This window comes from Haemorhous mexicanus, chromosome 24 (genome assembly GCF_027477595.1).
Source record: "Haemorhous mexicanus isolate bHaeMex1 chromosome 24, bHaeMex1.pri, whole genome shotgun sequence".
Lineage (NCBI taxonomy): Eukaryota > Metazoa > Chordata > Aves > Passeriformes > Fringillidae > Haemorhous > Haemorhous mexicanus.
The window spans coordinates 122988-378319 of NC_082364.1; the positions used below are offsets into that span (position 1 = coordinate 122988).

Below are 255332 nucleotides of genomic sequence, written 5' to 3' on the forward strand. Positions count from 1 at the left end.
ATGCTCCCCTGGGAAAGGTTCTGTGGGCAGCTGGCCACAGAGAAGAAGAGGAGGAGCCCGTGGGTGTGCAAAGGAGCACTAGCAAGAGGCTGCCCTGTCCTTGGGCCAGCAGGAGCTGCTCTGAGGAGCCCCAGGGCCAGCTCTCTACTGCAGCACTGGGCAGCAGGGCTGACCCTGGGGCTGCAGGAACTGCCCAAACTGAGGATGTCCTGAGCATTCCAGACACAGAGTCACAGTCCCTGACCTCCAATGCCTCCAGTTCCTACTGTGTGGGGGGATAGAATGTAAGAAAATAAAGACAGTGCAGAAGGAAATCTCACCCCTGAGAGGTTACAGCGGTACTAACTACCAAAGATTAGGAACAGGCCTGCCCTTAACAGGCCACAGCTGTTTCCAATGAGGATGAATGCTATAAAAGAGTGGGTTAGCTGATTGAGAAGGGACCTGGAGTTTGTTGGCTGTGTTGTGAAGGAGTCTGTGCTGTGAGGAGCTGCCCATGAGGAATCACCAAGAAGGTATGGGAGCTTTGCAATAAACTGACAACACTGCTGCAGGGCCAGTCCTTACTCTGCTGCTCCGTTGGGGTGGGTCGGGGCAGGGAGACAGTGCCAAGGAGAGGAAAACCATTGCTCCTTGGTTATACAAGTCCCCAGAGTTTCAGAATGGTCTCCATGGTTCCATGAGACCTCACAAGGTCACACTGGCCCCTTGGTTCCATAGGGCCCCACAGTCACAATGGCACTGTAGCCCAAAGACATACAATGAAACTGTTTATCAAAGGTAAAGTTGTGCCAGCATTGATCGGATGCACAAACAGATTGACCAAGTATTTTCCCTTTATTGTGTTCTATAAAATCCCTTATAGTGATTTGAGTTAAAGGAGTTACTTTTCCACAGGTGGATGTACTGATTCCTCTGCAACTTATTTGTATTTCTTCCCCAATTATTCAATTAGAATACTAATCCCATTTTTTGTTCTTCCCATCATGTTTCCAGAATGTTTCATTTCTGTGCATAACCACAGAGGCCAAATAAAAATTATAGAGATTTTCCCCAGCCATACTGGAATATCTGATGTGAGTGTGGGGACTATGGCCAGTCTAAAGTAAAGACTTGAGTCAGCATCAGGAGAACTTGAAGATCATTGGTCCTACTGGCTCTGATGTCCATGCTCCTTTGGATGCCTTCTTCACTCATGAATAGTGAATCCAGGCAGGTTTTTTTTGATCTTGACTGGCATGAAGGTTGTCAGAAGCACCTGGTATAATCCATTCCACTTCTTTTCCAGATATTGACCTGAAAAAGCCTTAACAAATACCCAGTCTCCAGGTTTAAAGCAATTAATTGCTTGATCCAAACCTCTAGCCCTGGTTTCAAAAACCCTCTTATTAATTTTGTTCATTTGTTTTTCCTGAGTTAGTATATACCATCTCTGGTATTCTTCTCCTATTTGGCTGATGTCTTCTCCCCTGTATTGAGTCTGATAACGCCTTTTATATAACATTTCAAATGGGCTTAGGCCTGCCTTAAACTGTGGTTTAACACTAATTCTGAGTTGGGCAAGTGGAAGTGCCTGATTCCAATGCAAATTTGTTTCTTGACAGATCTTTGCTAATTGCTGTTTGATTAAATGATTCATTTTCCCTACTTGTCTGCTGCCTTTGGATGATAAGATATGTAGTTGCCAGTCTATCCTAGGGCCTTACTGACTTGTTGGACTATTTGGGCACAGAAATATGCACCACTGTCACAAGATGTCATAGCTGATACATCAAAGTGAGGTATAATTTCAGGCAGAAGTACTTTAGTAACTTCTCTAGATTTATTTGTTCTGCATGGGAAAGCTTCCAGCCATCCAGAGAAAGTGTGTGTCAGTGTCCTGGTTTACGGCAAATTTGGGTTAAAAGGATTCCTCTAGAAAGCAGATTCAAGCGGCCCCCTCCCACAACTGGTTTGGGAAAATATACCCTTGGAGAAATCTGGACAAAATGTTTATTTAACAGGCAAAGCATTCATCAGCACAAAAAAAAAAAAAAAAAAAAAAAAAAAACAAACAATATGTCTGATTGAATTTGTAAAGACTGAGGAGAAACAGACTGGGTCTTAATGTGCCACCCAAGGTATTTCCAAGGTGGTTGACTCTGGCTTTCTTCAGGAACAACACAAAGTTCCACCTGGGTTACAGCAGTGATGACAAGGGCTAGGGCTTCCTCCATAGCCTCTTGGGGTTTTTTTCTGCAACTAGAATGTCATCCATGTATTAATATAGGAAAGCATCACAGCATCATATTGTGACGAATGGGGCTAGGACCCTTGCAACAAACCACTGGCAAATAGTAGGGCTATTTTTCATTCTCTGCAGCAAAACAACCCAGTGATATCTTTGCAAGGGTGCTTGCATATTGGTGCTTGGGACAGAAAAGGCAAATTTAGGAGTATCATCAGGATACAAAAGAATGTTGAAAAAGCAGTCCTTTAGGTCAATGACTGTCAAATGCCAATCTTGGCAGGAGATGGGAGACCAGGCTGCAGGGCTCCCATGTCTTCTATTACAGAATTAATTTTGTGGGTGTCTTGGAGCAACCTCCACTTGCCAGTTTGTTTTTTAATAATAAACAGGTGAATTTCAAGGACTTGTGTAGGCAACTAAATGCCCCTTTTGGAGTTGTTCTTGGACAAGTTCAGTGAGTGCGTGCGATTTAGGAAGTGGCAGGGGCCATTGATCCACCCAGAGAGATGTATCAGTCTTCCAGGTCAATTTTAGGGTGTCACACACCACAATGGCCCCCATCAAAAATCAGACTGAATTTTGAAATCCTACTGAGAAAGTCCCCATAACACCATGGGTACAGGTAAAACAAATGGCTTGAAGGAAGCTGTGTGACCCTCTGGTCCCATCACCTGAATGAGATGGCTTCTTTGATAACTGCAGCTGCTCACCCCAGTCCCAGTGAGGGCTTGGGGTACCTCCATAAGGGCACAAGGGGGGAGCCCTGGGAAATTGCAGTGACAATAGCTCCAGTATCTAAAATACCAGTTAAGTGTTATCTGTTGCTCCTGTAACAAAAGGGTACATTTGCAGGTAGGGCATTTATCAGAAATTGCCTGGACCCATAATATTTGTGGGGTTCCTGTAGAGCAAAATCCTCCCACCTTTGTTTTGCATTCTTTTACAGGGGATGGAGAATAGTGTGGGAAAGGAATTAACTGAGCAATATGGGTCCCTTTAGGTACAGTGCAGGATGGAAAAGGGCTTCAAGCCATAATCCTAATTTCATCATTAGAGTGTATGAACCCAGGGAGAACAAAAAGTCCTAGAAGGGTGGTTGAAGATCTCCCTTGTTGCAGTTTTTTTGGGTTTTTTTTTTGGGGGGGGGGGGTTTGGTTTTTTTTTTTTAATTTTGCAGGTTTATTGTTTGGTTTGTGCTTTGGTAGTCCTTTTGGGTTTTTTCTCCCCTTTTAGAGGGAGGAAGACCTGCCTTTGTTATTCAATTGAGCCAGGTGTCGGTTTATGTGTTGCTACTTAGCTACTTTCCTGCCAAGTTTCAAACCCCTTTCTCCCACATCCAGTTGTTAACCCCTCCTGTACAAAGTAGTTTTCCTCCCTTGTGTTCCCTGCTTGTGTTCCACCCCCAGTTTTCCTGAGTAGTTGAACATTGTATCCTCCCTTGAGACCTTTATTGAGACCATTGTATCCTCCCTTGCCCCCCTTTATAAGCTGTTGTTTGCTCCCAGTTTGTTGCCTGGGACCCCAGACTCGGGGAGTGTAACATCAAATAAAGTAACTCAGTGCCACCCCATGCCCGTGCTGTGGCCTTTTTGTTCCGCGTTGCACCTCCGCTGGTAGCTGGGATTCTGAGGAGCCCTGAAAGAGGGGGACTGTCACCCCCCCCCCATTGCCACCATCTAGCTGGAATGTGCGACACAACCCTAGCAGCAAAGCACTTTTCTGGGATCCTGGTGGGCCAAAAATTCCTGTAGGAAGTAAATGAGCAGAAGAGTCTAGCAATGTTATGATTGAGGTTGCCAGGTCCAGTCCTGGACTGCTTGCAGTTGCCAGGCAGACTTAAGGAGACCCTCCCTTCAGCATCTGTGGGGGCAGCATATGTGGGTGCAGCTGAAACATTTGTGTCTGAGCGTGGCACCATCCCGCGGTCTGAGTCTAGTTTCCCTGGATCAGGCAACCTTCAGAATCATACTTAGAGTGAAGCTGGTTAGCAAAGTTATGAACTTTACAGCACTGTGGGCATATATCAGGGGCCTTAGCTTAGCTCCTTTCTGAGCAAAGCAGTCTTTTCTAAGGTGGCTGGGTTTACCACAGCCAAAACAAACTCTTGAAGTTCCAGAGGGGCCTCTAAGGGCTGCAAAAGCTGCAGCTATAGCCTCATAGTCATGCTCCACAGTGCCAATGTGGTTGCACACTTCAATCATTTCAGTTAAGGTTGGGTCCTAGTTAGACAAAGACTTAAGGAGTTTCTTACAGTCTGCTTTTGCATTTTCAATAGAAAGTTTTAAAATCAAAATTTTGCAAGCCTGAGTATGATCACTTTGAGGTACTAGCGCTTGTTTAAGGCGGTCAATAAAAATGCATGTATGGTTCTCGAGGCTGCTGCACGACAGTTGTAAAAGCCTTTTGTGGCTCCTGTGCATCAGGGACCTTAAGAAAGGCTAGCCGTGCTGCCTCATGGACAGAATCAAGGGCTTCCCTCAGGCAGTCTGGGACTTGGGCAGCATGGTCTGTGTGGGGCCCTGCTCCCATGAGACAATTAAGTGTCAGGGTCACCAGCACCTGATTAGCATGGCCTACATAAGTCATCAAGATAGCGTGAAGTCCTTTTCGCCACCTGACTTCCCATAGAGCATACTGCGTGGGAATTAACAACAATTGGGCAAGCGATTTCAAATCATGTAGTGTCATAATGTAAGCAGCAAAAACAGATGATAACAAGGTCGCAAAGTACAGGGAGCCTATACCATGCTCTGTCACTGTCCATTGGAGCTCTTTAATCACTAGAAAGGGCAGTGATTCCCATTGGGCTGTTCACTTTAGCTGACCCAAGTAAATTACAGGTGCCACAATTCTTTTGGCAATGTCCAATTCCCCCTCCCCTAAGGCTTGCTGTTTCAGGTGAACCCAATTATCATTAGGGTCAGGGGAGTAAAGATGTGGTTCTTTTTCAGGGTTGACAGGTCCAGGGTCAAAGGGGTCCCCTCCATCATCCTTGCTGTCATCCAGGCAGTAGCCAGCCACAAATGTCCCTATGGATCGCAAGGGGTCCCTCTTGCTCATAAGAGAGGGGGCCATGGGCTATTCCAAGAGTGTGGGACAATACCCTTTTCCTGACCCAGAGATGGGGCAACTGAGAGGCATTTTAAAACCTTTTATTCCATTTTCAGTCTCATGAGAAGGGTGACACAATACAGATGTTATAATTCATGCCATCACAATCGGAAGCCGACTATTTCTTAATTACAATAGACTACAAGTGTTTCTTGGCCTATCAGCTTTTTGCCACGCCACAATGTAAATGCCTTAAAGCCAAACATCTAAAACCACCCCTTGTGGATCCCAATACAAGGCCTCTTTCATAGTTCTATTTCTCCATAGTATCTAGTCTTATTTGCAAGGCCATCTTTTGAAACTTTTTTCTAGATCCATTTCTCTCTCAACAATATCTGTCCTATTCCATGGCATTTCTAAGTCAGTATTTCTTGTCTCAAGGTTTGCATACGAATGCATAATGTGTGGGCCTTCTGTCAGACCCTGAGAGCTCTCTACAAATCCATTTCCCACAACTCCCCATCTCTCTTTGTCCTAGGGTGACGTTATGATGCTTTTATCCCATTCGTGTGTTCTGTTTATGCTGGATATAATGTTCTGTATCTTCAAGACTGGCTCTGAAGAGTGAATGTTTTGTTTTGGTTTTGCTATCAGCCACTCCCTCATGGTTGACGGGACACAGAGATGGGGCAGTACACAGTGTTGCTTTTGCTTTTTGCTTGACTCTTGCTTCTGCTTTGTTCCTGCTTTGCTCCTGCTTTTTGCTTCTGCTCATTAGCTAGTTTAGCTAAGCAGTCCAAATTTTTTCTGGATTGTTTCTCCTTTCCCTTTTTTGGAACTACTCAAACCTGCTCCAGACTGGGACCTGGGAAACACCAAGACTTTGCACCTTGTGGCGGCAGCAGCCATCCCCAGTGCCGGAGGGACTGATAACAGAGCGACCACCCCCAAGAGAGACTTTCTGAATTTGTCATCTTTTTTCGGAGCAGTGAAAGAGTGTTTTCATCCGGTATTGTTCATTTTGTGTGCTGGGGGGTGCTGTGCCTGTTAAATAAACAGGTTCTTTCCACTTCTCTCCGAGGAATCCTTCCCAAACCAGTTGCGGGGAGGGTCCGTGTGGGTTTGCTTTCTGGAGGAGTCCCCTTTGGAGGCTTTCTCCCAAATTTGCCCTAAACCAGGACACTCTTGAACTGAAAAAATTTCTTTGATGGCCTTGCTCATCATTTGCTGCGCACAGGGAAGTACACAAGGCACTATCACTAACAATACCATGATAACTATCAGTGCATATAAATCTATTTTGCAAAGCTCCTTTAGCCATAGTGCAAAACTTCATCCTTCAAATAATTCGTCTAACCATGATCCATCATTTGTTTTAATTTGATTTTTGTCAGATCTCTCGGTTTTTGAAGTTGTTTGTGGATGGACACTGAATGGTCAGACAAGTTCATACAACACAGTCCTTAAAAATCCTCACAACCATGTCCATGAGCCAGTAAAAGAAAATGGATTGCAGCCTTCTGTAAGGTTGCATGTCTGACAGCACTAACATCTGTCATCATATTACTAATTGCAATGGAAGTAGCATTGTTTTCTTTACTCAGCCAACACCCCAATTGATGTAATTATTTCAATGCCTCACCTGAGGCAAGTTGAGGTAGAAATAAAGGTGACATAACTTGTTTTGCAGGGCCCCAGGGTCTGAAATTTCTATTACAGTTTTCCTCATAACGAGGGGCAAATCTTTCTTCTCTATGTTTTCTCTTGATGGCCTTTTTAACATTAGATGCTATCACAGTGAGTTGTCTGATGCTACATGGGCCACCTTTAATTTTTGAGGGAATGCCCTGCCAGGCTCTATCTCCATAAATGACCCAATATCCTTTTGGTAATTGTTCTGGGGACCCATCTAGGTCAGCAATTTCACCCTTAGGGGGCACTGGGGTAGTGCAATTGCACCACAAACTTGAGTTTCTGTACACAGGAAGATGGGGAGTAACATTTAACTGCGGATCTCCCTGGTACTGAAACTCAGCACAAAATTCCATTACCAATGAACCAAGAACTTCCAATTCTTGAGGTTCCAAAAGGTGCTTTAAGAAGATCAGGGGCCCAATGATGCTAATTGGTTATGGGATTGGTATCATGGGCAGCCTCACACCAATATTTGTCATGACTGGGTATTGACTACTCCTTGGTTGGCACTGGAATACCAACCAAACAGGTCGCAAAGGGTTTGTCTGGGCTCAGACTGGTGAGATGTATGGTGTCTGAGCCTGCTGACTTGGCTAAAGCAATCCAAACATTTGTTTTTGGTTGATCTACAGGCATATCTGCACTGCAAAAGCAAGCAAGCAAAACTAACAAGTGCCAGTATATCATTTGTGTTCAGCTGCTTTCTGGCAAAAGCTTCCCCATCTATTTCAGTTCACAAGCAAATCTTATAGCACTTGTCCAGGGACTGGCCAAAAAAAGGCACTTAACTGTCCCTCTAACCTTCAAGTTTTACGAATTTGGATATCTTAGAATTCTTTTTAACATGATGGACACCACACTTTTGCCAAAAGAGCTCTATGATAGTAACAATTTTCACAGTCCAAAAATCAACTCAAGATTTGTAGTTTTCATAGGCTGAACAGGGAATGCTTGGTATGAACTGTAGCCTCTCTGTGCAGTTCACATCTGCATGCTTGTTTCCCTTCCTGTGGAATTGTTGATGTGCTCTTGTGTGTGATACGGTTTCACATTCTTTTCTGGGATCCACTTGGGTCCGGCACCTGTGGAAATACAAGCATACCCTTTGCCCCAAGTGATTAGTGGAAACGGTCCTTCAATTTGTCCTGACTCTGAGTTTCTGATCAAAACTGGAGGATTTTCTTTCAATTTTGCCTGTGTGCTGTTCGAAAAATGCCTAAAAATTGGAGGATTAGGTTCTGCTCAACCTCATCTGAGGTGTTGCTTGGGCCACTCCCTGTAAGAGACAGTCCAAAGTTTCTCTCATTTGCCTCACGACCATTGCAAGGACAGAGACTAAGACCCCAAAGACTCCGACTGGAGTTCTAGCCTGGTTGAGGTGGATGCTTGCCACATGATTGTTTGCAGGTGTGCTTGCTGTTCTGTCACTGTACACTGCTTCAAGCAGGGACTGGCAAGTAGTGGCTTGCTCTGTACACTTACACCTGCTTCAACTATGGCTGTTTGCCATAGTTGTAAACTTTGCAATCTTAGAGGTTTGACAGCTCCTGTAGAAACAGGAGGTTGTACAATTTGATAGTTAGGACAAGCACCAATAATGGCTTTTGATTGACCCTTGGAGATACAAAGCATTTGCACAAGTACCTGTGCATTTTGATGAAAAAAGGCATGACTCAGTTTTGCTTGTTCAAAAATGCTTGGCAGACTGTTTGACACAGCCATTGTCAGTTTGTCTGCTCTCATATTTCCTTCCGTCATGAATTCTGGAAATGAAGAGTGTGCCCTGATATGAGAAACAAAATATTGGTTAGTTCTGTGTTTCAAAATTGTATAAAGACTGTCACCAACATGTTTTATGAAAAATCCTTTCCTTAGGATTTTTTCCTCCTAAGAAGCTGAGAGGCCTCAGGAACAAAATGGAAACAATGATTATCTGCTGCTGTGGAATGCAGCAGGTGGATCTGTGATTGGTCTTATGTGGTTGTTTCTAATTAATGGCCAATCACAGTCTGCCTCTCTCAGACTGTTTTGGTCATTCTGAGCCTTTGTTATTCATTCCTTTTCTATTCTTAGCTAGCCTTCTGATGAAATCCTTCCTTCTATTCTTTTAGTATAGTTTTAATATAATATATATCATAAAATAATAAACCAGGCCTTCTGAACATGGAGTCAACTTTCTCGTCTCTTCCCTCATCCTATGACCCCTGCAAACATCGTTACAAAAGACATGAAAGCCAACAATATATGTTATCATTACTAAAATCCTTCAAAACTGATCCTTCGATTCTCTTAACAACATTAGCAACATGAGCTGAATCCATAATTAAATTAAAAGGTTCTGGAAAGAGTTGAAAAGCTCTCACTACAGCTGCCAATTCAATAATTTGAGGAGAGCCCTCTACTGTTTGAATATGTCATTTCCATGTTTTTGTTGTTTGGTTTTGCCAAACTATTACTGATTTATGTGTTTATCCCTGATCCATCTGTGAGGAGAGTTAGAGCACTCAAAGGCTCTTCGCTTAGCATAGGTTTTTCTCTAAAACTTAATTTTACTTGCAACAATTTGCTACCTGGATAATGTCACGGTTTGACCCTGGCACAATGCCACTGCCCCCATGAAAATATATTCTCCCTAATGTCTACTATGAGATGTTACCAGAAATAGAGCAAAGCAGGCTCCAGCTTAGGAATAAAGGGGAAAAAACTTTATTAACCTACAACTATATTTAAAAAGAAACACACACATAACACAGAATGAAAACCTTCCAAAAACATTCCTCCTCCCCCCCACCAAATTTCCAATACATCACAGTAAGACAAAACCTTGGATTCTCAATTCAATTACCATCCCTCAGATCACTAACTCTCACCACCTTCAGATAATCAATTCTCAGTTCCTTAAGAAGAGAGGAGTCCCTCTTGTACCATAGGCTTCCCCTGGAAACACAGTTAAGACCTCGTGTGTTTCCATGTCGCATGTGGCACTGCCCGGAGAACATTTGCCGTTGTGGCATCTTCCTTCCATGCCCAGTGCTCTCACCACTGTGCATGGACCACAGCTGCTTCTAGGGTTTTCCTTTTAAGGGTGCTTTGTCCAGTTCTGAAAAAAGCACAGTCTCTCACTTTTGGGACACCTGTCCCCCCCAGATTTCACCCCCTGGGGCTGAGGAGTCTCAAGAACAGAGATCTTCTTCTCCTCCACCGAAGATCAAGGGCACCACCACCCTCCTCACCTGTCGTCTCTGTTCACGCACTCCTTCACATCACATCACTACACTCTCTTGGCTCTGAGCCATTGCCTCCCCCTAAATGCAGTCTCTGTGTCACAGGAAAAAAGTGGTTCTGTCCATGGCTATACAAGAAAAGTCCAGCCAAAGGCCACTCCATCATCTCCTCCCATCTAGGATTCTTCTCAACTTCTCTCAGACATCTTTCGCTTGCACGGACTTTCATCACACTTGCCCATTTCCAGCTATTCCATATCTATCTCTCTCCTCATTCAGCTCCATGAGGATCAGCATTTGTAAGGTTTCCATCATTCAAGAAAAGGGTTAAAATATCACGCTCTGCCTGTCCAGAACTCCCACACTGGCCCTGATGGGCACCTTCTTGCTGCACCCCCCCTTCCTTCTTCTCGGCCAGGCCATGCTAACAAATTTTAAGGTGGCACCAGCACAGGCACAGGCTCCCACTATCTCCTTTGGGGGGTGGAGGGCTGCCTGATGTCTCTCAGGATTCCTCCTCTTCCCTCCTGCAGGGGCCTCTACCTCCCTTCTCTGTCTAAGGCCGGGCCAACCTCATCTGGCCACATGGCTTCCCCTCCCCTGCCCAGCCTGCAGCTGGGCAGGACAGGTCTGACCTCTTTCATGGACAGAACCCAAGAGAGCTTCCCCCTGGGAGTTCTCAGCTTTTTACCCCCCACCTGTGTTCTCAGGGGCATATCCATATCCTCAGTGGCCACACCAGGTGCCAATATTCAAATCTGAGCACCTATTGGTTTGACCACAGCATCCCAAAAAACTCACTTCCTCTCAAACCAGGACATTAATGAATTGAACTAACACTTGAATAATTTAACAACACATTCTGCAAATCCTCTGAATTTTGCAAAGCCCAATAAAGGTAATATTTTTTCAAAGGTAAATAGATAATTACAAAATCTTGGCCTGCCATAGTCAGCGATCTTGTTCTGGCTCTAATTATAATTTGAGCTGTCATCTCCATAATTGTAAAAACTGGTTTTGGAGACCTGTAACAAAGAAAAACCCGTTCTATAATTAACAAAGGATCTTTCTCAGAAGACTCCCTCTAACACTGCAAGGAAAAAGGGCTTTTCTGCAGCACAACAACGTGTTTGTCTTTTTTTGAAGAGCTTCAGCTACCTTTTCCAGGGATATTTTTGCTTTCCAGGTGAAGGTTCTTGGAGATTTGATGTCAAAATATCCTCTTAGTAGGTTAAAATGTGGAGCAAGTTCATAATTTGTAATTCCTAAAACAGATCAGACCCAGTGGATCTCTCCTAAAAGCTGCTGTAAATCTTGCAAGGTGTTGACTTTGCTTCGAAGCTGTATTTTCTGTGGCTTGATTGTTTGTTCTGTCATCCTCCATCCTAGATATTTCCAGGGTGAGAATTCTAGTGTCTTTGATGTTGAAATTTCCAGTCCAGCATTTTGAATTTCACCAATGATGCTGTCTTGAGTATGTTACATTTCTTTTGGAGTTGCTGCTGCAATGAGCAAGTCATCTCTGTAGTGTAAAAATCTTGACCGTGGGTGTTGTTTTTGTCTGGCTGGAGAGAAGTCTTTTGCCACAAAATATTGACAAACAGTAGGCGAATTTTTCATCCCTTGCAGCAAAATGACCCAGTGATGTGGGAATCCTTAAAATCAGAGGATTTTGAGAAAGCTGCAAAAGGCAGGTCTCAGACACTGCAGAACTAGAGCTGATTAGAGCTAAGCAGTAGCCATAAGCTTTGTCAGTAGAACATTTATTTAAGTAGAAAAGCAAGGACAACTAAAACAATGGTCTGTGTATTAACGCTTGGCTAGAATAACTCCCTAAGCTACGCGAAAGTATATCTAGCCAGTTGTTAGGAAGTTCTAAGCTTAATAATGGAGCTCTGCATTGTATCTTAAGGCTTACAAGCAGGTATTGTATTCAAAATAAGCAAGCATTGTTTTAACAACAGGTACATGTGCTTATAGTAGTTGGCTAGAACTACTGTCAATATGCTTTTGCTTTATGTGATTGGTCAAAAAACTTTTTAAGTAAGTTGCAACATTAAGTTCTTGGTCTGATGCTGGGGATGTGACCTGCTGGCATCTTCTCATTGTCATAGCCATGTAATGAGACTGATACTAGAAAATAAACAGCTTGAGATGTGTTCCTCAGCAGTCTTGTCCCATTCATGATTTGTACACAGACCCCCAGCCGGCAATACAGTGATACCTTTGAAGCAGTTCTTCTCTATTGATGGCCGGAACTGAAAAGGAAAATCAAGGAGCATCCTCTGGATGCAGTAGAATGTTGAAAAAACAATCTTTTTAAGTTGATGACAGCAAGAGGCCAGTCTCTTGGAATCATTGAAAGAGTGGGAAGTCCAGATTGCAGGGGCCTCATGTCCTCTGTGATCTCATTGATCTTCCTCAGGTTGTGGAGCAATCTCCAGGAATCAGAAGTCTTCTTAAGAATGACAAAAACTGGGGAATTCCAGGGACTCTTTATAGGTTTGATGTGGCCTTTTTGTAGTTGTTAATTTACTAATTTTTTTAGAATATTCAGTTTTTTCTGTTCAAGAGGCCATTTATTAATCCAAAGTGGCTCATTGGTTTTACATTTTAAGTTCAGAGTGGCAGGTATTGCTGAGGTTTTCATCAAAAATCCACTTTTCATCAAAAATCCACTTATTCACTCCTGACTGGGACAACGTCTCTCCCCTATACTGTGACAGGCTTCGGCACCACAAAGGGGCAGATGGTTGCTGTTCTTCCCATAGGACCTGTAACAGTCATCATGAATTCACTTTGCAGACACAAGGTAGTTCCTCCAATTCTTGTGAGACCACCCATGGATATCACCAAATTCCAATTGTTTGGCCAGGATGCATGAGAAATCACAGTGATCTCTGCCCCTGTGTCCAGCATACCTGTAATATGAACTGTTTTACCAAGGTGTGTCAGACTGCACGTCAACTCTGGCCCGTCATTGCTGACACATCTTATCCAACGGACATTAGGCACCGGGCCAGAACTCTCAAAAGACATTTCTTGGCATACAACTTGCTTATTTATATTCATTGGTAATGTAGTAGCAATGGCTATTGTTGTTTTTGGTTCAATTAACATTGGAGCATTGTTAGCAAGAGCTGAAATCATCAGCTCTTCATTACAACTTGCTAATATGACAGCTGGAAAAACTGAAAATCCAAGAAATTTATTACTGTCCTTGCCTATAATTTAAAAACCTTGTCTTTGTTGTGAAGTACCAGTAACTCCTGTGGGAATGCATTCACACCAAAAATTTTTAAAAAAATATATTAATTTGGAATTTGCCAGTTCGCATCATATCCCTGGGGATAATAAATTGGGATCACTTGAGAGATGGCTGGCGATTGCACAGATTGCATCTGGCCCAGGCTTCCCCCAGGTAACTGCAAGTTGTTTGAATGGTCTTGTGATTGAGCTGCCATTATCTGTTTCTCCACACCACGGCACTGTGCACTCTTTTTCAGGACTCCCGTCAGAGGTTTTCCATCTATAACAAACATTGGCAAAATGCCTTTCTTTTAGGTGTTTTTGTATTTTTTGCAGTCTCAGGACAGTCCTTTTTTAAATGTCCAAGCTTATATCAGTGAAAACATAGGCCTTTAACTGAATCAATCTGCAAAGCAGTGAGGGTTTTCTCAATAGTTTTTGTTTGAGCCTCAAGGGCTTTTGAAAGCTGCTCCCACAGCACATTAGCATGCACTGTAGCTACATGCAGAGGTCTGCCCAGCTTACTACAAGCAGACAGAATTTGGAGAACTGTGGGGGGTTGTTCTGGTAGAGCTAAAATGACTTTTTTGCAATTGTCATTTGAGTTTGCAAAATCACGACTTTTAATTAAAAGTGGATGGGCTGCCTCTGAACAGCCTGGGTTAAACGATCCAGAAAAGATCCATAGGATTCAGTTTCTCCTTGCTGAATCAGAGAATAAGCATTCTCATGAGTTCCTGCAGGCTGGACAGTTAAAAAAGGCCCTCTGAGCTGCTTTCTTAATATCTTCAAGCACAGCTGGAGACAAAGCCTTAGCCTGGTCTTTGGCTTTGTCATTTGGAGCATCGCCAGCTAATACACCAACCGTAAGCTGAGCATTAGGACCACCAGCATAACTCTCAACCAATTTGTTAAGATGCTTTCACCATTATAAATCCCATAAAATATGCTGTGAGTTTTTTTAAATCATGGAGGAAATATTTTTACAATCTGAGAGTGTTAGATTGTAAGAGCCAAATATACTTTTCACCATATTGTTAAAATATGGGGAACTCAAGCCACTATCTTTGATGGCTTCCCTTATCTCTTTGATGTCAAAATGAGATATGGGCTCCCATCTGGGCTTAACATTATTCCTTTTATACCTAACTGGCATTGCAAGCAACTCTCTATTAGGTGAAGCAAAGTCTTTATCTTGCCTTTGTGTCTTATCTCAGCCCAATCAGCCAGTCTCTTTGGATTATTTCCAGAATCAAAACCAGGTAAAGCAAGCCCCCTTTTTGTTTTAACAAGACCAGTACATAAAAGGTTAACTTCCTCCTCTGAAGACTTACTGGAGTCACTAGAGTGACTGTTCTCCTCCTCCCCCATGGCCTTGTAAATCACAGACTGTTGCTGAGGAATTTCACATGACAGAACCTGTTAGCTTTGTAATGTTAACAGAGAAATCCTCCCTTTTGCTAGCAGAGATACCAGGTACTGAGAAATTTTTCCCTCTTTCTCCCACCCCCTCCCCCTCTCTTTTTCTCACAAGCAGCAAAGAGTTTGCATTCTGGGGGGGCAGAGAGAGGACCCAGACACGGCTCGGAAAATGGTGAAAGTTGGGGGGAACGCTGCGGTGGCAGTGGCAGAGGTGTCGACGCCCCAGTCTGAATTTCAGGGTATTGAGTCATGGCCAAAGCAGAGTGGGGGTCTGGGACTCAGCCCGAGTGTTGGAGGCAGGTGCGGATGCAGCCAAGGAAGCAGAGGCTTTAGTAGAATGTTTAAACATATAAATCATTGTATAACATGGTAGCAGCTTAGCAGCTGTTTGATCTCTGTTATGGTAAAAGCCTTGTATATTTTCAGTCCTAAAAGTTCTCAAAGAGGGAGTGATAACATGGAAGTTTCATCCATAGCCGGAAAGTGCTTCTGAATGCGTAATAGTAAGTCCTTTAACTCAGATTTTGAAAAGTTACAGGAATTAGATTTGACCAGATCTTTGAGGTTTTTATAAACATCTCTAGGCAAAGTGGACATCTTGTGTCTTAACATGTTCCCTGAGGCTTACCTGATGTTGAATAACAGGCAAGTCCTTGTCAGATCTCCGTCCTGAACAAGTCAGCAACAAGGGTAGAAATCCAATTTCTCTCTTCTTGCAAGAGTTATAATCCTGGGATTTGTGCTTCTCTCAGCAACACTTTACAAAAATTACCTTGGGGCTTTCTGACAGGTTGGACAGTTTAAACAAGTTATCTGTGTCCTCACATATAACAATACCCTTTTCCTGACCCAGAGATGGGGCAACTGAGAGGTGTTTTGAAAACTTTTATTCATAGTTCTATTTCTGCAAAGTATCTAGTCTTATTTGCAAGGCCATCTTTTGAAACTTCTTTCTAGATCCATTTCTCTCTCAATAATATCTGTCCTATTCCATGGCATTTCTAAGTCAACGTTTCTTGTCTCAAAGTTTGCATATGCATGCATACTGTGTGGGCCTTCTGTCAGACCCTGAGAACTGTCTACAAATTCATTTCCCACACAACAGGAACACAGTCTCTTCAGATTGTAAAGAACTCTGAGGCTGTGCCACAGAGGGAGGGCAAGAGGCATCACCTTTAGCATGGGATTTTTCTTGGGCCTTTAGGACCTCAAAAAATCACCCAGCAAGAGGGAAGCATTTCTGCAGCCACTTTATCTCCTTTCATCACACAATGCCACCATTTAACTTCCAGATCGTCCCACAAATCTTTCGTAAAGATTGTGGACTGAGTAACTCCTGGAAGCTGTCCATTGCCATATGATTTTAAAGTCATGTAAAGGCAAGGATGTGCCATGCTGTTGTGGCAGCTAGTCATTAGTTCAAAAACATCTCTCTCCTGGCCAGACATACCCTGACACATGTTCCCTTAAGCTCACCTCCTTTTATCTCGGAGGGAATGGTTGCCAGACGGCTTCCTGCTGCCTCATAGCAGCACTTCAAGTTCTGCGGGGCTCACCAACAATTGCTCAGCTAGGCAGATCCTCTGTCCTCATGCAGGACACCAATTGTTGGCAATTGAGAGATGGGGCTCCAGAGGATGCCGATGCCAAAGTTGATTTATTGATTACAGGGCTCAGTTTATATAGTCTTACAGCTTTGAAATAGAATTTTCCACTGCCAAGCAATAACCACATTATCCAAGTTTCTTGACCATATCATGGTTTTTACCCTACCAGGGCCAGGATGTCCACATCTGTCATTTCCCCAGTACTCTCTGCTCCACTGACCAGTTGCCTCCCCATAGAGATGGAGGGGGAGGATTCGCTATTCCAGCTGATCCTCCAGTCCTTCTGTGAACTGGTCGCACAGGCTTTCACAGGAAGGTCAGAAGATGATTGTGTCATTGTGCATCTCCCCCTTGTGCTTGGTTTTCTGTTTCCCTAGTCCTTAAAAGATTGTCTGTTAGTATAGACTTCATATTTGCATTGTCTGGTTGTATGACTGGGTTTCCCACATGGGGTACAGTTAATGTTTACATTCCTCTGTCCTTGAAATGTCCCTATTAGTGTGGGCTTGCGGAGACAGCTCACTCTCAGGTGGCCTTGTTGTCCACATCTGTAACACTGGGATGTCATTTTGCAGCAGCTGCAATGGAATCTGCTAATAAGGACATGTTGTGGGAATCAGATCCAGCCTTGGCACAGGCATTTGTCATCTTGTCTAATGATGACGAGATTTTCATTTGGCAGCAGTTCTATGATTTTCCTGCAATCTTTATTTGCACTGTCCTTTGCCAAGTGTAAAATTAATTGGTTTCTGGCCTCAATATTCACAATTTCTTTTTCCATGGCATCCTGCAGTCTCTCTATGAATTGCAGGTATAGTTCTTTGACCCCCGTCTGATCTTTGAATACCTTCGGGTTGGGTTAGCCCTGTTTGCTACCTTAAATAATACCTACATCCCCAAATCTTTTTCCTGTGCTGGCCCTTGTTGGGGTCTCTCTCTCTAGCTGGTCAGAGTGACCCTGAGAAAAATTTTAAAGTCTCTTTTCCCAGCCCGGTGCTTGAAGAAGGAGTCAGGGCTCTTCAGTTCTCAGTCTCAAGGTTGTTTATTGTATCTTATCTATAAAATTCTTCTCCCTGTTCAGCTGAGATCCGTTCGGCAGGACAGTCAGAGGCACTCCACCTGCCCCCAGGGCGGTGTTATCTTTATATACTACAAACTACGTGTACAACATTTACAGTTATTTTCCAATACCTATCATCTATATTAGACAGTGGGTTTCTACTCTAGACCAATCTAAAAGTGCCAACATCACCAGTCAAGATGGAGGTAGAAAAGAAGAAGAAAGGCTAGACATGCCCAAATCCCTCCATCTTGTCCCCAGAAACCCTTATACCAAAAATCCTAAAACCAACATTTACACTCTGTAATTATTTTATTCTTACACTATTTACTCTATCGTGGCTTTTATCTCTTCATGTAAAGGTGGCAAGTTGTTCCATGGTTCGTAATCGAACCCGCTGGTGTTCTGGGCTGTGTGCCAGGGTCTCTGAGCCCCCTGGCAAGGGTCCCAGAAACTCTGGACTCCCAGAGGGATGTCCTGAGTTCCAACAGGCCCTAATGAGTGTAACCAGGCTTGGAGTTGTGGGTCCCCCTATAGTCGTAGTCCTAGGAGTTGAGGAACCCCTATCCCAAAGCATGGGTTGTAAAGGCTGATCTCTGAGGCCATTTGGACCTGATCCAGCTAGCTTTGGACCCTCGGCCCCTCACAGCCTTACAAGAAGAAAAGTAACAGACTCAAAGTGCTCTTCTCTTCGGGACCAAAAATCCCACAGCATTATTGTGGAATCAATAAGTCAAACCAGGGGGTCCAATGGAGGCCAAGAGGACCAGAGGAAAAATAGACTGATTGTGTGATAACGGGAGATTTTAAACCCAGGGGATGGGAGCAGAGGAAAAGAACCACAGCCAAGTGAGGAGGGGGACAAGGGGAGGAGTAAACCTGGGGCAAACCACTACCACTGGGGTTTAGGGTGGGGGGGGGAAGACCACATGATAAGAGAGGATACAAGCATACTATTCAGTACAAAATACAAAACCTAGTGCAAAACAACAACTAAATAAACTATTTAGTCCAATACAGCAATGGGTCTTGTGGTGAGACCTTTAGGTTTTTTAGCTCCTGCTGTTCTGCACTGCATTGCCATGTTGATTCAAAAACCATATATTGAACTGGGGTAGAGATCAATTTTGCCAGCTTCTTGATATCAAAACTTGTTATTCCTCAGTGGTTAAAAATTGCAGCACGTTAGCAATGACAAGAGACCCCAGGCCATGTTTGGCAACAAGCTGTTGTATTTTGGAAAGAACTGGCCACTGGATGGGTGTATATTTATCAAGCACAGTTCCACTGCCTCTAAGTACTGGGTATACTTCAAGTGTCTCAGCTCCAGGCTCTCAGCCACCTGATAGGGGCACGTCAATTTTGCCTGCTCCTGTGAAATGCCTACTTCTGACTGCAGCTCACTTTACATGTTGCCAGATGCTGGTCGGGTCGGGTGTAGCCGTTGACAGCGCAGCAGCAGCAGCAGAGTTCTTTCGCAGTTCCACAGACAGGCAATGGTTCTGGCTCTCTCCATGGATGTCTTTCGAATCCCTAGTTGGTATATATCCCAGGGGCTGTTCTGACTCCAGTAATGGAGGTGACGATGCTTGTGTCACTGCAACTTGGGGGTCTTCCATCCCGCCACTACTTCTGGGTATGATGTTGGCTTGGCATCCAGGCATTTGTGATCACGTATCTCCAGGGTCTGCCCACTAATCGCAGCGGTGAGTGGGCATGCCCAACAGCATCTGTGTAATAGGTATGTCTTGGAGCCAGGGTAATCAGCTCTGGGAGGAGGCAGTCTGAGCATGTCCATGGAGACAAGGGGCATCTGCAGCTCTGGCATGTGCAGTTCAAATGGCTGTGCAGGCACACTCAGTTCCGCTACAGGATGCTCCACTTCTGCAAGATCCATGTGCCGCTGTGCGACTTCAGGGCCAGCATGATCTGCCACATTTTGAAAGTGCTCACCTGACACAACAGCATGGCATGGCTCAGCAGTATACGCGGCTCTGCAGCTTGACACAGCTTCGCAGCAATGAGGCATGACATGGCAGCAGCTCGGCTCACCTGTGGTGCGATGGGCACGCTCCACTGGCCACACATCCCAGCACGGGCCAGCAGCATGGCTCCACATAGCTGCAGGACTTTCCTCAGGCGAGACATCCCAGCATGAGCCAGCGGTGTGGCTCTGTGTGGCTTTGCAGCTTGATGCAGCTGTATTGCCCATCCTCCTCTCCTGCATGCCTGGTGCAGCATCCATGACCCCCTGTGTACTGTCCTCACCACTTGCCTCGGTGGGCAGTGCCTGCGGCATCCCCTCCACCGTCCTCCCATCAAAGTCGGTCTTTAATTTACTTAATTAGTCCACAATAAGTCTCCAGGGCTTTATTACATTAATGGCAGTCTCATCACCTATGGAGGCTGCCTCAATTATAAATCTTCCAGGCCACTTCCATGTTCTTATGTTAAGAGCGGCTCCTTCAGTCATGTACAATCTGTGGTTCTCAAACCACATTAGCAAGGCTAGCAAGGCCCACTCATCATATTTTATACCCCATTTCTTTAAAATAGAGTCCATAGCTGGACAACAGGTTCTTCCTGCACAGAAGCCCCCACTCCCATATTTCCCGATAGTGTCTGCTATTCACAAAAAGCCCAGACCAATGTGGCTCTCTCTGCCACCTTCTGGAGCTCTCTCTGCTGCTTGCAGCTATATCCTCTCCTCCACCGGGACTACTGCAGCTTTCCCCACTGCTCTTCACAGCCCTACAGGCTGCAGGAAGCAATCCCCATTGCACTCTGTCTCCCTGCTGTACCCGCAGCCACTTGTTTCATCACATTGGCTTTTCACTGATGTTGGAGACAGGCACGTGGCAGAACAATGAGGTTCATGCAACAACAGCAAACTTTATTGAGTGCTCTTCTCCTTATATAATTTTGAAGGCCTGCATGGTTAGTCCAGCTTATTGGCTGAACCAGCTGCCACCTGGCCATCGAGACAATAGCTGCCCACACCCCCAACAGCCTAGACTGCTCCCCAACTGTACAGACTGGTTGAGTTATGTAATTAAGGTAGTTATATTATAAAATTAAGGCAAGAATATAATTAGTTCTATTTCAGTAATAAACTTAAGATTATTTATAACTGTGAGGCCTTCAGGCCAGTTGTTACCACCACAATGTTACACTTCTTCAGCCCAGCTCTTTCCAATCTGGCTCTGAGGAGACCACAGCAGACCATGTCATAGGCCTGGCTAAAGTCTGGGCACACAAACATCCCCTTCTTTTCCCTCCTATGAGGGTTCTGCAATCCCCGCCTTGTCCTGCCAGTGCCTGGAATGGCTGCAGGAGGATTTTCCACATCCCCTTCCCTGCTATAATGATAGTGGTGCCCTGGAAAATGCTAAGATAAACTCTGAAATGTTAAGCCTTGTGTTTTACCTGCGTAAGTAGTATAATTGCTAGCTGAAATGATTGTTTAGTAATTAAAATAATTCTTGTATAATCATAAGAAGAACAATGAGAAACTGTATGTTCCTGGTCTAAGGTGGCTATGCTTGGCTGAAATCTATGTATACTATAGAACAGTGTAAGTTTAATAATTAACATGAAAGTTATATAACGATAGAACATAAAAGCATATCCATCCCGAACCTATGTCGGAGTCAGATTTGGGTTTGTACCCCAACACCCAGAGCTCTTCAATAAAAGCACCTGCATATAATCATTTCTCGTGATTATGTGTTCCTGAACGCTAACATTTTGGCAACCCAGGTGGGACCCTGTGAGTGCTGCTGAGCGAGTTCATGACTCGATCACGCTCCAGCCGGCACCGAGGGATTCTCGGGGAGCCCATTGGCCGCGACCACCTCTGCCGCTCACAACGTCCCCGGGAGAGAGGTAAGGTGCTTTTATTTTGGTTTGGGTGCCTGCCAATAAGACGCAGTGAAAGCTACGTTTGGTTGGGCTAAGAAATTCCTGGTGGTATTGCCTAGGCGCCGTTCCGTAAGACAATCGAAAGCATTGCTGGTTCGGCATTTGGTATTTTTGGATGGAGAAACTCAAAGAATTTTGGGCAGCAATGCCTCTATTCCACAAACTTCTCCTTTGGGGTGCTTATTAGCACATTGGAAACAGGGTAATTTTGGGGAAGAATTACGTAAAACTAAGTTGATTGATTATTGTAATACATGGTGGCCAGAATATATCTTGGAGAATGGCAAAAAATGGCCAAAATACGGCACTTTGCAATATAGCACCATTTCACAGTTAATGTCGTTTTGTAAGAAAGAAGGAAAATGGGATGAGGTTTCGTATGTTGATTTGTTTTTCTATTTATGGGAAAAGTCAGAATGGCAAGATGAATGTTGATTAATGGTGGTTAGAGCGTCTGCAAGTAATAAGTGCGGGGTTTGCGAGAAACATTTTCTAAAACACTTGGCGTTGAAAGAAAGTCTGAGTAGGGAAAATTATGCAGATATTGATTTACAGGTAGCTCCAATAAGACCAAGGGGGCCCAGCCCTACCCCACCTGTTTCATCTGTCCCTATCCCACTGCCTTTCCATACCTCACCCAATCCTGAGCCTGTCTCATCTAGTACACCTTTCCCTCTTTTTTCTCCTCTCCCATCGTCACCTGATCCCTCTTCCTAGGAAGATGAGCAAAACCTAACTGTGATAGAAAGGAGGGGGAGGGATGCAAGTGAAAAAAATAGCAATGGTAATAAATCAGCAACCCCAGTAGCCCACAGAACCCGAAGCCGGTCAGAGCTTGCCCCGGTTGTGGAAAGAAAAGACATAGGCAGACAAAAACAGACCGTGATTGCCCCCTTGCAACAAGGTGTAGGAGCGGAAGGGCCAGTGTATGTAAAAGTGCCCTTTTCTCCTGCAGATTTAATTATTTGGGAACAGTCAGCTGGAACCTAAAGAGAAAACCCTGATAAGGTGGCATGGGTAGCAAAAATGATAATGAAAACTCAGAATCCTGACTGGGATGATATACAAGTAATATTAGATACTTTAATAGACTCCACAGAGAAAGAGATGGTACTTAAAGCAGCCAAAGAAAGGGCAAGGGAGGATATCAGAAACGGGCTCGTAACAGGAAATTTAGATCTCAATTTCCCAACTGAGGATCCAAAATGGGATCCTAATTTACTTTGTGATATGAGGAGACTACAGAAATATCAGGAGTGGATCCAAATAGGAGTTCAGAATGCTGTGCCCAAAACCATAAATTGGTCTAAACTATATGATGTTCGGCAGGAAAAGAAAGAATCTCCCACTGTGTTTTTGGAGAGGCTTAAAGAGGCAGCAAGGAAATATACAGATCTCCAAATAGACACAGAACAAGCATAGGTTCAGCTCACTCTCATATTCTTCGGACAATCACAAGACGATATTCGGAAGAAATTGCAAAAATTAGAAGGGGAGGAATTAGGGAATCTGGATAAGCTACTTGAGGTAGCCTGGAAGGTATATAATAATCGTGAAAGAGAAGCTAGTAAAAGGCAACAGCAAAATCTTTTGGCAGTAATACAAAGAAAAGGTAACCCAAATTTCAGGGGACGTGGCAGAGGTAGTCGTGGTAGAGGACCAATTATGCAAGGGTTAAGCCTAAATCAATGTGCGTATTGCAAGCGGGAGGGGCATTAGAAGAGACAGTGCCCAAACAACTCAAACAACCGGTTTCACCAGGGCAATCAGTTCCAGTAAGAAAACATTGCCAAGGCGATAGCGTTAGGTGAATATAAAAGCTGACTAGACATAGAACCTGTAAAACAGGTTAAAGAACCTGTCAAAACCATACAGCTAGGGCATAAGGAAGTCAAATTTCTAGTAGATACTAGAGCTACCTACTCTGTGCTGAATGATCTACAAGGAAAAATTGGAAATAAGCAAACAACAATAGTTGGGGCTACAGGGAAGGAAGAAAATCAGCCATTCTTGCAACCCCTAGATTTGTGCTTTGGGAACAAGACTTTAACGCATGAATTCCTATATGTACCTGAGTATCCAATTCCGCTTTTAGGGAGGGATCTGCTGGCGAAACTTGATGCGGTAATAACCTTTGAAAACGAGGAACTTGTAATGAAAATACCTGAATCAAAGACAGGACAGATTTTAATGATCAAAGAAAAACCAGTTCCCTCTATCCCTAGGGAGGTAGATGATGTAGTGATTCCTTCTGTATGGGAAACGGATATACCAGGAAAATCTAAATTGGCACAACCAGTGCATGTAGAGTTAAAGGAAGGGGCAAGGGCTGTACAAATCAAACAGTATCCCATAAAACCAGAAGCACGGCAAGGAATAGTAAAGACTATTGAGAAATTCTTGAAATACCAAATTTTAGAAGAATGTGAATCAGAATTTAACACACCAATATTTCCAGTAAAGAAACCAAATGGAGAATATAGATTAGTGCAAGATTTGAGAGCAATAAATAAAATAACAAAAGACATTTATCCAGTGGTAACAAATCCCTACACATTGCTAACATCCGTAAAGGAGATATATAAATGGTTTACTGTAATTGATTTAAAAGATGCCTTTTTCTGCATTCCCCTTGACAAAGAAAGTAGGAAACTGTTTGCCTTTGAGTGGGAAAACCCAGGGAACAGAAGAAAGACCCAGCTCACCTGGACACAGCTACCACAAGGATTTAAGAAAAGTCCGACCCTATTCTGAAACCAACTGGCAAAGGAGCTGGAAATTTGGACCGAAAATGGGCAAGTACCAAGAGACCAATACCTATTGTTGCAGTATGTTGATGATATACTAATAGCTACAGAAGAAAAAGCAACCTGTATAAAGGTAACCATTCAGATTTTAAATTCACTGGGAATGGGAGGTTACAAAGTATCCAGAGGAAAGGCAGAAGTTGCCCAACAGACTGTGATCTACCTGAGATGTGAAATTTCACAAGGGCAATGAAAACTAAGTACTAACCATATCCAAGCTATTTGTGCTATTCCAGAGCCCCAGGACTTACATGAGCTGCGAGTCTTCCTTGGGATACCAGGATGGTGTCGCTTGTGTATCATGGACTATGGACTGATTGCGAAACCCCTGTACGAAGCTCAGAAGACACAGCCATTCACCTGAGGCAAGCCACAGAAAGAAGCCTTCCTAAAACTAAAAGAGGCACTGACGACTGCTCCAGCATTAGGGTTACCTGATCTGTCTAAAGATTTTCAGCTGTTTGTACATGAAAGACTATGCCTAGCACTAGGAGTCCTGACCCAACGACTGGGAAGCTGGAAAAGGCCGGTGGGCTATTTTTCCAAATAACTTGACAACATAAGTGCTGGGTGGCCTCCATGTCTGCGGATGGTCGCAGCCACCGTGATGCTGATACAAGAAGCCAAGAAGCTTACTATAGGAAGACACATAGATGTCTATGTACCACACATGGTAACCACTGTCTTAGAGCAAAAGGGAGGCCATTGGCTATCTCCAAGCAAGATGATAAAATTCCAGGTAGTCCTGACTGAGCAAGATGATGTCATATTAAAAACAACTAACCTTTTAAATCCAGCTTTGTTCCTAGGTACCACAACTGAAGAAGGCCCATTAGAACACGACTGTGTAAAGGTAATAGAGTACACCTATTCAGCAAGAGAAGACTTGAAAGACGTCCCACTAGAGCAGCCGGAGTGGGAGCTATTTACAGATGAAAGCAGCTTCGTAGAAAATGGAACCAGATATGCTGGATATGCGGTAACAACAGACAGCACAGTAGTGGAAGTAAAGGCATTACCACCAAATACATCTGCCCAGAAGGCAGAACTAGTTGCTCTAATCAGAGCACTAGAATTAAGTGAAAGGAAAAAGGTAAATATATGGACTGACTCAAAATATGCCTTTGGGCTGGTGCATGTACACAGAGCACTGTGGAAAGAAAGGAGATTATTGTCTTCTAGAGGTACACACATTAAACACCAAGATGCAGTCCTGCAATTGATAAAAGCACTACAAAAACCTGAGCAAGTGGCAATTATACACTGTAAAGCACACCAATCAGGAAACTCCAAAGTCTGTGAAGGAAATCGAAAGGCATACTGGGCAGCCCGACAGGTTGCTCGAGAGGTGCAAACAACAATGGCATTGATACCTTCAAAGCTCAATATATCCCAATTTAATCTGCCTCCAAAACCAAGATAATCAGTAGAAGATGAGAGACTGTCACATTTACTAAATGCACAAAAGAACTCAGAAGGATGATATTTGACTGCACAAGGACAAATAGTGGTACCCCCTTGATAATGAGAGAAGTTCTACAAATTAAACATAAAGAATGTCATTGAGGTGCAGAGGCATTGGTAAAATTGCTAAAGCAGAGTTTAATTTCGGTACGGATGTTAACAATGGCAAAATCAGTCATGTCAAAATGTGATATCTGCTTGAAAAACAACCCAGTGGCTAGGCGACAGGCACAGATAGGAAGAATTCAGATAGGAATAGAGTCCGGAGACTACTGGCAGGTAGATTTTGTAGAATTGTCAAGAACTCGAGGATACAAATACCTGTTAGTAGGGGTTGACACATTTTCTGGATGGCCAGAAGCCCTTCCCTGTCGCACAAACCAAGCAAAAGAAACAGTTAAGTGGTTACTACAGGAAATTATTCCCAGGTTCAGGGTACCCCTAGGGGTATCGTCAGATAGGGGGCCCCATTTCATAGCTACAGTAGTAAAAGAAGTAAGTAGATTGCTGGGGATAACTTGGGACATCCACACACCGTGGAGACCCCAGTCAAGTGGACAGGTAGAGAGGATGAATCAGACACTAAAGAGGCAAATTGGTAAAATATGCCAAGAAGCCAAGCTGCAGTGGCCCCAGGCTTTGCCAATAGCACTGTTGAGGATTAGGATAAAACCTAGGAGCGGGATGTCAGTCAGTCCTTATGAGATATAGTATGGGAAACCATATGAATCTCCTAAGCCTAACCCTAATGTACACATTACAGAAAAACAGGAAGTGTATAATTATGTTCTGTCTGTTGGGAAAATTTCAGCTCGACTCCGGAGCATCCTCGTGTGGAATAGACCAATAACTCTCGAGAACCCAGTTCATAACATACTTCCAGGAGACGAGGTGTACATTAAAAACTGGAACGAAGAACCACTGAAAGAAAAGTGGAGTGGACCCTATCAGGTACAGCTGACCACCTTTACAGCAGTGAAAGTAGCCGGCGTGGACCTCTGGATTCACTACAACCGAGTGAAGAAAGTCCATCCTGGATCACCGACTGTGTAAACTGTGGAACCCAGACTGCAGATAAGATGTGTTTAATTACTTTGAGAATGCTATTAGTAATTGTGCTAATGTTATGGTCATTAATGTCTTTGGGATGTGGGATGCAAAAAGATCAACTAACCACTCTTCATTCTAGAATGAAGTGAGAGGCAGAAACACAGGTGATAAAAATTTCTAATGCAGTTTGAGCTGAGAATGTAATGATTGGATTAGTCAAAGATTTTGCCAAAATACAAAACACCAGTAGAATAACTGCCTGTCTGCCAATACCTAAGGCAGCAGGAGATCCAGTAAACTGGGGAATCATAACATCAAAATTACCTGAAATACAAAAGAACAAAACAATTGCATGCAAACAGGTACCCGAGTCGAGACAAGTGGTCAAGGAAACTTGGGAGAAAGTAGGAACATGGATGAGACCTATGAGCCAGAAAGACTGTATTCTAAGTGATGGCATACTAGGAAACCCTATGGGACAGTCGGGAGGCATCACACAATGGCAATGCTATTTGCCACACTATAAAAAGATCATAGAAAATGTTACAGAAACTACTCTGGTATGGAAGTGTGAGGCCAAGGATCAGAAAGATCAGATAGAGCCTTGGGACAGTGCGTGGTCTGTGAGTATACATCAAAAATTCCAATATATGGCAAAACCCCTTGGTGTATTAAGTGGGAAGGCTCTGAGAATGAAACAGATCCAGCAGTAACATACACTGCCACTAGTAGCAGAACGTGGGCAGAGAAAGTAAGTTGGTGGGCATGCAATAAAACTTATGACTGCACTTCTGATAATGCAGAGATAAAACAGATACCACCCCTGGCAATAGCCCTACAGATTGGTTGTGCTTGCAGAGGGATCAAACATAAACAAGGCAAAATGAATTATAAAGTGATTATAGGATGTACCAGGAGTACAATTAAAAGTCCAGGACAATTTGTATGGGCAACAAGCGATGGTACCTGGACAACACATCTGCCTGTAGACGAGAAAGTAAAAGAAATTACTTTGGGCCTCCCAACCTTATGTGCAATTTGGAAAAGGTCCCCATTTAATGGAAAACATGAACTTCTGCAGATAAGAGCAAGACGAGAAGTTCTAGACAATGAAAATCCAGATGACACTTGGCAAGAACCCTCTAGTGGAGTGAAACTTACTTAAGTTTTTAAGACTCTAGGGCCCTAGGACTCTAGTGAAACTTACTTAAGTTTCACTAGAGTCCTAGGGCCCTAGAGTCTTTACTTGGTCCTATAGCAAACTATCAGAACAGAGAGATGCTGTACAAACTTACAGGCCAGGTAGATAGACTAGCAAGAATCACCCGGGAAGGATTTAAAGAATTAAACCTACAATTACAAGCCACCACAAAAATGACTTTGCAAAATCGATTAGCCTTAGATTTGTTACTCCTGAAGGACCATGGAGTATGTGGATTTTTAAAGGGATGAGTTGATCATTGCTGCATTCACATCCCAAATGTAACTGCAGATGTAGAATATGACATCAATCAGTTGAAACAAATAGAACATGAAGCACAAGAACAACAAAAAGATTTGACTACAAGCTGGTTAAGAAAAATCTTTAAAGAGTTAGGAATGTGAGTTCATAGATTAAATCTATCACTGAGAGTGTGATAATCTTACTAATTGTATTCTTAGCAATTTAGTTAGTTTACAGCATCTTAAGGAGAGAAATACAGAAGAAAACGTCCTGGAACCAGAAAATAATAAAGGCACTGACACAAGATCTACGCCCACTATCTTCTAGTTCTCCAGCCCATGATAGCATCCACGACAACTTTTACATCAACCCTGGATTTGAAGAGCATCAAACATAAATTGAGAAGTAAAAGACTGTATCAAGTGAAAACACTTACACCTATAGTGAAGTGAAAAGGCTTTCAAAGGTGGGATAATGATAGTGGTGCCCTGGAAAATGCTAAGATAAACTCTGAAATGTTAAGCCTTGTGTTTTACCTGTGTAAGTAGTATAATTGCTAGCTGAAATGATTGTTTAGTAATTAAAATAATTCTTGTATAATCATAAGAAGAACAATGAGAAACTGTATGTTCCTAGTCTAAGGTGGCTATGCTTGGCTGAAATCTATGTATACTATAGAACAGTGTAAGTTTAATAATTAACATGAAAGTTATATAACGATAGAATATAAAAGCATATCCATCCCGAACCTATGTCGGAGTCAGATTTGGGTTTGTACCCCTGACACCCAGAGCTCTTCAATAAAAGCACCTGCATATAATCATTTCTCGTGATTATGTGTTCCTGAATGCTAACAGGACCTGACAAGTCTGTGATTCTTCCAGTCCCCCTCCCTGCCCTGTTTGCAGGCTAGTTCCATGTCTGCCCCTCCCATATGCCCAGGAGGTATCCCAGACCTCTGGGATACCTCTGGCCTTTCCAAGGTGTTTGAGAGAGGTATCAAAACTACTGACACTGCCCAGGCTTCTCAACATCCCTGACACCAAAGGCCTTTTCCACATCCCTCAGTTCCAGGTGTTTTGTGGAGAAAATCAAAAACTCCACAACTTTGTAAAAGTTGTAAAGCTGGTATGTTTATTGCAGCACTGGATGCATGCGGGGATTACTCCCCTTAAAAGGCATGCATACCTCTGGGATCTTCAAGTCCCCTTTTTATCTTTCTTCCCAAATACATATGCATACAATTTCACAATAGGTTAATACATATTCATTTTACAGACTTCACGTAACATTTAGCACTAGTTCTTTTGTTATCAGAAAGAGTTCTTAGGCCAAGTTGACTTGTTTCTTCCCTCTTATCTCTGTCTTTCACTGAAGCAATTTCTCTGAGCTCAGACTAAACAGCTAAGATTCTAAGGCTTAACTAAAAGATGTACATTTAACTTAAATCAAAATGGATTTCTACCCTGGAACCTGGAAAATTTTATTCTGTCTAATTCCCCCCTTTCCTAGAAAATAAGTAAATTCTTTTACTTAATGCAGATTCTTACCATAACAGCCGTCTCTCAATGCTTTGCCATGTACATTTGCTAGGGATGTTAACATAGCTACTAGTTGTAGTATTCTCTAATTCTAAATTAGTAAAATAATGGATAATTTTAAACTTCTTCTAACTAATATTAACAAAACTACAATGGGATGACACAACTTATTAAAGATTCTATTTGCAGTTGGTGACCACCCAAAGATCACATCCCACCAGTGATGATCCGCATTTTGTTCTATTCTCTGTAGCATTCTGGTTATTTCTTTTGTATCATGTTGGACAGTAATTAAGATTTTCTTTCTGCTTTCTTGGATTTCTTTCAAGATTCTCAGTAGGTCTTGGTGCTTAATTAATTGTTTTACTAATGTAAGATCTATCTCAATAGGAGTATGTGATAGTCTGCGGTACATCGTATAATTGGCTTTAATCAACTGGTGAGATGTCACTGGGGCCAAGTACGAAAAATCACACCTGATTGTCTTAACAAAATTACAAATACAAAAGTTAGAATGATTTTTGCTAGATAAAATAACATCATTGTTATCAATCTCTACAGTAGCACAAGCAGTATACAAAGCAATTTTGCAAGTGAAAGTATGAACCAATCCTGACTGCAATATACTCACTTTTGCTCGTGTAAGCTTTAGCCTCAGTTCATTGTCTCTTGATGTCATTCTCCAAGGGGGCTTCTGGAGCCTCCTTCACTCGAGAGTGATGGATCCAGGCATTCTGCTCCTTGATCTTGATTGCAGTGAAGGTGGTGAGAAGCACCTGGAATGGTCCCTCCCACTGTGGTTCTAAAGTTCTCTCTGTAAGAGACTTAACATATACATAATCTCTAGGCTGTGTGTTATGTACTGGCTCATCTAGCTCTCTGCTCCGAGCTCCAGCCACATGTTTCTCAATTTCTCTGAGCTGTTTGCTTAAAGCTACCATGTAGGTGGCTAGTGTTACCTCCCCAATGTGGGTGGACATTCCCTTTTGTATTCCAAATGGTCTTCTATAAAGCATTTCAAAAGGACTCAGCTTTTCTTTAGCCCGAGGTTTAGTTCGGATTTGCGATAGTGCCAGTGGAAGAGCTTGGGGCCAGGGTAGATTAACCTCCTGCCCAAGTCTCACAATCTGCTGCTTAATCAAATGATTCATTTTCTTCACTTGGCCACTTGACTGGGGGCGGTATGGAGTGTGAAGTTCCCAATCTATGCCCAGGTGGCTACTAATCTGTTGCACTATCTTGGAAATGAAATGTGATCCTCTATCTGAGGATATTGTGGCTGGAACTCCGAAGCGTGGTATTATTTCTTGTAATAATACCCTGGTCACCTCTCGAGCTTTGACAGTTCTGGTGGGGAATGCTTCTGGCCACCCTGAAAATGTATCTGTCAATACCAATAAATACCAATACCCCCCTTTCCCTGGGAGTTCTGAAAAGTCAATTTGCCACTGCTGTCCAGGCCCATGGCCTCTCCCAATCTGACTGAGTTTCGTTTTGGGAGCATTTTTGGGGTTAGTCTGGAGGCAAAGATCACACTGTCGGGTCACCTGAGTAATAGTGGCATATAAATTCCTAGCAACTATTCTTTCAATCAAGTAGGTGTATAGGGCATCTATTCCCCAGTGTGCTTTCTGGTGCTCTTTCCTTACTAGTGACTACAATAAATGGGAAGGGATTACCAGCTTCTTTTCAATGGTAGCCCACCCTTCTTGGTTATATATCCCTATTTGATCTTCAATTAATTTTCTATCTCTCCTACTATATTCTGGCTTTCCTTCAAGTGAAATTTGTCCATCTGGAATTAGGGCTCCTTCAATAGTTACCTCACCTTTTGCTGCTTCCTTTGCCTCTCTATCCGCCAGCTCATTTCCTTCTCCCAATTCTGAGCTCACTCTTTGGTGTGCGTTGATATGCATAATTGCTACCTTTTCAGGCAGCTGAACTGCTTCTAACAGCTGGATTATCTCTTGTGCATGTTTGATGTTCTTTCCCTGTGAGGTCAGAAGTCCCCTCTCTTTCCAGATGGCTCCACGAGCATGCACGACCCCGAATGCATACCTCGAGTCTGTGTAGATGTTTATCTTCCTTCTTTTTGCCATTTCTAAGGCACGGGTCAGGGCAATTATCTCGGCCTTCTGTGCAGAGGTGCCTGTTGGTAAGGGTCCGGATTTTATTACTTCTCTGCAGGTGGTCACTGCATACTCAGCATGTCGCTTTCTATTGGCAACGTAGCTACTCCCATCAATGAACCAGGTCTCTGCATCGTCCAAAGGAGTGTCCTTTAAGTCTGGGCGGCTGGAGTAGGTAGCTTCAATGGTCTCCAGGCAATCGTGGTGCACTGCTTCTCTTTGATTTCTACTGAGAAAGGAAGCTGGGTTGACAATATTAGTCACCACTATCTCTACATTATTTTGCTCTACCATGATGGCCCAGTATTTCAGGAACATCTGTGGTGAAAGCTAATGGCCACTCTTTACTTCCAGTACTGTGGACACTGAATGGGACACTAGCACAGTCATTCTTTGTCCCAGGGTAAACTTGCGTGAATATTCAAGGAATATTCAGCACGACTGCTGCTACAGCTCTCAGGCAACCTGGCCATCTTTTGGCTGTTGCATCTAGTTGCTTGGAGAAGTAAGCAACTGCCCTCTGGTATGGACCCAAGTCCTGGGCCAGTATTCTCAAGGCAATTCCCTATTTTTCATGGGAAAATAGAAAGAATGGTTTACTTACATCTGGAAGTCCCAGGGCTGGAGCTGACATGAGGTCACCCTTTAGCTGGTGAAAGGCTCGTGTGGCTTCTTTTGTCTACTGGAGATCTCTGTTTCTATTGGCAATAAGAGCATAGAGGGGTTTGACGAGCAGTCTATAATTGTAAACCCACAGCCGGCACCACCCTGCCATGCCTAAGAAGGTTCGGAGTTCTTTTATTGTCTGGGGTTTTGGGGTTTGGGGTATGGCTTCTTTGCGAGCCTGCCCTAGAGTCCGTTGCCCAGCACTCACCTCATACCCCAGGTCGATTACTCTCTGTTTCACTACCTGTGTCTTTTTCTTTGATACTCTGTATCTTTGGAGTTTTAGGGAATTCAAAAGGCTTACTGTCCAGGCCATGCATGCTTCCCTCGTCTCAGTGGCTGCTAGAAGGTCATATACATACTGCAACAGCCTTCCTTCTTTCAGTGGAGGTTCTCAGGACTCCAGATCTTTTGCAAGTTGCTTTCCATACAGAGTTGGGGAGCATTTGAAGCCTTGAGGGAGAACGGTCCATGTGAGCTGAGTTTTGCGCCCAGGGCTTTTAGGGCTTTCCCATGCAAATGAAAAAATTTTCTGGCTGGCTTCGTGGATGGGGAGGCAAAAGAAGGCATCTTTTAGGTCCAAAACAGTAAACCAGGTTAGCTCAGGTGTTAGATGAGTTAATAAAGTGTATGGATTGGCTACTACTGGATACAAATCTTCTGTTACTTTATTGACAGCTCTCAAATCCTGTACTATCTGGTATGACCCATCAGATTTTCGAACAGGTAAAATGGGAGTATTGAAATCAGATTGGCATTCTTCCAGTAACTCTAACTGTAGAAAATTTTCAATTACTGGGCTGATTCTTTCTTTGTCTTCTTTCTTCAGGGGGTACTGCTTAATTCTCACGGGTTTTGTCCCTTCTTTGAGCTTAATTACTATGGGGGAGGCATTTTTTGCCCTCCCTGGTAAATCAGAGGCCCATACTCTGGGAAATACCTGACTTAGTATCTCTTCATCAATTTCCTTCTCAATTTCAATAACTGTTAAGGGTAAAGTTAATACCTCTATGTACTTTTGATCCAGAGTAACCTCTCCATTTTTGAAGGTAATGGTTGCTTGTAACTGTTCCAATAAATCTCTGCCTAAAAGTGCCTTTGGTGAATTAGGCATGTACAAAAATTTATGAATACCCCATTGTTTTCCCAATTTATACCTCAAAGGTTTGCAAAAATATGCCCTTTCAGACTGGCCAGTTGCCCCCTGCACTACAACATAATCATTTTCCACAGATACTAGAGCTCTATTAAAACTGAATATGTGGCCCCTGTATCAACCAAAAACTCCACCCTTTTCCCTTCTTCCCCCTGCCTCATTGTTATAACCAGTGGATCCGCTGGGGCAGAATCCCCTCGTCCTCCTCAGCTGTTTTGTACGTGTGCAGCTACTTGTTGGTCACTTCGTCTCCGTTCTGGGCATTGATTTTTCCAGTGCCCAGTTCTTTTACAGATTGCACACTGGTTTCTGCCTAGCTGAGGAGGTCCTTGTCTGGGTGGTCCCTGGTTACGTTTCCTTTGCTTTTCTTCTTGTACCACTGCCACCAACTTTTTCATTCCTTGTCTATATCCTTCTTCCCGGTTACTAAATACCCTCCAGGCTTCCTCTAGCAAGACTTCGAGATTTCTCCCTTCCGGTCCCCGGATTTTCTGAAGTTTACGTCTAATATCTCCAGCAGACTGCCTCAAAAATGAATTAACTAGTTGGTTCATCTTTATTTCAGACTCTGGATCTAATGATGTATGATGATGCATAGCATCCCTTAAGCGCTCTAAAAATTTTGATGGAGTCTCAGAGGGTCTCTGCTTAAGGGAATATAAGGCAGACTAATTTATGGTTTTTTGGAATAGCCCTTTCAACCCTCGTTGCTATCCACTCCTGATAATCTGTTAATTTTTTTACCTCTGCTGATACATTAGGATCCCATCCTGGGTCTTGTGGGGGGAAATACTCTTTTACATCTAACTGCTTGCTCTTGCAGTAATCCTCTGCCAAAGTCCCTGCTGTTTTTAAGATCAGCTGTTTTTCTGTTTCAGGGAAAGCATCCAGTAGTAACTGGATGTCAGCCCAATATGGGTTGTGTTGCTTGATAACGTATCGCAGACATTTGGCACTAAGTATCGGATCGACACGATAATTCCTAGCAATCCTTTCCCATGCCTCTAAATCAAGAGTGGTAAATGGCACTTTAACCATTAACCTCCCTCCTTCTGGTCCCACTGCTTCACGCAGAGGGGCCTGTAACACTGTTTGCCTCCTAGTTCTAGATGCAACTGGACTGTCCAGGGCGGGGCGGGTTCTAGTTGATGTGCCTACCTCCCTCCATGAGCTTCCACAGTGTCAAAATGGACTCCTTGGATGGGCAGTGTCACCATGGACCATTGGCTCCATGCAGCCCTGCTATGTCACAATGGACTCCTTGGTTCCATGAGGTTCCAGTGGTATCGCCATGGTCTCCTTGGATCCACAGTGTCACAATCAACCACTGGATCCACATGGCCCTGATGTGTTACAATGGCCCCTTGGTTCCATGGGATCCCAGTGTCACAACTGACTCCTTGCTTCCATGTCGCCCCCTCAGTGCCAAAATGGCCCATTCATTCCATAAGGAACACAAAAGTTTTGTAGAAACATTGAGCAACACCTGCTTAACACACCTGGGAACATCTGTTTGTATTCAAAAGAGAGGTTAAAAGTGAGGATGGCACCAGCAGCTCCCATCTGCAACAGAGATCCAGGGAAAAGGACAGGGACAGAGAATTCAGCTGAAAGACTCAGAGAATTCTGCTTACAGACATAATTTCTGGTCACACTGCCCCTTGTAGAAAGACACCATTCCAGGCAGCCTATACTGAGCAGGTGCTTCTTGAGTGGGATTTGTGGTTTAGGAAACCTGCTCAGGCTTTTCCATTCCTTCCTTACAAACAGGAAAACTTCTCCCGGGACTGTGTGCAGGCACAGCCCTGAGGAGAGCTGGTGGGACGGTGCAGTGGGCTGGGACACGGAGCTGCAGAGCTCCCCACAGGGATGTCAGTCCCAGGTGGGCCATGTCAGACATGGTGAGGCTGGGGGTGAGGAGTATGTTGTCCAAACAGGGTCAGCCCACAAGGGGCTCATTCTTCTACATGCCCAGACCTCCTAAACAGACATTCAGCATCAAGATCACCTGGAGAATGCTTCTATCCCCTCTTCTCTGAACTGGAAAGTAAAGAAATACTCACTTGATTAAAGAAAAAAAGTCATGATGTGCAATTTGAAATCTTCCTCCTCACAAGAATTCCACACTGACTCCAATCAGTTGCACAAGCCCTGGAGACTTGAAGACAATTGAAGGAAGACAAAGAGCCCCCAAGGGCTTTCTGTATTTTCATGAGCCCCATGGTGGATTTGGGGCTGAGTCCAGGATCCTCAGGCACTGAGAGAAGGCTGAAGAAGGTGCTCAAGGAGTCAGAAGCAAAATTCCAAGTCCCTTGGAGCATCACTGGGCCCCACTGAGGGCAGGGACTGCCAAAGCCTCCCCAGGGACTGGTGAGAGCTGGTGCTTGAGGCCAGGGTTGGAGGGAGCCAAAGGCTCTGAGCAGGGGACTGCAATGCTGAGCAAGCCCTGGCTTGATTGGAGGAAGCAGAAAGGACAAACCTTGAGCCCAGGCCTGGGACAGCAGGGTCTGTCCCTCACGAGTGGCTTGAGGCTGTTTGTGGGGCAGTAGGATGTGAGGGACAGGAAGGACAAATGTCCAAAACCTGCAACCCCTGCCTTCTCAGAGAAGGGTGAGTGAGGACAAAAGTACAGCCCCTCAAAAAAAAGTTCCTTCTGTGGGTCCAGAGGCACTGCCCGAGCCCAGGAGACAAAGCCCTGAGTGCCTTTGGCCCTGCCAGCCCTGCCCAGCACTTGGCCATCTGTCCTGCAGGCTGTGCCACCCTGTGCATGCTACTACTCTGCCCTGGCCAGCTGCCCACCTCACTGTCCCCCCCACCATTTCTGTGCCCTCCCTGGGGTCCCTGCACCCAACACTGCCAGCACACAAAGCCAGGGCAGGAGCCAGCCCTGCCAAGGGGCTTTGGAGCAGGGTGGTGGCTGTGATGGCTTCTGACCTCAGCAACTGCTCCTGGGATGGTTCCATGGAAACCAAGCATAGAAATACTGCTGTGCATTGTCCCTGCTGAGGGTCGAACACTGTCGGGACACATTCCCTGGCTGTAGGATTTCTGCCCAACCCAAGCACTGCACTTGTGTTCCAAGAGAAACAGGGTTAGGCAAACTTGTGTAGTTCATGGTATTTTAGTGTGTTTACAACCCGCTAAGTCATAGATCTTAACGGTGAGATCCGTTTGTAATTAATGGTGAAATAAATAGGGCAGGAGATATTCATCCTTTTGAATTCTTTTAGTAAAAGCGATCAACTCAAAATGGAGTCATTTTGGCAGGTCCGTGGGTTCCTGCCACCACTCCCAGCAGTGACTCAGAAGAAGAGTATTTGTGCGGGAGTCCTATCCTTGCAATGGCAGTGGGGGTATACCCAAAGGTCGGTTCAGGTTGTTGATCCAGGGGGTCCTGGGTCCGACTGACATCGTTTCTAAGAGGGGTGAGGAGTGACCGAGGTTCTCAGTGTCTCTGCCGGCTTCTGACCTCGCCCCTGCTGTCCAAACACCACCCTGACCTCTCAGTTCTGCTTTGGCTCGTCTCTTTTGGGGTATTTTCCAGGATTTGGTGGGGTTCTTGTCCCAATGCAGTCTGGGTTTTGAGATAAATTTGCATGTCTCCTGAGATGCAAATTCCCCCCTCTCTCCCCACCGGGGGTGGGGGGGGGTGGGGTTTGGTGGAGTTGTCATCGTCCTGGCCGCAGGCAAGGGTGGTACTGAAAAACAAGAATTCTCCACAATAGAGAGTTAAACGTCAGTACTCAAGGATACTCAACAGGTGATTACAACATTTAACTAACAAAAGAACTCCTCTCTGCCAGAAGTGGTTAAACCTGTAATTCTACAACTTTTACCAAAAAATGGGTAACCCTTTTTTTTTGTTCATAACAATGGAATGGAGAAGTAGTGTAACATAGAAAGGGGGAGCATATAAAAAAACAGAGGAAAACATCTTGGTTTGTTTCTTTCCATTTCCATTTCACTTCTGGACAGCTGTTTCAGTTTTCCAGGAATCTTCTCCACAGTACTGTCTGCTTTTTTCAAGAATCTTTCCTGGAGAACAAAGTTGAGCTTCTGTCATGCTACCAACTGCAGCTCCTCTTGGCTTTCCACACTGTGAGTGCAGCACAACTTCTGCAGCAAAGCAGGACAAATGTTTGGATTTCTTGACAACTTGTCCTTTTTTTTCCTTGGGCTGGGCAGTTGTGCCATTGGTGAAGTTTTCACTGTCACTGTTCTAACACAAGAAAACAGCAGGTGGTACCAGGACTTGCTGGGGAATGCAACCCTGACTGAATGGAGAGAAAGGATCTCCAGGACACTCTGGGATCATCCTGGGCTGGACTCAGGTTCTGTGATGGCCTCTGTACATTGATTCTATTTCAACAGCACCAGCAACAGGGCTGTGTTTGAGCCCTGAAAATGTGGCCTGTGTGGCTTTAATTCCCTTGACTTAGTGCTCAGAGACTTGTGAGAATTTCAAGATCTGCTAATCATGATGCCTGTGACAAAAATACCAAGTTCACCATCACAAAAGCACAGTGGGTAACATGATTGAAAGAGGCAATTGCAGTCGTGCTTATAAAACTCAGGTGGCAACCAGAAGAAGAAGAGCAGCCATGATCTGCTATTCTCAAGGCAAATACAACAGCCTCTTGCTGTCACCTCAGGGTGAGTAAAACAGTGCTGAAAACAGTGCTGGAACCTGATCCTTTCTTTCTCTGAGGCCTGGTTCAGGGCAGCACAGGCAGGCCCTGAGGAGTCAGGGCTGTGTGTGGGTGCATGTTGCTCTACTCCTGAATTCAGCTGGAAAAAGCCCTTGGAAGCCGAGGCAGGAGCAGGCGGCAAGGCGCCGGCACTCCTGGCTGGGAGCCCCGGCTGGGCCAGGCTGGCGCCCCCTGCGCTGCGGCTGCTGCTGCTGCCAGAGCTGGGCGGGACTTGGGGACAGGGAACAGACACGGTGGGGGGGGACACACACACAACAGAAAAGGCCTGGGGGTTGCAGGGATGTTGGCGCTCAGGCCAGCACCAGCACAGAGCTTCAGCCTGCAATTAACCCCGAGGGAAACACTGGGGAAAGGCTCCATTTCAGCTTTTCTTTACTTGTCGCTGTGAAATTAAAGAACAAGCAGGGCACAATTCCTCCTCCTTTGGGAGAAGCCCTGTGCCTGGGGCTGAGAGGGGCCATGAGGGGCCATGAGGTGCTGTGAGGGGTGATGAGGGCCGTGAGGGGTCATGAGGCGTTGTGAGTGGCCCTGCGGTGCTGTGAAGGCCATGAGGGGTTGTGAGGGGTCCTGAGGTGCTGTGAAGGCCCTGACGGGCTGTGAGGGGCCATGAGGCACTGTGAGGGGCTGTGAGAGGATGTGAGAGGCCATGAAGGGTCATGAGGGACTGTAGAAATTGTGAGGGGCTATGAGAGGCCATGAACTGAGGGACCATGAGGGAGTGTGGGGGTTATGGGGGAAAGTGAGGAGCCAGGAAGGGCTGTGAGAGGCCAAGAGGGGCCATGAGGGCTGTGATAAGCCATGAGAAGATGTGAGGGGAAATGAAAAGCCATGAAGGGCCATGAGAGGCCATGAGAGATTCTATGGGCCATGAGGAGCCTCAGCCCTGGCAGGAGAGGAGTCCAACCATGTCCCCAGGGCAGGGCAGCTATGAGGGGCCATGAGCACAGACGTAGTAGCAGAATGGGCTTGGAACACCTCTGGGAGGGCATGAGACCCTTCCTCGGCTCCAAACCACACCAAACCCACCATTAAGAGGATTTTCCATCTTTAGAATCCACTAGCAACTTGGAGTCAACTGTACAGTTTAATTTTGGTGGGAAAAACAAGGTAATTTTCCTAACGAGTGACATCCAGCCATTGTGAATAATGTCTAAGATTTAAAAGTCTTAACAATGAAAAGTAATACTCAAAAACAATAATAATAGGAAGAAGAAACAACCCCCCGAATTCCAACATGCAGCACCACACCAAAATGACAAACCTCATTTTTCTTTGCCATCACAAGGTTCATAAAAACAAATCCTGTTAACTTTCTCCACCTCACATCTTCCCTACCAGATAAATGAGGCCATTTGCAGTATTTAATACAAGTTACAATTGAGGGCTGGGGGAAAGAAAGGGTAGACACTACGAATTTCTACGTCAAACCCAGCAGGCCAACTCCAAAGTAGAGAGAATAAAATGGAATGGGAGTAGGGGCTGGTCAGATGTTTCTTTAAAGGATCACAAAATCACCTCTGTGGTATTCACATGCCCTAAGAGAGACTTAGCTTTCTCAGGATTCACCTGAGAGAAGCAGAGAAAAGAATGATGAAAACAATTCTTAACTCATTTGCTGCTCCTGTGTTTGTGCCTATGTGGTATGTGTTCTGGAGATTGTTTACCTGAGGTGATTGCTTGATTAGGTTCTGGTGATGGTGTTTTGGATTCATTGACCAATTGGATCCACATGTGTGTATTGGGACTCTTGGGCAGGACTCTCAGGCAGGAGTCACGGGTTTTCCAGTTAGTGATAGTTCTCATTAGTGTAATATAGTTATAGTATCATACAGTGTAATCAAGTAATTAATTAGCCTTCTGATATCATGGAGTTCTGTGCATCATTCTTCACAGACATCGGGCATCATAGCGCCAATACACCTCCAAGTGAACAGGAGGGGAAAATAAGTTCCTATAAACCACCCTGTGTGTTCAGCTGTGAGGAGCTGGACACAGACAGAGGCATCTGGAACAGTTCTTTCCTCAGGCTGAGCTTTCCGGCCAGACCCTGAAGTCAATCAAGTGCTTTCCCAGAGGATTCCATGCTTGCCAACCACCCCTCAAGATGTGGTTCAAAAGAGCACAGAACCTTTTTCAATCTCAGGAGAGCAGAACAAAGGACAAGAGATACCCAGTTCAGAGATGTGTTTAAAAACCTGGAAAATAAAAATCAATTGTGTGTGGCATTGTGTTTTAAAAGATTTGTTAATGTTGGTTGTGTTAACTGTTTTGTATTAAGAAATGGTTTGGTCCTTGGTTCCCCCATGTTCTTCCCTCATGATGGTTTGTCCCAAGTTGTTTACCACTTTCCTTTCCTGCCAGTAGCCTGCCCATCAAACCAAGTGATCCTCCCCTCCTCCCCCTCTGCCCTTATAAGTCTTCTCCCCTCCTTATGGTGCTGCCTACTCCCCCTGTCAGTTATTGTAACCGCCCCCCTTTTGTTCAAGAATTTTCAGTGTCTATCATCTCTACCTTGTTATATTATTTGCCTCTGGGGTTTCTCCCCTCCTCTGTGAGATCCCCATTGATTCAGATATGTTGTACACTCCTCCCCTGCCCTTATCTTATTGGTTGCCTTGTGTCTCCTCCCTCCATGCCCACTCCCTTTATCAGTTCCTCCCCGAGCCCTTCTCCCTTGACACTCGACCCTGGAACCATCGAGGAATAAAGCCTCCTTGTTAGCCATACAGGTGTCCTCTCTTTGCTTCCTCTGCCTTGGATTCTTTGTTGCCTCACTCTCTCCTGTGCCACCCACGCTGCAGACGGCATCACCACCTGGGATCCAGTAGGGGGACTCAGGGGTGGCAAATCTTGTGGCCTCCTCCAGCCAAGATTTGGGAGCAGCTAGCTGGGACTGACTGGCTCGCATGGCCGCCGAGAAGTGCTGCACAATTGAACTCTGGAGCCCAGCTGTGGGCCCTGGAATTCAGCGGAAAACTGGAAAGGCTTTTTACAAGGACTGACAGTGAAGAGCTAACAGATGAATGTGTGTGGCATTTCGAGAGGCTTCCAATTTTCTACATTTTTCCTTGAACTGTTGAACTTGACTTCTTCTTTGCCTCCTCTTGCACTAAAGGAGCCTCATCTCACCAGCCAGGAAGGCAAAGCTTATTCCTTATTCCTGGCCCTATGGATGGGTGCTGTCCATGCAGCATTTCCATCCCTCCCATGGCCTCTTCCCTCAGAGTCCCAGGAGCAGCTGCTAGAGAACATGGAAGCTGCAGATGGAACTGCTGCCCAGCCCAGCTTGAAGCTACACAAGAATCCTTCTGACAGGAGCCCCAATATTCCTTCCCAGAGGCACTGAAAACACTTCCCTATCTGTTTTGCCTGTTCCATGCAGACATCACAAGAAACATCCTGTCTTTCCTTTGGGGCAAGGCCAGGACCCCAAATTCACACTCAAAATGCTGGATTGCGGCTCATTTCTGCATCTGGTAAGATGGGGCTACAGCACTGAACTACAGAGAAACTCACTGTACTTCACCCTCTAGCTTGCAAACCCAGCCCTTTGAAAGGGCTTTAATAAGGGCCTCAAGTAATAATACAAATAGGATTAATTTTAAACTGTTACCCTTCATTCTCTGGGGTAGATTCTTCTATTCTATGCAATGGAACACATCTTCAATTAGACTGCAAGTAGTGGGTCTGAAGCCTGCAGTAACAGAACAAAACGAAGCTAGCCAGATTTCCTTATGAAAACTGAAAGACATAATAAATAGTAAATATGTTTTTCTCTTGAAAACATTTTTCAGGAAAACATAACGTACAAGATATGGCAAATTCACACTATATTAGTGTTTTAAAAATGGGCAAGAAGGGGTTATTTTTTGAGAAATGTCACTGTTGAGTCAGGAACGGATAAATGAGTGACACATTCCAAGCATTTTCAAAAGGCATAAAAGCTTACTTTACTACAACCTTCCTATATTTATAACCAACATCATTCACCCAGAACCTGATTGCTTCTTAATAATACCTGTCACCCATTGGTTAATTAGGAACCATCCATTGGTAAACCATCTTATAAGAAACAACTGTTGTTCAAAACACCAGCTGCAAGATTGTTTTAATCATTTCTCTCAGCCTTCTCAAAACCCCCTAGAACAATTCCTGGGAAAGTTTATCTGGCTTTCTCTCTCTGACCAGGCTGTCAGTATCCACGGAGGAAAGGTTAATTCTACTACCAAATTAACTAGTTGAAGTTGAAGATATGTTGAACTTGGCATTTAAAACCTGTCCATGGTGCCTGTCATGGGTCTTTGCCAGCTCCTCATGGCCTGCAAGGAGCAACTGAAGAGCAAGAGCTGGCATGGAGGAGGTACGACACGTGGGTGCAGAGGAGATGCAGCACTTGAGGACAGCTTTTTGTGCTAGTTAGGACTTTCTAAATAAAAACTCTATTAAACCTCAACTCCCTTGCAAGTTTCTATTTTCTCCTGGTGTGATTCAGATGCCTGGAGCAATGCGAGGGGGAGTGGTCCCAGCCTGGCCGAGAGCTGAGCCCCAGCAGAGCCCTGGCAGAGCCCAGAGCAGCCTCAACACCCACAGAGCCTGGCTGGAAGGAGGCACTTGGAGCAGGAAGTGGCAGCAGCCTGGCCTTGGTGCCTTTTCCTGGGACAGGACTCATCACCCTATCCCCAAGCTAAACTGGGCATAGGTTGCTCCGGAGGGGAATCACGACCCTGCTGTGGCATGCGCAACCGGGGGAGATTTGGCCATCCCGAGTCTCCACAGGAGCAGAGGAGGGAGGATAGTGGAGTGATGGTGTCACTTCTGAGGATGCCTGCCCTTCTCACTAGTCCTCTTGTGGCTCCTGGGGTAGCTCAGAGTGCTGCACCCCTGAGGGCAGAGGCGCAGAGAGCTGAGCAGCTCCACAGGCTGTGGACATCCTTTAAATAATACAGCAACTGAAAAATCTTTCTAATGTGTGAGTAGCTTCAGTTCAGAAACATGTTTTCCTTTATAATAATAGATTAGTACTAAATAAATAAATAGATTTCATTTGTAATCCAGATGTATTTCATCGTTTTCCAAGGTTCTGGTCCCCTTCTTCCAGAGTAATTTCCTTTACTCACCCACTTTCTAATAGTCAGAAGGGAGTTAAGCACACAGGAAAAGGCAACAGCTCCTGTTTCAAAGAGGAGGAGCCACCACTCCAGTGAACTCAGTTGTTGCCAGGCATGTGCGTGCATTTGAAGGGTGAGTGGGTGTTGGGGACAGAGATCTCACACAACTTCTAAGGCTGTGAGAAACCCAGAAGTGGCAAAGTATCATTCCGGGTCAACTCCTACTGAAATTCCATTACCCCACACCCTCAAAATGGGCAGGGCTGGGCTGGGCTCTGGCAGGGTTCGGTTTTAAGTGCCTTGTGCTCCCTGGCATGTAAGTGATCATATGAGCTCTCCTACTGATTGACTGGGGTATGGCTGCTGAAGGAGAAGGGGGAATCTCAGGAGACAGGAAAGTCTCTTCTTCTCCTTTCTCCCTCCAGTACCCCCTCTTTAAAGAGAAATGTAAACCAGCCTATGCTGTGTTTACATGGGACTCCTTCCCTCAGCCCAGCGTCTAACTCACTGTGTGATCTGTTGTTGTGGTGTGATGTCATGGTTTGCCCAAGATACCCTGGGTTTCTCCCTGTTGATTTCTTCCCCAGGTGTGTCAATCACCTTTCCTTTACACACCCTGACCCCTGCTGAGCGCTGTCTGTCAGTCCTGGCATTCCAGAAGGGCGTCGAGTGATTGGCAGAATTCAAAAGATGCCTTATACTCCTGGAGGACATTGGGCCATCCAGGTGTCAGTTGTCGCTTAAGACTTCCCCTCCCTACCTGGTTGGTAGCCCCCTGTGCCCCTTCCCTCCCTCTCTCCCCAGGGTTAAAAGGAACAGCAACCATGCGGTTTGGGAAGTTCTCTTGGAGCTGTTGATGCATTCAGAGGCCTGTGGGCCAGGAATAAAGCTCTGGATAGAAACCCTCCATCAGAACCGACTCCTTTTCCTTCACCTCACCTTAAAGCTACTCCATCAAGGTAAACCTGAGCTCCTGCATGCCTGGACTTGCCTCCAAGTGCCCTGCTGCAGCATCCAGCTAGCCAAAAGGTCTCTCTGAGGTGAAGTTGCCACAGTTGCCACCTTTTGGTCAAGCAGCAAGGGCCAGACAAGCCCAGGCTATATTGGTATAATTCCAATAGTCTGTGGGAACCAAAGCCAGAGAAGTCCCAGTATCAGTCACCACATGGTTCCCACACAGGAGGAGAAAGCACTGCTCGGAGTGGGCTGGTGATCTATGTACTGTCCTGATTCCATCCACACCACTCCTCTCAGCCACAGATACTAAAAGGATCCCAGGAAACCCACAGTGCTCTACCACATCCCAGCAGCACTCCCTGCTGTAGCCTCAGTGATGCTGGATAACCTCATCAATGAGGATCTCTGCCAGTGATGGAATGTGTGGATGGAGGCCCTTCACAGAAGGTTGTGGGGCTAAATGAGAGATGGCAGTTGTCAGTCAGGAGGGCAGGGACCCCCTTATGAGTCCATTGGCTTTGGTACTCTCAGCCTACTCTTCCCCAAGTTCCTGGTTTCTGTACATTTACAGTAGAGAACCTTGTGTTATGTTTGCCCAATTATCCCTTCATCAAAAAAACAAATATTAAAGGTAGCAGCAATTTTAATTGAATAGTTTAAAATATATAAAATCAGATACAATTTGGTTAAAATAAGGGATAATTTGGTTCCAATAATAGCGCATAAGCAAAATAAATAACCGTGGGGTACAGAGTGCAAGGTCCTTGGACCCCTGCCACCTCATGTACAAGCTTGCCAAATGAAAATTCCCCATTTTATGCCATATGTCAATGCCATCTCCTCCCATTTTTGATTCATCAGACTCCTACCTCCGCCCCCATCATCACATTTACTGCGCATGCTCCACCACTCTTTTAGGTGGTCGCACCACTCTTCGGGGGTCGTCTCTTGATGAAGGCCTCTCCTCTTCCTCAGTGTCCTTTAATTCACCTTTGGGTTACACATGCACACCAAGCTAGTATAATGTAAGCCAAAACTAACATAATACCATATCCAAGCACCAAAGCAGTAAATCTCATATAATTTACATTTTCCTGACATCCTACCAGATTTTCTTTTCTTACTAGCAATTTTTAGTAACTGTTATCTCTTGCTCCTTCCTGCTTTGAACATCTGCAAGAAACATGGCGGGTGGAACCCCTCCTCTCCCTTTCTTTCTTGGCAGTGCACCTTTTAACTGTTTAATTATTTCCAAATACTAATTACTGTATCAATATTGATTACTGTTTCAATTTTGTCAGCATGAATCATACCTATTTATCACACTTGCTTGTTTTTAGAACTAGAACAAAGATCCCAGATGGAACAAGTCTTGCTGGTTTTAGTCAGAAGCATCAATGACCAAAGGTCATGTTTCCTCTGGTTTGGTCACATCTTTTTTCCTTCTCAGTGTTCAGGCTGGGTTGTGGGATGTCCTTGTTTGCTGCATTTTCTGAGCTCCTCTTGGATTGTGCCTTCTGAGGATTCTTTGTGCTCCTTGGTCACACAGGGGAACCTTCCAGGTAGTTTTTGGGTGGGCTGCTGCTGAGATGTCATGGGAACATTGCCGTGTCCTTGTGGTGTTCCCATGGCTGTGGGGCACCGATGCCTCAGTGTCCAGAGTGGCTCTGGGCACCTGCTCATTGCCAGAGGATCCTCCTGCCTGAAGCATTCTCAGTAGCCAGCCCAGCCCTGATGGGTGTCCTTCTGTGCTTGCAGTGGTACAGTCTGCAGACATGTGCAGCACAGCCAAAATGATACAGCAAGTGGTTGCAGCAGTTTGCACTCTGTACTCTGTGGCTTCTTATGGGTATTTTTTAACCTACTTGGCACCTAAGTCGAAGTTTTCCCCAGGTGCACCATACCTGGATTTGGAGTTGCTGTCTGCTTTCTGTTCTTCCTTTGAAATGAAGTTGATTTTGAAACAAAGTTGCCATTAAATGCCACTCTTTTGGTAGAGCTCCTGCCAACAGCTTCTTAAACAAGGGATTGTTTCTGGCCAGCAGGGTGTGCACAGCATTTGGAATGTAGCCTGGGGGGGTTCTGTTCCCCAAGCAGTGTGTGGCAGTGGAGCCTGGAACTCCCTCCGTTTGCTGGTCCAACCAAAAACTGGACCTAGTGTTTTGTGCTGTTCTCTTGTTTGCTGTGTGATCCAAAAGAACTGTAGCCCAGGAGGGATATTGTGAAAGCAAAATGCTCTCTTCATGTTGACTTGTTCTGTGGGATTTTCCACCACAGGCAAGTTTTTTTCCTAACAGCATCTGATTCATGTTCCCTCTCTTGTTGCAGATCACCTCACACGTGGATACTGAGAAGCTCCTTCTTCAGTGAGCAGGAAATGAGCCTTCAGTGTTCAGAATTGTGCAGCAAGTTTTGAGCTTGGCCTGTTGCAGCAGAGGGCCTACTGGGGAGGGTGAGAGAAAGTCCAGTCAGTGTCATTGCAGCAGTAGAAGCAAAGGGATCCCTGGCTGTTTTCTCATTTTTTTTTTAAGAGCTTTTGAACAGAGCATGAAAAAACAATTTTTCCATACAGCATATGGCATTTCAGCATCCTTAAAGCTGTTTGAGTGAATTTGGGTTGGATGAGTGGGGTCTTCTGGTCCCACTACCACCCCTGAATTGACAGTCCATGGATAGCAAAACTCTACTCAGTGTGAAAGGGTCCTGTGGATGAATGGGACCAAGAGCTTGATACACTCCTGCCTCAAAACCCAACAGCTTTTGGGCCTCTTCAGGGTCCAATGTCTAGTCCCAAGTAGTTCTTTTCTTGGTTAAGCCATATAAGGGTTGGGCTATGATGGAAAAATCAGTAGTGTGCCTCCTTCAAAACACCAGTAATTGTAAAGCAAGATGGAGCTCTTTTGTGGTTCCAGGAATTTTCATGTCACCCAGGATAGCTGATGCATCAGTGGGAATGCCCAGAGCTCCTCCCTTGCACCATGTACTGCAACCCCTGCATTTCCTTGTCATCCCATCCCATCCCATCCCATCCCATCCCATCCCATCCCATCCCATCCCATCCCATCCCATCCCCTGAGTTGTTACACCTACCTTGCTCTGCATTGCCTTTCACTGCCTACCTCCACCTTACTTCGTCTTGCAGACCCATCCATTGCCTTACCTATCCCTCCCACTCCCCTCCCCTGCCTTGCCTACCTCACTTGTTTTATCCCCGCTGACTTTCTTGTCTTGCCTACCCCTTCCTCTTCTTGCCTGGTCTACCCATACCTGGCCTGCCTTTGCCTTCCTCTCCAACAAGGCATATCCCTGCCTTGTTGTGCCTTGTATACACCTCCCTTGCCCTGCCCTTGCCTACTCCTATCTTGCCTTAATTTCTTTGCCTGGCCCTGCCTGCCCCTCGCTCCCCTTTCTTGCACTGCCTCCCCCCCTCTTGCCTTGCCTTGCCTTGCCTTGCCTGCCCCTCACTCCCTCCCATGGATAACTGTGAAAGTTGTGGTGCCTTGTTCCTGGAGTTCCCACATGGGATTGATGAGTTAGAATGGTGAACCAGCTGATGGGCTATGTCCTGCTTCCAGATTTAATCTCTGCTGTTGCTAAACTACCTTTTCCACTTGCTTTCCATATAAGACATCTCCTTTTTCAGGGATGTGCATTTCTTGTTCAGACTGTGTAGATTCCAAGGATTGTTTGCTCTCGAAGGAATGTCTCTCCATTTGATTGTTTCCATTTACAAGTAACCTGGGAACAAGACTCAGCTTTTCAATAGTGGTGATTTTCAAATAGTCTTTTCAATGAGGTGATTTAGCTGTGCACATTGAGCTCCATGCCACTGTTTTCTTCTTCAAGCTACCTTGTCCTTGAGGAACTGTAGCTGGTTACGGAATACATGGACAGAGGCACTTTTAGAGGATGTTGTGGATGAAGGAGAGATGGCAGCTGTCAGTTGGGTGGTGAGGGATTCCTCTGGTGCTTCCCATGCCCTGGTAAACACATGATAAGAACAAAAATAAAACAAACCCTAATCTGCCTTCATGTAGAAAGATGCTGCTCTAATTGTTTTGGATTAGAAGCTCTTCCTCTTGGCCACACCATGTTCTGTTATACTTACCATTCCACAAGACAGGAAATCTCTTGGAGCCATTTCCTTTCTTTGTGTGATAATTCAGATCTTTAGTTTTCACCCTCATATTTCTTGTTCCTCTGTTAGAGCCTGCAGGCCCTGGACTTCCTTTATTCCAACCAGGTCATTCACAGGGACATCAAAAGCTCAGCATCCTTCTGGGCATGGATGGATCTGTCAGGTTGGGCGGGCGGTTTTGGTCGGGGGCAGCTTTCCTGGGCTGTGGGGTCTGGGGCTGCTGCTGCATGGTGCCAGTTCCCCAGGAGTGGTGCTTATGGGAGTGTACGGAGCCCTGCTGTGGGCTGAGAGCATTTGCCCCATGCTGAGAGGGCCAGAGAGGAACAGGGTGTCAGGAGGGACTTTGGTTTGTGTGTGTCCCTTCCAGAGGGACAGAGTTCTAATTGAAAACTTCCAGTGAATAACTGAAAGCCTCTGCATGAAACTTGAGGGTTTCTTTAAGGGGCCACTTCCATCTTTCCTTGGCTACAGCTGTGAGGAAAGAGAGCACAGCCACTTTTCCAGCAGCATTCCACAGCACATTGTCAGCCTGAGAGTGAGGAATTCTTGTGATTGGTTTCCTCATTCCAGCTGCCTTTAGCAGGATTTGATTTTCTCCTCAGCTGTTTTTGGCCTCTGTGCCCAGCTCAGTCCTGAGCAGGATAAGCAGAGCATGATGGTGGGGACTGCTCACGGCATGGCCCCAGCTGGGAGCAGTGATGCTCATGGCCCCAAGGTGGACATCTGGTCATTTGGGATGGTGGCAATAGAGAAGGTAGAGGAGAACCTCCTTACTTTAAGGGAACTTGGGCCACAGTAAGAAGAAAATTTTTGAGTGTTTGCACAGGCCTGAGTGCACAGAGGGGCTGTGCCTTGGGATGAGCAGCTGGATGTTTATACACATCATTGAAGGGAATCCCCAAAGACTCAAGCCTTGACACAGATTAATACTTCCCATTCTCCAGCAAACATTTGCTTTGGGTTTTAAGTTGTTGCAGCACTTGTGTCTGTGAGGACAACCTGAAAACATGAAGCCAGCATATCAGATCTAATCTGATCTTCCAAAAAATCCAACCCCCAAATCCACACCCAAACCCAACTAAATTTCTGAAAGAGTTTTGAAAACAGGTGTCATGAACCTCCCAGTTCTTCTCATTAGGAAACATGTCCAAAACATGAAAATTATTTTCTAAAGTCCACGTGGTCAAACATATTTCTTTCCTAGTCCAAGCCACTTTCTCCATGTCACCAAGCTTGAGCTTTCAGCAACCCAAAACTCCCATTTCTTGCCTGGCAGTTTGGAGGATGATGGGGCTGTGATTAATGCACCTGAGTGTCTCCTCAGTTGAATTCATTGGGTGCCCCCATCTTCTGATTTTCAGTCCTGGTTCTTTTCAGATGAACACGAAGCAGAATTCCTAGAACAGGAACAGGAAGGGACCTCTAAAGGTCATCTAGACCAATAGCCGCACAGTGAGCAGGAAAATCTTCAAGTAGATCTGGTTGCTCCAAGCCTCTTCTGACCTGAGCTCAGAAGTGTCCAGGGATGGGGCATTCACCCCCATGGATGGGGCATTCACCCCCTAACCCTAACCCTAACCCCCTTGGGGAAGTCTGTACCCATGTTTCCCCAGTCCCCTTGTAAACAGTCTCTTCCTTAGACCCAGTGTGAATCTCCCCTTTTTGAGTTTAAAGCCATTTCCCCTTGTCCCATTGCAACAGGATCTGTTACAACAGCTGTGCACCCAAGTTTCTGAGAAGCCCCCTTAAAGTGTTTACAGATTGCAATAAGCTCTCCCTGGAGCCTTCTCACACTAAAAAACCCAGCTCCATCATCTGTCCCTCAGAGAAGATGTGTTCCACCGTCTGATGATTCCTGTAGCCCTATTTTGTCCTTTTGGAGTTAATTTAGTTTTATGGGTGGCAAGAGAACTGCAGTAGAATGATGCTGGGTACAGAGGCCTGAAATGCTGTTGGTGGGCGAGGAACTCAATGAAACCAGTCCCAGCAGGGTCCTCATAGCATAGGTTATGGGAAGGAAGAGACCATGGAGCACTCACTGTGAGCATCAGAGGGGCCCTAGCTTATTCCTCCTGCCCCACTCTAGCAGGTTTCTACAATCACACATAATTTTTAAAGATTTATGTCACTTGAATCACAGGCGACCAAGGACAGCAGGACCCATCCATCCTGCGAGCATTCATCTTGGAAGAACCCTTGCATGTATGGAATTTTGAAAGTGGGATTCCAATTATGGCCAAGGATGCCTGGATGAGAAGAACAAGTCTTGTCCACAGGAAGGAAAGCACAGAGCCCCAGTGTTTCAGGGGCAGATGAATGGTGGCCCTCAAAGACCAAAGCCAGCCAGACCTGTCTTTATGTCAGCATTCAATCAGGAAGCGATCTTCAGATATACAAAATTTTGGATCTAGAACCCAGTTTTGGCCATGGGCACCTGGAGGAGAATGATAGTTCTTTTCCTCAGGAAAGAAAAGCACAACATCCTAGTGTTTAGGGGAAGAAGAGAGGTTGCCATGAGGCCACGGCCAGCCCAACATGTTTATCCTGGCAGCTTTTGTCTGGAAGCAAGCCTTGGATAGATGGAATTTTGGCAGTGGAATCCCGATTTCTGCCATGGGTATCTGAACGAGAATGACAGTTCTTTTCCATAGGCAGAAAAGCATGGAGCCCCTGTGTTTCAAAGGCAGATGAGAGCCAGCCCTTGGGAAGCCAAGAGCAGCCAAAGCTTTGCAGTCATGGCAGCTTCTCTCTTGGAGTATCCTTGGACATAGGGAGTTCCGGACACAGATTCCCAATTTCAGTTTTGGTCCCTGGATGTGAAAGACAGTTTTTTTCCATAGGAAGAAAAGCACAGAGCCCCAGAGTTTCGAAGGCAGATGAGAAGTGGCCCCCAGGAGGTAAAGACAGCCAGACCTGTGCCATGTTTCCTTGGTCCCATGAGGCCCTGCAGTGTCATGCTGTTCCCTTTGATTCAATGCAATGCCACAGTATTACTATGGTCCACTTGGTTCCACAAGGTTCCACAGTGTCACAATGGCCCCTTGATGCTACAAGGCCACAATGATCTCAGTAGGAAGGAAACTACAAAGCCCGAGTATTTCAGGGGCAGATGGGAAAGAAAAGCATGAAGTCCAAGTGTTTCAGGGGAGATGAGAGGTGGCTCCCATGAGGCCAAGGCCAGCAAGATCCATCTGTCCTGGTAGGCTTGTCTAGGAGCAGCCCTTGGATATACAGAACATTTAATGTGGAATCCCAATTTTGGCCATTTGTGCCCAGACAAGAGTGACGGTTCTTTTGCATGAAAAGGAAAGAACGGAGCTGCAGTGTTTGAAAGGCAGGTGAGAACCAGCCCTCAGGATGCCAAGGCCAGCCAAACTTACCAGTAATAGCAGATTTTCTGTGAAAGCAACCCTTTGTGTATAGAGAATTTTGGAGGTGGAATCCCAATTTCTGCCATGGGTGGCTGGACAGGAGAGATGAGTCTTTTCCATAGCAGAAAAAGCATGGGGTCCCAGTGTTTCAAAGGCAGATGAGAGCTGGATGTCAGGAAGTCAAGAGCAGCCAGACTTGTCAGTCATGGAAGCTTTTGTCTGGGAGCTATTTTGCTGACACAGGCTGACCGCTTGGAGATGACCACAGCTAGCCCAAGCTCCTGGCCTGTGCCAAGAGTGGCTGCCCTTGTCTCCCCCTTGGGGTGGTCTGGGTGGCAGTAAAGCAGGGCTGCTTTGCTCTCAGAGGCAGCAAAGCTGCTCTGTGCAGCTGCTGTTAGAATCCCAAGTTGAGGAGTCCAGAGTGAAAGAAAAGAGAGGGATCACTTGTGTAGATTCTCAAGAGGCTTTAATCTGAGAGGGTCCAGGGACAAGTGACAGGGTTCCAACAGGGTAACAGCATCTTATGTACAGGGGAGGGAACATGGGGAGGATACAAACTTGGACCAATGGTGAGACACCTGGGGAGGGGCGCAAGGTAGGGTACACATCTTGACATCCAATAAGGGACAACAGCGGAGCAGGACAAGCAGTCTAATAGGTATTTGAGGGATACAGGATGGACACAGAAGTTTCTGGAAACAAAGGTGGGGTTTCTGTGACAGACAAAGGAGGAGGGCAGGGTCTCCCTGAGTGGCAGGGAAGAATCTGGAATATGGGATAGGTCTTCAGGTAGATGGACACGGGAATAGGTGGACATATTTCAGGGACAAACCAATATGCATGGGGGACAACTGGAACAAACCGCTTTGAACTTATAATACCACAACTTCATAACGAAGAAACTCACTACCACATCCTACGATATTCAGAATTTTGGAGGTGAATTCCCAATTTTTTGCCATGGGCACCTGGAGGAGAAGGACAGTTCTTTTCTGTAGGAAGGAAAGCACAGAGCCCCAGTGCATCAGGGTCAGAAAAGATGTGGCCTGCGGGATGTGAAGATCAGCTGGAACTGTAATGCAGCCCCCTCAAGAGGGCAAGCCAGCCAGATATGTTCTGGGTTCCCTTGGTTTCACAGGGCCCTGTAATGTCAACATACCTTTTGGTTCCATGAAGCCCCGAAGTGTCATGATGGCCCCTTAGTTTTTGAGGCCTTGAAGTGTCTCCATGATTCCATGAGACCCTGCAGTATCCCAATGGCTTCTTGGTTCTACTACGCCCACATTGTCACAATTGTTCCTTTGGTTCCACGAGCTTCTGTAGTGTCACAATGGCCCCTTGTTTCCATGAGGTTCCATAGTGTCACAATAGTCTTGGTTCCATAAGGCCCTGCAGTGCTCTGATATTGTCATTGTTATTGGTGCTCTCAGGGAGGCTCCGGCATTTGCAGCAGCTGAGTCGGGCACTGCCCTTCAGATTCCTGCCAGGCAGGTGTGTCCATGGGAATGGGGTGTCCAAGCTTCCCTGTTGCAGGGTATAGGGTTATAATTATTAAAGTTGCTAAGGCTTATGCTCACTAGAAGGCCCTATGGGAAAGGCACAGCTGCAGGCTGGACAGCGGGCAGTCAGTTGAGAGATGAGAGGCAGTTATGAGTGAGGAGAGAGTCAGTTGGAAGTGAAATTGTGATTGGCTGGAGGAATGTGTGGACAGTGTATGAGCAGGAAGCTGATTGGATGGTAGGACCCATGGACAGCAGCTTGGCAGCTTAGCCAGCCAATAGGTGCCTTCTTTCTGTTACATTCCGTTAAGTCTCACTCTGGTTTCAGTTATGCCAGGTTTAAATTAAAGGTATAAAAAGGGGCCCATTTTTACGAAGCTATTTCCTTGGGATGCATAAGGAGGTCCTAGTTGCTTTGTTCCCCACTGCTACACCCTGTGACCTACAGGGCTATGGGCAAAGCAGTCCATGGGAAGGGAGAATGAGCTGAGCCCCCTCCCTGAGATACTATCCTGGGCACACCCAGGGATCACCTTGCTGTGTCCTTCCAGGCTCCAAGCTGCCCTCCTGGGTGCAAGAGGCCTCTGGCAGTTCCCTGAATGTCCCATGAGGAAGTGCAGAGCTGCCACAACTTAGGGAATGCTGCTGGGTTTGCCAAGGGAACTGTGAGTGGCCTTGGCAGAAGGGGGGTGCTGAGACCTTGCTCAGAGACCTTTAGAGAGGATGAGACATTCAGTGGTCTCTCTTGCTCTGGTTTATCCCAGGGTGACACGGGAGTGTAATTGTGCTCTGATTCCAGCCAAAGGTGCAAACCCAGGGCAGTTGGGAACAAGCCCATACAGCTCCTCACCTTGCCCTAAGCCACAGAGCCTCTCACATCTCTCAGTGGCAAACTCTGAGTGCAGCAGAAATGCTGAGGATTTCTGAACTCAGAGAGCCAGAAAAGATTTGAGAGCAGGAAAAAATTTCCTTATATCTCTTCTCTGACATCCCTGTCCTGTAGACCTGAGCGAGCAGATGCTAACAAGCTTTTCTGTATTAGGAGTGATTCCACAAAAAAATCCTGACTTTTTGTGGCAGTGGAGCAGGGATGGCTCCTCAAGAGCCACCACCCACAGGCCTGGCTGCTCTTGGCACACTCAGACAGCACAACTGGAGCTCAGTTGTGCTGAGCTCCAAAGCCTCCCCAAAGTGCAGCTTGGAGGGCTCAGAATAGAGGTGAGGGAAAAGAAAAGCCCCTCCAAGGGTAGAATTTTGGTGCACAAGGTGTCCCAGTGTGAGACTGTGTGCCAGGAGCCGGCAGCGCTGGGTGCAGGGACCCCAGGTAGGGCACAGAAATGCTGGGCACAGAAGTGCTAGATGGGACAGCGAGATGAGCATGGGCAGCTGGCCAGGGCAGAGGAGCAGCACGTACAGAGTGAGTGGCACAGTCTGCAGGACAGATGGCCAAGTGCTGGGCAGGGCTGGCAGGGCCAGAGGCATCCCGGGCTTTGTCCCCTGGGCTCGGGCAGTGCCTCTGGAGGCCCCACAGAAGGACCTTTCTTTTGAGGGTGTCATGGTTTGAGCCTGGCACAATGCCAGTGCCCCCATGAAAGTACTTCTTCCCTGGTATCTACTGTGAGATGTGAGCAGAGACAGAGCAGAGCAGGCTCCAGCTTAAGAATAAACGGAAAAAAACTTTACTAACCTAAGACTATAAGAGAAACATACAGAACACAGTGAAATGAACAGGGCAGGAGATGTTCCTCCTTTTAATGCCTTTATTAAAGTGATCAGCTCATAATGGGGTTTTGGCAGATCTGCAGAGTTCTGCCGCCAGTCCCAGCAGTGACTCAGAAAAGAAGGATTTGCAGCTCTGTCCCCTAGGGGCCAGAGCCGGGAGTCCTGTCCTCACAAGAGCAGTGGGGGTATATCCAGGTTTCTCAGTTTGGGTTATAAGTCCAGGGGCTCCTGGGTCCGACTGGCATCATTTGTAGTTGGGGCGAGGAGTGACCGAGGTTTTCAAGTATCTCTGCCGTCTCCGGACCACGGCCTTGATGTCCAGACACCACCCTGACTTCTCAATTCTGCTTTGGCTCGTCTTTTTTGGGGTATTTTCCAGGATTTGGTGAAGGTCCCGTCCCAGTGCAGTTTGGGTTTGAGATAAATTTGCATGTCTCCTGAGATGCAAATTTCTCCCTCTCCCCACCGTCCGAGGGGAGGTTGTCATCCTCCTGGCAACAGGCTAGGGTGGTTCTGAAAAACAAGAATTCTCCACAATAGAGTTAAACGGCGGTACTTAAGGATACTCAAGGGGTGATTCCAACATTTCACTAACAAAGAACTCTTGGCCAGCGATCAATTCCTAGCTCAAAAGAAAACTCTTCTGCAGCTCTTTCTCTTAAAAAAAAACGGTAACTTTTTTTGTTCATAACAGTTCCCCCCTCTTTTTCTTTGATCGAGCTTAAACCTAAGCTCGCATCAACTTAAATTTTTTGTATTGATTATAAATTTCCTGGGCAGTCTTGTAATCATAGTTACTTAACTTTGTTACATTCTTTGGTTTCTTCAGGTTGGCTTGAACAGCAGGTACCACTGTTTTAAAGGCACAGAGACATATGCACAGTAAAAAAAAGCAATCCTCCAAGTATACACACAGTGGGGAAAGTCACCTCTCCTCATAAATCTTTTTTGAAAGTCTATAGGTTATCCCACCAACTGGAATCAAGTGTAGGAGTTTGTTCTTGGTTGTTTACATGTTCTAGTTTTCTTATCTCGTTTGAGAGGTTTCTAATAATTGCATTCTTTATTTCTAATACTGCTTGGAGCTTGATGATTTTATTTAACATAGATATCGGGGTCTGAATTGGACCTTTACAATTTTGACTTCTCTCAATTTCTATTGTACTTTGCTTCTTCTGTTTGGTTTCTCTTAAACCTTTGTATATAGGAACTCCTAAACTTGATCCAAACTCTTTGTGTAATGAAGAGAAATGTTGTGTTATCATTCCAGTAGTACAACCACCAGACTAATCCTTTGACAATTTAGTGTATGTTGTAATACTAGAGATCAAAACCAGGGGTTTAGGGCTTTCCCAACATTTACACAGTTTTTTCATTTTCCTAAAGGGGTTCATCTCTTTTTCAGTATACACATATTCTTCATAGTAAATACTCTTGTTTTTTTCTTTTTTCTTAACAGACAAAACTGCTGAATACTTTTTACAAACCATTTTTCTTACCACTTTTACCATCTCTTGTCTTTTTACTAGATTTACCAAGCTTGCTTCAGTAACATCACGTTCAAAGCTCAAACCGGCTTCTCCTACAGGGCACTCTCCCAGGAGTTGCTGCATAAAAGCGGCAGTATTATGGGCCATCCATCTTTTCTCATCCTTTTCACAAAAGACCAATTGGGAGAGGTTAACACATTTAGCGCTAAAACTTGTATGGACTCTCGACAAGGAGCTTATTTCTCCCTCCTCGAGGGGTTGGTAGCACTCACAGCACGGCTTTCCTGGGCTCCCCAGAGCACCAGCAATTAAACCCATCATTACTACCCTTCCCAAGAGTCCGGTATGGGTCATCTTACACAGCATGCCCCCACCCGGTCTTGCCTCTTGAGGATTTCACTTAGATGAAGTTTTCTTTTTAAGCTCTTCAAGAGTCTTTTTTTTTTTACTCGCTTCTCTGGTCTGTCCTTACTAATTTTTATTTCTCCTAGGGAGGGTACTCTGTAGAAGATTACCTTGGTGTCCTTGGTCTCAATTTGGGGGAACTTAACTGAAATTACTTATTAACAGCCCTAACTTTTTACAACCTTTTTTTTTTTTCAAACACAGAACTTTTTAAAACACCTTAAGATTTGTTATGATTGTGATACCAATCTCTTTCTTCATACAGTTCAGTCTTTTTGACTCTTCCTTCTGAGAGTCAATTTTAAGTCTTTTGGTCCTTTTATAACTGTATACTCAGGTGAATCAACTAGTGATGTAGTTGAATCTCGTGCAGTGCCCGGAGGTGGGAGTGGTGTGGAATCGGATCCCGTGCCCGGGGGTGAGACTGGCCCTTTTATCCTCGTAATGTGAGCGCAACCTTTTTCTCTGGTCCACACAGCTGAATTAGTGACGAGGAGTACCTGGAAGGGGCCTTCAAATTTAGGCATTAATGATCCGGTATTCCATGACTTTATCAGAACCCAGTCTCCTGGGTTAATGTTATGAACCTTTTCTTCAAGAGGGGAAGTTTGGGGGAGGTATCCTCTTTTTCTAAGTCCTTCCAGGGTCCTTCCAATGATTTCTAAATACTTTCTGGTAGCCTCTTCTCCTTCCAGATAGTCTCCTGTGCTATAGGGGGTTAATAAGAATGGCAGTCCAAACATCATTTCATAGGGTGAAATCCTTATGTCAGACCGAGGTCTTGTTCTGATGCGCAAAAGGGCTAGGGGCAAACACTTCAGCCAATTCAATTTTGTCTCTTCTACTAATTTAGTTAATACATTTTTGAGTGTTTTGTTCATCCGCTCCACCCTCCCAGAACTCTGGGGGTGCCACGGAGTATGTAATCTCCATTCTATTCCTAAGGCTCTGATTATATTTTGCAATATTTAGGCTACAAAGTGTGAACCTCGGTCTGAGTCTATGGTGTTCACTATTCCATATCTGGGAATAATGTTTTCCAAAATTACACTTGCCACAACTTGGGCTGTTTCCCTTCTAGTCGGGAAAGCTTCCACCCAATGGGTGAGATGATCAACTATAACTAGTAGATATTTGTACCCCTGCACTGGGGGCATTTCAGTGAAATCTATCTGTATGCTTTGGAAAGGTCTTAGAGCCAATTCCCTTCCCCCAGGGTCTACCTGTCTCATGACTTTCTGGTTCACTTTTTGGCAAATGAAACAGCCTTTTGTAATTGCTTTTGCTAGGCTATATACACCTATGCACAGGTTATTTCTTAAGAAATGATCACATAGTCCCTGAACTCCCCAGTGGGTTAGTTTATGCAGTTCTGTTAGCACTGCTCGAGCAAGTGTTTTATTCAAAAACACCCGTCCATCTGAAGTTAACCACTCCCCTTGTTGTCCCTGATGTAACTTTAAATCTTTTATAACCTCTAACTCTTTTTCACTAAATATGGGTTCTTCTCTTCTTTCTCTCTCTCCAGGTGTGGTTTCTGCTTTAAGAACTTTCACAGGATCCCCTGGTTCTAAAGCTGCTTCCTTTGCTATCTGATCAGCCAATCGGTTTCCTCTAACTTCCAGACTGTTTCCTCTTTGGTGCCCTCTTATATGGACCACCGCTATTTTTCTTGGTTTCTGTAGAGATTCTAATACGGACTTGACCAGGTTCTCATGGGCTAGGCTTTTTCCTTTCGAACTTAGATATCCACGCTCTTCCCATATCTTCCCAAATGTGTGAACTATCCCAAATGCATATTGGGAGTCTGTATAAATGGTTCCCCGGTCCCCCTCCAGTAAGTATGCCCTGCTCTTTTCAGGGCATATATTTCACAACTTTGAGCTGACCAGTTTGGGGGTAGTTTCCCTTTTTCATTAATTTGTAAAGTCTCTCCATCTATGATGGCATAACCTGAAGCTTTCTTCCCATCTACTACCCTTGAAGAGCCATCTATGAACAAGATTCTTCCAGTTGCTAGAGGCTGATTTTCTAAATCCTCTCTTACCTTTGTTTGGAGGGTAATCAATTCAAGGCAATTATGTTCTAGATTCTCTACAGGCTCTCCCACTAGAAATTGTGCTGGATTAAGGGAATTGGATGTAATAAATTCCAAGTCATCTGTGTTCATTAGTATGATTTCATATTTTAATATTCTGGCATCGGTTAGCCACTGCTGAGCACTCTGGCTCAGCACTGTTTTAAGATCGTGAGGAGTATGTACCCTAATTTTTCTTTGTAAGGTTAATTTTTTTGTCTCTTCAATCAGGATAGCAGTTGCTGCTACTGCTTGTATACAGACTGGCCAGCCTCTAGCCACTGGGTCTAACAATTTGGAGATGTAAGCCACAGGTTTTCTGCAGCCTCCCCACTCTTGAGTTAGTACTCCATAGGCTATACCCCCTTCAGCACTCACAAACAGGTCAAAGCCTTTCCTGAGGTCTGGTAGGCTTAAAACCGGGGCAGAAGACAATTTGTTTTTTAGGTTTTCCAGTTGTTGATCATCTTCTGCTGTCCAAGTCAAAGGATCTGGAGCTACTAATTTACTGTATAAAAATTTTACACTCTGCGTATATTGATCTAACCATAACTTGCAATATCCAAACAGGCCTAGAAGTTTTCTCACATCTCTTTTTGTTTTTGGGGCTGGTAGAGATAGTATGCCTGAAATTCTATCAGGACTTAACTTCTTATATCCTCCTCCTATTATGTGCCCAAGATATGTTACTTCAGATTGCACAAACTGTAGTTTTTCTTGAGAAACTTTTAGTCCTTTCTCTCCCAGAAAATTCAAAAGCTTAATACTAGTCGTTCTGACCTGCTCTTTTCCCTTCCCCGACACCATCAGGTCATCAACATACTGCAGGATTTGTACTTCTTCCTCAGGAACAAACTGTTCTAACAAACTCTCCAGGGCTTGTCCAAAGAGATTGGGTGATTCTGTGAACCCCTGTGGTAATCGGGTCCACCTTAGCTGTTGTTTCCTTTTTATATTTGGATCCTCCCACTCAAAGGCAAACCAATCCCTACATTCCGTTGCCAAAGGACATGCCCAAAAAGCATCTTTCAAATCTATGACTGTGAACCAAGCATGTTCTCTTGGAATCCGACTTAAAAGGCTATACGGGTTGGGCACAACTGGATGTCTAGCAATGGTCCTTTTGTTGACCTCTCTCAGATCTTGTACCAGCCTATATTTCCCTTCAGCTTTCTTAGCTGCCAGTATAGGGGTATTGTGTGGTGACATACAGGGTTCTAAAATTCCCTCTTGCAACAGTTGTTCAATAACTATTGCAAGCCCCTTCTTTCCTTCTAGGGAAATTGGATACTGTTTAACCCGTATTGGTGAAGTATCATATTGCATTTTTATTGTTATCGGTGTAATGTCTAATAGGCCCCGCCTTCCTCCTTCAGCCCATACCTTGGGATTTATTTCTGCGATATCCCCTTGGGATATCTTCATTATTTGTACCACCATCCTCCCTTCTCTTGGGACAATCCCAACCCCCAAATGAACTTGCAGATCTCTTCCTAACAAACTTTTTTCTAACTTAGGCAGATAAATAAAATTAGCTTCATACTGTCTGGAGTTTCTCATTATTTTTACATCTTCTATCACTGATGCTCTAAATGGTTTCCCTTCAGCCCCTAACACTTCACAGAATTTTTTTCCCACTGACATACCTTCTGGTACTTTGTTCAAACAGGACTTATCTGCTCCTGTATCAACCAAAAATTCAAATTCTTCATTTAGGGGTCCCACCTCAAAGTTTACCAAGGGCTCCTCTAGATGTTACATCGGGTCTCATAAACTTTAAAGCCATTGACCTCCCTAATTGTCACTTCTAAAAATCTCTGCCTCCTCCTCCTGGTGGACCCACCCATCTTTTTGGTACCTTAAATTGCGGGGCAAAATTGCTTGCCCCCACACTTTCTCTAGCTACTGCAACCATGATCCTAGCTTCAGCCTTTGCTCTTTCTTCGTCCCTCCTTAAATACACCTTTAATGCTTCTCTCAGTAACTCATTAATGTCCTTCTCTTGCCAATCTTCAATCTTTTCCAGTTTTCTCCGTATATCAAGCCAAGATTTGGTAACAAATTGGACCTTTAGTAACACTTGGCCTTCCGCGGTGTCTGGGCCTATTTTGGAATACAGCTGGAAATTCCGCTTTAGGCGATTAAGCCAAGTAGCAGGAGTTTCGTCCTTCTCTTGTGCACCCTCAAATGCCAATCTGGTATTAGTTCCTTTGGGGACTGACTCTTTGATCCCCCAAATTATCAAAGACCTATATTCCATCATGGCTTTCCTCCCCTCCTCCTGATTAGGGTTCCAGTTGGGATCCGTTAGTGGCAATTTCTGTTCCCCTGATGGCACCTGGGGTCCAGGACGGTTATCTTTCTCCCAAATTCTTATGCCAGCCACCCTAATCATCTGGACCTCTTCTGGGGAGAATAATATATTCAGAATGGAATTCATCTCCCCCCAAGTGTAGATATTTGGACTTAAGAATTGATCCACTTGGTTAGCTATGCCCACTGGGTCCTCAACTAAATGTCCTAACTCCTTCTTAAATCCTCTCACCTCAGAAGCAGTTAGAGGAGCGTTCACAAAGCCAACACCTCCTGCTACCCCTCCCATAGGAACCTCTCTGAGAGGAAAAAGTCTCTCTACCTTGGATGTCTTAGATCGGGTATTACAGTATGGCCCATCCTCAGACACTGAACTACCAATTTGAGAGATATCAGGATTCCCCTGAACTCTCTGCAGGTCACCAGGTGTATTTGGTGATAACTGTTTATCAGGCAAGGAGGCATTTGTGTCCCAGCTAGAAGGAGGTAAAGGGACAGCAATTGGTGGGGGAGAAGGGCCTTCATGCGTATTAAGTGAAGCTGGAGAAGGGGTGGAGAATGCAGCCTGTGGAGTAGGCGCTTGTGGTGGTGCAGAAGGAACTGGAGGAGCCGAAGGGGGTGGTGAGGGAGTGGTTACTAGGGGAGATACTGGGTCTGCCGCAGAGGAAGCCATAGGGATAGAAGGAATTACAGGAGGTGGTAATGAGATAGCAGCCGGGGGAAAGGCCGGATCTGCTCTTTGAGGTGCCCGAGGAAGAGGATTATAAGGTAAAGGGGCACCCGGCGGTAAATAATCCAGGGGATCCCATCTTTTACTAAATCCAACATCCCCTCCTTCATTCCCCTCTTTCTTCCTCTGAACCTTACAAATTCTCACACCCTCATCCCCGATAGCATTTTTTAACCAACAATCTACATACAATAATTGCTCGGGATCAGTGTCCTCCGGAGCTGTCAGATATTGACTCAGCTGCTGACACATCCACTTGTCCTTTGTCCCACACCAGGGCCATCCTCCCTGCACTTCTAATTCTGGCCAAACTTCTACACAGTAATGGATCATCTTAACCTTATCTAATCCCTCTGTGGCCTCTATAGAATCCCATCTCTCTAACAGTTCTCCTAAGGGACTATTGGGAGGTATATTCCTCAGCCTCTTGCCGGCTCTCTTGCTGTTACATCCTCCCATTTTTCAGGTCTCAACAGAAAAAAAATCTCAAGAAAAAATTGCCTGAAGCTCAGGACTTTATATTTATACTACTGCCTGATCTCTTGACTGCCTAACTTAATGTCAGGTCTTATGTCTATCAGGACTTTAAACACGAAACCCCGGCCCAAGAGCCCGATTCGTGCCTGACTTCCTTCGTCAGGAAAAACCACTGCCTGATTTCTCTACGTATCAGGACTTAAAACCCGGCTTCCTTCGCCGAGGCCTGACTTCCTCCGTCAGGACTTAAAACCCGGCTTCCTTCGCCGAGGCCTGACTTCCCTCGTCAGGACTTAAAACCCGGCTTCCTTCGCCGAGGCCTGACTTCCTCCGTCAGGACTTAAAACCCGGCTTCCTTCGCCGAGGCCTGACTTCCCTCGTCAGGACTTAGTTTGCCTGCAGGGCTTTGGGCTTGCTCGAATCCTTCTCGAGACTTACAATCTGCCTAACTTCCTTCGTCAGGACTTAAAAACCCGGCTTCCTTCGCCGAGGCCTGACCCTAAGTCAGGACTTAGTTTGCGTGCCACTCACACAAAATTCCTCCGCACGCCCGGAGGGGGGGGGGCCCTCTTTCCCCCTTCGGAGGCTCTCACTCACACTAATTCCACACGCTTCCCTCCGTTCCCGGCCGGTCACCTCGCGGGAGTCTGAAAACGCGGTACAAGGAGGTCCCACTCGCGTCGAGGATCTGAGCTACCAGTCCTCGTCTCATTCACACTCCACTCACTCGCCCCCACTCCCGCCGCCGGTATTTTCTCACCAAACTGGCGCTCCTCAGCGTCACTGGTCCTGAGCTGATTTCCTCTGGTCCTGATAGCCAGCTGTCCCGGAGGTCGCAGGGTGGGCGGCCATCCCAGTCCTGGTGTCCTCTTTAGGCGTGACAATCCCGGACGAGTCCCCAGCTGAAATGAACAGGGCAGGAGATGTTCCTCCTTTTAATGCCTTTATTAAAGTGATCAGCTCATAATGGGGTTTTGGCAGATCTGCAGAGTTCTGCCGCCAGTCCCAGCAGTGACTCAGAAGAGAAGGATTTGCAGCTCTGTCCCCTAGGGGCCAGAGCCGGGAGTCCTGTCCTCACAAGAGCAGTGGGGGTATATCCAGGTTTCTCAGTTTGGGTTATCAGTCCAGGGGCTCCTGGGTCCGACTGGCATCATTTGTAGTTGGGGCGAGGAGTGACCGAGGTTTTCAAGTATCTCTGCCGTCTCCGGACCACGGCCTTGATGTCCAGACACCACCCTGACTTCTCAATTCTGCTTTGGCTCGTCTTTTTTGGGGTATTTTCCAGGATTTGGTGAAGGTCCCGTCCCAGTGCAGTTTGGGTTTGAGATAAATTTGCATGTCTCCTGAGATGCAAATTTCTCCCTCTCCCCACCGTCCGAGGGGAGGTTGTCATCCTCCTGGCAACAGGCTAGGGTGGTTCTGAAAAACAAGAATTCTCCACAATAGAGTTAAACGGCGGTACTTAAGGATACTCAAGGGGTGATTCCAACATTTCACTAACAAAGAACTCTTGGCCAGCGATCAATTCCTAGCTCAAAAGAAAACTCTTCTGCAGCTCTTTCTCTTAAAAAAAAACGGTAACTTTTTTTGTTCATAACACACAGGAAGAAAACCTTCCAAATTTCCTCCTCCTCCCCCCACCAAATTACAACCCAGTTACCACCCCTCAGATAACCCACTCTCAGTCCATCACCACCCTTTAGATAATCAATTCTCAATTCCTCGAGAAGAGAGTTGCACCACAGACTTCCCCAGGAAACAGTTGAAACTTCTCGTGTTTCCGTGTCACGTGTGGCACCTCCCTGAGAACATTTTGCCATCGTGACCTCTTCCTTCCATGTCCCGTGCTCTCACCACTGCACATTGACCAGAGCTGCTTCTAGGGTTTTTACCTTTAAGGATGCTTTGTCCAGTTCCAAAAAGAGCACAGTCTCTCTCCTTTGGGACACCTGTCCCCCCCCAAATTTCACCTCCTGGGGGCCGAGGGGTCTCTTGAACAGAGATCATCTTCCTCTTCTGCTTCTCTGAAGACAGACGGCCCCACCACCACCCTCCTCACCCGTCATCTCTGCGCTCCTTCAGATCACTGCACTCTCCTGGCTCTGAGCCATTGCCTCCCCCTAGAATGCAGTCTCTGTGTCACAGGAACACAAGTGGTTCTGCCCATGGCTATACAAGGAAAGTCCAGCCAAAGGCCACTCCATCATCTCCTCCCACCTAGGATTCTTTTCCGCTTCTCTCAATATCTTTCACTTGCCTGTTTCCTGCTATCCCAAACTCTATCTCATCAACTCCAAGAGGAATCAGCATTTGCAAGGTTTCCATCATCCCAAGAAGGGTTAAAAGTCCCAGGCTTTGCCGGTTCAGTTCATTAACTCCCACGGATGGCTACCTGCCGGGCACTCCCCCCTCACGCCTGCCGGCACTATCACAGGCACAGGTTCTCTCCCTCTCTCTCCCTCTGCGTGGGGGGGAGGGGGGGCGGGAATGACTGCCTGAAGCCTCACTGTGCTCCTCCACCCTTCGGCCCAGGCCTGGCCTACCTCCTCCGGCCACATGGCTCCCCTCTCCCACCCAGCTCAGAGCCAGGCAGGGGAAAGGTCTGTGCTCTTTCACTAACCGGAACCCAAGAGAGTTTCCCTCGGGAGTTCACAGCTTTTAACCCACTGTGTTCTCAGAGGTATATCCATGCCCTCAGTGGATAAACCAGGTGCCGATATTAAAATCTGAACACCAATTGGCTTGACCACATCATCCCAAAAAAACCTCATTTCCTCTCAAACCACGAGAGAGGGGCTGCACTTTTGTCCTCCCTCACCCCTCCCTGAGGAGGCTGGCACGGGCTGCAGTTTTTGGACATTTGTTCTTCCTGTCCCTCACATCCCACTGCCCCACAAACAGCCCCAAGTCACCCGTGAGGGACAGGCCCTGCTGTCCCAGGCCTGGGCTCAAGACTTGTCCTTTCTGCTTCCTCCAACCAAGCCAGGGCTTGCTCAGTTTGATAAAAAGACACAGCTTCAGGGATTTGAGTAAAAATAGGGTGTTTATTTAAAGGGGAAAAACAAAGGGGAGGATGGGATAAAAGGAGAAGGGAAATAAGAAAAAAAAATAAAGTCCCGGGCTCGAGGATTGAGGAAACGTCTAGCCGAATCAGCATTTGGCCCCAAGGCAAGAACCTGATGGCGCTGCAGTGAATGCAGTTAGTCTGCCCTCAAATCTGTACTAAGGTCTCTAAGAAGAGATATCGACCAAAGTCTGCGGTGTCGGGTCCCCTGCTGCAGCTGTGAAAAATGCCAATCACTTGTTTTTAAAATTTTTAAAGTTTAATGATAATAAAATGGGTATAAAAATAGTAATATAATTAAAGTAATAAAAATTTGAACAATTTTGATTAGGAGAATACAAGACAATAAGAGCAAAGAGTTACAGACATTCCGGGTACCTTTTCTGGGCAAAATAAGCCTGAAAAAGGACACACTTTTAACAGAGAATTAACCCTTAAATGCAATAGCTTGTTGTATATTCATACACCTCATACACGATGCATAAATTCCATTCAAACAAAGGATTCTGTTTGGTCAGTGTCAGCTTCTTCCCCTTAATCCTGACAGCATCTTCAGGGCTGAGCGCGGAGTGAAGAAGTTAATTTCTTCTGGTAAGAGAGCAACCAATTATTTTTCTCTGAAAGACTTAGGTGTCCTGTGGCTGCTATCTCCGTGGGAATCCTTTCTTTAAAAAAGTATCTTACATAACATAGTTTCTATTTTAACATTAGTTATAACCTAAAACTATATTTAACACGCTACTTAAGAAAATTATTACAGCATAACTTCCTAACATAACACATATAATATTCATTTTAATATTTGTGAAAAGCCAATCATAAAATACACATTTTTCACACAGCTAACTCACAGTCAAAGGAACAGTAAAAGACAGCTCTTCAGGTCAGGTTGCCTCTTTTATATTCTCAGTCCCTTGAGTCCGTACTTGCAGTTTCGCCCCCACAGTCTCTGCTGATTGGTGCTAGTAGACAATGAGGTAAGATATTCTTTCCAATAGTGTGCTGTCACTGGGGTGTGATGATATCTCTGGGGTTTTTGGCAGGAAGGCCTCTCATTAGTATGCACAGTTGCTATGGTATCAAGTTACAAGTTCCCTGGAGTGAGTTAAAAATCATCTGTAAAATGCTGCATGCTGTTGGTGAGAGGAAACTGCACTGGGACCTTTGAAAGTGATACTTAAAAGAGATGATTAAACTTACAAATAATGTAATTAGGTTAAGAACAAAGAATTATAAAAATAGTATGGTTCTTATTTTGTTAACTATTATTAAACATTCCCTGAGGGGGAAGGAATTGAGAAGATTCCACAGATCCTGATCTAAATCTCACTCCTCATTTGGACACACTCACATTCCCGTATTAAATCTCATCCCAGTCATAGTCATGTCTAGTCCCAGACAATCCCAACCGCAGCACTAAAGCAAATTCCCCATTTAGCCTTAACCCAAATCCCAGGTCTAATCGAAATCTCAGCCCTAACTCCAACCCAAGCCCCAATTCCAGCCCCTTCCTAAATCCTCACCCCCAAACCAAATACCACCTTTTGCCTTACCTGCAATCCCAGCTGCAATTCCAGCCCTTGCCCCAGCCTCCGTCTGTAACCCAAATCCCACGTTCAGCCCTAACTCCAAACCTGGCCCCAAATCCAACTCTAACCCCAACCCCAACTCCACTGCTAAATTTATCCCTAACTCCAGCTTTGACCCCAGTCCCTGCCCACACTCCAGTCCCACATTTAGCTCTAAACCAAACCCAGCCCCAGCTGCAGCCCAAACCCCATACCATTATTAGAGGTAAACCCCAATCCCACATTAAGCCCTGACCTCAGTCCTAGGTCTAACCCCACCCTCAGCCCTGCCCCCAGCCTCCTCTTAGCCCCAGTCCCTCCCTAACAAAGCCCAAATAGTGGTTTCACTGTGACCCCTCCCCATCCCTCCCCCACCCTGTCCCTGATCACAACCCCACTCCTGGCACCTCCCCGATCCCTAAGATTTGCCCAGTCCCTGATGCTGGTAATGGGTGCTCAGGCCGGACACCAACAGCCCCACTGAGCAAACTGAGAGGGATGGAGACCCCCCCTCCCCAAGGGTGAAAAGAACGTACAAGGCTGGGACTGCCCAGAGCAAAAGCAGCAGAGACACCCAAGCAAGACATCCCCAAGCAAGATGGAGAGAAACACCCAGGGCATGGACACGGAGACCCCCATGCCCCCACACAGGGGACTAGGACAGAGAGCCCCCTTTACCCCCATATCAGAGGAGGATGGAGATTTCCCAGGGTCAGTCCTTAAAGGGGAAAAGGACAGAGACCCTCAGGCCCTCCACAGTGGAGTTTTACCATGTCTGTGATTCCCCCAAAGGTTAGGACGATGCAGACCTCCTCCGAGGATATTCCACAGAGTGAGGAGATTGGAGGCTGCCCCTGGCCCCCACCAAAGGTAAGGAGAATGGGGACCTTCGGCCTCCCTTAAATGGGAGGAGGAAGGAGACTCCCAAGGCCCCCACTAAAGGAGGAGGGTGAAGGAGACCACCCCCCAGCTACCCCCAAAGTTAAGCAGAATGGAGACTAATGGTCCTCCAAAGGTAAAGAAGACAGGACGTCCCAACCCTGCCAAAGGGGAGGAGCATGGAGACCACCCCAGACCCCTAAAGGGGAAGACAATAGAGACCTCCCTGTGGCCTTTCCCCCGGGCAAGGAGGATGGAGACCACCCCCAGCCCCCACCCAAAGATAAGGAGAATGGTGACCACCCAGTTCCCCCAAAAGGTAAGGAGAATGGAGAAGCCCTGGGCTCCCCAAACAAGAGGAGGACAATGACAACCCCAGCTCTTCTAAATAGGAGGACAACAGTGACTCTCCAGTCTCCTCATAGTGAATGAGGTCAGAGACCACCCCAGCTCCCCCCAAAAGGGAGAGGGATGGGAACCACCCTGGTCCTCCCCATTAGGGGAGCAAAATGAAAGCTCCCCCGAACCTGCCATAGCAGAGGAGGACGAGGACCATTTATGTTTCCCTCAAAGGTAAGGAAGATGGAGACTTCCCTGGAGCAAGGAGGAAAGACACCACCCACAGACCTCCCCAAAGGTAAGGAGAATGGGGACCAACCACTATCCCCCCAAAAGTAATTAGGACAGGGATGCCTTGGCTCCCCCAAGTGGGAGGAGGACAGAGACAACTCTGGCTCCCCTAAAAAGGAGGATGTCTTGGTTTGAAAGAAGGGTGTCTGCTAAGGAAGGCAGGATCCTCCCTTGGAATGGAGAATGTAAATTCCCTTCCTCCAAATTATCATAAATTTGAAATTAAGGGGCTCTCAGGCAAAGATGTGGGAATAGGAATAATAGTTCTTTACTAGTATGTATAACAAGGCATACTAGTTAAAACAACTGTTACTAGACAAAACAACTGTGAGAAATGGATTTGTAATTTGAAACCTGACAGAAAGCTCACACAGTCTTGTACATCTGTATGCAAACTCTGAGATAAGGTGTGCTGACTTAGGAAGGCCATGGAATAAATACGACATTGTTGAGAGAGAGATTGACCTAGAAACAAGTTTCAATGTTTCAAAATATGGCCTTGCAAAAAGACCAGATATTTTTGAGAATTAAAACTGTGAAAGATGGATTGTAGCAGGACTACATGGGGTAAAAATATTGTTGATTGGTGTTAGAAGTATTAGCAGCATTGTGTGGCAACAACTAATAGGCTGGAAAATATTTATAAGGTATTGTAACCAGGAAGTAGGTTGGCTTCTGATAGAATGGCATAGAGTTTTACGTCTCTTAAGTCTCACCCTTCATCGAGAATGATAATGGAATAGAATCTTTTAAAGCTCCTCTCAGTTGCCCCATCTCTGTAAAAAAGCTGGGAATAATCTGACAAACAACAATTACAGCATTAATAATAAACAGAACCAGGAACCCAGTGACAGCTGTCCTGACTGCAGGCACTTTCCCCTTTGATGCAGTAACGGTCACAGCAGATAGGGGCGCTGGTGGCTCCCAGTGGACAGGGCAGGTGCTGCTGCAGCACTATGGTGGTTTTGTCCGAGATGAGGATGGGTAGAAGAGAGGCTTTGCTTCACAAACCCCTGGGGCAGTTGATCCCAGTGCCCCAACAGGACTCTTGGAAGCAGCAAGCTGGACTGGCAGGGATGAGCAGAAATCCTGGGGCAGTGGATAAGATGTACGGGAAACTTTGCGGCGATAGCTGGAAACTGCGGCACATCCCTGCTGGGCAGAAGGTTGCAGGGCCCAACAGCAGAAGAAAGGCAGCTCTCAGCTTGGTTATGGTGGTGGCAGCAAATTGCTTTCTCCAAGCCGCAGGTCCAACCTCCTCCTCCGAGGCCCAGAGAGAGAGTGAGAGCATCCCCAACTCCCCAGCCCTCCTCTTCTTCCTGCTTCTATTCTTGCTATATCTCTGTTCCCCGCCCCCCCCCCCCCCCCCGAGAAACTCCCAAAAATCAGAGGAGTTCCCCCTCCCTGCTGTCTCAAGCACCCAGTCATCAGTGCTTCTTAGCAGCTCAGTGGGAAAAAATTCCACAAGTAATAAGGAAAGGAAAGAAAGAAACCCCAACCCCCAATATTATCCACCCCAAATTTTTCCCCATACCAACATTACATCAAATTAAAACCTTTAAACTCTCCATCCTTTTGCATCACCCACCAGGTGCAACCTGGTCCCTGAATGAAGACAACCCCACGGATGGGATTTTCTTTGCTGGAGGCAGAATTAACCCAAAGAGTTTTTCCCAGCATACCTCTCATATGTACCGCTGGAAACTTATCTCCATCTATTGTTTACAAGGGCTCAGATTGGGCAGGGCCTACTCAGCTAGTGGAACCTCAAGTGTTCACTAACCATGTGGCCTTTGCTAAATTAATCTCCCAGTTCTTGAAAGTCTCCCCACACAATGCCTTCAAGGTGGTTTTAAGCAGGCCATTGCACCGTTCAACTTTCCCAGCTACTGATGCATGATAAGGAATATGGTACACCCTCTCAATATCATGTTCTCTAGCCCAGGTATTTATAAGGCTACTCTTGAGTCCCGTTGTTGGACTCAATCCTCTCAGAGGTGCCATGCCTCCAAAGGACTTGTTTTTCAAGGCCCAAAATGGTGTTCTGAGCAGTAGTGTGAGGCACAGAGTAGGTTTCCAACCATCCAGTTGTGACTTCCACCATCATCAGCATGTAGCACTTTCCTTGGGGTTTTGAGGCAGTGTGGTGTAGTCCATCTGCCAGGCTCTCCTGGTACTTATAATATGTGAATCACCACCCACCATACCATAGGGGTTTTAACTACTTGGCTTGCTTGATCATAGCAGATGTCTCACAGTCATGTATAATCTAAAAAATACTACCTATGGTTAGATCCAACCCTCTGTCTCGTGCCCACTTACAGGTGGCATCTCTGTCCTGATGACCTGAGGCATCATGGACCCATTGATCTTGGAACAACTGTCCTTTATGTTGCCAGTCTAAGTCTGTCTTTGACACCTCTATCTTTGAAGCCTAATCTACCTGCTTATTGTTTTGGTGCTCTTCATTAGCCCAACTCTTGGGAACATGGATCTCTACATGATGGACTTTCACAGGTAGCTTCTCCACCCGAGTAGCAATGTCTTTCCACTCATCAGCAGCCCAGACTGGTTTTCCCCTATACTGCCAGTTAGCCTTTTTCCACCTTTCCAGCCAACCCCACAGAGCGCTGGCTACCATCCATGAATCAGAATAAAGGTAGAGTTTTGGCTACTTCTCTCTTTAAGCAATATCCAGAGCCAACTGAACAGTCTTGAGTTCAGCAAGTTGACTTGGTCGACCTTCTCCTTCAGTAGCTTCTGCGACCTGTCATGTGGGGCTCCATATGGCTGCTTTCCACTTCTGGTTCATCCCTACAATGCGACAGGAACCAGCAATGAAAAGAGCATTGTGTGTTTCTTCTTCTGGTAGTTGGTTGTACAGTGGAGCTTCTTCAGCCCTTATCACTTGTTCCTGCTTCTCTTTTGTCAGTGAGACCAAAGTTTTCACCTTCCAGCCAGTTTGCAGGTATTTCCAAAATCCCAGGGCGATTCAGGTTTCCAAACGGTCGCACTGTGTGATGAGGGCAATCCATTTGCTCCATGTGGCATTGGTGGTGGGGTGGGGAGAGGGAACCTTTGCTTTAAACATCCACCCCAGCATCGCAGTAAAGACAGACATAACACTCAAGGGTTCAAGTGGCAATAGCAATCTTTACTATTGACAGCTCATATTTATCTAGTTTTCAAAAGTCACATCTTCAATCCCAATTGGCTAGTAACTTTTTGCCACCCAGTTCACTGTCCAATAGCTGCCTGTGTACATGCTTGCCAAAGATTGGCCAGCATCTGTTCCCTGCAGTTAAGCCTTTCCACTCCTCAAAGCTTTCTTCCTTAAAGATATTTTCTTCCTTTCCTCATGGGTACAGGCTGATTAAGTCAAGGTCAAGGTTACTTGTGTCTGTGATGCCTTCAGGCCAGCTGTTAGCCATCACAGATGCACCTTTTTGTTTTTCGACTACAAAGGCAGTCTTTATCCTCCTCTGCAGGGCCCTTTGCAGATAGGATAAAAAAACATGGTACAATGAGTGAAATAATTATAATACAAAAAATAATACGACCAGTTTGAATGAGTCTCTTCTCCCAGCTTGATAAACCTAACCCTTCCAAGTGGTGATCTATCCCAGAAAATCCTCCATACAACACATGCCATCAAACTCTTCACAAACATGTCCATGAGCTAACAAAAGAAAATCAATGGCAGCAGGATTTTGCAAGGTAGCAGGCTGCATGCTATCTACAACTATAGCTAAAGCACTCAAAATTAGGGAAGTGTTATTTACTCTTTTTGCTACAAAGCAAGCCAATCTATTTAATTCAGAAACTATCAGGGATAATATTTTGTTTTCCTGTTCCAATTCAGTCCCACATATCATCTCCCAGTGTTTAATTAAAAAATACGCATCCTTTTGCTGATAATGTCCCTAAAATCTCTAGGTCTTGGGGTTCAAGTGAAGCAACAGGTAAATTATAATTTCAAAGATCCCATGGTTCCATACAGCGGGTTGTGGTATTACAATTGTTCTGGGAAGAGTGTTGCATTTTGATAACATTTTGTGTTTCTTTGTGTATACTTTGTGTGCCATTCAAGGATACCCCCACTAAGCAGGTGAGAAAAGGTCATTCTGGTCATGTCATAGCCTGCAGCTCAACTCCATCCTATCTCTTCCCATAGAAGAACTTCTCCATTACTGATGGAAAGTTTTTTGAATTGTACTTGATGTCTTCTGCTATCTGTTCGCACTACTCTGTTCCTACATGTGCTTGCCCAGGGCCGGGGGCTATGCACAAATCACGAACAGGATGGGACTGCTAGGAATGTGACTTGAGCTGTTTTATTTTCCAGCATCACGGTCATTACATGGTTATGACAATGGGAAGATGCCATCAGTTCACATCCTAGGCAGCAAACAAAGAACTTAATGTTACAACTTACTTTATAAGTTTTTTGACCAATCACACAGAGCAAAAGCATATTGACAGTAGTTCTATCCAGTCACTACAAGCACATGTACCTTCGATTAAAACAATGCTTGCTTATTTCGAATACAATACCTGCTTGTAAGCCTTAAAACACAACGCTCAGAGCTCCATTATTAAGCTTAAGACTTCCTAATATCTTGCTAGATATACTTTTCTGCAGCTTAGGGAGTTATTCTAGACAAGCGTTAATACACAGACCATTGTTCTATTTGTCCTTACTTTTCTACTTCTTAGATAATTTTTCTGCTGACTTATTTTATGGCTAGTGCTTAGCTCTAATCACAGTTCTTCTGTCTCCGAGGCTAGCCTTTTGCAGCTTTCCCAAAACCCTCTGATTTTATGGATTCCCACACAGGGCTGTCATATTTGACTGTTCGAACAGCCCTAAGCCTGTTTATTTAATAAAGCTGTGTCTTGGTTTGAAAAGACAGGGGTCTGTTAAGGAAGGCAGAAGCATCCCCTGAAATGGGGAACGTAAACTCCCTCCCTATGAATTATTTTAATTTTGAAATTAAGAGGCTTTCAGACAAAGATATGGGAGTAGGAATAACAGTTCTTTACTAGGGAAGAAAATAAAAATATTTTTAAAATGCAGTAATACAAAACACTGACAGAGTCAGAATATAACCTGATACCCTGTGAGTCAGGGTGTTGGTAGCAGTCCCATTAAATGGTGGCTGCAGTCCTTCAAGAGTGACAGATGTGGTTCTGTTGAAGCATTGATCCTGTAGAAGGGAGTTGTTTTCCTCTGGAGATCCAGTGGTGGTGTAGATGGGCCTGGTCTTCCTCTGGGAATCCAGTGGGAAAAGGCTGCTTCTGGTGTTCCAAATCTCAGAGTGTATCCAGGTAGGAATGCTTGGCTCCTCCCCCAGGGGAAGCATCTCACAATAGGATGCTGTAATTTTATCAGTCATGCAGTGAGACTCAATGGCCCATTAATAGAAGATATCTCCCCAGAGGGAGGATTGGTTGTGGAAGAGGTAAAGTTAACTGCCCAATTAACAGAAGATAACTGCCCCACCTTTAACAGATGGGAAATAGAATACACACCCTCAAACCACATCTTAAACCCCCAGACAGGATGTAAATTTTCTTGAAATCAGAATTCTTCATGGTGCCAATACCTTGTTTTAACAGGCAGGGGGGCTCTCTTCTCCAATGACAAGAGTAACAGACCTCCCATCTTACCTACCAAGCCTCTGTTCATGCTAGGTGTCCATGCATGGACAGTTGCTGCCTTCCAGACATCCAGAAGGGCTCAGAAGGTTGGTTTTGCTTTGTGTTTATCTGCCAGCATGCTGGAGAATGCAGCAGCCAGGGTGGGTCTCTAATGGACAAACCGCGTGTTCAAGTAATCTTGTGTGTTCTGGGATTTGTGAGGAAACTAATCTATCTGGTTTTTTACAGGCATTAGCAGCAGTTGTCTCCTAAAGAAAGCACCAAGGCTGACATTACTCAAGGAATGAGCTTTTGTAGCTTTTTTTCCTCATCCCAGCTCAGGTAAGAGTGTTTTTGAAGAAAGTGGCTCCCAAACAACAACCAGACCAGCATTACAGAGGTACTGGGGCAGTTTCCTAAATATTAGGAGGTTTTTTTTTGAGGTTTCAGACTTAGTAAATAACTGGAAGAACTTGCCTGAGAACACATAAACATCACACTTTGTTTATGTGAAGTGTAAATTTCTTGTCATATAACTTCTGTCTGAAGTGTTTGAGCTTGGAGATTTAACAAGCCAAGGCTAAAGGCCACCAAGGTGGCTGTTGTAACCTCGTGGACCTGTGTTGTCCTGGCTGCTCCATGGTCTGTGAGTTTTCCTGAAGATACTCACTATGCTTTTCTTGTTGGAAGCTGTTTCTCACCTCACCTCAGTGCAGACCTAGCAGCCCAGGGCCCAAAGGCTGTTATATGAGCTGTGTTGGTGGGGTTGACTCACTCTGGCATGTTTGATATTAACTGTTAGTCGTCTGTCTTACCTGTTCTGTGCTGTGTAAGCCATCAGCTCTGCAAACTTCTGGAACAACAAAATTTGGATATGGGATGACCTCAGCTCTTTCCAATTCTCCATTTCCCTCCTTTGGGGGAAAGCCTGTTCCCTCCACTAAATTTTCCTATACTGACTCCAGTGTTCAGTGACTCAAGCACAGGGTTTTCATTGTTTCTCTTGGGAGCCTGTCAGACTGCTCACCATGAGATGCTTTCCTAAGCCTCTGCTTGATGTGTTCTGCTCCTTGATTCCAGCCTTGAACTGTGTTGTAAAAAAAACTGTGGGTTTTTTTTAATATTTTGTAATAGTTTGTAATAGTTTTGTTTTTATATCCCTGTATTTTTCCCAAATGGTTTACCCCAGATTGTATCCCGTCCCTCTACCTGTGTAATCCCTTTCCTTTGCTGAGATCATCCCCAAATCTCCACCCTGGCTCTCTGTCAATCACTCAGCATCCCATCCCCTCCATCTAGAACTTTTGGTAGAGTGATTACCCAGAGGCCAGGGGTCAACCCCTCAAGTGTTACTCCATGCACCGTTCTAAATGTCCATTTCCCAGTATCCATACCTTAATTTTTCTTACTGGTTAGTAAAATGTTATCTACTTTATGTTCCCACCTCCCTTTAAATGTAACTTGGCACCTCTCCCGGGGCTCTCAGCAGGAGGTCCCCTGAGGTGTGGGAGCTCCCAGGAGCTCCGAATAAAACCTTGGAATAATCCCTGCTAAGAGTCAGCCCTTTTATCCTCTACCGATGCCTCTAGCATCTCTTCTGCTGCAAAGGCGACTAGTCTAGCTGCTTTCAGTACCTTTGGGGCACAAGAGAGTGTCCCCCCACTGTCTGCCGAGTTGGGGCTGGCCGGGGTTCCTGAGGGGCTCCCAGAGAGACACAGACAAATCTGGAAGAGTAGTCAGCAAAAAGCTGCAGGGGGTTGATGCTAATCAAATGAAGTTCTTGAGTACTGGTTAACCCTTTCTGGGTTACTTTGGTTCATGTTCTGAATAAAAAGGCTTGAAAGGAGAATGTCATAGTCACTTAAAGGCTGACAAGTGTGAGCACTGAAGTCCTAGGACTTAAAGGATAGGGGAAGGTTTTAACCTGTAGAATATAAACATTCCTTCAGTGATGACCTTTACAGATGAAATGCTGAACTACATGGTCAACTAGATGTAGCAATTGCTGGTTTTATTTTAGGCTTTGCTTGTGCCTAGAACTGAGTCAAGAAGCTTGATTTTTCTTAAAAAGCTAAAGATTTTCCCAAGGATTGCTTTCTCTGTTATCCTGTCTGTGCTGCCAATGCTGCATAACCAGTAGCTTGACTGTAATGCTGAAGTAATTATTGAAATATCATCTGCAAAATATATCAGTCATAACAGGATAAATCCATTTTCCATGAAAGATGAGTGGGATCAGACCCTGGATACTCTCAAATGTATCCCGCACTGAAGCATGATTTCAAAAAGTTAAGATTTCTGCTGAGGGTTAGAAGCAATTCATACTGATCAGGATGTAAGTTAGATAGGTAGATGATAGGTTAATGATAATTAGATGCTTAAGCTAGAGCTGATTGTTATATTGTTTGCTGTTATGAACTTGTTTGTAGAAGGAAGTGGAGTAAGTGAAGTGTTATAAGAACATATTGAAACCAGTAGAATAATGGTTAGCACCTGGTCTTTATGTCAATCAATCACAAAACAGTGAAGTGATGCGCGGAATAAATAGAAGCCACAACTAGATGTAGTTATGAAGCGGGTATGTATTGTCAGCGCCCGGCACAAGTGAGATAGCTCTCTTGAAAACTTGTGCCCTGAGCCATATCTTTATTCCCAAAGGTTTTCCGTATACATTACATTGCACAACCTTGCCATGCATATTCAACCCCTGGCCCCGCCCGTCCTCGCCTCACATGGTAATTAGATCCATGCCCTGCTGGGCATGCGTTCTTTGCTGTGGTGGGTGCACAAGGGTCTCTCACTGGTCTCTGAGGCTGAAGGCTGAGGTCTTCCTCATGATTGAACTTTTGAACTTTTCTCCTTTGTGCATGTGCTTTGGTCCCTTGGTGCTTATCTGAGTACATCTGTCGATTTTGATCAGCTTGGAGACAGAGGAGTTCCTTCATCTAGGTTTCTTGCATTCCTTGGTCTTCTTCCGGTATTGTTCTTTATTGCAAGAAACTTCAGAAATTTTCATTTTCCTATGCCCCTTGTACCATGGCAGAGGTTTCTTAAGTAAAAGGTTAAAATTCAACACACAATTCTACAAGCTAAAATTTAAATGCTTAATTCATATTGCTAACCTAAGTGAACCCTCAAAACCTCCATTTCAGCAGGGGACCCTGGATCATGCCAGAGGGTCACAGAGACCTGACAAAGATATTCCTGACTTCATCCCTGGGACCACTAACCCAATTCAAGAGAAGAATTGCAAATGCGTGAAGGACTAATAACCTCGTTTTAATACAGAGCGAGGATGGGACATGTTGGGATTATGCATATGTATTGTATATAAGATCTTAGGAAATAAACAGAGGACAAAGAACCTTGTACAGCGTGGTCACGCCTTTCGGGGATGACTCCCGTGCCACCCTCCGGTGTTAATAAACTTTCTAACTTAGACTAGTTAGAGAGTCTTTGTCCGTGATCTTTGGTTTTAATGACTCAACATAAGAAGGGAGAATTAAATTCCAAAGCATGGCCATGCAGAGGACAAAACTAGAAGCAAATCCAATGTCCACCACTGAGAATTCTGGAAATATTTAGGACAGGATGGAAAGCTGGTAGAGATTAAGAAGTCTGTGGTAGGGTAATTGTCTCAATTTGAAAGACAGGTGTCTACTAAGGAAGGCAGAAGCCTTCCTTGAAATGAAGAATATAAACCCCCTCCCTCCAAACTACTGTAAATTTGAAATTAAGGGTCTCTCAGGCAAAGATACGGAATAGGAATTACAGTTCTTTACTAGTATGTGTAACAAGGCAAACAAAACAACAACTATGGCATTAACAACAAGCAGAACCAGGGACCCGGTAACAGTCCTCTTGACTGCAGGCACTTCCCCATTTGGTGAAATTACTGTTATGAACAAAAAAAGGGTTACTCATTTTTTTTCCAAAAGTTGTAGAATTACAAGTTTAACCAGTTCTGGCAGAGGAGTGCTTTTGTTAGCTGCTTGTTTTAATCACCTGTTAAGTATCGGGTCGTTAGCCATCTATGATTGAGAATTCACTATATTGTATCAGCATCACCCTGCTTGTGGCCAGGTGGGAGGATGGCATCCCCCCCAGACGGTGGAGGGGAGGGGACCAGGAGTTGCTATGCAGATAAGTTTAGAGCCAAAATGCAATGGGGCAAGCCCCCCATTCCAAACGCAATTAATAAACCGCTAAACCAGCGAGCCAGTATGGAACTCAGAGGTCAAAGTGGTCTCTAGGCATCAGGGGTGAGGTGAGAAGCCAGCAGAGATTCTGAAAACCTTAATGGCCTCTCACCACAACTTATAAGATGTTGGTTAGAGCCGGGACCCGAGACTGCAAACGAGACTTCGAGACGCGGGGGTTAAATATCCCCGTCTGCTTTCGTGAGGCCGGACCCCACAACTCTGCTCCCCAACTCTGCCCCCTGGTGGACAACGCTGCATTCGCCTCCTCCGCCGAGTCACTCCAGGGAGCTGCGACGGCGAACCCGCGGATCCGTCCGGCCTCCCAACCTGTAGCGGATCACTTTTAATAAAGGCATCAAAAAGGAGAGCTATCTCCTGCCTTGTTTATTTCAGTTACCACCACAGCCGGCAGGAATAAGCAAAAATCCCAGGTTTGTGGGCAAGGTGTATCAGAAGTTTTGCTGGAACTGTGGGGACATGCCAGCAAAGCAGCCGGCTTCGGGTTACAGCGCAGAGAAAGCCGGAGCAGTACCGAAGAAAACAGCAGGGGTGGGGCAGCGTGGGCCCGGCTCTGAGCAGGGCAGGGAGAGGCGAAGTTCAGGATTCCCAGGGCGCATGAGCAGATAGTGATCGGTCCTTCAGGGCTGAGCTCCAGCGGTGCTGGTGAAGTCTTCTCGCAGTAAGTGACAGCCTGGCCGTCCTCCTCCGATGCCAAAGAGCGAGAGAGAGCGAGGCTGCCCTCCAACCCAACCCCGTCTTTTTTACCTGCCCCCCATTCTCGCGGTATCTCTGTCCTCCCCCGAAACTCCCAAAAAACCAGAGGAATTCCCGCTCCCTCTCAGAACCCAGCCATCAGTGCTTCTTAGCAATTCAGAGGGAAAAAAATTCCACAAGTAACAAGGAAATAAAAGGAAAAAACCCCAAAAAACCTCAACCCCCAACAGTGATATACTGTGGGATGTGAAGCTCTGTTTTTTTTTTTGTTGAATTGCTTGGGAAGCTGGTTCATGGACTATCTGAAATGAGCAGTGGGCTCTTCAGACTTGGGTAGAGAACAAGGACTGAGCAGGCACAGGGAAGGGTGTTGCCCTTGCACCTCTGCCAGGAGAGTGGACGAAGGTTACTTGATGCTTTCTCACAGCCTCACACCACACACCTGTCTTGCCAACCGCTGTGTGCACAGGGAGGAACTGCTGCTTCCTTGGGGAGAAGTTTTCAGTGCTCTGACTGGCTGTGGCAAGGGGAGGGCAAAGCCGAAAAGCGCAACCAAGGGTAACAGAGAACCAGCCTCTGCAGCCTGACTCAGGCCATCCCTGCACAGCTTCCCTCTGTCTCCCTAGAATGCTTAATAATGCAGCACATGCAGCTGAGATCACCCTTCTGGCAAGTGCCTGCTTGGTGTGAGACCAGACATCTGGCACCATTGCACCTACTGCAGTCTCCAAGGCAACAATTTCTTCTTGCTCTTTGGAAGCTCCGTGTGTTCCTAAAGAAGCTGTCATCCTTTTTAGATGTAAATACAGCAGTTGTGGACGGCTTTAATGAGCTCTAGATCGGGTGGCTGTTGCTCCAAGGAGCAGTGCTGCCTGCTCCTTGTATTGCCTGCTGAAGATATGCTGCTGGTCCATTCCTCATGTCACAAAGCCTCTCCTGCTTGTTCCTATCCCTGTGTGCCGTGTCTGTAGCCAGCTGTTCTGCCAGGGGGATAACTGGAGATTTCTGCTGAGGTGAGGTATTCCGGAAGAATTAATTCCAGAGGAGGTACTTGCCAGCCCTGAAGCACTTTGTAGCACAAAAATGCTCACAGTAAGCAAACAATTTAGCAGTGTCCCAGAGTTGTTTCACTGGTCTTCTCTTGAGCAGTTGGCATTTTCTTGCGAATGGGGCAATGTCAGAGGAAAACTCCTTATGCTGTTTATGTAGAAGAACCCCCTGTTAGGTTTTACCTGAACCTGAGATCAGCTTTGTGTGCTTGAAAACAGGAATTTACTGAACATTCCTGATTGTGGGGTCATTGATGTACAGTGAGGGGCTCCCATCTCCTGTAAGAAAGCCAGAACTGCTCTTCTGGCGCAGCTGAGCCATCTGACAGCTGGAGTGATAGTAAGAGCCGTCTCAGCCCAAGCATTTAATGTTCCCTGTTGTCACCATGATATTCTCTGAAAAATCCCTTTACCAGGATTTTTCTCCTGAGAAGCTGAGAAGCCTCGGAAAAGAAATGTAAACAATAATTATCTGATTGCTTGGAATGTGGTCTGGAGGTTGCTTACCAACAGATGCATCTTTGATTGGTTCCATGTGAATTGCTCTTAATTAATGACCAATCCCAGTCCAGCTGTGTCAGGACTCTGGTCGGTCATGGGTTTTTATCATTCACTCTTTTCCAGCCTTCTGTCTGTATCCTTTCTCTTTCTTTAATATAGTTTTAGTATATAATTTTCTTTTAGTATAATATCATAATATAATAAATCAGCCTTCTGAGAACTTGGAGTCAAATTCTCATCTCTCACCTCATCCTGGGAACCTCACAACACAAGGCCCTGTGGGCGACAGTGTGCTGCTGATTTATAGGAGTTGCTAGTCACACCTGTCCCTTGTTGTGAGCCCTGTGAGGGAAAGTGCTGGATTAGGTGCAAACGGCTTCATCATGGAAGTGGTTTGTCTGCTTCACATTGAGTGGAAGCTGCTGCAAACTTGCTCCCCTGGTTTTCTTGCTGCAATTTTGTCCGTGCTCCCAAACCTGGATAGACCCTCCCCTCTGCTCCGTCAGGCTTGGGTTTCTGCCGAGTTATCTGTCAACTGCACCAGATAATTGCTGGCATGTATTGCATCGGGCGTTTTACAGGAACTCTGGCAGCTGCCATGGCTATAAATAGTGGCTAGCTGATGTTTCCCAAGGGCTGGAGGGGAGAAAAGGTGTTTCCCACTGACTATTGGGGTGATGCTGTAGCACTCGGGAGGTGGGAGCAGGTTTGCCCTGTGACTCCAGGATCTGTGCCTGGGGGGACCTGCCCTTGCAGGCTGTGTAGCCCCAGTTTAGAAGCAGAATCTAGACTGGAGTCATCATTGGGCAGTAAAATGAAGTGGAGCTGAGTCATTTGGCAATTAGTGAGCCTTCAGCCATGGTAAAAGTCTGAGTAACTGAGAGTCTGCCTAGTGATTGCTGTTGAAGGATGCCACAGAGACAGTCCACTTACAGTTTTGGCTGCTGTTCTGGGTTTAACTTTTCCTTTTTTTCCCCCTGCTCATCTTCCCATCAGCAAGCTGGGGAATATGCACAGAAAACAAATCAGCAGCAGATAGTAGCATGTGAAGTGATTCTTCTGCTGGCATTGGTGGGACTGTGGGCAATAACACCCGTGGTGTTTTAATATGCAAAGATAATGTGTTGCTTTCTTGCTTGCAAGCCCTCAAATGGTTTTCCGGAAGGAGGTGAGAACCTGAGCCAGCTGGTTTGTGATGGATGTTGGATACTGTACAGCTGGTTTTGGTTTTATGTACTTGATTTCTTCAGAGCTCCTAAGTAGAGGAGACAGGCCACTGTTACTGGTGTGAGCTGCTGCTGTACTCGTGAGCAGGCACTGGTGTCTGTGTAAAAGGCTCTAGTCTCCCAGATAATACAGGTCCCAAAATGCCTGTAGAGGTTTTTTACCCCACTCTTTAGCATTTCTCAGGCAACATGGAGGCTCCCCATCCCCACTGGACTGGCTGGAGGCCTGTGCTGGATAAGGAAGTGAAAGCTCCCCTAAACCTTGCTGTGCTCAGCTGCAGGAGTGTGAGACCTGCTGATGGATGTGAGGACAACACAATCCAGGATGGTAGTGAGCGCTGGTCTTGGATGCACTAAGGAGATCTGCTGGTGTAAGGGCCACAAGAGAGAGGAGGAACTAGGGAACTCACAATGAGAGTCGATGCTTGGGATCAGCCAAGAATGCCAGGAGGAAGGGAAATGGGAATTAGTCAAGCAGGAAGAGAACCAATCCTCTTTGATGTCAAGAGGACCTTCTAAGCATCCAAGATTGCTGTGGGTGTGGAGCTGCCTGGAGTAGCCTGTGGCATCCAAAAGAGAAGGGTGAAGCAGGATGGTCTGTGCAGCTCAGGGGCAGGGGCAGCCCCCCAGCCTGGACTTCTCACCGCCCACACCCATGGGAGCATCTGGGCTGCACCAGCTAGGGGGCATGAAAGGATCTCCAAGCAATCATGTGAGATGTTTTCCTTTGATTCATCAGCTGTAATTCCTCCTGGAGACATGCTTTTCTCATGGCTTGCCTCCTGTAAGTCAGCTGTTCCCACTCAGGAGCTGAACTCTGGGCAGCCTTGCCTGGGTTCTCTTTCAAGGAATGCAGCCTTTCATTCCACCCAAGTATTCCAGTGCACATAACACTCGGGGCTCCCTCTTCCCTGACCCTGTTCTTTGTGTCCGCAGGCTGAGGTTTCCCCGATGAATTTATTTGGCTCACTGATCTCTTTACTTTTCTCACAGTTTCTAAGGAGATGGGTACAATGAAACAAAAATGTCAGCCCCTTGTATTTTGTACAGGGGGACAAGCCTGAGCTGTTGCTGGATTACACAAACCCCTAGCATTGCCATCATTTGATGGGACTCTTGAGTTTCCCATTCCTGGTTCAGTGGTATTTTGCCCTGACCAGAACTGACCGCAAATTGGGGCTGGTTTGTGTTCCCAGAACCCTGAGTTGTCAGAAATGTGCTGCATCAAAATGAAATGCAGTTTTTGGAGTCTGACAAGGGGTTTCTTTTTCACATGAAACAAGTAAAGGAGTTTTCTCTGATACCTGAATGCTGAGGCAGAGGGGGGAAATCCAGGGAGTTGCTGGTAGACTGATGAAGGAATAAAACTCAAGCGGACTGGTTGCTCTCAGCACTCTTGAACCTTTTCCTAAGGGATAGAACTTTTCAGGGTGATTCAAAAATGCTCTTCCCCCATAGAACCCCATTTGGGCACTCTGCAGGCAAGGCCAGTTGCTCTGAGCTGCCTGGCTCAGTTCTCCATCTTGCCTACACTTGTTTCCCTTCCCTCTCATTCTTGCTTTCTCCTGTTGGCTCCCTTTCCTCTGGACTTCAGCAGAGGGATCTGGGATTTGCAACCTGTCCCTTCCCACTTCCCAAACCTCCTTCCTGGCAGTGCTGTTTCAGAAGTCCTTGTGCCTTAGCCAAGAGGGACATCTAGAGGGGCTGGAGCTCAGGGACCTGGGGTTTGTCAATATTTCTTGCATTTTTATTTATTAATTTGTAATCGTTATGAAGGAACAGGAACTGAGGTTTTACATGGTCCCAGTGGCCTGCTGGCAAGGTGGACCTTTGGTGACCAGTTCATGGGCTGTTTCTCTCTTTTTACTCGAACATAGGGAAGTGACTGTGGAATGGGGCTTTTATGGGAAGAAAGGTGCTGTGGTAGGTGTCACTGTGCTCAGTAAAACAAAACCTGTCTGAACACACTTCTCTGTGGATTTGGTTGCACAAAGTTCAAACTTTGACCTGGAAAATCATCTTTGCTCTCTTCTTGCTTGGCCATGATCCTGCTGGTTGTGGCAGGAGCCCCAAACTGCATGTGGGCACAAGGGAGAAAGAGTAGACATTGGATCTGGTGTTCAGGTGATTGAACAGCCCACTGCAGTTCCTGTGGGTGCAGGTGCTGGGGCCCAGCTGCTGGGCTCTTCTCATTAACTGTTTTATCCTTCTGCATCCTGTTATTCCAGGCATCTTCTGGGGACCATCATCCATAAAAACTCCTGTTTAGGGAAGCCTTTTAGTGGGCCATGTATCTGGGGAGCTTAACTGCAAACTGTGGGACACTGGAATGCAAACATTTGTACTTTCATTTGCTCAGTGCTGCAAAAGTGCTGCTGATGCTCCCTGGGCAGGAGAATGACCACACTAAATGCTTCCTTTTATGTTGCTGTAGCATTGTGTAAGCACATATCTCAGAATGTTCCTTAACTCTGCAGGGAGGGCTGAGGCACAAACTATCCTCCTACGAGCCCTCACAGCTGCTTCTTGTGAAGATTTCTCCCCAGACTCCACATCTCTCTCCACACAGTGGCGCTGCTGTGCAGAGAAGTAGTGAAGTGTTTGACTGGGGCTCTGTGCTGTAGGTTTCTGTTTCAGGAACAATTGCACAGAAGCTCAGGAAGAACCACACAGCCACAGTATTAGAAAATATCCCAGTTTATTGCAGCATCTCAGTTCTGAGAGTTTTACAAAACAAAGTATTTACAGGTAAGGAAGGGACTAACTCAGCTGGAGTGTGCTTTGCTGGGGCAGGAACAGACTACAGAGGAAAAAGGAAGAAGATCAGCACATTCACAAGTCAATTTTCTTTACAAAAGTAAGACAGGTGTAAGGCTGGTGTGCACAGCTGACTGGTGTAGTCCTTGTGGGGAGCTCTCCAAGAATTCAGTGCAGCCCTTGTACTCTTCACAGTGATTCCAGGCACCTGGGGCTCAGCAGAAGCTGCATCAGGTCAGCTCAGTATGATGTTAAGGCACAATGTAGTGATGCCAATGGCTCTGGGTCTCCACATGTGCCAGCAGCTCTGCTTGTGGCTTCCCTCATAGCGAGTGACAGTGTCTGAGCCCTGCCCATGGCTTTCTTTGGGGTGAGTGATGGCTTTGAGCTCTGCCCATGGCTTCCCTCAGGGTGAGTGGTGGTGTTTCAGCCCAATATCTCTCTTTCAGGCCCCCAATCCTGGACTTGGCGACGCCAGAAGCAGAGCTGGACAGAGGACAGAAGGAGGAGATCACGGTGTGGGAGAAAGGAGGGATTCCAAAGGGAATCTCCCCAAAATGATGGTAAGGCGTCCATTATGGCTGAACACCAGAGAAAGGATATGGACGGCTGTTTGAAAACAAATGCATGACTTAGAATATATGCTGAAACCTGTTTTTGAACTTGTCCAACAAAGTTTGCCTCTAAACACAAACTGTTTGTCTTTTTTTAAAGTAGATTTTTTAAAAGTTTATTACTATATGTAATCTTGAACGATGGCTCATTCAAATTGTTCATGGGAGCTGCACTAGCTTACCCCACCAAGGGAAACTTCTCCAAACATGGATTTCTCAGACTAAGGGCTAAACCAAACCATCAGCTCTGGTTGCACATAGAGTCCCAGGCGCTTGCAGCGAGGTAGAGGGAGGGTTGAAGTTCACAGTAGAGGCTGTGCATGGCTGGCACTGCCAAGTGTCTCCAGCCAGCGCTGTCCAAGAGGTGTCCAGGCAGGGATCCATCCCTAGAGGCCTGTGTGCTCCTGGATCCAGTCTCGCAGGCTTGTAAGCCGGCTGTACACTCCAGGTTTGTTCCTCTGAGCACAGCCATCGCCCCAGCTCACCACACCGGCCAGGAACATCCGGCTACTGGGCTCCACACTGACCAGGGGCCCCCCAGAGTCTCCCTGCACAGAACCACACAGGAGCATAAGCACCAACCCCACAGATCACTCTCGTGCACAGTGTTAAAGTCAATCACAAAAACTGAGCAAGAAATAATCAGTAAACCCCGTCTAAGTCAGCTGTCATTACAATTTTTTGGCCATTCCCTGAAACAAATATTTAGGCATGGCAATAAGAGCCACTGTGCCAGAACAAAGAGCTATAAAATACCAGTCAAGCAGCCTGGCTTGCTAACTAAGACTCTGAATAAAAGCCAGAAGTTGGAGTATGGCTGTATATCGTATCTGGTAAGATGGAGTCTAAATCCTGTGGTTTTGGGCTGTAGTTTTTGAGTTGTAAGTCGTGCATTGACACAACTTTCTGCTGGTGCCTGTTGTAATTTGTTCATTTTCTGAATCCAGGAGAATTCTCACAGATTTGTTTTATGTTAAAAATGTAAATATAAGTGGAAGCACCAGAATGAGCAGGGCTGAGTCTGTCTCCCTGCCTAATAATCAATAAGCAGCACTAAATCCAGGTGCTGCCTTACCTGGCAGGCATCCACACCACCAGTCAGGATCCCCACACACATCATGCGTGGCGTCAGCTGGTCTGTCAGGAGCTGGTTACACACAGTCTGGTTGATAAGCCGGATTTCTGCCTTCTGCAGGATGGTGGCTCCCGTGCCTGCCAAAAGGGAAGAGCATCTTAAGTAAAAATACACATTTTTAAACAGCTCCCCAATTTTTTCCCTCAAGAAACACATAAATCATAGACTTGTAAAATCTCAGAATGGTTTGAATTTGAAGAGAACTAAAGCCTGTCTTGTTCCACCCTGTGCCACAGGTAGGGACACTTTCCACTACACCAGGTTGCTCCAAGCCCTATCCAATATGGCCTGGAATGCTTCCAAGGATGTGGCAGCCACAGCTTCTCCTGGCTGCCACATCCCTGGAACCTGTTTAAAATACATCAGTGGCAACCTGTTTAAAATACATCAGTGCAGCACCAAACCACATGCCAGTGCTCACCTCCTTCTGCAGTTGCTCCCCATCCAGTCACCCACAGGTCCTTGCCCACAGGGAAGTTGTGGGTGGCATCAGGCAGGCAAATGGGCTGGACGACGGCTGTGAAGGTGACAGGGCTCTGCAGCTCCAGCACAGCAATGTCATAGTCATAGGTGTAGTCATTGAAGAAGGGGTGGGAGATGATGCGCTTTATTTTGCGGGTTTGCACATTGGGGCCACTGCGGTCACCTTGGTCAGTCAGCCCCAGGTAGGCTGTCCATAGGCTGGGGTCTGAATACCTGCATGGGGGCCATGAAACACAGCGTGAGACCTCATCTTGGAGACAGCACCGCTCACTACCTTAAACAGTTTCCTTGAGGAATGCCTCTCAGTGTTGGAATATTGTGGTTTTGGTCGCCACAATGTAAGAATAGTATTAAATTAGAGAGTTTCCAAAGAAGGGCAACAAAGATGGTGAAGGGCCTTGAGAGGAAGCCATATAAGAAGCAGCTGAGAGCACTTGGTCTGTTCAGCCTGAAGGAGACTGAGGGGAAACGTCATTGCAGTTACAACTTCCTGAGTGAGAGAGAGAAGAGGTGCAGACTCTGATATCTGTTCTGTGGTGCCCAGTGACAGGACCAGAGAGAACAGCCTGAAATTGTGTCAGGGGAGGTTTAAGTTGGGTACTGGGAAAAAGCTCTTTTCTCCAGAGGGTAGTCAGGTACTGGAACAGACTCCCTAGGGCAGTGGCCACAGCATCAAGCCTGACTGAGCTCAAGAAGCATTTGGATGATAATCTTGGGCACAGGGTGTGACTCTTGGGGATGGTACTGTGCAGGGACAGGAGCTGGACTTGGTGATCCTTGAGGGTTTCTTCCAACTCAGCTTATTCTGTGATTCTGTGAAATACCTGGAAGCACAGGGATGTGAGGCCGGTACCTGATGCCTTGCAGTGGCAGGAAGCAGTGTGCTGCTGACACCAGCCAGCTTGCTGACACCAACGAGGCCCCACAGATGTGGCCCTGGCCCTTGACGTGCAGGCTGACCTGCCACGGCCACTCTCCCACGTCCGAGTTCTGCCCACCAACGATCCGTGACTTCCTGACATAGGAGCGGAGACCACAGTCTAGGATAGAGAAGGAGAAGGGGCGCTTGGTTCCTCCTGTTTCCATCCCACACCTCCCCTCTGTTCCTCCAGGACATCTGACAGCACAGCTATCAGGAACGGCTGATGTTCTCTGCCCAGATGCTAAATTAGCTACAACATTTACTGGCCAACTCTGTAAAGGGGAAGATAAGCCACTGTATTACCCATCTAAGTCTTCCTGAATAACACAGACACCCCACAGGCCGCTAAAGAGCGTGGCTTGGATATTTCCAGATCAAGCTTCTGCACAGAAACATGCAGGGGCTCTCTCTGTCACACTGGGGTGTTTCTCTGAGAGACCCAGCCCAGAGTCCCATGTCTCCCCCATTCCTCAGGCACTCACTGCAATTGTCCTCATCAGAGTGGTCCTCACAGTCCTGCTCCCCGTCGCACTCGGGGTTCTGTTTGCTGATGCAGTGTCCACTGCGGCACTTGTACGTGTACTCCTTGCAGGGGACCGTGGTCTGGCCTGCTGCAGGCAGGATGGAGGCACAGGGGTTAGCCCCAGTTCTGGGGAGGTCACATCAAGTCCACTTCTTCTGCCCAACCCTAGAGCATTTACACCCCATGCAAACACACACATGAGGATGCCCAGCCCCAAGGAATTCCATGAGAGGCTGCATTTGCTGGCAGTTACCCTCCAGCCGACCCTCACCTGTGCTGCAGCTGCCCTCATCGCTCCCGTCCCCACAGTTGTCCTTGCCATCACATTTCTGTGTGCTGGGGACACACTTCCCGTTGTCGCACTTGAAGCTGTCAGCTGAACAGCCTGGGGACAGAGAGCAGCTCCTGAGGGCTGGGCATGAATGCAGCACCACAGCACACAGCTGTGCCCAGCTCCCCTCCCCAAGACAAGTAAAGTCTCTGCAGCTCCAAAGTACTGTGTCTCCAATCTCTTCTCCAAACTGCACACCACCACTCAGTTATTCAGCCCTTTCTATTCTTACACCACTGCTCAATGTTCTTTCCTTTGAGCTCTCATGCACCTGCATCAGGTGAGCACTCATCATGCTTGAGTTTTTTTGCCCGCTCATTTCCAGCACAGCACTTCCCTCCACCCCATGAGCCTCCATCACCCTCATCACCCCCTGTGTGCCTGCTTGTGCCCTCAGCCCTTTGTGCCTGTAGGGTAAGTCACTCACTGCACTGTAGCTCATCACTATTGTCGCCACAGTCGTTCACGTTGTCACAGACCCAGAACCTGGGCTTGCACCAGCCGTTCTGGCACTTGAACTGCTGCTCGGTACAGGCTGGAAGAGCAGAGTAAGAATCACAGGATGATTTAGGTTGGAAAAGACCTCCAAGACCATCCAGTCCTATCTGAGACCAATCACCACCTTGTCAACCAGACCAGAGCACTGAGTGCCATGTCCAGTCATTCCCTGGACACCTCCAGGGATGGGGACTCCCCTGGGAAGGCTGTTCTAATGCTTGAAATTAGAGGAGAGGCCTGCAAAGGCACCTGTGGAGTCAGCAGCAACCCACCCACCATGGCAGCTCTTCCAGTGGGGGTGCAAGCACTTGGGAACCCCAGCAATCAGCTCAGGACCGTGCACATGTACATAAATACACTACACACTCAGTACATCACGGTATTTCCACTTCCCTGGAGAACAAAGCCATTTGGAGCTGTTGTGTCTGAGGCAGTGGAGACTGAAGCTGACATCACAACAGCAGGACAGCCAGAGGCAATACTGAAGGAAAGCAATTGCTGCAAGCAGTGGGAAAGCACCTAAGAAACCAGGATCACGGGCCAGCAGCACATTCTTCCCCAGAAAACTGCCCCTCCCAAACCAGGGCACCCCATCCTCTCTAATAAACTGCAGACCCTGGACAATAACATTAACTATAGGACAGCTCTGCTAATCCAAGAGGAAAACCTGTTTCACAAAGAAGCAACTCCTGTGTGTCCCATGGGTTTTCCAGATGAGCTCTGCAAAGCCTGCCCAGTTGGGTAATGAAATGTGCCCCTCCATACCACTCAGCACAGCCAAACCCACAAACAACAGGATTACACAGAAAAACACATTCCCAGCTGGAAAGAACTGGAAAGAGAAAGCGATGCCACTGGGAGAGGGCTGGATTAGCAGGAGCCCAGAGCTCTTAGGCTGAGAAGGGATCCCAAATTGTGCACCGACTCTCACTCCAGCCTGGAGGAGGGCGGTAGTGCTGGTTCCAGCCAGCACTGAATTACATTACGCAGAACAAGCCTAACCACCCCAGGGCATCATGGCCTTTCCTGTGCTGTACCAAAGAGAAACCAAAGGCTGGACTTACTGCAGGACCTCTCATCACTGCCATCCACGCAGTCCAGCCACCCATCGCAGCGCATGCTCCTGTCGATGCAGCGGCCAGTATTGCAAGTGAACTTGCCAGGGCAGGCTGAGAGGGAAAAAGGGACAAAACCACACATGAGCCCTCTTGGTGTCCCCTCTACATCCCCTTCTGCGGAGTTTCCTATGCCTGCTTACAGCAGAACACAACAGGAAGACCAGGAGGTTTTCAGTAAAGCAAGGCATGCTGCTATGCCCCTGGAAAAGGCTGCTTCCCAGTTTACAGGGCAGTGTAAACACAGAGGAGGGACAGCTCCACATCTCAGGGAAATCACTTTCCCCACCCCAGCCCCAGGGTTTCAACTCACGGTCACTGGAGTCGTAGGACAGGAACTCTGCAGAGAAGCCTGTGTCTGTGTAGGATTGGTCCGAGTGGAATCGGAGCTCGATTTTGTTGGTGGTACTGGCCACCACAAACTGGGAGCGCTCCCCACAGTACCTGTGGGGAGAGAGCAAAGAGGAGTCAAAGGGTTGGAGGTCAGCACCAAGAAAACCTCCTTCTATCCCTGATCTCCCTCCACACTCAGGAAGCTGAGGGGGCAGGAGAGCAGGGAGCAGGTCTGATCCCAGCACAGACTGCTGGGCCTCAGGGTCCAAATTTTGCTGCTTCTGGCACGAGGTTTGGGCCAGTTGTAAACACCAACTGGTGACTTTAGGAATGACTGGGAACAAGTTCTTCCATATACTTGCCTGTCCCATGATGTGTCTGATCTCAGATACACTGGACTCATGCAGGATCCCATCTCACCCCTGCAGTGCTGTTCATGTACATGATCCTACCATGGGCAGGTACGATCATGTATGTGAACAGCACTGCAGAGGAAAGTGCTGACTTTGAAACCCTCTCCCTGAGGCAGGGTCAGCTCCCTTGTCCAAAACATTGTGAAACAAGATTAATCACCTGCCTCTAAGATCCTAAGTTTTCTCTCTGGCCCAGCTTATGTCAGGCTGGGGAATGCATCTGGAAATGCATCACAGGATATGAGTGCCCTGAGAATGGAGAGCTGCTTGTTCAAGCAAACCCACCCCAGATGTTCCTGCCTTCCCACACATGAGCTGTGTGCTGTGATGTTCCACAGGGGGTGGTTCAGCTGGCAGCACACCACAGAACCAAGTGTGGGGCTCCCCACTCATCATCAGGCAGTCCTGGGCTGAGGCGGCTCTGGGGTTTTCAGGATCTCCCCCGAAAATAGCTGTCAAGGGTGTCCCAAACAGAGAAGCCCAGTTAAGCACAACCTGTCCGGGCCCCTCAGGCAGGCTCCAGGGCCACAGGCAATCTTAGCAAGCTCAGCTCTTAAGTGAGATCAGCTCTTTAGTGATTTTCAGCTCACTAGTGATTTTCAGTTCTTTTGCTTGCTAAGTGCCTTTGGCAGATGCAGAGAGAGAGAGGAGAAGCTCTGAGTGAGTTGACTCACACAGAGATGACTTTATTGGCAGCTTCTACAAAGGGTCTCAGTGACCGACCCTTCTGCCGAATTGGGCAAAAGTAGGGGTTTATATAGGGTGTAGGAGTTTTAGGAAACAGTCCGATAGTAAGGGTGGAGGCGAAAGTGACCTATAATCTTACAGAGATAGCAAGGGTCTGATGGAGGAAGAGGGGCTTCTTTTGGTCCAGTCATCATGACTAGGCATTTCCTATCTTAGGCTGCTGACCGTCAGGGAGGGCTTGCAGGCCCTGTGCCTGCTACACTGGGCACCCTCCTGCCTCCTCCCAGCTCTCAGAGCACCAGCACACTTGTTCCCACAGCAGATTAAGGAAAGCACAAGGTAGTGTGTAACTAAATGAAGCCACTCCATGAGTTCAGCCACCCAACACCCACCTTGTGCCGTTGATCTGCACATAGTCTTTGGTGCAGGAGCTGACTGGGATCCCAGGCTCCAACACAAAGAACATGTTGAAACGCACCTTCACATTCTTTATAGAGGGGACCTGCAAAAGGTAGCACAGTCAGTGGGATGTTCCTTTCTGGAGCAAGAAAAAAGGAATAGTTTCACAGGAAGAGGGTTGTGCTTGGGGGGAAGGACAGAAGAAAACTAAAAAGGGGAAGTCAGTTTTCTAGCAGGAAAAGAAACAGCTTCGTAAAAGTCACTGAGTTACCCTGGCTCCAGAATCCCCAGTGGAACAGGCATACAGAGGGGTGGAAGCCAGACCTTTGGTCAACAGCCAGTAACTGGCCTGTCCCAAAGTCCACACTCTCATCCTTCTTGTGTGAAGTTACAGGATTTTTCATGGGCTTCTGTGGGATTCAGGCCTCTTGCAACCTCTTCTGCCTTTGCCCCCAGTTCCTAAAGGCTCCCTCAATCATGCCAGACTTGTAGCCTCTGGGCCCCAGCTGCTGTGAGCTCCCTTGCACCATGTCCTGTATGACCAGGGTCATTTGACAGACTTGCTAAGGGAAAGAGAGGGCCCATCTCACCTCAATGTTCCAGACACAGTCCATGTCTGGGGGGTAGTGTGCGGGGTAATAGGGAGTTGTGAAGGTGCCACTGTCTCCCTTCAGGGTCTCACCGCAGGCTAAAAACAAGCAGGAAGGTAATAACAAATTAGAGATTTAGATGTGTTTTTTCCAAGCCTCAGGTGGCTGTCATTGGAGGCAGTGGCAACAGTCTCTAACACAGTTAAGTCACTCTCTGGAGAGAGCAGCTCTGCTCCAAGGCTTGAGAGAACCCAGGAGATCAATAAGGTGCTTCTATCAATCTGCATATCTAATCCAACATAATTCTCATTTTTGCCTCCTTGGGGGGAACATCCTTACTGCAGTCAAGAATACAGTAGGCAAGGCAAGAACCAAGAGGTGACCTGCTTCCAGGGGCTCCAGCCCTGGAAACATCCCTGACAAACTGACCACAGCCACAGCCACCTCCCTGTTCAGCTGCCCAGGGCAGGGAGACAGCAGGAAACAGGCCAAGGCCTCTGCTCACCTTTCATCTTTGGGAGCTGGAAGAACTCAGCCTTAAAGCCAGGGAATCGCCCCTCCTTGTTGGTAACCAATGTGACTAGCATGACGTTCTGGGAGGACAGGAAGGTCAGGTTGTAGGATGGGGCATAATTCCCACAAAGCCTAGGAAGCAAAGGACAGAATTCATAAGGCACTGCTGCACAGGGAGCCTCAAGCAGCACAGCTCAGCTCTGAACCAGGGCAGGATATCTCAAGATCACCCTGGACTTGGTGCCCTACAGGAACACCCACCTAACCAAGGCATGGGGCTCCACGGGGCTCAGAGAGTCGTACACCTTGATGTAGTCACTGTCATCTCTGCATGGCTCCAGCTCCAAGGTCTTGAAGGTGAGACTGATGCTGGAACTGGCATCTGCCCTCAATGCCCAGTAGCAGAGGGCATTGTTGGGGTATGGGCTGTTGGGGAAGCCCGGCGTGGTGAAACTGGTGACCTCCCCTTCCTTGGCGTGAAGGGAGAACATGCAGCTGTCTGCCCAGAGAGTAGGGAACAGTTAACAAGGCAAAGAAGCCTTGCCCTGCCTTTCCCTGGGATGCAGAGAATAATTCCTGCAGGCTACCCCAGGGCAAATGGCTCTTCCTGGATAACAGCAAGGCCTGTGCCACAGTCTGTCAAACCCCAAACCAGCTCCAAGAAGCACACTGGGGTCTGCCTTGCATGCACACTCTCCAGGCCCTTCCCCATCCTGCAAGAGAAACACTATCCTAAAGAGACCACTGAGATGGAAGAACTGTACTTACTGTCCCGGGCAGAGTGAGCTATGCTGGGGTCCACAGCTGCAAGAGAAAACAGAGCTGACATCACCCTTTGGGCTATGGGAAATCCGTGGGCATAAAGCCGAGGTTGCTCCTCAGACCGTCATTGATCTGGCTTCACTTGTGGAATCTCTCCCTGCAAACTGGCAGGAGAGCTCCTTCCTGGCCTCTGGGAGCTGAGGGAGCAAACTTTCCCTCTGCAGAGGGAGAACTCATCCTTGTCACTCTTCCCTGGGCTCAGAGGAGAACACAGAGCATTTCAGCAAAGGGAAACAGGTCTGTGCAGCCCCCTTTAGGCTGTACATCCCATTAAGCTGTGCTGTGACATCCAGGTCGCTACACACCCTCAGGGTTGGCTTTCTCATGAGAAGGCTGTGACCAGCACCATCTCCTTCCAGAGGAATATCCCACCTGATCCCATGCAGAGGCCCAGGGATAGTGGAAACAATACTCACGGAAAGCAATGACTGACTCCACCTTCAGCATGGGGTTTCTCAGGCGGGGGTTCCACCTCTGCACCAGGCTCTGCTTGTCAGCCATTGCCCTGTTGAGGCTCTCTTCACGGTATTTGGGCACAAGGAATTCTGACCAGTAGTAGGCAATGACACTGCCTTCACTGTGGAAAGGGTAATTGTGGGATGAGAGCAAGGACATCCATGGGAGGACTCAAAAGCACTAGAAGAAGGGGCCAGACTACTTGATTAGCCAGTTTTGGAAGGGAGCCTTGATTAGCCATAGGGAAGGAAGAGTTTTGATGACAAGTTAAGCAAAGAGCAAAGGCCCCTGCCAGCCTGAGGAGTCTCTCTCAATGCTGCCAGGCACCACCCACTGCAGTTCATTGCACCACATCTTGATTTTTCCCAAGACATATGGCAGAAAACAAAATGCATTTTCAGGTCACTTTTTGCTGCTCGCCCTTTCCTGTGTCACTCAGGGTGACTACTGGGGTGTTTCCATCCCAGCATCCTAGGAAGGAGGGTAAACGGCTGGTGTGATATCCTGGCATCCTAGATGGGGCTCAGGCAGTGCCTAACACTCACCTGAAGGCAGTGATTACTGTCTCTTTGTGGTAAGGACCAATATCAGCATGATTCTTGTAGATCTCCTCCACCTGAAAGGGTTAAAAAGAGGTGTTCAGCATGTCTAGAAGTGAGGAAAAGGGAAAGGCTAAAGATAGACAGACCTTCAAGCCTGCAAAGGAAAACCAGGGCACATACCTGGCATCCCTGTGTGCAGGAATCTGCAGAGCCAAAGAAAGAAAGAAGTAGAGTTGAGAGCCCCAGAAGAGCACAGAGCTGCCCATCACAGCCTGTTCTGACTCAGCTCACCCACTCTTCCCTGGGGGGAAGTGAATCCCCAAGTCTGAGGGAAGAGGCAAGACCAGCCACAGCTTCAGCCTCTTTTAGACACCCTTTTACCTCAGTTCCTGGCCCTGACTCATCCAGTGATTCTGGGATGTGCCCTGGCAGCTCCTATGGTGCTGGAAGATGCCATAGCACTGGGCTGGAGCTGGGATGTCAAGATCCAGCTCCAAAGAAGGTCCCTGCTCCCAGCCAGTGTGACACAGCGAGCAGGGAAAACTCTGGAATCTTACACGGTATATCCCCATGACCATGGGGCAAGAGGAAAATTCCTTGCTTGTAGAAGGAGGGAGGCAAGAAACCTCTTACCGTGCTCTTCACCTTTCTGGCCAGCATACTGAACTCTGGAGAGCTGGAGTTCTCATAGGCATCCAGGAATTCCCAGTTCAGAACCCGCAAATGGCCATTGAAAACCTTCTGGACAGGTGCGTTCCTATCTGGAAGAGAACAGCTTAGGGTCAGGAAGGGCAGTCAGAGCTGGGACTGGTGTCACAGCAGATCCCCAGTGACAGCAATTGGGGTAGGGAGGTGGAAATGGTGTCTCCAGAGCTTGAGAGGGCACATGTGAGAAACACTGGGTAACAAAGCTTTTCCATGTGGATGGATACATTCCCAGGGTGTTACCCTACATGTCACCACCCACCAGACGTCACACTCACATTTGAAGTGCCAAAACAGGAGGCCAGTGGTGAGAGAGACAAGCAGAAAAACAATGATCAGGACAGTGATGACCACCTGCCGCCTTGGGCCACGCTTCTCCATCTTCTTGGAGTTCATGGCAGGGAGGAACTCCACCCCTTCGTCCAGGTTGTTCATGTCCTGGGAGAGGAGGGAAGGCAGGACAGTGGGAAAGCTGTTCTCAAAGCCTGGCTTGGAGAACAGCCACAGAGCAGCCTGAAGCAGGTTTGGGGACAAGGAATGCGGCAGCACTGAGGGCAGACCTCAGTGTCAGCAGCTCCACAGCCATGGCAGGACAAACCCTGAAGGTTCCTTCTTTGCTTTTCTGCACACACCTAATTCCTTTCTGGACCTAATATAAGGTCACGAGTTCAAACAAACTCAGGGGCAAGTCCACACACCCTCCTGTGACCATGGCAGGTCACAAGCCCACAAGCTCCAAGATCTGCCTCAGCAGATGAAACTGCAGAGAAAAATTCACCCCCACAAAGTGCTTGCTGTGTGCAGGTGTGTCACCCAGAGCTCACAGGGCACAGCATGCTATAAATAGCATTTCCCTAATAGAAGAAATCAAGCTGCTTCCTTCCTTTACATTTTCACAGCTCTCTGTCATGCCTCCTGAGTGACCAGCACTCCTGTGTTTCTGCTTGGAATTCCTCGTCCAGCACAAATACTTGTTAAAAGAAATAAACCAAAAAACTAAGAAGAACACAGAAAACATCCCCACAACCCACAAGCAGCCATGCTCTTGGGACAAGATATGGAAGAGAGGAATGAGGAATGACACAGCTCTTGCTGTCATCATAATGGGCTGAGTGAGGAACTGGAAGATGTGTTGAAGCACCGAGCTCTGTATCAGCTGTAAAACAATTGGTATCCCAAGATTTCACTTTCGCACACCTTCTGTTCTGTTCCTCCATCCTTGCCCTGTTTGTGTATCTGTACCTCTCACCTGGGGAAGGCTGGACAGCTGCAGATACAAATATTTTCCGAGGATCGCACACAGCATCCTTGGTACTGTTGGACATCGTGGGGGCCCCAATCTGCATCTACCCTGGCACCTTCTCTCTTGCCAGCACTGGCAGTGGTGTGGCCAGAGCTCACCACATCTGCTTCCGATCTGTGCCTCCCTTGGGCAGGAAGGGCTCTGCGCGTGCTGCAAAGGCCCAAAACAGGAGGATCCCTCACCTTTCTGCTCACTATCTTCTTCCCCTTTTCTCCTTAGCAGGCATTCAGCAGCTTCCTGGGCTCTGGAGCCTCAGCATGGACACCACTGCACAAAGCTTGGACTCGCATAAATTTGCGGCATTTCCACGTGCCCCGAGCTCCAGAAGGGTAATGCTGTCTCCACAAACACAGGGTCAGACTCTGCCTGTCCTCTCTCAGCCCAGGGCTCACACAAACCTACTCCTAACAGCTTGGACTAATTTGATGTAAATGTCACAAGGCCTTAAATTCAGGAAAAATATGGACAAGTGTGCTATAACTTGATAGAACACAAGGGAATGGCTTTGAAATGAAAAGATAGCAGGGTTTGACAGTATACTGGAAAGAAATTCTTCCCTCTGAGGGTGGTGAGGCCTTGGCATAGGTTGCCCAGAGAAGCTGCGGCTGCCTCATCCCTGGCAATGTCCAAGGCCAGATTGGACAGGGCTTGGAGCAGCCTGGTCTAGTGGAAGGCAGCGGGGTGGGACTGGATGGGCTTTAAGGTCCCTTCCAATCCAAACCGCTCTGGGATTCTATGAAAAACAACTAGCAAAGGGGATCCTGCTAACACAGGGATCTCTGAGCCTGCTGTACAGACATAAGGAAAAAGCCATCTTCACTGCATTTCCTCGCTGAACTTCCAGCAGGAACTTCATCTTATTTTTCCTCAGCCTTGCCTGGCAGGAAAGCCCAGCTTCCACTTGCACCATTCCCCCACTTTTGCCCTTTTCTTCACTCAATGCCTGTGCTCTCCTCCCACCCTCCACATCCCACTGCAGCCTCTTCTCCTTGCGGTATTTGCCCAGGGCCCTTCACAAGAGAAAGGGAAGTGGCAAGCACCTTACTCTGTTTTTGTCAAGGACTCTGTAAGTTTAATCCTCTGCAAACAGCAGAAGACCACCAAGACCAGAGCAACCCACCAGTTTTCATATCACCTGCTCTCAGAATCCTCCCAGTTTATCATTTGGTGGTTCAAGGAAGGAGCCTTCGTTCATTTTTGAGTTTTACTGCCTAAGGCTAGACAGAAATAACTGTTTCCATCCCCAAAATCCACCCACTTCCAAAATAAAGAGACCTAGCAGGACTGCAGAGGACAATGCCATGGGAATGCTCTGAATCCTGTTTAGCTTCTGATCATACAGGAAAAGCTTGAAGATATAACCCAAGGAAACTTTGAAAGAGATGACACACAAAATAAAGCTTAAATACATAGAGACATCCTAAATCAAGAAATTCTTCAAAGTCAAGACTACCTTGAGTTTGACATACTGTCTTCCAAACTAGCTCCTACCAGTTTTCCAATCATGAAATAAATCCCCCAAAACCTGGTAAAGAGAAGAAACTGGCCACAAAACTTGCAAACACATCCTCTCTCCCTCCACAGGGCTTCTCACAATGCAGAGCCTTCTCAGGACTTCCAAGACATTGATACTGTTGGCAGGAAGCAAAGTATCTAATTCTTTATTAACATCTGCAGGAGCCTACGGCAAGAAGACATTCTCAGGTGCTTAAATGATCTATCAGTTTTCCCAGACTTCCAGGAGCCAGCAAGGAAGAAGTGCAAAGAAAACCAATTTTCCACAAGAAAACTCTTCAGCTGCGGGGACCTTCATCCCTCTGCAGAATTCATACACTTCTGTTTCACCAAACCGCCAGAAAAAAATAAGGGTCAGCAGCAAGCAGGAGCTCCTGCTGTATGACACTGCACAACAATGTGGCTGATGCATTGTAACGTCCCCTTTAAGCTAAAGATTGTGTCCTTGCAGAGAGAAAACACTCCCAGGGAGAAAATCATTGCTGTGATTAAATCACAAGGCAAACAGAGCTCCCCTCTGCCTCCAGCACACACAGGCAAATGCATTGATCCTGGGAGCAAGGAAATTAGACAAGAAAACTCACCATGTGCTCTTTCTTTAGGCAATTTCTCTGCCTTCCTTGGAAAAAAAAACAGCATGAAAAATGTTAAACCTGTGAGTTTACAGTGTGCCTTCATCAGATTTTTCTTTCTCCAAAGCTGAGCCAGCAGCAACACAGAAGTGACAGGAGTGCAGGGACTTCTGGGAAGGTTACTTTTGTTTTTCCTTCAGTACAAGGTGCACAAGCAGCCACTGACACTGCCACTTGCCAGAAGTTATCCTGTGACTACAAGCAGATAGGAGGCATGATCCAAAGAGGTTTCCCTCCCTCCTCATCCTCTGTGTTCTATACCAGTTCTCATCCTCTCCCATTCCCATACCTTATGAATGCCATTATGTTCCTCAGACAACACAGACACTTATGTGAAGAGTCCGCACCTATCACAGCCTGGGTGAGCAACAGCCATTCCTGCAGTCTTCCTAATACCGAGTGAAGAATCTGAAGCCTCCCACAAGCACTGCTGGAATGATGAATCAGGCCATGCAGAAGGTCTCAGATGAGGCCCCATGTCCTGAACTCTAAGAGGCTGAAACCTCCCTGCCCACACTCTGCACAAAAACCACCCATCTGACCTGAGGACCAGACTAGCCTCTGTCTCTCTCACTCCCTGTGCTCCACATCCCCTTTGCTCCCAACACTTGGGAGGAAAAATACCCTGTCACCATTCTCTAAGCTAGATGGAACCAGACGAAATCACATGCAAGACAGCTCAAAGATCACCGTTAAATCAAGAAAAAGACAACTGCAATGTTAATCTCCTTTAGTTGATGGCTGCTGCACATTTCCCTCGTGTGCTCTGAACACTGGCAGCTGTAAACTAGAGAGGAGCTGAACACATACTGGTCTCACCTTGTCCATGGTTCCTCCAGAAACCGTCTCTAGCCCCAAGTGACTCAAGGTCTGACTGTCTCACTCTTCTCAAGGAAACTGCTCCAATAAACATTAACCTCCCTTGATATTCTCTCTGCCTTAGTCACTGCAGCAGTTACTTCCTCCTGCTCCTCCTCACTCAGTTCTTGCCGGTGTGGCCAGGCTCCCCACACAGGGAGTGTGACCCACACTGGTCACAGCATCAGCTGTGGCAGCAAAACCAATCCAGGGAAAAGTTCAGACAGGCACTACCCGAGTTCTCTCATGCCTCAGTTTCCCCTGGAGTACCAACTCCATGAAGAAACTAGGAAATGAAGTGCACATAGATGGATTTATAGAGCACTTGGAGGGCTCCTGCTCCTCTGCACAGAGTCTGAGCTCAGTCCTGGGGAGTGCAGACCTCCCACTCCTCCTTCTCTAAGCCACACAATGTATTTTTAGACAGTGACTGTGCTCTGTCCAACTGGACAAACCAGATGCAGAAGTGACTAATTCTGTCAGCAGGAAATTCAGCTAGCACAAGGGGGTGGTGGGAACCAGCTCTGCACTGGAGATCTTACAGGAAAGCAGAGAGATTCTCCTGAAGTGGGGGATCATGGAAAGGCTGGAATATGCCATGGAATACAGCTCTCCAGCATGATGTGTGCAAAGCAGGGGTCCCACTGGAATCAGCATCCCCCATAGAGGCTGGTTTCTGCCTTTTTGGCACTCCCAGATGGTGATGTGTCCCAGGCACCAAATCCCTTACTGTTCCCCTCTCCTCCAAAACAGCTGCTCCATCTCTCCCTCAGTGTCTGCATCTTTTTACAGGACTCTGACCCACAGAAGGACTGGGCTCTTGGTCATTAGTTTCACCTGTCCTCTATGAACACCAGGTAATTTGTTCATCCAGCTCCAGACATGAGATTTACCTACTTCCTTTAACTTTCCCAACTCCAGACTCTGCCAGTCTGCCACAGGACTCAGGGCCAAAGCTGCCCAGATCATACAAGGTAAGAGCAGGTGTGCAACCAAATAAAATCTCACAGCAAAAAAAAGTCACTGTCTGACACCAATATACACAACCAAGAAAAGGAACCCTAAAATGCCAGGCTGGAGGAGGCATAGGGAGGTCAGAGAGGAAGCAGAGTCATTGGACTGCATGGTTAGACTCTTGAGGGTAATTACAACTTGCAGATCCCAGCCTGTGTATCCAAGAGGCAATTCCCACCTCCCCTTTTTTAGCCACACCTGCCTCAGGTGGTGTTCAATAAAAACTAAAACAAATACCACATATGAAACGAGAGGAATGAAACCTGTCGACTGGGCCATAGTCTCAGGGCATAGCCAGCAAGCCCGCTCAGAGCTCAGGAGACCAACAGGGTTGGGCTTGTGTGGCAAAAAGAGCCAGAAAAGTTGTATTTTTCAAAAGCTGAGAATTCCTGGATCACGTTGAAAGCCCACACCAGCTTTGTGGTGCTGGTATGAGGGAAAACAGCCTGTTACCCATCAGAAAAAGTAAAACAAATGTAAACAGCATGTGCAACTCCACCCAAGTAGATCAAGTACAGCTACACCATCCTTAAATCAACTCCTGCGCACTCTTGCTGCAAAACCAAACAACTCCTCTGGAAAAAGATCTGATAAGAATCATCTCACTTCTCTTCTTATTCTTGATAAGAAATATATGGAAACAGCACACACGGGAAGCAAAGTTTACATAAGGCGTATTCATGCTGTGCTGCCCCACCACAGACAGCAAAGCACTGAAGAAACTTTGCCAGTGCACTATTTTTCATCTTCAGTTCTGTATTAAGGGCAATGAAACTATAAAATTATGACACCAAAACTAGAAAGGGAATATGGGGCAAGAGCTCAAGGACAGAGTCCTCCAGCCTGTGCATCTTCCAGGCATGGAGGGCAGGTGCAATAGTGAAAGATACAGGTCACACACATCTATTTCACATACCAAGTTTGAACTTAACCTTCTACAGCAGCAGATTGTCTTGTGACCACCCTGAGTCATATAAGAAAACAAATTCCTTTAGGTTTATTATAGAAGAAACTAATGTTAATGTTTGCAGAGATAGTATAGGCTTGGCTTGCTGTACCATCCAGGCTGATCAGTGCAGCTGTCCTGCATCATAGCAGCTCAGAAAAAGCTACCATGCTTCTGTGTCTTTGTGGTAGTAGAGAATTTTACACTTAAATCTTAGCAACTCTTGGGGAGAAGCTCAGAATAAAGGTACTCTACAGCCCTGATCTGTGTACCTATGGGCCATGAAATTCCTCCTTGCAACACACAGATGTCCCAAGAGCAGCAGAGAAACATGCCACAGATGCAAACAGCTCATTTAAATCACTCGTATGTCTTTCCTGGTACAGACAGAACTCTCTGGAAAACAGAACTGCCTCCAGCAGCTTAACCAAAGCAGCTGAGCCCCAGATCTCAACCTCCACAATCCTTGTGACATTTTACTCATTCCTGAAGTTCTGAGGTGGATCAGGATCACAGGTCTCCAATGTTTGAAGCCAACAGCAAGGAAAACATGAACACCTCCAACCAGGAAAGTCTCTATCTGCCAAACCCATCCCTCTTGGCTGCTCCCTCCCCATCCCAGCCCATGGCCCGGATATTGCAGGGCATATTATTTCCCAGTCTGTCCCCAGCGGCCTTTGGATGGAAATAATACATTCTACCCTGGGCAAGGGGAGAACCTTTGCCCCGATACCTTCCCCACAGCCAGGCCCTCACAACACTCTTGCTGCTCCCTCAAGGTTTTACAGAGTGATCTTTCATTTGCTGAGCAAAGGTCTGGCCTCAGCCCTTTTCTCATTGTGTCTTCCTTATCCCTGTTGGCTTTTGGCACCAACAGCAGCCAAACTGGCGCAAGCAGCAGCTCACCTGCCAGCCACTACCCCAAGGAAACGCTCTGCACCTTTCCAAAGAAGAGCAGCAGCTTCTCCTCAGCCCAAGAACTACGGCAGCTCCTTTACCAGCACAGAAGGAGACACAAGATGTCGCAAAACCACTAATTTTCTCCACTCTCATGTTTATTAGAGGCCAAGTCTAACAACAGTCTATGGGCGACAAAATCCTTGGGTTGTTTCCTGCCAGGAGGGCAGGTACTGTCTTCAGGGAAGCTGCTCTGGATCAGATCAGTCCCTCTTGAACTGACAGAGGGGGAAAACTGATCCAGAACCAGGGAAGGGACCCACTCAAGCCCTCAGTCCTGCATAAAGATAAATGAGAGCACAAAGCTACCTTCTGCCAGGAGAACAAGCCAGGCAGGGAAGATCGTGTCCCACAGGTGTCACCCCAGCCTGGCCAGGGACAAGCAGCTTGAGCTGAACTGCTTCAGCGAGAGCATCTCCTTCCCACTCCCATTCATGGCACACACCGGACAGTGGGACCGGAGGCAAGGGAAAATTTCTTGCTGCAGGCCAGCTTTTTGATCAGTGCCAGAACCAGCAGATCCTATGTTGCTGGGAGATAATAACTACTAAAGCCAGGCCTCAGAAACAGACACCATGCAGCCTGCAGGTAGGGTAGGAAATGCTGCTGTCCTGCTTTAACCCAAAACCTGTGTTTGGAACAGCTCTGTGGCACAGAACAGGCTCTGGAGGTGCAACCCAAACTCAGCCATTCCTGCCCGACCCACAGCCAGAAAGATCTACACAAGAAACTCACTCAGGTCTCAGAACACACTGATAATGCAGCCGTTAATTAATGAAGCCCCACAGCCCTCCCTTCATGACGCTTGAACAGGTTTAGTTGGATCTGTTGCTAAACAACCCAGAGCCAAGCTCTGCACATAGCTCTCAAGCAGGGAGTTTACCTTTACTCACAACCCCACTGCCCTTAGCTTAAGCTGAAACCAAAACCCCTGGAGCAACCAACACCGAGGAGATCCAAAGCCGGCACAGACAGGTAATCTCCACTTCCCCAAAGCTGATTTTCTGCTCTGCTGAGCTCAGCAACGTCCCCCAAACAGGTTCTCCTGACCTTACCCAAGGGTGAGCTGGAATTCCCCCTTCCTGAGGGATCCAGAGCAGCCCTGAACCCACCAGGCTCGAAGGAACCAGAGGAGTAGAGGACGAGTCAGCTCGGCCAAAGGCTGGCAGATGTCCTGGGAGCTCCCCTGCCCAGGTGTGCTCTCACCTGCAGCTGGGTGCTGTACCGCACACCAGCACCGTTGGCCGGGGGGCCTCGCTCCATGGCCAGGGCAGTGCCGCGCGGCTCAGGCCGCCATGGCGCGGTGGCTCCGGCCTGGGCACCGCGCCCAGCTCCGCCTCCCTGCGCTCCTGGCAGGTGCGGGCAGCCGGAAACACCCCGCAGGTGCTGTGCTGCTCCCGCCTCTCCTCTGAAATTAGGGAAACACCGTGCCCATTAGCCCCGCATCAGCTCTGCATCATCCAAGAGATCCTTCAGCCACAAGCTTTGCTTTAGCAAATGAAACCAGAAAAATCTTGTCTTCTACCAAGAGAAGCTGCCCTGCAATCGGTAGGAGGGCTGGCTGGCATGCAGAGATGCACAGTTCCTAAAGAAAAGCTTCGTGTACCCAGGGTCTCATCCCTCCTCAGGTGACAACATTATCATGCTAAGAAACCCCGCTGCAAAGAGGGCACTCTCAGCACCAACAGATAGTTTACCCCAGGGACAAGCCTCATGCTCCCAAAAACATTTGGTACACTCAGAAGCAAAATATTCCCTTTCCTCAGCTTGAAATCTGCCCTCAGCAAGGCTACATTACTGTAGGACTGCGCTTTCTCTTTGCTAACAGAGACTGGATGCAAAGTGAACAACACAGCAGTGCTGCAGAAACTGCATGTGCACCCAAACGTGGCACTCAGGGGATGCTCACATAGCCACAGCCCCTGGGGCCTGTCTGGTTTATTATTAAACAGAGAGGGAAAGGAAAAACTGGGGTTCTGAGAACACTCTAATGCAGGTTTAAAAGAATTTGTAACACTGAAAGCTGCATTCAGTCTTACTTCACCATTTACCCCTTCTTGAAAAGATGATTCATACACACATACTCCAATATTTAGGTATCTCACATTCAACAGCAAGTCAGGATTAAAATAGCTGGATCAAACTCACTTTTTCACGTAAAAGTTCTTCCTTTCTCTATCTTACATGTGACAGTCCACATGAATATGCGATATGCCCATCAAAAGTTGAACCGGCTACCCCACCACTGAGCCAAACCTTTTTACACCAATTGCATCCAGCCTTGAAACTGAATTTTTTAAACACTTGAACACTTAAAATTGCCCAGAACTCTTGTTCTGATACAACAAGAGTTGCTGATCACATGCAGAAAATTCCTTGCTGAGTCTCCTTTGTTTCGCCTTGCTCTACATGGTCATCTGCGGAGCAGAAGTTTTGCAGGCTTTTTGCAGGTGTATTTTTTGGGGGAAAAATTGAGACGGAGTGAGGTCTCTGAGCCTGCTATGGTGTAGAAACACATAAACCACCGCCTTCCCTGCCCCCTCAGCAGCTGCCAGAATTCCAGCCACTGCAGAACACGGCACAGGAGGCAGCATCCCCGAATTTAAGGTACTCCTCTTGAAAAGGTCCCGTGTTAGTCAGGCTGCTGATGTCAGGAGCTCTCAGCGCTCCCGCTGATGCCCAGCCCTGCCCAGCGCTGTTTTTACAGCCACTCCCTTACCTGCCTGGCTGCAGCCTGTCTCAACACCCCCGTGAAACAGCATATTTTGGGTACAAAGCAGCTGCTCCTACTTTTTACACATTATTCCTGTTTGGCGCATGGACTGATCTCCTCCAGGCTGATACCAGGCAAACACCCGTGCTCGTGGATGTGGATGAGGAGGACAAAATGTGAAGATCCACAATCCCTGGTTCGACACAGAGCTGTGAATGCTAACCATTTCCTGCCATTCAAGCCACTGATATTTTACAAACTAATTCATGAGCCCTCTTTGAACAAGGGGACACAATCACCGTGGGGAAAGCCAGCAAGCAACACATGTGCAAAATGTAAATATTATAAAGCTGGGAGGTGGCTGGTTCGAGGCCTCAATACCAGGATTCCGGTTTCTCTGTTACTGGAGCACAGGGATTTCCCTCGTGGCGGTGCTGCAGCCATTACCGAGTCACCGTGGTGGGAGCAGGCCCCCTCCTGGGCAGTGTACAGCCCCAAAACATACAATAACAATTCCCAACCTGTCTGTCACGTGCTTTTTTTGGTGAGAGACTTCCATGTCTGACTGAGAGATGCTGAGCCCAGCCGAGGTACAGTGAAAACGCAATAAAGCATGAAGTTCAAGGCACTCACCCGCATGCAATGGCAGCAGCCACCCGCAAAGCCTCTGTTTGCTCCCGCTGGAATCAGTTTATCCAATAAAAGCTGTCACCTCCTCCTCGCGTTGTCTCAGCGTAGCCACAACAGCATCTTGAGAGCAGAGCCAAGGTTTGGGAGGAAGGCGAGCCCTGAAATCTGAGAACCAAGTCCGGCTTGGTCAGAATCTGTGCGAGTTGCAAGAGCTAAATCGCCCTGAGCTCGAACCCCGACAAGGATCAGCTGCAGGAGCAGCAAACACTGTCGGGGCAGGCAGGATCCTTCTGCATCAGCTCCCAGCCCTGGGAATGCCATGCACGTGAAAGAAGGGAAGAACTGCTTACATAAGGAAAGAAGGTCGGCTGCCGGCGGGGAAAAAGTCTTCTGGTGAAGGCAGTTGCCAGGAATTCTAGCAAAGGAGCACCATCCATCCACACCAGCGACGGGCTGGATTCAGTCAGGGACAAAGGCTTTTCCTTCCCGTAGTGTTCTCTTAGAGCGACTTCCAAATCCACATTTCAGCGACAGTGCCCTCCCACCCAGATTCCTGCCAGGCAACCCTGAAACCACCCCATCTCACAGCTCAATCCGGTCCGGCAACTTCCAAAGCATTACAAAAGACTGGGAGAGAGATAAAACTCACAGGGTGTCCTGTTACTTTGCATTCCAAAGAGTAAATAAAAGGCTGATTCAGTGGGAGGAGAGGAAAACGTCATCCAGCAGCGCTGTGCTTTCCAGCTGAACAGGCAGCCCCCAGAGCAAAGGCTGGGTACCGCCGGGGATAGGCACAGTCACCTTGGGCTGATCCAGCCTCTCCATCTGCAACGCAAGGGAGAATGGAGTGGAGAATGGAGTACTGACTGTGGAGAATGGGAGCTGGAAAAGTGTAGTGAGTTGCCCTCAATTGGCTACATGCTGCTCTGGGGCAGAACAGGGAGGCGGCACTCCCCTTCCCAAAGCTGTTCAAGGATTACTGTTTCATTTGGATGGGAACTTCTCCTTTGATCTCAAATGCTCCTCTCACGAGCTCGGGAATGAGAGCCCTGCTCCCAAAACATGATTTTGGCAGAGATCAGAAGTAGCTTTGCCGTCCTGAGATGATGAAAGCTGACCAGAACTAAGGGGTCTAGTGCCCTGCTCCATCCCAGGGATGACAAGGACAGCCTCCAACACACCCCAGACAGCTCCTAGAATCGCTTCCAAAATCCAGGAGGGTCATCTCCCGTGCCTCTGCTTCTGGTGCCAGCCACCTGTCAGTCATGGGGCTCCCAAAGGAATACAAAGCACTAGGAAACATTAGAATGTAACCTTGCTGCCAGGACTATAAAGACAGCCAGGTCTCCTTGAGCTCTTCAACGGGTCGTGAAAGCAGAGAACCTCTTTTGTGAGCTCTGAATCAGCAGCAGCAGTGTTTGCCAGCCAAACTGTAAATGCAAGAGTGGACAGGCCTGACCGCCTGGTTTCTGGCACCTTGTGTTTTGAAACCACTGGGCACGCCCTAGGCTCCAAGTCAGGTAAAGTTTGTCTTCTAATGAGCTGCAAATGTGTAAACTGAGGCCTTGACTTAGCTTACAGCAGAGAGATGCAGACAATACGCTGGAATTGCCCATTTATTTTTGGTTTATTACAAACAGGCAGAGCTGCCTCAGCTTACCTGCCCTGCCTCCTTATTTTCCACAAGGTCAGACTTTGTGTCCATGTTTACAACTAAAGACAAAGCTTGAAGTTTTCACTAACTCCCTTTGTTTCCCTCACTTTGTTGGTGCACAGGACCAGGGATGTGGGTACATAGGGAGGGTTTACGATGTTTCACGGTCCAGCTCCTTTTTTCTTTTAGAGAACAAACTGCCTAATGTTCCAGCTGTCCCAGGGTACTGGACACTGAACATACTGTTGATGTGCCCACTTAAGGCAGGAAAACAGGTTGTGAGTTCTCCCCCAGATCTTCGTTTGGCAGAGGTGAGAATCAATCCATGCTCTCCTGGATGGTACTAGTACTCCCTGCTGGCTGGATCATGCCTGCAGATCTGCTCTAGTCCATCTTCCACCCTAAAAGCAGTGTATCTGAGTATAATATTTGTCTAGAAACTCCCCTCCTCTCACAATAATCTATTCTAGCATTAAGGTGCTTTTTGAATTTTTGTAATATACAAACTACATCTCTCTCACTGCATGAAAAGTTGGTGAACTGAGCAATTCTCTGAAGTTCAAAAATTTCTTGCTGCCTCCCAAGGACAGCCCTTGGATTCCTTCCACCAGATGGCAAGGAAATGTTGAGAAAACTGCCTCACCTTGCAACCCATCTCAACTCCTGAGAGAAGAGAGCACTTCCCTTGGAGAATCTATGAACTGGGACCACTGTTCCCACCCACTTGTTCTCCATGATGCTTGACTGAGAGCATAAAAAAGCAGGAAAAAGATAAGCAGGGATTAAATCCAGTCCTAATGCAAACTTTGCAATTCTTGACAATATTGTTAAAATTCAGGTGCATAGACACAGTCAGCGGATGCTTCCTTCCCACTGGAAGGACTGCCTAGGTTTGCTAAGTGAGCAGAAAACCGTGCCCTTTCACCCTCCCCACATCTCTCTGACTCACCTCAATACAAGCTGAAAAATAAGAATACAATAAATCCTATCAGCCAGTCTAATTCAGCTTTGTAATTATAATTACCAAGGACTCATCCCTCTGACTGGGGGCTCTCCTGGTCACAACTGCCTGAAAACAGACTAAACTTTCCTGTTGCGCTTCAAAAGAACACGTTGCCAATTTTCTGCCAAGAAAAGTACTTAGGGCTTTTTGGGAAATAGTCAGCTTTGCACATTAACACATTCCCTCCTCCAAGCTGTCCTAGAAGAGGTTGGAACCACAGCCCAGCTAAGTTTAGGAGTTTTGGTACAGAGGCTGCATATGACATTGCTATTATAAAAATGACAGGACAGGTAACAGCCTTTGCACCAGCACCAGCACCTTCACTGCCATTTCAGGGGCCATCCTAAGTTGGAAGCCACTCTCAGTACAGGAGCACTGACAGACCCAAAAGCTCAGCTTACCAAGTTACCTTAATTGTCATTAAGGTACTCAGGACATTCCTAGCCAGTGAAACAGAACCTACTTCTTACACAAACAAAGGGAGTGCAAAGGGAGGTCAGTCATTCATAAAACTGCAGTTGACTAGAGGGCTTGTGACTGTCTTATATCCATAATTTCACTGTATAACTGAGTACACAAGAATAATTCTCACCACAGGCTGACTTACAAGCCCTTTGCTTAAGCAGTTTAAAAGGCCTCAGTGCAAATTCTTTTTGTTTAGTAATCAAACATATTTATATATATATAGATATATATATATAAGCATATTTTTGTATGCATGTCTTGTAAATATCAAGCAGCCATTGCTTCCCCAAGCACAAACCCAAAAATTTTCAGTTGTTGCCATAAATTGCTTCAGAATGACAAATAGAAACATTAAAGCCACTTACCGAGTTCCAAAAAATGCCAGCACCTTGCAGGTCCCTGTTAACTCTTCAAGAAGTGTCAGTATGCAGGGAGAGCACCCTGACCTGCAGCAGGTTTGCTCTTCTATTTTCCATTCCCAGATGGCCTTACTGTGCCACAGCTACTTACTGATGCTCCTCCCAGATTTGGTTGGCACCTTCTCTAACCACGTGGTTCTGGAGCTCTGAAGGACCAGCATGTTTCTGCTTCAAGGATCTTGCATTTGGCAGGTGGCTTACTCTGCTCCAGGTGAAACTGGAGGACAGTGAGAAAAAGTAACATTAGGAGATATGGGTGCAAGGCTCACCAAATTGGTTTGGTGAACATTTCCAGATATAAAGAAACAAATTGCTTCTTAAAATACTGATCTCTGATTGAGTTTCAGTATTCAGGCCTCAATGCAGGATGCCGTGTACAAGACTAATCCACACTGAATGGATCACTTGACATAACCTGTGTCATCCCTAAATTAAATCATCAATAGCTCAAATTTGCACTACTCATGCAGAATTTCTTTAATAGTCCACAAGACCAAATGGCTCTATCCAGAGGGTGATTCACCATACAGGAACAGGAGGGAGGTCAAATGAATTGCCCCTCTCAAGGGATCAACAGCTGCAAATGCAGTCTTGGGGTGAGAAATTCAGATGTATTTATTGAGAAATTCAAAGCACAAGAAAGATGATTCCAGCCTTCCACCTCTGGATCTACACACATCTGGTCTATCCACATAACTAGGGTCCAATAAATCTCAGATTGAGATGAGTCAGTTGCACAGGGGCTAAGTACAGGATTAAACTATTTTTCTATCAAAGCATGTTTTCAGCATGGACCCAGCAGCACATTCTCCCTTCCCCACAGCAGCTCTGAAACTGCTGTGTTTAGTGTTTAGGCTATGGGGCAAAGTCTGAATTCCACACAGCCATCCTATAGGATGAACAGCACCCATCCAGAAAGGTCCTGAGCTCGGGCACCACATACCCAACTTGTGGCAGGCAAAAGAATTGGGTCTATTGTGAGGTGGTTCAGGTTTGCCATCTGATGGACAAGTAACAAGGTTTTTGCATTTACTAAAAACAACACCAGGATTTTCAAAGGTATTAGGAAAATGAAGATCAACTGTTAACACATGTCCAGTTAATGATTCTTTTGAAAGGAACACATGAGGTGAGCTCAGAGAGTTATGAGGGCATTCTACTAAGGTACATAAATACAGATTTTCTTCACCATTTAAATAAAACAAAACAGTTGTTAAAATAAAGGTTAGAAAGGTTTTAAATGGCCTGTGGCTGTTTGTGTGCATGCTCAGTTTTTTTAAGCAGGTTTTACACAACATTCTCTTTGTGGAAATAAACTCCTAATCCACAGCTTTTAGGAGATAAACAAGGCTCTTTGATAACTAGTAAGCATCTCACTGTGACAAAAACAGGCTGTACTTATTTTTTTAACTAGAAAAGGTAATGACAAAGATTCATCAGGCTGAATGCCCCTTTAGTTCCAGGCAGGACAGGTGGAAAATGGGTAATGTCAATATAAATACTTTCTCTAGGCTCTCTTCCCCTGCATGCTGCCCTTGCAGCTCTTACTGCAGGACGCATCCAGAATAGCTTTCAGGCTGCAGAGCGAGAGGATCTGGGAGCATACACCACCTGAAACACAATCTAGTTTATAGATACCCTCCTCAGTCTCAGCACACCCCACAAAACCACTGGAGCCCTTCTCTGCCCTTCTGCTTCATAGAGTTAAAAGTTATTAAAAACAAGGGCTCTTAACTTGCAGTAGCTTAGGGGTTATTTTTCAACCAGAGTGGAGCAGCTCACCAGACAGGTGGTAGCTGAATCATAACAGGCTGTACTTTGTTCTTGAAAGCTAGGATAAACACTTCCTACCCAAAGCCAGCACATGGCCATTCAAGATCAGAAGCCCATGCGGTGTCTGATGCTCTTCTCCCCAAAAACCAGACTTCAAAATAAAAGAGCAGGAACCTAAGAGAAGCAGCCAGGATGCAAAGGTCACTCAAAAGTAGGATGGTGATCAACAGCAAGACACTTAAAACCAGCAGCAACCACCTGAAACACACTAAGCTTCTGGGATTAGATGCAGGTTTCTTGTTTTCTCAAGCTTAATACTTCCAAAGCCTCCTGGGTCCAGCAAGAAAGTCATGAGGATTGACCGAAATGAAAGGGTCTTCACAACGTAACTGTCTTTCAGCACTTGATTGTAGGTTAATTAATAATTTATTAATTATGGACAGAACATAGTAGGATTATCTTGATTATGTTTTGAATTTAAAGGCTCTTTCACATAAGCAATAGCAGGAAATTGCTTGTTGCCTGCTTAATTTAGTCTTTCTACTTCACAACTAAAAGGACTTTGGAATGTCCTCACCTCCCTCCCACACCACAGTCTTTCTGCTGGCTCCTGATTGATAAATGTGCAAAACATGTACCAAACATGGCAAAGGAGGACAGAAAACCTTTATCGCTCCAAACTGTGAAGCATATAAACCATAATTCAAGCACTTGCTTTCAAGTGCTGAACTGATGTGTCCTGCTAACTCAGTATTTGTATCCAGTCACTTTTTTTTTTTTTTTCCCTGAAATACCTGTTTTCCTTCAAGTGGGAAGTGGGTTAGATACAGTACAGAAAGATCCACAACCCCAGCCTGAAGCCCAGCAAAACAGTAACACACACAGAGCTCCAACCACAACAGTCCTGAACTGTACAATTTGGTTCTTTAAATGTATTATATTCTATAATATATAACTTGGAGCAAACCACATCTTAAAAAAAAAAAAGCCTATAAAAGAAAAGACCACGTTAAAAAGAACCATCTTATCAAGAAGATGGACAGGTTATTAGCTCTTGGCAAGCTGGACAATTACTGTACACAAAACACACTGTAGAGAACCAAAAGGATATGGTAGAGATCTGTAAGGCTTTCTACACTTTTATTCTACTCCTGGTCCAGCACATCTTTTGATCTCATTCAGCTTCAACGTCATGTCAGAACAGTTACAAATTCATCTCCAGTATGTGCAAAATTCAAAACAATTTACATAGACAGATAAAACTACAAAAGTAAAACCAAAACTAACGGCCAGGGTCACGGGTTAACGTATTTCTTCAGAACCCAAGAGACAATAGTTTCGGTGTATTTGAAAACATATTCCAACCTTTTAAACCAAGGTACAGTTTGCTTCTACTGATAAAAAGGTTTCTATATTGAAGAAAACTAAAAGTGGATTGCTCTTGTGAACATCAACTTTTTCCTTTCCACTACAGTCCCATTTGCTGACAGACTTCTTCACACAGTGACTTTCTGTATCTCATCTCCCTCTCCCCCATGGTCACTCACTCTGTTACAGCAAAAAAACCACTTTGACTCTCACCCTGTCTTCTTCACATCCCTGACATGGATGCGAGTTACAGTAATTCCGGTGTCAAAGACACCATCCTGAGTCACTAGCTAACAGTAGTGACAGCCAGACTCCAGTAAAAGCAGATATCTTCTCCATGACTTTGAAAAGCCACTGAATAACCCCTTCCAAGCAACCTTCCCTGCTTAATGAAGATCCAGGATAACTGCTTTGTCTACAATCGAAAATGCATAGGAACTGTATTTGTCAAAAGTCCTTAGGATGAAAAAAGAACAAAAAACAGCACGACATTTCTTAAATCATCAATTCCACAGAACCTGGATTTTCATATCTGGATTGAAACATTTTGCTTTCCAGGTACAGCATGGTTTTTTCTGTGGAATTTCTACCCAGACATGGCAGTGCTGACCCTGGTGAAGCAACGGCAGAACACAGTCCAATTCCAAGCCATGGCTGGGGTTAGGCAGCCTCAGGTGTTTGGTTGGATGAAGGATGACAAAAGGCTCAGAAAAGTTCTTAGAAAGTGATCCATGTTAAAACTAGTGGTCACAGCTGATCCTGAGTCTGCTTTGGAGATGGAGCTGTTGTCACAACCACAGTGGACACTGCTTTAGTTGAGCCAGAGACTGTTCCCTGCTGGAGATGGGAGGCTGGAACTGTTTGAATTCGCACCTGTGTGAAATGGAAAGAAACAACTCATCTCAAGAACAACCTGGTGACACAATGATTGCACCTGCACTGTGCTCTGGTGAAGTACCTGCTTCTGCTGCTATGGGAACAACACCAAGCACCAAAAACACTGCCAGAACAGAATATGTCATAAGAAGATCATTCCAGCCACAGACCCTGTGAGATGGTGACAGGAGATTTCCAGATTAGAGAGGAAGGCCTGAAAACTAGTTTGAATAAAAACCTGTATGTCAGCTGCTTTTACACATTTTCAGAAGAAGGACTTGGATCCATTAGATACCATACTTCTACAGACTTGTTAGTATCAGCTGTCAATGCAGATTGACTTGGAATTACAGAACACTAAGTTTCCAGACAGAAAGATGGATATGCAAAGCAGTTACGTGATTTCTTCAAGAAAAAGTGACCCACAAAAGCCAAAGTACAAAGCACTACAAGACTGCTGCGTGTATAGAAAAATCCTGACAGGATCTTTGGTTTTACATTCATTATACTGGCAGTGCTTCAAAAACATTTAAAAACTTTATTTGGATGGAGAGAACATAAAGGTGATGATGGATTCCATGAGCTTAATGCAGACACTACAACCAAGCTGTGTGCCTGTTTTTTTTCCGCAACCCCATGTATCCAGTGTAAAGTCCTCATGGAGATGTTAAGTCATTAAAAGGCAAATAGAATTATCATTTCAGGTGCCCTTACCTGTGTGGCTTGGCCTTGCTGCTGCAGCTGCTGTAGTTGCTGTGCAGTCAGAAAACTCACAGGCTTGTTACCAGCAATCAGTTTAGTCCCTGCTGGCATTGTAGTCAGAATGATATTTCTGCCTAATCCACTGATGCTATGGAAGAATAATTGTTGAAAGGTTAGTGAACAGCACAGCAGGCTCAATCTTTCCAACTCCAAACCATTCCTCAATTGCTAGTAGATTATAGTTCTACCACATGTACTAACCATTTTAAGTAGGGGGTTTTTTTACTCCCCATAAAACTAGCAAATACACTAGCGACAAGTTTATGTCAGTATTTATAACTGACAGAGAATTAATTCAGCACACAAATCACACCCATTAACTCTGGACCATGCGCACACTGGGTTAACCTGATCAGACCTGAACATTTCCCAATGCAGAAAACAGCTGAGCACTTGAAAAATTAACTAAGGGAGACACTCTCAGAATTTATGGAAGAATAAAAAAAAAAAGCCTTCAATATCTGAATGCCAGAGGAATTCTCACTAAGGCAGTTAACTTCTCTTAAATGAAGAGATGGCCTCAGATTACAGATATTTTCAGTGTGTTATTTCTTGCTCAAACACACAGAACTAATTGAACAGCTGTTTTCAAGGCACAGAATGTTTTTTTCTTCGGTGTATTTGCTAGAACCTGCATCTCAAAATAAATAACTAAAACTTACAATCTCATTGCAGACACCATATCCACTCAGTTTCTTGCAGCTGATGGACCTGTTAACAGACTGCAATCCTATTCCAGCCTCTGTCTGCATGCTCCCCAGAAACCCACCGAACACAGACCTTCCTCAGCCGACTTTTAAAGCAGAACTACAAGATGCAATGCACTTACTTGGCGCCGATGTTGCCCTTGATGATGGGGGCAGTGACCACGCTCTTGCCCTTCACTGGCTGGCTGATCACTGACAGGGGTACTGTGATCCGTGCTGGAAGTTTGCCCTGGGGAATGGGAAGAACACATGAGGAGCCATGGAGAGCTCAGCAGAGAAACTGGTTGACAACATCTGCTGCTTTGTGGGAGTCATGCAAGCAGAAACCAGCAGCAGCTTTGCTGATGAAATCTGTGCTCCAGTTCAGGCTCCTTAAAATTCACCTCCCTCTCATTCACTACACAGCTGCCTGAACCCTGAAAATCCACATCATTTTTCCACCACTGGATCCATGATTTTTATCCTTAGGAAACAACCATAGTGTCATTTAGGTTATGTAACCACAATACAGTTTATGGTGCCTTCAGTTTAGGACATTAAAATAGCATTCAAGGATGAAATCAGTAAAAAAGTTAATACAAGTAACAAGCACTTCTAGTTCTGAATGTTCTATGACACCATTCCAAGGGAAATTATTGCCAAAGTGTGCGGCAAGACACAGAGCTGCATGAGGCAGGACTTCAGATATGCAAAGTTTATTTCACTTACTTGCAAAAGGACATAAGGGAAGTATCTGACTTTTGGGGGGCATTTAGCTGCAATTTGAATACCATAAAATGAGTTGCAGACCCATACCCAGAATACAAGTCGTGGCTGCCCCATCCTCGGAACTGTTCAAGGCCAGGTTGGATGAGGCTTAGAGCAACCTGATCTAGCGGAAGGTGTCCCTGCCCATGGCAGGGGATGGGACTGAATGAACTTTAATGTCCTTTACAACCTAAAATTTACAACCTAAATACAACCATTGTATGACTGCCATATTTATTTGAGTCTCTGTGGATGCAAAGAGCAGTCTTCAGCCATAAAACATCAGTATAGTTGGCACCCCCTTCTTTCCCCACCCCCAGTGAGAGCTCAGCATTACTCACTGCCTGGGATGTAGATACCACTGTGGTGCTGACAGGCACCTGCCGCACAGCCGTGGCTCCTGTACCAATGGTTATGGGGGTTCCTGCAGCTCCTGAGGCCACAGCAACTGCTTTGGACACTGTGGCACTCATGGTGGGTAAGGAGGTGTGGCCTGTGCCAGCAATGCTCACTGCGGAGGACGACGGCACCTGCTTAGCATGAGTGGCTACAGTTATGGTCTGCCCAGCTTTGGGGGGTATCACACCCAGCCCCTGAACAATTCTGATAGTGGCAGCTGGCTTGGCCTCCGTGGATGCCACCGTGGTTATGGCTTTGCTCTTCTGATCTGTCACAGTCATGCCCAGGGCAGGCATCAAGCGGAAAGCAGAACTTGTCGGCTCTGCAGTCTTTAAGTCAGGAGTCACTTTAACCACGGTGCCTCCAGCTGGGCTGGAAGAGGCAGGAGACACCGTGCTTGTCTTGGCTGGAGACTCAGCAGTCTGGACAGGGTTGGATGTCACGTGCAAAGTCGCAGAGATGCCTTTCCCACCAGCACTGCTTCCTGCAGCTGCTGTGAAGAGGTCCTGCGTCAGTTTGACAGTAGTGACTTGAGACTTGGCCAGGGTGGCCATCATATCCGGAGTGATGCGCAGCACCGTTTGTCCCTTTGCATCCGTGGTGATGGAGGATGGGGGCAGGCGCAACACATCCTTCCCCTGGATCCGAAAATTGGTCGCTGTGAGTGGAATGCCACTTCCAGCCTGGGTCTTCACGCCGAGCTGTCCTGTAATAGCCACCTGGGAGAGATCAAAGAAATGGTTCTGTCAAACTGGGACAAGGTCTAAGGCACACTCAAAGCAGAACTTCCCAACAGAATGATGTTTGCTCCCACTAGAATGCAAGTGGAATAAGACTAGCACTCAGTACACTACTGAAAATAGCTCAGGCTGTTTATCAGATGGCATTCCCAATCCCACCTGAAATAGGAAATAGTTGTGGGGTTGGTTTCTTTTCCAAACAAAATGAAGGAGAAATCACTGAAGAACCTGCACAAACACATCTTTCACATGTACGTGAAAAAAGGGCTCAAACACACAAAACCAGCAACTGTGTCAGCCTGCACAGTCCATCAACTTACACAGCATTACAGCTCTCAGATGTTCAAATCTGCACAACAGGAAACAATCAGGTCGCGGAGCCCGGTTCCAAGTCTCTCATTCCCTCTCACCTGCTTGATGATGTTCTGGCCAGCCACGTTCTGAATGATAGTGGTGGTGGAGGTGCTTGCAGCAGAACTGCCCGGAGAGCTGGTCACTGGCTTCACAGCAGGGCTGGGCACTGCAGGCAGCCCCGTCACAGTGATACCTGCCTGGCTGGCCATGGAGCTTCCTGCTCTTGGCACCTGCACAGGGTTACTTTGAGCTTTTACAGGCAGAGTCATCACAGCCTACAGAAGAGAAGAGGAAGACCATGAGCAGACTACCACAGTAGGAACAGTCATGATTCTTCTCTGTATTGTGTTAGCTTGTGAGTTCAGGGAAGTTCACAAGAATTCCCTTGCAAGGATTCCAGCTGCTTGGAATTGTAGTGAGGTGGGTGTCAGTCTCTTTTTCCAGGTAACAAATGACAGGACAAGAGGAATTGGCCTGGAATTGCATCAGGGAGGTTAAGTTGGATATTAGGAAATTTCTTTTCACAGAAAGGGTTGTAAAGCATTGGAATGGACTGCCCAGGGCAGTGGTGGAGTCACCATCCCTGGAAGCATTCAAAAAAATGTGTGGACGATGCACTTAAGGATATGGTTAGTAGTGAACACGGCAGTGTTGCTGTGTTCATGGCTGGACTTGATGATCTTGACAGTGCTTTCCAAACTTAACGATTCTGTGACTCTAAGTTCTATGGGCTTTTTATGTAATGCACAATTTAATGATGCCAGGTAAATATGTGAAAAACAGAGTACTGAACAGTATGGCATATGTAAAACTGTTTCTGTGCTCTTGCCTGAAGTTAACACATGCTCCAAATGCTTGTGCATCATACTAAAACGCTGCAAGTCAGATCAGATGCCAGATGCTCTACCCCTTCCAACTCACCTGAGGGAGCACTTTGGTTTGTGTGGCTGTAGCTGGAACACGGATTTGAGGCACTGACGTGGGCTGCTGCTGCTGCTGGGTGACCACTGGGGCTTGTTGAGACATAGGTGGGAGGCTGGACTGAGCAGTGACCACACGGACCTGTGGCAGGCCTGAGGAGCTGCTGTGACTGACCACACGTGGGGTGGGTGCTGGCCCCGGCTGCGCCTGTGAGCTCTGAGCTGGGGACAGCAATGTCCCCAGCTGGGGCATGGTGGGAGAAGACACCAGGAGAACGCTATGGAAAGACAAGGCCAGTAGGTCAGCAAAGATGAAGGAAATTCACACAATCACAGAATCACTGAGGTTGGAAAAGACCTCTGAGATCATCGAGTCCAACCTGTGACTGATCCCTACCTTGTCACCCAGCCAGAACACTGAGTGCCATGTCCACTTGTTCCTTGGTCTCCTCCAGGGATGGAGACTCTACAACCTCCCTGGGCAACCTCTTTCAATGTCTAATTATGCTTTGTGAAGAAATTCCTCCTGATGCCCAACCTGAACTTCCCCTGGCACAGTTTGAGACTATGCCCTCTTGTCATGCTGCTGTTTTCCTGGGTGAAGAGCCCAACTCTCACCAGCCTCCAGCCCCCCTTCAGGGAGTTGCAGAGAGTGGTAAGGTCACCCCTGAGCCTCCTCTTCTCCAGGCTAAATAACCCCAAACTCCCTCATTTGTATAATTCATTACTGAATTTTACAAATTATTGAAGAGCAGCCAGCAGCATTCCCAAGTGACATAGGGGACAGAAGCAGTACCTCTGGCTGGGTTTTGCTGGCTCTGACCCAGCACCAGATACACTCTTGCTGACCGCAGACACCGGTGGGGGTGAGATGGGTGTTGCTGGCAATGCAGGGGCAGTTGGTGTCACGGGAGTCACAGGAGTTGCTGGCATGCTGGAGTCACTGAGGCTCAGCTGACTAGGATCTGCTGTGCTGGTGGGGAGGGCTTTCATAGTACCCTCCTTACTACTCGACTTCTACAAAGAAACCACATTCAGCATCACAACATCTGGGGTTAATTGCTGCACTTTACAGTAGGCTGAGCACTTCAACCTGAGTTCTGTATGGTGGTGAATGACACCCTGCTGTTAAATCCTGAAATCCAATATGACTGACTGTCTGCCTTTCCCCAGCTGCAACCCTGGATGAACTGGTGTGTTTGGCTGCTCGTGCACCTCAGTTGTGACAAACATTCAGAACATGCAGATTTCCACCTTGGTTAATGTGCCAATAGACAAGTACTTCAGAAATATTTAGTATCAGACATTCAAACCCTGACTGCTTCAGCAGAGGAAGGGGGAGAACAGCCACGTTCCAGACACTCTGTGACAAATTAACCTCAAAACTAGATCTGAAAGACCATCCCTTTCATAGAGAGCACAAATGAGAGGATAACAGTGGACGCTGTGTGGAAGAAAAGTTCCCTCTCTCCCTGTTCATTTTGTGCACTGACATTCATATACATCATGAATTACTAATCCAAACATGGTAATTTTCATCACCTGCTATGGATGCAGAATTTATGGTTTAAATTAAGACTAATCTCCTTCTCAATCCCAAAAGCAGTTGTGCAACCCTGAGCAAAGAAATCTACCATTTTAGCTGGAGGTTTTGGCTTCTGAAGAGCTTTTTTGGCCTTTGCTGCAGCAGCTTGAGCATGATGGATCCGTTCTGCAAGGACAAATTAATGGTTAGAGCTCCTGAACACAAGGAGACTGATTAAAGGAAGAGGCTAAGTAAGAGGTGCAGATTCTTCTTCAGACAAGGAATTAAATACACAGTCATGTAACAGTGCAAAGAAAAACATCTAGTAAATTAGCCAAAAAGGCTGAAAATAAGACACATAAAAGCATATATCTGCAGTTCTTGCACATGGGATGGTATTTTTCAAACAAATGCTCTCTAAGACTGGCTTTAAGTGCTGAAGGACTAACATAAGTAAATTGACTAGGGAAAAAAGCTAGACTGACAAATTGGTGTTCACGATCCATCTTTATAAACATTTTTAATTTTTAAGATCACCAACCCAGGCTTACCAAACTCTTCCTCGCTCCTGTCCCGGTGCAGGTAGATCCACAACTTCCGCCCAATATCGTATTTCACACAGGGATCTTTCTCATAATGCAATCGGTCCAGAGCACCACTAACCACAGTGTTAACCTGAAGTTCAGAATTCACAGATTACAAGACATCCCTCACTGGACTAGCCAAAAGTGATGAACAGAAACACGATCCTATCTGGTATAAAACCTGAGTAAGCTGTGAGCAATCTCCATCTGAGTGAGAACTGACTGAGGACAGAGATTGCATCCCAGGATGGTGTTTGCCACCTTGGGTTACATGGAGCTTCCACCAAAGCTCTGAAAATTGACTGTTCCTCAATCTAAAATGTGAGCAGCTCCAAGACAGTGTTAACTCTGTGGCTTTTCTAGCTGGTTTTTCATCATCCAAAGTCGGTGCATATTTGCAGCAGCTCGTCATAGTAGCACACAGCTCCCTTTTGCTCATCACAGCAGCATAAAATCTATTGGGCCTTTGCCACTGAATACTGCCTGGGTCCATGCAGTGTATTTTTCTGAGAATCTGAGGCCAGACATGACATCCAACTTACCTGAGCACTTGTGACATCTGGAGCTAGGAACTGGGAATCTTTGAGCAGCTCACAGATTTCAGCTCGAGTTCCCTCTCCATTAGGAAGGCGAGCAGCAGCATCACGAACTGAAACACAAAACTAGAGCTTAAACTTCCAGCTGTAACTGGACAACGGTACTCAGGTACTCCATCAGATCAATTTTGGGACTGCTCTATTACCCTTGCTCCCACAGTGTCTACTTGCTTACTAAAATCTAGCCCCAAAAATCCGAGGAGAGATTATAAAGGATCATTTTAAAGAACATAAACTGTGCCAACTTTGTGCTAATAGCGATGAACTTGGGGAACAGCATTCAACCCCAATGTAGATTCCTGAAGTCGTTGTTTTAGGGGTCAGAGGAATGTTCTTCTTGACAAAAGTTTTTCTGGCCATGACCTTACCAAGGGATAAAATGGTGACATATGCTGGTCTGTCTGAGCGCAGGAGAGAATGTTCCCGGGCTTTGTTTAAGGAGGTTTCCTTGTCAAACACCCCTTTCACAGGACCAACAACCGACTCGAAGCCATGCATGCGGAAGGTGAAGGCTTTGTGGGGCTGGCTGTAACGGTAACGCTCCTGGAGGTGAACATAAGAGCACTGACTTTACCCGGAAACATACAGCAAAGCCTCATGTCATATTACTAAGTAAGTTGTTATTCTCTAGAGAAAGCCTTTTTAAACTAAAGGCTCAAATACTGCTATATAGACTTATTTTGGATCAAGAAAATCACAAACTAATTAATGCAAAGTACAATGCTCCACTTAAGCAAGGTGTGCAGGTACAACGCATTTACTGTCAAGCAGCTGCACAGACTAGAGAGGTGCCAGAAATACAAGAGATACACCTTCTGTCCCCTTCCCCTTCATCCCTTTATCTGGCTGAAGAGAGATTTTCAAAATTTAACTTATAAATTTTGTCCTGCAGACAGCACATGGAGAGAAGGGAGAAGAATCCCCATCATGTGTTTTCCCTCTAATTCCCACTTGCATCTACTACAGATAACTAAGTGGATGGGTGCACTTATTGACACTTATTTTTTGCTTGCACACATACACGGCCAAAAAATAAAGAGGTAAGTAGAGGATGGTGGGGGATAGCAAAGGAGACAGTGGGGCTGGCACAACCAACTGACACTATCAATTTCGTTAATTTTATCCAATTAGCTTTTACCAAATTAATTTTACCCACTGGAAATACTGATGGTTTTGAAACAAGGCTATGTCATAGCAAGTTTTATGCAAGGCCAAGATACTGACTTCAAGGCAGAAGCAACATATCAATTCTTCACATTAACTACATTTGTGTAGAGTATAAAACTGCCATCCTACACAAATTCTCCTGATTCAGTGGCCAACTGTTTTAGCAAGTGCCTTTAAAATTAAGAGTCTCTTCTTACTTGCTCTTGAAACACCCGTTTCTCCTCTCCAGTGCTAGGCCGAACTACATAGTCAGTCCTTCTGAAACAAAGGGCACCATCAGTTCTGAGCACAAGAAGCCCACAGCAGTCCCAAACGATGAATCCCCTCATCCTTCTGCAAATTCTTCTGAACAAATCCTGAAAATATTTAATGCAACAAAAGCAAGCCCTGCAGAGATCTTAAAGTATGCTATGTGCACTACCTGAAGGCGACCAAGGACTATAAATCATCTCATTAGCAGAACCTAAGCTAGATTGCAGCTTTGCTCTGATAATATAGGTGAACTTGGATAAAATCAGTTGATTTTATGAAGTCTAGTTACTGCATTTATAAAATCAAACTATCCTGCCCCATGATGTAAATTGTTTTATTTTAAGATCCAGACGCACAAGGCCCAAATCTCACAGCTTCAGCAGCATTACAAAGGTTTTCAAGCAGTGTTGCACACTTACACTCTGGGCAGTGGCATGGCATCCGAACTGTCCTCATTTTCCTATTGAGAAAGAAATGTCAATGCTGGGTAGAACACAGTCAGGCTTCATGTTCCTAGAAGGTAATTTTTGTCTCACTCACTTTGAAAAAAGTCTGGTCTTTGGTCTCCAACCAGAGATGAAACAGTGCTGCCAGTTCCTTCTCATGATCTTGGTAACTACCTAGTAAGAAATCATGAAAATGTAAAAATAGAACTCTTTTAATTGTTAGGAAGCCAGATGCTTGTAATTCCCACTCCTCTCCTGTTCCCTTCTCTCCTCAATGTATCACCAGTCACAGATGTTCACACTGCAATATTTGAACACCTCCAGGCTTAGGAAATGCTAAATCCCAGCGATTCCCCTGTGCTGGCACAAAAAAGATGGTGCTTCAACTCCTAGCACAAAAGGCAAGATGCTGTTTGGGACACAGTCCCCTGTTCCCACTCTCCAAAGTAATCCCAGTTACTGAATCCATGAGCAGAAACACTGGCCTACATAACCTCCACCAAAAACTGAGAAAGGGATCAGAGGAAAAGCTTCCTGACTCCAAATCTCTGCCAGTTTAAGCCTGCAAATATGATCACTAGAATCACCATAGTTAAGAATGAAAAATTCTGTGTAGTAACTAAAGGAATGAACATAAACAAAGAACATCTGCAATACAATCAGTATGAGCCTGAGCACACTGATCATTAAGTTGCTCTTTGGTTCCCACTTTTAAAAATGAGAATAGTATCAGTTTTCTCTACAGAGAAGCTTAATTTCTTTGCAATTGTGATAATTACTAATTACTCTGAATCATCAGAAGGTATGCTTTACAAAAGGGAAAATAGGAAAGTGTTCAGACAAATTTGAAGGCTAACAAACATGGTTAAGTCAGCAACAGAAAGAAATACAGCCCCGTGCCTTTGTTCATTTATGCTCTGTCTGCTGCTGATACTGATGTCTTGCGAACACCTCAAATCCAAAACATGTATTAGCTCAGCTAAAAGAAAAGAAAGTGCCTAACCATGGAATTAACGGCTCTGTTTCTCTCCAGGCTGCAGAAAGATGAAAAGTAAAGCTCTGGAGAAAACAACAAACCTTTACTATTGTACACATCATAGAAGAATACAAGGTACTCACCAAGCAATTTCCACTGCTGAGTTTTCTCCTTGAATTCAACAAAAGGTGAGAAGCTGGAAGGAGCATCTACAATGACATATGTACATGTCAGGGACATTATACCATTGTCCAACCTCAAAATCCTATTTTGGTTATGCAAACTGTCAAGTTAAAGACTCACAGTGACAGACAGAACATTTTAAATGATTATGTAAGTACATCTCTAAATTGATCCTTGCCCTTAGGAAGGGGATAGATCCCTTTATGACCTTAGGAAGGTGAGCATGTCAGAGTATAAGGGCAATCACAAGGAAAGAACAGAACAGGATAATGAGCCTTCCAACAACAGGTTGTCAGCTAAGAGCCTGTTCCTGCTGTTCGCCATGTTCAGACCAGTTATTTAGGGCACTGGGGTGAGAAAATTGCCAGTTGAGGACTTTATCTTCAAGCTGAAGAGGAAAAAGAAATACAAGGCCCCAGCGATTGTTACTGTACAGTGAAAATTCATGGGCTCATGGGAAGAGAACTTGAGATTTACAATATTCACCAGCATTATGGACAATAAGCTGCAAGGCCACCACAATCTACTCTGTCCCTGCCTTTAAAACTTCCCACTAAGCAAATCAGAACCACAGAATAATTCAGTTTGAAAGGAATGGCTGAAACTCAGCTGGCCTAAGCCCAAGGTGGGCCAACCTCATGTTTCAGTGGATTGCTTGGGGCAACATCTAGTTTGACTTTTATCTCCAAAGACAACTACAACTTCACACAATGGGGGAACAGACTAATTCCTTCCTGCTTCAAATACCCTGCCTGAAGCCAAGATTAGAAACAGTCTGTCTAGAGGCAATTTCACACACATTTTCACATACTTGGGAATCATGCTGGGTCTTACCTACTATCCACATGCAAAACAAGTCAACCACAACCAAGACATGTCAACCAAATGGCCTATCGCAGAAATACTGCCAAGCAATACAAGGATTTATTGCAGTGATGAATGAAAAGTTGATTCGAGCTATAATGCAAACCAGCACTGACTAGAACAGAGGAACAAGCACAATTAGTATTTTAACATCTCTTCTTACCTCTGCTATCACCTGCCAAATACTGCAAGGCAGGTAAAACCAATTCAGACCAATTAGGGGCAAAGGAGAACCAGTTATTTAGTGCACTGGCATGAGAAGATTGCCAATCGAGAACTTTGTCTTCAAGCTGAAGAGGAAAGATTATTATTTTATTAATGATCTCACAAGTTTAAACTATGACTGTCTTCACAGAAAACAAACCAGCTGAACATATGCAGGGGACAAAAAGGTTTTTATGTACGTGAAATAATCACCTGACTTTTTCAAGTAACACAGCACCAAAGAAGGGGAAAACACTTCCCCATCTCTGCCCTTAATACAGAAAATATATCTAACCATGATCTATAGAATGGGTATGGAAAGACTCATATATTCAATTGACTAAACTCATGAAACATGTTAAAACCAGAATGTGGTAGCACTCCCACAGGGTTTAATTTCTTTAATATGTAATCTAAATCTTATTATAATTTACAGCAAAGTAAGTCTAGAGAAAAGTTACTATTACAAAGCTGTAAGCTCCTCTATTCTTTGATTTTGCTTCCTGCAAAGATTCCTAGTAAGTGGGTGGTTCCTTACCACAGAGAGAATAGCAGGTCCTTCCAGAAACAGTATCTCCAAAAGAAGGAAAAAGAAGCTGGATGATATTTCATTTATTTCAAGGCATGGCTTCATATCTTCAAGAGGTCTTCAAAACAAAGAGAACGGAGAGTAAATCCTCTGAGTAAATATTCACCTCCATATACAAAGACGAACACCACATATTTCACACATCCCAAACTGCGTGAAAATGCAGCCTGCAACAGTCCCACAAAAACGTGAGCTGAAACATGTTGCTTTTCCCATCCATGTTAGGTGTTCAGGGCCCTCTGGAACACTTACTCCTCTTTGACAGATGACAGAGGGAGGGGGGAAAAATCCTGAGACATTGATGGGAGTCCATCTGCATTGCCAAGAGAGTCAGCCAAATCTTCCACCTCAGATTTAATAATCTTTGGCTTCTTTTTTTTCTTATCTTCCTTGTCCTTCACCTTTTTCTTGAGGGTTGCAAGGTCAAATAAGGCTTCAGATATGATAAAAGTTAAAAAGAATACTTAGACAGCTTCTTACTATACCTTAATGAGAGTCATAAACTCTCATTTAAGTATGTATCTAGAAAGGTATGTTGTATGCACTCGTTCACACCTCAACCATTCCACCTTTCCAGCTGCTGTCATAAATCTTCACTTTTCCCCTCAACAGAAAACCTCTAGTTTTTAAACCAACATATATGAAATAAAAAAGCAAAGGATCCACTGACTTGCTAAGGAACCTTTCCTGCCAGCATTCACTCGAGTCATGATGTCCTCAAGGGTCAGGTCTGTCGTGACTAGATCAGGGTGATCCTACACAGGAAAACAGTAGAGAAATTAAAATGAGAAAGGACAAAGTGTTAAGACAGCAACAAGGTGAAGAAGTACCCAAGTACTAAAATGCACCAAACTCAACAAGGTTATTAAATTATTTACTGCAATAAAAGTTGAGAAGTCTTCTAACCCTGAAATCCAAAATTTTGTCCCTCCAAAACACATAACTAAAATTACAAAATCCTTCTATCAAGATAAACATGGCCAGAAGCTGTATCTGTACACTGACAATTGAACCCAGGTTACCATAAAGAGCTAATGGGTGGGTGCACACAAAAAATAGCAATCATTTCGTCACCCAGAAGTACTCTGATCTTTATGGCAAAGAGATAAAAACATCAAAGTTAAAATGTGGTCCCACTCCCCAAGACTTTTTGACATCTTACAGGCTGACGTTTTCGTTTCTCATGGTGCTTCTTCAACATCATCTTTAAATCACTTTCCCCAAGTTCTATCTTGTCTGCAACGAAAATAATTATTCGCAGATTTTTTCATCTGTTGTTACCTTCCACACTTAGAATGCCATTTTCTATCCATTTACACTTCCAGCAATCTCCAAATTTCAGTAACTAATTTCTCCATATATGAATTTCCTTCATTCATTCATACATTCATTTCAGTGCTTCATTCTGTCATCTGACTTCATTGCTGATGCAAACATGGAAAAGAAGCCAGAACCAGCTCGAAGAGTTTTCAGAATTGGTTACAGTCACTATAGGAGGAATTCTCAAGTATTTTGAACTAGACTATGCTAATGCTTCAACCACTAAAGGCAAAATATAATAGAGGAATCAGTAACATTACAGAAACTGATTCTTGTGTTCAAATACTGGCCTTGCAAGAAGAAAAAGATTAAACTGGGAAAAGAGCCAACTATTCTGAAGACTGCAAAAATGAAGCATCCCATGATTTCCCATCAAGCAACAGATTTTAAAGGTGATTTCTTACAAGGTCTCAAGGTAACTCACCCCCTCTATCCATACTGACCCTTTGTTTGGTTCTCACCTGCAGTTTTCATGTCCAAGGTTGACAACGTGGGGATCACTCTCAGGGGAACTGGTGGACTTGAACAACGTGCTGGAGAACTTGGAGGCCAAGAGATTAGATCTAAAACAGAGGTATAAATTTACTTCTGCAAGACCCATCACCAATCTGTTTAACTGTTACCATGTGTTCGTTAGATCCCAGCCAGTGGAAATAGAGCCCAGAATCAAAAATATGTCTTTTTTCCATTCACACCTGGAGTCTTCAGTTCAGCCCAGGGCATTACCTTCTTCATCAGAAGACAAGGCAGTGTCTCCACACTCCTCTTTTACTTCCCTCAGGATCTTCAAGTAGCGCCGATGTGTCCGTCTGTCTCGTTCTTCTGAGTCATATGTTGGTGGGAAGTGCTTTCTCCTTAGGGTCATGTCAGGGCCTCCTTTCCTGGCTAATTCCAGCAAGTGCTGAAAGGAGAGATTCATGTGACATTAGCTATGTCAGCTACAGTGCTGTAAGCAAGGACAGGTAAGCCCAGGTCAGATAACTTGCAGCAAAGCTTACCATGAGGTGCCATCAGCACCTCAGATCTGTACAAGGGGAACCTTAGGAAGGATCAGTATCTGCCAAACACAGTATTTTAAACCTAGCATTTTAGACCATCGTTTAAAGGGCAGAAAAAAAAATCAGTGATATGCGTGCAGAAGAAGGTGCAGAAATTTCAACTATCTGTCATTTTATGTGAACTGTTGAGAAGAACTTAAATCATTGGTGTGAGGTGTAGTTTCCACACAAATATGTAACAATGTGTCCTTTGGAAAAACCATTTTACCTCTCATGGCTACAGAGGAAATAACTTCCTATGTATTCCACATTGTTGCCCAATTAAGTTGTGGATGCCCCATCCCAGGATGCGTTCAAGGTGGAGCAACCTTGTCTAGTGAAAGGTGTCCTTGCCCATGGCAAGGGATTGGAATGAGATGAGCTTTAAGGTTTCTTCAAACCCAAATCATGCTGGGATTCTCTATTTCCCACCACATTTTAGGCCATTTTATAAAGACAGACTTTCTTCTTCATCCCTACATACCAAATGTTTCCAATGTCTAATTATAATGAAAGCTAAATGAGCAATAAACACATTTCAGTGGGCAAAAATTTGCTCACAGCAGTATCCCCAGAGGAAGACTTTACCAGAGATTTGCAGGAATGAGTATCAGAGGTTTGGATCCACATATTTTCTAACTGTATTTAGCAACTGTAGTTGCTTCAGAAGTGGTAAACAAAGGTAGAATGACTTGTTAAGAAAATAATAAGTTGGAAAGGTGCAAATGCAGGAAGTGGGAACAAGATGGGCATGAAAAGAAGACAGGTCACACGAGTGAGAGCTATGAGACTTACAAAACCTGAAATCTGCAAATATAGCAACGGGTCTGGAGCTCTCTCTGGCTCACTGGAAAATCCAGAAGCATTACTCATTCAGTTCATTACAGGAAACGCCTCAGAGAACTGTGACTGCACCAAGACACTTTTAATAAAGACAAGTTATTCATCCCAGAGCACACTCACATTGCGGGAAGCGAGGATCTGCTTGAGAAGCCTGTAGAAGTACTGCTGCTGGGCACTCAGGTAGCGCTTGTACTGTGACTTGTAACAGAGCTGCCGGTACTTCACCACCTCGGGATTGAAGTGTCCATCTGTAACAAAGACAAAACACGTACCTAGGTTTTCAACTGCTAGCTGAGAACTTGCCCCAAACCCGTAGAGAAGCTCATGAGACTGACTGACCCCGAAAGAGTTTCTGGGCGATGTGCAGCGGGTTCCCAAACCGAAAGTTCTCCCCACTGAACAGCGCTGAGATGAGCTTGTTCTGATGCTCTCGGTTGTTCTCAGGGAAGTGAGGCAGGAATTTTTTTAGGTGCTCTTGCTGCTCATCTGTCAGGACCTCCTGCCACGTTGACAAGCTGACAACCTCAAAGAAGATCTCAGGCTAAAGAAAGCAAGAAACAACAGTAAAGAAAATGCAGCCACGTCCTTGACCATTTTATAGCCCTTGATGCTTTTTAAGTAACACCAATCATGAGACAATGTTTTATAAAACACAGGAAATAATAGAGCATAAAAAGGAAAGGTCAAGAAATTGATACTATTAATAAGAAAACAAATTCAAAGCTTGAAACTATCTTCTTAAAAGCAATTTTAAAATAATAAGAACATAACAGAACTGATTTAAAAGATATTGTCCTGAGATTAATCAAACACTTGCCACTTTTCCCAAGGCAGTCAAAAACACCTCCCTTTCCAGTCCGCTCTGTAAGCCCCAAAAAGGGAGTTAAACATCCTGCTTATATAGAGGTTATGATAAGGTGAAGTGTCTCAGCACTACTCACATCCTCCAGGAGGTCCTCAGGCAGACTGACCCGGGTGGTGCCCAGCATGCAGTCCTCCATGATCCGTGTGCAATTGCCTTCCAGCTCCAGGGGGTCTGTGAGCATGTGATCCAGAGAATCCATCCTCCAGCCCTCCTGCTCCTGGACAAAGACAGCAAAACCCTCAAAAAACAAAAATCCCAAACCCAGATACATCCATCCTGATGAGAGGAATGACGGAGGACCCACCTTTGATGGGTAGCTGTTTAAACGGAAGCTATGGAATTGGCCTACAATATCTGTGTGTATATATATATATATATATATATATATATATATATATATATATATATATGTGCATGCATGTAGACACACACATACATATGTATACATATCAAACCCATACATACACACACATATATATAAAACACACATAGAGAAGCATTTACTCTTCAATTACAACACAAGTCATGCCAATGGAGAAGTGCTTTTCCAGACAGGTAGACTGGGAAGTATAGCTGACCCATCACACTCTCCTTCCCACCTGCAGGAACTCTTTTCAACACTGCTAAACACCAGGACAGACTACATTTAAATCCTAAAGGCGATTTTAGCGTGCAGAACCGAAAGTCAAGTCTAAGGTGGGGTTTGCCTCAGGTTGAAGGTGTGACAGGGCCAGGAGCCCCGTCCCCTCCAGCGCGACAGAGCCGGAGCGCTCTGAGCTACGAAGAAATGCATAAAACATGCGAAATAAAGAAAAGGGCAATAAAAAGCCGCAATAAACCGGGTGGGACAGCGAAGAAAACAGAAAAACACGTTTATTTCATACCCCTCACGCGGCCCGGCTGAAGGCGGAAGGCGGCGGCGCTGCCGCGCCTGCGCGAACGCCCCGCCCTGCCGAACTGCGCCTGCGCGCGGCCGCGGAGTCACGACAGGCCGCAATAGCGCAGTGGCCTGAAAGAGGGTAAGTTTGTAAATTCCCCTAAAAATACGGTAGTTGTGGAATGCTGAAGCTACCTATCAGTGGCAGATTTAAGCGGCTTGACTGCAGTCCTGTGCAGTGGATTAGTCATTGAGATGCTCTGTTAACATTACAATGAAGTGTTGAAAGGCTGAGTATTTTGAATTTTAATGCAGATTTTCATACAGCAAATGGAAGTTGTTCCTGTCTCTCCACGCCTTTACCCACTGCCAGCCCCCTCCAAGGACGCACATTAACAGCTTCCAGAATAACACCCATTTAATAAAATCTCGACGGGTTAAGGTTCATGATTGCAGGTAACAGTAAAGCAATGTACAGACAAGCCCTAATCCCTGCTGCAACCTGGCACACGATAAATCACAGAGTGCAGGTCTTACCCAATGAGCGAGAGACAAATTCACTGCAGAACTTATGATGGACCCTTCCCTAACTTCTCCCAGTTTTTAACTTGTTCTAATACTCTCTTTACATTTAGGTGGAGTTTGAGAGACTCGAGTCACATATCTTAGTGAGTGATTGGGAGTGGATATGTCAGGATAGTACCTGAAATCACCCTGGGATGGCAACAGGAGTCACTCCTAGAGGGATTTTGTCATGGTTTGCTGATTCAATGGACATAATCCTCAACTCACTCAGTTTTCATATGCTGTGCAGCTGATCAGCTAGAAACAACTTTTAAACTTGACCTTTTAAATTTAAAAATAGTTTTTAAAATTACTTATTTTGCAAGGGTTTCAACAGAGACACGGGAGCTCCACTCCACTCTCCACTTACCCTCCCTTGGACTGTGTTGTGGGAGGTCAGAAATTCTGTGACCCATCCAGAGAGGAGCAAATATATTTTTCCCTGTAACTGCTATACTGTTATCATCCCATCTATCCACACCCCACCTCACTCACCCTTCACTGAACATCTTAGCCCAATGAACAGATTGGTCATCGGGAGTGATTAAAAAAAAAAAAAAAAAAAAAAGAGAAACAGATTTATTATTTTCAGGTTGGTTTGGTTTTTTTTTTTTTTTTACACCTGCCAGGTTGCACAAGACTCTGAACACAACAACAGTCACCAAATGTACAATAAACATACACAGTTAAATAAGAGAAGGGGCCTGAGCAGTCCAAGAGGTGCAAGATCAGGGTGCGCAGGCTGGGGTTGTTTTCTTTTTCCTCCAGGAAAATACAGAATCTGACCCAGAACGCCTCCAGGGGACAGCATCTCCAGACAAAACACAGACCTTCCAGGCAACTGAGAGGACTCTGGATTTACACTTCTGTGGGATACAACTTAGAGAGATCTTTGGGTTGCTCTGGTTTACAAACAAAAGTAATACATCCCATACCTTCTGCGCTGCAGAAATGGAGAAAAAAATCCGTGCAACCTTTGCCATCTGTGCAATCACTGTACTTCCTTATTTTGGAAGGAAAATCTGTGGTACTTCTATTTCCAGGCTTGCTCTTTTCACAGACAATTCATTCAACTTGTGGCACTAGGAATTACTTCACCTGGAGTCAGGCCAATAGCCCAAGGGTGCTGCTGCTGCAGGGCAGAGAAACTTTGATGAGGAAGATTTGAGTTCAAAAAGGCTGTTTTAAAATGGTTTTCTGTTTTAAATAGTTTTCAGTTTTAAATACCTGGTAAAACTGTCCTCATTCATGGACCGTTCCAATAAAGGTGAATAGAGCAAAGTAGTTTTTAAACCCCACATGTGCAACATCAGCAATGGGAACGTATTTGACGTTCATCTAATTGTCAAACTTTTAAGACTCTTAAAATTGCTCTCGCAATCCTCCAGTACCCCAGTATTCCCAGTCTCCCATTTCTTCCAAGTCTGCTATTTTCCTACTACTTGTAGCATTTCTGCCTTGTTATTAAATTAGCAGCAGACTGAAAAAAGCCAAGACAAAATTCTTCCTACTCTCTTCCCACAAAAACAACACTGCAAGGCTCAACATTGTAATTCCAAAGTCCTCAGCAACATGAACTCAAGTTACTGGGCATTGTGGTTGTTTCTCCACACTGCCACAGTGGCTGAGCTGCCAAATCCACAGAATTTAAGGTCACTCACTCATCACTGCACTTGACCAAATGGGAGCTCTGGTCCATGTTAATTCTGCCCAGCTCTTTAGTGCCCCAGTATGGTGGTACAGAAAGAGAAGAGAAATCCCAGGAACAAAAGTAATCCACATTTTGGCAAGTCACTTCAGAGTTACCTCAGAACACTTCTCAGCTGGCCAGTACTGGCCAACTGATTTATCTCAATACTATTTCCATGCCACATTAACAGATACGTTAATTACCAAAGCCATGCCTGCTACAAGGCTTTGCCCACAAGGAACCAGATTTACTCTCATGCAGCCTGAGTGTGGAGTTCCCTCATGTCAAAGAGCTTTAAGTCCATAAAATGTGATACCACAACATGTAGTGCTTACTGACATAAGTAATCCACACCTGAATCCATGGGAATAGCTATGGAAGAGTCCCACATTCACACTCAGTGCAGTACAAGAGAAAACAAATCAAAAAGACGCCTCAAGTTCTTCTGTCTCAAGGACCTCTAAGATAGAGCACCCTTCTTTGTGTCTGTTTTATAAATAACTGTATCCTGATATGCACAGATGTTCTGGGATGCGTTTTCCAAATGCAAATTCAGACATACACAGTATATCCCACCAGGAGTCAATGGAGTTCTAGCATGTTTTTGCAACCACCAGAATGCCTTAAACAACCAAGACAACCTGTGAAGGAGAACTATGTAAGGAAAAATATATTACATGGCCTTAAAAGATAAATCTCTTTCCCTTTCTCCTGGTCCCTAAATGCAACATGAATTCTGTATGTAGACCAGGTCCATCACATGTGGCAACCCTCATGGATGGCTTTTCATGTCCCATAAATAGTGGTCCACTAGCATGTTTCTTGTGTGTTTCCTGAGTCCAGGGTTGGTTGTTTTCTGGAACTGCCCAAAGGAATTACAGTACATTGTTAACAAGGTTATTTGGAAAGAAAAAAAAAATATCAAAGAAACCAACTCTCCATCCAGTCTTGCAGAGGAGAAATGTTTACTTTGAGGTGGCCACAGAGATAATGACCCTGTCCCTTCAGAGGAGTGCTCTGTATCCTCGTTTTCTCCTTGCACAACTATCTTAGATCACAGCAGAAGCTACTGTGCAGGTTTAGCTGAGCTGCTTTTTTTTTTTGTTGTTTAGAGGCAAAAAAGCAATTTTTCCTGCAAACACTGGAGAGAAAAGAAGTAACAGTAGCTCTGTACTACTCTTAGGTGCTCCTAGGACTTCAATCATTTTGTTCCAAACAACACGGGTTTAAGACTTTTCCTGCTTTCTGAAACTGCTGGGTAAAACAGGGCAGGGCAGACAGCATGTAAACAGTTATGGAGGGCTGGGAAAATAATAATTTAATGGACTGCTTCAGCACATCTTCACAGCTTCATTGTTCAATCCATCCCCATAAAGGGACACCAAGAACCACCGCTTGGCTGCTGCTGCTCCTTTCTGCAGGCAGTCTGCTCATATGGCGCAGGGACACTCCCCTTCACCTGGGCTGCTAGACGCCACAGGAAGCAGTTCTGCCATATTCTAACAACTTACATGATGCTCTCCTGTTTAATGGCTCCTGTTAAAAATATACATACGACCATCTGCCAGGAAGGCTTCAGTTAGGCAGGCTTTTTGCCATACAGCTGAAATAATATTGTTTGCTGGACATACTTCCAAAAAGGAAAAATAAGGGTCAGCAGACATGCCAAAAATAAAGTCCAGGGCAAGCAGAGGTTTCACTTCTCTTTTCCTTTTTCTTAAAAGCTGCATAAAAAGCATCCCAGAAGGATTCTGAGGGCATTTCATGGTCACTGTGAATAAAACCCTCTTAAAGCATTAACAAGAGCTCCAAGATTTTAGTGGAAGGTAAGTGAGCATATACGTCAAAACATATAGAGCCCCAGGGTACCCCCACATTTGGGCTGTCAGGGAGGTGACAAGGACAAGCAAATGGCACCATGAGGCTCTTTCACTCGTGCTCTGCTGAGAAAGTCCTGGGTTTGGAGATGTGCACTTCACTCCCGCCACTCCCGTTGGTGGTGGTCGTGATGATGTACTGGGTGGTTTGCTGCTGATTGCTCGTCTGGGATTCCAAGGGATCCGTGTGGGCTGTGGGCTGGGAAACGCCCACCTGAACCTCACTGGAGAGTGAAGAGTTTTGTTTACCATCCAGATCAGGCTGACCTTCAGATATCACGTAGTGAGTCTGCATGGGGAATATCGAAAATAGTTAATAAATACTGTATCTTTTGTAACTTCTATAATAGTCTGCTGTCAGACATTTTGGTGTGAACAAGGAACTTTATTAAATAAGCTCTATTTCATTTAAATGTATTTGAGAGCAACATAACACCTGTCTTTTGATTCAAAGGACATTGGACTTACTTGGCTTTTGGTTAATTTACAAATGGTTAAACTCATTACACAATTAGACAACCACTACAGAATAAAACAGCAATTTTCAATTGCACTATTCGGAAAGATTTTTTCCTGTATTCCATATTTTATAGCAGAGGTTGCATTCCCAGTGACTAAGATTAACACAAGGCAATGACCTGTCTCCTTATGCTGGAGTGCTTACAATGAATAGCAGGAACTCTTTTATTTTCTAATCTTATAGATAACAGAAAGCTACTGAAATGTTTCCAGAAGCTGTTCTGAAATTTGGTTTAATGGATACAGCTTAATCATAAATATTTTTAAGACTAAGTAGTACCACTAAATAATTTTGGTCTGCAAATGTGATTAAGTGAAGATTTTAAACTGAAAGGAGTCACACATACAAGAGTAGACAGCATGAGCCTTGTAAATGGTTACAATGCAGACTATACTGTGCAGTCTGCATCTCTTTAGGTACCTCCACTCTGTGCCCCAGTTATGATTTTGGCATTCTTTAAACCTTCAAGATGAAGAGCTTTATGCCTTGTAATAGTCTGGATGAAAAAAAGGCCATGATGGTTTTCCTTACCTGAGTAACTGCTTTTACTTGCCCTGTGTTGACAGTGGTGACCGGGGTACCCACAGCAGTCTCTGTGATCACGTACTGCCCTTGGGGGATGGTCATCATCTGAATCTCTGATGCTAAAATGTTGCAAATTGGATAATCAAGACCTTCAGTCAAACTCAAAGACAACCTTCAAAGATCATGTCTTATGTCAGAAAGATTTAAAGTCTGAAACAGTGGATATTGAATAGAATTCAGGTGATCTAAGGCCTTGTAGAACCCTACGGGCCTCAGCAGAATTTTGCCAGTTAACACCAGATAGAGATTTGGCAATTCATGCAGAGAAAACACATCCTGTTCTCACCCAAATCATCACAGAATTACCATCCAGAACTGCATGAGCATGAGAAATCATCTTCATGTCATGCTCATTTTCCACACAATTCTTTCAAGCATGCACCCAAACTTGAACAAGTAGCTATCCAACACATGGATTTTTGCTGTATGCAAGTTCCTTGGAATAAAGGAGCCCAGTGTGCCTGCCCAAACTACGTACTGGATCAGTATGGATGATAATGGAAGAGCTGGTACAAATATTTACATTTGTCTGAAGCATTATCTTCTTGATATCTATGAATATTAACCACAAAGCTGAATGAACTCTGAAAACGCTGTCCCATTTGGTAGCTGGAGACATGGGGCACTTGTTAGTCAGATGCACTTGCCAGACAAGTAGTTAGAGCTACTGCTGACACTTACAGTAGCTCCGAAATGAGTTCCAGTTGCTGGGGAGATATGTGTGCTGGACTGAGGAGCCTTGCTGCTGCTGGAGCGCTTGGTTTGGTGTCGATGTAGTTGTCTGCATCTGTGAGGGGCTGAGCTCCTGCTGAGGTTGTTGCGAGGAGGGACTCAAAGGCTGACCCCCAGCCTACAGGAAAAAAAAAGTGCAAGTGTTCTTGGTGTAGTAAGGATTGCACAGCTCTATGCTGTCACAAACACAGCCTTCTCATTAAGGGAAAACATGGGATGGGTTCCAGAGTATATCGAGCACAAGAACTGAACTTTCTCTCCTCCAACTTGCATCACTCTATGGTAAATAAGCTCAGACCAGGAAACTGAAATAGTGATACTGTTGCTTGCCAAAGCAAATCTATGGCAGAGACCTAAAATTAGAGGCTAAATTCTACCCAAGAGCATGAAGAGCTTCAAATATTTGAGGAATGCCAGTTTCCATTTACATCTTCCAACTGAAAAACTTAATTCAGCTGCAAATATGTCCGTTTCCAATCATTTATCTCTCCTTTGTACATACTGTTGAGGGGAAAAAACACCCCACACAAAAAAAACCCATACAACAAATAGCCAAACAAACCCATAACAAAACACCCCCATACACCTTGAGATATCTGGGCAATGCTTGACGATCTCAATGCGAGAGTAATTTTATGTGTAGTCCTTTAAATGAAAAAGAAAACACTATCCCCTGCATCAGCACATGCAATATGCCAGCTGAGCAGGCTGGTGGGGAAAGCATTTTCTGGTGAGAAGAGAGAAATACCTGTGATGATGACTGAGTTGCTGGTGATGGCTCTGTGACCTGGATGTGCTGCACCTGGATGGCATGTTGGGTGTATGTCTGGGGGTCATGGAGCTGCCCAACATCCACTGTGGAGTGCTGGGACTGGTGAGGTGAGGTAGCCTGGGGAAAAAATTAAGCAGAGCTCTTTACCTCAAATTCTTTACAAAAGCAGCAGTGCAAACCTCTTCTGGGACACAAGGTCTGGAATAATGAAGTAGGAGCCTTAGTGGAGCACACCTGTTGAGCCTTGTTGAGTTTCTTTGCACCCCGGGAGATAAGGTACATTTAATAGAACCATCTCTGTGCCATTACATTTATCTCAGTGATACCAATGGACAGGACTTGTCTAACATTGTTCAAGCTGTTTGTGGCAGTGGCTGGACTAAACCAAAGGGTTCAAAAGCCAGGATTAGTATTAACCCCTTCTCTGTAAGCGTCTTTCTGTACAACGTATACATACTCAAGATTTGCGTATCCAGTTCTGTAGTTTGACACAGCTCTGCATCAAGACAAGTGCTCAGAGGTTTTTAAAGGTTTTTCTGAACAACACTTGCTAATGATACCAATTGCAGTAATTGAATTACAAATTTTGGATATTTATAAAATTAAGATCTTGCTAATATTACCTGCAGGAATCAGTGTTCATGCTCTTGTATTGTTACAACAGCCACAGTCACTGTCAACTGGGGCCATTGTTTAGGCCTTTATTAACCAAATTCACAATCTGATTTGATAACATGGAAATTTCAGATTAAAAAATAAACACATGGTAGTTTCAGCTTCCTCCAGTGGGTAACAAATTTCTTACAACTGCCTGAGATACTTTCCTCAGACCAGTTACTCTAGTTACACTCTGGTTTCATTTTTAGGAGCCTGTAGAGCATTAAGAGAATGAATATGCTAATAGATGCTACGAAGGGAACAAGCAACCACTCTCTGTACTCCCAAATTTTGGCTCTGACTCACTGAGGACAAGGAAGTACAAATCACTCTTGAACTGCAGAAAATGGGTCACCCACTGACCCACCTTTCCAGTAGCTGGAAAACATTCCTAGAGTAGACTTGAGCAAAGCTGCCCAGATGGGTAGAACTAAGTCTGGACTCTGTCGATGTGTCTCCAGCAAGCTGACCAAGGCTGGCAGGACTATTTATGCCCAGTACAAGTGCTTATGAAGGGAACTCTATGCCTTATCAGTTGATTTATCTGTAAAAAGTAGCTACAGCACTTTTTGTAACTACTCCTTACCACACTTCTGTGTGCTAGAGCCCAAGAACACACAGGCTTAGGAGGGAAGAGATCAAAAGCACAGCAAGATCCCCACCGGGTTACTCACCTGGGCCACTTGAACAACCTGCAGCTGTATGTGCTGAGGCTGCTGCAAGCCAGTTGTGGATTGAGACACAGGGATGTACTGGATGCGCTGGTAATCTCCCTGCGGAGTCCGGTAATCTGTAGTGAGGGTCTGGGATATCTCTGTCATTGCTTGGGTCAGTAAATCTGTTGTCTGAGCAGGGAGAGAGTGAGAGATACAGGTCATCATCATACTGATGTACTTCTTCAAGGCTGTAGTTCTTTTATCTACACTTACAGTGGATCTGGTCATTTTTTCACAAGAGCTTCGGGTCCAGAGGTTGGGGTCATAGGTAGTCACCAGGGATGATAAACCAGAATTGCTGTCTTCTGTCTAAATCCTAGTCAGGACTGTTAATGGCTAACTTAACATATCATAATAAAAATAATTATTTTCATCTTGTGACATACCAGTATTCTGTTAAACAATGGAAGTCCTGTATTTATGAAGAGCTGACTTAGTTTCCAAGTCAAAAAGTAATTCATTGATATATTCCACCTCTCTTCCTCCTCTGTAAGAGTCACAACTGTATTTCTAATGTGTAAAGACATTTAGTACATAACTTAATCAGGTTTATGAAGCCAACAGCATCCTGATTAAACCTCTCCATTTTCAAGCAAGACAGTCTTTTATCTAGTCAGTCTTTGGATAACAAGTTTTAAACCGTGATCAATAGGACTTTTAAATCTACATAGTATCCCACAACATTGAAGGACACATTTCTAGTCTCAGCTTTCACTTCAGTGGCAGCTGATGTATTAACAGTAGAGAGATCAGCACTCTTGCTCAGTGCTGTGCAGTCCAAAGAATTACAAAAATATCTGACTCCATGAACAGAGTTCGATCCAGTCCCTAGGCACTGTTAAACTTGTCCTCTTGATGCCAGGAACTGTAGCAGGCCCAGGGCCTCCAGAGCTTCCCTGGTGGCCAGAAGCCTAAGATAGGAAATGCTGAGTCATGATGACTGGACCTTGGAAGCCCCTCTCTTCCGCCTTGGACCCTTGCTTATCTCTCTGTAAGACTATAGGTCACTTTCCTTTGACACTTACTATTGGACAATTTCCAAAAGCCCTGTATACTATAAAAACCCCAACTTTTGCCCAGTTTGTTAGAAGACGCTGTCCCTGAGACCTTCACAGAGGCTGCCAATAAAGACAATCCTGTGGAACTTCATACAGTGCTTCTCCTCTCTCTCCCCGCATCTGCCTGCCTGTGGCACCTAGCAGGCTAAGAGCTGAAATCACAAAATGAGCTGATAATCACTGAAAGCTGATGTCACTTAAGCTTGCTAAGGTTGCCTGCAGCTAAGAACTGCTTGGGAACTCAGACAGGCAGACAGGCCGTGCCAAGCAGGACTGTGCTATCCGGACCCCGTTGCAGCCCACAGGGGACACCCCAAAACCCAGCAGAGGCCACATTAAGTAACTGCGTCTCTCACTTCAGGAGAAAATTCCCAGTGAAAATCCAGGAGATGTGTATCCCCGAGTTCATTATGTGGAGTCAGTAAGTCTGAATGAAAGAAGAAAATGGATCTGGGGATAAAAGACAAATCCTTAAAGCTCCAGAGTGAAATTAACAGCTCCTGACAGTGCAAAACTAGACCACACAGGCTTAAAACCAGAAGTGATCTCAAATAATTTCCTAATACAGGTTTTGAAGTAGTGTCTGCCAAATAAACCAGGGTTACTAATACCAGAAGGCTCCTATTCTGTATGTTTCCCTGCACTGCCCTTGTGTGCCTCCTTACCACAACAGTTTCTCCTGTCGTGCTGTCAGTGGTGAGAACAGCTGGCGTGGAACTGATGACAGCTGTCGCCAGTGGTGCATGGATCGTGTTTGGCAGCTGAGCAAACTCTGGGTGCTTCTTGCGGATGTGCTGCACCATCTTTGTCTGCAGAGAGAAGCAAAGGAGCGTTGGAAGGACGGTCCATTACTCTGCTCAGGGCCACGTGAAATCCAACAGTCTGGCCAAACACGGCTTTTAGGTTTCCCTCAGTAAAACAGCCTCAAGATTCATACTATGAGATCCTCTGGTCAACAAAGTTAAAAACAAGGATCACAAACCTGCTGCTGATTAGAGATGACACTGAAGTATTGTCCTGAACAGCTTTTTACCCCAATATTGCCAAATGTTTTATGACTTTTTCCAAAGGTCATCTTTTCTGTGTTTTGTTTCACTGCTCATCTCCCCTGTAACTATCAGAGAGCAGTTTTCAAGCCCTTCCATTCATGCTCATGCTCTGGTAACTTTTTAGCACAAACCCTCTATTCATGGAATCTTTTGGCCCTAAAACAACCAGACTGTGCCTGCACTGTCAGCACGCAGCACAAAACCAGCACTCTGACTGTGAAGAAGAGAGGTCTGCTTGTGGACAGACAAGTGACAGAGACCATAGTGAAACAGCATCCCCAGGAAGAAGCTGTCTGAGGCTGGAACCCCCCATACCTTACTGCTGTATTGCTTGGAACAGTGAGGGCAGCAGACTGGAGGGGTAGCGATGGTGCCTGTCAGCTGTGTATGGGTGCTTAGCATAGGATCTGGCTCTCCCGGTCCCGCAGGACGCAGTTTCCGGATGCTTGGAGGTAGCTCAGCACCAGGGTGATTTTTCAGGATGTGTGCTTTGCGTTTGCTGGCACTCTTGTACACCTGCAGGGCAAAGATTTGGAATTAATATGGTGCAGCCCTGGTGTCTGCACAGGAAACAGATCCCAGTTATCTTGATCTGGAAGGTCTGCATGTTGCTTTAGAGAATACATGTAGTTAAATTCCCAAACAATTACAACAAAAGGCATGAACATACACCTTCCAGTGTTTCATCAACCTGTAAAAGCAACTGACTCCTTGTGTAGCAGAGAAGTCTTTTGAGAACACATTGTATGCCACAACCAAACACCAAAGCAGGACAAGGAGGTAAGAGGAAAATTCTTCTTGCCATATTTGAAGATCAAATGCCCAATGTTAATTTGTTATGACATTTGATGTCTGTACTTGACACACAGCTTCAAACTGTTTTAGTTTAGTGATCAACATACCTTTTAGTTCTTTTTAGGCACATCAACAAACAAATACTATCTAATAATTAAAACTATTTTTTCTCCCCTCAAACAAAAGGAAAAGAGGCCTCACAGAAAGATGTACTGAGGATAAGGACAGTCAAAATACAGTCCCTGGTAAATAAAGGTCCCCAGGCATAAAAGGCAAAGGAGAATAAAAGCAAGAGCCCAAAGGTACTGCAGAAGCAGCTTCAGGCTCCACTGACCACTGGGACATGACCTAGTAAGCAGCTTACAATAAAAGGTGTTAAAGACTAACTTTTAGAAATGCCAGAAGTACTTACAGGCCAGGAATTATACACAGACAGCATACTTAGTCCTGTGCTAACACAAGACTAAGGGTCAGTGACCGTCAGCTGGATAACAGTATTCAAGTTTTCCAATGCCAAACACAGCAGAAAGGGGAAAACTACTGTTTTCTATTAGCATTCCACTGCCTAGGCCTAAGTGTATTTTGTCAACTTTTTTTTTTTTTTTTTTTTTTTTTTTTTTTTTTTTTTTTTTTTTTACAGTACTGCAGGAATGTTGCTGGCAAGCACCTCAGAAAAGCTACAAACCCCACCAGAGATTTCTATGCAGAGACAATTGGTTGCATCCAGGACTGGGATTCCGAGGGGTGACTTCCCACACACCTTATCGCAGTATTGACAGAAGTAATCTCTGTTGGGTTTTATGATGGGCAATGTGAGCTCTGGCACCTCTTCTATTTTCATGTCTGGATGTCTCTTTGATAAATGATTCACCTTAGGAGAAACAGAGGACAAGAACATATTACAGCTGGAAGCCAAACAATTGGTGCTTCTTCCAGACATGGGTAACAGCCAAAACAAAATTGAATGATGCAAGCCAGCTACACTGAAAGCATTTGCTGCTGCAGTGGTTATTGTGCACTCATATTTAACTGCTGAAGGTAAATGTGGTCTTGCTAGGTCTCATTTACAGTTTCTCTAACCAAAATTAGATAGGAAGGGGTGAAATAGTTTGCCAGAACCGTCTTGTAGCTGATATCTGAGAGTGAGGCCTCTACCCAGATCAGAACCCTCATGAAACCTTAGCAAACAATCTCTTGCTGAAGAACAGCCTTTATCCAGAGGCAGTGACAAGACATGGCCAGAAGAGGCCCTGGAGAAGGGGGAAAAACAAAAAACAGGGAAGACCACCAGGAAAACAGAGGCACTAAGGCTGAACAAGGCAGTATTTTCAGCTCATGTCCTGTTAAATACATTACACATCACACTTAGTGTTGAAATATGGTACTGACAACCAGATGTACAGTGCAGGCAGTAAATGTGCAAATTTGCTGAAGAGGTAAAACACACAGGTTTAAAAAAAGATGGATCACCTCAACTCAGCTACAAAATTTGCCAGAATTTGTTTCACAGCATCCTGGCTGGATAAGACCAGATTGGATGGGGCTTGGAGCACTCTGGTCTAGTGGAAAGTGTCCCTGCCCATGGCCAGTAGGTGGAATGATATGAGCTTTAAGGTCCCTTCCAGCCCAAACCCTTTTATGATCCTTGTGTTCCAACACTGGAATTCCATCTTTATTCCTTACCTATTCATCAGAATAGAGGACAGAGGATGTAACAGCACCTAGGCACTCACCAACATGCCCCTGCGGCGGAAGCCCATCATGCAGAGGCGGCACTTGAACATGAAGCTCTCATAGTCAGTGGATGCGATCCGGGGCTTGAAGGTTTTGGAGCGGTTGATCCGATCAGCCTTCTTGGCCTCCCTCTCTGGGTTGTGCATCCTCTGCATGTGCTCTCGCAGCTTGTCCTTCCTCTGGGAAGGAGAAATTGGGGAGAAAAATGTCAGCAACGTCACAGAAACTGCCATACTGCCTGTTATGCATAAGAGCCACAGTCTGAGCTGTTCAGGATCTCTCTCCAGAGAGGGAAATTTTCCTCTCAAAAAAAGGCGTTCCTTCACCCAGAAGTATCCAGTCCCTCAGTGTCCCATCACAAACTCAGTGACAGGAAGCAGGCTGCAGCCACCACAGTCTACCTGGCTCACCGTCTGCTCCATCTGTTCCAATGGGATTTGGAAAGGCATCTGGATGACATGTGCTGACAAGATGGATGCCATGGACACAGGCATCTTGGCTAGGAACATTATTAATCCACTGGCACCAGCAAGTTAACTGAACTGTTATAAACAATGTAACCCAAACACCTGGCAATGGAGATGTATGATGTCCCAGCTCTTAATGAGCAGATAGAAAGTTCTTTTGCTATTAAATTATTAGGAATAAGATCTGTTTGAAATAAGATGCAGAGGTGACCTTGCCACTTGTCCTTCAGCAATGGATGTCATAGCTCACACAGGACACCAAGCAATGCATGCAACTCACAGGCAAGTCTAGTGGGTTTACACGTGTTATTTTCTTTCATGTTTCAGAACATGAACTTATTTCCTTGAAGGAGGGTAAGGAATAATGTTTTTTATACTAGTAATGATCCAGGCAAGAGCCAACTCACCTTGAACTGTTTGCCACAGGTGGAGCACAGGAAGTCTTTGCGGTCCGAGTGCCGCAGCATGTGGAGTCGCAGCTTGTCGGGGCGGCAGAAAGCCTTGTCACACTCTGTACACTGGTAAATCTTCTCAGAATGGAAACTGCGCACATGTTTCTTGACCTAAAATGGCAGATCACAGAAAAATGAAGTTTATTCAAGAGAGAAGTAGTGGTAACACACTAGGAAACTCTTTGCAATATGAAAGAGAAGGAAAAGGTTTTGAAGGTGTGTAATATACCTTGGTTTAAAAAGTATTTGGTCAGAACAGTTGATATCTCAGCAATAGTTTCTATAAAGCCATAACATCTTTACTACGCATCCGGATGGGTGATTTGATTTCCTCAAGACTGTATCTTGATGATATCAGCTAATGCACAGTTGCACTTAATGGGCAGAGAAAGTCCAAAATGTACCATTTGCACAGAATCGCCTTTGAGTTAACAAATTCATCTGAGGTTCATTATCTTCCTTTAATTTATAAGAAACCAAAACACAGGGACTAATTCCTTTCAATCAGACACAATGAACTTGCAATTGTAATTGGCAAAGAAAAAAAACTTATTCAGAACAGCATTTGCACACCATTCCACCATTCCTGAATGGCAATTACTTCTCCATACTCTGGGACTATCCTTCACCTCTTCAGACATCTAGAGGGGTATTTTTTTCCTCCCCTCAATAAAGGAACTAATGAAGTTTGACATCTGAAATGAAAGCAGTATTCAAGAAATGGATCTCTAATTAAATCCTTACCGTCTTCTAATACTGATCATACATGGAAAAACTTGGCATCTCTACCTGTTCCACACAGAAGTATTTCAGTAGGCAGCAATGACTAGTCTTAATTATCCACACAGCAAGAAGAGAAAATAAATTATTGTTAAATGTCAAAAGTGCAACTGAATAGTTTGAAAAAAAGCCATGGGACTTTCAGTCATTTGCATGGGAAAGTTTACAGGGAATTAAGCTGCAGTACAGCATTTCTGAATCATCAACATTCTTCCTTGCTGAACATTTACAGAAGATAAAGGACTTCTTCCAGGATGGAAATATATTAGTGAAATCACTTTTCCCCCACCCCTTCCTCTTTAGTCTAGTGGGTAGTCTCTCTCTTCCTATTGCTCATCTAAACCGGATTTCTACATTTCAGTTTCAGTCAGGCAGCTCAGTAAGACACATCAATTGCTTTGTCCCTAAGAAGGATAATGAATACATGCATGGTCCATCTCAGTTTTTTGTTACTGGACGTGGAAATAGAATCTTTAAATTCTAATAATGACCTTGGTCCAAGTGCTCAGCATAGTGCAGAGTAGCTGCATTACTCACTGCTCCAGTGCAGTGTGCAGGGAAGGGAATCTTTAAATTCTAATAATGACCTTGGTCCAAGTGCTCAGCATAGTGCAGAGTAGCTGCATTACTCACTGCTCCAGTGCAGTGTGCAGGGAAGAAGAATAAAGTGCCTAGCTGAAGCTCAGGGGGAAGTCAGGAAGCAGAGTATCCTGATCTGTTCTGGCATTTCTTCGAGCTCTTCAAATGAATTATCCTGACAGAAAGCAGGCAAGGGATTAAAGATGCAAAACCCCTCGTTTTTTTTTTTCCAGAGTTTTAATGACAAAGGGCAAGGTGTGTTCAAGTACAAGCTGAATACAACAGAAGACAATTCTTTTTTGCGCCATGGAGATGTAGTAGTCAGGACCTCTGCTTCAGGAATTTTTTAGGAATAAGGCACCCACGCTTCTGCACTACAGTGCCTTCTAATGACAGATTGAAGCATCACATCTGATGATTTGATTTAGTGGACAGAGCACTTCAGTGTCATAAGACAGTGTCTAGCAGTGGTTGGTCACTTTTCAGTTTCTGACTGAGGTGGACCCCTGCACCTTGTGAGAATGAACTGCTGTGCAGTTACACATGGAGAGCACTGAGAAACCCACAGCCTTTTGGGAGACCCCCAAAGCAGTGCTTCAGATCAGTACAGCATCTCACCTGGATAAAATCTGGGAAACGTTTCTTGCAGGTGGGGCAGGTGAAATAGCCATCATTGACATGGATGGCCACGTGATCCTTAAGGAGATCCAAGCGGTCAAAGGACTCAGGGCAGAAAATGCAGGAGTACGTTTTCTGGTCCATGTGGAACTTCATGTGGCTCTCAAGGGCACCGCTGTTGATGAAGCCCTTGTTGCAGATGTCACAGGTCAAAGGGCAGTTCCCTTCCCGCCCATGGAACCGCAGGTGCTGGTCCAGCTTGTCCTTCTCCCGGAAGGCCTTCCCACACTGAAGGCATTTGAATGGGCGGAAGGATTTCCGGATGAACAGGTGCTGCAGAGCTGCATTCTGAAAGAAGCATCCGAGAGACCACTAGCTTTCATTACCATGTATAGATTCCACATCCATATATATTCAGGATTAAATATACCAGATGATTAGTGAACCTAAACTTCAAGAAATTATTTTCCATCATATTCGGCCTCCAATTTACAGCAGGGGAGGCTGTGACAGGCAGAAGTCAGGCGACACATCTGCAGCTACACCCTGAGTTAGTGGAACACAGTGCAGGAGTTTCCTCTCCATCCCCGATTTCTTCTGATTTAGCTGACTTTCTTTAAGCATTCAATTTTTCTGTAAAATAAAACTAAGTCCTCTCTTAAGCACAGACCCAGGCCTGAGAAAAGCTGCAATTCCAGCTGATTATTTTGGCATCACGTCATAAGTTCAGCCACCACACAAAGGAATGGTGAGCCAGCACTGTGTGTTTCCCTCAGGAGCAGGGCTTATGAAATTCCACAGCCTTTTACAAGATCACCTTTTTCATCAAAGACCACCACAGAGATATGCAGCAGTGGTTTAGCATTGCCTGGAGAACTTCCAGTGGAACATACATTCAAGAAATGCTGGTCTGAACTTTTTTACTATTGTCACAAAAAAGAAGAGAGTTTCAGAATATGATGACAAGGGCAGAATGGCAGACTTATCAGCAGCACATAAGAACTTGTGAGCAATTCTCCACTTCTACTGTACACAATGTCTCTTCTCGGCCCCTATTTTTTTTTGGTGTGTGTTTGCCTTCACTCTGCCTTTTCTGTAACATTTCATGATCGTTCTCTCTTTGTTTTCTCTCCTTACCCTTCAGATAAATGTAATAGAGCCATCCCAGTCCTGACCCAGCACTCTCTGCTGGAGGAACAGATGCTGCTGGATGCACTGCCTATATAAAGAGGGAAGGAGGTCCTGCACCTGCATTTCAGTATTGGATGAGAACTTTCATGTTGGATAGTTGCAAAGCTGGAATTGAGTCCTATGAAATCCCCCAGCTCATTGTCACCCATTGCAGTACACTCAAAGTGTACTGCAATGCTCCATTCCTCTGCAAGAAGTCTAAGCAATATCCACTCTTCTCTCAAATACTTCTATAAACCATTATTTATTGATGTCTTTTTTCACATTACACACAGAATCTACATCATGATAGTTAGAAAAATAATGTGGAAGAGCATAAGTTTAAGTTGCATATTAGGAAGAAATTCTCAGCTGTGAGGGTGGCGAGGCCCTGTCACTGACTGCCCAGAGAAGCTGTGGCTGCCCCATCCCTGGAAGCACTCAAGGCCAGACTGGATGGGGCTTGGAGCAACCTGTCATAGTGGAAGGTGTCCCCGCCCATAGCAAAGGGGTGGAACTGGATGAGTTCTAAGGTCCCTCCCAGCCCAAACCACTCAGATTCCACTAGAATATTGCTGACACTTCTGCTCACATGTGTTCCATATGACCCACTTCTCCATGAGATCCATTCATGACTTCTGCAAACAAATTTCCCTGGTTTCCTGTTTCCTTTGCTTGTGGGAATGTGGCAGCTGACACAACTGACATTTGCTGTGTCTCTTAAGTGCACACCAACAGCTGACACTGATTAAGTAAAGTTATGAGCTCTTCTGCTGGAATGAGGGAACAGCTTGGGAATACTGTGAAAGGCTGTGAAAAGAATTAAATTTGTGAACCTCAAAGATCCTTCTTCACCATCTGAACTACAGAGAGAAACCTAGACTTTCATAGGAAAGAACAAGAGAGCAAGGTTTTGCTACAAAAAAAAAAAAAAAGCAACCCACTTTAATACAGGAGCTCCAAATAGGGCTTCCCAGGAGCTGTCATCATCACTATTCTCCATTTTACAAGTGGAGATAATGGGAAACAGGGATCTCCTCTAAGTCACACTGGGAATTGGAAAGACAGCCATGTGCTGTGCAAAATCTGATGCGCTGCTTGGAGTTCAAAGGATATAATTTGTCCCCCTAACCCCAGGGAGATGCTAATAAAATATGGGTAAAAAGATGTATTTCAAGTCCTGAACTGCACTATTAATTTGAGTTTTGATCACTGGTACCTTAGCAGGGAGCTAACTGCTAATACAGCAGGCCATATGCTATACTTAACATAGCCCTGCTGTTATCTCAAGGGCCACAGAATGTGAAATGTTTTACTGCTCTTTGCTTAGGTAATCTATCAACTATAAAAACAGAACAAAAGAACTAGGTGTTGTCTGATTAACTTGTAGTATTGATCCAGTACAAACAATTGTGCAACCAAATCTTCCAAAACTTTAACACTGATACTACAGCTCTTCATCCAAGCAATTTACTCCTATAAAATGCACCTTAAATCTACAAAGAACTGGCATGAAAATAACTGGAAAAATGCAAATTGTTATTCAGGTAACACTTAGTTCTGGACATTGGTTACCTAAAGAAGAATGAATATGACAATTTATGGTGCAGGGTCAATCAGGGTAACATTAAACAGGAGTTGGACCAAACAACATGGAAGGCAGTGTTGATATGTACTGTTGGACTAAATACAGGAAAAACGCAATGAAACAAAAACCCAAACCTACCTGCAGCTCCAGCTGAGCAGGCAGCATTGAGAGAGAAAAAAATACTTATGTTATGCAATGGACTTGAGAAAACAGAAGCCTTGACTTCTGCAGATCACTACAAGGGCTCTTCCAACTGGAGTTTACTGCTTTGAGGTTTGTGCCTCAGGAAACACTAAGCAGATCTTCCAGGTTTACTCTGTAGTAAGTAATTGCTCAAGGGGAATTAAAGATAAAAAAACACAGATAATCTTGAAGGTGTTTTGTGACCTTTCCTGTTTTCCTAGGGCTCATTAACAGGGATGCAAATGTGCATTGTGAAACCATAGTGAGACCAGAATGCTTTCAGCAGAAGGGAATAATTAGGGCAGGATGACAACAGGATAGGGATAAGGAGAGTAAAAAAGTTAAGGAGAAGGGACTTTTTCTAACCTCATTTTACTGGCTGTGCTCCTTGTTACACAACCACTTGCATTTCTTTCACCATGAAGGAAGTGACTGTGCTTTCCAAATCGTATTCCTATCTCTCCTGTTTCTGGTATTAGCACACAGACTACATACTGCCCAGAACTGAACTAAAAACAAAGATTCATTTTGGCTGTGGACCACAATGTTCTTCTAATTTTCTAGGAGAGTTGTTGAAGGGTGCGTGTACCTCTTTTCAATACTAGGGACCCCCCCAACTGCCATAGTTAAGGTCTGATCTCCAAGGAAACCCCACAGACTCTAAAGCAGAGGCTGAAAAATGAACTGATCCTATCAGGACTTGAACCCTTGGGCAGGACAAATCAGTGCTTCCAGCTAGCATGAAAACAGTCTCAGAGCACCACTGTCTTAAGCCTTAGAAAAGCTGAAGTAATTCACAAAGAATGACTGGTTTTGAAAACTAAATCCTATCCAATTAATAAGGAAGAATAAGAGCTACACAGGTTTCAGAATCATAACCAGGAGTCAGGACTTTTTACCTGTTCTTCGGAAGTGAATAATGTACCACATATCTAAAAACCAAATGTTTTCTTGCTTTTATTATGAAGTGCATGTTATTGTAGGCAGGTGCTGTGTGAGCATTCAAAGGGTGATTTTTCAGTACTTAAAAAATAATCCTTGCTGGTTTAGTCTTATCTCAAGTGCTCATTGCTCACAGTCTGATGCAATATGGAAAGGTCTGTGCAACCATCCATCTGCCATTCTGCCAGTGCTACTGACTTGAAACATCTCCAGGACTCTGCTGAACATGAGCTGCCAGATAAAGGGAAAGTTCGGAAGACTTGAGATACAAACATATCACTGAACCACCGCTGCACTCCTCTGTCATCCATTTGTGATGAATTTACAGAGAACAAAAGCTAAGTCACAAGACAAAGAAGTAACTTCAGAATTTCTGTCTTTTCTTCCTACATTAATTATTTCAGAGGATCCTAAGTTCACATCTTGGGTTCAAAAGTTCAGGGAAATGGGCAATGCTTTATTTTCTTTTCTGAGGATGCTGTAGCACACTGTAAACAGTACATCCCCACGATCTGTCAAAAATTCAGCATCTCTCTCTGTACTCTATTATACACCCTTCAAAATACATTCAATAAAAAATCACCCAAGCTTCTAACATATGAAAATGAAATCACTGGTAGAAGCTTGTCATTCAGAGACTGCAAGCATTTTGTATGGTTAAAAACTGTGCAGTCTTAATGTGCCCAAGCTGAACTCTTCCTTCAAGACATGCCACAACATTTTTGGGGTAATGCCACCGTTGGTCTTGCATATATATTACTGTAAACTGCAAGCAAAATTTGGTTCAACATCTTCCTATACAGAATAGTTACTCAAGTTTTTTCTGATCCTTCCTCATCCCCTAAAAATGAACCCTTACCCCACTGCAGCTGGTTCTTTCCTTAATCCAAAGTTAACACATGGAAGAAAAAGATTTTAAGCTAGATAAACTGATCTCCCAGTTACAAAGATTCAAGGATTATTTGCCTGAATCATTTGCCTCCCACACAGAGTAGAGAAAAAACAGCTCAGCCAGTTGACATAGAGCTCAGGCTCAAAGTGTTTGCTTTTAGCACAGGTTTTGCTCTCAAAGGCAGGGTTTTCTACCCCAAAAAAAGACTTTATCGCTATGTATCATCATCATCTAAGTGGATCCTAACTGAGGTTGTGGTTCCTCTCTGGCAATTATTTGCAAGAGAGTTCTGAGAGACACAAATGGTGCTCTGAGCAAGTCATTAAGTATGTGCCACAGCACCAGGATTCTGTCAGTTGTTTGAAGAATCCCTGCTTGCCAGTTTGGATGGACTGTGTTTTCATGCAAGAATTACTGTGATGGAATTCAATCAGCTCCAGCTCCTGACCAGCTCTCACTAACATCTATGAGATACTGGTTCTTTATTTGAGAGATTTGTGAGATTTGTCTTCCTCTCCGGGCAAAGAAAACTGCTACGAATGAGATGCTTTATTTGGGATTTGGAAATGGATCTAACAGTGAAAGGAGGACCAGCTGGCCCTGGAAGGCAGGCCTGGCATTCCCTGGGTTACAGTGGATGTGATCCCCCATCCTGTGTACCTACCCTGATGCGCTTTGCTCGCCTCATGTCATCTGCTGTCACGGTGCTCTGTGTGGACACTGTGTTCCCCTCGTGCTGTGGCTGTACATGGAGCACGTGGTTTTCCTGCTGCTCCAGTGCTGCCTGTGGCTCTGTTGGCACTGGAGTCTGTTCCTGCTGCTCCAGTCCATTCAGTGGGGCTTGTCCGGCCTCATCAAACTGCCCCTTGCTGGAAAAATGCAGCAAGTCCTGAAATCGCAAATCATACAACCAGTGATTATTCCCCCCACCCACTGAAAAACACTTTTGATAATACTCATCAGACAACAAGATTTATACACATTTAATCACAAACTATAAACAAAACCGTGTAGTGTAGTGTCTACACTAACTCCTACAGTTCTTCTACTGTGTCCACTCCTGCTTTCGGCATAATCACCTTCCCCTACAGCAGTGTCACCCAGAGCACCGGGCAGGCACTGCTGCAGGTGGGTGACTCTCCATGGGCCACCCCTTTCTCTGACCAGCCATGGTCATTACGCTTTCTTTCTCAGCATTCCTACTCACCCATTCAATTCAGCAACAATGATGCAGTAAATAAGAAAATGCAGTAAATAATAAAAACTGAATAAATTCTGGCAGTAAAATCAGCATTATCAGGCTGATTAGCCAGATAATAGCCAACAAGGCTCTTCTGCAGTCAGGACTATTTCCACTTTAACCAAAGCAACTAGTGCAGGCCCAGGAAAGGAGAGAACTTCTGTCTCATGGAAACTGTTGTCACTTTGAAACACTGTGTGTCATTTTGCAGTGTCTTCTGCTTTCTGAAGAACTATCTGGAGTGCCAAACAAGGTGATCATGCTGGGCACTATGTGTTTTTTTAATCCAGTTTCCAGCTCTGCAAACATCACTTCCATATATCACACAAAGCTGCTTTTCCTCCCCTTTCGCATTAGCATAAAAGGGAGGTGTTGTGAGCAAGAAGCACTGGCCAAAAGTCTACATTCTTTCCCTGTGAGTTCCAATAACTCTTCTGGAATGGAATCATCTTCTATAACATAAAAAAACCCACACAGATCCTTATTTGACACCACGTAATGCAACTGAAGAAACTTAAAAGCACAACCTAGGAAACAGATCACCAAAATTAATTTTGAATTATGTCAGTTGAAGGCTGGTGCTGTCAAAACACAAAAGTGGGTGTGGGAGAAGGAAACGAAGGAATGAGGCCGTTACAGACTGTGAGTGCTTACCAGAAAGAGACCCTTAGTAAACAATACACCATCTCAGTGTCCAGCCCAGGTCTGGGTGGCAAGTTTCCACCTTGCTGACACTCAGCTCTGTTCTCAGCATCCTGACTCTCCAGTTCCAAGGCAGAACTCGTGTCCAGCTTTAGCGAGGTAAGCAGACCTCCAAGGGCTTAGAGCATCATCCTATCCCACTGCACAGACACACATGAGCCAGCTCTGCGTCATGCTCCAAGCTGGCAGGACACAAGCCACCTCCAGTCCAGAGGCCATTCACACACCGGACTGTGCCCAGCAAGTGCCATCTTCCCCAAGTGAAGGGTGTGGGACCAGCATTAGATTTATTTGTCTAAATGCGGCTGGCATGTGTGATGTCAGCCTGTCGAGAGGGTGAGCTCACAACTGCCTGCACCTAATGCAGCATTTAGGGCATTGCAGCAGGAATTCACAGGCAGAGTATACATTCCTCCCTCTGAGTCAGCACAGAGCCATGACCCAGTGAGGAGCCAGAGGAAAATCACCACTCCAGATATCAGCTTTCAGCTAAGTCATAAACCAGAGCACTGATCCCTTCTGTCACTGCTCATAAAAGGACTTAGTGATAACCTAAGCATGGTCACCATCAGAGAATTTAGTTTTCTACTTAATTACATCATTATTACATCCCTGCAGAATATAACCAACAGCTACAAGCAAAAGAACATTTTGCAATAAGCCTGCCTACAGGAGGCCCTTCTGTTATTATTAAAACATTGCAGAGAATAATCTCTCAAACTGATTTAATTCTACCAGCAACAGCTTTAAGAGCAGGCTGATCTCACATTCCAGAAAGGACAAATAGGAGCCTAAACTCCTATTACAGTTTTGCTGTCTAAATTACTTCTGTGAGGCTGCTAAACTGTCACAATAACCCACCTCACTGCTAAATGCTTTGGACTGAAACCTGCTGCAGAAATCCAAGTGATTTTACAGGTTTTATAGTAGGGAAGTAGTGTGCTCTCCTGGCAGAGAACTCCAGCTAGAAACCAAGAATTACTCATGTGTAAGTCCAAAGCACACCCTCAGTTTGCACTGATGCCCCAAATTCTTTTAGTCAAGAGTTTATATTCCATGTGTCATTTTTTTCCTTCCATCTCCAAAAATATACCTGTGTTCCTTCTTCACACTTTTCACCATTTTCACTGGTTACTTCTATGCGCATAAATTTGGGAGGGCGCCCAGGGCGTCTGCCTGGTCCGAATCTCCTCTTTCCTCGCCCACGACCTCGGCCTCTGGTTCTGCAGAATACAGGAGTGCTCCAGGTTAGATACAAAAAAAGACTACTTTGGATTCTCCACTGATTTTTTGCTTCCTTTCTCAGCATCCTACTCACCTACTCAACTCAGCAACAATGATGCAGTAAATAATAAGATGCAATAAATAATAAAAACGGAATAAATTCTGGAAGCAAAAATAATAGGTTTCTGCCTGGTATCTATTTATTTTGTGCTTCATGAGAAGCCAAGGTTCAGAACACATTCTATCAGTAAAAATTTCTATCAGTAATCATGGGACCAAGAGGACTACTTGCTTCCATCCAGCGCTCTGCCATGGCAGACTTCTTCTAACACCCCAGATTATGTTGTGCTGGGAAGCATTTTCAGCATGATGGAACAAGTGCACAAGGAAACCCATTTAAAATCTGAAGCCATAACATTCCTCACCAAAAAGCACTCAGCTGGTTGATGTCAGGCACTAAACAGAAGGGAACAATTTTGCATCAAAAAAGCAAAACAAAACAGAGTCACTTGCTACATTTCAGGAGAAAGAAGGCACCAATATCTTCTGCTCTGTGACAGGTGTTTGTAGATTCAGTTTTTAATAAGTCAGTCAACTACCTTGCCAGTGGCACAATGAGACACTAGAAACCTTGTTTTCCAAGCTCTGTACTTCCATATCTCTGAGAAACATAGTATTTCAATACTGTGATACTGAAACATTTCAAGTCACTGTCAAACAAAAAACAAAACAAAAAAACTTCACTAATTTCAACAGACTATTTATTTCTCTCAAGCTACTTGTTTCACTGAGTCTTAGACCAGTCAGCCTCCTGCTGCCATGATTCCCCCTTCTGGTGCTGAGCTGATGTCTCCTGAGTTGGCCAGTAAGATTTGCAGAACAAAGCCCCTCCTTTCTGCATGTTTGGGGAAGCACCACAGTGATCCACAAGCGAAGCTAAGGCTGTCAGTACCTGCTGAAGAAGTCCAGCTTCTCGTCATGGGAGTTGAGGTGCTGCTGGAGCTGCTCCGAGCTCATGAAACGTCGATTGCACTCGTAACACGGCCAGTTCTTTTCCTGTTCCCTGAGCACTGTCGGAAATGTAACACCATTTCACCCATCACCAATTAAACACCTAATTTTTTTGCCCCCAGCCTCTCTATCCTCTGTGGGCCAGATTTCTCCCCGGAAGGTTAGACAGGTTGCAGAATATCCAGCCCTGCTCTTCTGGTCTTTGCTTTTTTATGTCCTCTGCACTGTGCCATGACCATAGCTGATCACAGAGACACAAAGATCACTGCGGACAATCCTCATGGAGTATCAACACTGTTAGATATTATGGGGTATTCTGAAATTCACCCTTGTGTAGAAGAGCACCTACAGGATTGTGCCTCTGGTATAAGTTAAGGGAGATCAAGGGAAATTTCTAAATCTAAAGCAGTCACACAGCAGACAGTGAGTACAGAAACAGACCTCTTCCTCAGAGGAAGCAACCTAAAGCTTCTCAGAAACTGAAGCAAAGGCGTAAATTAAGGTAATATTCTCATGAGAACAGTTGTTGGAAATAAGCCCCAATAACACAATCACGGTCTGGTTTAACTTTTCCTAACCTAGCAGAAATTTGGGAGCACTATACAGGCCATATACTTGAAAGTAAGGAGTGCAACTCGCAACCACCACCACACTGAAAGCAGAAGATCTCAAGTTACCCTTCCTTTCCTCCTCAGTTATGTCATGGATCTTCTGGTTCACAAACTCGGCATAGGAGGCAGCATACCACACCTGCAGCAGGAGCACAAGGTAACAGGACACTAAGGTGGAGCCAAAACTAATGGAAATTTATTTGAAAATGGGTTTTGAGCAATACATTTACTTCCTTTGCCTCAACCACTAACTCTTATTTCTCCTTCCATCCTCTATAATAAAGTATGGTAAGATCAATGTGGCCTCATTGAGGAATGTAAGAGCTTTGCTCAGGAAGTACATCCATTTAATTTTAAGGTCTAGTTTCCTAACATGAATGTTTATCTCGCACATGGCTTCCAGAAGCTGTAAAGGAAGTAAGATTAATCTCTTTAAACCCAGCTATATGACTGTAAAGGAAGGATGTCATCAGAGTACTGATACTTGTACCAAGAGGAATGGAAATGTTATTAACTTGGGGGATTTCCTATTTCCTTCCTGCTCTCCTTACATAGACAATAGGCAGCACTATCCACATAAACTCATTTAAAATGAGTCCTCCTTTAAAATGGTCCTACTTCCCAAAACAAAGATCTGCCAGGCGCCAGCATGATGGACCCACTTTTGTCATAAAAGGAATTCAAGCCTTTAGCAAAGGCAACCACAAGAGGCAGGAAGACAAAGTTTATTAAAGCCTAAAAGCAGATGCTCACATTTAGATGAGAATTCTTCCATCATTTCATTTGTTTGATGAAAAAGAGTGGATTTTAGAAAAGATTTCTCAAAGAAGGCATCAACAGATTTTCATCAGAAAAAACTCAAACAAGTTTGAACTTGAAGTGGGCCACAGGCAGAGGTGAGTAGGATTTCAAGGACTCTCTAGCAGTTGTGTCACTCTGCAGGAATCTCAACAGCTGGACAGACAAAAACCTGGAGCTCCTGGACTACACACCTGGCAGGCAAATCAGAACTTCCCAGCTTCAACTACTTTAATCTCTGGACAAAATGTGCATGAATGCCCTACATCCACTTGGGGAAGAAATCACGTTACCAAACCTTTCAGTTAGCTAGCCATTTTACCCCAAAAGACACAACTAACACATAAAGTAAGAAAAATTATGCTCCCACAGGGATGTCTGTACAGATTAAAAGTCTTGTTTCAAATTGTTTGAAAAACTGTTAAGAAAATGGTATTTGAATACAATTGAAATGGATTTGTAAGATTTCTAGTAATTCAGCTTAAAAAACTAAGGACTCATTTCAGATAGTCCTGCTCTTAAAGGGTATAAGTAGGCTTTTGCCCTGATTTAGTAAGTGCACTTACAAAACAATTGTTTTTCCAGACAAATTGTTGAAATATACATGCAAGAAGAGATTTGAAGAACAACAAAATTTCCTGATATCAAATTTTTTTGGTCTCCCCCACAGTGCCCAAAAATGTTGAAAATAAAGGCCATCTCAGCCAGCCACAATGCTTTGAGCTCAACATAATCAATAAATTTTTAGAGGGAACAAAAAGCAAACCACAGGGAAATCACAATATCCTTTATCATTCTTCACATGCAAAGTTTCAAAAGCTCCAGGAAAGCCAGGTAAAAGGAGACACCACATTCACTTAAGGCACCAGAAAACAAGCCAGGAACACACAGGGCTAACTGGAAAGGGCATGGAGAATTTAAAAAATACATTTGCTGCAATAAAAATTAGATTGTATCAGCAAAATATATGCTGTGTAAAGCATGACAGGGAGAGACAAATAATTTACCTATTTTTACTTTACACTTCCTCATGAGCCAAAGCTCATTAAAATGCATATGTTGGTGACTAACTACTTACTGATTTCAGTGATACTCAATTCAGGCCAGGCTTTTTTCAGAGGAAAAAAGTTCTAAAACTATTCACATCAGTAGTTTTTGGCACTTAATGGCATCAACTTTTAAACTACTATTTAACCAGTAGAAAAAGAGAATCCTGACACACAAGCCATGCCATACCTTGAGTTCCTGCTTGGGCTCCACATTTTTAATGGTGGTGTAATAAATGTGGTGGCCATACTGATAGGCCACCAGGTTCTGCTCCAGGTGATTTTGAGCTGGACGCACAAACATCATCCAGTTACACAGAGCCTCACTGGACAGTTCAAACCACAAGTCCTCTTGCAAGTCTCTGTCTTTTCTGTCACCCTTATCAAGAGAAACCTGTAGCAAAATCCAATTACATGTGATAGTAACTGCCTGGCAGCACATTCAAAAGAATTTGACTTACTAAGAAAACTACTGTGCCCATGCAAACTGTTACATTAGGGGAGCAATGAAGACATAGCTACTTTTCTCTCTTTACTAACACAGATCCAGAAACAAGCAGAAAAATATTTAGCAACAGGTAAAGATTAACTAGGGAGGCACAATGGATCCTTCCAAGGCTTTCAGGGACAAGAACCATTCATTAAAGGGGTCAGGCATAGTATGAACAAGTGACTATAACAAATGACACACAAGTAGTTGTAGCTTTAGTAGGCTACAGAAACATCAGTCAGAAGTTTCTAACCGTCAGACCCACTTTTCCTTTCACTTCTTGAGTCATGACACTGCCTCAAGCAGGAAGCAGCATTTTTTTAGCTGAACTTCTCTTGGTTGTTGAATCTGCCTATGGTCACAACTTGTTTGTCAGACACTGACCGTAAGAGACCTCCGAAGACTATGGATCTAAACTCCAACAAATGAAGGACCAATTTTTTCTAGTGAAACCAGTATTGATAAATGGATATAAGTCACTCAAATACATTTTACCCCACACCAATTACTTGGCAAGAGGAAAGGCATAAAAATATCTCCTCTCCCCTACATCTTATGAATTAGAAAGTTAAGAAACATATTTTGAACTGAGGTTACAACATGACACAAAAGAATGGCTGCAGAATGTCCTCAGAAGGGGCTGCTATTTTTATGTCCAGATGCTGCTTCAGCTCATGTGAGAGTGATTCACAGCCTCCCATGCTATGCACCCTATATATGCATATCTATATACATATATATCCTATCACTATAATGCCAGAACATTCACCAGGATTAGTGCGTCACCCTGAATAAAAGAGCAAATCTGAAGCCAAAAGAATCTGGGTATTTCTTAGTTACATTCAGAGATGGAAGTAACAAAATATCTCTAGTGAATCGATGAAGGTAGAGTGACAAATAAATAAAAATCAAAGCTTAGGTACAAATTGATTTCCCCTTTTCTCACCTTACCTTCAAATGGATATAGCAGTCTTTGAGCTCAGTCTGTCTGACCAAGGGTCCTTCCACAGGCCCAAACTGTGTACGCTTTGGGATGCGCCTTTTAGAGAACACACCTCCCAAAAACCTGTCTATATAGAGCACCAGAGGAAGGCTGGCCCTCGCCCTGGTCAGCACAGGCCGGTTTGGGATGGGATGCAAAGGTCCATGTTTTGGACACACTGAGGGATGTGCGTTATTACACTCTTCACACCCTGCAACACACAAAGGCAGATAAGACATGACTTTCAGGCAGACACACACACCAGCTCAGAGACAGCCTTTAGATGTCTCTCTAAACATCTTTGATTCAGCTGTGGGAACACTTATGCCAATAGCCTGTCTATATTTTAAAATATTAGGCCAGTGTCCAGCAAAATAGGAACAAATCAACTCAGAGACTTCACTAAAGACAGAACTTTGTCTTTTCAGTCAAGCAGCCCAATTTGAATTCACATTTCTGGGAATCAAGACTCACATTTACTCATTACTGCTAAAATCTGAATGGTTTTTGCCTCTCTTTACTAAAGGTCTAAGAGAGAGGGAAGAAAAAAAGGGGGGCAAGAAGTACACTATATATGACTGTACACGCTTACACAAATCATTGGGATCAAAAGGTCGAGGTGGATCTGGATCCCACTCATCCATGTCAGTGTCTTCCCCATCTTCATCTTCATCTTCATCCTCATCATCTTCCTCTTTTGTTTCTATCCTTTCCATTTGATTCTGCAGAGGTGCTAATGGATCAGAACCATCCACAGCCTCCATAGGAGGTAACACCTGGTTATGCACCGGTAATGATGCCTGAGGAGAGAATTCACAAACAATTCAAGCTGACTCATGAAGAAAACCACAAGGACAAGTAATGAAGGTCCTTGCTAGCCTACCCTTCCTGCTGCCGCTGGTAATAGAGAGGAGGACAAGGGAAGGTGCTAAATGACTGCCAAGGGATGTTTTGCAAGGCTGGCTGCTGCTGATGGCCTCACTCAAAACACCTGTATTACTCCCTGGCTATACCCTGCCAAGGACTCAGTTCTCAGAAGAAACTGAACTCAGAGAAGTTCTCGACCCTTGCAGAAAGTGTAAAACCAAGTCCAGGCTCTGTGGATATTACCTAGAGCCTAAAGCTGTATTTTAATTTCTTTTGTACAAGTGAGAGAATCTTGCACTTTGGCACAAAATCTTCTCTTTACAATCCAACAAAACCAATCTCCAGAGTACAAAGGCAGAGGTCAAGAAGCGGTGAGGTAATGTGGAAACGATGTAAACTACAAGACATGAAAAACAGCTGGGGGCATTGCATTCTTCCACTAATTTTCAAGTTTAGCCCTTTCCTTCCTTAAAAGAACTGCAACATTTGAAGTTTAGCGCATATTTCATCGCCCACACAGGTTTCTCAGGTAGAGAACAAGAAATACTGCATGCAGCAGAGCTGCTTGAAAACACTGGCAAGGAAATTCAGTGGATGTTGCTGTGACAGTCAGCACTACACCTTCTGTTAACTTCACTTTTCAGCACTGACAGACTTTTAAGGTGGCTGCTCACAGAACCATTTGTGAAACAGGTTTCTCTGTATATTAAATATATGATATACTAAACCCCCACACATTCCATGGTGAGACTACGGAAGACAGTACAAACCTGCACTGCAGCTTTCTCACATCTCTTCCCAGCTCACTTAGACACATTTCATCCCCAGAGCAATGATGGAACAATGGAATCAGTGTGCTCGTACATGAAAGAGAAAAGGGTGCCTGGCAACTTACTCTATCTGCTTGTGGCCCCTGCTCCAGAGCCACTGGCTGGGGGGGGTCAGCAACGCTGCCGAGCACAGACAGGTTGGTGGGATTCATGCTCTGAGCAGCAGCAGGCAAGAGCACCGTTACCTAAAATCACAGGCACTCATTTTAGCACTGCAGCATTTCCATCAGTCACTTAACACATGGGCAGGTCCTGGCATGCACAGCTCCCTTGAGCCCTGCACTCTACTCAAAAACTGCTGTATTCCCGTGATTTTTGGGGTTCAAATAGGGATAATGGGCTTGGACAGAACCTGCAGCTCCTGGGACAAAGGGAAAGACTTCAAATCTATAGACTTTGCAAATTCTGAATTTTTAATATTTTTAAATTAAGGTCCTGGGTTCAATTGCACTAAAAACAGATGTTAGGAGCTCTTCAGCTCTTGGTAAAACCAGTGATTTGGGGTCTCTTTTCCTCTATACCCAAATTTACTTTCGTTTTCAAGGGAAAAGGTAAAGAAGGACTAAAAAACATTTCCTCATATTTTGACTTTTTCTTTTCTCAAGCAAACCCTGCTGATGGTTGAGGGGTTTAGAACTAGATAAGCTTTAAGATCCCTTCCAATCCAAATCATTCGGTGATTCTATGATCCAGGATCCATAAAAACCAAGATGGTGTATTGACCTCATGAGAAGATCAACCTCTCAAAAAAGAGGATCCTGACAATTATTTTTCTTTACATTTGGTCACACTACATATTTTTGTTTACATACTGTTTTTTGTGCTGTAACAACCAAATTAATGCATATTACACTGTTCTCATCCATTCAGCAATAAAACAAAGCACAACTAAGACCCCTAGGAATCACCTTTCCTGCCTTTTGTTTCCTGCTTATCTATACAGGAATTTGCACCATTGCACCATTATTTCGCATGACTTTTCATCCTTCTCTACAGCTGATATCATGTGGCTTCTAGTCTGTGTCTCTGACTGTTAAGCAGGTTTTTTGCTAAAATCCAAGCTCTTGCCTCTCTGCAGAGCGCTTTATAAATATCAGATAAAACTGAGAACAGCGCATTGGGCCAGTAGCGAGGGAGCAGACAACAAAATCCATAACGTAAGCACTTGGTCTTAGTACTCCAAACTAGTTGCTTGTTTAAAGAGGTATTAAGAGTAATTTATGAAACTCCTGAAAAACAACAGCAAAAAAACTTCAGAGAATGGTGCGGCAGTGAGGAGGAAACCACCATGACAGTCTGATATTGACACTTCTGAAGCCAAGTGGCAACAAAGAGGCATCATTATTCCTCCAGTGTGCCAGCAAGGATAGGGTCATACACACTTGGATCTATTTGTACCCCCTACTAGCAATCACACCAAATATACCCTTACTTGCACTTCCATGTCAGGCACTGCATGGATTATGGGCATAATTTTTATAAACCTCTCACTTTCTTTCTACAATAAAGTTTCTTCTGAAAGACAAGAGGAGCTTTAATTATTATTTTATCATTAGTTGTCAGTTCAGGGATGTCCCATATGAAATGCTGATGTAAAAACAGCTGCACAGGCAGGAGTTGATATAATGAGGGATTAACTGTTCACCAAAAAATTAGTATCTATGTTAGGACTGCTATCAGACTGTGTTGGAATGGAGGACAGGCTGAGGACAAGGCCTGAGGACAGGCTGAGGACAAGGCAAGCGCTTCTGGAATAATAACAGCAGATCACCTCTGTTGTAACTGCCATCTGCACTGTGTACAAATAATCTCTAATTAATCATGTATTTGTTAAATGAGCTTCAAGACAATTAGATAGGAATTTCTGCCTTCTCAATGGAGGGAAATTGATGGAGCAAAAATTCGAGAACAAAACTCCAGATAATGAGAAGAATAAGAAGACAGGTAACACCTTTATTGTGTCAGTCATTGCTTCCCATCTGTGCCTCAACCATTTAGACGGTTTTTTAGCAAGAAAATTTGTTTTCAGCACAGATTCAATCCCTCACTCTGCCCCAAGACTGTCAAAACCCACACATTTTAATGATGGCTTTGGTGATGATTCAGAACTAGTACATCCATTCACACACGTCATTAAAGACCCACCTAGCAGTAATGATTTTAAGTCTATGACAAGGAGAGAATTCCAACCAGAGATCTGAAAGCACCTGTCTACAGCTGATTATTACAGCACAGTCCCCAAAGATACCAGTAAGAGTTAATAACAACTTCCCCATAAATGATGGATGTAAAAAGAATAAGAGAAATCATCATAACCTTATAAACACAGGCTGCAGTTTTATTTTTTATCCAGCCCATCTCACACTGGCAAGCCCAGCACACCTGAGAGGGGAGCCAGTCACTAAACTTCTTCAGCTTTCACACTTAATTTCCTGTTACGTTTCTAGTAAACCTATAATTTAATCCAATTTTTCTATCCCTCAAAAGCTTTCTGTGCACTCCAAGGCATTTGAATCAGAACGTATATGAGGACAACTGAAAACCCCGCCTTTCCAAAAATGGCACATTCAGATGACATCAGCCACATCTGCTGCAGGGACACTGCTGAAAGATTTTTTCATGCTATCTGGGGCAGTAAATTAGAATTTTTGTTGAATATGAATTAAAGAATAAACTCAAAATAATTCTTAACTTTAACTGTCATTCATGCTCAAGATGGTCATTGGTCTTGATCAGGGTAACAGCACAAGACTAAGATTGTCACTGGATAACTTCAAAAGTTCATTACCCTCCTGCACCACATGAATGTCCCTTTACCTTCCCTAATGGTTTCCTCACAATCTTAGGCCCAAAATGAATAATATCTCTTCCTTACCTGCTGGGTGGTAGCATCCTGTTGAACGTAAGCCACTTGGGACGGATCTGTAAACAGAGTCTAGACAGAATGAAAAAGGCTTATCAAACCAGCCATGGGGGTTTTTACTCCCAAGTCACACAAAAGTTACCCTGCCACTATAAAACAAACCACATTTGAGCCTTTGTCAGCTTCTAACCTGCCTGTTACCACAGTAAACTACTTCAACTTACCCAAGTGGACCTACATACAGGGAAATTAAAAATTAGGTAATGCTCCATAAACAGTTAATATATTTATGTGGCACTTTGCATCTGTACAGCTGAAGTGTTTCACGGATTTTATTCTTTTTATTTACCAAAATCACTTCGTCAGTTGCCGATTTGATAAAATCTATAGGATGAAATTCAATAGTTCTCTCTATGCCCTTAATGTGTAACACTTAAAAGCAGGATAGAAGGTAACTGTGAGCTTTTTCTTCCTGAAAATTCACAAGACTGCTGCATGCTTTCTTTTGAGGAACTATCATGCACATCCTAAATAGGAATTTGATATGGCCAGGATGCTGTTTAATTTCATAGTAGCCATGCCAACTTCAGTATTCTGCAAGAACAGTCCTGACAGAATCCCAGGAAAAGCAAGACTAAGGACTGACTGAGGCCAGCCTTACTTAGCCAAAACTTGAACTATCTCAGCTTGCAGCAGCCTGGCTACAATAAAATAAAACATGATATAATACAAATTCCTTCAGCACTGTGATAATTTCATCTTAGATGCAGAAAAGTGTCTGAATACTACACATTATTTGACACAATGACAACATTCAGAGTTTTGGAGTTAGTTGGCCAGTAACTTCCGGGTAGATATCCTCTCAGGACATCCCTTCACACAGAAGCTGGTTTTCTGGGACAGCTGAGAAGTGCACAAGACACAATGTGCCACATGAGGCCCTGCCAGCATGACGGGGGTGCCAAGTACATGCACTTTGTAGCACAGCTAATCTGCTCTGCCAGCAAAGATATTATAAAACACTCTGGACAAAGCAAGCCTGTTCCTTTTTAATCTGTCCATACAGAGGCAGAGATGCATAGCATATTGACCCCATATAAACATGTGCTGCAAGGGAAAAAGGCTATTTGATATGATAATGCAGAAGAAAATTAATATAAAAGGTCTATAAAATCAGCAATCTGCAGAGACCACAAAATTACGTTGAATAAACAGAGATGCTCTGCAAAAAGACATGACTGTTATTGTAACTATCAATTATGACAACTGTACTACACAAAACAAAGAATCTTCCAGAAGGAATATAGATGGCTCTTGGCTTTTTACTGGCTACAAGAGGCAGAACTTCTGGTGAGATTATCCGTGTTCTGGAAAACACCTTTGAGTAAATTATAATCTCATCCACCTTCAGTGAAGAAACCAGCATTTGATAATTCATAGCCTCACCATCCTTTGATAAGCAGATTTGCACACCAGACAAATGAACAGCATGAAGCTCCTGCTCAGCAGTGGGCAGAGAAAACTGCTGGGAGCGACTGCCTGCTATTTTCCAGTCATACCACTTGGCTGGTAACTGGCCTTCATCCCAAAAAAGATTGTTGTGTTTTCTAGGTGCCAAAACCAGGTGGGCTCAGAACCACACGTGCCTGCGTAGCTTCCACTGGGTGGATGTAAACGAGGGTGTGCTCCGAGGTGTCCACAGAGGTGTAGGAGGTGCCGTCAGCCGTGTAAACCACCTGCTGTGCAGGGCCGCGCTCCTGCTCGTCACTGTACATGATCTGGGCCACTGCCTCCCCCTCGGGGACAAAGTGCACCTGGGGAACAAACAGATCCTGGACTCGCACCAACACAGGCCAGTGGGACATAGCACCAGAGTCACGGGGTGTCTTGGAAAGCAGAGAGAACTTGTGTCCCAACGAATTTGAATGCAGTGAAAAACACCGATTTCAAATCTCACTCAATTATTCTATCAGTAGAAATCTGGACACAACTCCCACCAGTATCTGGTTTTACTTTGCATTGCAACTCAAAATGTAACTGCTACAAAGGGCACCCACCCATACTTAGTTCTTGCATAACGCTTCAGAAATTCGTAAGGGAACAAGTTTGTATTTCAACTAATGTATCTATTAAATATATTAGGATATTGTTTCCCTTTACGCTCATATCCCTTTCAGGATTTATGATAATTACTTCATTCAGCTAGTTCTGTAGCTGGAAGTTGCTGTCTGATGAGAGGCTAACAGAATTATTAACTCTGATACTCCTCAAGATATAGTATTGCAGTTCTCAGAGTCAGCAGTAGGGCATATTAGACTGCTTCTCTGTAGTATGTATGTGCAGCATCAATAGAAAATTCAACTATTTAAACAGACAAACCTATACCTAAAAACATTAAGCACAGATTCCAAGGACTACTGGAACAAGTTATGTCTAGGCTTGCACTTTAAATCTAAACAAGTCAATTTTTACCAGAACATTATGATCATAACTGATGATCATATTAAATTATATATATATATATATATATATATTAAATGAGCCAGGATACTGGATTCCAGTGAAAACAGGAATATCTTTAGCTCTTGTCATCATTTACATGCTGAAAAGCATTTTCAGTGCATGGTAAAAACAGGACAGTGAGCAGGAAACCTAGTTTGAATACAAGTACTCATAGTCACATGCAGTTCTTTCACATAAAATGATACCACAGTTACATATTTTGTTATTTTGTTTCAGTTTTTGGCTTATGCTTCAGAAGACACCTGGTACTCCCCTGTGGATGCTCAGTGCTGATTGTGTACAATAAATCTCACAAACACTACAACTTCACATTTGGAAAGCCCTCTGAAAATACTCATTAAGCCTTAAAACTGCCATATGCAAACAGTAACATGGTTATCCCATCGTAGAGAGAAGGGAACACAGGCCATTGAAATCTGCCTTTCTTTGCAAATTTCAAAGCTGGAAATTACTGAGAGCCCAAATTTCTCAGCTTGTGGGTCAAATACCAATGGAGCACCCTTTTCCTACCATATTTAAAAGAGTAAATAAATTTACAGAATTCTAGAAATTCACAGCTGTGTTGTCTCAGAGGCAGAGGGACAAGCTGTATACCGCAGAACCTGAAAGAATTAAAACTGCAGAATTAAAACTGCATTAGTCACTTACAATTAATATTTCTCCTTTCCTCACTACCCAGATGTCTGTCTGGAAAAAAATACTTGTATTACTTTCCCCAGGGTCCACCCACAGTTCCATCTGATTCAAATGATGCCACCAAAAGTGGTTGCCACAGAGCAGAGATTTTGTTCATTACTCTGAACACCCTTTACTCTCCGCCACATGGTAATAAATGTATTTGGACACAAACTTCTACAGCCGCTGCTTAGTTTTGTTCAGCTCATTTCAGATCTCTCTGCCTTCACTGATGTGATTTGCACAGTTCATTTTGTGAAGCTTTAACCCTAAATCACCAGAGAAATGTTTGTATTTCTGCTCAAATGAAAGCTGAGCTTCTAGACTTTAAATCAGGGCCGAATGGGAACTAACCCTCCCCACTAATCCCAATCCAGCCCAAGCAGAGGTGGAGCTCTGGTTAATCACCTGAGCGGTGTTCTGTTCCTGTCCTGCAGACTCAGTCCACACCTGAGGACTTTCCTCTTTCAAGTCCATCTCCTCCCTGCCTGTGTGCTCCATGAGGAGAAGGAGACCTACTGGAGTAATATCTGGCTGAAGGGATTCATCTGTTCATTGTGTTTCTGCTTCCAGAAGACAAGGTGATCTTCAGCAACATGGCTGTAAAAAAAACAGAGAACAGAGACATTAAAACCAGCATGACACATGCCATGGAACTATGAGGGATTTATTATTATCCACTACCACACTTCAGTAACATAGAGTAAAGCCGGTTTGGCTTTATAAACACCTCCTATAAGACCCAAACACCTTAAGTTATGGGAACAAGGGAACAGAAATCTTATCTCACTGAGCATGGTCAAATCCTACTGTTCACTACTTTCCATATCCCATTAAGGAGGAAACAAATCAACCACTGCACCAATTGCACTGAAAGATTACACTGAATTCTTCCTTCATCTCTTTCCTTGACCACAGGCCATCCACACTATCTTCTCCTCATTGTCCTTCTGGCACCTACAAGCCTAGAAATCAATAAATAATGCAAAAAATGGACCTGAGGCTTCCAACAAGAAAACACTATGTTCAGAGATGCATCACCAGTTCCTCAGTTTGCCTGAATGAGGTTTTGTTTGATCACCAACTGGTTTTCCATGTACAGACAGATTTGACCTTGGACAAAACCCCAGTCCCAGGTTAGCAGAGTGTTTGAATAGCCAACTACTAAAAAGGAACAATGAAACTTAAACTCTCAAAGATCCCAACAAACTGCTTCCAAGCTTGGTTTTATTCACTTCTTGCAATTTTCCTGGGGCCTCTCAATCTGCCATTGTGATCCCAGAAGGGTAATTTACAGCTCTGGTGTTTGAGTCAGTGGTTCAGCACCTTCCTAAAACTTTGTCTCTAATGTCGTATGAAATCACAGGCCAGGAATTAGGATGAGGCTGAGACCATTTCATTTCTCAGCTACTCTAATTAACTTTATTTTATATCCAGTGTCTTGCTGGGCTGATCTAATGCCAGTACCCATCTGTGCACCAGGAAGGAAGCAGAAGGCTCCTTGCTGATGCTTTCATTCATTTGCATTTTAAATGCAAATTATTTTAGCCATAATTTATCCCTATAAATGCTACCGTTTGGCTTGTCATTGACAAACTGAAAAATAGATAGGGAGATGTAAAAAAAGTAGCAGGCACTTTCTAAATCCTCCTAATTGTGCCTGCAAGGATCAAGCTGTGCAGACCTGAGCACTGACTGTTTCACTGGGCCTGGCCAGCATGGATAAATCATCAGGGCAGGGAAAGCTCAGGCTAATGTCACTGAACTGTGCGATGGAGCAAACAAATTATATTACTTACATATACACAAAGAAAAACAGTGGGAAAGACATTTCTGGGCATTGCTAGACACCAAGTCTTGCTGTGACTGGAGTTAACACTTGCTGTCTCACGCTGAGCAACCCAGCACATGTGAGCCCCACAAAAACACACATTGAGGAACTGTTCTGACTTTCTCTTATATCTGAACATCTCCACTTATGGGAATACAGGGACAGAAATCTCATCTCCATTAATATTGCTTGATATAAAACATTCCCAAAAAGCACTTAGGAGAAAAAGTAAAATAAAATCTAAGTACCAGCCTGAACTTAGTATGAACAAATTAACTGCAGCAAACACGAGTGATAAACACCAGCCTTGTTCTCAAAGTGTGGAAGGTCAGGGCAATTTACAGGTAAATATTATTTATTTATATATCCAAGTGCACACATGCTCTGATGTATAAATAAATACCATCCATCCCTACAGAGAACCTTTCTCCTAGCTACTTGTTATGTTATTAAGGATTAAAGTTGGGATTTTCTCATATCTAATCCTACCTCATTCACTGATCTCCTTCACTCATTTTATCAGGTAGAGATTCTTTATTCAGAATATATAAATATGTACATATATCAGGTATATGATCATCTCTACCCATGCGAAACATGACACCATTTATGTCAGTAACATACTGTGAACAACTTTGGAAAATTTACCACCTATCCTGTTGATATTCTTCAGCCGGTTTATCCACAACAGCTCTTTTCCTAGACTGCCAGTATTAATCAAGAGCCAATTCAGGTAATCGCACTAACAGTAGCTGGTAGTTTAATCAATTACCTAACTGCTTAGAAAACTAAAAATAAAAAACAAACATTAGAGGTTTCAATTTGGGGTAGTTTGACTTTTTAAAACAAATATAATTATCCTGTTAAAAAGAAAGCAATTACATTACCTACTAACTGTTTTAAGAGAAAGGCACAGTTCTGGCTAATTCCACATGGTGCAACAAGAAGCAGAATTTTTGGTTGAGCTTCCCCACCAGCAGACACTGAAGGTCTGAAGGAAGATGCTGACTCACTCCTGCAGAGTCATTTTGGCACAGATAACTTACAACTTGAGTACAAAGGAGACTGAAGGGTTCAGGCAGGGTCTTTTAAAAGACAAAACTGGGAATTAAGAATCATCTCTGAAAAAAGAAGTACTAAAAAGTTGGAAAGGAAAGCAGAAGACAGTCATTTCATGGTTCTGAAAGTTAGCACTAACCTAAAGTCTTGGGGGAAAATAAAGCAAGGCTGAACCAAATTCAGTGCCCCAGTGCTGCAGATTCTATAAACAGTCCAGTTATTCCCGTTCTTGACAGAAATGAAAATAATAAACAGCTCAGCCCAGCCAATAAGAAACTTGCTCAGTGGAGCAATAAGGAGCAATAGTAGGAACTGCAGGACTTGCTGACGATTTCAACTTCTGTACTTACAAATTCATCCTAGGATTGACCTCTGGTATGCATTCCCTCACTACATCTGTAATCATGAAAACACACTGAAAAGCACATTTCCCTGGAAACATGGATATGCTGAGAAAGAAGACAATGCAGGAGGAGACAGGCTGTGTCCCAGAGAGGTCCCAGGGACAGGCAATATAGAGGGCAGGAGGCATAAGCAAGTGTTGAAATTCAGCTGTGAAATAAGCCCTGCAGTCAAGGCCAGGAGCACGAAAAATCTTACCCAAAGTCTCTGACAATAGAACTGCCACAAAACAGGAACACCTGAGCAAGTTTTCTGACACTGATGACAAGCAGACCAAGCTAACTTTGCTCACTGATCTTTCATAGGATGCTCCTCATGAATCCTGCACAATCTTATTTCCTTCCCTATATACATTCCTTCAATACCCATTACTGCCCTGACACTGACAGCCCAGTGTCTCAAAATGTTAACCATTTCCCTGTGGTCTTCTCTCAGCTTTGGTAGTTTTTTAGTAGAAATAAATGTGAAATTTTGGACATAAGTATTGCCAAATCACTGGCATGCAGGGAGCACTCTCTGCTTGCTCTCCGCACTGTTCACCCATGGATTATCCTTTGCAACTGTTGATTTTTCTCACTGTATTGAAGACATCAGACATTTTCAGACAAGCTAAATAAACACCAAGACATGTACCTCAATGGGAAGCTCTGCTGTGTCAAATGGATTACCTTAAGAATCTGTGTAACAGAAATTGAAACTCAATTGCAGAAATCCTAAAAGAAGATAATTAAAGATAAAAGGCATTGTGATAGGATAAACTCAGTTTTTTCTCAGTATCCAGAAAGTAGGCTACATTTTGTAATAAAAATCCATGTAGAGGTTTAGTAAAACAGTAATCCAAACAGCTTGCTTAAACTCACGTTAAATTTACATGTCACAACTATATTCTCTCCGCTATAAATAGTGGAGAGGCCTGGCTCAAATATAATTCAACTTTTTTTTTTTTTTTTTTTTTTTTTTTGTAAGTCCTTACTTTTCTGGAAGTTGAAAGATTAGTCATTTATGAAACATCACCCAACAGTCACCCAAAAATTCCACCAGCACCCCAATGCTTTCATACAATCCAATGAGCATCACAAACATGAGCAAGAAGCAATGCCAGTGGGAGATGTTATAGCATTTGCTGTAACTGCAGACGCGGCATTTTCCTCCCCAAACAACAGGTGTGCCTCACCCTGTCTGTGCCGGGTGATGACACAAGCTGAAACAGTAACAGGCATAACTAAAGAGTACCAATATAGTCCAGTACCACTCCAGTATGGCAGTGATGAGGCAGTGACAGCCCTGTATCACTATATATTGTGTGGATCGCGACACAACACGACCGAAGAACCAGCACAGCTCCTGTGACTTTGAAATATCTCCTCTACTGGAACATTAGCTTATTCTGAGCTGTTCAAGTAAATTAACCATCCCTTCAGGACAACACAGGTTTGTCTCAGAACACCATTCACATTTACCTTCCTTTTCTCAACACCTTCTGGGACCTGTTGCTATCACAGACCTACAGCCATCTCTCTTTAGTTTTTGCATTTTACATCCAATCCAGAAAATGTCATTAATGACAAAATTTCTCCTCTGCTGCTCCTGATGCCTCAAAAGCATCTTTGTGTCATTGCTTGACAATTCTTCATTTTTTTTGGAAATCTTGCTTAAAATCTCTTTTTGACCTTGGCAACACCCTCCAACTCCTCCCTCCTGCTCCTGTGGGATGGTGTTTTCTCTGGAGCTGTATTATTAAATCAGCAGATTCCCTGTGAACTGCATTCAGCTCCAGAGGATGGGAAAGCACTGCTCAGAGGGGCAAAGCACCTCATTCCCTATCCAACAGCAAGGTCTTTGTTAGCTTTTCTGCCTCAGCATTAGACACCCTGAGCCACCACAGCTCCACATGTGTCCCCTTACAGGTGCATGCATGGATCCCCCCACAAACACTCAAGAGTGAACAGTGCCATAAGAGAAAACCACTAACAGCAAAATCACTGCTGGTTTGTGTTTGGTATCCAAGTGTTTTAAACACAAGTTAAACCAGTGAACTCACCTAGGGCTTCAAAGGTAAGCTCTGAAAGTCAGAAAAAAACACCACCAAAAAAAAAATTAGAATCAATAATAACCGTATTTTCTTGGCAAACTTTCTATTTAAGAAGTACAATTTCTTTCAATGCTGCGACTACACAAGAATATATAGAGACAAAATCTCTGGGGACTTCATCTGCAGCAACTTCTGTGACGTTCACTAAGGGCATTCGGCTGAAAAATCCAAGCCAGTGGCTGCCAAACACTCATTTTTGCCCCTTCTCTGGGATGAGAAAGGGGAATATTACAGCACAGCAAGGAGAAAAGACCACCTCCCTGTTCAGGGAGGAATACAGCCACTCAGTATCTCAAATGAGAATCCATTTTACAATAATGGTGCATAAACCAGCTAATGTGATTTACTCCCCAGCGTAAAAGAGCCTTGTCATAGCCTGAGGTTCCTGCAGCAATAACAGCAGGGACTATTGGCTTAATCCTCCCATGACTGAGCTCACTGACAACTGTGTCTCACCCCAGGCATGTGCAAGGGCACCAAGATTGGTACAAATGGAGTTTTAGGACTCCGAGTCTCCCTCCAGCTTTTAATATGAAAATGATTTATTATGCTAAAAAGGAACATCACATTTGCCAGCAAAAAGCTTTACCCACACTAAAATTATCCTAGTTTGCCTAGAAGGCAGAGCCAGTGCATTTCCTGAGATCCTTTAGAAGGAACAGGCTTTCACTGCAGCAGGAAGGTTTCTAACCTCATTGAGGACTGAGTCAGGACTGTTGTCACCTCTTCTGCATTCCCATCCATCACAGGCACATACTGTTTCAAGGAGCTCTGGCCCGGGTGCATTTTGCGTGAATGTTATCAATCAGGTCATGTAAAACCACATTATTTATGTTTTACTGGTGAGTTAAAAATGGAAATCATACTAGGGCTGGGACAGCAAGAATTATTAATCTCCACAAAGGGAAAACTGGCTTAAATTTATTTTGTCATATAATAAATACAAGAGCTCAGCCAAACACCAACTCACTCTTTACTGCCACTGTACATAATGAATCTATCTCCTTATGGCACATCCATCATCAAAGCAACAATGAGGTAAAAAAAGTCTTAGACCAAGGCCAGTCCTCTGCTAGACATCGACATCACACGTTACAGTCCTTTTCCTAAAGGGACAGTGCCCAGGCACTGAAGGTGACAGCACAACAGCCTGATGTAACTATTCTCTCACAATTTATCAGGTAAGTAGCTGAAGATCCATTTCTGCCACAGAATACAGGAGAGAATCCAGCCTGACCACAGGTTAACATCCTCCTGGGAACTACCTAGGCTGTGTTTAGACACCTACTCAGAGATGCTCCAAGGACATTTCTCTTGAGTCCTAATTCTTGTATAATAAAGTATTTCTCACACTGAACTCTCTCTCAGTGGGCAAAGACTCAACTTCATTATTTTCTACATATGCCAATCTCCTTTAGTCACCTCTCTTCCCATTTGCTCAGCATCTACATAGCCACTCCAGCAACCGATTTCTTCCTCCTACCCACAGCTTCCTGAATCTCTGGCCACCTTCCTCATGATCTTGTCTTCCCAATGTTTCATCCTCTGAGGTCCCTGTGATATCATGGCTGCTGAATCACATACTACAGTTTTTGAGCACCAGCTGCTCGAGACAGTGACTGTGCCTTCCTAAAGAATTTGGTTTATAAATCACAGAGAGAGAAGTCTGATAAAGCAAGGAAACAGGGAATACATGCATTTAAAGTATAGGATGACACAAAAGGAAGATAAACGTCTGTATCAGTGTCTTCTATAGTTCTGCCCACACAAACTTCAAGATGGCTCTAATAGGGGTTACTGAAAGAAAACAAACTATTCCCCTCCAGCTTCTTCCTGACAATTTTTTGTCTCCCATCCCTTCTCCTCCTCCAGCAAACTCTTTCCAAAAGAGCTGTCAGTTGAAGGGGATTCTTCCCCTTCCTACAAGTGGGTGGTGCTGCTTCCTCACTCCTTCTCCCACTCCCCTGCACTTCTCCTCTAAATTTTAATCACCTGTCATAAAATTAAAAAAAATAAAACTACCTTGTTTCTGCACATAACACATACCTGAGATGGCTCCTTCAGAACAGCTGCTGCTCTGCACTACCTCAGAGAACCAATGGACTATCTGCACCTTCACACAGGTGGGCACTGACATATAGAGCCATTTCAGGGCTACAATACAACAACTGCATGTTTTACTAGCAGGAGATAAAAGTGACAAACAGACCCAATCTCATGTTCAGGTCCAAACAAAATTCACCATATAAAACCAACCCACTTAATCAGATACACTTAGAAATCCATTAGAATTCAGTGTACACAGCTGCCAGCAGCTGCAGGTGGCCAGGAACACAGTGGAAATGGCTGCTCACTGCAGAGCAATTTACCCCAGGAAAGCTCATCCAAGGATTTTCTGCAAAGGACAGGACTAAGGGTGCCAGAGGAGAGCAGACAATACTACAGACCCGTTTCTCTCTAAAATCAAATAGTCAATTATTCTATCAGATAACAATAATAACAATTACTCCAACATCTTATAAACAAGATAATAAAGTTGTCTCTTTTTGTACAAGAGAAGCATCCATGAAGCAAAATGTCAAAAGCATCCATGAAGCAAAATCACAATTTCAGAGAGAAGTTTTCCATTTAAGGACAGACTAGAGCAATACACACTCCTGTATTCATTTTCCTAGAAATGAAGGCATTAGAAGGCTCAAGACTGCCAATTATTTTATTGTGTCCACAAAAGATGCAAAGAATCCTCTTGCAAAATCAGTTGGTGATTCATTAGCATCTCATCTTCTGACAGAACTATAAGAAAAAAACCCCACGAAATTATTAAAAATCTGACAGAAGAAAGCAAAAGTTCAGTATAGTCTCTATTCCCATTGAAACTCACAGGGAAACATTGATAGGCATTTCACACACCCAGTTTTGCACTTGATCATTCTTTAAAGGTCCTACCTCAGCATCCTGTCTAGTGTATCGCTATATAGTTATACACTATATAGCGATACACTAGACAGGATGCTCAGGTACAAAAAGTGCATCACAAATACTGACCCTTCATTTCACTGTCAGGACTATGACTACTGTCAGTAGCCTAAGACAAGTTTAAATTGCAATTTAGGGACCCTGTAAGAGCCCTTCAGAGGCTCTGCAATGTACAGCTGAGAGATAAAAGGTGACCACACACAGCTCTTGTACAGGGAAGTAACCCTTAAAAATGTGAATTATCCCTTTAGGATGAGTAATTCTGAAACGCATAGCATCAGGCAGGACCTCATTCTTCCATTCCAACTCAACCATTTAACAAACTTACATAAACTCACTTTTAATGGAACTGGGGCACAGGAGGGGAAACAGGACAACTCAATACCAACACCCACGAAGCAAGAGAACCACAAGAGCAAACATCCACTTGCTACAACCATTCCAAGACCACAGGAATAGGGGTTTTGGCACCAAGGCCACTGTCAGGAGACCAGCTGTGAACCCCACAGCTTCCACCTGCAGCAACTGCTGCTACTCGCACCAGGACCTCAATGAATGGAACCCCCTCAGGGCAGTGTGGAAGGGCCAAACTTCCCTCAACACGAAGCCTCAGGGCCACCTAGCCAGGAGCCTTGCCCTGTTGGGGCCACACAGATATGCAATAGGACCCCTGAGGCAAGAAAACCTCATGAGGGTGGAACGCCCAGAACACAGCACACCACTGCACCTTACAGGGTACACTGGGGTACATCCACTCACACTCCCGATATAGTCGCCACGGCCACCAACAGCCAATCCGAAGACGGGGTAAGACGCCCGCTCCCCTAATTAGGCCAATAGGAGGCAGGGGCGCGAGGCATGCGGCCAATCGGCAGGCGTCAGTGGCCCCCCTCCCTCACACCGCCCGCTTCCCGCCGCCGCGCCCCCCCATCCGCCCCCGCCTGAGGGCAGCGGCGCCATCAGCCCCTAGTGAGAATGCCCGGCGGCCAGTCGGCCCCAACCACTGGGACACGGGCGGGCGGCCAGGGCAGTCGCTGAGTGGACGGGCCGGGCCGGGCCGGTCGCCGAGGGAGGGGGAGCTGGGCTGAGCGCGGGGCGAGCGGCCGAGAATTAAGGTGGAGAGATGAGACCCCCCCCTCCACAGTGCTGGGGAGGCAAAACATGGCTCCGGCAACCCCCGCCTCCCCCCTCCGCTCAGGTGCCGGGGTCCGGACTGTACCACGGAGGGAGGGGGGAACAAGGGTGGGGGCACCCCCTTCTTCCCGTGTCCGGGGCGCGTGGGGGTTCCCGGCTGGGGGGGGGGAAGCGGACTGTACCTCTCCCACGGGGTGTGGGGGGAAGGGAATGAGTACGCCCTACTTCCTCTTCCCCCCCCCCCCACTGGCGGGAGCGAACGGTTTATCCCGGCCCCGCACCGCCAGCTCTGGGCGCCATCTTGGGTGCGACTAAAACAACAAGTCTAAAACCCCCGGCGGGTCCCCGCGGCGCTCCCGGGCCGCGCTGCCCTCCCGGACCGTCCCATCGCGTTACCTGAGGGGGGCCCGTGCGGGCGCCGCGCCCCGGCCGGTGCCGTCGGCCCCGCGGCGGCCCCGAACCCCCCCACCTGTCCTCACCTCACAATGGTAGCTGCAGAGCGGGAGGGGGGGGGGGGGGGGGGGGGGGGAAATGGCCGCCCGAGCCTGATTATCATAATCTGCCTGGCAACCAGCCGCGGCCTCGCGCGCTGATTGGCTGAAACTCCTCCGCCAGCCACGATGGGGCACAGAATTCCACAAGGAAAGGCTTGGAGCGCCCAGGTCAGGGGGCTGGGGCGGCGGGTGGGGGAAGCGGGGGACGACGACGACACACACCCCGATCTGCAGGGGGGGAGCGGAGCGGTAGCGGGGGGGGGGGGGGGGGGGGGGTCTTCGGCCTAGGTTTTTACTCTCACCTTTGGCTGCTGGCGGCCAATCAGAAGGCCTCTCTCATCCCCTCCAGGGATATCTTCGCCAATCAGGGCGCGCTTTTCATCGCGGCGCTCCGCCCCCGCAGTGGGGGTGTGGGCGCCGCCAGCAGTGCCCCCTGCTGTGGGGGTGCGCCCCCTGGTGGCCGGAAGGGGCACGGCGGTGACACCTCCGACATCCCTCACTCCGACTTTCCCTGGCCAGGTAGGGTTGGGCCTATCACCCGTTCCCTTCTGGATAAGGAGGTGACTCCCAAACTTCTCGTGGAATCCCATCCACAATGCTGTGCAGCTTCTTCAGCGCTACCTGGCAGCCCCTTGGAGCATAATTACCTAAAACTGTGTCAAAACCAGTGGATCCTACTGGAATTTTACTTAAAGCTGAAACGTGAGCTATTTATATCTGTTGAAGGTCAGCCCCTGAGGAAATACCCACTAAAGGGCTCCTTCTGCCTAAAACGTCCCTAAATAGTGCTCTAACTTATTTTTTTTCATGGTACATGTGTTTGAGTCTTAAATGTCTGCTCAAAGAACGATAATACTATTGTTTAAAAATGTAACTCATTGGTCATTCCAGTGCGGTTACTGCCATATTTGTGTTTTGTATTTATCTATTTGTATTATGGTGGCAAGGAAAAACATTCCTTTCTTATCACTCATTTGCCATTAGCACACACTCAGGTAGCTCTTTAATCAAGTACCTCAGTAGATATTTAAGCCAGACAATCCCTGTGTTTAGGACCTTTTTGTTTTATTCTAAATGGCTTCATGGACTGTGTGTAAACCACTGTTCACTGCAGTGTGGGCAGCTACAGATCCCTCAATGGGCCATTGTGGTCAACTGACCAAAGCCCAGGAGGACAGATAGGAGAAATTTGAGTTAAATATTAATCACTACTTTTACAGAACTGGTTTTGCTCAGTCTCTGTGCTGGGAGAACAGCGAGAGGGTCAGATCTTGGTGCCATTAAATGTAACTCTCCATTAAGTCTGTCTTTTTAAAGCCTGGACTAGTCTTTTAAATTAAGAGCTGCTGTTGTAAATTGAAATCATCCCCTGTTGTACTGACCCCGTTCCATGAGCAATCAAAATTTCAAAAACAGCCCACAAAAATACAAATTTTCTAAACTGTGTTTATGAACTTGATATTAAAATGTTAGATATGGGTTTTAAACCTCAAGTCAGCAGAATTATTTTAATTTAGAAGTTTGTTCATTTTTTCCCCCCCTTAACTATACTTCTTTACATCTCTGGGCAATTCTCCTAATTTAAATTATGGGGCCCCTGGAGCCAATTTATTTCTCTGTCCCATAGAGCCAGATTCAATTTCATTATACCTACTGAAACTTCAGGATAACAAGCACATAAAAGCAATCAAAACTGCTTTATTTCTTTTAAATTTTAAAACGTGCATGTGTTACTTTAAAAAGAAAAAACAAAGTGCATTTTTTATTTACGTTTTCCAAAAGTCTCCCTAACATTTTTGAAGACTTGGTGGCTCTACCACAAGAGATGTAGTCCCATGGTGGAATACAGAACAGTGCCCTTTCCTAAAACAGGGCTCACATTGAAAGTTGTTCCACAGGCTTTTTATTTCCCTTTGTAGTCAAATCAGTGCAAGTTTGCTGTGGATGCACCACAGCTGCCAGATGCTGGTCTGATTCATCCCCTGCAGTATCCGGCATCTGATGTAATGCATATTGTAATTCCCACATTTGATGTGTTGTTTCTGATGCTCCAGCACAGGCTTTGTTTCCCCCACAGCCTTGTGCTGGCAGAGAGAGAGGCCTTCACATGAGGTTAATTTATTTATTTCTAATATGCATAGTTCAAGTGAACTACATGAACTACCCCTCTTCACCTCCAGTCTGGAAGGGGCTGTAACCCTCCTGAAAATCCTCCTTTCCCTGCTCAGCTCCCAGACTATCAGATCCATGTCTCCATCCCTGCATCATCTCATTTGGATGCTGCTGCTGCAGCAATTTCTCTCATCTGACAGAAACCAGTTCTGTCTCTTCCCTCTGGTGACTCCAACATTAATTTTTCCACTAGTTCCCAGATGGAAGCAAGTGTACTGACTGGCTTCTCCCCCCTTTTCAGATTCCAGGTGGAAAAGCGCACTGGAACTCCACCCCATTTAATTTACTCATGAATATCTTTCTGCCCTCTTTTCCTTGGACTTCCTCACCCCTTCCTTTCACCTAGAAAAACCACTACTAAGTCTCTGCCATAAAAACAAGCCTCCCATACCTGGACCCTACTCCCTAAAGCTGCTCCCCAAGCCTCTCTCAGACCCCTAGACAGATTTTCTGTTTTTTCCCCATCCATATGGATGTTTCAGGTTTTGTTTGGGTTATTGGATTTTTCTCCATGACATAATCCCATTTTGAGGAACATATAGATTAAATATGACAAAGAAAAATACTCAAGTGCTCTAAACTCATTTGAGTTATAGAAGCAGCCATTGCCTCCCTGGTCCTGGTGACCTCTCAGTCTCATTCTGTGCATGACAAGTAGGTACTTAGGTCTAGATTCTCACATTAAACTGCACATGGAATTGGGCTATGCTTTGCGGCACCTACTTCCACCCGCACGCAAGTCAGCAGCTCGCTGTGATTTAAAACTCCAATTGAGAAGATGGAAAAACTTCAGCTCTGCCCCTATGTCTGTTACATAGTGCTAAATTATAATGCAACTGAAATGTAATTACTTTTCCATCCTGCACAGAGAATACAAAACATGAATTCACTAGTTTAGAGTAAGCCACAATAAATTTACTTAAAGTGGCCTCATGAAAAACACATACAAGTACAATAAAGTTTTTTTGTTTTGGTTCTCAGGATCACTCCTCCCCCCAAAAAAATTAGTCTTTTTTTTTTTTTAAACATGCTGAATTAATCCCTTTAACTGCAAGAAAAAAGTTGACTAAAACAAGATGAGGGTGTTGTAATAGTATCTACATCAACTCAAAAATTTAAATTTTATTTTAAATGAAAAACATACCATTTGCTGAAGCATTTCATTTCATGCATTTACTATTGGCTCTCTTTTTGCCTGATTTGTTCCCAACCAAGTGGCATTTATCCTCCAATTGTTAATAATACAGAGGCACAAAAATAAGCCAGGAAACAACTTGCATCATCACCCCGCCCCCCCCCCACCCCCCCCCCCCCCTAATTTTCACTGGTCATTTGGTAAAAAATACAGCAAGTTTTAGGAAAAGGCAGCTTTTCAGTTCACTGAAAATCTATTTAGCAAAGCTCTGCTGGGGTGTTAGGATAGGAAAAGTAAGTCCTGATGCCAAAATGCCTGCAGGGAAAATATTTTGCCACTTGCACGCCAATATCTCCCTGACTCCATTAGAACAATATTTATAAAGGCAGCTGCTACTCCTGATAATGCCTTGATATCCCATAGTTTTAAGGGGACAAATCATCAGGGAGTTTGGCATATCACAACTTCTGCTCCAAACTGTCTCTTTGCAAGATTCTGCAGGGTTAGAAAGGGATTTTTCCTTGTTCTGCTGAGCTGCTCCTGTGGAGCCCCAGCCTTTCCTCAGGCAGCATGTCATGGTTCCAGTCAGCCCAGTTTAGGTAAGTACAGTAACTGCAGTGCAACCCAGTTCTTCTCTGCATTGCCAGACTTGTTCATTCTTGGAGCATTTCCCAGAAATCTGTGCTGAACAGATGTAGTTCACTTTCAAATCCAGGTCAGCTACTTCTTTAGCTGGGATTACTGTCCATTTAGTGCACACATTTCTTCTCTGGGAAGAATCTCAGCTACCATGATCCTGCCAGCACCCAACACTACCAGCTGATTTCCCACTGGAGTTCAGATGTCTCCATGACCCAGCCCTGGCTGTGTAGAAGCATTGTCATTAGTAGGAAATAATTTGTGCATCAATTGCAAAGGAAACACAAAAGGTGTTTGGGTTTCCTTTCCATTAATCAGGCCAGAATGACTCAGGACACTCTCCATGCTTTTTGATATTTCTGAGTTCACTAGAAAGTTAAATAAAGGTTTAATATTCTCTATTGAAATTATTGCTCTGTTTAAAATTATAAAATCATTATTAAAATTATAGTGCATCATACAAGATTTCTATTTTTTCCAGAAGATTTGTCTCCATCACTGGGAAAGGATTTGATACAGCCTTTGACAACCTTTTTCAAATGTGGTGATGACAGTCAGCTTTTCTCCACCTCTGTCAGGAAAGGAGGGATCTTCAGAGATCTTCCTCCTGCTTCTGCATACATTTAGTAGATGAATAAAAGAGGCAACATAAAACCACATTCAGTGATAACTTATGGTAGATGTTTAGACAGCAGCCACATTTTCTTTAAAAATAATTGTATTTTGAGATTTAATTTAGTACGTGTACTAACTCTAGACTCTGTTTATCTTGGCTTTTTATAGAAGTGCTAAAAGTAAGTCTCCTAGCTGGGAAAACTCTGTATCCTTTTTCAGGATGTATAAGGATAAAAATATTTTTCTGTCAGATGGTCAGTCTTTCTCGTTCTGCAGAAGTTAGAAATTAGAATTCTGACCTTCTGATGGATGTAGGAGCTGGCAGAGGGTTTCCAAACTACCTCTGTGTCACAGACACCTCAGTATATAAACTGAGCAGGCTTTCCCTGATGAGAAACTGAGACGTTTATTCTTGCAGTTTTGAACAAGAGACTAAAACATCGTTGAAGACAAGTTGGTTCTTTTTTCTAAAGTCTGTTTCTACTTATTTCATGCCTTTTGAGTAGGGTCTTTATCCTTACCTGCAGTGTTTACTCTCCTGTTGTGTTTATAGACAGCAGTCACATCCTCATTGAGGTTTGTTTTGTCATGGTTTGTCAGACTACACAAACCATGTTTCTTTTGTTTCCTCCTGTCTAGCACATTCCTCATTCCCAGCTTTCTACCCAGCCTCTTTGCTCTAGTGGGGCAACAGGGCTTTTACAGAGAAGATTTCATTACAGATGATGCAGTTTTAGAAATTGATTGATTTTTAAGGGCAAAAAACATGCCCTGGGATTGCTCCAGCTCTTATCTAAATGTCTGGATGTCCAAGTTTGTGGAAATACTCACCAGTTCCCATTCCATCCTTCAGCACCTATAGAAGATAACTAAGATTCATCTAGAGATGACATCCAGAGGGCATTCAAAAATAGAGGTCAGCAGGTAAGTTCAAGAGGACAAGGCAGACCTGAGTCCAAAATTAGAATCAAATTTGCATGTCATGATGTAGGCTGGTAATGAAAGTAAGACAAAATCTACAGCAATAGCACAGATTCAAGACCCATAGCCAATTACAGTTGATACTAAGCTAAAACCCAATACTCCTCTTGAATTACTCCGACAAGAAGCAATGGCCCTAAGCTTGGCTTAAGGAGGACTCCTGGGCTTGGGGGGCGGGGGGGTAGGCCCAAGTGAAGCTGCTTAGGATCAGGGGGACTTATTAGTGCCCTCTGAAGTCTATCTTCGTGGTGTACTGCTGCTCAGGTGCTAAAGGTAGATCTTAGGCCTGATTTAGCCATGGGTTCTTGGAGAAGTTGGTTTGGCTTTTTTTTCATAAAGGTATAAATCAAGCCTGTCTTAAATCTAATATTTGATAACAGCTTATAGAACTGGTGCACAAAAAAGAAAATACAGTTGTGGTTGGATTTCTTTGTTTTTTCCTTAATTTCAAGCCTTTACTTACCACAGTCTTAAGTTATTAATTTTTTATCATAACATTTTAAAAATTAGGTCTTTGGAAAGAAAAACACTGCTGACATTTTCTTACAGCATTCTGGGATTTTAAGAACTCCCCCTTATGGCCTGTGGGTAGGGTTGTGTTGCTTGTCACCACCTTGGGGACAGGGGTTTCCTGTGTGAGTTCTGACCCTGCAGCAGTTGCTGTCTGAGCAGAACCTAGCACTGGTGTCATTTTGGACTACATTCAAAGTATTTTTGCAGCGTGGTTCTTTGCAGTTGGATGTGTCCTTCAAGAGAGTAGTTGTCTGGGTAGAAGAGAAATGTTTGTTTAGTGAGTGATTAGTTTAAAGGAGGGAATGTTTTCCAACTTAACTGAGTTAGAATTTAAGTATATTCTACCCACACTGTAGACAGATGTATGAATACCTTTGAAAACGCCTGGTTTAGGAGAATAGGAGGAATCAAATGGAACAAGTGCCAGGATTTTTCAGGGAGTTAATGCTGCCTTATCTCTGAAGCTGATAAAACCCAAATGATACCATTCCAGACAGCATTAAGATTGAAGCTGTGGCCTCTGCCTCTGTGCAGATGGCTACAAATAAGAAACTTCTGTAGTCACACAGACAGGAAAAACATTAGAATGTGTGTTCAGGGGGAAAGCACAGAGCTGCCCAAAGCAGGGAATGAATGATGGCAGGGTTTCTGCTGTGCTTCAGTCAAACAACTCTGGAGGAAGGATACAGATACTGTAGCCTGGGAAGAAATAACAAATTTGCTTCCTCAAAATCATTTAGTGAACAGAACATAAGCTTTTGAGCTAGTCTTTTTTCAGGAAATAATCCTCATTGTCAAAGTTCAGGTGATGTTATCCAGGTGTACCCAAATGTTATGTACTCCAGGTGTGCCCAGGCACCTGGCAAGCCTGATCCCAAACAAAGGTGTTTTTTTTCAAAGGAGCACATTTACATGGTTAAGTTATGACAGGACTTTGCATTTCTCTGTTATTATGGAATTGTTAAACTGTTGCTTTAAACTCCTGTAACTCCAGCCTACACATAGTGGAAAAATTCCAGATTTGCTTGCCTGAGCATGAGGCTGCAGTTCACAATAAAAGATCTGCTGCAGTTCTAGCTGATAATGCTAGTGTGTCCTGCATCATGTTGGGTTTGCTCTGCCTTCATTTTGCAGGGATCCCCCTGGAGACTTGTTTCCAGAGTTTTGCTGTTAGAGTACAACTGATATTTCCCAGGGCTTTTAAATATGTTTGCTTGGGAAGACTGTCTCTAAAGCCAATACACCCCACTGGGAGCTCAGGTAGGATCTGGACTCTTCAAGTTTATCAAAAGAGCCCAGACTTTGATCCCTGATTTCCAAAATGTGCTGCTTAGTGAATTTGCCTGACTAATAGAGCATGGCAATAGCAATGGCATTTCTCAAAGCAAATGCTGAGTATTTTTAATTAAGAAACTTGGCAGCTGCAGACCCAGTCCCTCAGAAGCTGATTTTTACACTGAAATGTCTTTGCCACTCTGGTAAGATTATCTTGAAAGTTATTCTTACAGTTGCTGATGTATTCAGGAAGGCAAAGAACAGGAATAGGCCTAAGATGACAAGGTCATTTTTCACTACTTGGATCAGCTTGATATGGGCTGAATTCATTTCTCTGGCAAGTTCTGTTTCACCCAAGAATACCCTAAAAGTTGAATGAGCTTCTTCACATCCTAGAGGTTCTCCTCAACCTCAAAAGGCTTTAAATGCACAGAGAAGAGAAGCTGTGGCTTCCCCATCCCTGGAAGTGTTCACAGCCATGTTGGATGGGGCTCGGAGCAACCTGCTCTAGTGGAAGGTCTCTCCTGCCCTTGGAAGGGGTGGAATGAGATGGGCTTTGAGGTCTCTTCCAATCCAAACCATTCTGGGATTCTGTGATTTCCTGTATTCATCTTTGCACTGAATTCCACATCCTGGCTCCCCTTCACTGCTCTTTCCTCATTAATTCCCTGCAGAACTTTTAGGAACTCTGCTGGCAATGCCTATTTCTCTTTTTTCCCATCACTTACCTAGTTTATTTTTACCTGATAACTTTCTCATTTAGTGTAGAAAAAAATATTTTAAATTTCTATTATTTCATTTAGTATAGAGCAACTGTAACACAGCAAAACCACATGGAAGGTGTAATTACGACTAAATGTCAATTCAGTATTTCTGTGACACCTGCTGGGAATTTATTTCCTTTCAAAGTTTTTCTCCAGGTTTTATTTCACAGCTGACCTGTTGGTTGATAACAAAAATAGAAAATAGAAAGGAATTAAAGAGCCCTCTGCTGTACAGAATGCTGACTTCTCTCAGTGTGGAACACTCAATAGTGAATCATGCAATTGTTAAAAAGCTATTGGCAAACATTGGAGTTGAAGGTGGAAAAAGACATAATGTGCAATACTTTCCCTTCCCTGACTTTAAGAAACATCTTCCCAATGAAGATAACAACTTACATAGCCATAAACTCATTTGAATCTTATTTTTCATTGCTGTACTTCTTGGATGCTCCTTTGGTAAATGATTTCCTGCCCTGTGCTAGATGCTGTTTCCATTCACAATAAAGTAGTAACAGTCCTCTGTGAGTGATATCATAGTACCATACGACAGCACTTATTGTGACTTCTCAAATTTACCACACCAAAATACGTTCTTTGTTGATTGTTTGGGGACTTTCAGACCTAGGGTTTGACTGAAGTCAGTCTAACAAAAAAAAATAAAAACAAGCCCACAAAAACAAAACAAACAAAAAAACAACCCCAAAACCAAACCAAAACAAAAAAACCCACACAAAAACCCCACAGAGCCTGGAGAGCTTGGACAGTTTGCAATATGCAAGGAAAACATGGAAACAAAAAGAAGGGCAAACCCAAAAGTTTGGCTATTTGATACAGACAGAGGGAAAGCTTGAAATAAGGCTTGTGTAAGTAATTGGTTTTTAGGTTTTGAGGTGGTACAAATATTTAATTACTGACCCTGCCAACAGACCTACCCATGTGCTTTTTCTAGATGATCCAGCTGATGCTGGATCAGTACATGGTGTTGGTGAGGGGAACACCTGGCTTGGGGGCTGCTCCCCTCCCCCCCCCCCCCCCATGTGCTTCCTGGCCAAAGCTCTGCACCCGTGTGCCAAAGGAAGTGTATCCAAATGCAGATAATTTCTAGATCATCAACCTGATCCCAGGTTTACACATTTCTAAACATAGACCAGGAACTTTGCAGTTGCCTGCTGTGATCTGTAGTTTTTATCTCATGCTGATGCAGTTCCATCCTTTGCTGGGATAAGGTTTATGAAAACTGGTGGATGTGTTTTTGCCAGCGTCTGTGAGCATAGAAGGGATTCTTTTGAAGGGTTATGTAAAGATACATGTTCCAGAAGACAGAACAAATTGAAGGAATCTGGTTGAGTTACTTAAGGCCTGATCATGCAAGGAGTGGAGCACTCTGAATTTTAACTACAGATTAGAGCATTTGCATCACCAGGTCCCTGTAAGGTTGCAGAGGTGTATCTGTGTGTGTATATGTGTTTAAGCATAAATTGATCTAAGGACATAATTATATATGCTTATTTTCTCCCCCATTAGAAGTAAAGTGATAGCTGAGAAAAAGAAAGGGAGATGGAAGACTTTTGCAATTGGTTAGTGAACATTGATTTAACGTCTTTGCTAAGCAGTTTTTTTTTTTTTTTTGATTGCTTTTTAGCCTTCCCAATTGACAAAGAATTGGTAAATGGGTCTGTCATCCAGCTGTATTTTCAGTAAGTATGGAAAAGGTCTTGTTAGACATCTTTACAGAAATGAGGGTGTTATTTATCATACCCAGTAAAATATTGATGTGTTTAAATATGCTGATCTATGAGATTTTAGAAAATAGAAAACCTGGTCAAATTTTGCCCTTCTTGTTGTCCACTGTGAGTGTGCCAAGTAGTACACTGAGGAAGAGTTTAGCCAAAAGGACTTTTGAGGGAAACTATTAAAATACAGCTAAATGAAGATGTCTGCTGACCCTAAGAATCTGCGTTCATGTGGCAAAGGATTCATTCTCACACTGCAGTGCTTTCTGATATATATTTTTGTATCATTGTTTTCCATTCTAAATTAAGCTCTTAAATCCTAAAGGAGAATTAAATACCAGCCATTTGCATTTTAAAGTGAAAACTCAAACCTCAATAAAGTGCTCTACTTAAGACTCCTTTTCTGTAACTTAGCCAATGAGCTACATTTTGGTGGAGACCTTTGGGGAGGCAACCAAGTGACTGGGACAAGGCAGGAAAGCCTAGAGTTGGAGGAAGCCTTGTAATTTGCTTCCAAAAACACGGAATACACTGATATTGTTGAGAAGCTCTCCTTCAAAATGGTGTTTTTCATTATTGTGGGGCAAAATGTCTTTAATGTTGGGGGAGAAAAGGGATCTTAAAGCCTTGGCAAGCTTTGAGTGGCAAAAGACACAGGCTGTTCTCTCTTCCTATGAGGGAAAATCATGGTAAAATAAAAGGAGCAACTTCAAATTCAGCCCTTTGTAAGATATGGGAAAAGACTATGGGAAAGTTGCAGGACAGGGACTTTGTTAAAGATCTCTCAGGAGCTGACACAGCTTCTGAGAAAATATGATTCAGAAAGAGGCTGTTCTTCCCCTCAGGCCATGGGTTTGGGGTGGAAGTTGTAGGCGGTCCCCTCCTGCCCCTTGGAGGCACTGGGATTCAGCTTCTACTTACATGTCCTAGTTCTTTTCAGCTGTGTCCTGCTCTTTGCTTTTATTCAACTGACACTGACTTCAAATACATGTATTTCTATATTTCGTATCACCAAGAGAACCTATATTCAAACTTTTTGCTGCTTTAGGAGTTTAAAACCTGCCAAAGCACTGCTAAATCTCATTCTTGTGGCCCTCCAAAGAACTCTATTTTAAAGGTTATAAAAACCCTGGAGCACAATATGAAGGCTCTCTCTTTTGTAAGTCAGTAGTGCTGTAGAGCCCTGGGTGTACTTGGAGCACTGAAATAAAAAACTTGTAGAGCAAGGTCTGCAAATATGAATTCCTGTGCCTGGGAATTCCTGTATCCCACTGATTTTCCTGTGACTATCAGTTGAAGACCAGGCTGCTGCTCAGGAAAGACCCTACAACTCCTTCCCAGTGTCGGGTCTGGTGATAGTGCCAGAGGCAAAGCTGCAGGTCCTGTGTCTCCAGGTGTGCATTTCCAGCACCTAAAGTCAATATTCCTGTGTTGAAATAAGAAGGATGACTCGGTGTTTGAGAACTGTGAGGCCCCAAAGATGATTGTAACAGGAAATGTCTTAATATTTGTTTAAATAGAATGATGCAAACTGCAGCCTTCTGTGCTGATACCAAATTACAGTAAGGAGGGGGATTTTTGGAGTTATTCTGCTTTTAAGTGCAACAGTGAAAAAAAAAAAACACTTCAAGGTACCATGCAGCTGATGGAAACTTACAGTTCCCAGCAATTTGTATTATCAGACATGATGTGTCTCCTAGACATTTTAAATTCCTTATTGCCTGTTCCTGTGTCATAACCTCATACACCCTGTTCTTGCAAACTGAGTAACTGCTCAAACAAGTGATTGGGGGTGAAATTAAAGGCGACTTTGGTGTGCTGTGAAACAGCTCGTTAGTACAAGCAATTCCATGATGCCTGATAGAACAGATGCTGAATCAGACCTGATTGCAGAAGGAGGAATCAATTTTTTGCTGTTGAATTACATTTATCTTCAAAGATGCAAATGATTCCACATTTATTCAGCAGGACAAGTCCTGTTGTTCATTGCTGTGCCATTTGTTACGATGATTTGGCTTTTAATCTACCAATGAATACTGAATGAAGAATTAAATCATGAATCAGATCTCTTCTGTTGCTTGCCAGTAACACAAGCCATTTTTATTTTCAATTTCAGGTTTCTTTTACAGTAGAGGACAAAAATAAATTACGAGTGAAAAGAAGTTAAAATTATTCTTCTCGAGCAAGTCTCCTGTATCAATGCTTAATCCTTCCATTATGTCTGATGTCATTAATCATTCTACTGTAATATTTGACACAATCATTTGTGGGACAAATGAGGATCTAATATAAAAGCTGCAATAATACTGACTTATGTGTAACTGCAGCTAATTATATCATATTTGAATTTTCATCTTTCATTTAAGACCTCTATAAAATGAACAACCTTTCACACTGCTGAAATGACTGAGACAGGAAAGCAGAGGAGGGGTGAGGGAATAAACACCCGAGGACAACAGAAGAAATCTCAGCACCATAATGAGCCAATATCAGTTGTTGATGGATTCTTTTTAATTGTGGTCTTTTTCTCTTTCAGGCAGCTTCTCTACCACAGCTGTGGGACTCAGCTTATTTAAGTTGTAATGGTTTGATTGCCTTGATTCATGAACAACTCATTCTGCCATCTTCAGAGGTTAAACATCGCTTCAGTCTTCCCAGGTGGACTAGAAGAGATAAAGGAGACAGGATGCCATTGCAGGAAGATATGTCTCACCGAGCAAGAGGATGAGAGTTGACTAAATATTTTCTGCAAAGCAGCCTCTCCTTCCTCTCTCCCCACTGTGTCTTCACTGTGCCTTTACTTGTAGACCTCTAGACCATCAATCTTTTGAGTTCTCTGTGTCACGTTCAATGTTTGTGTTCAGTTGGAGAAGCATCAGGCATTGCTCTGCCTTGAGATCCTGCCAGTGCTCAAAGCCTTGGTTCCATCTGGAAAGAGAAAATGAGCAGCATAAATTCCCAGTTTGTGTATTAGCTAAAAAGGTGGTTAGTCTCTGCTATTTCTGTATTTGGGATCCTCAGTCTGAATGTGGGCTCATTACTCTATTGAATTATATATCAGAAGTAATTTCTTTTCCTGGGAAGTGAATCCTACATATGTGCAAGTCTATTCCAAAAGGGATTCCTTGTGTCTCTCAGATATTGCTTTTGCCTTGGATAGTCTTCAGAAGAACAAATTTTCCGATTAAGTTCACCTTTGGTTTTGCCCCTCATCTAGAAATAAGAGGTCATAGATTTAGCACATTTTCTGGATGCTGAGATTCATATGCAGAGTGTTGAAAGAGCAGCAGCTTTCTTTAGCGGCCACTCTCTTGTGCTGCCCTTAAGCATCCTGGATTGATGCATTTTTCATTTTCCAATGCAAGTGAACCTTTCTGTGCTGATGCTTCAGCAAAGCTGTAGTATCTCCAAACCTAACAGATGGGTTATTCTTAGGTTTTCAGTTAGAGGAGTATTAATGCCAGGCTTGTTTCCTTAACAGTCTGTTACATGCTGTAGGCAAGGATTGTGCTGTTTGAGGTGAATACTGCACAAACTGCTGTGTGATCTGCCCACTTCAGACATCTCAGTGGAAGCCAGATGAATGACACTGTTTCAGGCATGGACCAGAGCAGTGGGAAAATGGCCAGCAAGAGTAAGGGTTTATTGGTATAATGAAGGGTAGATTTTCTCCCTTCCCTGCCAATCCCTTTTAAAGAAGTCTCTGAGCAGAAACAAAGGCTTGCTGTCCACCACCATTTACTGTGTCACTTCTTTTCACAGATTTCTGTGCTGTTTTTCTCATGTCTGCAGTTATTCCATTTATCCCTGTTTTTATGGTATGACCCCACTTGCAATGCGTCTGTTCTTATTCTCCATCCTTTCATTCTTCTAAACTTCAGCGTATTCCCCTAGAAATCACATTTTTGTTTTTAAGCTCCTGTCTGCCTCTCAAGGTTTCTGCATTTTTTGTTACCATCTTTCTATGGAGCATTTTTTGTTCTCGCTGTATATCTTAAGCCTAGTTTCTTCATCAGTTTCTTTCATCTCACTGCTGCTGGACTTCCTACATCTTGTCCCCAGAGTGTCATTTTGAGTCACAAATGGAAGGCTGAGCTGCAAGGCTGCAGTAACCCTGGACTTCCACCCAGAAGTGTTGTAGCCAAATACAGATGTCCAATTCCAGACCAGCTTGGCAACCTTCTGATGTTATTTATGAGTCTGGAGAAATACTTTGTCCCACAGGCACTTAAATAGCTGGATGTTGGATCAAGTTTGAGTTGCCTAATAACAGTTTTGCATTGCTTCCTGCCCCTTCACAGCCTTGATGATAGGTAAAGGTCTTGCCTGAAGGGCAGGATGGCTCCAGATGAGTTGGGGCAGTAGGTGGGCATCATTTGTGCACTATATTTCCTAGTAGCACTGCTTAGTACTTCTTATATTGAATTGTGTTCAGCAGTAGTAATTTTGGAGTATGATTATAATACTCCAGTAGTAAGCAATAGGGAGTTCTTTACTTAATCCCACCACATTCTTTAGTTGTTTCTAATGTCAGTTTGCATTCTGCCTCCTAAAACACAGATTGACTCAATTCTACCTCTGCAAGCTCTACCTTGCACATACCTGTCACACAGAACTAGTACGAATTATGCAATCCCCCCTTTAAATCTTCAATCAAGTTTAGCCGTGTAGGATTACAATTCACTGGCTAGACTAATTTTACACTTTAATTTCAGGAATTTAAGAGAATGGTGGGAATCTTCAAAGAAGATTTCCTCACTTCTCCTGAACTCATTCTCCGGGTATTGAAAGGATCTCAATGCATCAGTTTGCTAAAGTTGCTGCTTTAATGAGAGACTTTAATGGTACCAGGTGCATTCCTTGATGACTTCTGTTTGCTCTTTTTTTCATGAATTTAACATTTCTCTTTCAGAGCACATTTTTGCAATCATAAATATGCTCTTTTTGTTAACACAGTCTTGGTCTTGCAAGTGAAAAGGGGCAGAGATGTTCACTTGAAACATTTCTTACAGAATAAACATTGGCAGCCAAAGGTGAGGATGAGATTCTCAGTGCTTCATTAGCACAGATGTCCTGGAAAAGGGCACTAAGAGCTCCAGAACTTGGGTAAAATGGGATTCTTGGAAGTAAATGTAAGCTGTCACTTACCTTACAGGTTTAACAGCAGGAGAGGTGTCTTAGGGAATGCTGCAGCCTTGCAGTATTGATTCAAATTGGTGCTGTTGTCACAGGCAACAGACAAGTATGTGTCTACATGTCACCATGCCTGCAGTGACCTGTGTGGACAGGTGGCTGAAAAAAGCCATCCCCAAAGCCTTTCCATGCTGAAAGCCTTTGGGTTTTTTCCAGCTGATGGAATACCATTTGCATCTTACTGGATGCTCTTATCTCAGTCTCTCTCCCTGACATCCTGCAGTCTTATGAATTTAGTTGCATGTAGAGCTCCTGATCATCACCAAGGAATGACCAAGATCTGGGAGATAAAACCTTTTTTTCTGGGGATTTTTTGTCCTGGTAGGACTGATCTCTGCATGACGATCTTCAAACTTTGATTTCTCATTTGCTTTTTAGGTAGTGAACTGAGCAGTGATGGCCTTGCTCTTGAAGAAGAATATCCTGTGTTGCAGCCTCGCCGCAGGACTTCAGCTCTAAGACCCTGGTATATCTACAGTGCAGGACTAGGAGCAGGTGAGAATGCAGCTAAGGTTGTACCTCATACTTACCAGAGAGACTTCTCCAAGAGTCACCAGATTTAAAGTTTTTCAGAAAAACAAGGATCACACTGATGGAGTCAGTGCTGTGAACATAAATTCTCACCAAGCACCATGTAAATATTAAAAGTAAATTAATTTTTGTAGCACTTTAAATACTATATTAATTCAACCTTGAATGAAGTCCTATCCCAAAGATTTATAAAGAACTTGTACATTTTGGACTGGGGAAGAGAAAAAAAAATCCCTCCTTTTTAAGTAAAGAGAAAAGCCTAACTCAGAATGTCTTGTTATTTTCTTCTGTATTCATATTGCACATTAGAATACTTACATAAAATGTGCCAGTTTTCAAAAGCAACTTGTTACTCTGTTTTTCAGCTGAATTTGGCCAGGCTAAAAAGAGAATTATATATGCCAGAGGATGGCAGTAAAAGAGATTTAAGGGTTTACAAATAGTGTAACAAAGAGACTATAGTAAGCGACCAGTGGACCAGTCAGCAATTTTAATTAAAACTGGGCTGCTTATTGATCTGTTGTACAGATTCACCCCATCTGCAACATTTCAGCAATGTTCCTATTTCAGAAAACAGCACTTTTAAGAGCCAGTAAAGAATATCGAAGTTAAGAATGGAAATGTTTTGTAACTGGGACATTCTATGCTAAGATCTTTTTCCATCCCATTTAAGCACCTCACATATCTTCCCACATAGATGAAAGCAAATATATGAACTCTATAGGATAGTCTGTCCTTGTCTAGTGGAAGGTGTCCCTGCATATGGCAGGGGCCTGGAACGAGATGAGTTTTTCCAACCCAAACCATTCTGTGATTCCATGATATTGCTTTTCTACCTTAATGCCAATGGGTTCACTGTATGTCAGTGTGAAAAAAATCCAACAAGTCTAAAATACATTGGTATTTTTAAAGATCGTATATTCTTGAAACCAGTGGGATCTTTGGCAGTTGCATCTTCAAGGTGGGCATTTGTCATGCCTGAACTGACTGACCAACATTTCCATTGGGAAAACCAAGGAAAGTACTAAAAAGGGGCTAATAAATGCTCTGCACAGATATGGAAGGTCTGTGGTATCTGCAACTGCACTTGGTAGATCTGCTTTGTTCCTGAAGGTGCCCGCTCTGCCCCGCTATGCGGAGTTTTCTCCCGGGACTGGTTTCTGTAGCAGCCTGATGTGCTGAGGCCGGCAGGCCGGCAGGCCCATGCCACGCCCTAGCCCTGACTGTCCCCCCACGGCTCCCGTCCGCCCCGGCAGCCATTTCCCAGCGGGAGGCGGCTTCTCCCGCCGTGCGCCTCGCCCCATTGGCTGGTAGCGTTGCGGAGGTGCGGCTACCTGCCTCCTCTCGATTGGCGCATGCGGCTGTCACTCTAGCCAGAGGCGTGGCCTGGCGAGGCGGGTCCCCGCAGGGGCGCTGCGGCCTCAGTTGCTCTCGGGCGGCGGCGGATGATGGCGGCGGCAATGGGTTCCGCGCTGTTGCTCCTCCTGGCGCTTCTTGGGCCCGCGGCCGCGCTCGCCGGATACATCGAGGTGTGTGAGGGGTGCGGGGGAGGGCTCCTCCGGGGTACCCGATGCATAGGCGGGAGGTAGGCGGGATTCGGGGTGTCTCGGCTGGTGTGGAGCCACCTGGAGATTGTCCAGCGTCTTCGAGACCTTCTCGGGGTGGTGAGTTCGTATTTTACCGGTGTTTTCGCGAAAGCCGTATTCCTCAGGCCGCTCATCTGGACTGGAAGCTCCGTCTCATCGGGATGCTTGGGGCTGGTTTTTCGGGGATGTGACCTCGGCATTCTTGGCATGGGAACAGGAGCGGCCAGCTTCAGATGGGTCCAGAAGCATTGAAGCCTGCTAGAGGGCTGTTCCCTGGAGAAAAATCTCGGTTAAACGAATACATTTGGTTGGCGATGGATGCAAAATAAATCTTTGGGTTGGAACTGGTACCTCGGCTTTCGGGGAAGATGCTTCAGCCAAGTGTAAAGGCTATGCATTTCATATAGAAATGGCTTAGATGCCCGTAGGAGTCTGTGTTTGTATGTATGTGGATATATAAATACACCCACACGCACACATAAACGAGTAGATATTACTTTTATATGTACGAAACACGTATTATATTTGCATATATGAAAATAACTGGACAGGGGAAATTCCAACTTTATCCTAAATCTAAAAGCTCAGTGTAATCTAGCTCTCCAAACAATAGGATGAGTAGGAGAAAATCTTTTGAGTTTAAAAACTTGATACTATAACTTGTCTTATTAGAGGGAAGGAGCAAAACAAGGAGCTACGTATGTGCTGAGCTTGAGAAAGGGCACGTAGACAGAGTTTAATAATCTACGCCTGGATGTTGTTTGGAAATGCAAAACAGTTGCATCAGTCTCGTGGAGGTTCTGGGTTATTTAGGGCTGGATAAAGAAAAGGCTTGTGGCTGTTTGTGAATGGCTTGATTTGAAAGCTTACAGTAAATTTTAGCAAGCTTGGTTAAGCAGAGCATCTACCTCAGTGTGATGCGAAAATCCAAAGCTGGTGGTAATTCCTAACTGGCAGTAAACTTGGATATTTTTTATATATGTTGTATAAAATATGTCTAGTCCATGATTTCTGCTTGTTTGGTTGCTATTGAGGAATACTATTCCACATACTTTGTACCAATCCTACTGTTACATTTCTGTAAATAATGGAACATGGTTGATAACTATTTATAGAACTCGTGGGGAGGTTATCTTGCAGGAAGGATGGTGGATCTGCTCTGAGGGCATGGAGCTAATGCCCAGATCAGGTTACTTGGCATTGCCTTGGTGGCAGGGGACTGTCTGATGCTACATCCAATCTCTTGCACCTGTTTGGCAACTCCTCCAGCTGTAGGTCACTTCCTCTCTTACATCCGAGACAGATTTGGCTGCTATGCACTTCCCTTCTGAAATCTGCTGCTTAGGGACATGTGCCATGAAAAATCAGTTTGGAAAACAAATCTAGCTGTAATTTTATTCCAAAGCCTGGTGTCTGTGTGATGAAACAGATCCCAAGTTTTACCCGTCCCTGGACTGGCAGAGAGGGAGAGCAGCTGTGTCACACGTTGAGGGGCCAGCAGCCCCGGAGAGGGGGTCACTGACCTTTTAGAGAACGATTAAAATGAAAATGTTCCTGCAATTCAATTTGCATCCTCTGAAGGCATGATAGCCACCTTCGTCTGCTGGCGTAAAATGTCAACTGTGGCATTTTAATCCTTATTTTTGCTGCATTCTTTCCCATTGTCTTGGCAGTGGGGGCACTGCAGCTCTCAAGTCTTTATTGCTGTCAGATTTGCTCAAGAACCGCTCTCGATGCAGAGCTTAGGAAGTAAATGGTTTTGTTCTGGGTTTTAGACTGTGGTCATTACTGGGTTTTATCAGATAATGTGATGAAAAATATGCAAGCAGTTGGTTTTTTAAATAATCAAAATGTCATTTGAAAGTTATGGAGAATGTGTAACAATGTCTGCAGTTATTAGTTCAGCTGGATTGGCATGGTCCCATTAGGTGGATTTTCTGTCTCTTGATTATCTTAGCTCCCATTCCCTGTCCCTGGAACACCCAGTAATCTTCTTATCAACTACAATCTGTTTTTCTTTCTGTGCAGGACAGAGCAAGGGGAGTGGCAGTTTATTTTTTCTCTTAAATTATTGTATCCGGACTCTTGACTAGGGCGTTCCCAAGGGTTAGTGCTGGTGGCCGTCGGTCTCCCTTTGAGATCATAGTGTGGGGATGGCTGATAACCTCTTACAGTCTCTCTTGCAAATGAGTATGAATAGGAGAGTTTAGAGAAATCATGAATCCCAGCAATTAATATGTTTCTTTCCATAGCAGTATGTGTCTGAATTTTGCTTGTTTTGCTTGTGAAGTCCCCAGGAAACTCAAATAGTACACTTATGCCAACTGGAAAAAGAAAATAAATCTATGGTAATTAGATCTATAGACCAATGATAAACTACTTCTGCTGTGCCCTCAAGACCTTTGAAGGTGCAAAGTTTTTTTTTTTATTACTTAACCTTTTTGTGTAATCAAATCAAAGGCAATGCAGACTTGATATGGCTTTTATTTAATAAAGTTTGGTATTTTTCCAAAGCTCTCTTGGATGCTTGCATCTGTTACCTGCCTGCTCAAGTCACGAGGATTTGGGGGAGAGGGGAAAAAAGGGTGTGTTTTGCAGCAGAATTTCATGCTATTATTTTTGTCTTGTATTGTTTAAATTATCCGTGACAAAAATATCAGCCATGTGCCATTTCTGCAGACCTTGGGGACTTCTAATTGCCTGCAGCATCGAACAAAGAACTCCACCTAGGGAAATTTCCACTTTGGTGTTTGAGTCCTGAGCAGAAACAGCTCAGGAAAATTCCAGTCTTGAGCCTGTGGCCTTTAGTTTGCTCTCAGTTCGTAAAACTTTACTTCCTGGTGTTAGGAAATACAGCTTCCTATGAAGGTGATTCTATGCAGTGCCTCTTCTAAGCTTGAATAAAAGCTCATCTGAAACAAAGATATGGAAATAAAGCAAATCTGATACTGTGGGGGTGCTCTGGATTTTCTGCTGCATTGTAGGATGGCACGTGATGGTAAGTGCTTCTTTTTGGAGGATGCCTTCAGCTCTCCTTGTTTCACCTGTGAAATAATTATCACCTCTATTAAATGTTATTTAGGCATTAGTAGCTCTACCAAGGATTGAATGAGTTTTTTTGTTAATGTGGTTGTTGCATCACCTGCAAGTAACTAAAAAACTGTTCTGTAGGTGGCTTTAGCCGTGTTATAATTACACACTGCTTCTCCTCCAGCTCCTCCTGGGAGTGCGGGGAGGGATTAGTGCAGTACCCTGTGCTCTGCTCCAGTTGTGCTTCTCTCTAGATGTGCCTTGTAAAACTTCTGCCATTGCTTTTCCCTGTGTCTTGTGCCATTGCTTTTCCCTGTGTGTGTCTTGGAGGTGTATGGGCTCAGCCTTGGAAGTGTAAGTCGCTTGTCTGCAGCCTCTGCTTCTACACTTGTACTTAAAGCAAAGCCTTGTTCCTCAGCTGAAAATAGAAGAGAATTACACCATCCCCACCTATTTCTTGTTAGAAGGCAAAGCCTTTCCCTTTCTTCTTTTACACTTTGGCATTTCACACTCTGCTCTCTAACTCCTCAGGCTTTCGATATTGATGCAATCCCTCAGACTCTTGCTCTTGTGCTTCTTCTGTGCAGTAAAACTTGCTTTGCTTTTAAGTTCAGACAGTCAGCACCTCTGAAACATGGTGTTAATTTAAGTTTATACTTGCTCTTAATTGGAAGGCTTTGAATACTCACAATGGCCTAGAAAGCCTTATGGTGGGGCTCCTAATGCAGAACTGTACTTGAAATTGCAAGATTAACTCCCTTTTTTTTCTTCCTCTCCTCTAAGCTGTTGTCTGCACCCATTATGTGCATGTTCTGCTTTCTCTACTTGCAGTGTGTTTGTCACAGTGAAATGGCATCTCCTACTGCAGATTTTACTTGCTGAGTATCTTAAATGGAGTATTTAGGGCTCTGTGACTATGCATTAACTATATTACTGTTATCATTTGTCTTTGGGTATTTTCCTTTTCAGCTTTTTCCTATAGGTGCCAGTAAGTCTCAGGTTTGTGGGGAGAAATGGGTTGACAATATTGTGCATAAAAATTTACAATTTTTCCATATGTAGATATATACTTATTGTGTGCTTACTAGTGTGAGTTACAAAGTAGTAAGAAGGAAGATGAGAGTAGAGTAAATTGCCAGGTTCGTTTTATTGTGAATTATCCAAAATGACATGTTTTTTCTGCTTTGGAGGGGTTGATGGCTCCTCCTCAGATAAAATAGGATAGAAGTAACTTTAGCCTGTTAATGCTGTTACTTCTATAGGGCAAGTGGTTGGTGCTGTAGGAGCGGCACTCTCACTCCTGAGGGGTAGTGCACAGAGAAAAGTGCATTTTGGGAGGCATAATTTGGCTGGGGTTTTCTTTGAGAGTAACTTCTTAGCATTAGATTTGACTTCTCTAAATTTATGAATTCCTGCAGCTGTAAGCAGGGAGATATATATACATGCATGCACACACACATTTCACATGGAGATCTAGCTTATGAATGACACTTTTTTTTTTAACTTGTTCAGCACTAGATTTACTACTTCCACCTCCATCTGCCTTCTCAATTGGAGTTAAATATATATATTTGTGATTGAGTGTTCGCTAAGCTATGCTACCTTATGGGAGGACGTGGAAAACCTATGTACCATAGAATACAGAAGTGCAATTCACCTTTTAGCCTGGCTTTTAAATGTCCATTGATTCTAATGCTTGCTCTGAAGGATTGATGTTTGAAATGCAAAATTTTGTCTTTATGTGCATTTGTAGGAGTCTAAGTTACAATCTGAGATGAATGATCAAAACACCAATGTTCTGCAAATGATGTTAAACTAATCTCCCTGGCAACCAAACCCAGCTTACTTGTCTTTATGTAATCAGGTGTCCGCCTGATCAGGAGCACATGTGGCTAAGCTGCTTACCAGCTTTTCATTTGGAGGTATTACACGGATGTTTAGTATACAGCCAGTGGGGAAAAGGATGTACTCCTTATTCTTGAAAGATCAGCCTGTAGATGTATTAAATTGAGTTCTGACTCCATCTTGTCGTGTTTGCCTGCTGTGGTAATGCTCTTCTACGAATGAATGTATTGCAGATCTTCATTTTAGTTTATATTTTCAATAGCCTCCTAGTCACTCTTAACTAGTGTGCACAGTCAAATGCTGCTGATCTCTGTGGCATTTGGTGATTTATTTCACTTTCCATTTTTGCTGGTGACAATGGGAAGTCAAATCACATGTTGGCACTCTGTTTCCCTGAGAAAAACTCACTGCTGGGTGAGGCATAGTAGAGAACAAAAAGCTTTTTGGACTACAGGCAAACCTGGTTAATGTACTTTTATCTGATTTAGGGATTTCTCTTGGCAAGACTGGCCCAGTAGTCTGTGAGGACTGGTACAGCTGGACTATCCTGATGTTGGAGTGTTTACTGCAAGGATAGTGGCTTCACTTGAGCTGGTTTTTTTCCTGATCATTTGTTTCTCAAAATGACTCTGTTGGGCTGTGCAGTAATGTCTGTTAGCAGTGGTTTGAGGGAATTCTTAGTTCTCAACCTGCAGATCAGTAACTGCTTACAGAGTTTAGTCTAATCTTCTTTGCCAGTGCTTTCTTGGGGGATTCCTCCTCTGGACCTTCAAAAGTCTCACCAGTTATTTCTAGTGCCAGGATTTCCTGCACAGGTGAGCTGTGGGGTAGAATGCTGTGGCTAGACAAGGCCTTCCGTTGATGAAGCAGGGTCTGAAGTTGTTATTCCATGCAGTATGTGAGCTTCAGAGAAGCTTATGGAAGAGACAAGTCATTAATTGTTTGGCTTGGATGGCTTCACTGTGCTTTGAGACTAATGGAAAAGCATTATCAAATGATGAATTTGAGCTCAAGTTTTTCAAACTATCAAGTATGGAGGGCATTAAAATTTTCAGTATAACTTAGATGCAGCCTGAAAAAAAACCCCAAAGAAACCCACAGAAGGTGGGAGCTGTGCCTTGGTTCCCAGTTGCGCTGGAGAAGCTTTGGGGTTAGGCACTGAGTCATTGGTGTGTTACAGCTGTTGGTAGTGTCACCGACCTGTGGTATCATGCTGAGGTGCAGCAGATGATAAACGTGCCTGAGCATGCCTCAGTCAGATCCCAGGCTCTGGCTCTGTGACAGGGATGCATTTAGGTAATTTCATACAGTAAACTTCTCTCTAACAAAATTATAGCAGTGCAGAGTGTATTTTGATCCGGGTCAAGGACAGGGACAGGCAGATATTAACAGGCACACCAAGCTGGCTGAGGCCGTGCTTTACTTTACTCTAACAGCAGGTTGATATTCAATGAGTTTTCCATTTAAAAGTAGCTAATTATCATCTCCTTACAGATGACTTAATGTTTAAATAAATGCAGTGTTTAACATTGAAAGTTCCTGTTCTCATTTAGGTCTCTTTTCCTCCAAAAAATGTTTTCTGGTTATATTATATTTTCAAATGTGTGAGCTGTTCTGAGGTGAGGGTCAGGGGGTTGGTTTCTTTCAATTCTTGCATTAGTGAGAATTTTATTTTTCTGTTAATGCTCTACTACAGTAGAGCTTTTGTTTTCTCATTAAGATGGTGTGTTTGGGTTCTTGAACCCATCACTACAAAGCTCTAAATGGAGCCAGTGAGGTGAACTCAAAAATCTTCATCTGATGATGATGTTGCAGACGTGAAACATAGGTTTAGCAAACTACTTGGTATTTTCCAGGAGTTGCCTTATGCTAACTTTAGTACCGAGATGCTTAAATCAAAAGCCAAACATTTGCGTTTTTAATCTTTGGGGTTTTCTTTGAAGGCTCTTATGTTATTTTTAGGTCCAGCTCCCTGCCAAAAGCTTTGTTCCTTTTATTTTGGATTTTGTGTTGATGAATCCCACTAGTTATGATGTAATTGCATGGTGTGAAATGACAGCAACAGAAAGAAAAATCTTAACCCATACCATCTGTTACAATAAATATTATGCACTCCTATTAGATTCCAAGCAGATTTGGATTGCATATTTACAACAGGAGCTGGTCTCTGCTTAGACGTATGGTACCCTCTAGCATAAAGCCTTTAATCACCAAATTCTCTATATGATTTTGGATTTGACATGACACATTGCCAGGTCTAAATTTAGGGTTTTTTTTTTAATCAGTGTTTAATCTTCTGTCATTCATATCAGGCCTAGTAACTTGCCAGACATGGTCCTAGAGGAATCTGCGTGAATTAGGATAATTCACTAATACCAAGCATTGGTTGTCTTCTTACAGTGGTCATCTTACAGTAATTGTGGCCTGAAATAGAGAGGAGCAGATTTACTTTAATCTCCTAAGTATTCTTCTCAAAGATTAAATGCAAAATGTTGATTCAAACCTGTGGTTGGTGCTCCCTGAGAGTGTATTGGCATTTGAATGTGTCTTTCCCTGTGTAATTTATCAAAACCCTTACTGAAGAAATTGAATTTGATAGGTGTTTTGTTTTATGCTGCAAGATCGCAAACATGTTTAGAAACCCTAAAGAAGAATGAAATGGTGTCAGGATCTAAGCAGAGCACGGAGGCTGCCTTAGTAGCCTTGGTCAAAGATGAATTCTGAAATGCAGGGTACAGCAGTGCTTGTGCATGAGCTGAAGTGTGCTGCCTGACAGGAAAAAAGGAAACTGAGAAATTGTTGAGGGTGCATGTTATTGTGGAAACCGATTATTACTCTTGAATGGAGCAGGATGCTCGCAGCTCCCATTTGGACTTGGGATAAGATTTAAGTGCCTCCAAGTAGTTTGAGTTGCAGGGTTTCAATAACCACTTTATTTCCAGAGGCTTTAAGTAGAGCCTCAGTGCTGGAAATGTCAGGTGGTGGAGAAGGTTTTCCCTTGGTAACCAGCCAAAAAAATGGAGATTTTGCATTTGCGGTGTATTGATGTATTAGAGTTCAGCCTTTGGGCATGGATGGACATGATGCTGTGGCTTACCTACGTAAGACCCAGATCCCAAGAGTGGCTGAGGGAATTCTTGAGGGGGTCACAGAATGAAGTTGTGGTGCTCCTTTGAGTGTGTGAAGTTTGGGCTTGGGACAGAGCATTGTGTCACTGCAAGAGACACTGGGGAAAGAAGGGGGGAATAAAACATGTTCCTGCCCCGTCGCTCCTGATAAATGCTGTCTTGTTCAAATTGCATCAATACTTGCCCTGCAACAAAGCCAGGCAGTATGTGGATGTCCTGTTTAGGGCACAACTACTTTCTCGGAAGCAATTTCCCAATAGCTGAGGCAGAGATGGATGACCTCCCAGAGCAAAGGCTGGGTTGGTGGAAGGGTTTGCACTGCTGTATGCCTGCCTTGTCTACAGCTGTCTTTGTGGGCTGGATCACAGCTTGTCACCTGTTCCATCCCTCTCCTCCTGCCTAAGTGCTTATGCACTTTTTGTCTTTTTTTCGTGGTATACACATTTGAGTTTGTGAATAAGAACTTGCACTAATCACAAGAGCTGAAACCTGTTACCGGTGTTTGAATCCATAGTGCTGTGTTTTATGCATAGTGTTTTTAAATAATCCTTAGTTTTTAATCCTTGTGTCTTGCTGCAGAGTATATCTTTGTTTCTCAGGTTAAGAGACAAAGAAATAAACATAAACCAGCTGATCTCTCCCTGCCCAACAGGTCCTTCTCTTTGCATCCTGGCTGCCAGAAAGAGGAACTAGAAGAGCTAGATTCCTCACATAGTAGGGCTTTTAAATGGCAGGAAATCTTTCAGATTTGCTAAAATGCAAAATCCACAGTACAGACAAAAGGGATTTTGAAGTTGAGGCTGAAATTTCTGGGTTTGGATAGATTTGTTGTGCTCAATTCTACTGAGCAAGTTTTTTCAACTTGCTTCACATGTGACTTAGCATGATGAGAATACTTTTCAAAACATAACTATGAGAGGCTTTCCACAGAGCATCTACAGCATGTTAATTCCCTCTTTCACTGCAGGGCCCTGAGTAGAATGCAGCATTGTAGTCCTTTTGTAATAGATGCTGATGGATTTCAGGAGTGGTGCTGTCTGAAATGGCCACTGTCATACTTTTAGTGGTGTGTGTGCAAACTGCTAAACTCAGTACTCCAAGGAAGAATATTATGGAGACACCCAGGAAAATTTTGGGCTGCAAGCTTCCTCTGTGCTGTAGCAGAGAAATGAGGAGCACTGCTTTCCATGACCCTAAATGGCCTTTTGCTCCAGGCAAAAGCAAAGATGATTTTACTTCATTTGCTTTGCTGTCCTTGATTTCAGTTAGGCTTTTTGAGCTTTATGCCACTGTCTTTAAAGATTTTTGCAAAAATTTGAATCATTATTCCTCATTATCTAAGTGGCTGATAGCATAACTCATAATTTTCTGTTGTTTTATTTATTAGGCTGTGATTCTTATATTTATTTTTATCTTATAACTGGGGGCATAACAAACATTTAGCTACAGCTGGCAGCAGCATTAACTGAGATAGGTTTAATGTGCTAAACTTTCAGCAGCTCTTCCCCTGGTGTTGACTTGGAGATGCATTGCCTCTGAGAGTCCTTTGTCTTTTTTTAAGAGGATGCTGCTGATCTGCTCTAAGCTGTTTCTCAATCCATAAAAGAGGGCTGATTTTTATTGTTTATAACAGCAAGATTTAGATACCAGATAAAGCAAAGAAGAGATTTCTTTTTGTTTTATAGTATTTGCCTTGGAATGACTGCTCTGCCTTGAAGTGGCTCTTCAGATAGATCTCTGAGCAGCATCCATCTCACAGTCTCTACCTACAGCATGTCCAGGATGATGATCTTCACTGATGAAGAGGATTAAAATAGTCATTAAGCTGCTGAATACACCAAATGTCCTGTAAGGTACAAAATAAAGATGGAGAGACTAAACATGCTGGACTGATGCAATCTGTTGGAATGTATCAAGATGGGAACATCTTTAACTTGAGCCAGACATGAAATGCTTATGTCACCCAAAGATGAAACCACTGCTTAGTTTCCGTATGGAAACGCTTGGCCTAGTGCTGTCTGTAGAGACACTTTCTTGCTCTTATTTTTCTCTGCTGTGTTTAAGTGGATAGTTGGTCCTATCTGCCCCACCGTGACTCCTGAGTGCCACTTAAAATGGTGTGCTTGGCACTATTGTTAGGATGCTTCCTGCAGGGAATTAACTCTGGGAACAACCCAAAGCAGAAGACTGTTCTTATTTATTCTCACCTCTCTAGGTTAAAATTCACAACCTTAAATTGACAGGTATAACTATGAAAGTACAAACAGCCTCTAATGCAATTGTATGACTGTGTGACAGAATAGTTGATCCATTTGCCTTTGTTGTCCAGGTTGTAGAGTTGCCATGCAGCCTTGACACCCACAAATCCATTTTGTGCAGGTTACCAAACCTGTTTTCCCCCTCTAACAGGTATTATTACAGTGTCATACAAAGTTCTCAGTGCAATATTCTCAGAATGTTCCCAGCCTCATAACACAGATCCATATAGTACTGGTCCCACTGCTGTCCAGGCTGGCTAGGAATTGTGCAGGGAGAGGCAGCCTCCAGGATAATTAAAGCATGCATGGAACTCGCTTGGGCTCTCAGTGATTTGTTGGGGTTTTTTAGTTGGTTTTTTTTTTTTTTTTTGGTTGGTTAGGGTTTTTTTTGGTGGTGGTTGTTTGTTTGTTTGTTTGTTTGTTTGTTTTGGGTTTTGTTGCTTTTTTTTCTTTTGTAAGATGTCCAAAGTAATAGAATGAGGTATGCTTCTGGCTGTCTTGTTCTATTGCATATCAGGCTATAATTTTAGTATAGCTTTCTTGCGTGCTGCTTTCCTATGATTTGAGACATCTGAGTGGATTCTGTGGGGCTAATCAATATCAGGGATTTGCCAGATTCTGGCAGAGTTAATATTTGCAGCTGAGATGGTGTACATAGCTGGGTTTCTGAATTTAAAAAACGCCTTAGTGGGCCATGTCTGAAGTCAACCAGTGAAACATAAAACCACCATTCCCCAGGGTTAGAACTTTATGCAACATTTTCATCCTTTGACTTTGAGAAAGCACTATTGAAATGACTCCGCCCATGGCTAGGAAAATGGTGAGTGGCCAATTGCATCAATAGGCAGATCAGTCTACCCTCCAACCACCATTCCAGTGATCAGATTTGCATGTTAAGTCAACATTTCCATCGCTGTCCTTATCTGCTTGTGGGGTCAAGGAAAGCCAAACTTGTTTGGAAGGCTGACCATTTATTTCTTCTTCATTCAAGCGTGTCTTCCAAGAGCATCTGAGCAGGACAAAGAAAAGCATCTCTAAGTAAAAGTCAATAGTCACTTCTTTCCCTGCCTGATAGCCTTTTCCAAGCAGGAAGATAAAGAATTGTTTGGAGTGCTTGTGTTCAAAATTACATATCTTGACAGTTTTCTTTACAGTTCCTCCAGCTGGTCTTTATACCCAAAAAAAAAAAAAAAAAAAAGGCGCTACTGTGATGGATAGGCCAGGAGGGAAAAGGGTTTAAAAAACAAGTTAAGAAATACTAGTACGTTCAGAGACCTTGAAGAGGAATATCAGTTGAAGTAATGGAAAGTGCCTCTTTAAGGCATAACAAGATTGTCTAAAACTGTTCCACCTGCTCTTTTTCAGGGAGTGATTTCCCTTGCTGTTGCAGAACGGGCAGTTTTTGCTTCCACCTTTGGAATAGAGCTTTCAGCACCTGATTGTTTTGTGCTTAGAAGCCCTCAGTGAAGTGTCAAATTACTTAAAACTCATCAAGAACCCGCCCATCAGGTGGGTGCAGCTGCAGCATGTAAATTCTTCCACTAATCTTATGGTCAATTGTATTTCAGCCAAGCCAACAGAACATAATAGTCGTCTCTCCCCTACCCTGAAATTTTTCAGAAAATGAATAAAGAAACATCAAGGAAATAATTATCAGTGTACAGAGGGTTCGTGCTTCCCACTGAAACCTGGGAGAGATTATTAACAAGTTAAAATCTCATTTTAGCAAAGATAAAAATCACCTCTCCCATTTTGTTTATTTCCATGTGGTGCTACACAATCTGATACAGCTCAATAGGGTGAAGAGCTATAAAATTCAGCATAAGAAATTCAGGTGTTCAACATGCAAAGCCAGATAAATATTCTGCAGTGATAGCCCTGAAATATCAGAGGTTCTAGGCTTGCTTCTGTGGAGCTAGTTTTACTTTCTGGATCAGCAAAATCAGTAATGAGCATTTCAGCCCAGCCAGCTTGAGTCTGTTCTATAAATTACCGCTTAATTTTCTAATAGCATTAGGCAGCTGTTCTAAGTAGAGCTCTGCTGCTTCCTGTGAAGGAGCTGGTTAATATGTCCATTAGAGCTTTTGTGCAAGCCTAGCTATGGGGTGGTGCTGTGACTGTTAAACCCTGGCTGATGAATTAATGCTTCAGAAATAAAATGCTGCTAAATTACTAAGGATTGCTTTTAAAGAGTGGGAAAAATGGAAATACATTAAGCCATTGCTGAGGTCCTTTACTTTCTGTGACCCTGCTGCTGACAAATTTTGGGGGTACTTCAAAAGGCTTTTTGTCATTTGACTTCTCATATGTCAGACTGCTCAATCCAGGTGTCTGAGTTCTAGAGAAGGGATAGAAGTCTACTTTTCATCCTCTGCTTTGGAAGAAGGTAAATTGGGAGATTCAAGCCTGAATTCTGCTGATAGTCATGGAATGTTTTGAGAGCTGGTTGGCTGTGTGTGTAAGCTTAAAAATGAGCGAATAAAGCTTTTGCCCTCAGACTCTTGGAGGTTAGAAGTGTTGCTCTGAGCCTTCTTCCAGCACTCCAGCCTCTTCCATATTTAACCAGGGTGGTGCTAGCCATTCTTCATTCTGCTCTTGCTTGAGGGTTTGCTCCCTCACCTTCAGTTTGCTGGCAGTAGTGGAAGGCAGCTGGCAGCCTTTCACCACTCTTATTACTGGGATCAGAAATAGCTGCAGTGAGGAAAATGAAAGGCTCTTTTGGTGACAATTTGGCTAAATTATTCTCTTGCTTTTTTTGTGGGTTTTTTAAAAATTCTTTACTGTGAGTGGTAAGAGCTGTTCCTAATCAGCAGCTAACTGTAAACTAAACTTTCTTGTCACAGTGTTCACATTGAAGTTTTCTTTAAGGAAAAAGATGTTGTTTACCCGAGCTGAACAAACTTACAGAGCCAATATAGGAATCTCTTTAAAGCACTGATTTCTGCATACCTAGACATTAAAAGTTCTTAAAATATTTTGTTTTGTATATGAGCAGTCGTGTAAGCTGCTGCCTGAAATATGCTCCATAACATCTCTGAATAAATAACAGGAGGAGGTGTAAGGGAAAATGGTTTTGGTTTAAAATTCCAATTTCCAATATTTTTAAAAGATTTACTAAGAGCCAGAGTTGCTACATGTTCTCGGTAACAGATACGCCTGACTGTTTTCATAGACTTGAAATTTGTAGAAGTAACCTGTACTTCTGGGTGGATTTCAAGTTTAAAGTATAAAAGTATTCTGGAAACAACAAGGGTATTCCATAATTTTTTGATAACTTGTTAATTTTGTTCTGGATCTGCATAAGCTTGGCAGAGCTCAGGGAGCAGCAGCAAGGATAAAAGCAGTCCTTTATTTTAGTGGTTTCCAGTTTTCAAAAGGTGGTCATTAGCATGGTTTGGAAAGCCAAGACTTAAAAACCTCATGGTTTCCTCTGCAGATTTGAAGTTTCATCTGAATTGTTTGGAGGACATAATTACTAATTATTTGGGTTGAGTTTTGAGGTTTTTTTACAGAAGGTTGTGAATTTAGAGGAGGAAAGCAATGGGTATGAGTTGCAGAGCTCCAGTGTGGTCAGAGTAGGACCTGTTGAATCATTCCTGTGTGCTGTTGGGAAGTTGCTTTGTAGTCTAATTGCAAGGCTTGAAAATTCAAAGTATTTTATCATGTTCAAAACCACATGCAGTCTGTGCATGTAAATAATCAATCTGTGATGTCAAAAAACATCTATTAGGGGGTGGATACTTGAACCAAACTCAGACTGCACTGCAAACTGCATTCCTGCTTGTTATCCTTCCTTTATCTTGCCTTTTTTTCCCCTCAGGATTTTTTCCTTGCCACTTCAAATTCTGTGTTAAAATACACCCTTGAGTTTTCTGCTTGCCTTTCGGATCATTGTGTTTTAGACAGAAATGCAATCTGTGCAGCCTTTTTATCTGGAGTCAGCTGAGTGGTTAGACAAGTAGATGGAGTGAAGAGCCACAGGTTCATGCAGTGGCTCTTTTGCACAGCTCCCAGTGAGCTTCACAAGATCTCTAAAACAAATGTTTGTGCTGTTTTGAGGAAGGAATTTTGGTTTGTTCCCTCCTGGAATCCTAAATAACTTTGAGTCAGTAGTATGGGGTTTATTTTGCTCTGCCTGATGTTAACAAATTATTATGTCTCCTTTCTGCCAGATTTGGCCACTAGGGAAGTTAGTGGAGAACTTGTGTGGGTTTGACTTGTGATGAGTTTTAGTCCAGGAGTTACTTTTGCCTTGAACAAATTGCTTTGAAGTCATGAAAGATTTTCTGAATGTACTTTCCTGAGTATTATGGAATCTGTGTCCTGGTAACTACACTGATTATATTCCCTAACTCTTGTGTAGCTCAAGTACCTTAAGATGGCTTGAATTCTCTATCAAACCATGGAGAAGTTACAAAATAGCATCTCCCAGTACACCTCCACATGTACTGCTCTCAGTGATGCTTTTGTGGTATCAGTGGTATGGTTCATATTAATAATCAGCTCAGAAATGAAAGACCTGAGAGTTAAACTTTTCAAATACTGTTAAGCCATAGCTGCTGTCCGTAGGCTTTGTTTTGGATCTCTGTTCTTGTAGTCCAGGAAGGCAAAACTGCCCTATGGCCATTTTTTCAGTAGAGTATTAGTGAAGGAGAAAACATTAACTTGCACTCAAGTTTTCACTTGCTGACTATCAGGATATCTTGTGTTGTTGTGCCTCAGATGCCCAAATAATTAATGTGGGAAAGCAGTAATTAGTTGGGCCATGCAAGACAGAGTAATGACACAGATTTGAGCTAGGAGACAGCATTAAACCGAGCTGAGCCTACTGCTGGGTGACCTTAGGCAAGTCACTTGACTTTGTGCCTCAGTTCAGCCCAGTGATAAATAGGCCTGGCTCTCTGCACTGGGATAGGACTTAGGGTGGTGCCATGAAAAGGGGACTTCAAAATAGTGCTGTGGCAGTTTTCTGCTGCAGGGGGAGGGAAGTGGCCATGAGTGTGTCTGTCTGACACAGCTTGGAAATTGTCCCTGACATCCTTGTGACACGTGGAAGGTGACCTGGCTGATTAAACCTATTTGAGCCTATGTGTGAGCAGTGTGAGGATCATCAGTGTTTGTGCTTTCCTGTTCTCTTGCCGTTATTTTATGGAGGCTTTGTGTTAAACTGTTCCAGTCCCAGCCATTACCCCGAAGCTGTACTTTTGAAAGCTTGAGGCCCTGAAATTGATCTCTTTCAAAGGACACAGTTCTGGGTACAGTAATGTTTGTTCAGGGAATGTTCCAGTGTAGTTGTTATGAACTTTGTCTCTCCAGGGATCGAAAAGAGGATGCCAAAGGCAACCGTGTTACACAAGCAACTTCAGGAAGCTGAGGCAGTGCTGAGTCATGGCTTTCCTGGATTTGATCACCTCTTCCCCAGCCTAGCACTGTCTGCAGTGTGGCACTCCCTGTTGAGTACAACAGTTCACAGTGCAAATGTCTCACTTGCAGATAATGTGCTCTTTGATTCATACAGGCCCTTATGGAGCATGATAAACCAGAGGGGAAGGGAGAAATAACCTGATACCTCCTAAGCACAAATTCCAAGGGCAAAATGGCTGCCCATGAGTCAAAGGTACTTGGAAATCTCCCCTTTTCCTTGTGGAAAGGCAGTGGAATGTGCAAAGCAGTAAGGAATGTTTCAGACTGCAGTTCTTTAATTCTGCGGTGGGTGTCGGCGCACATGGAAGTACAGGGATTATTGTCACTGAACTTCTGAGTGTTCAAGGCTTGGTGTTGGCCATAAACACAGGCATCTAAATATAATCTGCACCCGAGCTACCACTGCAGCTCCTGCCTTGGCTCCTAGCTCTCTGCTGGTGGAGACTCCTCCACCACAAGTGTCAATAAAGGACAAGCAAATGAGTACTCCACCCTTTCCAGCAAGTTAAAGCAAGCCAAAGACTGCTTTAGTGAGATTTCTGCCATTTAAATTCAAAAGCAAACCCAGGCTGGTATTATCAGCTCACACCAGATCTGCCTGCAGACAGTAATTCTTCCTGTCTTGGACCCCTGCCCATGTGCATTATTGTAATTATCAGCAATTTAAAAAAAAATAAAGCAATAAAGCTAGGATGAGCTGCTAGTCTGTGGATTTACTGCCTGCTGTGTCAGGCATTCATTAGCCTTCCTGGGTTCAAGCCACCTATCTGCTGAATAAAAGCAGGAAGAGGAGCTAAGGAAAACAATGCATGAAACACCATTTGAAGCATGAATTGAGAGCTCTGCTTGCATTTACAAGTTATGAATCCAAAACCAGGGGAATTTTAAGTATTCTGTCCAGAAGTTCTTGTGCGTAACGTTCTTCTGCAAACTTCCCTCGCTTTTTAGTTGAAGTGTTGGTTTCCTGAGTACTGACTTACCATTAATTCCCAGGTGAGATTCATGGCAATGAATGTTCGATTTAAGGGCTCTGGCACGTTCTAATCCAGGAGGGCTGGGCTTTACAATGCCAGCCCAGCTGTTCTTCCAATAGCTTCAGTTTGTGACTGCAGCTCCTCTTAATTTTCATTTTCAAGGTCTGGCCTTTTCTTGTGGAAAGAAAAAGGCCTACGGACATCAGCTGGAGGCAACACCAATATGGGGGGTGCAGTTGAAGCAGAGTTGCTCAGATGGAGTAGCAAATGTAATTAAAAAAAAAAAAAAACAAAACCAGAAAATGTTCTTTCTTTAATTTAAGGTGGCCAGCGTGATTTATCTGAATAAGGACCGTGCTGAGCAGTGTGTTCGGAAGTCCCTCAGGTTGTGGTTCGTGTGGACTGTGATGTAATAACCAGTATTGCTTTGAGGGCCTTAGCTTAATTAAAAAAAAACAGCGCAAGTAATCTTTCCAAGTGCCTGCCTGGCTTTTATTTTTTGTCAGTGTAGCAACAACTGGTTGTGGAATACATGTAACTCTCAGGGGCAGGAATTCTGATCCAACCTGTAGCGAATCCTCCTTGTCATTTAAGGCAGGGTATGCCCTCAGCAACCAGTAATCTGTTCTCTGGCCACCAAGTCAATGCAATTCTCTATTGGAGCTTTCTTCAGCAGGTCATACATTCTAGTGGCTGGAGTTTTAGTCTTAAAACAGCTTAATCTTCCGCAGTTTTATGCAGACAGCTACTCTTGTGTTGCTGCAGAGGTAGCCTGATGGAAAGCATGGGCTCTCTTCACAGGCTCTCCATGCTTCTCAAGCTCCCATCAACTGTGGTTTTGTTGGAATAAAGGCTCATTCTGGCTAATCTGATGAGATGGACAAGCTCCAGTCATGTTTGACCTCACTGAAAATGCAGAAATCAGTTAAATATGACATTTTGCAGATACCTTTGTGCTGTTAAGGAAAGCTCTCCGGAACTAATTTCTTTGAATTATAATTAACAGCTTCTCTTCACACAAGAAAAGTTCCAATCACCCTTCAATCCTCAAGTCCCCATCAGCATGCCAGAAGGTTTTCCAAAATAGTATTCCATAGGGAGCTGTATGGACAGCATGTGAAATAAGTTATGTTGTGATGATGTTTAACAGATCCTGGCAATAAAAAGGAAGGGACATGGATGTTGTTTTCATCTTTATGTCTTTATAAACCAGAGCTGCAATGTCTTGCTTGTGTTTCAGGGGTAGATGTAATATTGTCTCAGTAAAATCTCTAGCCTTGTGTCCTTCCTTTGGGATGGGGGATACTTGCAGGAAGAGCAGATAGGACCCTTTTTAGCACCTGGAGCCCAGGCCTCCAGGTGGGTAAGCTCACACATCAAACCCTTCTCACAAGCTGAAGAGGCCAGTAGTAAATAAAAGCCAGGATACTTGGGGAGACACTTCCATCAGAGAAAAGGAAGATTTAGAGGCTTGAATTCCAGTGTTTCAGGGCCATAGATCAGGCACTGGCTGGCAGGGTGAAGAATTTAACTGACATTAACTGGCCAGAGATTTATGTGTTTATGGAATGAAAAATGTCTTTGGTCTTGGAAAGCAAACTGGATTACAGAATTATGCCAAAAGGGAGAGCCCAGTTTCTCCCAAAACATCTTGTCAATGCAAGTTCCAGTGATGAAAGTAATGACTTATGGAACAGTCTTTTCCCAAATAACATTTGTCTTGCTCTCATGTTACATGTATGTCTTAATAGGATAATAGCTACTAAAATAATGCTCAGCAAGGACGTATACAACTGGATGAACTTTTTTCCATCATGTGTGTTGCCCCTCCCAATCTGTCAGGCTGCTTATTTAAGGGATTGAGTAGTTGCTTCCCAGCACTGAAAGAAGCAGCTGCTTCCATTTATGGCTGGGAAATTCCCAGAGAAAAATGTGCTGTTGGTTTGTTCATCCATTTGCAATGTGGAATGGGTGAATTCTCTGAAGTACTAAAGGGCTTAACTAAGGACATGGCTTTATCCCAAGCTCCATGCCTGTTTACATGTTCTGCAGCCTTCCTTTTGCAGAGTGATGCTTGAATGTAGCCTGAGGGATCTGCATCCAGTTTTCATACACTGAAGGCAATTGTGGAAAACATCAGAAAGTTGCTTGGTCCCAAAAGGTGATCTTTTTCCCTGTTTATGTGTCAGTGTTAAAGGCATGGCCTCCATGAAGCTTGGGTGTGCTGTATTCTGTCCTCACAGCTAAAATGAGATTAAAGTACTAAATTAAATAATTTATATGATTGAGGCCTGGAGTGGATTGCCAGTGAAGGAAAAATTGAAGCCCATTGCTCAAAAATCTTGCCTTGCAAGTCGTGGGGTTAAAGAACCAACTCATGTATCTCAAACTACATTAACTCACCCAACAGCACAGTTCAAGAGAAGATTTCTGCCGGTTGATTAAAAGTGATGAAATCAAGCAAGTAATTAGTCTAGTTTGTTCAGCTGTGAATTGGTGCTTAGCATGTTGTGGTAGCTACGGCAACAGCACTTGACTGATATGCAAGCTATGTGAGCAATCCAAGAAGGAGGAATGATAGCTTTGCTGGGAGCAAGCTGGAGAGGCAGCAAAAACAAACACTGGCTTGAATCAGTATGTAAATAGTGGGCGGTCATGATTTCAGAAGGTCACTATGTGTTTGAACAGGAGTTTTGCTCATGCAAGAAGTGTGATGAATGGATTACTTATGGACTGTTTCTGCCTCTCAATGGATCCTGCACCTCTTCTGCTCAAAAAGTTCCTTTATTGCTGAAGACTTGTTAAGTTTGCTTTGAAGGAGTCAAATTTCAGGCCTCAGCAGTGCCATCATAGCACATACATTTATTCTCTTTTCATGCCCTGTATTCTTACAAGGGTTAATGCTTTCTGGGTTCTTGATCTTGCATTTCTTTTCCCTTTTTTCCAGGGGTGGAACTTGGATGTGCTTCCAATGTTGCCATCAAACAAAATTGTTTTGGAGATTGTTTCCTGCTTGTTAGGTCCTGTGGTTTTTGGAAAATGATTGTTGGTACCAAAATGCTGTTTGTTTGGAGAGAGATAAAAATGGCCTCTTAAAAAATTTGTGTGTTTTGGGAGTTCTGAAGGATCATTCTACATTTGTTTCTTTCTTCTCAAAAGACATCAGGTAGGAGGGTGGTGCAAGACCTGTTGTAGGTTCTGGTGTGAGCACTTTAAGATGTTTGTTAAATAAAGACTTGATTTCTGCAAGAACCAAGTTACTACACCATATTCCCAACCTCAGTCTATTCCTCAGAGTACCTTCTGTACCTGGAGGTACAGGACTGCATGACTCTTTTTTCCTGAGAACAGAGAGTACAACAATCATACCCATAGTAAACATGAAAAGATATGTGAATTTGGCAGCGTTTTGATACTGGGACATCAATGCTGCTCTTACATGTAGTTTGGTATTTTATTACTTTGTGGTCTGTGCTAAAGCATGCTGTCATGAGCATCTGTTGGTTGGAAGGGTCAGAGTAAGTAGAAACCACTTGTATAAGACTGTTTCTCTTAAATGATGCACAGGTGAATAGTACTTAAAACACAGGGGATCATTTTTCTACAGTTAATACTTGAATTTATGCTTTTGTGCCTCAGGTTGGTTTTTTCCCCCAAGCACTAATCTTCTGTTCAGCACTAAACAATCCTTGACTTCCTGAGTGTTGAAATGTCTTATCTCCAGGCAGAGAGATAAGGGGAGAGGGAAAAAATGTAATAGTTATGAAAAGAGTTATTCTTTTTCCTAATATTCTGTAACTAGTTATGAAAAGAGTTATTCTTTTTCCTAATATTCTGTAACAAAGAGCTGCAAAAAGAAGTTGTCCAGTGAATTCTACTGTTTACTTCTTTATTTCTTTTAAGCATACAGCTGTTGATATGAGTTGATGGGAGTCTGCAATCAGTAGGGAGTGAACAGTGCCCACAGTAATTCACACATTTTTCTGTTCACAAAAAGTTAAATATGAAGGCAGGACTGGTAGCCTGGGATTGTGTTGCCTGCCAGGAAAAGCAGCTTAAGGCCAGAAGACTCTGTGCATTGCTGTTTCTATCTGCAGAAGTTGGATTCCATTACCTTAAACACCTTAAAGAGCTTTGGAGTTCATCTGGTTTTTTGCCTTATGCCTCTTTCTGTTTTACAACAGCTAGTAGTTATTTAAGGAGAGCATGTTCAGCTCCCAGCATCCACTTGGTCTTCTCAGAAAAAAATAGAAGTCTCCAATTTAATTTACTCTTCTTTTCCTCTTTTGGTCAGCCAGCAGGACTTCAGAGAATGTGGTCCTGCCTTGTTTTCGTTGATCAGTCTGCAGTTTGACGCAAATGTGGGCCTGGACTGTCAGGTTCTTTTCTGTTGGTGCAATCTGGGAAGCCCACAGAATACACATCTGAAACAACTCCCCATAAGAGTGCACTGAATGGGACACAAGGCTTTGAGAAGCTGGTTGTCACAGTTGTTTTTTCTGATTCAGTAGAAATTATCTTTATTTGTATGTTTGAGCAAAAAAATCAAAAAAGCAGGATTCTTGCAGTGGGAAACAGTTATTTTATTAGTAGTAGTAATACCTGCTTGTGTGTAACCTCACAGAGGTCCTTCTGCTAGAAGTTATTAGTATTAGTTATTTGGTAAGTTTTTCAGACAACTGTTTTAGTCCGTGCAGGTGCAGCCTTTTAGTGGGAATTACTCTTGGCTTTGGTAAGTTGTTGTTTCAATTATAAGAAACAGGGTTTGGGGAAACAAACGCTTTGCTCATGAAAACTTGGAATGGACTCACCATCTCAAGGAATGTTGTTACAAAATAGTTTGCAAGACTCCACTGATATTCTGGATCAAGCAGGAGCTGTCTGAGAAGATGCCAGAGGGTTTCTGGTTCTTAGAGTTGTTGAGTCTTTGATCAGATAATGCAAACAAGGTGTTTTGTTTTGGTTTGCCTTCACAGGCCCTTGCAGCCAATGCTGGGACGGGGTTTGCAGTGGCAGAACCTCAAATTGCCATGTTCTGTGGGAAGCTAAATATGCATGTGAACATCCAGACTGGGAAATGGGAACCTGACACTTCTGGGACCAAGAGCTGCTTTGGAAGAAAGGAGGAGATTCTGCAATACTGCCAGGAGGTAAGACTTTCTGTGTAATCCTGAATCTTCACTGGTAATTGGATTCCAATTTAGCTGCTCAGTAGCAAATTAACCCTGCAGGAGATGCCCTTGCTTTTGCCTAGTCCAATTCTCTGCACCATCCTGCTGTGTTATTGTCCAGGAAGAACAGGGAGGACGCTGCAGTGGGATTTAGAAACTACCTCACATCAGCTCCCACTGCCACAGAAGCTCCTTGGTCTGTAAGTCAGAGATATCTTCATCTGTTTGCAGGGCTTTACTCCAGTGTTCTGCCCCTGAGCTGGTTAACCAGTATCTGCTCTCTGTTGGGTAAAATGGAACCTGACACCTATTTTAGTTACAATGTGGCTATGCTGTTCTTTGTGAGGTGTTCAGATCAGGCAGAATGTTAGCAAAATATTTTAATCAAATTTTGTCAGTATTTTTAAACTCTTTTGACTTTATTGAAAAAGATGTAATCATCTTTTAGTGTGTTCCAGATACACTGTAACATATTGGTCTTGTCCAGTGTCTTTAATTAGTCCTCTGAGGTGACAGGCATGTAAAATACCACAAGGAATGTATTTTTTTTTTTTAATGGGAAAGCAATAGACTGTACCATGTCTGGACTGGAAAACTTTTTAAACTGTTTTACAAGGCTGGTATAACTGGGGCTGCATTTTTTTCATGTGGTAGAAGCCTATATATAAGTCAATGTCTGGACTTGAGAACTTGACCAGGGCATAAGGATCAAATTAATACATCATAAATGAACCAGGCATGAGGAAACCTGAGGAGGTGGGTGCATAATTTGACAAGTGATGAGAGAGTCTGAAGATGTTACTAAACCCTATTTGTTGGTGATTGCTGTTCCAGGGGGTATTGTGCTGCTCCAGAAAGAATTAAACAGCTACATCTCCTCCAAACCCAAATACCCGAATGTTCCTCCACTGCTGTGCAAATCCAGACTTCTCAGCTTAGTGCCAGTGAGGACTCTTGCCCTGACCTAGCTTTTTCCTGCCTCAAGGCAGTGTCATATCTGTTTCTGAAGCCCTCTGTGACAGACAGCTGGAGCATTTTTTATGTCTCTAGCTGTCCTGAGCTTGATCCAGAGCAGAGTTGTGTGTCCACGTGCAAACTCCAACTTGTTCCTAGGTTGGAGTTGTTCTTTTGTAGAGAATCAGCCTTACTACTCTGGTAGGAGCTGCTCTGCACATTCTCTGTCCTTTCTGGAGAGAAACCTCTCTGTCTGTGCTGTTCCCCAGATGTACCCAGACCTTCAGATCACCAACGTGGTAGAAGCCAACCAGCCCGTCAGCATTGACAGCTGGTGCAAGCGTGGGAAGAAGCAGTGCAAGGACCACACTCACATCGTCGTGCCATACAAGTGCCTGGGTGAGTGTGTGCTGTGCATTCCTGTGAGAGAATCAAGGAGTTGCCTCCAGGACTCTTACTGAGAGGGCAGCTTGGTTTGTTAGACTTGTCTTGTATCAGGTTGTCATTTCCACAACTTTCACTGGTTTTTTTTCTGGCATGTTTTTCTTTCTGCAAGATGGAACTCTGCCTTTCTGGAGCAAATTAACAGCTTGGTAACAGCTGTGGAAGAATAATGGTGCCTGGCATGAGAAACAAACCCCCATTCTCTCTGCAAATGCCATAAAAACCTGAAGACTGTTGTATCTGAGTACCACAAAAACACTGGGATTTAATACTTTGATCCTATTTTTGTGAAGCTTTAATATTTTGTTGCCTTGGAGACATAAATGCTCAGTGTGCTCAGGCTTCCTGCTTGGTCTTGGCAAGAGATCTCTGTTTTATTTCAATGGCTATATTTAAACTTTGCTGTTTCAAAGAGGCTCTTTTTCTTGCAGCTGTATCTCCTGTCCCCATTTTGAACTGTGAAAGAATATGAGATAAACTGTCCAGAATGTCCCCACCCACTGGAATCAGGCAGCATGTTTTAACTGCTTACCTTGTGACTTTTGACCTGTGCGTTGTGGGTGACACTGCACTGCCCCACTGCACTGTGCGTTCTTAGGAGTGAGCTTAGTTTCAGCTGGCTAACTTCCTTTTTAGTTATCCGCTGGAAAAGACTTGTAGGAGGTCTTGGGAGAGACCTCCTACTGACTGCTCCCAACGGATTGCTGGGAGCATTGAGTAGGAACTCATTTTCATAATTTGTGTCTGTATCTCAGGTTGCCATGTGATTTGACATGGTGTAATACCAGCAAAGCAGCAGAACCATGCATGTGCTTTGTCCTTTATGTAATGCCTTCCATGAGGCAATCATAAAGCACTTCATTAAACATAAATTTTATTGTGGACACATCCTGGGAGAAAGGTGCTTGTTTTTATAGATGTGGACATTCAGGTTTGGGAAACAACCAGGCCCAACTGGATCATGAGGATCTCCTTATGATCATCTCCTGATCATAAGGAGAACTTCTGATGGAAATAAGGATGAAAGCAAGATCCCTGGATTTATAAGGAGTCATCTCTTCTAGAAATATTCATTCCCCAAGGCTATTCTCCAGCTAAAAAATAAGCTGATTTTACTGACACTGCTCTAAAATTTGATTAGCATTAAACTATTCAGGTTTTTCATTAGTCTGTTTCACAGTGTTCATGATTTGCAGGCCTCAGCCTGTGAGGCAGCCTTGGCTTTCAGATCTGAGTTGCAAGTCTGGAGTCTGTATGTCTATAAAATCTCTGTCTTCAGCACTCCACAAATTGCTTCTTGTAAATGGATGATGCATTTCTCTGGGATTATAGTCAAACTGTGGGATTTTGTTCCCTTTCTTAGTTGTGTTTTCCTTGATGCGTTAATACACAGGGGACCTTGAGGTAGGATCCTGTCACCATACCCTGTTTAATCTTCCCTGCCCCTCCCCCAACAAGGAAAACTCCTTTGTATTTGAAAAATAAAGAGAAGAACCCAGAACCGGAGTCCCTTGGTTTTAAAGTTTGCTCAGTTTCGCTTTTCTTTCCAGAAGCATTTAAACTTTTCCTGATAGAGTAAGATGAAGGATTATTAACTAAAAAAATCTAACTGGCCTGTTTTGAGGTGAGAAAATGGGGAAAATACAATCTCTCTTTTAGTTTAAAACGTAAATAATTGCAAAGAGATGATGAGGGTCATTTGATTTCATTGTCTTCAATTATCAGGTAATCTAACTCTAAAATATTTATCTTCTCTGTACTTTGTAGGTGTATCCGTGATTATTTAGTATCAACAGTAAGGGGCTGCAAAAAAATTGGTCATGCAAACAGTATTTAAAATATATTTTGAAAAGATGGTGTGAAAGATTGATTTGACAAAGAATTCTGCTTTGTGGAAAAGTCTTTTCCAAAAGTCTTTTCCTGTGAGTCAACGTCTTTGACTTAAAAGCTTTTCTCCAATTTTAACAAACTACTCCTAACGCTGCTGGTCATGTGTGCAGGGAATGCTGCTTTAAAGCACACGGGCTGAAGATCTTTTCCTGGTCTTCTCAGAGTATCTAGCTCTCTCCTTATTTTAAAATTAATGAATGCAGCATTTGAATTGGCAAGAAAAAAAAACCTCAGCTTGGAGAAAATTTCATGTTTGGATTCCAGTGGCAGTGTTTGCTGGGACTTCTTGGGTAAGAACAGGACGTGTTGCTCACTTCTGATCTGTAATTGTTATATGTTGGTACCAAGCTGAATGATTATAGAAATTTAGGCTAAATAGCTTTTAAGTCCAAAAAGTAGAATCTGTACAGCAGAGAGATTATCTCTCCCTCCCATCTTCCTCAAAAGCAAAAGTCTGGGTTTGGCACAAGGATTATACCAAAGCTTCCGCATGCTAGTGAGGTTGAGGTTATCTAGGTACTGGAATGCAGTGTATTTGCTGACTCTGGTTGTACTCTGATATTTAGGCTGCATAGTTTTTATTTTCCAGCTCTCTGTGTTTTGGTTAGGGCAGTGAATGTGCTGTATTTGATCTTGAATTAAACCATCTGGAAAAAAAAACCAAAACCAAACAAGACTTGCTCAAATACTGAAAACATAGATTACGCTCTCAGCATATAAAAATTACTAGGCTGTTACAGCAGCAGACAGCATGAAGGAGCTTTGGTATGATGCAGCTCATTTGAAAATAGGTGATTCAGTAGTTTGAAACTTCTTAGTGCAGGCACAGTCTTCTCAAAGATTTGAGTGAAATCTCTTCAGTCAATCCTTTCATGAAAGAACAACTATTTATTAAGTTGCACTGTAAACTCTGCATTCAGTTCAGCTTTTGGGATCAGCAGAATCACCCCATGCTCATCGTTTTACATTGGGCTCTCTGAGGCTCTATTTTTCTTTAGATTCTCAGAAATCATTTTTACAGCTGGTGTGACTTGTCTTCTTTAAGAATATACCAAACCCTTAAGGCACATTGTCATGGTTTAACATTGTTTTTAGTTAAGGAAAAATCCATGACCTATGGAAGTGGAATCCCTGTAAAGACCTTGGTTCTGTCTGGTCTGAAGGAAGCTGCCAATCAGCTGGCTGGTTTTGAATACTGACACCCTGTCAAACCACTTAAGAGAGCTGAACATGCCTCTGCAAAATCACATTTAAAAAGAATAAACCCTGGGAAAAACTCTTGTTTCTGGCTTTTGTGTGGGTAACTGGACCTGTACTGTGCCAGGCCCTGCTCTGCTGCAGTGCTGGCCAGGCCAGGCTTGCTCCGCTGCGCAGCCCAGCCGGCTCCGCCTGCGGCTCAGCTGAGATTCTGCCATGCACAGTTCAGCCACAGCTAACAGGCCAGGCCAGCTCTGTTTGGCTCCAGCTGTGTGCCACCGAGCCATTCCGCTGGCACCGTGGAAAATCTCGCGTCTGAGAGCAGAGGTGGCCCCGCAGCCCCGCACGGAAAGCAGCCCTGTGGCTTCAATTGACCATGTAGGGGCCAGAAACCAGGTGTGCGGCTGGAGTGGGCACTGCCCTGCAGCGATCATGTGGCCATCCGCAGGCCCGGACAAGATATTAACTCTTTTTTAGTGCACAGATTAAACTTGCAGACATCAATCCTTTCTTGAGAGAGAGAAAAGGAAAGGGTGAAGACATGTAAAGTAAACAACATGGAGACACCAAGGTTAGTGAAGAAAGAGTCAAATCCCAGATGGGAGGAGAATGAGGAGATGCCTTAGTCTTGAGCTAAAATTCTCTTGTAAGTCTATGGTGAAGATATAATTGAAACACCAGAGTTTTTGGGTTTTTTTTCCCCTGTGACTCATGGAATGCACTGGGGCGATCTGGGTGGCGTTCTAACCACGACTATGAGCAGGGGCACATATGTTGAAGCAAGCAGATGTTGAAGTAGCTGTGATCCAATGAGAAGCTTGAACAGAGAGAAATGAGAGAGATGAAAAACCTTGCCCCAGGGATGGAAGAAGAAAACCTCTGTTCCCAGAGATAAAAGAAGAGAACTGTTGTTTCTGTACTAGAACAGCTCATCCTTAAAATTGCACCCCAATAAGCTGAAATGACCCATGGTGATAGTTGTGGGAAAACTACCAGAAGGTGGTAGGGACTTCATGATTGCAGATTTCTGGGAAGGGGCTAATAGTGAAAATTAAAACCTCAAGAAAACTATGGAAAAGTCTTGTGGAAAAGTCTCCATGGCATGGCAGGAGAGACTCCTCTCCCTAAGCAGACTAAAGAAAGATTATTTTAAAAGTGGTAAACTGTCTGAAAATACCAAATTTGTCTCTTTACGTATTCAGTGGGAAAAAGAAAGAAAAGTTGGTGGGCAGAGAAGTGGTCTGAAGGTTTATTTTGATTTTTTAAATTATTTTTTCTTTTATTTCTGTTAATAAAGTTTCTTTTGAAGTTCTGAGCCTGCTTTACTTTCCTCCTAATCCTTATCTTCAAAGCAGAAAATGAGCAATTCTAGTGGGTATGCTGGCATTTGACCAGCACTAGACCCCATTATTAGGTGCATTGTCCAAGAAACTCGGCTTGGCGAACAAAAATGGCTACACTTAAACTGGTATTCCTGCCTGGTCCAACTGAAACTGCTACACACATGCACATAGTGCACTTTGGGGGAGTTCTTGGAGGCTTTATTTGCTGACAAATGTGAACTGTGGCCATTGTGTTTTTCAGTGGGTGAGTTTGTAAGTGATGTCCTGTTGGTGCCCGAGAAGTGCCGGTTCTTCCACAAGGAGCGCATGGATGTGTGTGAAAGCCACCAGCACTGGCACACTGTGGCAAAGGAGGTAATGGATCTACTGGGACAGGAGGGTTTATTCTGGATCTGTCCACTTGGATGTTTGTAGAGTTGGAGCATAGCAGTTTCTCTCTGTATTGCTGTTCCTCTGTTCTAGTTGATGAACTGAGGCTGACAACAAGGAAATAAAAGTTTAAAAATACTCAAGTGACTTAAAAAACCTAACTAGCAATTGAGTTACTCTTCATTAAAAACTCTCCTAAATAGCTTATCCATATCACAGAGGTAGGAATTGAAATCAACTCTCTTGGATACTGCTTTGACCAATGGTTCATCTATCTTTTTTTTTTTTATTTCCCTCCCCCCCCCCCCCCCCCCCCCCCCCCCCCAGGGTGATGCAGTGAGCATAGGATAGTTCCTGTTTTTCTTGCACATTTTGCTTTAATGTACCTTCTGCTGCTGGGGATTTGGTTGGGAGGGCTCACCTGGGAGCAATCTGAGTTTTGTTGGGATTGATTAGTAGAGGTTTTACACAAGAGATGGATTATATTCTCAGAATAAGTCTAGCCCATGATTTTGGGGGTGGTGGATTTGTGTTTTTTCTATCTGCCGAGCTAAACTGTTGCAAAAGCTCTGCACTCCCATTTGGTGCTGGGATAATAAAAACAAGATCATGAATGGAAAACAATGTGCATGTTTTCCATTTTATAGAAGCATCAGTTGTAGAAACAGCAACACAAAGACCAGTTAAGGATGCTTCACTTAAAATTCCTTTTTCTTTAAAATCATGTGAGCAAAAATCTGTCTAAATAAAGCTGTACTAGAGGAATTGTCTTTTAATTGAGGGTAAACTTGTTAATGTGTAGAAAATTGAAAAATCATTTACTTTAAATGTAGTTGGAGAACTTTTCCAGCAATATTTGGCACATTTAAAATCAGTGTTGTAACAAAGCAAAGCACAAAAGAGTTCTGATGGGCATAGTAAAGCTTTTCTACATTCTTTTCTGGGCACCTCTAAGCCAAGTATTTCCTTCGCTTAAGAGAAGTGTGTAGACATAATGTTGAAGCATAGTTTACATTTGACTTTTTCTTGAATTATCTGATTGATTCTAGTCTTTCAGCATGGTAAAATAATCTTGACACCAAGTCCATTTGAGTAATTATTCACTTCCTACAAAGTAAAGTTTAATAGATAAAGTTTACTGAACTGACCAGCCCAGAAGAGAAAGCACCCTTTCTGGCTCTTTCAAGTGTTCTTCTTTGAGTCGATGCAAAATATTTAGGTTTTTTTTCCTGAACTTTGCTGGGTTGACAGACCATCAGTTGTTGGGGCCAGGGTGTGAAATGTTAGCACCAGGAAGTACCAGGTGTTTCTGAACTTGGGACTTTTGTGGTTTGTGTTTTTTTGTTTTGGTTTGGGGTTTTTTTTGTTGGTTTTTTTTTTTTTTTTACACTACAGATTTCCATTCTCCTTTGACGTTCGGATTTAGGTCATATGTTGCTGTTGTTTTTGCTGTAAAACTTAAACCATTCTTGCGATCTCTGGTAGGCAAACTTGAGCTTTATCCAAAGGAAGAGCATGATGCTGAACTGACATGAATGGGCTCCCCTTTCAGGCCTGTCTGACAGAAGGGATGATCCTGCACAGCTATGGGATGCTGCTGCCCTGCGGAGTGGACCAGTTCCACGGAACAGAATATGTGTGCTGTCCTCAGACTAAGGTTGTGGATGAGGCTCTGTCCAAAGAGGAAGAGGATGAGGATGAAGATGAAGACTATGACCTTTACAAGAGGTAGAGGTCTTACTGATGTGGGTATTGACAGCTTTGGACATGAAGCTGCTGCTTGGGAATATTTCACACAGCAACTCCCTTGTAGTGAGGCTTGAGCAAATTGCTATGCTTCTGAGTTTCTGAAAGAAGTGTCTTAAGCCTGAAGAGAACAAATGATTTTGCAGTCCCCCTTTTACTGGAGGAGCTAAACACCCCCTCTCCCTTCATACCTGTGGAGAGTTGGGGTCATTTAGCCTCGAGAAGAGAAGGCTTCAGGGAGACCTTAGAGCCCCTTCCAATGCCTGAACAGTCTCCAAGAGAGCTGGAGAGGGTCTTTGGACAAGGGCCTGCAGGGGCAGGACAAGGGGGCATGAGTTCACCCTGCCAGAGGGGAGTGTTAGATGGGATATTGGAAAGGAATTCTTCCCTGTGAGGATGGTGAGGCCCTTGCACAGGCTGCATAGAGAAGCTGTGTCTGCCCCTGGATCCCTGGAAGTGTCCAAGGCCAGGTTGGATGGGGCTTGGAGCAGCCTGGGGTAGTGGAAGGTGTTCCTGCCCAGGGGAGGGGGTGGAACTAGATGGGCCTAAAGGTCCTTCCCAACCCAAACCATTCTGGGATTCTATGGTAGGAGCCTGACTCAAGGTTAGACTTTCACTTACTGAAAAACAGAAAGAGGCCACATGAAGGCAGAGCCATGGAGAAACTCTGCCTGCAGCAGTGGGAGTGTCTGTAATGAGGGATGTCCTCTTGCTGTGAGTGATGGGCTAATTAATAGTTAGTACACTTACTTTTCCCGTTTCTGGTGTTTCTAAAACAGATGGAAAGAATCATTATTCAGGTACATCCAATTAACCTTACTCCCTAATTTATCTGTGTCCCTCCAGTGAGTTTCCTACAGAGGCGGGTGTAGAAGACTTCACAGGAACAGCTGTGGAAGAAGATGAGGATGATGAAGGGGAAGAGGAGGAGGATGTGGTGGAAGACCGTGATTACTACTATGACAGCTACAAGGTTGATGACTACAATGAAGAGACCCCCACAGAGCCCAGCAGTGACAAGGCTATGGCTGAAAAAGAAGTGAGCAGTGACATGAAATGTAAGACACCTTCTAGTCCACAGGCCTCCTGCTCCCTTGAGATAATTCCTGTTGGCTGTCAGTTAGTGATGGGGTTTTGATCAAGTCGATAAGTGCCACTTGGAAGTTTTATTTGCCAGATAAGTTAGCAAACAGAGGAAAGCTGATGATGCTTGTTTCAAGTGTTGAAATTAACTCTCTAGAGCATGGGCCATATGTTTCCAGATAAACAGCAGTTCTGCTGGCATGAAGCCCAGTGTGTGGCATGTTGAACAAGCATCTCGTGAAGGTGCAGTGATGAGTCAGAAAAGCCATATCTGCAAATTTTGGAAAATCTTAAAGGGACATTTGTAAATTTAAAATTTGTAAATTTAAAATCTGGTGGTTTTATACCAGCTTAAAATGAGGAAGTTGAAAGTGGTGGGCCATACTTTGCAGATGTGCCATCTGGTCATTTAAGGGTGAGGAGCATCCTTGGTGCTGCCTTTGCAACACTTCTCTTCCACAAAAGAAAGTCAGCCAGCACAACTGCCCCAACTTTATTATATGTTAAGATAGGCTTTCTGCAGTAGGATAATCTTCTGTGCTGGTGGCAGCTTTTGTTGAGTGGTAGGTGCCTTTGCAGAGGGCTCATGGTGTGATGCCTTAGCATTATGTGATGTCCTACACTTTGCATGTAGAAGTGTCTGCAGAGGAGGGAGGAGCAAAGAGGGAAAGAAATTCAATTAGCTACAGATTACTGAATCATTGCCAGCAGTTCTCACATCTTTTTGGTAAAATGCCAGCATGCTGCAGATAATTTTCCTTGCTGAAACAAGGCTTAGCTCGTATGTATACAGGGCTGTTGCAGATCTGCAGGTTTTGTAAGAGGCTTGGAGGAATATGATTGGGGTGTCTGTTTTGGGGGTATACAGTCTTTTTTTTCCCTGAAGTACCATGAACAGTTGCTAATTTATACACTGTATCTGCTCTCTTGCCTTAAAACAGCCCAGCTGCTATTGCTGGCTCACCATGAAGCATTCCACATGCCATGGCTACATGGAGTTTTAATATTTGGTGCACAGATGTTTCAAACCTTAAAACCTCAGTGTCTGAGGCTGGCATGGAGATCACTCCCTTTGTTTAGCCTGCTTTTTCACTTACCTCCTACACCTGCCCTGTAAGATGTGGAGTGTCTGTCCAGGCAGAGTGCAGTGAACTGGACATCTTTTGATGCTTTAAAGCAGCCCTAATTGACTGGCTTTTCATGCTTCTGGTTTTATAGAATGGAGGGTCTCCCACTGGGGTAGCTGGGGCAAAAATCTGTGGCATCAGCAGAACAGATTCCTGTTGTCCCAGCCCCTGGCTCTGGAGAAATCTCTCACAGGTGAGAGCTCCATTTAGAGACAGAGTGAGCTGCTTGGCTATCTCCAAAGCACCACGTGCAGGCATCTCCCTGACCAGTTTGTGAAGGATGCATTGGAATGTTAAACCCCCCAAAACTGACAGAAGCCCTTGGGTTGGTGCAGCAGCAATGCTGAGGCCACTGCCTCAGAGGAGGGAGCGAAGTAGAGCCACCTCTGCATCATGTAAATCGCTCATCAAGGCCTGTGCTCCTCACTAGCTCATGTTCTTACCCATCTCCACACAGCTGTCTGCTCCCAGGAGGCCATGACAGGGCCCTGCCGGGCTGTGATGCCTCGTTGGTACTTCGATCCTAACAAGAGAAAATGCATTCGCTTTATATATGGAGGCTGCGGAGGCAACAGGAACAATTTTGAGTCAGAGGAGTATTGTATGGCTGTGTGTAAAAAGATGAGTAAGTCCTGCCTCCCACTGGCCTTTTGCAGCTGGCTGCTGTCTGTCTGGCGTGTGGTGTCTCCTCCTTCCCTTGGGCAGTAGAGGACCCGTCTGTAGCTTATTCCTTTGGTTCTGGTGTCTGTCCCTTTGCAACAGTCTCCTCCTGTCTCTGCTTCCCTAGGTCAGTAGGGTGATTGTTTCTCAGGAAAGTACCCCTCACCATATGCTGTCTGTGCTCCCTGGTGACTTGCAGCTCTTGCTGAGGGCTCAGCTGTCTTCTTCCAGATCTATAACAGGGACCAGGGGCTGTCTCTGACCTCTTGCCTAACTGGCTTTTTAATCAAAATATATGTAAGGAAGCCCTTGCTTTCCCCAGTCGTGTTACCATGCATACGTTTGACAGTAGGTCCTGAAAAGCAGGCTACTGTTCTCCTGGTAGTAGGCATTTTCTTGCTACTTTAATTTTGGAAAATATCAGACCAGTAGTATAGAATTCAGATTCCCATTTTCAGGTTGGTATGAAATACAAATCACAACACAACAATGCCTGTGTTTTTGAGTGCTTAAGGTTTTTGGCACCAGTTTCAACTGGCTTTTATGTCAGATGATAAAACTACCAAAAACATTTTAACCTCTTTATTAATCTTATTATTGAACTCCAGCACTTCCACTTCAGCTACCATTAAAGCTTTTGAAAGGCTTTTTGTGTTATCTAGGGCTTGGCAGCCTGACTATACAGCCATAATCCTGTTTACAAAATGTGCTTCATGCAAGTGCTTTAGATTGGGGTGATCTAGCTGAGGTGGTGAAAGAAAAGATGCGGATGTCAGGAGCTTTTTGTACAAAAGGTTGTCCTGTTACAGAAGAATTTGGGGCTGGGAAGAGAGTTCTCTGTATCCAAACCTGGTTCAGGAATGCCAGGAGCAGGGCCAGAATATGGGATGGATATGACATTGTCCCTTGCACGCAACAGTAGTGCCTGTATTGTATATTGTCATTATTTCCCCCTAGTTAGAGGGAAGATTGGTGGATGCAGTGCATGCTGAGCTCTTACTCAGTGTTCATGCTGAAGTGCCAGGTAATTTTTTTCTGAAGCATGCTGTCTTTAATGACATGTTGGAGGTTTTTCCACCCAAATAACTAATGTGGGTGACAGGTTGCCTTAACTGTCCCTTTGTGCCTTCCCTCAGGTGATGGGTAACAACAGAGTGCATCATGTTTGCCACAGATCTTTCAGAAAGGCTCTGGTATGTGTAGTTCCTAAAACCATAGCACAGGAATACTTTCAGCACTTCCTGAACTGCAGTATACGAAATACAGAGCCCCTGATGTGGATTCTGTAAATGCTTGAAGTTTATCAGTTCTGAAGCTTTGTTTTTCCCCTTGTCGAACTTGGATGTCTTGAAGTTACAAACCATCCAGTGTATTGGACAAGTCACTTTGTCACACTGAGTTTCCTTCTGTTGCTGTCTTGTCTAATATCATTGCCTGTAAGTCCTGCATGGTGCATCTGGTAGGGAAGGTAGGTTTGAAGTGCAAATTACTGGTTTCGTTCAGATATATTGTCAAACTCCCTAATCATATTAATGATGTCTGGAGCCAGCTTGTCAGCAAACAGCTAATGCACAGAATGTCACTTAAACCATCCAAAGCCAATGTGGAAGGGAAGGGGAAAGTAGTTCTGTATCCTGTCATGCCAGGCACTGTGTTTCTGGAGCTGAGTGCTGCTCACCTCAGCACTGCATAGGCCAAGCAGTGCTGGGAGCTGTGGTCATCGCTGCCATTTGGGCTGGTGGAGCTGATGTTGGACAGAAAATTGGCACCGTAAAGATTCTAAAACGGACTCTGGAAGGTGGTGGTTCAGTAGGCTCAGCTTGCCAGACTATTAATTAGGCAGGCATGGAGAGTCCTTTCCTTGTACTCTGCAATCCAGGATTGTGGGTTTCTGACTGTGCTTACCCTTCCCTCTTCATGTAGTGCCAACTGATGATGTGGATGTCTATTTTGAGACTCCTGCTGATGACAATGAGCATGCCCGCTTCCAGAAGGCCAAGGAGCAGCTGGAGGTCAGGCACCACAACCGCATGGACCGGGTGAGTGCCAGCCTTCAGGCTTTGTGCTGTGTGGTTGTTTGTGTGTCGGCTGCTGCCCCTGTTTTACTGGAAAAATTGGTGGTGAAGTGACTTACTTTCCAGTTTCCAGCCTTCTGTGTGTTTCTTTCAGTATGACCACACCATGGGAGTCAGATTTTTATTTCTCCGTTGTTGGGAGAGAGACATTACATTGATGCTGGGAATAAATTCTTTATTCAGATGGTGCTGAAGCCCTGGCACAGGTTGCCTGGAGAGGTTGTGGATTCCCCATACCTGGAAGTGTTTAAGGCCAGGTTGGACAGAGCTTGGAGCCATCCAGTCTAGTAGAAGGTGTCCCTGCCCATGGCAGGGAGTGGAACAAGATGAGCCTTCCAGCTCATCTTGGATGTCCCTTCCAGCCTAAACCCTTACGGGTTTCTGTGAAGCTTGGCTTGTTACTCAGAGGGATTAAGTGCTAGGCTTAAACCCCACAACAGCTCTTTTGTGCCTTCAAAACCCAGGCAGGCTGTGCTAGGATCTGCCTGTGAAGGCAAAGGAGCTCATAAAGATAAGATGTAAATTTGTGTCTTGTTCATGTGTTCTGTCCTTTTCCTGTCCAGGTGAAAAAGGAGTGGGAGGAAGCAGAGCACCAGGCTGTTAATCTCCCCAAGGCAGAAAGGCAGACTCTGATCCAGGTAAGAGTGGAAGGAACTAAAGGGGAAAGTTACTGAGAGAGATGGCAGTATTCAGAGCTAAAAGACAGCTGAGATGCAAGAACAGCCTTCCTGCTCTGTCAACAGTGCCTTTTGGAGGAGGTTTGATTCAATTGTTTGCTTTGATCTTTAAACTGGAGATGATCAGGTCCTTTCCTACACACACTAGTAGAAAGTGATCTTACACCTCAGGCATAGCATCAGTGGAGCCAAATTGCAATTTCAGACCTTTGGCCTGTTTTGCACTAACACTGGCCTCAGAGCCTGGTTCAGAGTCAGCTCTGGCTCTCTGGACACACATTTCCTGCTTGGGCAGACTTAGTGAAAACAGCTTAGACAGCAGATGAAGTTGATTTGCTGCCAAAATGCTAATCTTGTGCCTTATGAAGAGAGTTCAGTTGGACTGTGAAGTTAATGAGAGATTGCAGTGTGGGATCATTAGGGGAAGGCTCTTCTGGCTGTGACAACTCTGTGAATTTGTCTCAAACCAATATGCAATGAAGTGATTGACTCCAGCTTTTAACCCCGCTTTGGATTTTATCCTGGAACACAGTTTGTCTCTGCATTTTTTAATATAAATCACTGTTTGGAACTATGCACAAATGCAAAAGTTTGTCATTATCTCTGTTTGAACGTTGCACTTAGTGGACTGTTCTGGTTGGTTTGGAAATGAGGGTTATGACCTTTCTAAAAGAGTACAGAGAGATTTGATCTGAAGGTGTGCTGATGGAAAATTTGCTATGCAATACCTTTGTAAACTTCTGCAAATTTAAATTAATGGCTCCAGGCTGAGGGGATCATTCCTGTTTTTGTATTGCAGGGTTGAGAGAAAGAATTAATATTGTATCAGTTCTTCAGCACAGCCTGAATCTCCCTCCCCAGCATAGTCTTTATGTGCAAGGTCCTTTTCACTCTTCAAACCTTTGAAGTGGCTTGTGAAGGAAGTTTGGAAAGCAAATTATCACTACTGAATTTGCAGAGATGAAATCTTCATCAGCATTTTTCCATGCCTTTCTCTCCTAACTGTAAATGGGTGGGATGTGGAGTTTTACCGTCTTTGTTAGTTCTAAGGAGTTTCAGATGGTGTTGATCACAGAGTGCATTTCACACACTTCTAGCACTTCCAGGCCATGGTAAAATCTCTGGAGAAAGAAGCAGCGAGTGAGAAACAGCAGCTGGTGGAGACTCACCTGGCTCGTGTGGAAGCCATGCTGAACGATCGCCGTCGCATCGCCCTGGAGAACTACCTGGCTGCCCTGCAGGCTGACCCACCACGTGTGAGTTTCTTCCGTACACATTTTTCCAGTAGGGTAGCATTGGGTAGGATGGCAGGTGGGAATGTCTTGTTGAGAAGATTGCCTTTGACTTGAAGAAACTGGGAATTGGTTCCTAGGAAAGCTTCTTCGTTGTGGAAGTTGGTGTTGCAGACTTAGCAGTGGGTCTGTAATTGACTCTCACTCCTTCCTGCCTGGGGAGAAAAAACTCTGCTTTGTTTGGTGTCCATAAAGCACAGTTCGTAAGATGTGATGTTCTGAGTCATACTGACTTAAAATTAAGTGTTCTGAATCAAACTGGCTTAATTTAAAAAAAAAAAAAAATCCAGGGGATGAGTGCAGGTGTTAGATCTGTCCAGCAGCAAATTGGGCTCACCCCTGAAGTGCTGTTTTCAACTGTGGGTTTGGGGTTGACACCTGTGGTTTGACCTATTCCCTGCTCCTGTCCTCCAGCCCCACCGCATCCTGCAGGCCCTGAAGCGCTATGTCCGTGCCGAGAACAAGGATAGGCTGCACACCATCCGCCACTACCAGCATGTCCTGGCAGTGGATCCAGAGAAGGCTGCGCAAATGAAATCCCAGGTATTGAGGGGGTTTCTGTCAAGGGAGCCATTATTGTCCAGCCCTGGGGCTGTTGAAGGCTCTGGAAGCTGTGTGTTGCAACTTCATCCTTGTGGAGCTCTCCCTCTCTCCTGTGCTTACTTCCTGTCACCAGACATGATCGCTGCATGGTTTTCCTTGGTGCCTGACAGTGTTAAAAATTGAAGCTCTGTTTTATACATTGTTAGTCACAGTGGCAAGTTGAGGGGTTTGGACCTACCTCACTATCAGTTTTATGTTTCCTTTTATCAAGCACCCCTGAAATGTATTTGCTGGGGACTTGGTTTTCTTGAATAGGCTTCCTCACTTCTTCCAAGTGTCTACATGTTTCTTTCCTTAGGCTTGATCTTCATAGTGCCTATGTTTGTGATTTGTGGGAAATCTCTCATGCCTCTGTAGCGTTATTGCCTGGTTTCCAGCACATAAATCGTAACCCTTTCCAGTACTTGATCAATGTTGTTAGCTTTATCAGAAAGTCTGGTTTTGATGGGTTTATGTTGTACCATTTGTTAGAGAAAATCCATTAGTTATGGAAGTGTTTCTCTGTGTGGACTGCTAACTGCTTTCTCTGAACCCAACAGAATGAATCAACTGGCTAGTTTTGAATATTGGCAACCTGTCAAACCACTTAAGAGAGCTGAACATGCCTCTGTGAAATCACACTTTAAAAGAATAAACCCTAGAAAAAACATTCTTGCTTCTGGCTTTTGAACAGGTAACTGGATGCTGGCCAGGCTTGCTCCGCTGCGCAGCCCAGCCGGCTCCGCCTGCGGCTCAGCTGAGATTCTGCCATGCACAGTTCAGCCACAGCTAACAGGCCAGGCCAGCTCTGTTTGGCTCCAGCTGTGTGCCACCGAGCCATTCCGCTGGCACCGTGGAAAATCTCGCGTCTGAGAGCAGAGGTGGCCCCGCAGCCCCGCACGGAAAGCAGCCCTGTGGCTTCAATTGACCATGTAGGGGCCAGAAACCAGGTGTGCGGCTGGAGTGGGCACTGCCCTGCAGCGATCATGTGGCCATCCGCAGGCCCGGACAAGATATTAACTCTTTTTTAGTGCACAGATTAAACTTGCAGACATCAATCCTTTCTTGAGAGAGAGAAAAGGAAAGGGTGAAGACATGTAAAGTAAACAACATGGAGACACCAAGGTTAGTGAAGAAAGAGTCAAATCCCAGATGGGAGGAGAATGAGGAGATGCCTTAGTCTTGAGCTAAAATTCTCTTGTAAGTCTATGGTGAAGATATAATTGAAACACCAGAGTTTTTGGGTTTTTTTTCCCCTGTGACTCATGGAATGCACTGGGGCGATCTGGGTGGCGTTCTAACCACGACTATGAGCAGGGGCACATATGTTGAAGCAAGCAGATGTTGAAGTAGCTGTGATCCAATGAGAAGCTTGAACAGAGAGAAATGAGAGAGATGAAAAACCTTGCCCCAGGGATGGAAGAAGAAAACCTCTGTTCCCAGAGATAAAAGAAGAGAACTGTTGTTTCTGTACTAGAACAGCTCATCCTTAAAATTGCACCCCAATAAGCTGAAATGACCCATGGTGATAGTTGTGGGAAAACTACCAGAAGGTGGTAGGGACTTCATGATTGCAGATTTCTGGGAAGGGGCTAATAGTGAAAATTAAAACCTCAAGAAAACTATGGAAAAGTCTTGTGGAAAAGTCTCCATGGCATGGCAGGAGAGACTCCTCTCCCTAAGCAGACTAAAGAAAGATTATTTTAAAAGTGGTAAACTGTCTGAAAATACCAAATTTGTCTCTTTACGTATTCAGTGGGAAAAAGAAAAGTTGGTGGGCAGAGAAGTGGTCTGAAGGTTTATTTTGATTTTTTAAATTATTTTTTCTTTTATTTCTGTTAATAAAGTTTCTTTTGAAGTTCTGAGCCTGCTTTACTTTCCTCCTAATCCTTATCTTCAAAGCAGAAAATGAGCAATTCTAGTGGGTATGCTGGCATTTGACCAGCACTCTTCCCGCTACATCACTACACTGTATTTTACTTCTGAACAGCCAGAAAATCCTTTACCTTCTGCTGGGTAGTCTATGTGAATGTTACTTCAAACCTGGCTTTTGTATTTGTACAAGTACTTACAGATACTCCAGAAGTCTTTGGAATTATGTTGATATGTGTTTTCGCTTGTTTTAAAATAGTGAAAGAGGTGCTGGAAGGCCAATTCAAAATTCACATCAAGAATGGTCTGTTAACACTGAAAGATCTGTTTGGAAGGATGTGCCCTTTCTTAGGTTCAGAGAGAACTCACTGTCCTTTTGCAGCTTTAGGAATGTTTTCCTCATCTCAGTTTGTGGCTGGTATGCTGCTTTGGAGTATCTTTGAATTCTACAGTGCACAAAAGATAAGTAAGAAGAAGAAAGAATGGAGAGCTTCAGGGAGACAGTGCAGTGGAGCACATTTAGTGCTGCCCAGAGGAAGAAGTAGGCACTGAGGAAAAAAAATGCATAAAAAACTGTATAACCAAGAGATAGAAATATTCTGGGTTAAGGGTAGGAGAAAGTCTGAAGCCTGTTGCTGTCTTTTCTGGTGAGGGACAGAGTGATGTCACAATGATTTTCCAGAAGCAAACTTCACACTGGAAGTTGGCAGATTCAATGGGTTCCACCTTTCTTCTTGGTGTTGGCAGTGCACATTCACCTTGTGTCTCCTGATCTCCCACTGCCTGTGGGATTCTTCTTAAGCTGCACATCCCCAGGAGGAGTGGTGGCAACTGTGGTGGTTATGATGGTGCTTGGCTCTCCATGTGGAATTCGTGGTCATGTTTTCAGACGTGTCAAGCACAGCCCAACCCAGCGCTTAGTTCTGCTGCTGCTACAGCCCAGGAGAGAGTGTGTGAACTCTGTTCTTAAGCTAAATCCTAAACAGTTCTTAATTGATTCTGAAGGCTGCAGTGTCAACAAATTGACATGCGAGGGATGTGGGTGAATTTCCATTGACTTTACCTTTCACATGCACTTTTAAGCTCCTCAGTCGATACAATCTGCCACATGCAAAGTTAAATTTTCATCCTTGTTCTTAAAGGTCAGGCACACATCAGACTGTGAAACAGGTCCATCTCACTCTAGCTTTTTGCAGTGTTTGGCCATCTATATAAATGTTTTCCTTGCTCTCCTTGATCCCTGATTATGCAGCACCCTCTTCAGGTCAGGCGTGACTTTGATGCTGGATTTAATGTGATTGGGAGGAGTGATTTGAGCTTGCCCAGAGCTTGAATGTATTGCTCAAAGGAAGGGAGAACACTGCTGCCAACGAGTGGGTGTAGGACAAATGTAATGCCACAGTTGGTTTGAAAGGCACCTTTGTTCTGAAACCAGAGCTGATAAAATTTCCTGTCTGCTCCTTTTACTTATGTCTTTTCTAGCAGTCAGGAATGATAATCCATTTAATAAAGCTGCTACAGGAGATGAATTATGACTATGTTTGGCATATGAGAAATACCAGATTCAGTGGCATTTTAGTGTTTGCAGTGGAGAGCTGATTACAGTGAGAGTCAGCTAAATCCTCTCTTACTCCCAGCATTTCACAAACTCCTGAGTGCACCGTCTCAGATGGCCAGTTCCTGTGAAATGTGAGAGCACTGGTCACGGAATTGGACTGGATGGATCTGTGTCCCCTGTTGCCTGTCATGGCAGATCCACCAGTAATAGATATTTTATTGAGCAAGGAAAGAGCTGCTTCTCTGAAGTGACTGACAGTTTTTGCTTACCAACACATTCTTTTACATCTGCAGGTGATGACACATCTTCATGTGATTGAGGAACGAATGAATCAAAGCTTGTCTCTGCTCTACAAGGTGCCATATGTGGCTGAAGAAATCCAGGATGAGATTGGTGAGTGTGTATGCCAGCCCCTCTGCTGCTGTGTTAAGACTCTCAAGTTTTTGTATCCAGTGAGCTCCCAAAAGATTGCTCTCTCCTTTGAGGGGCTGCCCTTGACACCAAGTGCTTGGGCTCAGGCTCAGGGAAGATACTGTCTGGATGTTACAAAATAGCCAGTCAGAATAGTTTGTTCCAAGAATTTTCACTGTCCCTTTAAGAAAAAGTCAAAAGTGTTCAGAATAGCAAAGCAGTCTCTCTAAGGGAGATGAAAAAGATCCATTAAAAAAGCCCAGATACGTTCTCCCCTTGTAGGTTAGTCTCATCTTGCCAAAACCTCTTGCCACATCAAACTTCTTGGCCCTTATTTGAATGCATTTCTAACCAACGCCTTTACTGAGAAATCCAGACGAAATACACAAAATAACATAACCTGGCAGCCCTGAGAGCAGTGTTCCTCTGTGGTCCTGCCTCAGCCTGGTTCAAACCATCTGCCCCTCTCTGTCGCTACCAGGTTTCATGCAGTCTGTGTAATAATTCCTTTTATTCCTTTTAGATGAGCTGCTTCAGGAGCAGCGTGCAGACATGGATCAGTTTACATCCTCCATTTCTGAGTCCCAGGTAGATGTCAGAGTGAGCTCTGAGGAGAGTGAAGAAATTCCCATGGATGGCAAACCTTTCCACCCATTCCAGGTGAAAACCTTCCCAGCCTTGCCTGAAAGTGAAGGTATGTGGAACCAAACACTGGATTTACTGGTGGTTTTCCTTAGACAGTAGGCTCAGCTGGAACAGAGAAAGCTCCAATCTCTTTGGGTGATGTAGAGTAAAGCAGTCACCTTGACAGAACCCCTCACTCAGTGGAGAAGCAGTGCTGCAAGTAATGTCTGCTGAGCTGTTCTAATGATTTTCTTATACTTCTCTTTGCAAAATTGTGCTCTCTTTTCATTTTGCAGTGAATGTTAAGTTTTTACAGCGCATCTTGACACTGGAATTAATTTTCAGTCTTCAACAAAACGTTCTCGTGTAATGTTAAATCTTTGTGCTGTGACCTGTTGAAGGGCTGAAGGAATTCTCTAGTTTTTTTAAATATGTATATCTTTTTTTTTTTTTTTGTATCATTGGATGTTGACAGCTGCTCTGTGTGCGTGTATTTATTTTAAAAACGCTTGAACAGAGTCCTGAGTGTAAAGCAGTAGGCTAAAAGCTTTTCCCAGGGTCTGAGTCAGAAATCATGCACAAGCCTTTTTTCCTTTCTCTCTTAATCTCCTTTCTCTGCTATTTTTGTTTTTGTTTTCCCTCCTGCTAGATCCTCAGCCGGATTTGTACCATCCAATGAAAAAAGGTTGGTTCCAAGCTGCTCCCTCGCAGTGCTTTTGATCACTCTCCTACCTCCTCAATGTGTCTGATAGCTTCATTTTAGTTCCATACTCACCTTGATTTTCATTTTGCTGCTTTCATTTAGACCAGTCATGTTCACTTTTGCTTGTTTAGGCCTAGTGTTAAAGAAGCCAGCTAGTCTGAGCATCCAATTGTGTGTGTTCCTCCCTGATGGGCTCACAAGGGTCTCAGAGTGCCTGGAGTGGCTCTTAGCCCTTAGGGAAGGTAGCCTTAGCCAGTGTCTGCAGTGGTGCTTTGCATCTCTCCATTTGTGACACTTCTCAGATTAAACTCTTCTGTGCTGGCGGGGAATAGTCCAGAGGCTCTTCTGCCTCCTGTGGAACCTGTCCTTGATGTGCCATGACGCCACAAAACTTCAGGACAAAAACTTTCCAATCTAAATGTCCTTATGGAGTGCAGCTAGTATGGGACAGATAAATCAGGAGATTCCTCCTCCATGTTTGTGCTTTCCTCGGCATCACCTTCCCACACGTAGCATCTCTCCATACCAGCAAAGTGTTTTTGGTTTTACATTTCTCCCTTAACTCAGGATTAATTCTGCAGTAGCCCAGAGCCTGGCTAAAAAGCAGCTTTAAGAGCAGCATAAAAATACTAGCATTAAATAATGTCTCTATTAGTGATATGGAATCAGGGAAGGATCAGTAGAAGAGGGGGGAGGCTCTTGCGGAGTAGTGCTGCATGAGCTGTGTGTGGAGTAAAGCCAGTGTTTTAATCTGCCTTTGGTTCCAAATATATTGTGTAGATCTGTTTCCAAATATATTGTGTAGATCTGAAAGGAGAGCAAAAGATTTTGCTAATAACTGTTTCATGTGAGCACACGTGGTTTTGTATCACAGTGAAGACAAAATAGCTTGAAACTATTCTTGTTATCCACATTTCTCTGCAAATGTAAGTCCCTTTCATCCCTGGTGTGGAACAGTGTACAGTGTACTGACTGCTCTGGCAAGAATTGGAGCAGACTTTAGTTTGATATTTTATTTATTGAATTTTTGGACAATTGTTGCATTGCCTTGAGGATGATAAATTTGTGCTAGTTCTCCCTGTTGGGGTAAATATAAGAGTCTCTGATGACTTGGGGACAGCAATTGTCCTACACTTGTTCCTCCTCTCCCTTCCCTTTTCATTGAATTGCTCAAGGGCTTTGAGGGAGTATTGGGTTGGTGGGGTAGGGGGGGGGATTTTGTACAGGTGTGTGTTTTTGGATTTTTTTTCCCTGTCAGGTATATAATATAAACTGTGCCTTTGAGCTGCATAGCACTGGGTCTTTTACTTGGTACTGCACACTGAGACAAATAGCAGAGCTCAGTGCAGCAGCTGAACTCTCAGCCCTGTAGACTCTGCTGGGTTGGCTTCTGAGACTGGAATAAAGCAACCAAAGGCCAAGCTATAGGCCAGAAGCTGATACAGTAGTTCTGTACAAACTATTTGTGACTGGTTTCTCCTGAAAAGCCCAATCATTGACTTCCATAATAACAACCTGCTTTGACAGTTGAGGGAAGCCAGACTGGCAGTCTTGGCCGTGCTTTGAATCTGATTACTGCCTCCGAAGAAAAACATGATGCACTAAAACCTGAGATGTTTCATAGTGAAATGTTATTTCTGTGGTGTTTTCAGGCAATACAAACTTGTCACTGTAAAAACTTGCCTTGAAGCCAAGTAGCCTGTCTGTGCATCTCATCAAAGAAAATGTTGCCAATTCCAGCAGCAGTTGAAATGTCTTGTGCACCTTGCAAGCTCAGCAGTTTGTGCAGCGTGGGGGGTTTGCAGTCACCAGCAGAGCCTGAAGTGCTGTAGTAGAATTTCCCCCATGTCATTGGAAAGATCCACTGCAGGTTTGAGGCTTCACTGTCCTGCTTTTGCACTAGTTCATCACAGGTCATTACATTGTCCCCACCACTAGTGGTACACTGGTGTTCTAACATGCCATGTTATGTCAGAGCAGTTTGCATCAGACTCTTACTGATCTGATGTATTTATAAATGCTTTGGATCAAAACAGTTTATGCAGAGCCTTCTGTTAATTGATATTCTTCTCTTGAGCCAGTGCTGGTTCCAGCCTGGAAATGGAGTAGTATTGTTCTGGTACAAAGGCTGGTGTAGTTCTCTGCTCCTCCCTTCTCCTGGGATTTATTGGTTTTGGGCTTGTGCCAGGTGTGGGACAACAGCTCATTACAGAGCCTTGCTGGGTGACCTTGGAATTCAAATTCCCATTCCTGAGGCACTTGCTGATGTGCCTGATTCCAGCAGAATGGGCAATGCTGAAAGCATTCCCTGTGTGCTGGCTTTTGGCAGAGGGATGTGTGTCTGCTCCTGTTCAGGGTCAACAGAGGGATGTTGGTGACCTGGGGTGACACCTGCAGCCCTTACTGCATTCACTGTGTGTTACACCTTGTCTGGAGCCATCTAACAGAAGCACTTAACTGTGCGGTTTGTCTGAATTGACACTTCAGCCTGATTTTGGTGATGAGTCCTATCTGCTCCTCTCATTGCCACCTCATTTACCCTCATTAACAGCCCTCCTAATCACTTGTCACTGTAGTTTGTGAGCTGCCATCTGACACAGCAGCATGAGGACAGGTTAATACTCAGTGGTCTGTGCAGTTAAACATACGATCCATGGCAGCTCCATGCAGAGTAGATGACCCTTCCAAAATGTTCCGAAGGGCTTATGGGCTCTCCTTGCTCTTTTGGTGCAGGTTCTGGCATGACTGAGCTGGACGGGCTGATTGGTGCTGAAGAAAAAGTGATTAACAGCAAGAACAAGGTGGATGAAAATGTGGTGAGCTCTCCACCCTTATTTTGTGAAGCTAAACCTGCTGTGGACACTAATTAATAGCAGTGGCTTGTTTCCGTGTCTCATTCCAGCTCACAGAATGTCAGTGTGTTCATTATCCATATGGTGTGGGGGAGTCAGTTTTGTGACTATTGTAGGCTCTTAATAATGATTATCATCAGAAGGGTGGCAGGGGAAGGGAAGGAGAGAGCTTCAGATCTTTGGCAGTCTGATGCTGAGAACTCTCAAGCATCAGACCTTTTGATGTCCCTTTATTTTCACTAAGTTCACTGCCTGAACACACCAAATGTTGGTGTGTTCCATCTATGTTCCCACTTTTTTTTCATGGCAAGGGAGGCCTCACCTTCCTCTGAAGGTGAGAAAACCAGCAGGAGTTGTCTCTATCTACAGTGTCAAGAATTCTTTAGGTTCTAGTGAAAGACATTTGACTCAGTTGCATGGGTTTATAAAAATTAAAAGCCAGCTTTGAATTTCTTTTCAATACTGTTTTAAAGCCTCAGGTTAGATCTTACATAACAGAAATGCTGGGTCCAAAGTTAGCACCTATTTTTTTATTGGTGTTTTTTTTCTTTTCCACTGGGGCTTTAGTCTGAAATAGTCTGGAGGTAACTAGCTGTAATACTATCGCAATATTATCTCTGGTGGCTCTGTGAGAGTTGGCGAACATTCCATGCTGTTGAGAGCAAAGGGGAGATGGTAAGTGGTCCTGAGCCTTTGCTAGTGTTCATTAAATGTCTCTTGTTTGTCTTCCTCTTCCTTCCCCTCCTTGTTTTGTGTGGATCCTTCCATAAAACACTTTTGTGGCCGTTTTTAGGTAATTGATGAAACCCTTGATGTGAAGGAGATGATTTTCAACGCAGAGCGTGTCGGAGGGCTGGTGGATGAGCCGGTATGTTTGTGGCTGCTGAATCCAGGGACTGCAAATTCCTAATGCTGGATTTTGATGACCATTTTTACTGAATTCAGGATTTGGTGCCTGGATGCCTGGGGGCTCATGCAGAGTGAAACACAGTACAGCCCTTCTGCATAAAGATGTAAACAGTGGATACACATTAGATATTAACTTGACTCCTACTGCAAAAGTGTTTTGTGGGATAGGGAAGTGATGTGGGCCAGTGTCTGTCCAGAGCTACTAATTGGGGAAAGAATTTTGCATTGGTTATCGTTTTGGTGGAATATGCAGAGGTGAAATATGTAGGGGTGGAATACTTAGGGGTGATATATACACTGTCTAGTGTATAATCAGTCATATCTCGATACCACAGATGGTCAAAGACCTTGCTAGTGGCCATGGTTTAGGTTTATGTTCAGCAGTGCATCTCCCTTATTGCTCTTCCTCAACCTGCGCTGTTTTCTTCCCTCCAGGATAATGACAACTCCCTCCGTGATGACTTTGGCTTCAGCAGCAGTGCCCTTATTGGGCTGTTGGTGATTGCTGTTGCCATAGCTACTGTTATAGTCATCAGCTTGGTGATGCTGAGGAAGAGGCAGTATGGGACCATCAGCCATGGAATTGTGGAGGTGAGAAACAGCTCCATAACTGAGGATGAAAATAGTCAGTGTTGAATCACATGTGTGTGGGGGTAGAGAATGGCAGGAGCTCCCAGGCCATGGAGAGTTCTGCTTCTGGCTGGGTAGGAATTAATTCTGTCCCTGCTGACACCATCATTGCTCATTCCTCAGTGTGCAGGTGCCAGTCCCGCGTGTGCTGTGCTGGCACCTGCCACTCCAGAGTTGCATTTGCTTGTCACTAGGATTTCCTTAGGCTTTCCTGGCTGGCTCAGGGTAGGATTTAGCAGTAAATGATCTTTTCAGGCAATATCTTTAGCAGGGCAGCCAGTCAGTCAATCCGTAGCAATTTGTCCTCCTGGCTAATTGACAATTAAGATGTTGTGATTGGCAAAATACTAAAGAGCAGCTCCTTCTTCCTTGCACATTCCTATTACAACTTAATGGAGCCCAGAGAAAGCTGCTTTTCCAACTTTACCCCACCTATGCATTAGATCATAACAACCTCTTCAATGAGAGAAGTGGGTCCTTGATTTGCAGTGTTGGCTGAGCAATGACAGATTTGTGAGAACATCCCCACAGGGGATTGGGTGGGCAGGAAGCATCAGCTCCTGAACAAGTAATTCTGTTAAACAAATTACCTTTTGCAGTTTACCTTTTTCACTCAGTGTTTGTCTGTTGCCTCTTGTTTTGTGGAATCAATCCTGGAAGTGTCTCCTTGACCCAGTATCATGTGTTTTTCTCAAAGGTTGACCCAATGCTCACCCCTGAGGAGCGGCATCTGAGCAAGATGCAAAACCATGGCTATGAGAATCCTACTTACAAATACCTGGAGCAGATGCAGATATAAAAGAGATGAAGATGCAATAGCCCCGATGGGAAAAGGTGCGGGGCGAAGGGCCAAAGTGGTCCAGTGTTTTGGATCAACTACTGACCAACAGTTGCTTCAAGAGGACTTCATCTTACATTCAGAACTCCTGGATCATTAAGACTATAATTACTACTGTAGAGTTGCAATTTCCATTCTTTAAAATGGGTGAAGAAATGCTAATATAACAATATGATATATAAATCTCCTTAAATGGGAAAAATTGATCTATTGCAGATATTTGACTGAGATGTAGTTTTCTTTTTTTTTTTTTAATAATCTGAAAAATACCAGTTCTGTTGTACTGTTGTCTGATACAAGCTCTATATATATAAAAATGGGAAATGTTGATTTTCATTTCTGATAGACCACCTGTATATTGAGGGTTGTTTGTACCAGCCCACCTTCAAAAAAGGAGACAGTTGTGGCTCTTTGGTCATTTTGGCTTTTGTATATAAAGCATTATTTTTTTTTTCCTTTTTTTTTTTTTAAGTGAATTTCACTGGGAGTTGCAAAGAGATTAATTTAGGGATAGGAGCTATTACAGCATAAGCAAGGAAGCAATTGGGAATGGTAACTAACAAAATTCCTTATAATGAGACAAAAAAAAAGATAAAGAGAAAAAAAAAAAGGAAAAAACCCCATCTTCATATGCCAGTCGTGTGCACCCTGCTGCTTAGCAGCTTGGGCTCTAGGAATCAAGACTCCCTGGAGGCAAGGAGTTAAAAGGCTTCTAGCATCTCTGTTTATAGTTATTCTAGTAGAATGTTAGAACATGGTTTGTGCATACTTGGGTCTGCACATTCCCCTTCGAGATTCAGTTCTGCTCTAGAGTTGAAAGTTCTGGTATTGAATTGAAATCCTCTGTTCTCAGCCAGTTTCCTTCAGTACTCACCTGGCATTAACAGCTCCCTCTTGCTACTACTTTCTAATTTCCCCAGCTCTCCTGCCTCACCGACATGGTAAGTAGTTAAGAGCTGCAGGTTTGTGAGCCTTTGCATCTCCCTGGGTGATGTTGGGCCAGAATGACAAATCACTGCAATAACTGGGACCTTGGGAGCTGACAAACACAGAAAGGTCTCAGCTGGGGATGGAAGAGAGTGACATGTTGGGAAAGGGATGCTGCCTACTTTAAGGGAAATAGGATGCATAGGCCCCAAGAAGACCAGAAGGGGCATAGTTCCACTCACCATCATCATGTCTTTGTAATGCTTGTATAGTTGGTGTTGATGCTCACGGCTTTTTTTAATCTGGGGGTTCTGGTAACCTGTGGTGTATTTTTTCTATTTTTCCTGTGACTTTATTTTTTCTTCCCCTTTCCGTGTTTCTTCCCACTATGCACAGATTTACCTGCAAACTCCTTAGTGTGGTCTGTGGGAAATGTACAAAGTTTAAACACATCAATAAACACTTTAACTTCCAGATTGCTTCTTCTCTTTATTCATGGATTCGCTCTAATTCCCCATCCTCCCGCCCTGTCATGCCAAACTCACAAAAACTTTCTCTGATGGTGAGAAAGACTGTACAGGTACTGATGTATAACCATGCCTGGAGTCTTTTGTGGTATTTCCAGATCCTGATAACCTTTGTGGAGAGGAGGAGGCAGGAAGCTAAACCAACAGCTGGATCCGGAGTAGTGTTAAAGCAGCTGCTGGAGTGCAGGTCGGGGAGAGCTGGGCTGGGGCTGCCTCTGGCTGCTTTTGGAAGATCCTGTGGATGTTTCTCCCCATTCCCAGGATGCAGGTGGCTGCTGGCACACCCTGTGGGAGCAAGCAGAGCCAAGGCTCTCTGCGGTGACAAGGTGTTCTGTCCCTGCCCATCCACCTGCACTTCCTTGAGAGCCACAGGGACCCTCTGCTGGCTGTGTGCTCAAAGCCTGTGACATCCATCCAAAGGCCTCAGGAATGGGGCTGGGCAGAAGGACAGCAGGAAATCTTAGAATTACTAGATATGAGGGCATGGAAAAAGAACTCATAGTGACACAGTTTGGTTGCTTCTGGTGGATGGCCAGATCTGAAATAATTAAAAGTCACAGAGCCCAGGGGGGAATCAGCTAATTAAGGTTAGCACTCACTGCATCACTGCTGCTGTTTTATGAGGGGAAATAACTGTTTGGTTTCAGTCTCTCTTCCAGAACACCTAAAACTAACAGCCTGTAAAGCTCAAAGCTATTTCTGGTCCCATGTGTCATTCCTCTCTATTCTCCTTTGATGTGTGACCGCAAGCACATATTCCTACTCTCTCATCTCAGTGAAATGTCCTAAGAGTCACTGTCATTTTAGAGGTCAATAGACAGAATTAATTTTCCTCCATATTGATCTGTGCAGTTACCAATAGGTCTGGAGGAAGAGAGGGAGAGGAGGAAACAAGAAGGTTTAGCAATTTGGAACTGGAAGCGCTTGCTTGTCCTGTTTCTCCTTAAACATGGGCTCCTTGGTTCCACTGAAACCTCCATATTTTGGCTAAATTATTCAGACACCAAGGAAAGAGCAGATGCTGTCCTAGAAAATGCCGTCTGTTGGCTTGTCACAACTACTTGGGAAAGAGTTTTGATTTTATACTGAATTTAATTTGAATGATGCCAAAGCATATCTGCAGCCCAGAGCCGTTCTTGAACTGCACCCTCAGGTAGGGTGATCTGCAAGTGAAACAAATTACAGAGGCTGCAGACTGAGTTCCAGAATTGAATTTGGGTATCTGATTTTTTCTTTGATAAATTCTGTTAGTCCTGCAAAATAAATGCATCAGGCTGGAATCAAAGTCTATTAGTTTCATGCTTTGGCACAGACTGCCAAGCACTTGGGATTGATTCCTTTGGATGGATTTTGACCACAGCTTCTGAAAAGTCATGCTGAAACTTAGCTGCGTGATGGATGCTAAGGCATGTCCCAGGTGTTCCTGGTATAAGCTTTGCAAGCAGAGGGGCTGATCCCAGCAAAGAGGCGATGAGGTAGTTTGGGAAAATATCAGCAGTTCCATGGCAATAGGATGCTTCAAATTAAATTATTCAGAGCACAGTGGAGCAGTTGGCTGGGGGAAGACTTGTAGCATGTAGAGAGCTGCATTTCAATAGAGAAACTGATTTTAAAGAAAAAGTGCTTCAAGAGGGGCAGTGTAGCTCTCTGGTGAGGAAACAGGATGTTTCAGAAGGGTCTTTGGGAATGCTGAGCAGGGGAAGTGCTGGGTCAGTTTATCTCCCTTCTGAAGCTGTTTGTAGCCTTCCTGCAAGGGCACAGTGATGAAATTCTGTGCATCAGGACTGTGATGTGCACAAGAACAAGTGGATGGAATGTGGGTGGATTGATTTAACCAGCCTTACTTGTGTGAACTGTGGTTTTGATCATTCAGCCCTGGCCTGCAGAAGAGATTAAAGGTGTCCACGATGAGCTCAAGCAGGTGGTGGTGCAGTGCCTGGAGCCTTTCCCTATTGCCCCATCAAAAGGTGGCATTCACCTGCTGGAGCACGTAAAGCACCCTCCTAATCCTTTGACCTGGGGTGTTTCAGCTAGATGTTTGAGAGCTGCAAGACTCAAGGTGAGGTGTCCTTTTGGTCCAGCCTGAGTGGTGCTTAAAGTTGGTGCCAACACACAGGAATTTGGGTGGTCTCCAGAGCAGGTGCAACTCAGTCAGTGGCATCAGTGGCTTTGTTGTGGTGAAAAGGCTGCCAGATAGGCACAGCGAGGGGCAACAGTGATGAGCCAGAAAAAGACAGGTTTTATGGGACATAGTAGAGTAAGGTAGGGAAAGCAAGGGTGAGTGAGCTGCTCTTGCTTTCAGGTCTCAGTTGGACCACATGCAGATCACCTGGATGTGATCCTTAGCAGCACTATGGGATGGAAGTCTCAGGGAACTGGAAAGCAGCAGGCTCAAAAGCTGTTTCTCCAGCGCAGGAGTCAGAGCATTCTTAACCTTCTTGGTCCCTCTCCATAAATTCACTGTTTGATCCCAGCAGGCACTGGTAGCTTTGCTGCAGAGGCGGGTAGAAGATTCTGCTGAGCATAGCACCTGACAAAGATGAGGGTTTAATTCATGTATATGTGGTTCTGCAGGAGCAAGTGGGTTAAACACGGGAGCATTTTGCTGTATTTACCAGTGACCTGTGTGGAGACTGTGCTTTGTAGCAGGAGCTCTTAACCCCTGGACCGGAGGCTTTCTGTGTGTGCTGCCAGGATGGGTTAATGAAAAATTTTATTTCCAGCAGCACTGGGTTCCTGAGAGCAATTTGAGAACAGGCTGGGGGCTGAATGAGCTGGTTGTTTAATACCATCAGTCTCTGGAGGACATCAGAGAGGTTCAGAGTCTGAGCAGACTATGGTGCTTGGAGTGTGGGGCTGAGGGTGGTGGGAGGGGCTGGGCCTGAGGGAAGTGGTCCCATCTCCCCAAAACCTTGCCATGATGTGTGTCAGTAGGAGGAGGTAAAGACCCTTAAGGGAATGAGGTGATGGGACGGAGTCTGTGGAACTTAATATCTGAATTGCTGTATCTGCTGTGAAACAGCTTGGGGATATCCCAGTTTTCTGAATGCACCCTCACCCTCCCATGTTAGAGCTTCATGAAGCTCTGGGTCCCACAGCCTGGCTATGCTGTGGGAAGCTAGGAGCCTTAGCCAAAGTTCTGTTTCCATACCTTAGATTTCCCCTTATGATCCCTGAATGTGAGAGCAAAAAGAGCAAGGGGAGTCAGTTTACCTGCAAATGATTCTCCTGACATCCTCAACATCCTTGCAGTCTCCACACCAACATCCATCTTCTGGACCTGGGCTGACGCCACTCTGGAGGCAGGAACTTCTCAGGAGTGTCTCACCTGTTCCATGTGGGAGCAGGGATCTCCTTCCTCCTCCTCACCTGCTCCCTGGGAACATTCCCTTGCAGGGCGAACATCAATTCTCTCTTCTGTGTCCCTGCCTGCACACCAGGGGCTTTTCTCTGCCTGGCTGTGCAGCAGGAAGTGAAATCCCTGAGAATGTGATCACTCTTGGCTTTGAACTTTCTACTCATCCCACGTGTGTGTGGCTGTGAAGAATCTCTCTCTGTAAAACATATTGCTCTGATGTTGAAGAGGCTGAGGGTGCTTCTGTTCTGGCGCTCTAGAGAGCGTCAGTGAGGGATAAGGCAGATACAGATGGTTGATTGGGATTTAATATCTCTTCTGGATTATATCATAGCAGCTGTTTGGTGTATCCTCCTGCAAGGTCTCTGAGAGGAAGGGCTCTGTCAATGGAAAGCTTAAGAAAGGGGGAAACTCTGGTCTCTTGGATGGCACCAGGGTGGATTTATTGTTTTAGCTGAAAGCACGGGCACTTCAGAGAAAACACCTGCAGGGAGAAAGTGGTGTAAAGCTTTTGAGCAGAGGGACTGGCTCCCTCAGCTGCCCCCTGGGTGGCTGGTAGAATGGGGACTTGGCACAGAGCTGCCATCCTGGAGCTGGGCTTGGTGCTTCCAGGGTGTGTTTGTGAACATCTGGCAGAGGACCTGTTCTTAGAGCGACCTTACAGAGGTTCTACAGGTTGGGCTTTTGGTGTTGCTGCCTGGGTTTGCAGGGTGTATGTGTGAAAGGGAGGGGATCGGCTGTTCTCCTGTGTGCTGACCAGGACCTCTGCTTCCTGCAGTGAAGAACAGAGTGGGGCTGGTTCTCCCGGGGCTGGCACTGCCTCACCAAATGCAGAGTAAGGAATAATTGTTTCTCAGTGTGGTGCTCCAGCAGGGAATAATCCTGCAGGTGGTGCAGGCTCATGCAGAAATGAAGGCTGGAAGGAACTTCTGGAGGGCATCTGACTGAACTCCCAGCTTGGATCAGAGCAGGTCTCTGGGTGGTCAAATATAACATTGCCTTTTTCAGCAGCAGCTCTCTTGCCCGTATCCATGGGTTTTGGGGCAGGAAAAACTATGTGATTATCTGAGGCCAGGGAAGTCTAAAGAGGGATCTTTACATTGAGAGCAGGCCACAGGGAAATATCATCCTTTAGTCCTCCTCTGGGCAAACTTATTTGTGTGCAGCCCTTTTTCTAGGGCTCAGCCCTTGCTGTACACCTTTTGGTGTCACTCTTTTTGATGCAACAGGATCATCTGTTTTAGATTTTGTATTATCCTGTGAAGATGCAATTATGGACATGAGTTTTCAGCGGGCACGAGGAAGGAAACATTCCTTATGGCCATGTGAGTATTTGGAGACTGGAAAAGAAATAAACTGCTGGTAAAGTAATGATCCAGCCATTCTCGGCTGGGATGGAGTCCCAGTGGTTTGAGGTTTTTTAAGAGCTGAATTTTGGATTTACCCCTTGCTGGTGATACAAGTAAATTGCTGGAGCTCACTCCAGGTACTGAGAATCAAGAGCTAGACTGGGACTAGCCCAAGGCTTGGTCACAGATCCAGCCCTCAGCTATTCCAGTTACTTCTTTAATAATCCTTTTTGTACAGATTATGTGTTCAGTGCCTTTCTTTGCTCGTAGTTCTGGGAATGTTGTCTGTATTGTCTTTTGCTAATTGCTTTCTCCTTGCTTTGAAGAGTGAACACCAAAACCCATCTTTTTGGGTTGAACTTGAAGCATCCTTTGTTTTTCAGAATGATGCATTAAGAACTACAAGCCACAGATGAGAAAAGTCCTTGTAATATAATTCCAGGCCTACTTGCTCAAGTTTACTTTTAAAAAAGCAGAGAACACTTGAATTTCCAATGGCCCAATTTGTGCTCTGAATTACACGCTGGGTTTAGGTGGTGCATTTATTCCTGTGCCGTCAGTTCATATTTTTTCAAGACACTAGGTATTTGACGATGTCAAGTGTTCTTTTCTTTTACAGACTATACATATATGTGTGTGTGTGTGTGTGTATACACACATATACATACATACATACATATATATATATATATATATATATATATATATATATGTAAACTATATGCAGCCTGGGATGTGTCCATCCACCACAACACTTTACCGGTATATTTGGAATATCTTGCTGAAAAAAGGAGCTTCAGCATGGAAATCATGGTGATTTTTTTCTGATTAAGTGTTGCAGCCTGAATTGATGCTAATAAAGTCCAGGGTAAGGAAGCAAAAAGGGCCTTTGCATGGTATCCACAGATGTTTAATTCAGCTGCCCAGCAAGATGTTCAGGGTCCCAGGCACCCTCCTGGGGGAGGTCTCCAGCTTTCTCCTGCCCAGAGGCAGGGGCTGGACAGCGGCATCGGGGCACTACAAAGCCAAGGGAGGGAGTGGCTCAGGGACGTAAGAACAGGGAAAGGAGCCAGCGGGGTCTCAACAGCTTTTTGAGGGAAGCTTCTTGTGTCTCCCTAACCAAGGGGATGCCCCCCAGGGTCTCAACTATTAGGGACTCAGAATTTGGCTCATTTGAAAGAATTTTTGATATTCCATGTTTTTGGATGTCTAATAAACCAGAGGACCACACTTCCAGGCAGCTGGTGCGTTACTCCTTTTCCTGGAGAGGGCTTTTTTTAATGTATAAACTCTAGGGGAGGGGGGGAGCTGCAATTTTCATTTTTACAATAGTAAAAATGAAACAGGGCAGAATCTATCTCAGTAGTTTGGATTTTGGCTGGAGTGAAACAAGTCAGGGGGGACCTGGTGGTGTTTGGATTTTTTTCTTTAATATTTTCATTTTAAAAATAAAAAGTAGAAGTGAATACAAAGATAACTGAAAATAAAAGCAAAAATAAAAAGATGAAAAAAATTAAAGTAAATAACATTAAGTGGAAAAAAGTAAGCAAAGCTTAAAACAAAAATTAAAAGTAAAGCAAAAGTTACTTTATTTTAATTTTATTTTTTAAAATTTTTATAAGGGTTTTGTGTTTTGCTTGAACAAAGATCCCATGCACTTGGTCTAAATCATCTTTAATTGTGAAGCTTCTCCTCTTCCAATTAAACACAAAACACAGAACAAATGTTCTCTACCCAAAGAAGAACAGGAATTTCTTTGCCCACAAAACAGCTTTGCAGTCATATTTACACATCTAGTGCTGTCTGAGAGGCTCCAGCTCTGCTGTTAAAGCTGATCTAAAATATAAAACTGGTTTCAACAGAAGCTCAATCCAGTAATCCATGTGCTAAAGTGATAATTAATCAACTGGTTAATTAAACTCTACAGCTCTGCTTCCAGGAGTTAAGCTGGGAACTGCATCTCCAATTCTTATTTTGCCATTTAAATCCAAATTTTACCTGGAATTTGCTAGATCAGAAAACTTGGACTGTACACAGATATGTACACAGTAACTTAGTTTTCCTTCAGTCAGTAATTAAAACCAGCAGTTGAGCATCTTCCATTCTTTATTGGATCCCTAGGAAACACAAGGATTTTGGGCCAACTCCTCTTTTCTGGTCCCACCTTCCAAAGGCTTCTGTAACAAAAATATTTGATACAACAATAGGTTAAAGCAGAACTACAGCACAATACAAAAACTTCTTAAACCTAAAAACCTCTCTCTTTTAACCCCCAATCCCCCTTTTTTAAACCCAACTAAAACTCTCTTTAAAGCCAAACAAACTCAAACTCCTGGCCCTGGGTAGAACATTACACAATCTAAAACAAATACTTTGAATTTCAAGATAAACTAATACAGTTTAAGAATAAAAATTTCTCCTTTTTGTGACACTGCTGGGGCCCAAGGTGTAGTTAAGACCCAGCCCTCACAGGAGCTGTGCCACATCTTGGCCAGGTAGAATTTTTATTCTGATAAATTGCAGAATTAGGTAGGTTTTGTCCATTGTGACAAGAGAGTCTCCCAGTGAGGAAGAAACAAAGGAGGAAACAAGAGCTGTGTCATGTTCCTCAGATGCCAGCAGCCTGCAGGGGGAAAAAAGAGCCAGCTAAACCCAGCAAGAAAGGACATTTTTTCCACCCTTTCATGGCAGTGGCAGCACTCAGCAGGTGATGGAGCAACTGATGGAGCACTCGTAACACATTGTAGGGAAACACATCAGGTCAGCAGAACAGATGATTCACAAATATGCTGCAAATCAAATGAAAATTATGTTATTTGATAGATTCAAATAACACCTCTCTACTACACTTGCACATCAATGCAAGAGGTACATACTTTATTTCCCAACAGCATAACCACGAGAAGCAAGGTCCAATTGAACTAACCAGTACAGGAAGGTGAACAAGAGGCAAACTGCTGTTCTTTCAGAATCCCAGCATCAGCTCTGGAGAGCAGCTTTTCCAGGTTTTGCTGCACTATTGATGGCTTCAGCTAGGTTTCCAAGTGGCAGCTCATGGTTTAAATCCAGGTAATTCATCTTTTAATCCAGGTAACTCACGCCCCCACCACAATATCATCGTATGTGGTTATCTCTACCCGGCACACACAATCAAACTGGAGGAAAGTATTGGGTTATGATATTAAGCATTGGAAAAACCTTTCTTTATCTTTACATCTAACTTTAAACTGAGGCAAGAAGGCAGAGAGAAGCCTGGCTGCTGTTGCAGTTGAAGACTCAAGAGAAGAGCTCAGGTTTGCTGAGGTGTCCTGAGAACAAAAGGTTCACCAGATTTAAATAGTTGCACCAAAACTATTTCCATCAGAAAATCAGTAGGATGTGCAATAACCATCTCACCAGACTCCACTGAAAAGGATGTTCCTAGTGAACTCAAAACACCTCACAGAACCAGCAGAAACAGGGCACAATGAGGCATCCTACCACCAGCCTCAGTACTCACACAATGCATGAACCTTCCCATAGCCTGCAGGGAAAAGAAGTATCATTAAAGTTAATAAACAGGGCATTTTTTTGGTGAAACATGGTACACCTGGATTTTTAAATTTTATTTCCTGCCACAAAACATAGTCGCTGGTATCTATTTTCAAAGCAGTGCTGGGAAAAGAAACACTTCCCAGGAATTCATAGACAAGTCAGGAAAGAGGTGAGTGATGTGAGCACTACAAGACTCCACAGATGTTACACCCAGGGGAAAACTGGTATATTTTTCAATAAGGCCACTCTAACTCTTAAGATTCATTATATTTGAGCATCTCATTATACACACGCATTCATCAAACTGCTGGTCTGAAGTTTCATGAAGTACAGTGGAAACACGTTAACAATTAACAATGGGTTTATCACCCCTGTTACACTGTGTAACTCTTGCTGGAACCCAGAGCATCCTTGAAGCAGGAGCAGCCTCCTCTCCACCTCTCTTTTCACGATCACCACCCAAGCACATTCAAGAACCTCCAGCCTCCCAAGAAAACTACTCCAGCAAGAGCTGGAAAACTTCCCCCTCCTTGGCAGCACTTCTCCAGTTCTGTTCCCTTCTCCAGAGAAGCTCCAGCACCACAATGTCTTCCTTGTAGGGAGGGACCCAAACCTGAACACACTATTTGAGGTGCAGCCTCACCACACCCTTGGATGAGATCCAGGTTGTGCATCCTCAGAGGAAAATAACCATGTACTGCTGACTGTTGTTTCTTAAATCACTTGAGTTAATAGGCAAGAAACACATTAAGATTAAAAAAAAGAAAAAAAAGTAATGGAAAATTTCAGGTTCTGGAAGAGATAAGTGATCTAGAAAATCTGGTTGTCCTCTGAACAGCAATTACATTAAGTTTGGAAGCTATGTTTAATAATTAAGCTGAAAGAATAGATTTTAGTGGGACTTAAAGTGCAATTTTCAACTCCTCCTAAAACCACGAATCTCCAGCAAATCTCAGCAAAAACAATAAAAGGTTTTGCATACAGATCTGAGTAGCGAGGGTTTGTAAAGCACCTCAGCTTGTCCAGCAGCACTTTTCCATACAGTCTCAGGAAGTTTCTTTTCCCTCTGGCTGAGGCAAGAGGATACCCAAATTACACCCAGCCATCCTCCAAAGGCTTCTATGGCCAGTTCCTCCATTATAAAAGCCTGTCCCTGACATTTACCAGCAGCAGAGGATTAGTGGAAGTAGGAAAACTTACCATGACATTCTCCCAATCCTTGCTGTGAGAAAACTTGTGAATTCAATCTGGAAGTGCAAAGGTCCCTGTTCCTTCCAAACACTTCAGCACGTGTGTTCTGGATACCTCAATCGATTCTCCAAATTTAACTGTGCAGCAGGGAGGATTTGTCATCAAAACCACCAGTCTTGGTGTTTCTGTGTGCCAATAGGCAAGAAAAAGGGTAAAATGCAGGTAAGAATTACCTTAGATCCTGGTTTGAGCAGTATCATTTAAACCTTAGCAATGTGTGAAACAACAAAGAGACACAGCATCGCTTTCTGGCCAAGGTATTTTTCAGGGAATCACAGTCCACAGGCCATGGCAAAAGAAAATCATCCCCATTTCTGCTTCTCCCTGGGGACTAACAGCGCAGACAGACCAGGAATTGAACGTTCTGTTGAAAAATAACAGGAACAGCATCTGTCAGATCTGTATATGATAAATAATGAGGTCCCCTGTAATTAAACTCCCACAGACATGCATCCTAACCTGCCTTGGAGAGGCAGGGACTGCAATGAAACATGTGTCCACCTCCCACCTATTTCAGGGTCTCCTGTGTCCACAGCACATGACTAGCAACACTTTGGGTGGACAATGGGGTCTTCACTGACCACTTGCATCTTGTCTAGTCATGGAAACCCAGAATGGTTTGGGTTGAAAGGGATTTTAAAGATCATCTCATTCCAACCCCCTGCCATGGGCTGGCTCTCTACTCAATGAGTTTTATTCCCTTCAGGCTTCACTGGGAGAGAAGATGTTACAGGAAATATCAATCCCACACCTAGGCTAGCTGGGAACTGTTCAACAAACACAGCCACAGCCTCAACAACCTCATGTCTTCTTTCTACTTTATTGACATGATGAACATTAATCACGTATCAAATATGGGGTAGCTCTATCACCTAACATGGTAACAGGTAATTTTGTTTCTGCTCAAAGAAACCTTCTTGGCCTTGGAGCGTGATCCCACTGAACCTGTCAAAACACACAGCATGATGATTACTATTTGCTCTTACTTACATTTATTCAGAGAAAGAAGAAACATCACCAAAAAGCCCCAACATTTTATGCAGCAAAACCCTCAGTAAGAGATTCAGCACTGCAAAGATAACATTTGGGCAGAAAAAAAAACAGGAAAAAAGTAACATCAGTTGATCAAAGGGGAAAGAGATTGTTTATCCCCTTCTTTTCAATCCAAGCCCAGTACAATAGGTTGTAACCTCTGCACTGAGCTTCCCATTAGTGGCAGCCAGTCTATAACAACTTGACACAATGACCCCACTTCTAGTCCCAGGAGGATTATTAACTATGGGAGCACATCACCTCCGTAGAGCACAACGGAAGCTCTCTCTCCAGTACTGGAGATCCACACCAGCCCAACTTTAAAGCAACCAGGTCCTGGAGAAACCATGGCTCAGGAGGGCAATCCTCTGTGTGTGGTTGCCAAATGTGGGAGCCCAAAGTACTGCATTTGGTTTTCTCTGCTCCTCGAGGCTTTTTTCTGGACACAAAGCATTGATCTTCTTCCAGCCTTGCTCCAAAAGGAGAAAAATAAGAATAAAAAAAAAAAAAAAAACCCAAAAAACAACACACCCCAAAACAAAATAAAAACAAAAAATAAAATACAAAAATAAAAATAAAATGCAAAATAAAAAATTAAATAGGCAGTACTCACTCTTCCAGGGAGTTCCCATGGGGCTGGGAATAACAACTGGTCTGAGGCAGGAGGAATTTTTCTTTCCTCCCAGACTGTGCAGCCCATCCGGGATGTATTCAGACTAAATTGGCTCTCGTATTTCTCCGGGGAATTCAGTAAAGGTGTTGGAAGATAATAAAATCAATGCTGCTGGTGCTCCCCTGTTCACCCAGCCCAGCCCTCAGCCAAGGGCATGGCACAAACATTTTAGATGCTGATGATGAACTTTTGGATGATGATTAGTGATGTTTTTTCACTAATCCTCCTAATGTTATCTTTTAAATTTGGTTTTGTTCTCCATCTCCCTGCAGGAAGGATCTCCCCACACTGTTCTGCTGCAAACAAAAGGAGACTCCAACAGCAAGGCAGACACCCCTAACTGGAAGGTTTTCTTTGGAAATTACTAGCTCCAAGGAGGGAATAAACGTGTTGGAGAAAAATTGAAATCACTGCAGGGCTTTCAGAGACTTCCCAAGACCATCCATACACCCACCCCCAGCCAGCTGAAGCCATCATTTTGCTTCAAGGGTCTCTCAGCTGAGCC

The 255332-nt window shown here is 44.4% G+C and overlaps 4 protein-coding genes and 3 long non-coding RNA genes across 25 annotated transcripts; 3 read left to right on the forward strand and 4 right to left on the reverse strand.

The window, feature by feature from the left end:
* Positions 1 to 40900: 40900 nt before the first annotated feature.
* LOC132338083 (uncharacterized) lies at positions 40901 to 42878 on the forward strand. Its single transcript, XR_009489356.1, has 2 exons — positions 40901 to 41901; positions 42614 to 42878. It is a non-coding gene; the product is annotated as an uncharacterized LOC132338083 (long non-coding RNA).
* A 12366-nt stretch (positions 42879 to 55244) lies between these two features.
* LOC132338061 (uncharacterized) lies at positions 55245 to 64302 on the reverse strand. The gene is made up of 2 exons (XR_009489350.1): positions 63473 to 64302; positions 55245 to 55733 (listed from the first exon to the last, which is right to left on the reverse strand). It is a non-coding gene; the product is annotated as an uncharacterized LOC132338061 (long non-coding RNA).
* A 20564-nt stretch (positions 64303 to 84866) lies between these two features.
* On the reverse strand, positions 84867 to 107154 carry ST14 (ST14 transmembrane serine protease matriptase). 3 transcript variants are annotated; one of them, XM_059866999.1, is made up of 20 exons: positions 106942 to 107154; positions 106595 to 106756; positions 96302 to 96461; positions 95952 to 96079; positions 95322 to 95392; positions 94737 to 94897; positions 94267 to 94302; positions 93760 to 93997; positions 93491 to 93630; positions 92986 to 93083; positions 92389 to 92498; positions 90877 to 91007; positions 90513 to 90617; positions 89378 to 89485; positions 88891 to 89004; positions 88579 to 88707; positions 88028 to 88214; positions 87113 to 87387; positions 86632 to 86768; positions 84867 to 86104 (listed from the first exon to the last, which is right to left on the reverse strand). In XM_059866999.1, the coding sequence occupies exons 2-20, from the start codon at positions 106598 to 106600 to the stop codon at positions 85943 to 85945; spliced, it is 2496 nt and encodes an 831-aa protein (XP_059722982.1). In that variant the 5' UTR covers positions 106601 to 106756; positions 106942 to 107154; the 3' UTR covers positions 84867 to 85942. The 3 variants fall into 3 exon arrangements, with proteins under 3 accessions (XP_059722982.1, XP_059722981.1, XP_059722980.1); XM_059866998.1 differs by lacking the exons at positions 106595 to 106756; positions 106942 to 107154 and adding an exon at positions 104455 to 104608 and having other exon boundaries at positions 88579 to 88704; XM_059866997.1 differs by lacking the exons at positions 106595 to 106756; positions 106942 to 107154 and adding an exon at positions 104455 to 104607.
* Positions 107155 to 113028: 5874 nt separating this feature from the next.
* Positions 113029 to 131189, reverse strand: NFRKB (nuclear factor related to kappaB binding protein). Of its 3 annotated transcripts, none has more exons than XM_059866988.1 (26): positions 131114 to 131189; positions 130306 to 130446; positions 129704 to 129905; positions 129485 to 129612; positions 128211 to 128385; positions 127946 to 128047; positions 127327 to 127400; positions 126835 to 126919; positions 126417 to 126597; positions 126114 to 126222; positions 125535 to 125661; positions 124468 to 124533; positions 123443 to 123522; positions 123322 to 123362; positions 122848 to 122905; positions 121852 to 122026; positions 121430 to 121536; positions 120855 to 120978; positions 120413 to 120489; positions 119575 to 119795; positions 118780 to 119056; positions 117915 to 118133; positions 116707 to 117483; positions 115741 to 115847; positions 114864 to 114999; positions 113029 to 114146 (listed from the first exon to the last, which is right to left on the reverse strand). In XM_059866988.1, exons 2-26 carry the CDS (start codon positions 130426 to 130428, stop codon positions 114021 to 114023), a joined length of 3897 nt encoding a protein of 1298 aa, XP_059722971.1. In that variant the 5' UTR covers positions 130429 to 130446; positions 131114 to 131189; the 3' UTR covers positions 113029 to 114020. The 3 variants fall into 3 exon arrangements, with proteins under 3 accessions (XP_059722971.1, XP_059722970.1, XP_059722969.1); XM_059866987.1 differs by having other exon boundaries at positions 122848 to 122908; XM_059866986.1 differs by lacking the exon at positions 131114 to 131189 and having other exon boundaries at positions 122848 to 122908; positions 130306 to 130465.
* A 207-nt stretch (positions 131190 to 131396) lies between these two features.
* On the reverse strand, positions 131397 to 177396 carry PRDM10 (PR/SET domain 10). Of its 8 annotated transcripts, none has more exons than XM_059866991.1 (23): positions 177362 to 177396; positions 167797 to 167988; positions 165837 to 166004; positions 164203 to 164262; positions 161393 to 161512; positions 160223 to 160430; positions 159600 to 159841; positions 158349 to 158552; positions 156381 to 156453; positions 155645 to 155762; positions 154562 to 154691; positions 152191 to 152415; positions 146752 to 147099; positions 144730 to 144885; positions 143855 to 144034; positions 142882 to 142992; positions 141642 to 141842; positions 140943 to 141086; positions 139178 to 139348; positions 137823 to 137963; positions 137024 to 137192; positions 136289 to 136401; positions 131397 to 135526 (listed from the first exon to the last, which is right to left on the reverse strand). In XM_059866991.1, the coding sequence occupies exons 2-23, from the start codon at positions 167887 to 167889 to the stop codon at positions 135290 to 135292; spliced, it is 3612 nt and encodes a 1203-aa protein (XP_059722974.1). In that variant the 5' UTR covers positions 167890 to 167988; positions 177362 to 177396; the 3' UTR covers positions 131397 to 135289. The 8 variants fall into 8 exon arrangements, with proteins under 8 accessions (XP_059722974.1, XP_059722973.1, XP_059722972.1 ...); XM_059866990.1 differs by having other exon boundaries at positions 177279 to 177387; XM_059866989.1 differs by lacking the exon at positions 177362 to 177396 and adding an exon at positions 176508 to 176632.
* A 15-nt stretch (positions 177397 to 177411) lies between these two features.
* LOC132337941 (uncharacterized) lies at positions 177412 to 193197 on the forward strand. Of its 2 annotated transcripts, none has more exons than XR_009489305.1 (5): positions 177412 to 177544; positions 182791 to 182861; positions 187113 to 187167; positions 189740 to 192054; positions 192775 to 193197. It is a non-coding gene; the product is annotated as an uncharacterized LOC132337941 (long non-coding RNA). The 2 variants fall into 2 exon arrangements; XR_009489306.1 differs by lacking the exon at positions 177412 to 177544 and adding an exon at positions 177685 to 177895.
* A 1101-nt stretch (positions 193198 to 194298) lies between these two features.
* Positions 194299 to 243580, forward strand: APLP2 (amyloid beta precursor like protein 2). Of its 7 annotated transcripts, none has more exons than XM_059867308.1 (18): positions 194299 to 194456; positions 216149 to 216322; positions 217567 to 217696; positions 222413 to 222525; positions 224093 to 224268; positions 225133 to 225344; positions 226954 to 227121; positions 229080 to 229195; positions 229795 to 229869; positions 231006 to 231164; positions 231615 to 231743; positions 235506 to 235605; positions 236147 to 236317; positions 236897 to 236932; positions 239684 to 239766; positions 240596 to 240670; positions 241147 to 241302; positions 242039 to 243580. In XM_059867308.1, exons 1-18 carry the CDS (start codon positions 194373 to 194375, stop codon positions 242138 to 242140), a joined length of 2259 nt encoding a protein of 752 aa, XP_059723291.1. In that variant the 5' UTR covers positions 194299 to 194372; the 3' UTR covers positions 242141 to 243580. The 7 variants fall into 7 exon arrangements, with proteins under 7 accessions (XP_059723291.1, XP_059723292.1, XP_059723293.1 ...); XM_059867309.1 differs by having other exon boundaries at positions 239684 to 239763; XM_059867310.1 differs by having other exon boundaries at positions 239684 to 239751.
* The last annotated feature ends 11752 nt before the right edge of the window (positions 243581 to 255332 follow it).

Bases quoted from the DNA above. Each gene is read 5' to 3' on its own strand.
- NFRKB (XM_059866987.1), bottom strand. From the start codon at position 130,428: ATGGATTCTCTGGATCACATGCTCACAGACCCCCTGGAGCTGGAAGGC. The intron at 122,027-122,847 runs GTAAGAAGAGAC...GTTCACCTCCAG, and splicing joins AACGGGTGTTTCAAGAGCAA to GAGCGTTACCGTTACAGCCA. The intron at 120,490-120,854 runs GTAAGCCTGGGT...TTGTCCTTGCAG, and splicing joins CAGGAGCGAGGAAGAGTTTG to AACGGATCCATCATGCTCAA.
- ST14 (XM_059866997.1), bottom strand. From the start codon at position 104,511: ATGGAGCGAGGCCCCCCGGCCAACGGTGCTGGTGTGCGGTACAGCACC. The intron at 95,393-95,951 runs GTAAGAGGTTTC...TAACCCTTTCAG, and splicing joins CCAGAAAGGTGAAGAGCACG to GTGGAGGAGATCTACAAGAA. The intron at 86,105-86,631 runs GTAAGGCAGCAC...GGTTCTGTGCAG, and splicing joins GTGGTGTGGATGCCTGCCAG to GGAGACTCTGGGGGGCCCCT.
- APLP2 (XM_059867308.1), top strand. From the start codon at position 194,373: ATGATGGCGGCGGCAATGGGTTCCGCGCTGTTGCTCCTCCTGGCGCTT. The intron at 217,697-222,412 runs GTGAGTGTGTGC...TGTGTTTTTCAG, and splicing joins CGTGCCATACAAGTGCCTGG to TGGGTGAGTTTGTAAGTGAT. The intron at 240,671-241,146 runs GTATGTTTGTGG...TCTTCCCTCCAG, and splicing joins GAGGGCTGGTGGATGAGCCG to GATAATGACAACTCCCTCCG.
- PRDM10 (XM_059866991.1), bottom strand. From the start codon at position 167,889: ATGGAGCACACAGGCAGGGAGGAGATGGACTTGAAAGAGGAAAGTCCT. The intron at 144,035-144,729 runs GTGAGTTGGCTC...TCTCCTTCCCAG, and splicing joins CCTGTGGCAAACAGTTCAAG to AGGAAGGACAAGCTGCGAGA. The intron at 137,964-139,177 runs GTGAGTAACCCG...TTTTTTCCCCAG, and splicing joins AGGTTGTTCAAGTGGCCCAG to GCTACCTCACCTCACCAGTC.